Genomic DNA, 219,360 nt, shown 5'->3' with positions numbered 1-219,360 from the left:
ATATTTAAATAATTCCCAATTTGATAAGCAGACATTTTTAACTTGAGCTGTCAGTTAGCGTTAAAACGGCATTTTGTTTGCATGCCAATTGTGTGCCCCGCAGCCGGTTGCAAGCGCCCTCCCGCCCATGCAACTCGATATATGTGTATGTGCGATAAATGCCGAGAAGTGCTAAATTATTGCCGATTCTGTGTTTAATTTGTGCAATTTTGTTGGAATTTTCGCAAATAAATGCAAAAGTCAAAGGTTGTTATTGTGGTTGTTTATTCTTTATTTTTTGCCGTTACGGGTAAACTTAATTGACTGTTGCAGTGCCTACCCCCTGCTTACCTATCCCCTTCACAGTGGACTTTTCAAATTGTCAATTAAGTTTTATTTAATGACATTTGCCAGCGGCCAGCGGCACTTTTGAGGTTATGTACGCAGCGTAAAAGTATGCAACGGTAATTGTAATTGCGCCTGTCGGCCGCCATTTTGAAATGTATTTTTAGTGCCGGTTCTTCCCCTGGCGGTGGTGGTTAGCGGTTAGGCGTTGGGTTGGAGGAGACTGACAGCAATTTATGCAATTTCAACTAATTAAAAATTAGCTTAGCGGCTCCGAAATTGCGCAAGAAATATGCCGCCACCTGGCGGGAAACTGCAGAGGCTTCTTCGGCATTGGCTTTGGCAGAAAGAGTTGAGTTTCTGTTAAATTTTAATTAAACTTGCAGCTCTGGTAATTAAAATTTCCTAGCAACTAAGAGCCTTCTGCTTCTTGCCTCTTTGGCAAACGAAACAGATGCCCATGGGCAGGTCTCCCAACCCACTCATAGAAAGTGGCCCAGAAAAGCCCAATAAACAAATTCCCTGACATGTTTAACACTTTCCGCTGGGAGAGCACCACAATAACCGAGCAAAGCCGCTGAAGCTATCTGGCCTTTGTCAGGCATCTCAAACACAAAAGGGGAAAACTTTGTGTAAATTTCATTTTGTTTGGCGATTAGTGTCGCTTCTCAGGGCGGGTTCCGTTGTTGAAATTGTTATGCGACCATTAAGACATTTTATAATTCTTTATGGTGCAGCGGTGAAGTGAAATTAAACTAATGGAAATGGACCTACAAAAAGGCATAGCGGGTGGTTGTCGAAGGATCTGAAGTACCTAGATATATATTTAAAATTAGCCTGGATGTTCTTTTTTCCTGATTATTCGCATTCGGTATTATTTTCTTTATCACAAATGCATAATGCGATAATTCGCAACATCCTGAGCGGCATATCAATTTCTAGGGGGAAACGCGCCGAAAAATATACGAGTATTGTAAAGCACATTCACAACTCAATTATCGCACACACTCACGCGCATACACACAGGCACAGACACACAAAAGTGTACAACCGTACACTGTGGCACTGGCAACCCCTTTCCGATAAGGTCTAGATCGAGGGGGTTGCAGGGCTAGGGTGGCGTGATTTACGACACCCAGGCGGCGTCACCTGAGATTAAAAAAGTAAAAAGCTTGTCGAAAGTAAAAAATAAAAGGAAACTCACCCAGCGAAGGAAAGTAACTTGTGTTCGAGAAATATAAAGGCATTAAAATCACTGACAGGCAAAAGGATTGTGCCACACTCACAAACATAGCCCTACATACGCACACATCTACACACACGTACACACACTCGAAAACACATAATAACGGTTTGTACAAGTGCTCCAGCTACAGCTTGGGCTTAGTCTTGCCTTTTGTTGTTGCCACCAAAAAGGGCAACGTCGACATCATTGGCACCATATGTTGTGTAATTTGTGTCATTGCCATATGAAGTCACTCACACACATACAAACGCACATACAAACTCATTTTTACCTCTCTTGTGCATACTCGGGTGTATGTAGTGCGCTCTTTCTTTGTAGACCTTTCCCGCAGTTCTATTTTGAAATCGATATTTACTTAGTTTTGAATTTTAATGCCAATTACTGCATAAAATGTTGCATTGCACTTCATTTTAATTGAATTTCCACATATTCGCAATCACAAACACTCACACAATCACACACGCTCGAGTGTGTGCTTGCGCATCGTCACTTGTGCGACACGCCCATTTTGGTATTCATATAAATTACTCAACTGGCGATAATTGCGGCCCATCAATCTTGAGCACATCGCACAGGAAAATTGTCAACGCAAAAAGCCGTCTGACACGAGCTGCAGCCTGTTTCAAGGAAAGCGGCGGGGCACGGCTACAGGGAACTGGGGACCGTTCAACGTGAATAGGCTTCATTAAGGTCCTTGTTGATGGGTGGCTTACAGCTTACATACATATAATAATTATACTCACTTGACAATTGCAAATTGTCAATTGGTCAAACTTCATTATTATCCAAGGGGAACGCAAAACTTAAAATTGTGGTTCTATACGGAAATTAAATTTTTCTACTATATATGGGGCTGAATCTAACCCTTGGTCGAAAACCAAGTTTTCTTTGCTAATATATTTAGAATTGCGTACAAATTGTTCTTCTAAAAATCCTTTTTTCTGATTGAATATATATGGAAAATATACGTCAAATTCTGTCGGTGTTGTATTGCAAAGACTAAATATTCCTATAGGAAGAAGCTATATGGTATGGTGGTTAAGACAGACACGCATAATTATATCGACTGAGCCTGAAATCCTGATTACGAAGCGTGGAATCCACTTTCCGCTTGGCAGAACATGGCTTTAACCTTTTACCCTTTTTAAATAATACTGCAATATGAATAATAATAGTTTCGTTGTACAGATCTAATTGAAGTTGCAAAATGCTTATAGTTTTAGTTTTATTTAACAACAAACGAATGAAGCTGATTTAATTCGCTGATTTACAACTGATTCTCGTTAAGCTTGTGTTTGGTTGCAGTCGAATGGCACATCATTAGATGTTCGTTGCTCTCCTGACAGCCTCCATATCTTACAGTGCTAGCAGCTGTCTTGCAGTAAGCCATTACTCAATGCAGAAATCTTATCACGTACCCCAATGTCGTTCATCTCCGTCTCTCTTTCCTTTCCGCTAGCTCACCCACCTTCCAGCACGCACATCATTAACAAGGCAGCTCAGTTTCACTCGCAAATTACTCATTAGAATTAGTGCGACTGGCAGCAACAGCAGCAGCCACGACAAGCAACAACGACAGCAGCAACAGCAAGAAAAAGCAGCTTCTAGTGGGTGGCAATTCCTCCAAAATGCCATCGAGCTCGTCTAACAGTAAATACATGCGATACAATACTGTATAGAAACTACTCAGGCTGGTGGGATATCCAATCACAATCCCAATCCCAATTCAAATCCGAGAAGCAGCGACAACCGCAGCAACAGCAGCGGCGACTGGGGACTTTGTCGGCGTCGCAGACTGCGCCAAAAGTCAAATTTTGTAGATTGTAATAAATCAAATAGCAATTACACGAAATTAGGCATGTTTTCTCAATTTTGCACATATATTCTCATGCACACACACTGGGCACATGGAGCACTGCTGTGGCATTAATTGCAGCAGCTGGGCAACGGGAAAATGTTTGGCGCGGTCCCCGTTTCAAATTGGTTGAAAGGGTTCAAAATGGCAACTTGAACTTGTCTGGCGGCTGCGGTGGTTGCAATGAAGTAACAGTTCCTGATGGTGTTACCGATGGGAAAGATGATGGTGTGGGCGGCAGCATATGTGCCAGCTTTCTAATTATGTAAATTTGTTGTTGTAGTGGTTGCTATTCTGTTTCTTGTTGTTGCTTTTTAGTTGGTTACTATTGTTGCTAACTTTGGCCAGCAATTCACGCAGCACTCAGCTGCAGCAACAAAAACAGCAACTACAACAACGACAACAGCCAGCTGCCGCTGGCCTTGGCCAAGACGCCGACAACAGCGATGACAACAGGCGGTAGACAACATGCAGGAGTCCCAGCCGCAGTCACAGTCGCGAACCAGATCTTTCTCCTTGTTGTGCTCAGTAAAGTGCGTGTTTTGAGCATATTTATCTTATTTCTGTAGCGTTTTGGATTTTTATTACAAATCAATTGAAGCATCATTAGCATAATTTATACAAAGCGTTCGCTTAATGAACGATCGCATGGCTGGGACCGACTGGAAAGACCTGAGGGCAAATATCTTACCAGGCTACAACTCAACGTTTCCAACAATCTTATATTTTCGAAACAAAATCAAAATCTAATCAAATCGTGGTTTGCTTTAGTAACCCCAATTTATATGAACCTCGAAATTTTAATAGATAGTAATTATAATTCTCACAAATGGAATACAGAGCACTGTGACCTGTGCTCAGTATTGTCAATAGTCAAAACGAAGCATAATCACGATCATCAGTCAAGTTGCAAATCCGCCGCTCGAACGGCGCCCTGGCAATTGGAGTTGCCTTGTCTTGGATTGGATTGTCTTGGGACGTCTTGCATTGTCGTTGCATTGATGTTGGTCTGGGTTTTTGTATGTGGCTGTGCTGGAGACTGGCGGCTTGTCGCTTTCCTGCGCCCATATCTTGAACAGCGATCGGTCACGTAGCGCCTGCTGCATTTTGTGGCCAAATGTAGCGCCAATTGCTACGCATTTGCGAGCACCCAGGCGCCTATAACAAATGCCAATCGTGTCGTGGACGACGCCAGCGATATTTAATTGTTTCTGCGGCGGCAACTTATCGGGGAATTCCAATCGGAATTTTTAATTTTTGCTAGGCCTCAGCGCGGCCAACAGTCGCCAGAGTGGCTCCTTGTCTGATGAATGTCACTGCAGAATGCATAAGGCCCGCAGTTGCCGCTGCTGCTGTGGCTTTATGCAAATATGAGACAAAGGCCAAAGCTGCTTTGGGGCAGCATCTGAAAAGCATATGAAAAGTTGGCCAACTGTAATTACCGGCCCCAGCCACAGCCCCAGCACCGGCTGTGACAACTTTTTCACACCTGTTCAAACAAGTTAATTAACAGCTCGCAAAACTATATACAAAAAAAAAATATAAAAAAATAAACACAAAAAAATAATATTAAAACAAAAAGTGAAACAACGAATACCGAGAGTTGGCTCGAGCCTATGGGAAAGTTTCTAATTAAATGATTGTCATCTGCTGTGCTCGCCTGGCCAGTGGACAACACTGGGCACTGACCACCACTGAGCAGATGAGCGCAAGCAACAACAACCACAACAACAACTATATAGAGAAACAGAAACTTTTGTCATTATGCAGCCAGCGGTAAAAAAATAGCAAACAACATCTGAAATTATTAGCCAAGATGAGGCAGATGGCGATGGAGGCGAGTTGGCCAGCGTGTTGTTTTTTGCATGGGCAACAACATAATCCCGAACAGAGTTTGAGCTGAAATCTATGTGTATGTGTGTGTTCCACTAGCAATGAGGTCATCATCATCATCATCATTATTATTATCTGCAACACCAGCAGCAGCAGCATACATCATCTGTAATAAAGTGCCAAAACCAAAAAATGAACACTAAAATAATAAAAAAAAATCAAAATAAAATGTTTTATCCAAAGAAACTAGCTTTGGCTCTAGTTGGGGACAAAATAGGCGCTGCAAGGTGGCTTCGCTATTTAATAAATAATAACTAATGAAAAAATTGTAGACTTTGGCATGGCATTAGCCACAACAGCCGCGCTTAACATGCCATCTTAATTAAGAGCTAGCGAAATCTCTGCGATCAGCCAGTAATTAAGTTGCTTCGAGAAGCGCAGTATGCGTTGATTTGAGATCAGGTTGTAGGTTTAACATTTTACGATTGGTATATGTATTGACAACTATCTGCAAATACTACATACATACATCAAAGGCAATTTGAAAATGTTATCTTTAATGTTGTGGCCGGGCGCCACAGGTTTGAGCAATACAAATATTAACAATTTGTAATATTCAGGATTTTTTCATCTTTTACCCTGGCAGTTGGTGACGAAGGAGTTGGAGGCTGTCTAAGTGAGTTGCTCCCATAAGTGGAATAGGCTTCTAAATTTGTATATATATATATATATATCAATATATAAAATATAAGAAAATCGATTAATATATTGTAGATTTTAATACATAATTACCTAATCGCAGTGAAAAAATAAATTGTGACCGATCGATTCAATGGGAAAACTGAAATCACTGAAATCATTTCGGGTTTTTTGAATAAACGAAAACGTGGACTTCCAAAATATCATAGATAGATTTAAAAGGAACGGAAATCTCGAGGTATGAAACAAAGGATTGAATCAACACCTGCATTAATTGAACGAACCGAGCCTAAGAAACTTGCTGCCGCTGATACGAGGACAGCCAAAATACGTTTTCTTTAATAACCAATCTTGATGAAACTTTCTACAGTACAACTTAATGTACTAGATAATAGATAATAGTACTAGATAAAAGTCAATTGCATTTAAATTGTGGCTTATATTGGTGAGCAGCATAAATTAGTGTTTATACTTGACTTATAGCTATGAGGTAGTTGCGGGGAGGTGGTGATAGGTATAAAATAAAATATACTTGATATATATATGCTATTTTAGAAGCTACATGTCAAGTTTGGTGACTCTAGCTCATATTATTTACCTGCTCAAAAAACAGGATATCGATATCGATTTTAATCGATTACTTGGAAACGCGGCAAGTTATCGAATATCGGAAACAAACTCGATCTGCGCGGTCACTAGGAGGACCTACAGCTAAAAGTATCTAGCTCTTATAGGTTCTGAGATCTTTGCGGACGGACGGACAGACGGACAGACGGACGGACGGAGGAACAGACAGACGGACATGGCTAGATCGACTCGGCTATTGATGCTGTTCAAGAATATATATACTTTATGGGGTCCGAGATACTTCCTTCTGCCTGTTACATACATTTGCACAAATACATTATACCCTTTTTACCCATTTTAAATGTGTTGAGGGTATAATGATGTACGATTGCCTGTGTTCGAATGATCTATATCAGTGTCTTTAACAAGAATATACATAATTTCGTAATCCATCTCTTATTCCAATTATAAATTCCAGTTTTACTTTTTAAACTTAGTCCCTTCCACCTTTATTGCAAAAAATCGCAACAATTCGCAAAGCGTCGAGGTCTCTGCTTTCTTTTCGGTAATCTAAAATATTTGGCTTGTCAAAAGAAAAAGAAAAACAAAAAAAAAAGAGAAGAGGTAGTGAAAAACTTCTGGGACAGCTGAAAATCGATGCATTTCGAATGGAGTTCAGTTCATTAAGCGGCCGTTGAATTGCAGTAAGCAAAAGTGAAAATAGCCAATTGCCAATCGTTTGAATCTCTGGGTGAGGGCGGTGAGCGTGGTGCTATCACTGCTGTTAGTTCAATAAAATGGGCAGTCTAGGGGTAGCCGAAGCTAGCAGGAGGTCTGCAAAAGGAATCCCGAAAAACAACGAACGACAACGAAAGCAAATCAACCAAAAAAGGGTTAAAAAAGCAATAAATAAAACAAGCATCGACGGCGACAGCGAAGTTTTTTGCTGGACATGAGAGTGGTTTGGGGGGAGTAGGAAGGGCATGCTGCAGACCTGTGAAAGGCAAATCGCCAAGCGAATACCGTGGGGGATGCTGCTCAGCTGTCTTGTGTGCGTTTTGTCACCCGACCCCCCATCTACGAACCCGTTTCCATCTCCCTCTCCCCATCAGCCTCTGTTGATGTGTGTTCGCGTGGGTATGTATGTTTCTGTGGGGGTGTGCGGCATTTTCATTTTGTAAATTTGTTTTGCTTGTTCCGTTTGGCTTCATTTCCGTTTCCTTCGCCCTGCCGTCTGCCCCCAGCTCTCACTGGTTTTAATGGGAATGAGAATGGCAATGGTAAAAAACAAGTTTTTTATTTGCCAAGCGTTGATGTCCCGCTCCTAATCATATGGTGTCGATAAGAAAGTGCGTGTGAAAAGGGTTTTTGGCTGCATAAATTTGAATTATAATATTGCAATGCTCAGAAGAAGTTTGGGAGCTGACAGCACCAGGGAAGGCAGGACGACAGCTCCTTCGGACTGGTCAGGGCGCTTGCTGTGTGCAATTTGTGTGCGGAATATGTTCCGGCATATATTATGGAGATTTCTTTCTTTCCGGCTGGAGCGCTGCCTGCCAATGTATGATATAGTGGCGTTGGCTCCACACACATACAAATACTACTTGGGAGTATCCGTGTTCTCATATCATAGTGGGGATTTGCCTAAATCAAAAGTGCGTGCTTTTGAATTTATCAAGGTGCTGGTGCTGCCCGTTTCGCAGTTCGCTCCGCCCGCCCCTGGCTTGTTTGTTTGCCTACCTGCGGTTCGAGGGTTTCGGGCGGGTTTTGTTTTGTTTGGCAAACGCCGTGATTTATGGCCTCAAAGTTTTTGGCGTTTGTTATGGGACTCAGCGCGTGCCAAGACTTGGATTAGGGATCGTGCTGGGCCGTGGCATTATGGGGGATGGTGGTCATTTCAATTCATATATTTAGTTAGACAATTTGTTAGGCTTTAGATGCTTGGCCAGCTTAGCTTAGTCTCGAGCTAGTTGTCGAGCCGATTGCCATTTGGCGACTAAAAGTGCAAAACATGACACTTGGCGTTTATGCTAATCACCTGCGTGAAAGCCTGGGCAGCTGCAACTAGAAGGAGTCATCGCTATAGCCAACGCCATGTTCTACACCAATGTTGACAATGACAAATACGCACACGAGCCCCAGCCACAGCCACAGCCATAGTCACAGCCACTGCAGCCCCAACTTAGAGCTAATATATGCAAAGAAACCCAGTGGAGGACAGAGAGATTTACACTTTTTGGCTAGCAGGAAAATGCAGCTAATGAGTTGAATTGAACATCGCTTGAGAACTCATTAAAAACACTGCGCAGCCGGCTAGCATCCAGAGTCACAGATAATGATGAATTTCCATAAGTCGCCAAGACGCGCCACAGCCACAGCAGAACGCAACTCGCACATTAATCTTCGCCCGACACGGAGCTCCGTTGACTATGGCGGTTGTTGGCTGTCGGTGGTTGGTTGGCGGTTGTCGGTTGGCGGTGACTGCATCTCTGCCTTGTGGCCATTAGGTTGTTGCTGTTGCAGTGGCTGTTGTTGCTGTTGCCCGTTGTTGTGTTGACATGCGTATGTGTTGTTAATTGCGAAAAAAGGATTACGGACGGTGCGACGACGCGTCGATGGTTGCTCGTTGAAGATTACACGAGCAGCGTTTAGAAAGTTGAACTGTATGAATAGGTCTTGAGATTAGCATATTTTAGTTGCGAATATAAACATCCAGAGGAGATCGACATATAAAGACATTCAGCTTAATCACATATTGCTGCTAATAGGCAGACGTCAAGTAGATGTGGGATTAGAACAATTTGGATATGCTATCATCAAAATATCTATAAATTATAGTTGTTCTGATGTGTATAATAAAAAATGTTAGTAATGTATAATTAATTAAAAGCCTTCCAAGAACGGTGCTTTGGATAACTTTACCTTTAAAACTTAGAAAAAGGTGGTCACTGTTGGTATCAAAATACAAATTTAAATATCTAATTGAAAGAAGTCCACTATTATGCTAACCTTAGGCAAATAAAAAGCTTTCAATACATTTGCAAGTGTTTTTTCTGCCCCTTTTAGTATAACTTATTGCGTGCTTTAAAATTGCCTCATTCTAGACACTCATTTTGCACTCCAGACACACGCCCTCTGATAATTAGTAGACATGCCCATTTAGAGGTTGTCCATTTGCAAGCAGCTGGACCCAGCCGGAAGGACCACCATTTCGGGCACGACATAAATCGTGAGGCCAAACGTCGTTTGCAATTAGCAGCGCTCCGATGTCGAACTCTTAATCAAAAGTATTGAGACCCGAAAACTGTGGTCCTTTTATGGTCCACACTCGTGGAGAAACACTCATGCTAGACAGGCACACTCACAGACACATATAAACATGTAGTGTGAACAATACGAGAGGAACAACAACAACAATAGCAACAAACATGCGGATGTCCTCTGACACTTCCTGTTTTTCTTATTCACTGATTTTTATTCGCTGTTTGAGGATACGCAAATGACCCATTTGGGGGATGTTATTACTACAACAACGGGCCAACTCGCCGACTTGTACACCCCAATCCCATACTCTCGGTACCATACCCACCTCTCGTGTCTGACTCTTCGTCTCTCTCTCTCTCTTTCTTTCTTTGCTTGGCTCTGATGCTTGGCTTTGCCATTTTGGCATAAAGGCACAAGCCAAATGGGCTCATAAAAAGGATAAAGAAATTATTTTCACATTGAATACACGAGCAAGCTGCCATGATAAGAGAGAGGACCAGGACTAAATCCATTGATGTAATTTTTACAATGTTGCGTCTTGAGATTCTCTGGCGCCGCTTCAAGCTCTGCAATTTCATGGCCCCGAAACGAGCGCGCGGGGAGTTGTTTTGTGTGCTGTGTTTGCTATTGTTGTTGCTGTTGCTGCTGCTATTATGAAGGGAGCTTTTCTTATTATTTAATAGTTGCTTTCCCGCCCTCTGCTGTTAATTTTGTTGTTATTGTCCCATCGTTGTGGTCAAAGGTTGCGTATACGACACGTGGCGCGACTCAAATTCGCTCTCAAGCAATATGCGAAGAGAATAGACAAAAATAAAATCCAATGAAACCGACTGCGTCATACTCTGTTCATTTATATAAAAGCTGAAATACTGTGAAAAAGACCGTTCGGGGCAAATACCATTTTATTTTTTAGATTTGTTAAGAAGATTCTTGGCTCTGATGAATACTGTTTATTAAATAGTTCGAATAGTTCGGAGTCTTTAGATAAAGAAGAATTCATATCAACTGAAAGACAGCCAGCCAGACGGACGTTGTATCAAGCCAACTAACTCCCTTCCCTCTCTGAGCAAGAGTAAAAAAACAGGCTTGCAAAGTCAATGAGAAAAATTGCAGCGCGTGCCAATAATTAAGTTGCCATAACGCACCGCTGAGCCTGCGAGTGCTTGTGCGATTGCGATTGCTGCTCAACCCTTTTGGACAGGGGCATCAAATTGCAAGGCTGCAGTTGGTGCTTCTTTGTTAGCGGGACAGGGTCGAGGATAGAAGTGAGCATGGGTATGAGGTTGAGGGCGATGTTGAGAAGAACGACGACAACCTTTCAGGGTTTTGTGTGCAGCGTGCACAGCTTTAGTGTCCTGCTGCTCATTGTGAGCGACTATTGTTGTGGGTGATGTTGTTGCTGTTGCTGTTGTTGGCGCTTGCGTTATATTTGGTACGCCCTTTGTTGTTGCCTGCGCTTTGTTTGGCATTCTAAAAATTAAATGCACAAAGGGCGGATTTTATTTCATCAACAAAACGGGAAGCAGCAGCTTCTGTTGTTTGTTAAGCATCGCCCACGCAACAGGAACAACAATCCTTGCAACAACAACCACAACAGAAGGAGGCATTTTTTTGCGCTTGGCCTTTGTTGCAGTCGACGAGTCTGCGTTATTCCCTTTCTCCTGCATCTACTAAAACCACAATAAAAACAACAAACGCTCTAGAAACAGACGTTCCACTCAACGCAGATGAGGTCTCTGCTCCTGCTCCTGCCACTCCTACCGCTCCTGCTGTTGTACTATGTCCTCTGCCACTAGCCCTACCTTTGTGCTCTCTGCCTGCTGGTGCTGCTCCTGCATTTCATTCATTTGAGCGAATCTTGCACAAAGGTAGAGAAATGAAAACTGCTGCGCATTGCATTGTTTTCATTTATGGCTCAGGCTTGGGCTTGGGCCCGGGTCCGGCTTCGCGTGGTTTTCCAGTCGACTTTCTAAAATTTTTTTTTAGAACACGGTCAGCGTACCTTGCTCTTTTTAACTGAATTTGAATTTGTTTGAAAACATATGCTAAATGTGTTCGGATTATGATAAATTGTAGGTTATACTTAACATACATATGCATATACATTCATTGTCAGGGCATAATTCTTGAAACGCAATCAAATTTAGGAAGCACTGAAGTACACACCTTTTGAGTCATAAGAGATAACTAAAGGGTTAGTCAAATAAATATCCGAGTTATTAATAATTTAGCTCCAAGTTTTATTTGGATTGATATGTTTTACCATATTTAGCCCCTGTTCACAAAAGTGTTAATGGTATATTTAATATAGGTCCGAGCCAGCGTAATGTTGTCCTGGTCTGTCCTATTAAAGATAGACTCCGTTTTGATCTTCCGATATATGCACGCGTTAACCCGAATCAGATGGTGTGTAATTCGTGAAAGTGTCTATTTCCAACAGAATTCAAATTTGGAATGGAATGGTTCCGTAAAGTTTGAGCCTTATATATTTTCACCACGATCATTTCCGATCCTATTACATTTTGAACAGAGTTTTGGGCAGTCAGTTGCGTATGACTGCAAACTTTCATTAATATCAATTATTTTTATAATTCAATAGAAACGTCATGATAAGACGAGACAGTGTCACAGCTCTTTCCAACACTCGAATTCGTCACCTTGGAACCTATATCCATTTGGATCTATAAAATTGATATATTCTTCCGTTGTTCTCTGGGAAAGTGGATGATGATCAGTACTAAGCTATCACGATATGGACATATAAATAAATATAGATATTTTAATAATTTATAATCCTGATTGTAACCTTCACTTGCGAGAAGTGCCAAATACGGCACTTCACTCAGCTGAATCCCCGGTAGGATCAACTATAACTGTTTTCAGGGGCTCTTTGCTCTCAAATGGGACTTGCTCGCAGGCACTTAAGTAATTGTAACTACTTGCCCTGACTGATATTGCCTATTTCACAAATTATTATGAGGCCCATTCTGGGCCCCGTTGATGCCGTTTTGCCATTCCCATTTCCGAAAGCATTGTTGTTGTTGCTGTTGTTGTTCTTTACGCCTGTTGTTTAACGGCTTGATGGCAAAAAACGACGCCAACGATGGCTATGAGCCTCATCGCATTCAATTATTTCGGCATTGTGTTTTCCTCCATGTATCTGTATCTGTAGCTGTTTGTCTGTCTGTTTCTCTGCCCGTGGGCTAGGAGGGGTGGTTTGGGGCAAGGGTAGCTTGAATGGGTGTCGGAACTGCTGTGGTGCGTACGCTGGAGTTTAATCTTATCAGCCAGCTAAGATCGCCCGGGTCCAAAACTACTTCATTTGACTCGGGCGACACGACGCGTTGTAGAGGACAGGAGAGGAGAGGTGAATCGGGGCAAGGGGAGGCGTCGGTGAGTGCGAAAGCGTATTGCATAATTTCACAATTTTCCATTTGATGCTCGTTTTGTGCTGCCGCCGTCGAGATGTTTGTCTAATCAACTGTCATTTGTTTGACGTTTCCCTGAGGGCAGGCAACGTCGCTGGCACTGCCGCCGGGACGCACCAGGACGCAGTGCACATCGTCGCCATTGCCACTCTTGTTGATTACTGCGGGGTGTGCGTCGCTAGATGGCAACAAAAAAGTTAAAAGCCCAAACGCGTCCCCCAAACGCGTCCCAGCTTGTGTCCCGGTGACAATGACAACAAAACGTAAACGTAAAGCCAAATGTTGTTTTCAGTGAATTTGATGACTTTTATGTGCGTTTAGACAAGAGATCAGACGCTTAAGATGGCCATGGGGTTGCTCGATGTCGGTGGTTTCGGTTGTTTGCTTGCCCATTGTGTGGTGGGCATGTCAATTGGCTTAAGGCGCTTAAAATGATTTCTAATTGGGCAATGGCCCTCCAAGTTGTACTCGTAATCTGAATAGCTCTAACAGCAATCGACCACTTACTCATTCAAATAAAATTAGAGCTCAGAAATCCTTCTTAAACTTGAAACTTGAAAGACTACAAAGATTTCACAATCATAATGTCATAAAATACTCAAAATGGGTCCATTCCAACTGATTAGTTTATCTAAAAATATATAAAGCGTAGCCGAGTCCCACAGAATGAGTTCCTTGCTATAGAAATATGGCTTTTGCAGAATTATCTACTTTGGCCTTAGCTCTTAAAAAAATTCAATAAACTATTTTAACTTGTTTATTAGACATACTTCAATAAAACTTGCATTAGTTCTTACTTTAATTACTTTATTTAATTGTTTTTAAGTTTTTTGATAAACATCAGTTATTATTGAAAGAATTAAATATAAGTTATTTTGGGTTTTTTCCACCATATTTTTTTTTGTTTTCGAAGTTCAAAATAGTACTGTGGGAGTTAAAATATTCCATGGACAGGCGGGATAGGCTGGGAAATACCAGCTAGTGCTAATATAAGCAATGGACATTTTATCAAAATATATTACACTTTAAGTTAATCAGTCAGGTGAAGTAGTTGGCATGATAATTAGATACACAAATATATTGATCAACACATGCAAGTCTTTTCATATTTTCCCGATTGCCCAATACTAAAATGAATAATGAATAATGCTTAACTTTGTATGCGTGTGCACATATGCAGGTAATTCTTAAGCTTATACAACCGATCTCAGGTATGTATATAAAGGCATTAGTCTAAATACTATGCCTGCTTCAAATTATATTTATTTTAACAAAAACCCCTAAAATCATAGGATTGGAAATAAAATTTGAGTAATTAGAATAAAAATTAAAAATAATTATTAAAGATTATTTTTATATTAAAAATGATAATATTTACGGTTCCTGGTTTATACAGTCAAATATAATTGCATAAAAACATACGTACATTTTTATTTTAAACTTATAATTTAAATTGACCATTTAAATTGTACTTGTCTGTTTTATTGTAATTAGCATTCGGGCCAATAACATTTCCTCTATTGTTTGTTTGTTTGTATGCCAAAAAGGCATATCTTTTATGCGAGGTTCTTTTCGGGACTGTGTCACATAAATTCCAATTATGTCAAATGTAATATTTTAATAAACACTTTCGCAAAGACAGCGCTAAGAGTACGAGAGACAATAAATCTCTCTTCTCGACCGTTGGGCTGGTTGGGCAGTGTCAAAACGAGCAAGCGGCGCAATTAATTAACGCCTCATTAAAATGAAGCCGCAGTCGACTTGCTTGACTTTCTCGTCGTCCATGTGCACGAAAACATTTCTCGACAAATGTGAGAAAATGTCAGACACCAAATTTGTTTGCTAAACGTCGCTGGGCAGGTAGTGGCGATATGTGCAGAAGCATGGGTTGGGTCTGGGTCGGGCCCGGGGGAAAGGACTGGGGAAAGCGGCAACAAGATGCCTCGGTCACATAGCGGTTCAGCAACTTATCGACGGCTTAATCAGCCTGGTTCGCATAATGGCTTGATAAAGAGCTGGATGGCAGCCCAACTAGATGCCAACTCCCAGTTGGAACATTGAAAATCAGCTCAAATTGCCATTAAGATTTTCGGGCCAATGGCAAAGGTAGATAAGGCCGGTTGCACTGCCAGGATAATGCAAAAGTTTCACCCAAAATGAGGTTGTTATGCTTACCACGATTGGTGTGTGGCATGTACTGACAATACATATGTATGTTTAGCTATAAGTCTATGCCTATGTACATTCAGTGTGGTACTTTCAAAGGGTTGCGCTACCCACAACCCACAATCCGTCGCATTCCCTGGGGCAACATTTTGCGTTTTGGTTTATGCGTCAGAAGCAAAGATGCCGCCGTCATTGTCTTGAGCTGCCTTTTGCCTCTCCCACGGCTCACTCGGTTCGGTCGGGCGGCTCACTCTGAGCACCAGTTTCGTGGGGAGCGTATAAAAAATTGCATTTTTAATTATCAGCTACGCGCCCGCAGGTTAGAAAACTAATTCCGAAGCAACCCCAAGTTGGCAGGGCTGTCCACAGTCCTGTCTTTTATTTTAAATTATGCGGCCGGCCGGCCCAAAGACCAGGCCCTAATCGAAATGAAGTCCGCTTTCGAATGAGCTGGGCGGATAGGCCAGGTTGGCTGGGCTTGCTTACCTGACGCATTGATTTGACTTGTAGAACATCGCCAATTATTGAACTTTTACAGGGAAAATATTTGCATAAAAAGGTGCTCTAATTGAATACGCCTCGGTTGCGGCACACAATTGTGGAACATCGGACATGTCGCTTCGAAAGGATTTGCCCCACAGGATACGCTGGGAAAATTAAAAAAAAGAAAGCCAGACTGCCGCCCTCACATTGCCAGCATCCACCATAATAAGAAATTCAAATAAACCGCGCGCTGTCATCTTAAGCTATACCACGCCTTCTGCCAACGCACGCCCACGCCTCCACCTTTAGGTTCAGCTGGCGCTGCTTTTCCCCACTGTGGGTTTTGCTAAACTTGAGCTTAGCAGCTTTGCCGACATCAGGCCCGCCGCACGGCATGGCCCGCATTTGCCGCTCCTCTCGTTCTGGTCCTTGCCGTTCTTTTCGCCCATTCCCAGCATTGTTGCCTGCCCTCCGCGTCCTTGCGCACTTTCCAGTCGACAGGATTTCTCAAAGATAAGGGAATTGCTCTGTCAAGTAAAGTGATATATGGTCCGAAAGGACTTCAATTTATACAATTTCTCTTATTTTTTCCGCTACTTTTTGCGTTTTTCTATATGCTCTCCGTGCTGTTTGTTGCCTTTTTCAGTGCCTGTTGTTGTTATTGCTGGCTTTGGTGGTGTTGAAGCTGAGTTGGGTTGGGATGGGTTTCGCCACAGTAAGAGCCTGTGTGTGAGTGGGAGGGGGAGCGGGGGGTCTATTTCGGGGCTGCTGCTGCTGCTGCGTTCCTCTCGACAAAAATGCGAATATGCGAGTTTAGTTTATTTTTGTGCTTTTAGACAATTTTCATTTATTTGCTGGAGTTGCTCTTCGTGCGGCTCGGAAAAAGCAATACGTAAAATGAGAAAATAAGAAAATAAGAATTCATGACCTTCGGTATGTGCTATAATTTAATACACTACGACTAACATCGCAAGTTATATGCTTTATTTTTGTCGGCTGCTATAAGTTGTGGTCCTAGGAACCAGATCAAGAGTAGAAGCGGGACAGCATAAGGAACCCAGCTAGTAATGAAGTCTCCAGTAACGAGTATTGAGTGGAATAAATATAGTATTTGAGTTACGGGCATACATAGACATGACCTACTTTGATATAGAAAGGTATAGGAACTTTTAGTAGAATGTTTTCTCGTTACATTTTTTGAAAAAGAAAAAAATACGTTATTTTGCGATTACTTTGTGGAAACTATAAACTAATATGCTCAGCTTATTGTCAATAAGCGTCTACCTCAATATAAGTAGCCAGCATTTTAATGGAGCTTTATGGAATTACATGTGGAGATTAAAAGGGAATAGAAAAACAGGATTTTTTTCTGAAGCGAGGCTTTTAGATGGGAAGGGGCAACGCTGCTTCTATGACGCGAAACAGAAAATATGCATTTTAATTTTAATAAATAAGACAAAATGGCGTCTAGCAGATTTATGCGACTGAGGCGCCGCCAATGGAGTAGACGACAATAGCGTCAACAGGCAGAAAGATCAGGGCTGGGACGGTAGTCGAATGGATATGGAACCAATTTGCGAAAAGAAATAAGAATATAAAAGTGGGGGAAATACGTGGCGGATGGGTCGCTGGATTTGAAGCTGGCTGTGAGATGAGCTTCAAATCTAGCGCAAAACGAATAACTTTGTGAGTGAGTGAAGCTGCCGGGTTGAAAGGCTGTCGGCTTGGATGGGTCCATGACTTGCCAGCTTCATACGAATAAGCAGCTGAACCAGAACCAGAACCAAAGCTGTCATCTGCAGCGATTTGCGTTGTGGCCTGCAATTGACGAGCGCATTGTGCGGCGATGGTTTTTAGGACTCGCCAACAAAGCCACCGTCGCGCAACAGGGGCCTGCTCCTGCGACATAGGCATAGAGCCAGAGATCACCCAGTTTGGGGTGGAATGTCCAAGGTTCGATTCCTTTAAAGCAAAAATAAGGCAGTCAGCCATGAACACATACAAATAAACACACACACACTGGCAAACCTACAGACAGTGAATTTGCGTTAAATTATAATTAGAATTTCTTTTTTACAGGCAATCACGCGCATATGTGTGTTGTTGTTGTGTTGTATTTTAGTGAGTGTGTGTGTGTGTGTTTGTGTAAGTGTGGACGCCTGCCTTTTGTTGTTGCCGTTGCCGCGGTTGTAATGTGTCCTTGGGGCGTCATTTAATTGCTTTTACCAATTTGATTTTCAAGTGCCATTAAGCTCGGCACGCCCCGGCCGCCCGCATGTGCCAGAAAGTGAGAGCGAAACGATGAAAGTCGAGGCTGCTCCCGTATTGCTGCCAGTGGAAGTGAAAGTATCGCGCGTGCTTCAATTAATTGGAAAATGAATGAAGCCCGCGGCCTACCCAGCCTTGCCCCTTAGGCATCCCCAGGCCAATTCATTGTCTATTTTCGGTCAGCGGCTCAATGAAAATGCAACGCGTGACAGTTGCGCCAACTGCCGCCAGGCATCCCGAAAAGCACTATGCCCCACCACCTCACCCCCAACGTTCAGTCCCATAATTAATCGCGTATGTGCGCGTCACAAAATTATTAATTGCCACAACTGGCAACTGTCGCCATGTTTGTTGCCGCTGCCCCCTTCGGAAAGCAGGAGCGGGGAGTAGCTGGCTACAAAGCCAACCAACACGAACATGACGCTGTCGACGCTTCGCATTTTTAGCTGAAATCTGGTAGTCTGGTAGTCCGGCGGTCTGTCCCTGCCATGTCATAAGTCGCATGCAACATAGCGGCTAATTGTTAGCAGCTTCCCGCGATCCTCCGATGCTTATTAATAGAAAATTAAAGCAATTATCAGTGCAAAAAAAGAAAATATGGCAAGGAAATCGACTAAAGCTGCTGCTCTTGTATTTCATACCTCTTGACGCTGTTGCTGTTGTTGTTTTTGTTGTTGTTGTAGTTGTAGTTACTCTGCATGAATTATTTTGTGCCACATGGGCACAAATGACAAAAACACGAAACATGGTGGCAACTACATCAGCAACAAGAACAAGAACTGAAGCAGGAGAGAGATCTTAGCGCGCATCGTTGCATTTCGCATGAAATTAATTACTTTTGGCATTTTTCATTGAGCAAACATTTCTTCGGTTTTGTTTGCTTCGTTTCGTCGAGCTATTTTTTTGCGCTTGTTGTTTCATTCAGCGCCCTAAAATGAAAAATCGTTGTAGAAATTAATTACGCGCCAAACGCACACAACAGCCACAGCAAACAGAAAATGGCAAGCAAACACCAGAATTCAACAACCAGCAACTGAGGTTTGGAGCCATAGGAAAAGAAAAGACAGCACAAAAAACAAATCATCATTGGCGCACTTCAAACGCCCGCCAAAAAGTCAAAGCACTCGAGTCTTCAGTCATTCATTCATTCGCTTCATCTATCGACCAAGCAACCATCCATCCATCCATCCATTCGTTCGTGCAGTCCATGAAACTATCTATCCATCTGCTTGTTGGTCGGCGTTTTCAATGCCAAACGCGAACGCAGGCTAATTAAAGTGGTGTCCACCCACCAACGAATGCCCAACATATCCCAGTCACAGCTGGACAAGTTGGTCAACTCACTCGTTCCTCGTTCGACTCCGCGCACCAGTCCGACGGATGTCTCTCCGTCTGTCAGCGCCTAGCATCACTCTCCACTTGATGGCCGCAGCGGCGCTTTTGTTGCCGCTCAAAATTTGCGTTGGGCCCTCTTTCAATTTGCACATTTTATGAGATTTTTGTGGCTTTTTAGACATAGCATCTACCACAGCCTTACTTCCCTTCTTCGGTACAATAGTGCTTTCAGCGTTCACCTGGTTGAACATATTCTAGGAATAATCAAAATATTTTGAACAGTGTCCAGGCTATGTTGCGGATCTGTAGAAATTAACAATAATACTGAAATACAGACTTATCTATCTATCTAAAAAAAATTGTGTTAGAAATGTTTAAATTGACTGGCGAGCGAAAGAGAGCGAGGGAAAAGAAATAAAAATATATACATAACTGTTTGTCCTGACTAGCTGACCGATCGATTGGTGATCAACCCAAACCCTAACAGCTTGAAAAATGAAACTTTTACATTAGAAAAGGTTTTTTGCACCAATCGGCTTGAATCTTATTTTCAAAGATCTTATTGAAAGTTCGTTTTAAACGTGATTCACACTTTCTGCAAAATGCTTCAAACCACGACAGTAAAATGGGAGACATTGATTTCAGCTTTTTGTTTCTATTTCGATGGAGAACAACCTCAATTTCAAATATCTATATAAATATAACTTGTGACGTTGAGCTCATGTTAGTATGAATAGATTTAATTTTGCACATGCGAAAAATGCGTGAAAGGCGATATATATAATTTGAAACAAAAAACTTAGACTAAGAAAGGCCGGGAAACACCGGGTGGTTAAATAATAAAATTATAAATACTTGTTAGCATTCGTGCATACCCTGCCATAGACCTTTTTTAAAATATAATTATTACAATTGTTATTTATTTTTCAATGCATTTGTTTGGGAAAAAAATATATTCGATAAGAACGAGTATGTGATAAATTTTTTTCGTTAAACGACGCGATGTTCCGTTTCGAATATACAACGAATAAAGGATATAAGTAAAATGATATATAATCATTTAAAATTTTAAATGGGTTTTTCTTTTCAATACATTCTAAACTCAAATAGAAACCGTGAATAATGAAGGCCTAAGATACCCGAGCATAGGCTGATACCCTTTAGCACTTAACGAATGAGCGTCCGTCGCCTCACATATTTATTAAGACTTAAAAACTCACTTGCATTCTGCCCCACCCTTTCTTTTTTGCCTTTCTATCCAGTTGCCCGGGGCAGCTGTTAAAAAAGACCGCAAGCATAAAAAAACCTTGGTTATAATTATATTTTAGTTTTACGGCCTGCAAAAGTGACCGTCCCACCAAAAATGGTCAAGTGTCCGGCCTGAAGCTCCGGCCGTGTGCCATAAAACACAAACTGTTGCATAAATGACACCTAGACGGAATTGCGGCCCGCCGGCTGGCCACAGCCCAGTGCAGTCGGTGAGCAGATCCGAGTTGTTTCGAGAGTTTATTAAAAGCGCTTTCCGTTTGCTGACCGTGGCTGGCTGAGGGCTGGAGTAGGAGGAGGACGGCGAATAATTCAAACAAATTGACAGCCGCACATTACGCAATGGAAACTGCAGTGCTGCACTTTTGCAATGGTTGCCACCAAAATGTGTTGCGAATGCGAATCCAAAACCAGAACTGCTGCTGGTGGACACCAGGAGCTAGGGGAGAGTGCGCAGAGACAAATCTAATTGCCGAATGCAGTCGATGCCAGAGTGCAAAATCATGTCAACAGCAATTTTCCATTGTTAACTGTGCCGGCAACACCGGGAGCTAGCAGAAGAGAGAGGAGTGCTCTGAAAACGGGCTGAGAACGAGTGCTCGTTTCAGCTTGACTTGAACGAGGGCAGGGGGGTAAGTGCAGCAATGTAAGTGCGTATACTTGATTATGGTTTTATTAGCACAGGGTTGTCCTTGCTGTCGCTGTCGCTGCCTCTGGCATTTCTTTGGCTAATTTCGTAGAAAATCCTTGGCACTTAAATTTGAAAACTAAGTAAATCCAATGGCAGCCCACCCCCTTAGTGGTGCGGTGACTCTGCCAGCACCAGCACAGATTGCCACGTACAACTTAATGCGGTCTAAGTGCAATAATATTACTTCACTTCATCTATTTTGCGCAAAAATATAACAAAGATGTGACAGTCAAGAAGAAGAAGAAGCAGGAGAAGACGACGACGACGAAGACGACCGCATCCACAAGGAAGCTGATGCTGGAGCTGAGCACGCAATAATGATGAGCAGCAACAACAACAACTGGAAAATTGTCAATGTTGCGACGAAAACAAAGCAAAGCGAACCAGATCTGAGGAGAGCAGAGTAGAGCTGAGCAGATGTAACTGAATTAAGCATTAAGTGCGGATATATAAACAACCCTACCAAAAACTGTATGCGTGGGCCGGAGACAAGCCGGGCAAGCAGATGGAGGGGCTGCAAACAAAGTCCGTCTTAAAAACGGAAGGAAGCATAAAATAAAATGCAGCAGCAGCAACAACATCATCATCATCATGATCATCATCGTTGTAATCATCAGCAGTAACAACAAAGCACCATTCCTTCTTCCAGCCGAAACTCTTGTTCACTATATCCATCTCTCTCTCTCTCTCTCTCTCTCTCTTTATCGTGAATCTATCTCGCTCTGTAGGCGGCTAAAAATATGCAAAGATTTTAAAAATTTATTGCGACTTTTATAATTTTGCCAACACAAAACAAATTTGTTGACATGCGCAAAGTATTTGCCACAGAGCTCAGACATTTGCAATCGTTTTAAAATTTGTTGTGCTGCAACATATTCCACAGGCCCTCAACTCACTATACCGTGTGTAATTATATATGTGTAGAAATTGTGTGTATTTGTATTAGATATCTGCAATATCTAAACAAATGCAGATGCGTTCTTACAAAACTGTCGTTTGCGTCATGTTTTGGTTCTCAATTGAATTTACTTGGTTGTATTTTTGCTGGCTGCCAAACGGAATAGGGGCGACAGCGGGCGTGGCCACTGTCTCGTAACTTTTGTATGAATTCCTTGAACGATTTTATGTGTGCGTCGAAAATCCTGGCCAAAAGTCAACTGGCAAACAGCAAACATTTTTGATTGCAGTCAAATGCATTAAAATTGATTGCAAACCTTCGATAACCAAAAGGAAATATATATACATATATAATAAATATATATATATATATATATATAATATATATATAAGTCAGTCAATAAGTCAGTATATATATATATATATATATATATATATATACTGACTGACTGACTGACTTATTGACTGACTTACAGCCCAAAACCATAAGAGCTAGGAAGCTGAAATTTTCTTCATTTCGAATGTATCTAAATTGTGTACACAAATTTAATAAAAGCTCGTCTATCATTTATCACCAATTTGAATTCACACAATCGACTCGAGTCTACGGGCACTCTGAAGAGACCACTTGAGAATCTGAAGCACACCATAATCTGATCGTTTAATCTGCATTGGAAATCATTATACCCATTAAAGTCAAGCAGACAGGGCTTCCCAAATAACAGGAGAATGAGAGCCCGCAGCCACGGATGCCGCATAAGCAGACTCCCATCCACATACATAGATGTATATGTGTTGGTGTAGTCGGTTAGTCGCATGAATGGACTATAATTTATGCCCGGCGATTGTTTTGAGCACATTCGCACACTTCACAATCTGTTCGAGTTACATTTTTATTGACAAATTGCGTTGATTTTTGCTGGCGGTATCCAGGCATGAGGGTTGTGCCCCGCTGTCTGCTCCCTGCTCCCTGGTGTCTGCTCCCTGCTCCCTACTCCCTGATCCAGTCCGCTGGCTGCGTCAATGGCACTTCAAACTGCAAACGACCGGAACTAGCAATTGTCATTTTTGTGAGTGCCTCCCGCACGGCAACGCGCATCGACAGCTCGACAATCAAGCAAACAAATTCAATTATGTAAATTTAGACATCAACAGATACAGACACAGATACACCAACGCACATGCATGCGTGCGATTTGATGCCATCTAGATGCGAATATAGACGCTGTGCTTATATACAAATTATGTCAGGAATGCTGCCACTCATAACCGCTGCATATATGGGGCAAGTGCACACACCAAATGAAAGTGTAAAGCAAATCGAGGCAAAAGTCAAACCCAGCTGCCACATCACATTTATACACACATGTGCTATATTGCGGCTATTACAGCTGCCGTTAGCCCACGCAGCGACGTTGATAGCACTAAATTTTTCATTGTATCAATTGTCAAAACAAAGTTTTGGATTGTCGCTACATTGCCCAAGTCGACGTTTCCACACGGAGCTGCCTTCCTCCACAGTAGACGACGATGCGAACGCTGACGACGGCAACGGCTACGGCTACGGCCATGGTGTTACTTTCAATTGAACTTAATTAAATTTGTAAGTGAATCTAGTGCGGGCTGGTGGCAACGGCCACGATTGCCACTTGGCATTCGCGCACTTTCCCCACTTGCCCCAGTAAGCACTGCATTTCACGAGACGACACAAGAGCTAACATTGAGGAACTTCACTTGGAAACTGGGACTGGGACTGGGACAAACACGAATCGCATCGCATTGCTCTGCAAAGTCTTTGTCTGGAGCGACAATTTACATAATTTAAGTCATTTAAATTATCCGAAAACATTTCAATCTATGCTGTAACTTGCACCCACTGCCACTAGCAAACCCACTCCCAATATCTGTCCAATCCGACAACAATTTGGCTTTGACTCCGACTCCAACTCTGATTCCAACTCCGTCTCCGTTTCGCATTGCCATTGTGGTCGCTGAATAGTCGCAGTCTTCTATTGTTGTCGTCGTCGTCTGAATGATTTTGCGATTATGTAAAGTGCATTAATGAGCCTCGGACTGAACTCGAATCCATAGCTCGAGGCAATCCCAATGAGCGGATGGATAGCTTGACAGCTTTGCCATGAATAGGCTTCATATCACATTACAAAAGACAATAGACAAAGCTCCAAACAGAATTTTGGCACTGCTGACAGAAACTGAGCTAACCAAATTAGCCAAGCTGATTGGGTATAAATTTCATTCCGGCCACAAAGAAGTTCTATTGTGGGCAGAATAATGCAATTGCAGAAACAACGGAATAACTGAATGATATTGCATAAAAAGAAGAACGTGATTTGTATTTGTTTAGTCGATTCTGCACCTTTAATTTGCTGTATGATCGCAATGACACATGAACATATAATATAACAAAATCAACGCCTTAAGTTGGATACACATTGCAAGCAGGTCATGTCTAGATACGAGTATTATTTTACAAGCCTGCCAGTAAAATATACCAAGCAAATTATTTAAACTTCGGACTTAAACTTTTCAAGTGTAAATTTCATATATATCTAAAATCCCTTTAAAAACATCAGTTTTAAATCTTCTGGGATAAAATGTATTAAAGAAATATTAAGAAAAGTAAATTACTAAATAATATTAACTTTATTGTGCTTGCATTGCATTTACTTGTGCTTTAATCTGGGAATTATAGGGCCCAATAATGTGCTGATTCTACTTAAGTATCTGCTGATGCCCTTGCTGTAAAAACAAGACCTATGCACATACACTTGCCTAGACGTCACACGCCCTTCTCTCTTTGTGTGTTGGGCTATGACGATGTTGATGCCATAAAAGAGATAAACCCGTCGCATAAAATGGTGTCACATATGCGCAACATTAATCTGCTTTGAAATTATAAAAGTGGAGAGTACCCAGCGTCGCTAAAAAATTATGAATTTATATAACAACCACCACAAACAGACCAAGCCAAGGGCTGAAGCCTTCGTCTGCAACTTCGACTGTGACTGCGAGTGTGCCTGGCAACTTCGTTGAGGGCAACGCCGAACGGGCTCTCTCTCTCTCTCAAATCATATTCATATGCAAAGCAAGAGCAACAGTAACAACAACAACACAATGGCAAAAAGTAATGACGCCAACACCAAGCGTGACATTATAACAAGAGCAACAATAGCAACAACAAAAACAATAACAAAGGAACAGGAGGTAGCATCAGCAGGCGACAGGCAGCAACAATAACGGGGGAATTACGAGCATCAAAATGCGCAATGAAAATAAATTAAAGTTTCAGAAACAACAAGCTCGAAGGAGCCCAAAGTACAGCATATCACACAGCGGCAGATTACCTCTAAATGAGGGGGAAGGGGAGCGGGCAGAGGCAAACTGCAATTTCCACAAGTGTACAATATGAAGAGCTTAGTGTAGGTGGACAGCGAGAGAAAGAAAAACTTTGAAACTTTGGAAAATACGTAAGGAATTTGCATAAAATTGACAGCATAATAGCCACTTGGAACAGCTGTAAACAGCTCGTAAAAGTAATTACAGCTGTGGCGGACTGAGGGGCGAGTCTAACTAAGAGGCAGAGGTGTTGGTGTCACAAATGAGCGGGCCGCTGACTGTCTAATGTGTCGATTGTGTGTGTGCCGAGCCACTAATTATAGGGAACTTAAACGCAACTAATTTTCACACTTGGAAAATGATTAAAACTCCATTTGTGTGTGTATGTGTGTATATTTTGTATGTGCGACAGCGTTAAGCGCAGCGTGCAGCTTAAGCAACCAGCTCAGCACCTTGGCTAATTAATATTAATTGAATTTGTTGGTCAAGCGTGTGTGAGTGTGTGTGTGCCAGGGTGCGTGGCAATCCGCACAGCTGTTGTGCCATTGAATTGGGATTGGAATTGGAATTGGAATTAGCAGCGGCTGCCATATATAAGAAGGAGAAGAAGAAAAGTGCATGTACTTCACACCAACTGATGACCAACTAATGCCTTCTCCATGACCGTCTGCAGGTCACGAAACGGGAGCGGAAGCAGCGCCAATGAAGCATGTGCCCCGCTCGCCAGGAAAGTCCCAGGCAATTATAGTTCAATTATATTAACCGAGAAGGTGAGCGAGATATATTGGCAACGCATTGGTCGAGCTCTGGCTGGGGTCAGCTGTGATCGGGATCGGGGCATAGTCACACAATTGCCCAGCTGACATTTGGCAGTTGGCAAAGTGAGAGCGTGCACCCACATCAGTTGTCAGTTGCAAAGCGCTTTGAGTGCAAAGAGATCCCATATATATATCTCCCTTTAGACATATATAAATATATATAGACAGACGAGATTAGGTTTTCATAATCTTTTATTTCATAATTTATTACAATTGAAAATTATGTTCAATATTTCTTTCTCATATTTCTTTTGTTTTGTTTTTAGTTTGCTCTCTCTTCAAGTTGTTGTTCTATTTGCCTCTTCAATATGCTCATAATCTTAGGGGTTCTAATTTTTATTTCTTTACATAGAAGCTTCAATTAATTTATTAAGTAAATGATACTTTTGTTTTCAATATAATTAAGTATAATTTTTATAATTAATTGTTTTTATGCTTTCGTTTGCTTTCCATTTAATCCTAGGAATTTAGTTAAAGTTAGTTTTTACACGCACAAACATTTATTTAATTATAAATATATTAATTTGCATATTTACTGTTGCATTCTTTTATTTTTGCACATTTTTTCAAATATGGAGTTAGCTCTCTCTCCTGTTCTAACTCCTATCCAGCGCACACTTTCTCTCTCTCGCTCGTTCGCTCTCTCTCTCACTCTCTCCAGCTCTCTCTCAGTTTGTGTGCTCCTCTTTCTCTGTCTTTTTTTGCTCTTCTATATGTTCCAATGCTGTCACGTGGGTAAGTTGAAGTTGTATAAATTGTTTGTGCACTTTTTAGTCTATGCTCAGGATTGCATTTGGTTGGGCTTTTACCAACTAGCATTAAATACAATTTAATTATATTTTCTTTTTTTCTGGATTTCTGTTTATGATTAATCACGCATGCGTTTATAATTAATGCAATTTTTTGCGCTATTTACAAAATATTTTCAATGAGAGGTTATCCAAAATTTACAATATTTATTAAATATATGTATGTAAATATAATCATCGTAATAAATGTTGCTGTCGTCCTTAATAATCATGTTAAATATTTACGGCGTATACATTAAAGTTTCGAGAAAAATCACATTTTAATTTAAATTCTGATACGAAAAAAGTTGAAACATAAAAAGCATTAAAATTATTTCATATACAATATGTATTATTTATAATTGTTAGCATTTACTTCCTTTTTTTTTTGTTATATATATATTTTTTTTTTAACCTTCCGTCTTTATTCTATGTAACGCTTATCAACACTGACACATAACGGGCACTTTCAAAATGCAAAGCAAGCGGTCACCACATACAAAATAATTGAGTTTCTAACTTACTTTCATCTAGATTCATAGATTCATATTTGCAACATTGTTTAGCGGTTTCAATGTACAAGCTTTTGGTTGCGATTCGAAATGCTTTGGTTTCTGTTAACATGTTGGAACGAAAGAGAAATCCGTGTACTCAATATGTAGTCGGGTAATATAATGTGCGCTATTCAGATATCAATATTTTAAATTCTCATTTAAAAGTGGTTTTGACCCGAAATAACCCGAAAAGTAACATTTTTCAAGATTCCCAACTAATTTATCCGAACTGCACTGCATTTCTCTCTCTTCTTGGTATCTCTCTCAACATGTTAACATCTGGCATCTTATCTGGTGTTTGCGTTAGTGATCTATTTCAATCTAACTGACTTTTGGTTCCTTTCGCTTATACCATACATTACTATAATAATTATGCCTTGGGTTTTTAAAATTAATAATAATATATCTAGTAATTTATAGTTTATATGTGTATATATATAGACTCGTATACTTCATTCGCTTATTCCATGCTTTGGTTTTTATTTAAGGCGTTCTGTACAATTTGCGTTTCATCTTTTCTCAAGTCAATGGTTGTGTTGATTATTTAACTACCATTTAGTCTAATATATTAATATCAATGCATAAATCGTATAATTTTGTAGTTTTTAGAGAAAATTTGCATTGTGTTTAATCTCCATTTTTTAATACGGCTTGCGAAAAATCATTTGCCTTTAGCAATTTGTAAATAAGTTTTTGTAGTTTTTCGTTCGTGCAAAACAATAGCATTAATTTTTAATGGGGTATTCTTTTAGAAGTTCGTATACGTTTGAGTGATTGTTTCAATTGTAGCTATATATAGGTAGTGTCTGCTAAATAAATAAGAAGTTACCACGAGAAAGAAGCTCACAATCTTAAGTTTAATTACAAACATATAAATGATTTCTGCATCTTTCCTACACTTGCTTTTATCTTGAGCTTAAAAAGGGTACTCAGTTTTTTACACTTGACTAACATGGAAAGTAATCCGAAAAAAATACAACACCTAAATTTCAGTTTGTTTCTCTTTTCATTTACGTATATTCGTTACGTTAGTTTTTACAATTTTAAAAACGGTGTAAATTCAATTTAAACGCACTTGTGCTTGCTGAATTCAGTTCCATTGTATAAAGTTAAAGAATATATCGCAAATAATTCTGAATAAATTCTGTGCGTGGGTGTGTTGTGTGTGCGTATGTGTGGGTGAGTGTTTGTGCATGCTTGTAGGCAAAATAATTTCAACGACATGTTTCTCTTTGAGAATCGATGCTCCGTAGTAGATACCTCTCACAACTCTTGGAAATAATAACATATATATTATAAAAAGAACCCGCTGAAAAGCTGCAATTAACAAATCAAAACTAAAATCAAATAAAAACACCAGAAAATGTATTTTTGCAATTTTTTCATATATGCATTTTACTCTTATTTTCATCATTTAATCATCATTCATACAATGCGCTTGTTTTCACTTTTGTTTTGTTTTAAAATTAAATCATTAGTTAAGTAAATATAATAATAATGATAATAGTAACTAAATATAACGCATACAAATTAAAATACATAAATAAAAGTACAATTTAAAATTATTCATAATTTATTATTTATATCTGCATCTGTATGTGTATGTGTATGTAAATGTTTGTGTTTAAGTATGTGTTTTATACTCGTATGCTTATAATGGTTAAAGTGTGTGTACTTCATAATATATGTATATGTACGTGTATAATACTACAAATACACACATAAAGAACAAATTTTTAAACAAACTCCATTCAAAAAAGGACATGTATATATATATGTGTGTTTTTTTTTTTAAATTAAATTAAATTTCTTTTTTTTCTTTTCTTAAGTTTTGCAACGCGTAAAATTAGAAAACAATTCAATTTATTTAAATTATAGTGCTAAACCTAAGATATACATACATAAGCATATACATAAGTAAGTAGTAGGTTTTTTATGTTTGAATTATGTTTAATTAGTTATCGTTCTGTTTATATGTACATTTGTATGTATCCGTACAAACAAAGGTATAAACTATAAAAAAACATAAGCGTTTACTATAACTGACTTGTTAAAAGTACAACTAAAAAGAAACTAAACTCTAGCAAAGAATTTTATTTTTATGTTTTCCGTTTTTTTTAATATTTTTTCTGCTTTTTCTACTTTCTTGTTTTCAACTTGTTCATTAAATAATTGTACGCAGCTTGGGATCCGTTTCAATGTATGCTGCTAGTGAGCGGGGCATTTAGTTATCCATATTAAAACCTAGTTGATACACCAAATCGTATTTATTGCTTTAGCTTCAATTTTAAATTCTATTTCGTTTTGGATTGCGCCTAAATTCATTCTTTGAAATATTTGCATTAACATTTGCCTTTTGTAGCTTTTTGAAAGTAAAAATTTGCATAAAGGATATATAATTAGCAAGCTTGTGTGTGTGTCTGTGTATGTGTGTTTGAGTGTGTCTGTGAAAATGTTTGTGGGTTCTGATTCGTTTATTTAACTTAGACCTAAGCGTTTCATTTTGTTTATGCATAAATATCTTTCTCTTTTTTTGTTGCTTGTTGTATTTGTTATTTATGTTTAAAGTATACACAAGAAGTTCTCTTAAAATTGTTATTTGTTGTTGTAGTTGTTGTTGTTGTTGTTGTTGCTGTTGCTGCCGCTGTTGATGCTGGTGATTCTGTTGTTGTGCCTGCCTTTCGATTAGCTAATATCTCATGTTTTTGTTTGTTTTGTTTTTGTGTTTAAGATTTTACTACAGTATTACTTTGCTCTATTACTTGACTGATATTGCCACTCGGTATTGTAAGTTACACGGTTCAAAGGTCCTGGCCACTCTCGTTTCGTCGGCTCCTCTGCTCTGTTTTAGTATGTAGTAGTAAGTTTAAGCTATGATTTTGGCTTTGTCGCTATCAGCTTGCTGCTCAACATCCGCTTGCGGGTACGCACTTGCCTTTGCCATCGGCATCGCCTTCCACTTCCGCTTCCGCATGGGCATCAGTTTCAGTTTCAGTGAGAGCTTCGACTCCAGTTAAGGCTTCCGCATTTGGCCCGTGGTCGTTGTGTGCGCTGGATTACAAGTGCTGTCCGTAGTATTCAGCGGGCGGGTAGTGCGGGTAGCCTTGATGGAAGCCTGGATCGCCGGGCGGACGATGCATCATGTGCGCCTGGCTGTCCATCATGTAGCCCATGGCATCGTGACCATAACCGGAGGGACCTGGATGCGGTGTATAAACTGTTGAGAGTTGCATGGGCAGAACAAAAGAAAAAAATGCACATAATTAGAAATCGCGTTCGAAATTAGACAAAGCTCCTAATTGGGTTTTCTTTGCTCTGCGCCATTTCATAGTTATGGATATTTTTTAATTTTAGTGGGATTTTGGATATTTACCTGCTCGGTTCGATTGATCAATCATTGGCTGCACAATTCTTCGTCGCGCATTGATGAACCTGTGAAAGAATCAAAGAAATGGGTTCAGATTTTAGTTATAGTTTTTAATTAAGCGCAACACAGCAAATGCGTTTATGAATTATTTATAAACTATTTCAGTGACGGCTGTTTCTTAGACTGCAGGGATTTGCAGCTCTCTGCTTTATGTGCGCAACTTAACCATAAACTAAACCAAATCTTGGCCAGAGTCACACTTTTTGCTCGTCCAGTCGGGCACATCAATGGAAAAAGGGGCAATGGAGAACAGGAGACGGAGAGTGTAGAATGGAATGGCCGGCTTTACAAAGCCCAATGCCGACTTTGGTTATGATTGTCGTTTAATAAATGCAATAAGAAATAATAAGCAGGCCGTCGCTGCAGTTGCTGATCCGCTGCGTGAAGGATCAGCGACGAAAAAGCCAGAGAAATGAAATGATTAAAGCAAAAAGCCGCCATCGTCATAGCCCGTTGTTCGGAGTGACAGTCAGTGCTGTGGCTCGGACGATGTTACCCACATGGGTTGACAAACACGCACACCAAGGAGAGTAAGAAAAAAATCCTACAATAATAACAAGAACAATAATAACAAACGAGTCAGACATTAGCCAAAAACAACAATGAGCTAACTCATTGAATCTTATCCGAGGTTAATGCTCTGAGTGCTCCCTCTGAAACGAAATCCTTTCCTTATTTATGAACACATATAAGCTTTTCCTTTTTTGTATATATATATATAAATATTTTTGTATGTACATATACATACTATTTTTTTTTTCAATTTGCAGTTCATTTCTGCTGCTGGCTTTGCTCATTTTGAGGCGGAAATTGTTGCAACGCCCTGAAATCGTTTATCAAAACGACAAAATGGAATTGAGTTCCGTTGCGTTTTTGGAACCTTTCAAGAGATAGGCAGCGACGAAGAGAGAGAAAGGGAGATAGAGAGAGAGGGAGAGGGAAGTGTATGTGAGACGATGTAAGCTGCAAATCGATTTGGCCGCTGGCTGCTGACTTGATTGGCTGCCTGGTTGCAAACTGAATAAACAGTGAGCATGTGGCGTATGGCATCTAGTTCGGCTTTATGCTGTATATCCAAATCACCTACCAACAATATGCCCGCTCCCCTCCCTCTATCAACCACCTACACACTCTCGGAGTAAAAAAATAAGAAAAGAAAAGCGGCACATTTGCAGCGTTATTTATGTACTTACGCCATAATTATAACTTTTTTCCAGCTCTGCAGCTGTAAGTAAGCGTTAATATTTAAAACTTGGCTACAGCAAAACTTTTTCGATTACCGCCGTAAGCAGCAACAAAACTGAATCCTGTCCAGCCGTTCTTACATTTCTTTCTTATTATTGGGTGTTAATGGACTTTTATTCTCTTTCTCTCTCTCCGCCACTCTCTCTCCTTCTGCTGGTCATTTGAATTGCTGCTTACGCAGTTGCCTTTTTATTTTTTTCTCCTCAAATTGCGCAAAATAAATACATATTTATCTAGCTGCCGGTGGTGCTCCACCAAGCTGCCCGAAGCCCATGGCCATTCCCCATGGATTAGTGCTTTGGCGAAGGTGTCGTCTGCCGGCCCATAAATAACCAAAAGTGTCAACATTTTATTTTGCTATTTTCTGCTAAGGTTGTTGCCTTTTTTTCTGTTTTGGTTCTTCTCTCCCTTGCTCACACACTCTATCTCTATATTTTCTTTCTCTCCTCTGTCTCTCTCTCTCTCTCTCTGTCTGTCTTATCGCGGCTGTCTACGCAGCGTTGCGTGCTGAAGCGAAATGGGCAGGGGTCCTTGCCAGTCCTTAGCAGTCCTTGCCGCCACCGCTCGTATTTGTTAATTTGCAGTGTGCTTCAGTGAGCGCGAAATTCAATTTAATTGAGCTGAGTGCCTGCGTTAGAGCAGCACTCGACCAGTCCACCACTTCACCCAATAGCCCCGGCAAAGACATTCGGGCAACCCACTCCAGGCTCCAACTGCGGCTCACATTTTTCGCTAGATTTTATTATGGCCTGTCCCTGCTTAAAAGCATTCCATGCCAGAGACATGTTGCCCCAACTGCATAAAAGATTCAGCAACGCTTTTAACTGGCTCTCAAGCTTTTGTATCTAGGCCCTCCTTACCAAATACCCCTACTGTTGACTCTCTGTTTCCCATCCTGAATCTGGCTGCAGCTCGTGCACCTACGAGGCAGTTGCAGCTACAGCTACAGCTTAGAAGCTTGTCTTGTCTTTTGCATTGGCTGCCAGGTGTCAAGTTCTGCAGCATGTCGCATAATGTGCAAAATTTGATGAAGTCACCGTTAAGTTCTGCATCTTTGCCTGAGAGCTTGGAGCATTCGATAAGTTTTGTTTGCTTGTCGGTGTACCGCTGCCATCTATTCGTGCAACATGCCCCATAACTTTATGTGCCACAATTTTGCATGGGGCAGGTTGCGTCAGTGTCGGCCTGCTTAGCTTTTTGGCGTAGGCGCAAGTTGCCTTATAAATTTGCTCGGCCTGCTTTCTGTAAGATGATAGCTTTTGTGTGTGTGATCTGGTTCTGGCTCGAGTCTTGATTCTGGTTCACCAGCAAATGGCATAAAGTGTGCAAATAATGGTCTTGTATTATCCTAAGCTGTGAAGTGTGGCCCGGCCATCAGTTAGGCACAGTGAATCGCTCTCACAGCACGAAAGAAGATCTTGGTCAGCAATATCGGGTAGATACAAAGATATCATCTATACAACTTTCTAAATATTGGAAACATTTGTATTTAACGTTATCTAGGCTTTCAACATTTTAAATTTTAATGTTTGCTCGGGATTATTCAGAAGTTTTTCTCTGGTCACAACTAAGTTTTCCTTAAAATCATAGTTTATTTGATTTTCAATGTTGTCAACTTACCAATTGTTAACTTGCAGTATCGTTAGGCCAGTATCTTGCGCCAACTGTTTTTTTTGGTCCTCGGATGGGTAGGGATGCTATAAAGAAAAAGATATCACGATAAATTAATGTGCAGCAAGCACAATTCAATTAACGGTCGCTGGAACAGAATAGAAGAACATAGAAGATTTACAATCTATCAACATGGAGTACGTGAAGCATGGACAATCGATCAATCATTGCTATGGGTGCTATATAACTATATACCATCATATATATAGAGCGAAATTTAACCTGTCACCGGGTGGCGCTGGTGCACTTGAAATGCGCTCCCTCCGAAACTATGTCGTTTTTTTTTTTTTGGAATTTTTGGGTTCTCTTGGTTTGGATGGAATGTTTATCTGGATCTCTGACCAGTGAGTGCACCCCTTTCCAGTCGGCCGCATGGAGGCTCGCGCTTATCAGCGCTGCCACTCAAAATGTCCTCAATTTTGTCGGTCTGGGCCAACTACGGTTGGGTTTCGGTAGCGCCAAATAGGCAAACAAAGGCCCGGCCGCGTGTGCTTGGAGAGTGGGGCGGGAGGGGACTACCGCTGGCCGTTACTCCTCATAAATCTTGCTGCCGGCGCGCCGCCACAGTGGCGTCAGTGAGCAAACAGACCGCCCGACCAGCCCGCCCTGCCCCCACCATAGGCCACCCCGCACCCTGCACCGACCAATGCAAGTGGGTGTGCAGGAGCATTTGGTATGAAGCAGTCGCAGTGGCAATTCCCTCTCCATCGCTAATCTAATCGGCTGACGCTGCTGGCGCTTATTACAATTTTCTATTTGTTTTAGCTGTTGTCGTTGCTTGTGCGCTCCATAGATTTCTAATATTGACTCAACGCATTCCCACTGAAAAGAGATCGGGAAGCCAGCCTGAAGTTTCAGCTCTGCACACACCTGGACTTACTAATTTCTGTGGAGCTGGCGGAAATGGCTGTCAATGATTTGGCTTGCCATTGAAATTGAGATTGGCTTTGGCTTTGCCCTTTGCTTGGGATTCGGCTTGGGCTTCGCTTATTTCTTTGTTTCACTCGATCCCTTGGCGCATGCGTCGCGTTGGCTTTGTTTAACCCTCTTTGGATGCGACTTCATTTCCGGCAGCTGTAGGCGTTTCAGTTTTAGCACTCCTCAGCCAAAGGACACTGCCTCAATTTCAGTCGTCGCTTCATCCTTTCGTCTGTTGGTTTGTCTATTGTGATTTTGCGGTTGCCGGCAATTGAACTTTTGAGATATGGACTCGCAGTTCGCCGTTGTCTGCACATGCAATTTGCCATACACACAGGAAGCAATTGTTGTGCCACTGAAATGTACCGTTTTCTTATCCACACAGTGCCCCAAAATATATGGACTGTCACTTGTATACAAATGTACATATACAAATAAATATCTAGTTATATACCAATATATATTGTACATTGTATATGTTGTAGATTGGACATTCAGTATTCAATATGCAAGTGCTCAAGTGCCAGGAATTCGAATTCCATTCGAAATGTGCAACGCTGCACATCCTTGTCGCTTGTCTTGCTATCCTCTGTCTGTCGGCTTGGGCAGCATGTCCTACGTAATGTCTGTAATGCAATTTAGTTGCCTTGTTGTCCTTGCCGTGCACACCCATTTTGGCCTGTCCTCTGTTGCTTGGCCCTGCCCCCTCCGCTGCTGCGACTCCTTTAATGCATTTGCCTTATTGTTTGTGTTTAATAAATTTTGCGTGTTGTCTTCTTGTAGATATTGTGTATGCGTCTATATGTGTGTATGTGTGTGTGTGAGTGTGTGTACGTGTCCGGGCAGCAATATTTGTTTGCTGTCCTGCACAGGCCAAGTGGCACGCCCACCGCCGCCTCCAACCCGCTTCGAGTTCAACTCCTGACAATAGCCAATACGAAAACTAGTATATGAAATTTGTGTATTGACAAATAAACGTAGATGTCCATGTAAATACAATGGACATGCCAATAGCAATGTTCCCAGTCCCAGTCGTGACTGCTGTTGCTGCTGCACCTCGTTTTGGGGCATAGAATGCTCAAGAAGTCAAAAGGCATAAATTACATGCAGGTAAATTAAAATGGAATTTATAGCATACTTTGTGGCGTTCATCTATTTAGAGAAATGCTTTTACCCATCTGCATATGCATTCTATCTATTCTCTGGCTGAGGTTGACATTATTGTGGAGCCAGATAGTTGTAATTCAGAAGCCGGTCAAGGGAAAAGTGGTATTCCATACTGATCCTACACCATCTGAAACCTCTTTCAGACTACCTCCAGATGGTTGATCAAGTTCATTATTAGCCTGTCTGTAGCTTATCAAAAACGCATTAATGGCTGTCGCGCTATTTTCATTTCGACGCCTACTGCTGCAATTGATGGTGGTTCCATCGGCAGCTCCACAGGGGCGCTCCAATTACGCTAATGTAACCAATTATGCATTTCGCACACCAAAAACACATACATATACACGCACATACAGGCACAGCAACTATCGACAGACAGACAGCTTCAGAAGCTAACCAAGCAGGCGAGTGCAAACATGTCAAGTGAAACAAAGTCCATTTGGTTTATTAATTTACCATACGACAAAATAATTAATTACTGTCACGCCTTTAAGTTGCTTTTGCCATGTCGCCGCCGTGGCCCCTACCGCCTCCCTTTCGCCTGCTCTGGTTATGCCTTCGTTGGCTCTTTCCCTCGCCTCGGGGCCAACATTTTTGCCTTTGTCTAGTCGCTTAACTCGCTCCACTTTTTCCACATATTTTCGCTCGTGTTGTGTTTATTTAAACTTGGCAAATGAATTTGAAACAATCACCACAGACACACGTGTATTTATGTAGATATATATATACATTTAGATCCCCTCTTCAAGTGACGTCGACAAGTGCCATGCCACCTCAGGCATAGGCCTAGGTCCATATCTCACTCTCTCTCTTTCTCTCTCTCTCTCTCTCTCTCTCTCTCTCTCTCTCTCTCTCTGTCTCTCTCTCTCTCTCTGTCTCTCTCTCTCTCTCACTGTGTCTCTCGCCCCTTCTCACTGCTCTCCCTCCCTACATGATGTCAACATGACTGCAATGCCGTGACACATGGCACAACAAGCCCAAGACGTCGACTCCGGCTCCGGCTTTGGCTTGGTAATGCACACGTACAACCGGCCAGCGACACCGCAGCCATTAACAACGCCAAATGCGACGCCATTTGTGAAACAAGCTGCAACACCAACAGCAACAGCCACAACAGGAACAGTAACAGCAACAACAAAAACAAGCAACTGCAAATTGCTGCGGCGTCGGCGGCGGTGAAAATTGCATTGCGACCACGACGACGACGACGATGAAGTCGGCCTGTGGCAGCCATTATGAAGATTTTTTTCAGTTACACTACATATCTAAACAGAGCCAAATGAGTGTTTCCACTCTAGTGGAAAGCAAGATAGAGACAAGATGACACCGGAGCAAATAAAGTTAGAATAAGAGAGGTAGAGAAAGAGAGAGAGAGAGAGAGAGAGAAGAGAGAGAGAGAGAGAGAGAGAGAGAGAGAGAGAGAGAGAGAGAGAGAGAGAGAGAGGGAGGGAGAGATAATCGCAACTTTGTCCTCATCCTCAAAGTCGCCGGCACCCCGTTAAGGCAATAAAAATAATAATTTGCAACAATCGCGAGGCATACACAAAGTTATAAAGATGCCCTACGGCCAGTATATGCGCGCGAGTGTGTGAAAGGGTCAAGAAACTGACAAAGGTAGGAGAATTAATTATGTCTATAAGAGGAGGCGGGTGGAAGGCAAGAAAGGCTTAAACTGTGCAAGTGCCACACTTCTATTTTATTCGACTGCCCTCTGGCATCAAAAAGTGCATTGGCTCTTTTTTATGTTTGATCTCAACAACATTTCTCTAAGAAACTATTCGGTAGTTGTGTCAATCCGTTGTCGTTCGCTGCTGTAGCGCATCTTGAGTTCGTATTCGCCCATAACAATAAACGTGCCACACACCAAGCGCCGCCGCTGACGCCGCCACCGTGCAACATGTAACATGAGCGCTGACAACAATGCAACTGCTTGCAAAAGTCGCTCCCCTTGCCGTGCGCCGCGTTTACCGTTTTGGCCATTTTGCGCTTTTTTCGGGGGTTACTTTTCAGTGTGGCAACTGCAACGACGCGGAGTCGCAACAACAGCAAACTGAATCGAAAAGCCGAAGCCGACAAGCTTCAAGCGACGGCAGACGCCAGACGGCGACAGGCGGCCGGAAGAAAATTGCGAGCCGCACACATGGAAAGGGGCATGGGATCTGGCATATGTGACTGGGACCGGGAACGGGACTAGCGACTGGGCACATGTGGCAGCGAGTAGGCGGAGCACGCGAAATGAAACTTTTTGCTCGTTGGTATTGCCCGTTGCCTTAGCTGTTGTTGCCGTTGCCTGTCTGCAATGCGCGCCAAATGTAAACAAAATATTCGCGCGCCTGCCATAATTATGGCAACAACAGCAGCAACAGCAACATGAATGCAGCAATCAGCAACAACAACAAACCAGCCATGCATTGCATTGCCCTCGTTCCTCGTTCCTCGGCTGTTGTTTGGGTGCCTTTTGTTTTTGGTTGGCCAGCCAGTGCGCGCTTAACCCAGCCCCAGTCTCAGTCCCCATTTGCAGTCCCGGTTCCCCAGCCGACTGCAGTGCACTTCATTAGCACCAACGTCATCGGCGTCTTACTTGGGGTCTGGTTTTTAACGACTTTAGCAACGCCAGCGTCGCCATCGTTGCCATCGTTGCCATAGTCGACAACGCCATCCATGTCGCGCATGTTGGCAATGGCTGTGCCGGTCATGCATTTAGTTTGACGAGCTGGCATCGAGTTTCACTTGGCAGCCGATGTCTGGAAAACTGTTAATTATGCCAATGGAAATCGGGTGATAAATCAAATTGGCAAGCATTGCATTTGCATTATCTAAATGCGACTTTGAATACAAAATTAAAGTTCGAACAAAAACAATTTCCCTAATGTGCCCAAACTGTTAATAGCATTAAGCTAACAACAACAAAAGCAACGGCAACCGAAAGAAAAAAGAAAATCAGTCAAGGATATGCAGACGCCCGCCGCGGAGGCTGTGAAAATCGAGCCGTAGTCGGCAGTCGGTAGTCGATGACGCCTTAGCCGGGTAAACATGAGTGATGCGCTGATTTAAACGGCAATCCATCAATGTCAGAGGGTGGGCGCTTCTGAGCGGGGGGTAGGCTAATGCCGCTTCTAGTGGGGGTGGCGCATCAGCTTAGCTATTTTAAAACTGCGCCAGAAAAATTACTGGATGCTGGACTACAGCAGATAAACATTCCAGCGATCAACTTTAATTTCCGATTTGTTTGCTTATCGCCTGTGGCTGCCCTTCGGGGTCTGCCTTGGGTGTTGGTCACTGCAGACTCCTAGTCGTTAGCCAATACACACAGACACACAGACACACACTCACACATGCACTCACGCACACTTTTATAAAATTCCATTAAGATTTTTATCATTTTACATACGCAGCAACCGCAATCGAAGGGCGAATGTGGCTAATGGCCAAAATATAGCGCAGCAGTTTGAACTTCCTTAACAGCCGCTTGACCGTAGCGCATAAAATCTTATAGTTTTGTTATTTTTATTTTTTATTTACTTTTCGAGGACAACCCTTACGCTCGGTTGAAACTCTTGTACGTATCCTGCATCCTTCTGCTTAACATAAAGTGGCGCATAACAAATCTGTTTATTTGTATTAGACATCCGCCCCGCTGGACTTTCCGGTCTGAACTTTGATTTGGCTGACCAGGTTTCTGTTGAATAGTTTTTGGTTTTGGCAATTCGCTTTTAGTATCGCTTTTTGGGACAGTCCGAATGCCATTTATCTGAGCACTTTGATGGCTCAAATGGAAATCTAATTGGACGCGATGACCGAGCCATAAGCCATTCAATGGACTACATATCCACTTCGCATACCGCAGCCCAAATTGGGAACCTGGTTTAAATGGTTACTTAACTGTTCCGTTGCGGTTGTTTGATTTGCTTAGTCTGTTTCTTTTGCCTTTGATAAGCATGCGAATGAGTTTATAAATTTATTTTTACTGCGCAGTTGAGACGAATTAAGTTAAGGGAGCTGCCCATTCAACAAACGGCCAGATCACCAATTTATAGTTTGCACATCTTATTATCTTATCTGCGGACTTACGTTTGTCGTGCTCCATTTGGAGCCGCCTTCAATTAACGTTCACAACACCTCGTTTAGCCACGCCCATTGAAAAAGCGCCTATTGGGCATGGAACTGGGACAGTAATCTTATCAATGCAGCATGGAAAAAAGGTGGCCAAAATCAAATATGGGGCTTATCGCAGACTAATAACAAACGGGGGCTTGCCCATCCGGTAGAGTTTTAGCGAATCTAACTGGAGAATGCGATAGGTTGTGGGAATGAGGGGCTGTTTAATGTTGTTTTTTTTTTGTTGATTGGATTGGACTTACCGTTAAATGCTGAAACAGCCACGCTCTCAATATGTTTGTTGCTACTTTTGGGAAAATGCCACGTTTCTTTTGGTTCTTTTTGCCGCTCGCATCGTCGTCCTCCTCGCCGGTACCCTCGCCGCTGCCTATGCTAGCGTTGCTGGCATCACCTGTAAGAAAAAAGAGAAAGAAGCGAAGAGTCTAGTTTAGCTAGTCGACTTTTGGTCTACAACTTATGTCAATATTGCCACAGCACTAGGCGGCATCACCACAGCTCACAATTTTGTTTGCTCATTTTGGCCAGTTGTGTTGTTCTGTTCTGTTCATAATGTTTGTCAAGTGAGCATTAAATAACTTTACTTGCCTCTGGCTGAGAGCAGCTCTGGGATGGCAAGCCTGCTGCTTAAACATAATGATAATCATATGGATGACATTGTTTGTGGCTGCCGTTTAAGACAAGTCAGGTCAGTCCTAGTCTTTGCGTCTGTCCCTCTCTGCCTCTCGCTCTCTATCAAAATTCGTCTGTCTCGCTTGTTGTGGTTTATAAACAAAATTAATATATGTCATACGCAGTCTTTGGCTTTGCCTCTGTGCTTTGGTAATGTTCATGCATAATTTTTGGTTAATTTAAATTTTCTGGGGCTATTATCTTTTGTTTGCATGGGAACACCATCACCATCACCATCTCTGCATCTCCGCCACCGCCAACTCCCACTCTCAGCATTTCCGCTTGGCGTTTGTTTTCCTTTTTGCCTCGGCACCATCATAGTCATCGTCATCATCATAACCGGCAGCAACATCATATGATTTTGTATATTTTTGTTTAATATTAAGTATGTTATTTGTGTGTTTACTTTAAGTTTTAGTTACACTTAAGTAACTCAAATGCCTTCTTTGCCTCAAACAGGAAGCCCCAAATGGCTGCGCACATGCAAACAAAATAAACCAGGTCCACGTCCCCTAGCTGCGGCCTACGGTCCATGGACCGTACCATGAACTACTTAGCCCAGCCTAGCCCGGCTGGCCCAATATTGCATAATTTCACGCTCCGACCCTGCTCCGAACTGAATGTGCCAAAACAAATATTTCTCAACACCAAACATAGTGCGTCTATGAATGTCTAACTTGGAAGCTATGACAGCGAGTTCCTCTCCCTGGTTGCTTCATAAATTTTCCATGCTTTATCTTTCGCACAACACCTTTGCCTCTTTGTTGCTTTCCCTTCCCATTTGCTTCACCTGTTTTTCCCGCTGGCTTTTCATTAATTTTTCAGTTAACTCATTCATTAATTTTCAACAGCACTGAAAAATTTCACAGAAGCACATGCCTAAAACGCGAACACACACACACACACCAGACACACAGAATACACACACATTCATGGTGGCAGACTTCACGCCATTTTGCGTAAACCGGAAGTTCGTTTTGATTAATTTAGACGCCGATGGAGACGTCTGTTGAGTGGTCAACTGGACAGCCAGCTGTGTGGTTGATTTTCTAAACACGACCATAAAACAAAAGCCGATGTTAAACAACATAAAACAGAGGCAAGCAGAATACCGAATGCCCTTAGAATCTGCAAATCTGATGAAATGAAATAGGTTTACAAAATGCTCGAAAAACTTAGAAGCTTGCAATTGTTATAGAGAAGTGCTACATTTTTTACATTCCTATGATGTTTAATTATTCCTCAATACTAAACGAAACGATATTTAAATAGGAGTCCATGGGGAAATCTGAACGCTCTGATTCAGTTCCGTTTTCAGTTTTAACTGAGTCATCAAGATGGCATACCCTTACCCGGAGGAAACGCACAAGTGTATGTATTAAAAGTTGAAAAATTAATTTACCAGAAACAAACGAAAAAAAAATCCAAAACAAAAGATTCCCCCAAAAGGCGCACTTGTTGGTCATTTTGCTGGGCCTTGCTTTCCACTAAGCTTCATGGAGCGGTCTGCATAATTTAGCAATTATGGAAATGCGTGATTGTGGAAGTATTTCGCTCTGACCAGTGAGAGAGGCGACGTAAAGAGTCAGTAGAGCCGGAGTCCATTATGGATGCAGTTGCTCTGTTGGCTTCTTCTGGCCTGCTTATCGGTCAGGGCATGGCGGCGAGCTACACTTTAGGCAGGGCGCATTGAGCAACTATCTGCTGGCACTTAACAACTTCATTAAAAGTTGTTTATGATCCTCGAAATTGATTATTCCACTCATACGTAAAGCGTCCCCAGACGCGGATGCAGAGGCGGACGCAGGCAAAGGCGGCGGCATCATTCGCGGAGCACTCAAATCGCGCCGGGCGCGCGCTTAAGAAAACATGAAATTGATTAATGCATTTGGCTGCAACATTGAGGCACATTCAGATACAGAGGTGGGGAGCTGTTGCTGACGCTGAGGCTGAGGCTGAGACTGAGGCGGTACGATGGTGCCGTCGGTATCTGCTGCTGATATGTAAATTCCTTCAAGTGGATTGCACTTTGAGCCAAAGACTCTCGACTCTCCACTCTCGACTCTCGAATCGAAGTCATTTATTTGGCTGTGTGCTCCAATTTTACATTCATTTCGTGGCAGGGATCTGGCAAACCAAAACACACAATTAATCTTTGCGCAGAGCCGCGCAAATGTTGCTTTTTGTGTTTTTGTTCGTTTTGTTGTTGGTGTTGGCGTTGGTGCTAGTGTTGCGGCTGCTGCTTATTATTGTTATAATAACGATGTGCAAAAGCACTTGTGGCACTTGAGCGGCACACTCGTGTTACAGAGATTGGGGCAGCTCGGTGTTGGTCTGCATCTGGATTGAGTAGCCGGTCTTCCAAAGTGCTTTTTGTTGTAGTACTTACTATGCGGGACGATAAAGCGGCGCGTATTTTTTAATTGAATTGTTAAGCGCAGCGCAAAACTTAATTAATTTTCACTATAACTTTGGCGACTTTATGGAACCGTCTATCGCCCTCTCAGTTGCCCCTCTGCCATTCTTCCTCTATAAGTTTGTGTTGGGCAAATAAATTCGAAGCCGTAGCAATTTTCGTTGCTCGCTGCGGGTGGGTAATGAATGAGGGGTTCGGGGTCGGGGATCGGGAATCGGGCATCGGGGCTTGGGTAGCGTTGTAACAAGCATTTTTATTTATTATTGGCTTAAAGCGCTGGCGACGAGCGGCTGCAGGACGAAGTACAAAGGATGCAGGAGCCACTGCGTCTTTGGCCCAGACAAACTGACAGAAAGACGGACAAGGCAAAGCTCCTCTCGCCCTGTTTCTCCTGCCACACTCCGAAAAAAGAAAATGTTTAGCTACAGTTGCCATTGGTTGGCTGGTTAGTTGGTTTGCCCTGCTTGCCACATTTTTTTCTACAATTGCGCAAAATTCCAATTTGCAGTAAATTTTGCGATTTTTCCTTTATATGTACATACAAAACATTTTTAGTTTCCTGCTGGCTTTTCTTACCCACACACAGAGAGACAGAGGGGGAGAGAGAGAGAAAGAGAAAGAAAGAGAGAGAGAGAGAGAGACAGAGAGAGAGAGAAAAGGGAAGGGTGAGAATCGCACACACATACACATAGTTCAAGGCACGAGCCATTCAGAAGCGAGACAAGTAAACCACCCACGCTCAGTTGTCGCCCCTAACCCATCAACGGAGTCGGAGACGTTGGAGGAGCTAACCCGAGAAACCTGACCAAGTTTCATTTTGACTACTTAAAAATATTTGAAATGCGTTTATTGGAAGACTCTTGACCATTTGCTAAAAGATGCCACTCTCGTTGTCTATTGTCATTGTTCTTCATCACTTTTAAGTAACCCCTGCTCCTATTTTCCGCCCTTCATATATATGCTCAATAAAATTGTGATACAAACTTTCAATCTTTAAATCTTTAAATCAATAGTTATCAAGATGAATAGCACATATAAAACGCCTCGTACTTGATTAATTTAATAAAAGAAAATTCGTGTCTACCTTCCGGAATCATATAAGAGAGAGTCTGTCTATGTTCTTATATCGTACTTATAATCATTTTTATAAATGTTATAAATGAAAGCGCAAAATGTTAACTGGCAGTTTAATTTGACAGTTTTGAAAAGTTTTGGCTTAAATAAGAAAAAAACAAATAACAAATATGGCGTAATATGGAAGAGCCCAACAAGACTGATAGGAATAATAAATAGAAATAATATGCTATAATTGCATTTATAAATTTCAATAACAAAATGCACTTTTCCATACTGTTTGCGATAGCAAAGAAAACAAACAAATTGGTTTTTCAAATAGACAACAGAATAAAAAAAAAAATATATTAGAGAAACGAATTGTTTTTTCATTATTCGGGCCAGAAACGCGTAGCTAAATATACGAAACAACGAGCACTTGACTTGGAACTATGGAACTAGGCGGAGGCTATGGGCGGGTGCCCCAGAAGAAGCAGCTGAAGCGAACCGTGGCAAGTCGTAGCCAACAGGCAAGCAGTTTTCAATTAGTTTTTAAATAAACTTTTTCCTAGTTGCTTCACACAAAATGAAAATCAAACGCCCAACTTTCCATTTTCACGCTAGGTGCGGGTGTGTGTATTGTTAGAGTACGTGTGTGTGTGCTTGCGTGAGTGTGTGTGAGTGTGTTGGTGTATGAGTTTTCGTTTAAAACATTTTTTGCGCCTTCGACTTGGGGCATTTGTTTATACAAAATCATGCCAATCGCCTGTCAATCATTTTCCAATGGGCACAGCCCCTGAGTGCCGACCACCGCACACCGTACAGTGAGCACTGAACATGGCGGAAGTCTGCTTAAGCTCACAGAGCAACTTGCGCCGTTTCGGGCAGGGTCTCTCGAGTGCGAGTACGGATCCATGGCGTTGGGCTGGGCAGCTAATTGAGTTTCGCTTTTAATAATAATAAACACCAGCTACCAGCTACTCGTGGTAGCAACAGCAACAAGCAATTGAGAGACGTGGCACGTTGGGAGATGAGCTCGCAACTTGAGGCATTTACTTAATTGAATTCAAAACATGTCAAGAGAAATCAGCAACGCCCTGGGTGGCATCCTGGCAGCTGACTGACTGTTTTGTCACACGGCTACAAGAGCTGCAGCTAGCTCGACAAACGCAAACACTTGAGCCCCATGCCCTGCCCCATCTCGGCTCAAGTGTGGCCAAAGAAGCTGTGCTTCAGCTGAGCCGCAAGCTTGGCCACTTGAGTCGGAGAGCAGCGCGCAACTCACGCATGACAAAAGCTTCAAAAAGGGGCGTCTTCCTCTTCGTCATCATCATTGTTGTTGTTATTGTTGTTGCTGCTGCTGCCTTTGAAGTGGGTGGCTAAACAACGACAACAAACACTTGTGTCGGCTATCCAAGTGAGACCTCCAAGGTGTTGCCGCTGCTGTTGGCCCGATCTCTCACTCATTAGCCAACCCAAGCCACACTCGCCGTGATTGCGACTGTATAATGATTTATACGCCTGCGCTGCTTTAAGCCAAGCGCATTTATTGCTTATGAAAACTTTATTGAATATGCCGTGAGTGATAAACATCGGCAATTAATTTCCCAGCACTTCACTCGCTCGAGGATTTGTCGCACATCTCAGAGGCTCAAGAGTCAAGTGAGCCAAGCGCCACTGCCTGACAATTATGAAAAGCTATTACTTTTATACGATCGGCAAATTAATAAAGCTTAAAGTGTTTGCCATATGACTTAATTAAATGATGAAAAATGGCACGGCGCCTGAATAATTGATGGGGCAACGTTTTTGTTATTTGTTGTTGGTGTTGTTGTTTTATTTTGTGGCCACTTCGAATTGCATTGGCCAAACTGATGAGCCCCAACGATGAAGACTAAAACTGGTATAACGTACTCAAATGAATAATGCTAACTTTTTGTATAATATGATTAGCTGCGTAAGTCTGTAAGTTATATATAAATATAATCTGGGTATACAAGTGAACACCTTTAAAACCCAGTCATAATTATTGATAATATAATCCAAAGTGTTTCCCAGACTCCCCCATTTCCAGAAGACTTTGTAAGGATAGGTTTTCACTTCTCCTGCTTAACTTTATTATTTTTCATAAGCAATTTAGCATCGAGCACTTAAATGTTCCCAATTTCCCTAACGATTTTCATGTGCGAAAACGGCAAATTATGTGAGGCCTCAAAATGATGATGGATCACCAATCGCACAACGCCATAAAACGGCAACAAGTCAATAAGAACAACAGCCGCAGAGGTTTATCCAACTCTGGCATATGGCAGGCACACAAACACTCACAAGCACAGGCACACACACACACACACGCACACCTCAGAGTCAATAGCGATATTTGTAGCCATTTTTTGCGCTTCCCAGGCCCCAAGAGGAGGATGACACAAAAAAGAACGAAACGTTTTGAGGTATTAACACAAAAGCGGCTTTGGCTTTTAGCTTGACCAGTTTGCCAATGCCTGCATATGCTATGGGCATGGATGAATAAATGTGTGTATGTATATGTATTTTTTATGGCGGATTTGTGTGATCTGCTGCAATATTTTGAGCCGGCCTGTGGCGGCAGCGGCGTCAGTTGCATTGTTTTGCCGGCACAATATATAATAATAAAAATAATAATAATAATATTGCTGGCCAGAAAGCTTGTTGCCGATGTAGTTGCTGCTGCTGCTGCGGGATGCTGCAACATGTTCAGGCCTCATTATTTTTATACGGATTTTTGCGGTCCGTTGAGATTGGTCGGTCGCCTTGGACTTTTGGCTTCGGTTCTCAGGTTGCTGCTGTTGTTGCAGCTTGTAAACTTTTTTGCGCTTCAAAACTCTACACAAAAAACCAACTGCAACAAAGCACAAAAAGTCGCCCAAAGTGCTCAAAAGTTTATTAAAATTCCAAGCGGTAATGGCAGCAGCATTGAAAGTAAAAAAAAACAATACAGAAAGAAATAACCAAAGCCAAAACATGTTTTCACGCCTACCCACAAAAACAACAACAATAAAAAAGAAAACTAAAAAACAGTCAAAAGCTGTCAGAGCAACCGCCTTATATGCAGATTAGCCATATGTGGCTCAGCCATCTGTCTCCCTCGCTCAATCTGAGCCTATCTCCGTCTTTGTGTTAGTTTCTGTCTATCTCTCTCTCTCTCTCTCTCTCTCTCTCTCTGTCTCTTTCATTACATATGCATAAACAACATATTCAAATTCAATTATTGTCAATTTTATTTATTATTAATGCGCATAATTGTCAAATTCGCCAAATTTATGAACGCAGTTAAAGAATCATATATATATGCATACATATTTATTATGTGTATATAAATACACAATCAGACAAATGGACTCTTGACTGGCTATTTCACATGCACCATACATACACACATCGCGAATTTGCGATGCGGTCTCTCCTCCTGGGCGACGCTCACGGAGTTTATGCAAATCCATATACGACGTCTGGACAAGATTTTGTGCGGCTTGCGCTCAATCCGCACGAATTTATGAGAAATGTTGAAATGCATCTCACCTTGATTATGGGAGCCACCAAAGTGCGGCCTGTGTGCCTTTTAGCCCCTAGCCCGCCGCTGCAGTGCACCCATTGCCTCAGTCACATATGATGATGTGCGTCTCGCAAGTTTGAAGATTAATGGCAATGCGTTTAATTTGTTTTTGGGTGTTCTTTCGGTCTCCTCCACGGGCGACGGTCGACGAGCTCAAGGCTTAAACTAAAACTCAAACTGAAACTGAGACTGAGACCGAGACTGTGACTGTCACGGGCACTCGGGGTGAGTGGAGTGGGTATGCATATTTCTTATGCACATCCAGTCGTGTAGTGTAATTCACTCACATTGACACGATACCTTAGAGGGTGGATGAAAGACGGGAGACAGAAGACGTCTGCCTGTGGCTTACAAATATTGAACAAGGTCCAAGCCGGACGACAAGCTGAGTTCAAAGAGGCAAAATGTCTAGTGTTAAATGTTCAGTTGTGGCTATTTGAATCTTTTTTGTTTAACAAATTGTAACATTTTCTAAATACAGTATAATTTGCTTAGCTGCTTCGAGTACTTTGCACAGACATTAGAGGCAGCTATCCTAAAAAGGCAGTTAACGTAATTTATTTTTTTCCTAAAAGTGAAGCGATTTCATAGTAACCTCTATGTTTTTTAAGTTGCACTGAGTTCTATTTAACAGTACAAAGATTAATAAATTAATTTGATAGTTTTGATTAACTTTATGTATTTAAATTACATTTAATTCAATTTCAATAGTTTATTGTATACATAAGAAAAACAAATCAAAAATTAACACATCTTTTAATATGGCGCAGGTAACTTACATGATATTCATAGAAATTGGCAAAAAATTACTGCCGATAGGAGGCGCTTAAATGCAAAAGGCTGTTAAGTTTGATGCACTTAACGTAATTAATTTCATATAAAATTAGCTCTTATTGCAGCGAAAAGAAAATTTCAGGCAGCTATCTTACCGAAGAAGCTAAGTATTGAGGCAGCTAAGCAAATTATACTATATTTTAATAAAGCAAATAATAGATATCTGGTAGACGATTTCCTAATTATACTGGTATGAAGGCCAATTAAACTGCATATTCACTTCGGGTCTAGGACACGTTTTCCACCCCAAGGTTTGTTATTTTTGGCGATTTTTATAAACTTTTAAATTGTTATATTCAACATGTTAGTAAGCAATTCATAACCGTGTAATTGCGTTTAACACACCAAACATAAAAAATAAATGTATGCCGTTGATTTTTGACATCCAAATTGCAGCAGACAGAAAGCAAGGCGGACCCCACCGAGCAAGCTAGCAGAACAGAGCGGAGCAACAAGACATTGCAACTTATATTTTCTCATTCTTTTCTTATTTTAATACCACACTGAAAATGCTTTTTTAACAGCATGAAACTTATAACGCATCAGTCACGACACGGAGACAACAACGAGGTTTATCGCTGCCGTTGCCCCCACTCTACCATTCCCACTTTCTTGCTCTCTCTCTCTCTCTCTCTACTTGTGAAAATCTTTGAACAAAAAATTGCAAAACATTTCTGCCAAACGTTTTGCTTCTTTTTAGCTCTGCGCTGGGCGGCCATGTTGTGGGGAAGGAAAACTCGGACGGGAAAAACGACTGCAAAAGTTTTATATAACAACAAAATGGTTTATTAAGAAAGGAAATGGGGCGTTTGTCAGAAGGCGAAAAAAAACAACAGCACGAAGACACACAACCAATCCAAACCAAACAAAATAAAAAATAAATCTTTAAAAATATCAGCTTTTCGGCTTTATAATATGCAAATTACAGTTAATAACATGAACCAGCCGCTGCATAAATTACCAGAAAAACAAAATAAAACCTCTATGCAGATAAAAACTGAAAAAAACATATGAGAATATTAGACAAAAATCAATGACCTGCCTGGTTAAAAGACTCGAGCACTCGGCGACTGCTCAGCAACTGTCTAATAATAATGAAATATTTCCGAAAAAGTTGCCCCGAGCTCTCGGCCACAAAGGCTTTGTAAGACATGGTTGTCAATGTGGCGGTTGCTGTTGTTCTTGTCGTTGTTGTTGTTATTTATGTTGCTTGACGCGGCCATACTAATTTCAAATTTAAATCTTTCGCTGTGACCTTTCATGCCTACCATCCATATCGAGATGTATGTAGATGTACATACAAGCATGTGTATATATATTATAGTGTATTTTTCTTAATTTCGAAAGCGTATTAAATTACACACACACTGATACGCAGAGAGAAAGAGAGAGAGACGATGCACGCTTTTCAACGGTTAGCTGCCAACGAGCCCGCCCCCGCCCCTGCCGCAGAGTTGAAACAAGAATTTCAAGTATGTTTAACCCAAAACACAACACAACAAAACTAAGAACCGAATCGAACAGAGTAACCGAAACTCTGTCTTCGGTTCTGTTATTCTCGGTCTCAGTCTCAGTCTCGGGCTCTGTTGGCCCGGTCCCGGTCCCGGTCCCGGTCCCGGTCACAGTCTTGTTCTTGTTCTTGTTGGTCTCCCTGGCATGCCCAGGGCCGGGGCTTAAAGTATTTCACAGGAAATCTTCGGAAACGAAACCCAAGCAACGCAACAATATGTTCTACACATTTCTTATTTCTTTCATTTTTTCGGGCTGCTCGCTCCGTTTGAGCAGCTCCGCTGTGTGAGAAATCGAAATCCCAAAAACTAAATCCCTATAATGCCTTTAAGGGGGGCAGAGACTGGCAGGCAAAGACCCGAACACACACGCACACAGCACTCACTCACGCACGGCTACATTTCGATATGTGCGTGTGTGTGTGTGTATGTGTGTTTCGGTATTTTATTTTATTTTTATTTATATATATTTTTTTGTGTACCCCTCTGTTTCGCGTCCCCCCAGAGTCATAGTCAGAGGAAGAGTCAGAAGGGCCCGAGCGTGCGCATAGTCTATAATAATGATAAGATGGCTCTTAATCAGAAAATGTATATGGCCCCAGCATTTAGTTGTTGTTGCAGCCTTTGGTCTCTGGCTGCTGCTGCTGCTGTTGCTGATGCTGATGATGGGTTATGCCCGTTTATAATTATGGGTCCTGTCAAAGGCTAAATGAAGGGCGCATCAAAAGGCAGCCAGCAAGTCGCAAGCCATACAATTTTCAGTTTAGAGAGCGTTACGCTATGTTGCAGATTTTTGCTGTTCTTTTTTTTGTTCGTGTTGTTTTTTGATGTTTGTTGGCGGTCGGTGATCGCACTCTTGGCCATTTTGCAGCATTTCCAGCTGGGCGTGAGTCTGGACAGGGCCTTCTCATTGGTGGATGCTTGCCGTCGTATGTGGCACATAAGTAGTTACATATTTTATATAAAAATGTTTTAAAGAGAAAGCTTACCGCTTGCACTCGTTCCGAAATTGTCTGCAAAGAAAACAAGAGATAAAAGGAGAAAGGTTAGTCAAGAATTCATATATATAAATATATGTATACATATTTTATTAACTACACACAGGGATCTTAACGCCTACCTTTCACTCTAATTTAATTAACGCCACCAGCAACAAACTAATACAAACTTGGCCATAGCCCGGTCTCGACAAACACAGATGAGTTATCTTCCTCAACAAGTTCAATTCACTGGCATTCAAAAATTTCTCAGACCTCAAAGCTCGAACCACAATAAATCTTTTCGTATTTTTTGTGACCCAGGCTTGCATCACAGTTCGCTTGCGGGCTAACCAACAAAAATAAAACTAAAAAATCAAATGTTTTAAATTTTCGTGCAGACTTTGACCGCAGAATGTTTTTTGTGTTGCTGCTATAAAAATATGATATATATTCACACACTCTCGCACGCATTGTGCAGCGGAGCGGAGGGACCCTGGCAATCAATCAAAAAACTATGGAACCTCCGGTATCAGCCCGAAGTGTGAACCAAAAATATTTGAAGCAAATCAAATGCAGCAAATTGGAATACAGAAAAAACAACGAAAATAAAAATAAAACAAAGCTTGCCCCTTTAAGCTGCATTCATATGTAAACAAAATTTAATTTAATTTTCTGTTGTATTTTTTTTTATTTTATTTTTATTATTTAATACTTGATATTTGCAGCATTTTCACACGCAAATCAAAAGATGGTTTTTATAGTTTTGCTCTGCTTTTTCGCAAAGTTTATAATCATTTTAAGCCCAGGGCATTATGCAAATTTGATGCGATGTTACCTAAATCCGGAGTCAATCTTGTATCTCATCTGCCATTCTGTTACTTTTTTCTTCATTTTGCTTCGAGTTAAGCTCGCATAAAATATTCGTGTAGCTTTAGAATTAACCTTAACGAGACCATTGGCCATTTGCCATTCCTTGTATTCTTTATGTCCCAGAGGCCAAGGGCAGCCACCTAGGCACAGAGTCCAGGGGCTCCGAGCATGTGCACGGAAATGCCAAAAACAGACGTAAGATGCAACACACATGTATCTATGTATATAATAGCAAGATATGCGTGATATCCATCTAGGCAGCTGATTGAGTTCGAGAGCTCATTCTGGGCCAGGCTCTTTCTTCAGCTGGGGCTCAAACTCGTGGCCTTCATACTTTAGCAGTCATTTAGCCACTTTGTAATAACATGGCTAAGAGTATTTTGTGAACCGAAGGCTGGACTTTTGTTACAGCTCCGTTGCTTTCGCCTGGCATTCGCATCTCCGCATCTCTGTATTGCTGAATCTCCTCACATCCTCACACATCGTCGTCGTCTGCGTTCGTTGTCATTTAAGTCATCGAACACGCATTGCTACATTGTACATTGTACACATGTACAATGTTCAATGGTGTCGCGCTGGTGGTGCGGATCGGTGTCGATGTCAGTGTCCTGCAGCGGCCATTGCTGTCGAGCCAACAGTCCATTGCCAGTGTCCAGAGTCGCTGGCCTGGCCGGCAGTTCATAAATAATCGTCTTAAGTTGATGTGGTGCCCGTCGGCGGTCGCTGGGTGGTTCGTGGTTCTCACCAAGGCCTCCAGGCATTGCGACAGATTAAGCCCGACTTGAAATCAGTTCCAGCTCGCGGCTCACTCACACATTGCACTTTTTTGAGTCGGGGCAGCAAAAAAGTATCTTTCGGATTGTCGATGTTGCTGTTGTTGTTGTTGTTGCAGTCGCAGCCAAACGCATTAAAGAAAGCAACAGCAACGCAGAGCTCTCCGAAGCCGCTCAAATATTCCAAAAACGTTTCAATGAATGTCGCCGACGCAGTGCCTCAATTTTTGTCACTGTTCCCCACTCTTTCTCTCTCTCATGCTCTCTCTTTCTCACTCTCTCGCTGTACAACAACAAGTCGTGTCTGATCCCATTTTAATATTCTAGATACTTAAATAAAATACGTGTCTGGCTTGGCCAACAAACGTTTATTGTTTGTTAATTGATTTTGCTGGAAGTTGTCGCCGACTGTTAAAATGCAAAGTGCAACTTCGACAAACTTTGCCGAGCGCAAAAAAAAAACAACAGAAAGACAGAAAAACAGCAACAACAACAACAAATAGCATTTGGTATGCAAAATTTGTTTGGCCCGTCGACTTGGACAACTTGTGGGTCTGGGCTTAGGCTGCGGCCTCTTGCTGCCGCTGCTGGCTGCTGTCTGTTGGTTTCTGGTCTTCACTTTTCGTTCTCTGGTCTGGGCGCAATTAATTTGCAGACGGCGAAGCTGAAGCTCAGCCTTGAGGCTGCCAGCAGTTGACAATTGTCAAGGACTGCGTCAACTTGGCGGCGACACACAGTTTGACAGCTCTGGAAACGAGGCGGAGGTGGTGGCGGTTATTAAAGCGGTCGAGGAGGGGGACGGGGAGTAGTAGCGGGCTGGCGACTTGGGTCATTTAACGGTAATTACCAAAGCGCGACAGAAAAGTTTCTGCGAAAAACGTGTGGAGTGGAAAAGCGCTCGGCTCAAGTGCCGACAAAGCGGCCAAGTGAAGCATAAAAATGAAGCACCCAAAAAAAAAAAAACTAAGCAAAACAAAACCCGTAGAAAAACCAACGGACGAGCAGAGACCACACGATTTTCCAATGCCCGCCAAAGAGTAACAGAGTCAAGCGCGACTCCAAGTCTATTTATGTGGCTATTGAAGTGGGCCTCGTCGCTCGGCTCCACTTCAAGCCACACCACACCACAGCACACCACTTCACTCCACTCCACTCCACTCGACTCAAAGTGGTTTGGTTTTGGCGGCTTGGGCTTTGATTTTTGCTTGATTTCTTTCAAAATCAAGCCAACACACACACATGCACAGAGGGCAAGGAGATGGAGAACGAGGCGGAGTTCCAGTCGAAATAGAGATGCAGATGCACAGAACCCAGAACAGAGAAACCCTCCACTGCCTTGGCTGCTGCGGCTGCTGCTGCTGTAGCTGTTGCTCAGTGACTGTGACGCCATTTTCAGGTAACGGAGCGTATGCAAAAGAGCCAGAAACACAGCCAAAAACGTAGACAGGGCCCAGGCCAAGAACATGTCCAAAGGCGAACCGCCAAAAGGATAATCAGCAACAATTTAGTATTATTACACCACGTTCGAAGCCATCGAAGTCTAAGCCCAGCAAAGCTGCAGCGCACACAAAGTTGTCTGTCAGTTTTTTAAAGCTACAGCCACAGCTACAGCCATAGCCATAGCCATAGCCACGGGGCCAAAGTCGAGGCTGGGGCTGAGGCGCAGCTCAAGTATGCATTTCAAAGAAAATCATTATTATCGATGCGGCAATGGAGGCAGCGCGACGCGGACGTGGATGTGGATGTGGAGCTGAAGCTAAACCTGAAGAGACGACAGACTGAAGAAGACTAGAGACTGGAGACGACGGACAACTCGGCGGACGGCAGGTTTAGCCGCAAGTTCATTCCTTTTGGGTATTTTCACGTGGACGTAGATTGAGTTTCAATGGAAAAATGATTTGCAAATTGACTTTAACGAATTGCTCGAGTGAGCAACCTGCTGGCACTTGGAATTTTGATTACAGCATAGACAAAGAGACAGAGGGAAATACTGCGAATCGGGAAGGGGAGAAAGGAGCAGTGGATGTGTTGTATTAGAAGAAAGCTGCATGTAATTGGCACGCATTGCAGGCATGAGCTCCGCCCCATGGATTACCTCAGAAAGAGCCTGTCCAACTACACTATGCAACAAAATGCCGCACATATTTTAATGATTTATACACGATTACGAACATGATTAATTATAGTATTTCTATATTATTCAAATTCAAAATAAAACATGTTTTTAAATATATCTTCAACTAGACTATGCATTTATGGGATGCTGAGCCGAGACAAACTTTAGTAAATAGTATATATATTAGACTTTGATTTCATGTAGATCATTTAGAGACAGCCTATCATAAACCTCAAGAGCTAGCTAGTTTCTAGTATGCTACAAATAGTATAAGGCCAGTAATTCAGATAATGTGGAAACAAACAATGACAGCCCGTGCCAAAAACAGTTGTTGCATAGTGTAATGCGATGCGTTTAGATCCACGTTGGGCCATTTCGTGGCATTGGCTGATGCGAATGTCTGCTTCTGATCCTGATCCATTGGCTGCACGGCTGCCACATGACTATGAACGCCATTATCAGCTTCATGGCCATAGACGCTGCTGTGGCTGTTGCTGCTGCTGTTGCTGTAGCTGTGGCCATTGCCAGTTGGCCAGTTGGCTAGTTGGCGAGTGGCAGGCGGAGCAGTTGGCCAACTGGCTGAGCCTACTCGACTGCTTTTGTTTGGCATTTTTGTGGCCTGTGGCAAGTTCGTATATCATTATAGAAATTACCTACTGCGCCAGGCCGTGAGGCAGCGGCCATTGTTAGTAGTTTGCCATTAACGTTAACTCTTTGGCACAATCTGGCCAACAGATCTCTCTGGTGCCGGCGATAGCATAACAAAAAACAACAAAACAATCGCAAAAAAAAACCGTAAACAGGAAAAAACAATGCCACACCACTATCATGCGGCAGGTTTCTGTTTAACTACCTACCCAAAAAAAAAAAAAAAAATACAAAACGAGAAAGCAAAAAAAAAGGTGTAATTGATATTGTAAATCAATGAAATCTAATGGAAACATTGACGTCAGTTGGTCGCTGGGTCATAAGACTGATAAAGTGGCCAACAAGGGGTGAGCCGAGTTTGATAAAGAATAAGTGTGCTACTTACCAGGACTACCAAGGAAGACTGAAGAATACAGTCGCCGCGAGGCGTCTGCATTGCGAGCATCGGCAGGTGAGGACCATTCTCTTCGACACCATCGTCCTGAAAGAGTTAGAAAAGCCGCTTATTAGTTTTTCAAATCAAACGATAAAGAAAATTCATATCTGCTTTGAGTAATCATCATATATCATATCTAAAGTTCTTGAGTTCTTAAGCTATGTTGCTGGCCGCTCAAAGCCCCAAACTCAACTTAACCCGACGCGACGAGACTCGATTCGACACGACTGACTGTAGCACGCGATTTGTAACACTTGTCAACTTAAAGATTTGCACAATATTGACAGTATGTTAAATAAGTTAAGCCAGCATACACACACTCGCATGCACTCACACACACACTAATACTTGGCAAGCAGCTTTCGTCAGGCGACATTGACTGACAGTTGCGCCAGCAAGTGAAACGCTCTAAGCTCGCACCCACAACTATCTAAAGCTCACGACTACCAACACCCCTCCCCTAATTCCACCCACTCCAAGCCCCCGCACTCCGGCTTATGGGCACTTTAGGCGCATAAAACTTTAAATGAAATACGCAGTGCCTAAAAAGTGGACAAAAAGAAAATAAGAGGAATGAAAATGGCGCCAATAATAATTTGGTTTATTGGCTCTAAAGCACAATGAAGACACCGGGCCAAGTGGTGGGGCGTTGCCAGCGCAGGGGCTGGCTACCCTCGCCTTCTGGCAGCTGCCAGCGACTTCTATTATTTTTTGTATTTTGTGTTTTTGTTGTTGTTGTTGTATTTTTTCGCTGAACTCAGTGAGGGCGACGCACCTTTATTTAAATTCAAGCTTGGCCAGTGCAACTACAGCAACAAGGCGTCTGCCTCGTTTTCTTAATGGGCAATTTTCTTGGTAGTAATGGGCACGTTTTATGGACGCTTTTGTGGGGTGTTTATCGTGCACACAAGGGGACACCCCACTAGCTCCCTGGCGCTTTTAAAATGCAGTCGAGGGTTGACAATTTGGCTGGGCTTAGTTTAAAAAAATAATAAAAATATTAATGGCATATTAGATGACACAGCTGTCGCACCTGTTTAATCAAAAATGCGCTCAAATAATCAAATGAATAAATGAACAAACAAGAAATAAACACAAAACAAAACAAATTAATTGAGTCGAGCAACAGCAGAGACAAAAGCCCAAATTGTTCGCACATAAATCTTAGCACTAAAAATTTTATTGTCGTTTTTATAGTTAAAAAATAAAATATAAAAAAAAAACAGCGGCAGCAGCAGAAACTACTCAACGGCAGCCCGAGCCAAACAGTCTGCGCTGAAGCGCTCTCAGAGAGCGGCACACACACACAACTCGCAAACAAACACAACGCAGCTACACGCGATTTCCCCGTCGTCGTATCGTAAGCGTATCGTAAGTTGAGCGCACTGGTTGCTTATATCGTAAGAAGGCAGCGCCATTGCTTAGCTGCTGATATTGCAGCTATCGCGCTTGTGCAAGCGAGACGGCACTAGTCAAATACTGACAAGTGTACAGGCATGTGTGCGTGAGCAAAGCGAATTGAAGGCGAATTGAGTTGCGAGACGCAGCGACCAGTCAATATAAAGGTTTCTTTTTTGTTGTTGTTGTTGTTGTTGTAGCTGTTGCTGTTGGCGCTTTGTTTGTAGACGTCAAAGCCAAGTTAATGATTTTGTAGTTGTTGTTGCTGCTGCTGCTCATTATGCAATGTTAAATCAATAAATTGACAAAAAATGTGCGCGCCACAACTTCGACAAGCGCCAAAAAAAGCCCTCTAATTTTACTCCAATAGTTTTATAGTTTTCGTGACTATTGTTGTTGTAGTTGATGTCGTTTTGCTCACTTTGTAGACAAAACGAATTTATGACATTTTAAATAGCCGGCGCGTTATTGTCACAATTTGGGAAAACGAAAAACATTTATTGTTTCGCCTTCGGCAGCCCCATTTTCCGCCGCTATTTATAGTGCAACTATTTTGAGTGTCAACCCCCTCTCCCCCCACCATCTTGGCACTGCGGCACCCGCTCTTAAGTGCTGATAAATGGCGCTAGACTCTTTTGGGCTGCCATTGATTAGAGCCGATGAGAAAATGACAAACACCCAAATGCACTGCGTTCTTATCGCCAGGCACAAAGTTCAAATGCAGCTCAAGCAACAACAGCGAGTGACACACACACACACACACACACATGCTGGCACAACGAATTTTCCATTTGGACATTTAGAAATAGAAGCCACCCCAGGCAACAACAATAACAACAACAATTGAACCCCAAATACCATCGTCAGTTCTGTATCTGTATCTCTGCTGTCTCTCTGTATATATATATATATATATATATATATATGTGTTTGTGTGTTTAGATAAAATTGTGTTTCGAAAGTGACAGTTGAAATGATTTATCACTTGCCAGCGACTACTGCAAGGCGCAAGCGGCTACCTCCCCATCCCAGCCATCAGGCCCGTACCCTCCATCACCCCCTCTCTACACACACCATCCGCCACCCGCCGCACGCTGCTTTTTCTGTCTGTCGTCAAAGTTTTTAGCAGCGTTGCTTCGACACTCGCATTTTTGTGTAGAAAAATTGAAAATTGCTTTTTTTCGTTTGGAACAGAGTGTACCCCTATTGCTGGCCCTGCCCCCGCTCTCGATCGCGCGCCCGGCCACAGCACAGGCCCGACGTGCCACAACGTTGTTGCTATCACAATCAACTTCATCTTTCCAATTTTCTACTATTTGGCTTTGTTTCCCCAACGCCCCCGCACCCAACGACCCAACAAACCCAGACCCCCTTACCCTGCTGTTGCTTCGACTTTTTCATATGAAAATTTAATTCCAGCCCCAACTTGGCCCACCCAGTCGCACCCATTTCCATTTCATTCCTTATATTTCTCTCTCTGTGTGTGCGAGTGTGTCTGTGCTGCGAGCTAATTTAAAAATTTTTGTAATTTTTTCGCCTTGCTCTTTTGGAATTTTTGCAATGCGCGACAAAATGATTTATGTCGCTGCCTGCGCAAAATTAAAAATATTACAAAGCAACAACAACAGCCACCAAATGACAAAAATACAACAATGTTCACATTTAAATAACACACAAAACGAACACAAAAAATATGAAAAGAAAATAACGAAAACAACAAGTAAATTCATACGGATGTATATGTATATGTTTGTGTGTGTGTGTGTGTGTGTCCGCGTGTGTGTGTCTCTTTAAACTTTAAATGAAAATGTTGCACTGAAAATATTTGTTGGCTTTTCCAATTTTATGCCAAACAATTTCCACTGACGGCGGCGCGTTAAAAACAACAACCAAAAATACGAAATGAAAAAATAAAAGAAAACCGCAGCAATTTTTCATCATTTTGCACGTGTAAATTTTCCAATTGGTTGAGCGCGTGAAATGCGAGCAAAGTGGGCAAAGGAGGGCGGATTGAGAGGGTAGCACGGGTGGCTGCCAGTGGGCGTGGCTAGAAAGAATTTACTTTGCAATCGAACGAAGTCTTCTACAGGTGCCCAAATAAAAGATATACTCCAAATGCTAAATGATAATAAAGGCTCATAAAAGGTGATTGGCTAAAGGGGTGAGGGGGTGTAAGGTAGAGGGAATCTCGTAAGGGCACGGAGTCAGTTGCTATCTCTTGGTATCTGCTGCATTTGCCGGCGGCTGGCCGCAAGGGCCTCGGCCTTGCCCAGACAGGGAGCCATTAAATTGGATCTCGACTGCGGGCTGCAGATGTAAAAATGGGCGACGCGAGACAACAAACCCGAAAATCATATATCTTTAAAAAGGCTTTTAGCACGACTCTGGCATACCCTGTTTTCAGTTGCTATCGCTTGAAATCCCAAATAGTTAAAATTATTAATAATTGATAAATTAATAAACATGCCGTCGCATTCAGTAAACTTCTCTGAATATTCGGTGAGGGCAAATATTAAATATAATTCTTTCGATATATCACACAAATCTATTTACTAACTCATTTAATGTGAATGCAATATCTGAATATATTTTATTATATTGCACGTTTATTCTATTTTTTTTAAATATTCCCATGGAGATGTTCTAGAATGATCCCACATAAACTTTTTAAATTGCGCTTAAGTCCGCTAAAGCCCATTTCTCATTCTATCTCTGTTGCAGCTTATTTCTCTCTCTCACACTCCCTCGTTTCCACCCTCCCTCTCTCACTCTCGCTCTCTCACACACACTAGTTCTTCATTTTACTTCTTGTTGTTTACTGCAAAGTTTTGCTGCTTTTTGGGAATTTTTACATCCAGAAACGAATTTTATATGCAACTTTTTGTTGTTTCCAATATTTTAAGCACTAAAATACAAAAGCCAATTTTTTCGGTTGTCTTTTTTATTGTGTATACCCCGTATGTAAAATGCATCAACGGTAATTTTAAAGTTATGAGAGCTAAATAACGTTAAATGTGGATTTTAAAAAAAATCTTAATATATATGTACATTTATATATGTATATATAATCTCTTGCACCCAAAATTTCAAATTGGAAAGGTGTTAACAATCAACACAAAGTTTTTCCAGTATTTATCCTTTTTCTGTATTACAGCTTTGTTGACTAAAATTGGAGAGGTTTTGACAATTCTTCTTTTTCGGCATATTATTTATTTTTTAATCACTCAGAAATGTTCCTTTAATTTTTTGTTTATAGGGTATTTCTTAGCGAACATGCTCCCGTTGTATATTCCACCTATGTTTTCGGTTTGGTCGGAAGGTGGCGCTGCTGCAGCTGCTTTACGACTGTGCAAAAGCAACAACAACAGTTACTGTTGTCTGCGTGGTGCCATTTTGGTGCTGTTGGTGTTGTTGTCGATGTTGATGTTGTTGTTTTTGTTGCTGCTGCTGCCGTTTGGTGGCATTTTCCGTTGCAGTTTTTACAACATTTTCCACGCGACGTACGCTACATTTTTGTTAAATTCAAATGAAAAAAGCTTTTCGCGCATAGTTATCAAAATAATGGCAGACTTAAACGTGCACAGAGTGGGAAAGAGAAAGAGGAAACGAGAGGAAGAGGGAGAGAGAGAGAGAGAGAGAGAACGGGAGAGGGAGTGGCAGAGATAGTGAGCTGCGAAGTGGGAGCGAGACAGTTGCAGTTCAGTTGTTGAGTTCGTGTCTAATGCATTTAAAAATGCAAACATAAGCCCAAAAATGGATTAAAAAGCTTATTCCATAATATACAATATATACATTCTTTTATTTTAGTGTGTGTGCTATGGGCGTGTCAGCCTAACTGGCATATGGCAAAGCTTTTAAGCAATCTGATGTCGATTTTGATGCTGTTGCAAATTCAATAAAATTTCCAAAACGCAAAACAAAACAACAAAATACAGGAAAAAAGCTGAACATGACTTGTAACTTAAGCAAGGCAAAGTTTGTCACCAGCTCGACAAGGTTCTCCAGTGTTCCCGCTGCCTGACTTGCCAGCTCAGCCTCATTCTCATATACTACCGGCAATCCGCCCCCCGACCGCCAGTCTGCCTGCCCGCCTGCCTGCGTGGCGACATATCGCTTTACACTTGAAATGAATTTGAAAGTCAGACGCACAGCTCGTAACTCTTCTCTCTCACACAAGACACACACGGCGAAAAACAAGACAACACCAACAACAACAAGAACAACAGCCACATCAGCATCATCAGCACTTGGAGTCGACTGAGGAGCCAGTGCCCAGGCCAGCGTTCCAGGTCTTTCTTTATCTGAATGCAGGCCCGCGCGACTAATATAAACGTACAATGGACCAACTTAAGCTGAAATGACAGTTGCGACATGTTTGCGTAGGCGTGTGCGATCTCTGGCCCAGCAAGCACAGCAACAACAACAGCAACATCAACAACAACAACGTTGCGAGGCAAATGTTTTGGTATTAATTTTTCTTGTTGCCAGCCAGTTCGAAGCAGTCGCCGTTGCAAGCTGACAATAAACTTTATCGCATTCATGTGAATGCACTTTATGACACCTACACACAGGCAAGAGCAGCAACAACAACCACAACAACAACAACATCAGCAAAAACAAAACTAACGTCAGCAACAACAAAACTTGTTTCTTTCTTTCGCCTGTCTGGCCAAGAATTCTTCACATATTATATACAATTATTTGCTGTTGCCTTTGGCTTCAACTGATTTGGCTTAAATTAGCTGCATTTGATGAGCTATTGCTGCTGGGAACCCAAGCCCTCCCTTCCTCGCGCCCTTACACTTCTGCGGTCAGTAGCGACAGCCTCGTCGTCTGGCAGCCTCGTGACTTGTGCTGCTCACTCGTCCATTGCGTTGGTCACGTGACCCTAATAAATCACGGGATTAATGTTACGTAAAATGGAGTTGCGCACGGCGGCCAGTGCGAGTCCTTCAGCACACACAGGATACACAGCCAAGCCAAGCCAATCCGAACAGAACAGTCCAAGTTACAGTTCCAGTTACAGTTTTACTTTTGCTTGAATGAAGCAAACTGGAGAGTGTAGCGGAAACTGTGCTAGCCGGAAATTGAAAAACGTTTGCGGCATTCCTGATAAGCGACCAGACAAACAAATCGTGAAACTATATTAATGTAACACACATACATATACACACACACATTCAAATAATTTGCTTGTGTGGCATACAAAGCTCTGCAGCCCATAGCTCAGCTCAGCTCAGCTCAGCTTTTTATGGCTGCTGCTTAATTGTCTGACAATTTTTAATAACAGCGACACACACATACACGCACGTGCATGCAAGTGGGCATTTTACATCTCGCTTGCGCATTAAGACGCAGGCGCATTAACAGCCGCAACTCCAACACCACCAACAACAGTAATAACAACAACAACAACAATAAGAATAACGTGTAGCAAGCGCCAACATTACGACCATTAAAAATACCCAAAACGACAACGACAATTTCCTCATTATCGTAAAATTTATTCAAGCAAAATAAATTCATTGGTCGTTAACCTTGACACTGGTTTTTCCTTTTTTACAGTCGCACACATACACTCTGTCTGTTTGTCTGTGTGAGTGCACACATAAAATTCATGCTATGATGCGTGTTAAATAGTCGCAGTCATTGCGTCTACAACTTGGCAAATGTAAGTGCGTGTGCGTGTCTGTGTGCGTGAGTACCATGCTATATAGAGCTGAGTTTTTGACTAGACTTGAGTTCATAAAACTGGACTTTTAAAGCTGTCGCGCTGCAAAGCCGCCTTCTTTAAAAGTATTCCCTTGTTGGGGGTTGGCGCTTACACTGTCCAGCAAATTGCCATTACTTGCACTTGAGCATGACGTGGCAGAGCTTATACAAAGGCAGCAACTGAAGCAGCTGAGTAATTTTCGAGCCCCCAATATATGTATACATATATTGTGCACATAAAGCATTATATAACTGGCACACACACACACGCTCATACAAAAAAGAGTAATCTGCTTGTCGTCGCAAAGGGAACACACAAAATGACGCTAGTAAGTATGCTACAATAATCGATAAGTGCGGCCTGCATGTGTGTGTGTATTTGTGTAATGTTTGTTGCCTACTGCTTGACTGCATACACTCACACACACCCACACACAGACAGACTAAATTTGGTCGTGTGATTTGTCGTGGCAGCTCGCGGTCTTAAGTCGCAGCCGCGCAGCTCTTTTTGTTTTGAGGGGTTTTCCAGGCCTCTCACTACTGGGGTCTGGGGATATATGGGTGCTGTTTGCCTATAGTCTTAATGTGTATTGTTGCAAGTACCCTGTACTCGCAGCCTTTGTGTAGGGGGTGAGTGTGACATCTTAGCATATTGCTGTGACTGGTTTCTGTCTGTCAATTAAATTGATGATCTCGGTTTTTGGCGTTGATCAAAACTTGTTGATTTAGAAAGCGGAGCGCGGCAAGCAACCATTTTCGAATTTTGAAGCAGACACGAGATTATGTAATGAAATAAATTTCTTTCAAGCCAGTGGAAAAACTTTATTTATATAGTTTTCCGCTGGCCATTTAATAATTTAAACGAATTTAAATTTAAGACTATGGTAAATTTATTCGTTAAACATATTTGGACAGATATTGTTACATTTTTGAATGTGAAATGAAATAGTGCACAAAGTAAAAAAGAAGAGAAAACAACACACAAATAAATGCTAACCATATAAAATAAAGAAAAGCGTTTTTCATGCGCAGACCAAACAAACTATGCATGTGTGTGTGTGTGGGTTGAACTGTGTGTGGCAGCTGGCTGTGTGCGTATTGGCGAGAACTCCGACTACGACAGCTATAGCGACTCCTTCGCCTGCCTTCTCCAGCAGCGACTCGGACAACGCTGCTCGGCGCTTGCGGCTCTCCTCGTGTTGAGCTCAGCTCTAGCTCAAAGTTGAGTTGAGTTCAGTTGTCGTCATCATCGCCGTCCTCATCGTCGTTGTCGTGGCTGTCTTTTATATAAAACCGACAGCGAGTCGGTGGCTTTAGCCAAGGAAAATGCCACACAAACACACACACCCAGCATTTACACTGCAGCAGCTCCCACTTTTCTATGTCCCTCTGTTTTTCGTATTTTTTTACACTTTTTTTTTTCCAGTCAGCAGAAAAATTCTTATACACGGGCTGCGTGTTTGTGTTTTTTTTCCTCTTCCAGGCAACTTTTGGCGCTCGGCGCTCTCTTAGCGCCTGCTCCAGCAACGTCTGTGTGTTTGAGTATGTGTGTGTATGTGTGAGTGTGTGGAGCAGTCAGCTCACTTTTCTTTTGAATGATTCGATGATTTTAAGCGCCTGCGTTATATGAAAACCAATCGCATCAAAGCACCCCATTAAATTTCATCGTCAGGCATATATCCTTGCCGCAAATACACATACAGACACACACATATATATATACGTATACAGCGAGATAAATGAACAGACAGAGGACATGGCATAGAAATAACAACAGCTGCTGCTGCTGCTGCCACTGCTCCTCCTCTGGCTGCTGCTTGGGTGGCTCCATTCGTCCTGGCCACGTCTGCATCTGCAACATCGTCTGCGCCTTTCAATAGCAGACGAGCGCGGCCCAAGGCAATGTTGTTATGTGCCATGGAAATCCGTCAGTAGACGTTGCATCTGCTACACTCACACACACACACACACAGACACACCACATGTACACCCACCAGTCGCCTGCATTGTCATCATTATGTGCTGACGGCGTAAATGGCTCTATCAGCGCATTGTGCCTGCGCCAGGCGCCGCCTTTTGGGAGCCTTGTATATGACATGTGGATGTGGACGTGGATGTGCATGGACATGTGCAGCTGCGAGTCGAGTCGACTTTAAGGCCCTCATTGTTTGAGCTCTTCGAAAGTTTAAAGTGCTTTTAATGGCTTCATGCTAAGGCGCTGCCTTTTTAAACACACAAGTCATGCTCAAAGGGGGGCGGCGGACAGTATTTTATATAGAAACACACATAATTTCTATACATAGCTAGTCTATCACGAGCCCCGCCTCCCGCCTCCAGCGCCCGCTACCAATCTTCGACTTTGGTTCCAGCTACAGCTACAGCTTCGGCTTTTGGTTTTGCTCTATTTGCAGTTCTCATAGTCGTAGTCGAAGTCGTTCTTTTCTTTTTTCTCTTCTTTTTTTCTGGCTAACATTTAATGGGTTTTTCAGAAAATTGCATTTTCTTCTTTGGCACTCTTTAGTCTCTTTGTTTAGCTGCTACTTTTCCAGCAAAGAGTCGCAGTTGCTGCTGCTGCTGCTGCTGCTGCTCATGACCATGGCTGCCATATTAGATTTTGAATGCATCTCCGCTTTTTGCCGCAGCGTGGAAACTTTTGTTCGCCATGTTGGCTGCTATTTTCCGAGAAGTCTCTGTATTGGTGCTTCTATCTCTGTGAGTGTGTGTGAAAATATTCTCGACTGACTGACAGCTGTGCGAGGACGCGGGACGTAGAGTGTGCGCGCCTGTGTGTCTGTTGGTGTGTGTGTGTAGGTTTGCTCCTGCTTGCTTTTGGTTGGCTCTGCTCTCCCTAGCTGCATTAAAAGTTTGTTTCATTTTGCTTTAGTTTGTTGTTTTGTTTGATGAAAAAGTCCAAGTTGTTGCGCAAAGTTTTTATGCAAGTTTTGCTATTTTGGCAAATGGATATGCCCCAACACACGCCTCCAGCGAACACAGCCCCACCCCATCACTGCAGCGCAATCACATTGTTAGTGTTGTGGGTGCATGACTACGTAGTAGATTCGTTCCAGAGCTATATCAAAGTTGGACATGTTTGCGTGTGTATGTATATCTATACAGATATATACGGCACTATATATACTGGCACTGTCTATAAATTTGTAGCTTGAGTTGGAGCTCGCTATCAATGCTGAAGTTTAATCAAACTTTAAGCCAAAACGAGGCAGCTGCTGGCTAATAAAAAGCTGTCTAAACTTTACATGCAACTGCCACAAAAGTTGGCTTAAATGTGCTTAACTGCATACTTGGCCAGCGCTCACGCATACACTTAAGCACGCACACACAAATATGCCCACTATACACCTTAGAGTTATGCACTCGCATACACAGTAAAAGCATTGCATACCTCAGGGCGTTGCTGCCTCCTCTGACGTTTTGACATCCTGGCTTTTTTGCCCTACAGCTTTTGTTGGCACTCCGCGAATGTGAGTCTAAAAGGGCTAACTGCGCCCTTGACCACACCCAAAGAAAATAAATTTTTACTATCGGAATAAAAATCCACTCGAAACTACTATAAAATTCACAAAAAAAAACCGACGAATTATAAACAACAGCAATTCATTAGACGATTTTTGACTATTTTGCAGAGTGCCATTTAAATATTTGGTTACAGCCAGCGACCGGTTGCTAATCCACTTAAACCTGGCCGTTGCTTTTATAGCCAATCATAAAAGGCCGGAATGTGTGGCGTCTTGGAAATTGATTATCGATGATCTGACAAATAAAACGAATGCAGCATTTAGCAGCCGTAAATCTTCAAGGACAGACAGCAGCCACGAGTCAATCATCGCTGATGATTTAACGATACCCAAAGCATTTAATTGCCGTTCGACAGATGACAACAATTTCCCTCTCTCTCCCTCTCTCTCTCTCTCGTTCTGCTGCCTATTAACAGAGACATACGAATGGTAGAACTTGTATCGTTTGCTTTTAACGAGAAGCCAAAGGTCGTCCAAATGATTTTATGTGACAATTTTCAACGCTCTGTTCACTTTGAGGTGGGGATGGAGTTGGCGTTGAAGTTTCGAGTTAGGAGTTGAAGCAATAACAAGTTTCAATCTCGTTGAATGCTCAGTCGCAGCGGAAGATACCTGCAGTGTAGGAGGAGTAGGCGGACCATTTTCGTGGCCGTTTTTAAATTGAAAACGTGTCCAACAGCAGTCATCAATTTTTAAACACGAGTAATCACTTTGTAAACGTTACAGAGACCAGGCCCCCTCGTCCCAAGTAACTTGTCTACTCCTCTGGGGGTTGGCTTATCCAATGAACAAAACTAAGGCTGAGCCCTAGGACACACTCTGTCTGGCTGTACGTATTTGGTCTGACAAGTATGCCTCAAATTTCTCTATCGAGTGTGGCGTCACGGGCCGGGCAGGGTCGCTTGATTTTCAAATTTCGGCACGTAACTACGTAAAGTTGCACACATTTTTATACAATTTGTTGCATGCATAATTCAGCAGGACAATCGCCAGGATTCGGCCGCATCAACTGAATATCAAGCGCATATTGTGGTGGATTTATGTTTTCGAGCCGGGGTAGACGTGGCTCCCAAATACACTTGGTCTTTTGGCAGCTTAAGCTCCCGTGCATATGCTATGGAATTATGATGAGTAGAGCCCTGTGTGGGGAGTGGAGTGGATTGCCCGGGCGGTAAATTGTATTATTTATACGTTTCAAGTGCCATATATCAAGAGATGGATTCAATTTTGCCAAGTGGATAGGAACTAACTAAAGGCAACTCTTCAGCTTGATCTTATTATTAAGCCCTCTATTTAAACTAAAAGTTGTATTTGATATTAACAAATATAATCAATATGTTCAACGATAGCATACAGTTTTCTCGGAAAAAGATACCTCAAAATATGAGGTTAGGTTAGGCTAAATTTTAAGCTGTGTATTTTAAAAAATCTCTTTAACATCTCTTCTACTGTCAATTGCCAATTGCTTTACAAATGGATGACCCAAAGAGACCGAATACAAATAAAGAAACAGACAAACCGACAAAAACAAACTCGAGACAGTCAAATAACATTATGAGCATGTTAATCTATTGAAATAGGCGCCATCATTTGTCTATAAAATCGAGCGAAACTCATAGTATTCGCTATCTGAACTTTGAATACCCCGGGCCTGCCAAAATTTAATTGATGTTTGGGCATTTGCATTTTGTATTTCTACATTTTTGCAGTCGCACTAAACTCAATACTGAAACCGAAACCGAAACCAAATCCGACACTCGGAAAGCAACTCGTCGAACAAATAAGCAAATTTATTAAATTCTCATTTATCAACATCATAAATCAAAGTTTTTAGCCGGGCCGCTCTGTTTTCAGCTTTTAGTTTTCAGTTTCAGTTTTGAATTTGTCAGCTGCGCGTAGATCTACAACAACAACATCATCAACAATGGCAGCAACACAATAAAAAATATATATGCTTCAAATGATCTATCAACAGTTGCCGTTTGGCGTTGATGTTTCTGGTTTTTCTGAATATTTTGGTATTTTTTATTTTTTATGGCTCTCCGCTCGTCTCTTCGCTTTTATGACTAGTTAATTTTGCCTGTTTTTGATTTTGATTTGGCATTTTATTGTTGTTGCTGTCATTGCTGGCTGGCTTTTATTGGGCGCAATGAACTATAAAAACGCGCGAATGCCTCAAAATTGCACTGCACTTGACAACTTACTGATGGACGGACAGTCTAAATGAACAATGAATGAATGACGCACACAGGCACACAAATGCTCACATTCGTATGTGCATAACATGTATGTATTTACGTATGAGTAAAACTCGCCAATCTATCAAAAACTGTGTCTCACTTTTCCTTTCAGTTTGACCTTTGCCAGCTGTCAAAATGGCCGTTGCAAGTGTCAAACGCTGCCGTTATTGTTGTTGTAGTTGGAGTTGCTTCTGACAGGAATCGGTCGGCAGTCGGCAAGAGTGCGAAAAATGATGTGCTCGCAGCGGAGGCAGCGGGGCAGTAACAACAACAACATCAATGACAACAACGACAACAAAACGCGGCTTTGAACTACTAAATCATTTTTGACAGTTGGCGGCGCTGCGACAGCGACGCCGGGGAAAGCCCCAAGCAGCGCAGTCGACGTTAATGTGTGTGTGTGTGTGCATACTTTAACCATGACCTTGAACGCTATTACACACACACACATACACAGATACACATTGCCTTTGTTTATGCAATAAATTAAAAGCAATAATTTTTCATCTTGAGGCAGCCAACAGCAGCAACAGTTGAAAGTTCGCCCGCTGCGGCACAGCGCATTAATTTTGTGTAAAGTTTATACACCAATACCCACACACGAATACACTTGCAAAGAGGGGAAGAGAGAGGAGCAGCCGCAGCAGCAAAAGTGATAAAGCACCGCAGCGACATTGGCAGCAACGTCGACGCCTGGGCAGACATTGTTTTTAACTCGTTGCGACTGCGTCGCCGTGTCTCGTTGTCGTTCTCTGTCTCTCTTACTCACTCTCTCATTCAATACGCGCAAAAACAATAATTCAACTTGTGGCCGTGAGTATATGTGTGCGTGTGTATGACTGTGTGTGTGTCTGCTCCACATACGGGTAACTGCCAGGCACAGGTTCAATGCACGCTTTGCGCCTGCGCAGGGCAAACAAATTGCAAGCACACACACATACACACGCGCGCGCAAGCACACAAGCACAACCAAACAAATGCTTTTCTCCCTCTCTCTCTCTGTCACTCTCACACTCTCTTTGTCTTGCACTGTGCCATTAATTCTAGCGCTCGCCGGCTTGTTTGACAGTTCTGACAGACGATTATTTAAAGTTGTGCTTAAATGCGCTCTCTCTATCTCTCACCCTCGCTCTCACTTTATCTGCCTGCCGCTTTCGTTCTGTGTATCTGTGTTTGTGTCTGGCCCTGGCCGTGGCCATTGCATTTGTTCATTTTGTTGGTGTTAATATTGTTGTTGTTCTTATGGCTGTTCTTGTTGTTGTTACTGCTGTTGTTGACGTGGGCGCACATAAGTCACACACAAGCGTGTTCCAGTTCGGTCCTTGTGCCGCTCTACGTAGCTTATAATACAAATTACACTTTTTGGCATATTTCATTTTCATTTTTGGATTTTTTTGGGTTTTGTTTTTTGCTCCGTCTGGCAGGGCCTAAAAACTTGTGTCTGGCAATGATTACTGGGTTACTAGGTCCTGGTCCAGAGAAACCTAAATTAATAGCGTCTAACGCCAAAGGGGCGCGTGGTGTAAGGTGTGGGGTGTTTGGCGTAAGGGCGATGTCGTCTGGTCGTTGGCTTTGCGTTTAAGGCAGCTACTGACTGGCAGACCATTTTTACAATTATTGCTAATTTTAACGTCCTTATTGATTTTACACACCATTCCTCAAGTTAACGCTGCGTGGCGTCATAAAAAGAGATACCATACCCGAAGAAGAACACAACGGACAGCTGCATTGTGATATTTCTTTTTAGTTTTTGTGACGCTCGACGCTTAGCTGAGACAACAAGCTGGCTATAAATCAAATTTCCATCAAAAATCACGTGCCAGGCAAACGCTTAGTGGGTTAATTGTTGTTGCTGATGTGGCTGCTGCTTATTAATGAAAGCGAAAAGCGCTGCTTATATAATCACGGCAAGGGTCTGGATCGTATCCAGCTATCGGCTGGCAACAATCAAACTGTAAACTGCCACTGCGCACAGCGCGGACGCCGATTTTCACATCAAAATTGGCACAAGTTCATCATCATCATTATTGTGAGGAGCAGAAGCGTGGTAGGATAGCAGCAGTGCTGATAGTAACTACTGCTTGGGGTTTGTGGGGAGGCGTGACATGCACGTTGAAAGCTCAGAGACCGCCAGTGTGTTCAATTTATGAGCCGCAGACAGTCTGCCCTTTTTATAATCGATTGTAGTTTTTAATTAAAATTTAACTTTATAATGATTTTTTATCAGCTGCTCCTGCTCCTGCTGCTGCACCTTGTGCTGCAGCCGCCAGTTCTGTTTAAGTCTAAATTAAAAAGAAATTTCTCATTTTTAGCGAAACGGCCGACAGGAAGCGGCCTCGGCGCGCAAAGTGGGCGTGAGCCAGCAGGAACGTGATCGGCCAGCAGGAGCGAGCGTTTAAGCGAGCCGGCAAAGAAGGATTAGTGACAGACAGCCCGACGGACAGACAGCCATCAAAGTTTGATCGCTGGCTAACTTGGTAAGTTGATTAATGTGTGAACCAGCTTGGGCCACGTGTGCGGAAGCTGAGAAGCTGAGAGCGGCCCCATGCAAAATGTACTCGATACTAAATAATGCTATGTGTTAAATGACTTAATGTAAAATGTGACTTACCATCGTATGTTAGTTCTGAAGGATTGAGTGATGATAAGAACTTACCATCTGAAAATAGAAACAAGAACCATAATAAATTAATGCCACTTTCAATTTAATGCACATTGTGTATTAATTAGCATTAAAAAGGGAGCTATGGGAAAAGTCCACATGATGCGGCTACGCATTAAATATTCATACTTAAATAAATAATTTTCAAAATTCACCAGCCTCTATTGTTTTTCTATTTTTTTTTTACCTTTCACAGGGTCTACACACGCATATGAATATTTTTTGTTTTTATAACGCATTATTGTTATTAATTCGATTATTGTGCAGCATTTAATTTAATACGCTCCATGCCGCATTATGCACAATAATTATTTTAAATTCACTTTGACAAGCAATTTTATTGACCGCTGCCTCCCACCGCACCTGCTGGCCCCGCGCTTTTGCCATTTTGCAATGTTAATTTTAATTTAATATTTTAACAATGTCTCGTGTTTTAATTTTGCTTGCGGCTTAACGTGTTTGTTGTTGCCTTGTTGTTGTCGTTGTTATCATGCAACAAAAATGCAAATTAACGCACAGATTTACATTTTTTTTGTTATTGGTTTGTTTGTCTATTTGAAAATATTTATAGCTGTCATGGGTAGTTTTTCTTTTGCTTTTTTAGCTATTTGTTAGTTTGCAGAATGTTTGCTTTGCACGCATTTCATTTCAATAAATTATTTAATTTTTATTTAAGTCTTTTTGTGTTTTTTTATGCATTTTTGCATTTTATGGCATATAAAATGGCATTTTAAGCCAATCATATGGTGCTCGTAAACCATTTGCTGTGCCAAAACAATTTGCTGAATATTAACTAGAAAGGAATTCTATTTAAATTCTATTTAAATTTCTGTGTGTACGTTGAATAATGATATTCAAATTCAACTTTAATTGATGGATATGGAAATACCAGCCATATATGTATATACTATATATTAATTCCTGCGACAATTCAGAGGGTATTTAGGTGTAGTTTATTTAGCCCCGAGGTGTCCTTGTTTCGACTACTATGCTGCTTCTTGCTGTTTTTTGGCTTTAGTTGTAAATAAATCAATGATAATTAACCTTCTGCAGCGCGTAGAAATAATTTTACTGTCAATGTTGTCAGCACTGACAGTCGAACATCTTAAATCATTTTGTTCCTGTTGTTCAACGTGCTGTAAAAGAGACTCGGGACTCGGAGCTGACACTGACACCGGCGACTGGCAAAAAGCAAATCGAAATGAAATTAAAAAGCGCAACAGCGACAGACACTAAACACGGTTAAATGAACAACGCGCCCCGAAAATGCCAAATGCGCAAAATAAATGCCAATTCGCACTCGCATTCGGGCCAGAAGAAGACCGACTGGGACTGCACTGGACTGGGAACGGGAATGGTGCTGGGTACGGAGCTACAGGGTGTTGGATTGGAGGTCTTGCGACAAAACACCTTTTCAAAATGCGCACAGCAAACGGGCTGCGGACAGCGGACAACGGACTGCGGACAGAGAGCAGCAATGGGGCCTCGATTTCTGATGCGTAGACGTCAAAAACGCCGTGGTGGCAATTAAATGCCTTCGACGCGATGCGACGCTCGATGCCAACGCCTCAGCCTCTGCGTCAGAGTATGCCTCAGCCTCTTGGCTGCCTGTTGGCCAACTCAGTGGCGGCTACAAATAACGCCCAAATATGGCGCAATTTCATTCGCAACGCAGCGCATCGAATCGATTGCCGATGCCACCGAAGCCGATTCAATTCAATTCGTTGCTTTTCGATTTATTTATCACCTGTCGTTGGAAATTGAAATTGCATTTCGCTTGGCCAACGTAGCGACTTCTTTTCGAGCTGCGTCTCCGTTTTGACTTCTTGAGTCGTTTCGTGTTGTATTGTGCTCTGTTTTTTGTTTTTTTTTTCCTTGCCATTGAGGCCATCGGCCCTGGTAATCATTGTCAACAATTAATGAAAGCCATTGTGGGCGTGCCTTCCTTTTAATGAACAGCACAACACAGCACAGCACAGAGGCTGGCACATTCCTCTCCACTCTTTACGCTCCCTCACTAATTCTCTACCTTTCTCCATCTGTAACTGCCCATACAAGCCAGGGCTTTTCTATTAGAACGGCCAGTGCAGAAAAAAAATCTCATCAACATAATGTAAGACTGAGCTGCCCGGGGTGATAATGAGCTATAATGGCGTTGGCCAAGACCTGCGCAGACCTGAGCCGCGAATCTCGTGAACGCAGTTGCCTCTTAAGAGGCTCTTAATGCCGCTTAGCTTGATTTTAATTTTAAACCTTTACTTTTCTTCCTCTTCTTTGTATTTTTTTGCATATTTAAAATCCTGAATTCATTCGTTGATCGACTAATCAGCAGGCAGGAGGAAAGAAAGTCTAGAGCTGAGACTCAGACTCAAGTTGAATGGCTTATCAATGCACTTTGCCGTGCTACACGTAAACTTACTTTACACGCGTAAACTTTCGATAAGCGCCAAGTAGAGAGAAGAAGAGCGACAGAGATCAAGAGAGAGCAAAAACAATGGCAATGCCTGGGCCGATGCCGAAAGTCAGCCTGATAGCGCATAGAATTGATTTAAATCGTTGTACTTTGCATATTTTGTGCATTTTGTGAGAAGGATGTGCGCCGTATGCCGTGTATTGGCGTGATAGGCGGCCTACAAGTTGCAGCTGAAGTCACAGTCATTAGACCGGCAATTGACCAGGCCAAAAAAGACTAAAGCAACCAAGTTTCGTGCTAGCGCGCGCTTTTACGCTTTGCTGGACTCGAACAAGCACCAGGCGGGGACTGGGACTTAAACTTGGATATGGACTTGAGCTCGCTGTGGGTTTGGTTGCTTGGTTGGTTGGCTTTGCTGTGGCACGCGGAGTTTTGTTGCAGACAAAATTGTCGACAAATAGTTTACACGGGCATGAAATTGTGCTGGCCAGACATAGGGCCCAAGAATGTTGTTGATGTTGTTGCGGTTACAGGAATGCACATAGCTCAAAGTAGTTGCAAACTAAACATTTGGATTAAATGATTGAGTGCAGCATGCAACAACAGGCAAACGTATTGGAAATGCAATATAAAAATGTAGAAAGAAGAGCAAGTCAGCACCTGAGAAGCGCATAAAGCGGCGCACGAATGCTGTGTTAGATTGAGAAGCGCAGAGAAAGGCTGGCTGACTGGGTGGGCTTTTGATTTACCTTGGCATTATTTTGTGCCTTTAATCAGGAATGTTAATTAAATTGTGTGTGTGTGTGTGTGGTGTGTGTGTGTGATAGAAAAACACTGAGAGCTGAAAAAGCGTCCGGGTGCAGTCATTAATTCATATCAAAAGGGTAATTGAAAACCGCATAAATTAAGCAAAATGCACTTTTTTACTCGCTACTCCCGTTTGCAAATTCATGTGTTATCCCATTGGGAATGCGCGGCTTTGACATTTGGCTGCATTATAGTTTAATCTTATTAAAATATTTATATTTATTTAAAATATGCATGCAATTTGTTAATTTAACTGCCGCTGCGTTTGCTGTTTCGCATTTATTTATGCCACGAGCTTTTTTTAATTGTCATCTTTGTCGTTTTTTGCTTTTGTTTTTGTGGCAGCCACTGCGCTTAATTGCATTTCGCATATGAATTAATGAATTTTTTATCAGCGCATACACATGCACCGCCTCCATCGACTCAAATATGCAATGCATACCCCTGCACAAACATCATTTATTTCATTTTGTTTTATTTTATATTATTTTTTCATGCCAACTGATAATAGAATAAAACCAAAAACAAAAAATATATACAAAGTAATACAAATAAAAAAAAAGATGCGCCAACCGCAGCGTTTTTTGTTTTCATTGAATTTATTTCTTTTTTTGTACTGCCTATATTTAATTTCATTTGTGGTTGCCTCTGGGAAAGGGATAGCTATATGCATAATAGTGCAAAAAAGACCGCAATAGAGCTTAACGGAAACTGAACAGGCGAATCGCATAAAGAGTTATGTAATTGATGGCATATGCTAATTCAAGAGGCCAGCAACATTCTAAAACCTGTTCCAGAACATTGTGAAGCACATTGATAAATGTGAGTATTTCTCCGAATTCCCATTTTCTTATCAGGTCGCTTGATCTGCTTTCAAGAGCAAAAACGCACACAATTTATCTATTTCCAGAGGAATTTTCCTCGAAAAGGGTTAATTTTGTAGTGTATGTGACACAAATTTCCTAGTTTCATTAAAACGCAATTAATATGGCCTTTCAGCACATTTATGCTGTGGGCAACAGTATATCCAGTATCTTGGCTCTTTACAAAAATTAGGGTGCGTCATAATTAATAATACCCTGTGCTCGACAATTACGCACATGGGCCAGAGCATTTCATTAACTTTACATTAAATGTGTTTGTGCGAAGTTCGACACTAAAAAGGCAACGTAATGCAAGTGCACAGAGCCAAAACACTCAAGCACACGTGTAAGCAACAACGACAACCGAACAACAACAAAGGTAAGTGTAGTACACACACATGCATGCAAGTTCGAAGGTATGTGCCTATACATATAACTCAATCCATTAACGTTTTGATAAAGGATCTTTATGACGACACTCCAAGCGACGGCAGCAATCATCATCAGTATCAGCAACAACAGCAGAAATTGCTTTGGTACGTGTCAGTTGGTAAGAAAACACACACACACTGACACACACATCGAGTGAAAAGTAATTGCGTTTAAATGCGTTTACATTAAGCCAAAATGCAGGCCGAGCCAAGTCGGACAGTTTGGACAGTCGCTTGGCCTAATTGCAGTACGGGATATCCATGTCGGGGTGTGTGTGTGTGTGTGTGTGTGTGTGTGTGTGTGTGCGTGCGTGTATCTATCAAGGACAATTATTATTACACTTGTAATGTGACCATTAATGGCATTATTAATGCAAACGTTCACATTCACAGCACCAAAGAAAAATTCAGTGGGCTATAGACAATTTCCGGGACAGTGGCTGGCGTTAAGCCGTTGCATCGATGAATCTATATTGTTGTATATATATATCTCTATCTATTCATCTATCTGCTGACGGCGACTTTACGACATGCAAAGCCAAAGCTAAACACTTTATCTTCCCTCGGGGGGATGTTCAGTTGGTTTCGGTTTACGACTTTTTAATAGTTCTCACATCTTTTTTTTTATAGATTTTTCTACGCCCGGTTTCTTGTGGTCTTCCCATACAGCTCCCATACAACTCTCTACGCAACGCTTCGAGGAAATTATTTGTTGTTGCTGTTGTTGTTGTTCTTTTGGCCAGCACATAAAATTGATTTCCTTTTACCAGCCGAGATCCCGGGCGTTTGGGCGTTCGAGCGTTTACTCTTTCGCCTGTCATAAAATTTATGTTTATGTCGTAAAATTTAGTTCGATTTTTGTGGTTGTTTCTGCTGCATGCCTTTTGATTTCATTGCTTGTCATTGCAGCGCACTAAAACTAATCGCTCCCTCTCACTTGCACGCTCGCGCTGTCACACTCTCGCACTCAGTCTACGTCTCGACCACACCAGGTGTTGTAAAGGGTTTGTATTCCGCACAGACAACGCTGCGTATTCGCAACCTCACCAATACACGAAGAAAAAAACAAGAGTCCCCCGAAAAAAAGTTGTCGCTTGCTGATATAAACAAACGACAGACATTTGTTTTTATTACACACCTTTTTGGTGCTTTCTCTTGGCGGGGCAAGGCAAGAGGGTCGGGCGGTAGTAGATTCTAGTTATTTTAATGCACATTTTGTAGGCAATTCCAAATTAGGCAATGTTTGGCAATACTTGGCCCCGGATCTCGTCTTCCGGATCTGGCCCTTTTATATGGGCCAAGTACTCAATGTTTGTTGCTGCTGTGCACATCATCAAGGTGAGCTGGGCGGAGGCAGATAGGAGTTGGCGGGTTTGTCGGGTGGTTGGTTTTTCCAGACTGTGTGCCTGGCTGCCGTTCAGCCAGCTTGATGCTGTCGTACTTATAAAAAAGTAATTTTCTCATTTCTGGTTCTCTTCGAGGCTTTTTGTATATTAGAAGGAATGGCTTTATTTATTTCTTATATGTAAGTGGCGGCAAAAGTTTTTCCCTGCCATTTTCTGCTTTTGGTTATTTTCCTTTTCATTTTTTTTTTTGCTCGGGCGCCGTTAAATTGGCAAGTTTGTTGTGCTAAGTTTGGGTCTCGCTGCTGGAGCACATAAATTAGAGGCACAAATTAGAAATTATGTGCGCATTTAAATGTGAAGAGGAGCTCCAGCCTTAGTCGGTTAGACAGTTCAGTTCCATATGTTGGCTCGGGCCCTGTCCTCTACTAATGAAATGGCTGCGTGCCTGCGCCTGTGACTGTGCGTGGCCCTCGGCCTCGGCCTTTTACTCAAACTCAATGAATATTTGAAGAGGCAGCAAACAGCAGCCAGCAGCCAGCAACCAAAAAGAAAAAACCAAATAAAATGAAACTTTTGCCACGGCGCCATTTGGCGCTACAAAAGATATTTTTCCATTGAAAGCATTGCGGGCAAAAGTTGTTTAAATTTAGCAACCAACACATGTGTGTGCAGTGGGTGGGGATAGCAATATGGAGATGGGGGCCAGCAGACGGGGCAACAATATAACAACATAAAGAACCTGTGCCGCCATTCGCGTTCTTTTGGTTGTCGTCATTTTTCGGACATGGGACATGGGACAATTGGCGCTGATATTGTGGAGGCGCTACAACAGCAGCCAAATGACACAAAGACAGGTTCAACGATCTACTACGCGTTAAAGGGTGCGAGGAGGAGACAATTTATACCACTGCGAATGACATTGATCTCTCTCTTTGTGCTATGGTTAGCCTTAGTAAATATGTCCAAGTCTAAGGCACTTCTACCAATTATTTTAGATGACACCTTATGCAAGACAAAATGAAATATGAAACGCGTTTACCTAATTTAACAATTGTCGCACTCCCATTTCAGCAAAGAGCTGCATACATATATATTTTCTGCTCGTTAGTCCTTACTCGGCCGAGTTCGACAACTTCATTTCCTGTTCTGGTACTTCATTGCTCATTATTCTCTTCAGCGCTTCCTACCCCGAGCAACAACTACTATGCTACGTTTCACTAATGTCGTTTATCATTAGGCTAGTCTACTACTTACTTACCTCAGACTACCCGAAAATATGTACCACAATGTTCTCTACACGTTTTCTTCCTGTTGACGCAAGATAATTTAGCTAGCTTGTCTGTGCCGTCGTTTTGCTCCGCGCTCCCATTACAAAATGTCAAAATTTTCCAAACACGACACGCCCCTGAAACGAGCCGAGCAAAACGCCCACGACACGCTCCCGTTGCCGCTTAATAGAGAATTGGAATGCTCGTAGGTGGCATAACAACATGGTAATGTTAATGGTAGAGCTGGTCAGGTAGTTATGTAGGTGGATCGGTGGTTAGGCGGTTGGGCGGTGCGGCTGGTAGGTCTGGCAGGTGGCGACGCCCAGCAAAAGCGCATAATTTGTCATTGAATGTTTGGTTTTGGGCTGCCTCTCGCCCCCGTTGTTGGCCAGAACACAAGCTAATGTCTTAGGTGTTGCCTGTTTGCATAAAAAACAGTATTGCCACCCTCTTAACGGAACCGGAGCTGCTCTCGCGTTTCACCTAATGGGCTTATGGGTGTATTCGTGTATCCACTCGAGATGTTTTTGTTCGGCCTATACCATTTTTGCTTAATTTGCGGCTTACATTTAAAAAGCATTTAGTGGGCACAGTGGTACAGTGGCTGCCATAAAAACGTGTCCACTTGTTATCTCGGGTCGCAAAGTTCGCTACCATTTAATGCACACACATATAGCCATATAATTATAATTGCTGATAAATGTTTCATACTAATAAACACTTAAAGCGAACGAACCTCCCGTCCGACATGGAGCTAACGATGACGATGACGCTGTCGACGACGACGACGACGACGACGCCGTCGTCGGCGTGTGACGCTAATGACACTTGGCGTCGACATCGACGCTGGCAGCGGGCAAAAATGGAATGATTTGTGTGAGAGATTGCATGCCTTGCAGTGATTTGTGATTTGTGTGTTGAGAAATGCAATTTTAAACGGGGGGGCATCAGCAGCCAGCAACTGGCGACTTGATAAGCCTCTGTCATCAGCAGGCTGCACTTTTTGATAGCTCTATTAAAGGCTGTCGTTGCTGTTGTTATTGTTGTTCATGTTGGGGCTCTTCATATATACAAAATGGCGATATGTTATTGAAGTTGCAAATTTGTAGCGGGTAAAATAAATGTGAAAATAATGAATAATAAAAGTCAAGAAGAACATGATTTTTTATGACTGACGCGAATGTTGAATGAGTGCAGCGAGTGCGAAAAATACAAAAACAAAATGCAAGTGCAAAAGGCCTTGCCTGTCAATTCGCACACACACATACACACACACTCACAATAATTTGTGTATTGGAAAGTTGTTATCAGCATACGGTTACTGTCTAAAAATCGCCTGGCCAACTAATACACTTCAGCTGTGACTAATTTATAAGGCGGCCAGTGTAGCACTGATCATAACTATATTACGGCGATAAATTTCCAGCTAGACTCATTCAAGTCAAAGTCATGGGACCAGTCCATGTAAAACGAGTCGTAGCTGATGTTTTTCTCCTTCTTTCGGCTGGTGGAAACACAAAAGATATCAAAAACGAATACACAATTTTGTATATGAAAATTTAATGCCTCAAAACGTAGCTAAAGGAAGTTTGCATTTTGTCTGCACGCGGCCGCAACCCTGCCAGGCAGCAACAAAGCGCCCAGGCTGTTGTTGGTGTTGCTTGTTTGTCAACTATGCTGCGACCTCTGCCAGTGACAGGGTCCAAGTCGAAAGCGGAGTTTGCCGCCCTGCTGTCGCTGGTGTTGATGATTTTGTTGATGTGCTCGTTGAGTTTGATGTGGCAGGCGCGCAAACCCCGAAGCCCGCACTTTGTTCAGCGCACCCTAAGCCCCCACCATAACAAAAAACCGGGCCCAATCCCAGGTCTGGGAAATTCGATGCGCATTCTATTCATTGGCGTGTCGGTCCTAGAAATATGATAATGTGCCAGCAGCGAGAGGAGCAGCAACCAAATATGCAACAGTCAGTTCGTAAATTTTCATTGTAAAATAAGAAGTGAGTGTGCGAGTGTCTCTCTGTGTGTGTGTGTGTGTACGCAATGTTAGGGGATGAAGATGTATTGCCTTTTGTGCAATTTGACGTAATGTTACATAAGCTCTCTGGCTAGTCGTATTCGGGTGGGGTGGGATGCTCATTATGAAAGGCGCAGGCAACATCGAATTTCTGTTTCAATTTTTATGATTGTGAACTTGGCCGGGTACGTAGTACTACGTACGGCAGCTGGTGCCCCTTTTGGGATTGGTTTTTATTATTTTTGGTCGGTCTCGAATTGGGATCGGAACTGGGTTCGGGGTGCGCAGATACGTAACAACAGATATGGGTAATTTTTGGCAGCCGTGCGAGCGCTTCTATTCAAAAGTTGTTTAATGCGTAAAATTTTAATTTTTTTATCGTCGTCTGCGTTGTTATTGTTGTTATGCCACGTTGGTGGCGGAAATCGTGTCAGCGTTTGACAAAAGAGTTAAAAAGTTGTGGGAAAGGCAGATGCTTGCATCAGAGAGATTGACTGATGCTGAGGTGTGAATGGATATTTGAGTTTGGGGAGTGACAAAGGGATTCCAGAACGCAGCCTGAAGGGAGATTATGAATATATCTAAAAGAGCATATTTAACTCTTGAGCAATTGATATGAAAAACAAAATATCTTGAGTTGCCTTGCCTTGCTGTCTTACGCTTATGTGCCTCCTCGCTAAAAGCTTCGAATAACTTCGAATGCCTAGTTAACTATCGAATCTTCCGCCAGTGCTAAATCACAGCACGAACCTTTAAATTACCAGATAGTTCCTTATAGAACCCCGTTCCCGAATATGTATGCCCTGCTGTCAAACCAAGCAAATGTAATTCTATTAAAAGCAAACCAGCGAAAATACAAGAAAAGATGCCTTCACGCTACAAAGCAAACTAAAACAGACATAGTAAAAGAGACAGAGAAAGAGAAAAACTCTCAGGCTCTTTGGCCATGTGAATGAGAAACTGTCGGCCAGGCAAATGAAAATTGTCTAATTGTGCGTGGTAAGATAACAAACAGCCAACGGCAAGAGGGCCAGAGCTTCCTGTTATTGTTATTGCTATTGTTCCTACTCAGCCCGATGTTGTTGTTGTCGTTGTTGTTGCAGTCGTAACACATTTCGTCAATGTAAATAAGCAAAAATTGGGCGACAGCAGCAACAAAGATAATCGCCTTAGTAGCAAAAGCAAAAGTGCACTCCAGGTCATGGATGTGAATGTAGCATTAAAGCCGCAATGACAACAACAAGCTGCCACACACATGCGCACACAAACACACATACGCACACACAGATACACGGGATATTCATCAGCTAGCCACCCCTCGTCCTAACTTTAAAACTGTAACAATTGGCGATTGTGTGGGTCTTGCGGCTTGACAAACGCTAAGCACGGAGCGCCGAGCGCTGAGCACGGAGCGGAAAGGATAACACGCACTTCTGAGGCTGCCCCACGCCATGAAAGTTAATTTACGTCACGCAGAATTTTCAATCAATGTCAGACGGGGGTTAGCTGCCACCGAAGGGTTGAGGTCTGAGTGCTGACTGCTGAGAGCTGAGGGTTGGACGCCCGCTGTTCTTGTTTATTTTCATTTTCGCAGCTAAGGCAATCAAATTGATCTCGTTTTGATTTGCATTTAAACGACACTTGACGATTGATATAGCCGACTTTTAAATGTAAATAAACACAAACGGACTTTAACATATTTTCATAGCTGACATTGCTGACATTTATCGCCTGGTTTGGCTCTTTAATTGCGCATTAACTGTTGAGCCAAAAATGGAAAATGAAAAGAAAAATACAGACGTTGAAACCCGTCATCATCGTCATCAGCATTTTGGGCAGGTCACAACCCAGAGCTATACAAATATTTTTTAATTGAATGCAACGCTGGTACGCGCGACGTTGATGAGGGTGCCCTATAATTATAGACCCAAAGACTAACTCTCCAAACTGAATCGAGACTGACACGAAACTGTCTGCAGGCCCGACTCGCCTCAACTCCACTCGACTCGCCGACTGACTTGTGGCTTTCCACCAACTAATTGCTGGGATTATTTATTTATGGAAATCTATCTAGGCAGAAGTCGCCGCGTTTACGCCCCTCACAATTTCGATTATGATGAGGCCAGTAATTAAGCCGAGCAAGATGGATCTAAGCAGGCCCAAGCCTTGGCAGCTAAACTATAAGCGTCAATTCAATACAGTCCAAAATATGTGAGCCTCGAGCAATAGAGTGACACTCTCAAAGCTCATCAAAAAGCGATTAAACGCAATACTTTGTCCATGAAAGCATTTAGTATAAAAGGTACATTCTTAAGGACAATTATTGTTCGCTCTTATTTTCCATAAATTTGATCTCTATTAGGGCCTACTTTATTTAGTTGATCTTTTCCTCTATTTTCTTTTCCTAGAGGGAATCATTTATGTCCTCAGTAAGAACTTGTCACAAATATTTATTTAATTGCACATATGTATTTGATCATTTAGTAAAATAATCTTTGTTCAATCTCATAGATTTAGCATTAAAAAAATGTATTTGCTTTAAGTCGGTACCGTCATATTCTCTCTCTCTCACTCTCCCTTTGGGCAATTGCCTGACCTAATAAATTGGTACGATTTAAACATTTCGAGTGCTGCTTACCATATACACACACACACAACACAAACTTGAGAGGCGAGGCAGTCAGAGGACACATCCTTGTGCCGCTTTTACTTGCGCTACGTTTTCTTTATGCTTTCTGCGAAAAATTCCTGTCAAAATTGATAAAAATCACATTTTCCATTTGAATAACGTTTTACGAATTCGTGCATAAAATTACGGCAACCCTCAGCGGCCGTTGCTACCCCAACCAGAGCTCTTGTCCGTGTCCCCGTCTGTGTCCATGTCCCCGCTTCTGCTCCTGCTTCTTGCTTTGTGTGTGCTCAATGGAATTTGTGCTGCAGCAGCAGTGAATTTCTTTGGTAACCACATTCCTGGACTTCTGCCTCCTCCTTGTCTGTCTGCATGTCTACTTAAAATGTAGAAAATATCTATTTGCTACGCCCGAAATACGCGCCGCAAATTTGCCCAGCTAAGGGAAATGATGTGAATTCACCGAGCGTCGCGAAATTTTCTTATCGCCATGGCGAAAATGAAACGAACATTAAAATTTGTTCGCTGCCCGCAAAAAGTTATTCAAGTGTAGATAATTTTCATTCGCTCAGATCCACGTACACACACACACACAAACACACTCACACAAACGGAAAGTGCAGCTTCAACTACTTCTACTGTGTTTAAAAATTAAATTTGTCTACAAAGTAACTCGACGTGTAGATAAATCAATCAAAATGGCGCGTCGTCCCAGCCAAAAAAAAACTACAACACTCGTAAAAAGCGCCACAAAAATCGACTAGAATATTTTTGTTGTGTTGCAAATAGTGTATTGCTGTTGTTGTCGGCTCACTTTAAAGTTTTTGGGTTGATTTTTGTTGTTTTCATTCAGTCAGTCAGTCCGTCGGTCTGTCCAGCGGATTGGCTTAGGCGTGTGTGTAAAGCAATACCTATAGCAGCAGCAACCCACCAACCCTACCAGCTGGCTGCCTCCTCCTTCCGGCAGTAAAAATCATGGCAAGGCTTGAGAGCGCGTCATTTGGTCTATGGCCGAAAAGTTGCGCCTTCTTCAAAAACTGAAACTGCATTATCACCATGGGCCACTCGAGGCTCCAAGCGGCGGACGACGAGTGGCCCGAGAGTGTCTCTTTCGAGTGGTGTTTGCGCCGAGCGCTTTTGTTTTCTTGCCGGCAACAGAAAAACACATAAAAATATTTTGCCTATCACCATAAATAATTCAACGTGGAGCCCAAGTGACGATGCCGAGCATCGAGCAGCGACCACTGCTCAGAGCATAAAAATCTTCAAAAAGAAGCGCCAAGTGCGAAGTTATTATTTTTGTTGTTGCTCTTCTTGTGGTTGTTGTTGCTGCTGCACGCACTCAAAATATTGAAAACTCTTTCGGCTGCCACAACTTTTAAAGTTGGCGTTGTGGAGTGAAGAGTGTGTGCAATCGCCAACTCTGCAACATGCAAAAGACAGGCAGTCTACGAGTCAAGGCTTAGGGTTGTCCCTAAGTATCTCTGAGTCGCACTTGCCCCATGTGTGTGCGAGTGTGTGTGTGCGTGTGTGTGCTTAAGCTCTGAGCCGTGTTACTGTTTGTTGAAGTAGTTGTCTGCTCATAACTTTGCCTAGCTACAAACTGCCGCAACAGCACTTCAAACTGAAGCAAACAACATAATCAAAGAGCTGTCAAATCACCAAAGGTGTAAAGAGCATACACTCCTCGGATAACGCTCAACAGAACCAAATAGTGAATTATTCATTTGGCTTTCTTTCTTCAGATTATAACAGTTTTTTTCATATAGATATATTATTGCATGTGGAACACTTACCAGGGTCTGATGTATCTAAGACAGGTGGCTGCTGTGATAATGGACCGGGTGTACTACCAGCGCCCGGCGAGCGCGCATCATCGTTCATTGCGCCCCCATAGGACAACGATGAGCTGGGCGGCCGCTGCAAAGACATAAAAAATAGATAGTTAACGCATTAATACTGTAACTTTACAGAGCGATATAGATGTGAGGGGCACGCACTAATAGATATATGAGTGAGTGCATACATATTTATATTTATACATATACCAAATTGACGAGCAAGCGTTGGGTGTTTGTTAGAATTAGTTACAAATTGCTTATAAATGTCGCTTTAAATTGACACGCCAACCATAAAATGAGCCACATAAAACTGGACATACAATCAATATAAACTCGGGGACGACCAAGACATCACCAAGTCTGTTGTTGTTGCTGTCGATGTCGATGTTGCTGTCCATGTCGATGACTCTGTCCGGGCTGTCTCAGTGTGCGCGTCTGAGTCTTAGTCTGCACGACTGTCAAGTTGTCAAAACTGCCATGGCCCGGCCATATTATGGCCAAACAAATGCTCGAACAACGATCGTGGCCTAGGCCTAGACAGCAACAATAGCAACAACATCGTGTGCAAATATATATATATAGCATATATATATATGTTATATATATAAGTTATCAAATTAATATGCAGCAGAGCCAGCTCTGCTTTGGCTTTGCCTGCGACTCCGGGTGTCTTCTAACTAGGAGCAGAACCACAACAGCCTCGTCATCTTTAGCGGTGCGACGTCGACGACGATGGCGGCATATTAAGCGCTTTGCTCGGCCTGCAGATACCAAAAATGTCAATGTCCAGGCTCGCTAGGGCATTCATAGCCATAGCCATATTTTTAGCCAGCCGTCCTCACATCCCCACTTCCTCCCCGCAACCTACGAACCCTGCTCGAAATCGATCGGTAACAGCAATTTAAATTCTGCTAATAACGACAAAATTTGTTGTCGCTCGCAGAAGCCAACAAAAATAATACGCCGCGGCATTAATTTCATGCACGAGGTATATACAAATATATGTACACGTATATAAATATATAATTTATTTGCCTTTGTTGTTTTTGCTGCTTCTGCTACCTTGCCTCCCTCCCTCCCGCGCAAAGGCGAATTGTTCACAATTTTTAACCATTAAATTATTATTTTCCCAAGCTCGTAAAAATTCTTGACTTTCGAATACAATAAATTTCGAGTGTGCGTACAACAATTTTTGATTCATTTGGCATGCAGAGCGCATCGCATGTGTTTTCGCTAAATATTTGTTAAATCGCATATTAATAGCGCCCCGCTATAGACAATCCAAATGACCAAGTGGGTGTATGTATGAGTGAGTGTGTGAATGGGTGTGTATTTCTATATTAAATTGACTACCTCAGCAAGTTGCCCAGCCAGCAGGCAATTGAGCAAAAGTTGTAATCATATTGCAGTTTTTATTATTGCTGGAAGAGAATAAGCAGTTGAAAATGATCGCGGAACTGGAAAAAGATCTCCTATTTTAGATGGATAAATAGATTACAGGTGGATACCAACAAAATGTTTACTAGGAAATTCTTTTTGACAACAATACCAAAGCACTTCGAAAATCTTAATTTTACATGAGAAAAACTTAAGAACTTAGAGTAAAAGTTTAAAAAAAACATCAAAAAAAAATGTTCATGTGTGAGAGAATAATTTTGGCTAGTTGCCAATGTTGCTGAGCCGTCTTTCAATTCGTTATTCGAAAATTGCTACTTTGGCAATCAAAGTATTAATAATTAGGTACGTTGTCTGCATTTTAAAGCTCCAATATGAACAAAGTCTTTCTCTCTCATTTGGCATACAATTAGTTTGTCTCTCCGTCCTTGTCCCGTGTCTGTATGAGCTACGAGGTGTCTCTTGATAGTCGCATAAACAATATCCAGCCTAAACGGACATGACTGGCGGCTCGATAAACTCGGAGCCTCTCGCCCAAAGCGGAATCGGAGAAATTGTAATTCTTACTTATTTTTATATGTGCGTCAGTTTCTTGGGCACTTTATGGGCTATAAAAAACGGGACAACCGCAGCCTAATTTGTGGCTCATTAAAGCGAGCAAAAAAAACTATTTAATAAGCTGCATTAAAAGCTGAAAACCAAAAAAAAAACAAAGGGTTGCATTTTCCCAACGAAAACGAAACGAAAGTTTCCTAATATGAGTGGCATGTTGGGTGAAATTCGATAGGCCTGTCGGCAGTGGACGTTTTCAGAGTTCGAGTCGGTCAGCTTTTCGAATCTTTCACACTTGCCGCACACTTTGACTTGAAGGTTCTGTGCGCTACGGGGCGGTCTCCAAGCTATTGAAATTGTATCGAGTTACCTGAACACGGCGAGTGTTGCAGATAGCCGGCGCAAGACGCTGCGGCATTCGGCATGCGGCATGCGTCGTGCTAAGTGCCAGTCGCGCTCCTTGAAAGGATGGCGCAGGACAGAAGTGGATGCGACACTGGATCAGGGCTTATCGATGCGTGCATTAATTACATTTTCAATTAGCAAGCGGCCAGGAAATTAAGCTATCGAATTGCCATTGGCACGACTCGTATCGCTTATTGTTGTTGTTGCTTTTGGTGCTGCTGTTGCTTATCACATTGCATGTCCTGCGACAATTATAATCAAATATTGGTTTTTATTTAAATGATGAGGGCCAAGCTGCCGCTTTCACTATTAATGAAATTGAACTAAGGCAATGGCTTGCCACACTTGCCTTCTGCCGGCTCATGCCGCTCGACAACATGCCATCACGTAATGTTGCCCCAAACTTTTTCACTTTGCGTCCCTTTGGGTGCATTAAAATGATCAAGAAACAATTTTCGTTTACCTTTTTGGCTCTGAGGGGTTTGGGGACTTTATTTTACCATCTACTTGGGGGCTTGGGGACCTGACAACCCCTTGCCGCCCGCTGCCCATCACCAGCCACCCGCCGCGCACTGCCTGCCAGCCAAATTATTTATTAATCAGCTAAACGCAGCGTCAATAAGCAAAATGGCGTTGCCAGCTCTTTAAATTTTTGATGATGCCAGAACTCGACTACATCGAGACATGACAATCGTGTTGTTTAAAAATTTAAACGTGCCGCACATTAAACAACCGCAAAATTGTGCTTCCAGGCGAGCCATAAAATGTAATCGCCCCGAAATGAACAACAAACAACTAAACAACAACAACAATAGCCACTTGGTCAATTGGTGTTGCCAAACTTTTGTTGTTTTGTTTGATTGCCCGGACACTTCATTATGTTGCGTATGGCCCTCTCTCTCTAGTCGCTGGTCTGACTCTGGTCAGCTTTCCAAGTGACTTGGCTAAGTCGGCTCAGCTGCCGCATAATTGCTCCTTGCCCGACCGAACGCCGCGTGCCGTTTCCACCCAGAAAAAAAATTAAAGGAACGAAAGGAAATGCAGGAGTCAAAACATGCAATTTTCACTAGAGATTCGGCTATATAATTTACTAGCTGGTAATCACAGCGCTGCCTCGTCGCCGTTAATCACTACAATCAACAGTTAGTAGAGCTGCCCAACCCTTCGCCCTCAGCCCGATCCAGCCCGGACGGCCCGGTCCAACCCACCACACTGCAAACAAAACAATCAAATTATGGCGAACGGGAGCAGGCGCTTGATTCTCTTAGCAAAACTTTTCCAGCGCGTGGGAAGTGTTTTTCACTCCGATTTCGAGCAGCATTTTTGCGGGGGCGTGACGATGGCGCGTGTGCCATCTCGAAAATTGTTGTTCCTGTTGCTGTTATTATGATTGTTACTCATTTGCTGGTGCGACACGAAGCCAGGAGCCAGGACTTGAGACTCTCTAATTGCCCTGCAGTATTTGCCTCGTGCATTTGACATTTTGGCAATGGGGATGGGTATGGGTATAGACATAGGAATAGGAAAAGTATTAGGATTGGGCTGGCATTTGCAATTGATGTATATGCTGCCGGAGGCCAACAAGGATAAGCCTGGGCTTGTTTTTACAATTAAAAACTGCAGCTTAGCATTTGGACCAGACCCAATAATTATTGTTGAGCTGCGCTCTTCAGTTGCCCCTTTGCCTCTGGGCTATGAAGTACTATTTGCTTAGCTCGAAAGTGGACGTGAAACATATTTTTCTGTTTGTGTACAAACACTCAGACTGGGACTGACTGAGAACCACAAGAAGGCAACACACAAACATATACATATACTCGCATCCATATCCTTAGAACAAATAATTAAATCCTTTTTACATGGCCGCACAGGCCGAAAGTTTTCGCTTGGTTTATGCTTCTGATGCGGTTCAGGGAGAGCACAGAACCCCAAATACCAATCCGTATAAACCCCGACGGCTGTTTGTTTTGATGGATTTGTTGTTTGGCATTGCCAGGGCACAAAAGCTTTTGTTTGTCTGTTTATGTCGTGTTGGTTGTTGTTCCTGCTGTGGCTTTAGCGGCCTGAAGCAGTGCTTAGTCAGACCCAGACCCAGACCTAGGCCGAACGCCAGCCCCTGCCCCAGTCGCATGCTCATTCCTTGCCGTCGCATCCCCATTGACAGGCAGCACAGCGTTGGCTGCGTTTCAGCTGCTTCTGCTTAATTAACGGTATATGCCCGGACCACCCCCACTCACTATACACCCACCGACTTGCCAGCCAGTGTGCCACTTCAGCAGCTCCTGCTGTTGTTGTTGCCACCTTCTGTGTATTTAATTGCGCGCATGGCATTTAATTGTTTTTCAAATTTGTTCAAGTTGTAAAATGTTCGCTGAATGAAATGAAATGCGTTCTCATGTGTATGTTGTTGTGTGTGTGTGGTGTGTGTGTCTTGTGTGTGTGCTTGCGAGTGTCTTCATGTGTGCGCTGTGCCATTTTGTTTAAGGGTTGAATTTTTAATTAAAGTGGCTGGCATCGTAGGAGCACTGCTCCTTGCAAGACCAATCAGACTGGTAGGGGGAGGTCTGCTGAAGCAATTCACAATATGGCTGCCTTTTGGGGTTGCCCTAGACGCTCACAGCCAGAACACGCAAATTGCTTGGCTCCAAGTAGATTTGCCATATAAACTACGTATAAATATATATACCCAAATACATATATATGCCAGCCAGTTCCAGTATGTGCAGGCTATAATTTCAATCAAATTGCAAGTTAATTACACACAATTATACAACAGAGACACACACACACATTCAACTAAGTTAGACAGAGACAGCAATATACTTGAGTGGCAGCTTGTTTTGGCAAAATTATTTTCTTCGAGTCAAATTCAGATTAAAGTCGCAAAGATCAACTTTAGACCTGGCGAACTTTGAAGCGGACTTGATTTAAGAAAATGAATGGGAAATACCAATTAAAATATAAACTATATGACTACAACTTTTAGATAGATAAGGTATTTATACAATTGGAAACATTTTTAAAATTTAAAAATAAAAAATGGTTTTAGTTGTACAAACTTGCTTCGAAACTGTAAAACAATGCTATGCACACATTTGCACTCAGATTGTTGTGTTCAATTATATAATTAACATGTTGAACGAAAATTGAAAAGAACTTATTAATAATTAAAAGTAATTTCTTGTGACATTTTATGTTTTTCAAATTATATTAATGAAAAAAGTTAATAATCATGTCTCTCTCAACATGCCTGATTACCAGCTGGTTCGTTGGGCAACTTTCACCTTGTAATAAGAGCTCAAAAAGCAGTAAAGTTGACCAAAAATAAAGCATGTTCTACCAACTATCTATTTACAATTGCATAATAATGGAACTGGAAATAATGGGTGGGGGAAATTCTGGCTGTTATCTGATATAAAAGCTATTGGGCCATTTCAGGGCAGATAGGTGGACTGACCACCAGTTAACGATTCGGTGGAGCCACTCAAGTGGCAACATGTTAATTTCGTGTAGAAGCACTTGACATAATTGTGCGACTACTGTATGTATCCATGTTTTAGATATAACGGAGATCAGATGGGCGTCGTTATTCATACGCAACGTTGTCCGACGTGAAACGTGCTCATTTCCTGTCCCACTCGAAAAGTGTGCTTGTCCCGCTCTTGGACACAGGAAATCTTGTGCTGCTATCGCGACGAAAAAGCACGCCCAAGTACAAGTCTGTGATTAAATATTTATAAGCTGATAACAAATTGAAGCAGGTACCGTAGGTGCCGTCGTCGTACTGCGTTTTCGGAAATCTTGTGCAAACAAAGAAATTAGTATTTTGATAATAAAAATTCAGAAGCTACCTGAAATATAAAACAAAATATAAGAAAAGAATGAACAAAAAATATTAAATAGATAAGCAGAGCTCGCCTGAGAGCGGACTGTGGAGCGACAGTGGCGCGCAATTGTGACTCTATCAACTTATCATTTGTTTGACTTTGTTATTATGTTACACAAACAGTGGAAAAGTAGCCAGAGACTGGGACAGTGGCAGGGGAAGAAGAAGCAAGCGGCAAGCAGCTGCAGTTCGAAAGTGCCTAAACCGAAGCCAGAGCGTAGCATTTGGAATTGGAATTGAAATTGGGATGTGGATGTGGATGTGGCAGTGGCTGTGGCTGTAGACGGAAATGGAGCACGGCTCGAACCGGCGCTGGGGCTGCACGCGATTTGCATTGGGCAATGTTCACACAGAGTGTCAGGGGGGCTTATCTGCGCCGCAAATCTCAGCTATCAATTTGAACTTTTCGCAAAGCCCAGCCAAAAGAGATTAACATGTGAGCGAGAGACAGGGCCAGAGACGGGTCGGAATAGAATGGACTTTGCACTTTTTAATTTGCAACTGACTGCAGTTGTTTGTTGCGGCTGCAATGCAAATAAGATAATTATTCAAATGGCATGTTTCACACAATTCCAACACACATTCTTCCAAGTCCAGACCCAGACCAGTCCAAATGAAGAAAGCTGCCAATGGTATGGTGGGGTGAGGTGGGTTGCAGAGACGTATCACGAAAGGCATTGGAATCATTTTCTTGCCGGCAAAGATATCAAGATAGCCACATGCAAATGCTGCAATGATCGCGCGAAATAGATTTGCATAAGCTGACAGAACGAGTGAGAGCGAGTTAGAGAGAGAAGAGTTAGAAAGATGCCCAGTCTCAGAGCTGTTCGTTGCATGTGAGAACATTAATCGTGTAATTAATTTGATGCATGTGTATGCAAAGTAATTTCATGTAAAATGTCACACCCGCCCCGGGACCTGGCCCGGCCCAGGGACCGAGATCCCAATGCCCGGTGCTCGGCACTTGCGACCAAACCAAGACCCAGACCCCGAGGAGTTTCTCAATTCTAGTAACATGGCGTGCCAAAGACAAAAATCAAACTACATACAAACAGGAGACAAGCGAACGGGCTGGCCAGCCAACTAACCGACAGTGAGACAGTGTCAAATAGATTCCAATGGTAGATAGAGACGACAGCGCCTGGCATGGAGATTAGCCACATCGTGGTCAGGGATCAGTCCGACATGCCCGCCGCCTGTTACCCGTTGCCTGTTGCCTGACTCGAGCGCTCATTTGCAAATTACGTGGACGGTTCGTTGTCAGCGCCCGCGATTGCGACAACTGCTTAAGCAGACATTTTCATTTCGTTTAGCCAGTGAGATTTTATAGATTTGCATTCCTCGAACAAGTATTTTGGCCGTATGACATGTGCAATGTCAGCGCTGACGTGCCAAAGCCTCAATCTTTCCATGCGATAAGGAGCCAAGGTGTCGGACACTCTGGCTATCGCCTGGCGCACATCTTGTTAGCCAGATAAGCTGACATTTGAAATTAGCCGGCCAGCGGATACATGGCCATAGACAAGGAATTACAAGGATTTGTCGATGCAGCCCTAGACCCCGTTCAGGAAATGTCAAGTCATATAATGTGATATTCATATACTACTCGTATTATTGATATATTTCACTGATAAATGACTCTGGCGGCAGCAACTCAGAAGTAGATCAAAAAGATTTGCAGCCACGCACTTTTTTATTGTTATGGCAGCTTCAGCTCCAGCTCTAACTCCAACTGCCTATGTGGGTATATAAATGACGAAAATACACTTCAGTCAAACAACGCCCCGAATCCAACTTGAATCGCCAAACATTCTGCTGCGTCACGCTTGCTGCGAAGTTCAGCACGCCGCGCATTGTCTTAAAAGGCCTCTAAAAAGGGGCGGCTTGGCTCTAAAAGCCCTGGCCCGCACCAGAAACTGAAAGCTGAAATCCGAAACTGTCGCATCATTGCCCAGCCCGGGCGCAGTAGACTAGAAGACGACGACGCCGCCATCGCCATCACCATTGCCAACATCATCGTCATCGCCATGACTGGCAAAAAGAATAGGAAAAAAGCCAAAAATAAAAAATAAATAAACTCAAATCGCGCTGCTGCTCTCAGTACTCGGAGAGTGTTTCCATTTTAAAGGCAACTCTCTCAGTCGCGAACTCGTAAATCAGTCGAAAAATCACGCTGGCCAGTGCAAAATCAATTAGACCTGGTCGTGAGGCACTGGATTTCGGTCCAGAGAGAGCCATAAAATTTAGAAAATTTGATTATTGCCACACGACGATGCGCAGAGATTCACTCGTCCATTCGGGACGTCCCACTGGGCCCTAGGGCCTGGGCTCTGGCCGTGGCCATTTGCATATTATCGTGCGGCCGTTGCAAGATGCTTTACAAAAATTTCATTACCCAAACCAAAGGGCAGCCGTGGCGCAACGGTAGCGACGTTTAAATGAGTTTATTACGTCTTTTGGCGTTTCACAGCTTACAGTTTACAGCATTTAGCCAAAATACTTTAAAAGAAAGGGACTGGGGCTTGTGCCTGGAAAAGGGTGTGCATCGTACTCGTAATGAAATTTCCATAACATTTGCATAAAAAGGCATCGAGACTTAACTTGACTCGGCTCGAGCCTGTCAACCGGTGAGTGGTGCAGAGATGCCCCAAATTAGATAATGTCTAAATTGGATTTCAAACACGCATTTTGCGGGTTTCCAACGGCTAAAGCCAGTGCCAAAGATCTGAATGTGAATGTGCATGCGAATCGGTAGCGCCCATTGAAGAACCATCGAGACAACATCAAAATAACATTAGAAGCGATTTTCGTTATTTTTTTGTCTTTTGTTTTTTTTTATGTTGTCTGTGGCGTCCAATGCGCAATTGAAGGGTTGCAAATAAAGGCGGCTTCGTCGCCGTGATTTGTATGCAAATGCCGCCTAGGTACGGTGGAGAGGGCCAAAATGGTAGAGGGCGCAGGAATGGGCTGAAAGGGAAATGTATGAAATTTGATTTTTAGACCTTGATGCGCGCTAAATCCAGGAGGAAGTTGTTTATTTGACCAGGCGTTAAAAGCAACGACATAAGCCAATTACGTAACATAATCAAATTACGCTGTTTGCAGTGGACATTTTTAAATCATCATGAAGAATATAAATATTAAACTATGTCTATTTACTATGACCCATACCTTAAAATATTAAATACTTTTTTTTTAAATTACTTTAAAATTAATGTTTAACTTAATGTGTTCTAATTGTTAATTGTTTTTTGTATCTTGGTGTTAGTGCCCTGAAGACGGTTATAAAGACATTAAATAAATTTGTTTCACTGTTTGTTTTTAAAAACCCGGACAAATATTTTAAATATGGAAAGATCGCCAAAACTATCAATATTTAAAAATGTTGAAAAAGAGAGGAAATGTCCTTCAGCGTTAAAACTTACGTTTGTATATTGTTAAATATTTTAAATAAAACTGGAAGTCTAATATAAAAGATCAGGTTCTCGTTGATCCATAAACACGACAAACAAATACAAAGTTACATTTTAGCCAACAATTAAGGGCCACTATTTTTAACTGAACTCGCTGTCAATAAAAAACATACTGAATTATAATTTTCAACATTGCAAGCAAGAGTTTGGCATGTATTCGACAATTGCTACGTAACGCTAGTAACGGCGTAAGTTATGATATCAATTTCTATTCCACAAATGTCAACAAATCGAAAACAATTAACTTGATCTATTCTAAGTAAAGTCATCACGTTTTGGGATCTGCAATACATAATTTAAGTAAGATTAGGTAATTATATTTTACGTTACGTCGTTACGTAACACCGCTGATGTGCAAATTCGAAAACAGAAATTCTCAACGTGACGCCACTAAATTGTCGGAGCTCTTTGGCAGCCAATCGGCAAGTTCATAAATTCTGCTCCTTGCTATGGCCATTACGCAATTTACATGCGTTGTGGCATTTCAACGATATGTGGCGCGACATGTGTGGTGCCTAACCCCATTTACACGTGTTGTCGCTAGGACAAGTTCATAAACTAAAGTTTAAGTTTTTGGACTCGGTAGGTTTGACTTGGAGGTTTGAGCTTTGATTGTGAGTTTGAGGCGTGTGCGCTGTTTTTGTATTTTTTGTGTTTTTTTTTTGTTTTTGTTGACGCTGATTGCGTGGCATTTTTCGCATATTTCTGCTGCACATTTCGTGCAAAACTTAATTATATTAACTGAGTTATTTGCGGCATTTGGCGCGCTGTGACTTGGCCTGGCCACAACAGCGGCACTTGGGCAGGTGTTGTTGCTGCTGCTGCTGCTGCTGTTGTTGTTGTTGTTGGTTTTGTTGTTGTCGCCTTTGTTGAACGACAGAAATTATGACAACTCAACTTGACGAACTGGTGTGGGGCACAGTCGAGTTGGCTGTTCCCTACAAGTCAGCCAGCAGTTCGCAGTTGTTCGCACCTAAATGGCCTGACAGACAGCCGGCCGGCCGTCGGGACGGACAGGCGCAGACAGACGGAGACTGACGGACGGCCACAATCAACAACATAATTAAAGGCACAAATGCGCATGTCTGGCTCTTGGCCAGGCTCTGTTCCCGGCTTGATTGAGCGGACCGAGCTGAAGCTTTGGTATGCAACGAGCTGCAATTAAAAATCAATAAAATGCGTGATTTTTGTAATTTTTGCAATGCAATTTGTAATTGCAATAATTAAAATGTTGCCCACAGTTGTTCACTTTTTTTCGGATCGCTTTTAGGAATACTGCCATTATTTATTTATGTCTTTCAATGTTAATATTGAGAGCTGCATAATCAAATTCTCACCTCAAAAACCAACTGAGTCACGTCGAAAATTGAATACATTCACACACAAGTCACCAGCACATGCACACAAACAGGAACTGAATCAGGAAGAGAAACAACCCTGGTCCAAAATTTCTGGCAATCAATCACAGCGTCGCAAAACCCACCCCTGGACTTCTGTACTCTGCCTGGGTGCAGGGGCGCAACAAATCGGATTAACTCGCAGACTGTACCACCCGAAGTCGAGATTCACGCAGGCGCACGGAGGCGCTACCTTGGTCCAGGGGGGGTTAGCGCTAACAATTAACTTTTTGTTCAGGGTTTTTTCTTTTTTCTTTTACAATCTGTCAGAGGGCGTGGCCGCAGATAGGCAAAAAGGCAAATCCGAAACGAGCAGTCAGAGCACCGCCCGTTGGGTCTCTGATCGTTTTCTTCGCGATCTCCACACGTTTACCAACACTGCGTGATCACGCGTTGTTGCGCAATGAATGCAACTGTCAGTGGCTTGTCAAAACAGCCATCGATTATCAGGCTGATAAGAAGAGGCCAGCCGAGGATCAGCTGCGCCTGCCTTAGCTTACAATGCGACTATGTTAGATCATTAAGGACAGCAGTCGGTTGCCTAGTGCATGTTAAAATTTCATTCAGTCTTGAAGTTCTCCCAATCGCCTATCTATTTGCCCTCCATTACGCAACTAGCCAGAGGCCTAGAGACAAAGATAGTGGTGAAGATAGAGAAAGAGATAAAGATAGAGATTGGGAATGAAAGATAGAGAGATCGAGAGATCTGTATGCTTTGCCACAGTCAATTGAAATTCTACGCATTCCGACAAACAACAAACAAGCACACATTCAAGCACACACACACACACGCACACGTAGGCATATAGACAAATGCATATATAGAATTCTCAATTGCTTTCGCATCATTACGTCTGCGAACAATTTATTTTTATAAAAGCGAAGCGAATAGGCTGCCGCCGCCGCCAGCGTCGATGGCGCATTTTCATTTTCCCGCTTTTCACGCAGGCAGCAACACAACACAACACAAAAAAGAAAGAAAAACAAGAACAACGATCACGTTCAAAAGTGCAGGAAAATTGAAGAAAAATACTGAGGCATGAAAGCAGCGTAAAGAAATCAAATAAATTTTATTGTATAAAGCGCAGCAAATGCAGCAACAACTACAAACTGCAGCAAAAACAATCAACGAGCCTGCCACGCTGTAAATAGTTTACAGTTGTGTTGTTGCTGCCGCTTCTGCTGTTGCTGTTGTTGCTGCTGTGGCATTGCCTCTGCGGTTGCTCACACTTTTCCTTGCCACCGTCGCTGCAATCGATCGCAAATTTTTTTCTTGATTGTAAACAATTTGGCTGGCGGCTGGCGGCCACATCATCATCATCATCATCAGTAACTGATGATGATCATCATCAGCAACGGCAGCTAGCTAAATGGGTGTTGAGTGCAAAGTGTTTGTGTTGCCAGTACCCCTCCATGCCGCCTTACCCCCGGCCCCACCGCCCCTTGACCCAATACAACCCAAACCAACCCAGAAATGTGCATGCAACATGGCGTTGCGAGAGATATCTCGAATTTTTGGGATGTTGAGCTCTCGATCTGTCGAATTGCGGTGTTAAATGCTCAATAATTTTCGACCGGCACATATGTATACATATAATTTTAACTATATATATATATTTTCTTTTTCGTGATTTTTGACCGACCGTTTACCAAATTGCATTGTCTCTAAAGAGTCGAAATCGAAATGACTTTACGGCACAGCAGGAGATGTTGAATATTGTTGATGCAGAATGCATCGTTTGCTTCTGCCCTGTTGCTTCTCTCTGGATTTTTCAGATTTAATTTTATGTCCGTTGTATGTTTCGTATGGCCTTGTGTAACTGAAAGCAGCTAAGGAACCGAAGTTTTGGGCCCACTAAAAATAAATATAAATAAAAGTAATCTAAAAAAAAATAAGAAAAAAAATCGAAATACAAGTAAAGCTTTGAGTGAATGAGTGAAAGAGACTCTGAGAAATCATACAAAGACCCAGGGCCAAAAACTTTTTGATTTTCATAATTTTTGCTCTGACCACAAAAAGGCTACAACAGCAAAAACAACAACAGCAACAGCAACAACAACACCGACCACCACGAAACGCTTCATGTTAACGACTTTGGGTCTGGTCGCTGCTGCTACAGCTACAGCTTCGGCTACAGCCCCAGCCTCTGGTTTGGTCCGCTCTGGTCCGGTCATCGTCATCGACGTCGTCATCCCTACATTGTCTGCCGGCATCGTTTCCTTAACGTAAAAGTTTCATTTTCGTTACCTTTGCGCAGTGATACTGAAAAGCGAATAACATCGGAATGAAATGAGACTTTGTCTGATCGGGGCCCTGGGTTCCAGGTGCTTGTCGCCCGTCGGTCCCGAACCCCGGAATCCCAAAGAGCGAATGCACCAAATGAGTTTTTGTGCCCGGTCTCTGATGATTTTTGAATTGATTTGTGTTGTTAAATATTAAATTCTTATAAGTCATTTGCACTCGGCCTGAGTCCGGTCTCTGGCTCTGGTCTGAGACTGGGTTGGGACCTCAGCCTGGGCCTGGCTGTGGTGCCGTGTGGTGTGCATGTGGTGTTGTATGGTGTGGCTTCGTGTGGCTTGTGTGCCTCCAAATGACAGACAAGACAGCAACAGCGACTGCGACTGCGATTGCGACTTCAATACGGCCCCGCCCTGCTGACCGCCCGCCTGCCCACATATATCATTTACACTCTGACTGGGGCGCGGACTCTCAGCCCGCGCACAGCGGTCGGTCGTCCAAAAATGGCAACGGACCCACTGCGTCCACCGTCCGTTCAGCTTGTTGTTGCCCCTTTGTTGTATTTATGAATACGAATGCCTGAATGGGGCGGTGTGGTGGGGATTTTGGGGGAGGCGGCTGCCGCTGTGTGGCGCGCAAATAACAAAATTATATTTTCAAGGTGTTCTTTTGCACATTTTTTTTAATTTTAATTAACGTCGTTGCTGTTGTTGTTGTTATTGCTTCTGCTTAAAGTTGCAATTCGCATTCGCAGCACAGCTGAATGATAAAAAAAAAATCATAATAAATGTTTAACAAAAGTTAATAAGCTTTTCGCTTTGCTTGATTTCATATGTATGAAGCTGTATTTTATTGTCGTTTTATGGCGTTTTATTAATTTCTTTAATGGCTGCACTGCAACAGCAACCAGTTAACCAGTTACCCAGTTAGTCAAAGGGTGCACGGGGGAGGGAGTGGCTACCAAGAAGCGAGTTTAAAATAAAACAGAATGAATGTGTGTGGCAATGATAAGGCATTTTAGCTCGTGTCGACTGATTACGGCAAAGAGCACTAAACAGTTCTTAAGCCTGAGCCACAGCTATAAAGTTTATGACTTGACTGGCTTGACCTCATGCTAACTAACATACAATGTGCGCAAGAATATAAATGCTCTCATAGAAAGTAATACAGCATAGAAATGTGAAAAACAGCTGGAAAATAATGTAATGAATTTTAAATAATGATAATAGAAAATAGGAATTGGACTTTCTATTGAAATATTATATTATTTATTTGAATAGTCAAGCTTAGCGCTAGTTAGCTTGAAGCATAGATTATTCGAAATATACTCATAAAAATAGTTATATTATTCATTAGTTAAATCTTGATCAGCATTAACAAAAACTACTGCAAGACCCAAATATGCACATTTATGCTTCTAAGTATATGCGCCCAAATCTTAACCGATCATGCGTTTTATTCAGTTCACTATTATAAAAAAGGATTGCAAGCAGCTTGAAGTTGGCTGCGCTGGAAATAAATAGTACAAACTTTATTCATGTGACTAGATAAATAAAAAACGATATATCTGACACATAGGAAATAGTGAAATAAAATATTTTGTTGATGCTTACAAATCCTCATCTATTTTACTCTTTTGGACCTTAGCCGAGGTTTATCCGAGGTCAGCTTTACTGGCCGATATCGGTAACAATAGCAGAACTTGTAAGCCTTTTCCTTTGTCAAAATTCTTCATGTTGTGTACACCATTTTTTGAGCTCTTCTTATGCTCGTTCTCTTTGCAACACGTCATACTTTCACGCCAACAAGAAATATACATTCAATAAACACTCATGCAGTGCCCAAATGGACTTTAAACAAGTGCCATGAAGTAAAGAAATTTATATGAAAGCTTAAAGTAAGTCTCCATCTGCTGCTGTTGCCATTTCCTACCATACCCACGGCCCCCGCCACCATTCGACGCCTGCAGTTGCATTCATTACAAGCAAGGCAAAGGTTAACATGCAACGAACGGCAACAGCAACAACTGCTAAAAGCTAAAATTTCACAACACGCTCGACAACAACACCAACAGCTACAGCTACAGCAACAGCAAGAGCAACATGCAGCAAAGAGGCACAGCATCAACGGCAAAAAGTGCGACGTCGTCTCGGACGACGTCTCTCAACTTTTGCGTTTGAGCATTTAAGTGCCAATTAATAACAATTTTTATGAACCGAAGAAATAGTTGACAACACGGCATGGCATGGCAGCCAGTCAAAGACGCGTTGTCGAGTGATGCGCTGCTGCTGCGTCCATGTTGCTGCTGCTGTTGCATGCAACAAGCAACATGCAACAACAGATGAGAGCCAGACTACGACTGAGTCTTGCAGCAGGCATGACAAACTAATTTGAAAACCCATAAAATTGTTCAGTTTATGAACAATTATTATATAAGTTTTATTAACCAGTCAAACGAAGCCAGCAGCTCTTTAATTAATTTGTGATTTTTCTGCATCAGCAACAGTATCAACAGCATCAACATCAACAGCACCATCAGCATTAGTCGCAATTTATGCCGGCTTATTGACAGGCCTCGGTATCTGAGTTGCCAATAAGTATGCAAAGTAGCACACTGAAAAAGAAAGAGACAGATAGAGAGAGAGGGAGAGGGACTGAGGAAGGTGGGGTCGTCGCTTGGCAACTGACTTTGAAACATTTGGCGACATTAATATGATTTAATGCGTTAATTAGCACCACGCAGCAGCAGCAGCAACAGCAGCTGAAAGACTTGGCCAGGGTGCGAATGCAGAAACGGCAATAACAAACACAACAACAACATGGGTTTCAAACAACAACAACAGCAACTTGAGAGCATCTGACGCGTCGCGCTTAAAACCCCAAAAAGTATGCTACGCGTATTCCCAAAATCCCCGAAGCGGATTAGTGAAGCATTGGTATGCAAGGGCGGACTGGGGTGCGGTATGCCTGGTGCCAACTGGTTGGGTCTATGGGTTGGGTTTGGGTGTTGGGTTGGGTGTCTGCGGGTAACTTCGCTGCTCGCCCTCTGTGCATTGCGTAATTGACGTCAATTTTGTTTTCGCACCGCGCATACCAAAGAACCCCAAGCCAAGCTAAGGCTGAACTGAGCTGAGCTCGGAAATCCAATACGACATAGAAAAATAATTTGCTAAAAATAGAAAATTGTGTCGCCCAACGGAAGCGGCATCCACTATGGAATACTTCAAATTGTAATGGCTGGCAGTCAGGAGGCAGAGCGCAATAAACAGGAGCTACGACAATGCGAGAACCAAAGCCAAGTTGAAGGTAATGGAGGGTGGCCCGCGTCGGGCGTCATATTTCATTTATTAGCAAGCAGCGGCGGCAGTTCGACAAGCATTCTTATTTATGCCCATCATAATGCAGGGCATATGCAGGGCATATGAAGGCGCCCAAATGGGAATTGCCTGAGCCCGAAGCCAGAGCTGAAAGTAAAGTGCCTCAAAGTAAAGTAGCTTAGAGATTTATGCGGCATTTGGCGGGCGTTTGCCTAATAGAATTTCTTCATCTCTTCTACTTTCTGACTGCTGCGAGCAACGGGGGAGTTGCCAGAATGTGTCAATATGGGCAGGTCTAATGGCGACACTCAAAACGTGGCAAGCGGCTTAACTTCCTAATGAAGGACAAGAGAATCTTTAGAATAATTATAAAATAAATAAATAAAACCTAAGCACTTTAGATCACCAAAACTGGGATATACTCAAAAATTAGTGAACATAATTTGAAAACTATTATTTACAAAATTTTTCAATGCCCACAGCAAGCTCTTAATTCGATTTATCAGTTTCTTTTGGTTTAATTTTAATATATATAATCTATTGATAGTAGAATAGAATACGAGATCTTAGGTGAGCAATAATATTGTTTGATTTTTTACAATAAAAGGACAAGCTAGTCTTATAAATAGTGTCCCTTCTATATTTGTATGAAAACATTTTTGGCTTAGACGCGGCACGTGCGCTATTAAATATGCAATAAATTATTTTTGCTAGTTTTTTCTTCGGAATTTGCTAAGCTGCCTGCAAATTATAGAAAATCCCAGCGAGGGACACACAATGGGAATGAGAGAGAATAGTCAATGTAAGCAATAAGCAGGAACACCATTATCTAATGCTCGGCGCGCCATTGAGGCATAAAGCCCCAAATGGGCAGCCCATGCCCCCTCCCCATCGGCCACACATCCTCTTCCCCTAAAACCCAATCTTCAATCCGAGGCCCATAAGCGGCAAATAGTGCGCAGGAAATAAAGCACAAAAAGGCAATAAAAATTGCCAGGCAGGCAGGCAGGCAGGCAGGCAGGCTGGCGAGCTGACTACGAGGTCGAGACTTGAGGAGAGCTCGAGCAGGAGTGAGCAAACTTTTGGCTGACTATTTTGTAGATGTTGGCCGCACTGCTTCCGGGCCAATAGAAATGCCAGCACAACAAGCAAAGCAACCCCGCATACTCGCATTTGGACATTGAATTGGGTTGGCTTGGATTGGATTGGGTTGGGGGATGCGATCTCTTTGGCAGCCCTAATGGCCAGCAGACAGACACTGAGACGTCGCCAGCAGCGGATTTAAGTGCAAGTGATTTATGTGCTCTATGAAGGGGGGGGGGGATTGTGTGACTAAGTGTATGTGCATGTGTTTGTATGTGTGCGTGTGTGTGGAAGAATATTAGCTGATGTAGACATAAATGCGAGCGGGCAAAGTATGCGCCAAATTGCAAATGGCAACGGACAACGGGCAACGGGCTTTGGCCACAAGCAAAATCAATCAAAAGTCGAATGTCAATTGCCGAGCCAATGTCGAATGCCAAATGACTCTCGCATTAAATATTGAAAATGTAGAAGAGACGAGAAATTCAATTACCATCGGTCGGTCAGTGGAGGGCCAGGCCAGGGCCCTTGGATATTTAACCCTTCTGAGGAAACGCTTTTAGCTGCGCCTCTACAGGATAGTTAAGTTCCCGTTTAGGCGGATTAAATTACAATTTACAAGTGGCCAATACAAGCTAAGCGGGCTTAAGTGCTGCCCCGAAGCCGTTGCCGATGAGTACGCCCCTCCCTTGTGGTCGCGAGCTCGCCCGACCCCAGCCCGCACCTTTAAATCCACTTGCGTGCCCGTGCATCGATGGTAATTGAAAGGCACTTCAAATGGTCAAAGACGGGGAGAGGCGCGGGGTCGCTTCGCTGGCTAATCGAGTTTGAAACAAGCGTAAATTGTCCTTTTGATATTTGAGTTGACTTCAATTGCTTTTGCGGTGCAAAGTGCAGCTCCACCTCTGGTAATTAACGGTAATTGTGCAGGCACAGGCCCAGTCACAAGCACGGCCAACGCCCCAAAGTACGGCTTCCCTCTGGGCCACAAAGTAGAGCACAGTGAGGGGCTTAGGCTTGTGGGGCAGAGGAGCCCATCGGCTAATGTGCGCTAAGCGCTCGCCTGCATTTGCCTAATGACACAAGCGTAAACGACGCAGCGGTCTTTGTATAATTTGTAAGCTTTTAAACCGATTTGCAGCTTAGTTGAGGGCAGCGTAAAAATATTTCGCAAAACAAAACCAAAAACTGCGTGTTTCAGTGGAAAAATTTTTTTCGAGCCAAGACAAAAACTGCGACTGAAACCGGCTCAGGCGGTGCTCTTAGCTATTTTGGGTGTCTTGTTATTTTTGCCACATTTTTATGGCATAAATTTCCATTGAATTTGCGATGGCGATTTTGAAAAGGAAAAAAAAAACAAACGTTTATATATATTAAGCATACTCTATAAAAAAGCGAATAAAAAAAAACGAAGCGCATTGATACTTTTGTGGCTTAGCCAAAAGGTTGACACAATCAGGTAGATATGAGTTTATAAATATGTATGTAGAAATGGGCACTCGATATAACAACAAAAACTTAGCCGGCTATCCAGCTCGGAAATCGCGGTCTTTTGAAGCGTCGGCTGCCGTTTGAAGCAACACTTGACTTGGGCCATAGACAGACCAGAAAAAAAAACAAAAATAAAAACATAACAAAAACATAACAAAAACATTTGTGTATAAACGAAACAGCGACAAAAAAAATCATTAGGATTCATTATTTGCCATTTTTTGCTTTATTTTGTATTTCGTTACTGATTGAATTTTATGGATTGAATTCCAGGAAAACGAAAGCAAATGCATGCGGGTCTTGATAATTAAGTATGTATGAAAAGCATCTATGAAAAAACAGCAAGAAAAGCTCTACACATTTATGCCTCTTCAAGTACTTGACTATGAGAATGAATTAAAGTCAGCAAGCCTTTTGGGCTTTCTTTTTTTTCGTCCGATTCAATCATGATTATTCACTTGATTCTTAAGTCTATATTGTCTTTTTTTTTATTTATTGTCAACTCGAAAAAGGCTTTGAAAAACATTTCTAGGTAGTTGCATTTTGGTCAGCGTGGGACCCGTCTAATCCGTATGTCCTTACACTCTGATCAATGAATGGAACCGTCATCTTCGTCACTTCGGCATGTCTTTTCACGCCAATGGCTCAAGGTATCGCATTCAACGCTTTTGGACTTCGTACAATTCCCTTGGTGATCGAAAATCGTCAGTGCGACAAAAATTGCTGAAAGTTTTGTATTGAACGCGACTTGAAACCCAACAGCAAAAGCAAAGTAAGCTGAGGCAAAAAATAAATAAAAAACAAGATGAGCCAAAGCTAAAAACTTGTCGAGCACATTGGCAACTGCATTGAAACATTAGCAGTGATGACATTTTTGCGGTCGCTCAGCTCCCTATGCTCTGTCCCTGGTTGTCCCTCCCGTCTGTCAGTGTCTGCGCCTGCGATACGTCTACTGCCGCTTTCTTTTGGGCCGTTGGCTTTTAAGCCTTAGCTTTTTGACTTGTTGGGTTTTGGGGTTTTTGCTGGTTGGAGGAAATTCCTGAAGACGCGACACTTCATACATAATAAAAGAGGATCGCTGATCGCCGATCGACGCGTCGATCGCCTCTCGTCAAAAGTTGCCTTGTCGCACACTCGATCCGCTGCACATTGGGACAAGGCTTAAGCATTGACCAAACGCTGGACTTGGAAATGAGTTCGGGGTTGGGGTTTGGGCTTGGGTTTTGAGTTTTGAATTTTGGGCAACGACTTTGTTGAGCCACCACGACGACATTTGTAGGGCTTTGTTGGTTTATTAATTGTAGCCTTAGCCTTGGACTTGCACTTGGATGTTGACGTTAGGACGTGGATATATGGCTGGGTTTTTGTTCACAAATGAATGCACAAATTTCAGACAGCCGCCTGCGGTTGGAGCCACAGACAGTATGACGCTTGATCGAAACAACACAAAGCCGCAAAAAAAGGAGACCCAAGCGGCTAACTCGTATTCGTATTACTCAGGTGAGAGCGCGGCTAATGAGCCTGGCGAGCATCCTTTTTTGTTTGGCTCGAAACTGGAACCCAACCATCCAACGAACCGGACCAGACAAACAGACACCCAAAACCAGTTCGGCTTTTTGACTTAATGCCTATAAAATGATAGGTCTCTCAGCCCAACTGGAAAATTGTGTGGGGCGTTTCTGTGGAAATTAATACAAATGCAGCAAGCACAAAGCATTTTTTTTATCTTGCCTCTCTAAGTGGAAAATGCTCAACAAATAAGTATACAAAAGAAAAGAAACAAAACCAGACGAAAAGAAACGATGTCTAACAGCCAACACGCCCCAGGCAATCACGCAAAATGCCAAATTACATGTAGCTACCATTAACAGAACGAAATCATCTAACACGCAGAGCCTCCAGTTTGGCCGGGGCTACAGCACAACAGAAAAAAGTAATTTAAGGTATTTTTGACATGCCGTACACGAGCCCAGACCCGAGCACGGACCTGGTCCCAGGCCCGCCCAGCTGCCAGCCCAATATTTCAGCATATTTGGGCACGGCAATTCGATCGGGCGCAGGCCATGTCCGACGCTCAAGTTTCAGGCACACGCACAAAGCCCGTCTCAGGCAACCGACACAGATCAGGCGACAATGCAGGGCAAGCACCCGCCGCAGGGGCAGTTCGCAGATCTTTAACTGTAGTAGCAGCGCTTTGCCGCCTGCACTGCAGTTGACACTTGAGCTGTGGCGGGGGCGTCGACGTTAGCCTAAGCGGCTTACACGTGCCAGAGGCCATGCCAGTGTACGGAATGGGCTCCATAAGGACACCAATGCTTATAAATAAATTGCAGCCACGTACGAGCGGGCCTCTCGATTTACAGGCGCTGATAGCAGAAGAGTTTCCTGCGAGAGAGAAAGAGAGAGAGAGAGTCCTGCGTTGAAAGTCACCAATTTCGCGATGTTTTTTACACACTTTAAGCACTTATAATTTACACTTAAATTTACGACAAGTATGCACATGTAGCCCACAGCACAGGGCACACTCTCTTGAGCAGTTTACAAAACAAAAGTTGGGTCGTAATATAACACAAGATTTGCTTTAGAATAAACATGCGTATATAGAGAGCTGTTGGATGCATGCACATGTTTGATTTAACTAGCTGAAATAAACAAAATCAACCGAACTCAAAGGTGATTGAAAAGTTAGCGAGGTCCACTGATTTCCATAAAGCTTGCTCCAGTAGATCATCTGCGAGTTGGTCATCATCTTTGTAGGCTTCAGTTAATGCGAGCTAATCGCGTTGTCTTAATAACTAACCTCATTTCGAAAGTGAAAAAAACGTTCTGTGTACTTTTCAAATATACTTTTTTTCATATATTTATTGGCTAACTCTTTAAACGTTACTCTGTAGTTGTTGTTTCTTAATTCTTTTTCATTTTTGTTTGTTGATTTTGTTTTCTTTTAATTATATTATTAGTATACATATAAATAATTAAAAATATTACATTAAAATGTATTCGTATATCGTATAGAAGTTGCTGCTTGTTGGTTTTTTATATGTTGTTTGTTTTTAGTTTTAAGTTTTTGATTGCGTTTTCTTCTCTGCTAGATCATTACCATAAGTTTTCATATCATGTTTCTCATTTTACAATTTTGCTAAAAACTAAATAAAGTTTGTTTCGTAAAACAATAATAATAAAAATGTATGCATGAAGACAAATAACTAAATTTTATGCATGTGTGTATATATTTTAAAAATAAAAGCAAAATCTCAATTATTTTTAAAATATATATTTACGTATTTATTTGTTTGCATTATTTTCATTATTTTATTTACTTGAGTTATATTTTTATAAAATATCACCTAAAGCAATTACGTATTTCAGTTTCAGTTTGTATTTTGTTTTTTTTTTCGGTTTTCGTCTTGTTTTTACATGACAACAATAAAAAATTTTCGCTTTGTTTGCAAAACATTCAATACTCAAAACTAATTATAAGAAAATTATCAAACAAAGTGTTCAACAAAATGCAAAAGCTCGCAAAAATCATAGGAAACAATTCGTTGCAGCCAATTTTGCAACAGTTTATATATATATATATATTTGTAGTATATAGAGTTTTTTATTTAATTATTTATTTTATTTTTTTTAGTTTTCTTTTTTTTTTTTTCTTTTTTTAACTAAAAAGCAACTAAGATCGCTTGGCCACAGATTTATGCTAAAATTATTTGTATTATAATTACAGCATTAATTTATTTCGTATGGTTGATGTTGTTTTGAAATTTTTTTCTTTCCATTTTCATGAGATAAAGTACAACAACTATTTTTAGTTTATTTTTTATTATAATGTTTTTTTTTTTGTTTTACAAATATAACTATTTGCAAGATTTTTATGTGTTTCGTTTATTCTTAAGTTGAAAAAATAGTACAAAAGCTTTGACATATTCTCAGTTTTATTAGTTTGTTGGTTTCTTTCACTAATAAACCAGTTGGTTTATAGTCTACTTGTAAAGTGTAAGTATACAAATGACTGCCCATATAGCTGGACTGCAACCGAGTACAGTTCCATTAAGTACAATGTTTGGTAGTTTATGGTTATTAATATAATTTTTTTCGTTTTTTAGTATGCGTAAACTTAAAAGGTAGGAGAATATAGCGATAGAGAAAGTGCCTAGAGCTGGGAAGAGTTCTTCGGAAATTAGTTAAGGGAGTTTAGGTTTAGTTTTAGTTTAGCTTAGCATACCTAATAATACGTAGCCTTCCGTTACGGATACTAAGAACTATATAACGTACATTTAGTTAGACCGCTATAGTATACATAGAGTTGAAAGGTAGGGAGTGAGTGAGCAACCGCAAGTAGTTGCAGTTGCAGCTGAAGTTGATTTGGGTTTGGGTTTGGGTTTGGGTTAGGCCTAGTCTAGTTGTAAGTATGATTGGGATAGTACAATGGGATTATCTTATTCCATCTCTTAACTGCTGTTTTTTGAGCACCAAAAGCTGCGCTGCTCTACATACGTAGATACGTACTGACATATTTATAATTGTTGATAGTTTTTAATTACATGTATTTTTAATAATAGTATCGCGTTTAGCATTTTACGTATTTACTTGTATAGTTAAAAATTTTGCTTAATAAATGCTTAAAGTTTTTTTGTTTTTGCTGATCTTGAATTATAACCTAAACAGTATCCCGTTCATTACGTATATAAAGTTTTCGCACGGTTTCTAGCTCATTTAAAATGTCATCGTATATGCGCGTTTCAACTCTCAATTAATTCAATTAACTTAAATCTGTTTTTTCTTTCTGTCCTTCTTTTTCTTTAAACAATAATAGAAAAACATATGTTTTACTTTATGTTTTGTTCGTATACTTTGCATTTGAACTCAGGTTGATTTTTCTTTTATTTATCTTTTTATTTACGTATTTGAGTTGCACTTGGTTCTCCATTCTCTTCAAGAACGCATTGAAATAAGATTTATAAAAGAAAATAAAAAAAAAGTGAAAGTCTAACAAAAAAAGATTATAAATTTGATTATATTTGTTCTTTTTTTTTGGCAAGTTCTTTCAGTGTTGTAAAACACGTTGAAAAAGGACGTATTGAAAAATCGTATACACGTTGCTGAAGTAACTAATATAGAAAAGCCAAACAAAAAGAGAATACACTTTTCTTTAAGCGTTAATTTTTTTTTTTTTTTTTTTTGTGTTTTTAACTTTTAAGCAGCCTAGGCTTTCGTAGAACTACATGCTAAAGTTATATTTTATTATAGTTTATTTTTAAAAAACTTTGCTTGTAGATAAGTTTATGCTTTTTGATACGACCGGGTAACGTAAGGTTTTCTTTATAGGGTTTCTGCTGCGAGACCCACCCAAACACACACACGCATACATACGCGAGAACTCTCACACGCACACAGCGAATTAAAAGTCCGCTTCGTGCTTGATGCGATAACTGGCATAGGTTTCTTCCAGCGGCGCAAAGTCTTGGGTGTGGGGCTGTGTTTAAGTTCCAAAAAGAAAATTGGCACCAGAGTTGTAATATATAGAAATGGTCTTTAGATATAATAGATCAAGAGATAATATTGTGTGCTTCTGTTACTGTAACTATGTCTGTGTTTGGTTTGTGAAGGGGCTTGGTGGCAATATTTACAAGTTTACAAACTCAAAACGATAACGTCTATCGTCTATCGGAAGTTATCGACGCAGTTGCAGCTGCCGACTGACTGTACCCGGGCAAAACGAAGCCCCTGCAGAGTCAGGGCCATGCGTATTATACTATCTTTCATATCATATTAATATATAATATATAATATATAATATATATGTATATAGTTTCTATATAGAGTTATGTGCATATGTAAATTGTTAAAATTGGTTAGTTTTGGGTTAGTAAACTTTCTTGTAATATAATATTTTGTTTTTTGTTTTGTTTTTTTTTTTTGTTGTATTTTAAATTATTGTGTTATTAAGTAGTGAAAATAATAAAAAGTTGTTAAATGTTTTTAATAATAATTAATAATATATTGGCGAGCTATATGGGCCTCTTGCAAAAACGAAGTACTGGAACTTTTACTTATTTTTTCTCTTTTGCATAGTTTTCTTTAGTTGTTGGTACTTTTTACAAATTAAGCAAATTTTTTGCGCTAATTATTGTTGCTCAGTTGCTGTATATTCATTTTTAAGTAATTTACAAGTTGAATGTATTCTATTTTTGTCTCCACAAAGAGAGCACAAAAATAAATAACATGACTTATGTTTTGCATTACTTTGTTTTTTGTTTTTAACTTAAATTTATGGCTCTCATTTTACTGTACAAAAACAGACAAATTCTAACGGCCAAAGCATCAGCAGCAGCAGCAGCACTGGACAGCAGCAGCAGCAGATGCATTTGCAGTACCCAACAGCAGCGCACAGTAGCAACAACAGCAGCAGCAGCATTAGCTGTCAAAGTTTGGTTGGTCAGACCCTGGAATTTGGGCGCCTCAATCGCCTCGCGGCCGCTTGGAAGCTCGTTTGTAGTTGTTGTTGTTGTCAACGTATTGGTGTTGTTGTTGTTCTTGTCGTTGTCGTCGTCGTCATCGTCGTTTGGCCGCTGGCGTTGTGTCCTTGCAGTGGTCGTTGTTTATACGTGGACATTGCTGTTGTTGCTATTGCTATTGCTATTGCTATTGCTATTGTTGTTTTTGTTGTTGTTGTTGCTGTTGTTGTTGATGAAGTTGTTGATATTGTTGCTTTTTGCTTTTTGCTGCTGCAATTGCGCTCGTTAGAAATTTGCGTATTTCTTTCTCATCTATTATTTGCTCTCTTGTACTGTATTTTTTAATTCTCTTGACTAATTTACAATGTGTGTGTGTTCTTGTTCTTGTTCATAATTACGTACAACTTCTTCTGCGTTTTTTGATTGGATTTTATTCATCAATATTATTATTATTGTTATTGTGATCTTCAAATAATCATTGAGATTATTATTTTGCATCATGTTTTGTTGTACTTTTGCAAAATTAATTAATTTTACTTAATTTCTTATGCAGTTTCGCAACATTCTTATATTTGGTTATTATTATTGATTCATTTAATCCCAGGGCATTGTGAGCACCCGCTTCGTTTTTGCAAGAAGGTCGTTATCGTACTACGAACATGGGTGCACCACCGCATTGTAGCTCGCCAATATAGGACCATGTGCTCCCGCGAAGGGGGTACTCACAACGTCTGGTGTACTAGCTCCATCGGTGTGCGATGTTGAATCGGCATTACTTCTTCCTTCACCATTTGCTGAACCTAATTCTGGTGGTTTGGTGGTGTCCCGTTCGTCAATCACTAAATCTATTGGCATTTTACCCTTTAAACATGAGATATATCGATGACAGAAATTATCGCATAGTTCATGCACCTGCAAAGAGAAACCCGCAAATTGCCATAATTGGGGCGGCGAGATAAAAGAGAAAGAGAGAGAATTTTGTGTGAGAAGAGCGACGTTATGACAATTATACAATTATACGTATGAGCAAACATACAAATATATATATAGCTTAAGTATTTATATTATACTAAACTAAAAACAAAATTATAGTCATTTTAAAATAATTCTTCTTACTCTTATTTATAAATACAATAGAGGTAAAAAAAAACTTATAGAACTATCGATAGCATGTATATAATATATCAATATATTATTGTCGATTCGGTAAGTTCACATATACTATCGATAGTGTCCATAGCTTACGTAAATAAATAGTTTGCTAAATAATCTAATCAGGCATTGCAATACGTTTTCGCCTAAGTCATCCCACATTCGGGACTTCATTAGGTATCCTGTTAGTTTATAAAACATTCAACTTGACAGACAGAGACAGCTGCAAACACTTAGCGCCATTGCATTCTTTATGCTAACAGCAACACAACAACACCACTGACAATAACAACAACAACGACAGCAACAACAAAAAAGAAAAAACCTGCTTTGCTCCCGCTGCAAATGGCATGCAAATTGCTTTTCATGCGTTATCCAAGGCCTGGCTCTGGACCCGGACCACGCAAATGGTTGATGATGGCACTCAAAAATGGCGTAGACAACGTCAGCAACAGCAACGGCCACAGCAATGGCAACAGCAACAGCAACCGCTAAGCTTAGAAGGTGTACGCGCTTGCAGGCGATAAAAATGCGAGGCCGGCCACATAAATATGCATAGAGAGCTGACTGGCCAAAAGCGTTGGTCGGAAAGGAAGTGCTGGCCAGCCAAGTTTAGCCGCAGGGCACACTTTTAAGCAAGCAACAGCAACAACAACAACGAGCAGCACGTGCAGCATACAGACGATCGCTGGCGTCAGCAGCAACAGCAGCAGCAAACGGGCCAACAAAATGCGTTTTTAAAGCCCTGCTGTTGTTGTGTTGGCTGGATCCAAAAACTCAGTCCAGTGTGTGCGTGAGTGTGTGAATGATTAAACAAATGCGATAAGGCCAAAGTGAGTGTGAGTCAGGCGGAGCGCATATGCAAATATGCAAAAGGCTGCGCACCAAAGAGGAATGCAGCCGCCGACGCGGCTAAAAAGAAATTAATTGCGCTGGCTCGAGCAGGCAGAGCAGCAGCAACAACAGCAACAACAACAACAAACAGCCCAATAGCAACAGTAACTGCAACAACCAACAGGGTGCTCCATTTTAACGGGCAGGCATTTAATTTACGAAAAAGTGCGCGTTGCTTATGCAAATTGCTTGTTGCTGTGTTCTTGCAACGGCTGCTGCTCTCGTTGCTTTTTTTGGCATACGAAAGCTGCAACAGTTGCTGGCGGGCGGGCTTGCTTGCTGGCTATTAACTTGTTGCCCATTGCCAAAACTTGTCAAACTCGTTTTCAGGCTGCTGTTGTTGCTGCTGATGCTGCCGATGGGGACGCTGCTGCTGCCTGTGTTCAATGTTATTGTCACCAAAAATATGACGTTGATAAAAACTGGCAATATCAACTGGTTTATGACAGGACTCAAATTAGTCGTTGCGGCTCGCTGATAACAGCAGCAGCAACAGCAACATGTTGTCGTATATGTATAGCTGTCAAAGTTGCCACAACAATGCACATAAAGCCCGCAATTAGCACACCAGCAACATGTTGCCAGCGCGCAGTTGCAGTCGCCTGCGTTTAACAACAACAGCAGCACCGCACAACGAAACACAGCAACAAGGCATAAATACTTACTAAATTGATATGTTTATGCGGCTTTATGCTCAGTTGCCTGTCTCGATCCGGGCCGGGACGTGGCCCTTTGTGGCATGTTGCTGCTGCGATGCTTGGACGATGATAATTTTTGATTAATTTGTCAGCGTTGTGTGTGACATTTAAACAGCTCATTGCGATATTTATGACTGCTGGCTGGTGCTATGACTGGCTGTTGCTGCTGCGCATTGGGTGGGCACAGCAGCAACTCACAACTGGGACCCACAGCAGCAGCAGCAAAATTGGTGCCAGCACAGGGGGCGTTGCTTGTTGTAAGCTTTGTAAATGTTGCAGTCATTTGTACATCCTGTTAAGCAAAACTTTTCACAGTCCCATCCTCGCCACATTTTACAGCTTCCTCTACCAGCGATATGATCGCAATGTGTCCGGGCACATAGTTTTGTTGACCCCCCGCCCTAGCCTCCTGTCTTATAACTATTGCACTTTGCCTGCATTCGTTTCTCTCTAATCTAATGTAAATTGCTCCAATCTGCGCAGTGGTAATTTTCGATTTCCGTTCATAGATAGCGTTAAATGTTCTATACAGAGATGACGACTAGACCAGCTCCGACTGAGATTCACACGAAACCGAACAACTGACACAGCCTCCAGTCTCGGTTCCAGCCCCAGCCCCAGTCTCAGTCTCTGTCCCAGTCGAGCAACAAGTTTTTTCTTTTATTTTTTTTTGCATTTTGTTTAACAAGCGTGCGGCAAAAAATATACAACACTGCTGACATTTAAATGAAATGTAATTAAAAAACCCACAACAACAACAAGAATAACAACAATAACAGCACCGGCAGCCGACAAACAGTACAAACTGAATCTAAACTGTAGGCAAAAATAAATATTTTAATTCAGGGAAAAAAATAGATAGAAATGTTATTCGGCTTTGAAATGTAAATGTGGCGAACTGCGAATGCGCTGCGAGCATGGGCAAACAGAAACGTTTACGGATACGCAACAAAATATAATTTCAAAAAGCAATGCAGAATATAATGTTAACTAATGTTAACAGAAACGCTGCAAAAAAAAAACAAACCGAAAGAGCTGAGAGATTCAGAAGGAAAAGGAATTGAGAATGTTGGATAATAGTAACGTTTACGGATGCGATTCAGGGCGAAATTTTAATATAATTGCTAGCGTGTTGAAACACTTTAGTAAAGTATTTAAATTTGAATATGTACTAGTACTAGTATGTATTAAAATAAGCCATTTTTATGTAATTTCTTGCTTTGCATTGGAACAAATCGTGTTCGATTGGAAATACTTTAAGTGTTGGTAAGTTAGTGTAAATGCCAAGCAAATGAAACCCACACATATTTCATTCCTCCCTATTCAAATCTCGAGTCCAGCTTGCAGTATTTCGCTTAGCCGAAAAATAAAATTCAGCTGTTGGTTGTCGTTTTGTGTTGTAGCACCAAACTGGCCGAGCCATCAAAACAAGGCCCCCAATTCGGTGTTGTGCTGCGCATACGTAGTGGTATTGGATGTAGTTGTAGTAGTTGAAGTGCCCCAATGCCGGTGCCGGTACCGGTACGACCGCCAAGCTGTGACTGCTTACCCCCTGCCGGGGTGTGTGCAACTGACCCGACGTGTGTTGTGTGTCTGTCCATTTGTCCGTCAGTCGGTCGGTCTGTCGGTCTGCTGTGGCACTGTCCCACTGTCCGTTTGTCAATTGCAATGCGCCGTCGTCGTTGAGTGTTTTTTTTTTGTGTTCAGCTTTTTTTTTGCATGTGACTCTGTGACGAGAATTGTCCGTGCTGGATGGGAACTGAGGACTGGGCAAATGGGGCTGGCAAACCAGTTTTGACAGACACAAGTCTTGAAGCGTCTTTTTAACTGATTCTGTGTGTTGTTTTTAGCAGCAGCAACAAATATGCACAGATACAGATACAATATATACATTATATGTATATATATAAATATATATAGACGCTTTTTGCCAGTCAGCCCGCACATTTTATTTAAGTATTATATATTTATTTTTTCTTTTTGTATTTTTTTTTACTTTATACACCAAAATCGCCCGCTGCATTTTGTTGGCTGCATATAAATGAATTGTATTTTTGTTGCTGTTGCTGTTGTTGTTGTACAAGTTGCTACAGTTCTTTGCGCCGATTGTTGGTTGTTGCCGTTGCCGATTGTTGGTTTGTCGTGGTTCGTGTTTGTCGCAAGCTGTGTGAGTGACAAATGACAAAAAAAAAACCTGTCGTGGGCTGTGTGCTCTGTGCTGTGTGATGATGATAAAGATCTCGTTCGCTTCACTACTCCTCTGTTTGTAATACAGGGTGCCACTTGTAACAAATTGCAGCTGGCTGACTGACTAAATGACTGAATGAGAATGATCAGCCAACTGACTGACTGACTGACTGACTGACTGACTGACTGACTGACTTGATTGACTGACTTGACTTACTGCACTACTTTCAATAGAAAGCGCTTTATGCAGTTGGTAATTAAGATTGGCCAACGCTAATTGCACATTGATTGACTTTTGTTGTTGGTATTTGTCATTGTCGGCATTTTGTCATTAGCCCAATACCAGGGAGTCCCAGTTCCAGTCGCAGTCCGAAGACAACTGTAAATGACTTCTGGGGGCCTACACAGCATGTCTGGAGACCCGAGAGCTGCCCAAATGGCTCAGCTTCGTATTCTTATAACGTTTGCCATGCGTTCTGATTGTTGGTTTTATAATGTTTTGCATAATTTCTTACTTAAGACTTAATTGAAAAACACAAAAAAACAAACAAAAAAAAACAGATGACTGGCTTAGCTCAAAGCCCGGCTCCGCTTCGTTTTGGGCTTCAGTTTTAACTTCGGCTTCGGTTTCAGTTTCGGTTTTGGTTCCCGGCCCAACGGTCGACCCTCCACGCTTCGCTGCGCATTTGCCTAATTAATTTTCTTGGCACAACAGCAGCAGCAACAGCAGTGGACAGTGAACAAGGGGCGGGGGCAGGGCCCAGGCATTAATTACGACCACGTTGAGGAACAACTTCCATTAAGACAGCCGCCGCACACACACGCACCCAAGCTAGTCAAGCTCTTGCATATTATTTGAAATTAAAACAAATTAGGCAACCTGTAATTTTTCCATTTAGATTATAAAGTGTCCAATAATAAAGTAGGTGTTGCTAGTTGCTGCATTCCCAAAATTATTTATGCGCGTCTAGGGCTGTTCAGACAGACAAAGAGAGAATGAGAGGGATGGAGGCATCCACACCTCATGAATTAACAACAAAGCAGCCGAAAATAAATGCGTTCCATTGTGCGATGCTCAATGCAAATATCGTGGGCTTTTGAGCACCATCCGCCCCACCGAGCTGCTGTTGTTGTGGTTAGTATCTTGGGCAAACACCTGCGCTGAGCTGTTTGCAACCCCGCCAGGTCAGCAAATATTTGTCCCCCGCTCGCTCCTATCTCGTTTTGTTAATGCTATGTCACATCCTGTCGGTCTGCATATTTCTGTATTTATCTCTATCTAAAGCTATGCAAGCGGCTTTCATGCTACAATTTTGATTGGCAATTAATGCTGTTTTGGCCACGGCGAGCTGCACGGCCAGCTTCACAGTTGTTGCAGTCGTTGTCAATGCTGTTGCTGCTGCTGTTGTGCTTTAATTTAGACATTTGCAAGAGAGATATGACCGCCTGCTGTGTATGCCTGTGCCTGCCTGTGTTTGTGTGTGTATGTGTTTCTGTCACCAATTGGAGCCTGCCTACAAGCTCAATAAAATGTCAACACAAATGTTGGCAATTGAAATACCCGATAGTTGCTAACTTTGTTTCTGAAATACCCTCTAAACAAAACACACTTGGAAATGGGTATACCTAAGCTGAGCATATATATATAGATACCTTTTACATGTCTACGTTACATTCATTCAATATACTCAACTCATCCTTCCGTCTATCTGTCTATAAGCCTATAAGCATGTCGATCTCAGTGACTACATGAGACTTAGATTACCATGCGCAGTTATCATTGCCACATTAAGTTTATGACCTATCTTTTACTGTAGGGTATCTACCAGTAATGTATATAGCACTTGGACTTAATTTTTTTGCAATTGATTTATGGGTTTTATGGGTGGTCGTTGGTTAGCTAGCTAGTGATAAATGTTTGCAGCTTGGCTAGCAGTTAATTGCATGACTGCTGAGTTTGCAGCTCTGAGTTGATGATCTACAGCCAGAAGAGTGGCCAAGGAGTGAGCAATAAAAGTGGCACAGATAACTGCCTATGTAGCATGCGTAAAAATCAGTAAACAACTTGTATAAGCTTTACAGTCAATCTGACCACATAGAAATCCGCGCAGCTATAAAGTATGATTTTTATATTTATATATTGCTTAAAAATAAATACTTCATCTATGTTCGAAAACGTATTGCAATATTCCTTTAAGACAAACTAATTCCAAAAAATAAAATTAAATGGTTAATTTAGATTTATATAGTATGTATTTATATTAATGGTTACTTACTTTTTCTAACTCTAAAAGGTGAAACCGAAGCACTTGTATTGCTTGCACCATCTGCAAAGAAAGAGGGGCGAGAAAGAGAGAGAGAAAGAACAAACATGAGTTATGCATATCACAAATGATAATAAAATTCGTAGCTATAAAAATTGCCTCCAAACAAATCGTTTGACGCCCCAGAACCACACACACCATAGTACACTCACACACACACACACACACACACACATGAATCGCAAGAGCGCCAACTGTTAGGGTGACCAGATGCTAATTAAAACGTCAGTTTGACATTTGACATTTTTACGAGGCTGCTAACTGGTGTGGCCGCTGCTGTTGCAGCCACTGTTACTGCTGCTGCTGCCGCTTTTGTTGTTGCAGCAGCTGGTGCCGGCAAAAAACTTTAAAGAATTTCATTTAATGCCAAGCCGCGGCCAACTGAACCGCATAGTAAAATAATAACATAGAGAAAACATGCTATAAACATTTTTATAGCACATCCACATAAGAGTGTTTGTGTGTGCATGCGTGTGTGCGTAAATATCTAAAGCACAAAACCGCCAAGACTTTTTTTTTAAGTAAGTGTTACTAAATGCACTTTTAAATGTTCAAACATGAACTTTGTGGTGCTGGGAGGAGAAGCGGTGGTTACTCAGTCCACCACCAGCAGCAGCAGCACCGCAGAGTGGTGGCATGCCAAAATGATTTATGGCCAAACTAAGCAGGCACACGGCCACGGCCAGAGCCATAGCCATAGCCGATCAGTGTAGACCAAGATACTCAAACCCAGGTCCGGGTGCCAGCTGCTTGTGCCTGTGTGTATTGCCTGTTGCTGCATGTTGGGCCCGGGCTGGCATTCAGTGAGTTTGTACTACAACTAATAAACTAATCTGCAAGTGCATAAAATTAGGGCCACCGCCAGAGATTTCTCTGCTGCGGCTGCTGATGCTGTTGCTGCTGCTGTTGCTGGCGACTAATACGCCATAAAAGCAGCGACATTAAACGCCGGCAACAGCAGCAGCAGCATCATCTCTGTTGCTCTACGTGAGTGAGTGACACATTTACGACTAAGCAGAGGCCGCTGTCGAGTGGTACGAACGCAGTCGCAATTAAAATTAGTTTTGCCCCTTAATCTCTTTATATGCAACAGCAACAACAGGAGCAGCAACTGTTGACGCGATTTGCGCAGCCCAATTGCATGGCTCGTTTTGCACTTTTTGCACGCAGCATTTCCGTCTTGATTTACATGGGCTCCAAAATTGCCTGGAAATTCGCTGGACTCAAACTGAGAGGCTGTAACGACATTCTGACTCATGTGTTGCTATGCGCCAGGAAATGCAGATGCATGTTGTACATAGTGATAAAATATATTTCAGTTGGATAAGCTAGCACATGCATAGTTTTTTTTAAGCATAAGATATGATCTGATTGATCATTAATAGAAATTGGCATAATTCACAGACTTGTGCACTTGTTGCCCTACAACGACAGCTGATCAACATGATCATCATTGTAGCTAGCAACAACAACATCACGCCATGATCGCCGTCAAGGTTGCCTTGATGGCATTTGCCTTTGCGTTGGGGCTCTGACTCTGACTGCCCAGATCTGAATGCACTTAACTAACCCACGAGCACGACGACGACTTTATTGTTGTTGCTGTGCTGTTGCTGTTGTTGCCGTCGTCTTTTGCACACCCAAAGGCTGCCCATTTAGAGAGTGCAAAAATGTCATATGCATCATTAAATCGTTCTGCTTCATATTGTAGTCGACGTCAAGCATCGGTCGTTGGTCGTTGCTTGTCTCCCCTTTGCCGTGCCCGAGCCTCAGCCCATTTGGATTCCCATCCCCATCCTGAAGCGAGGGCTACAGTAGCAGCCGCAGCTGCATCAGCAGCAACATGCAGAAATCAAAATGCGTGTCAGAGAAAAGTATGGCAACGCTGTCCAATAAAATGACTAAACAACTTAGTCCGCCGCCAGTGAATGACAGCGCTGACGCTATGGATGTCGATGCGGACTTGGACTTTGACGTTGCTTGATGCAAGTGAACAAACAAATGCTCATAAATTGCTTTGGCTGCTGCTAAATTTGCTGTGATTTATTCTAAATAAAAGAAAATTATGCAATTGTTGTCATTGTTTTGGGTCAAGGTGATCGCACGGACACACACACACACACACACAGACACACACACTTGGCTAGGCCGTGATCTTTTGGCTTGTTGCTGCAACATAGTTGCCGGGCTTTTGTTTGCTTACCAGTGAATCGACTTCGGGATCTGCGGTATAGTAGGGTTTCTGTGATCTTATCTGAAATGAGAGACAAAGAGGGAGAAAGAGAAGGAATAAGTATAAAAAAAAACACTTTGTATACTAGTTTCAAATCGTTGCAAATATGCATAAGCAGTAGCAGCTGTTGCTGCTGGTCTGGTGCTGGTCTGCTGCTGTAACCGCTGATGTTTCTGCTGCTGTGCGGAATCTTGACGAACGCAGGCAGGTGGTAACTGCAGCTCCGAGCCACTCCGTGACTAGGTCGCCAATGTTTACTGTTGTCCGTTGTCCGTTGCCTGTGTCGCCGCAGTTTTATGATGCCAGCTCACAGTCCAAGCGATAAGCGCTCAGCAAGCAAATATAAACCAGGCGGCAGCAACAGCAACAGCAACAACAAATAGATGGTTACCAAAACCCAGCATGGGAAACGCAACATTTGCGTAAAATTTGCTGTTGCTGTTGTTGCTCATCAGAGCAGAGGTGACTCGATGACTCGCTGTGACCATAAAAGCGATTCTCGTTTTTTTATTTTTATTGCAAAAGGCAACAGAAATAAACCACACACTTAGATAAAAATCACAAAAGCAATATGTGGCTAGATAAAAAAAATGGCCACACAGACCGCGACCGACCAAAATGCGACAGAAGGTCAAATAAATGCTGCGAATTATTTGTTGATTTTATTATTGTTGCTGTTGTTGCTGTTGCTATTAGTGAAGATTGCTGTTCGGTTCATAGCGATTTGTTGGCTCTCACGGAACAACATGGCCTGCCCCATGTGAGATCTGTGAGACCAGTTCGGGTCGTTCTTCAATAGATATATAGATAAACAGCAAGCACATAAAAAAGAGCTACACCCGCTGCGAAATTTTATACCGACGCAGATCTTAAGTCGACCTTGTACTTGCGTTCATTTTTGTCTGCTTTTGGCTTGTCAATAGACCACCCAGTTAAAAAAAAACTATGAAAGGCTGCACTGCATGCGGTCCTACAGAGACAGAGATCAGATAATAGATTGGAAGTCAGATGTATAGATAAAAAAAACTGCAATGATCTGTAAAAGATAACTGTTATCTGCTTAAACTGCGAACTCTAGAAAAAGTTCACGTTAAAGAGGCACAAACTCATTTACTAGATTTAAACTGAGGCTCAAACTATCTATCTTATCGAAGTAGACCGAAATGTTAACCTACTTCAATTTGATATCCATGAAATACATAAAAAGCAATTCCAAGCTATCCTTAAGCTCTAATGATCCACATATGCGGCATCTTTCAGCTGGCAAATCTCTCTCCAAGACACGCCATACTGGACCATACTTGAGTATCGTAACGGCAATTTGGATCAACTGAGGCATAGACGACTAATAATTATGTTGCGCACTCGCACATCGAGCGGCAGATCGGATCGGTAAGGAGTTCAAGTCCAAGTCGGACTCATTGGCCAGACATCTGCAGATATGTGGGTACCAGGCAACAATGAAGCATGAGAAAAACGCCCCATTGTGAAGCAAACAGAACAACAATTACAACTACAACAACACCACAAAAACAGAAACAACAATAACTGATACAAGCCACAGCCATTGAAGAGAGTATGAAAACGTAGCAAAAGTTGCGTGTGGAGAGTTGTGCCAAAGTTGTTGCCAGTTGGCTTTAATGTTGCATTTTCAAATGCTGGTTGGTCGCTGGCGTTGCACACACACATACACGAGCACAAAAGCACTCATACACACATACATATATATTAAGGTACGTGTAGAAGTTGTCAAACTGGTTTGCATGATAACTCTCCGTTTGGATGGCTGACTTGCGACCAGGTCGCGCTTTTGCTTTAGCTGATATGAAAAGCACGAGGGTCGACGGTTTCTTTATTTAGGGGAGACATCGGGGAACTGAGGAACTGGGGAACTGGCATATTGCACACACGCACTTCTCCTGCTCCGAGTTAGTCTCAGCTAAATCAAAATGGCTGCCAGCAGCTCTCCTCCGAGAGGTTCTCAGCTGCTCTCAGTGGTAACTACAAGCCCAAGCCGAAGCCTAAACCCAATGATAAGCGCTGGCCCAATGAGCAAATGAAATGCTGTTGTCTGCGATGCGGTTTTAAAAATATATAAATCATTGGCAACAAGCGAATACACAGCATGAGACAAGTCTATAAATAAGCCGAGACAGCGAGTCAGCAGCGGGCGTGAAAATAACATCAACATGAAATGAAAATCAAAATGAAAATTGAAATGAAAAGCAAAAGGAAAATTCTATACACTGCGCCCAGTCGAGAACATTTTGTCACCACCGCCGCGTGGGCGTCTGCAGCTGACAATTTCATATTTATAGCCAACGCAAAGAAGCGTATTTTCAATTTCCAAGTAGTGTCCAATGCGGAAACCCCAAAAAGCCATACACACACCCGAAGACCCCAACACCCAAACATACCAACACATTCTCACACACGCACTTTAAAAATAAAATAGAAAATTGCGTGTCATGTCGCCCATGGGCTGTCCGAGTTCTTGACTTCTTCCCAACACACATTCTAATCAGTTTCACATGGGCAGCTCATAAATTTCGCAAGCAACGGCGACAAAATAAAATCACTACTGTTTAGATACTGCTCTTCAAGCGTTTTTATGATGCCCCCATAAATGCAATTATACAACCGACAGCTACAGCTACAGCTACAGCCACAGGCACACCACAATGTACCTGAATGGAGGGGTCTGGGTTTCGGTTCGGGTTCCGGTGGGGTTTTTGTTTTGTTTTTGGTTTTAGATTGTCTCGCAGGGTACCGCCCCGAAAGATACACAAACACTGTAGCAAGATCGGACCCGCGCGTAGGTGCCATAAATTGTATGGCATTTTCAAATCAAATTCATTTCATCAACCTGGCCACGTGCTATTACCCAAAGGCAGCAAGAATCACGTTATAAAAGCCAAAGTAAATAATATACATGCGTATTTACAAACACCAATATATACTTGGAATTATGATTCAATCAGAACTGCTTTTAATTTCTCACATGATAAATTTATAGAAATTTGAGCCACTAAAAACCGAAATAAAAATCGAAACGCAATCCACAAAAGAGCTCAAGTCTATAAAACGCCTCAAATGTTGTCCATGTTTGTATGTGTGTTGGCGGAGCAGCATTTGTTTTTGCTACGTTTTTATTATGCCAATAGTTAGGCGCTGCTCGTCCGGGTCCGCCCGCGTTTATAGCCCTGGCATTGCGCTGGCCATAAACCTGCGCGCAGTGGCGGAGAAAGAGGACGTCAGCGCAGAGGCGGGCGCAGTGTGCAAGTGTATAGCGAAGTCTTGAGCACTTGAGTAATGGCCATAAAGCGCGCCCAGCAAATGGCCATAAAGCAATTTATGCACCCGGCCATGTCGACTTTTGGAATCAGCGTGCACAGTAGCCAAAGAGCCGGACAGCGAGCGATCAGAAGCGCAAAGCTCCAAACCCCAAGCACTTGAGAAACTGCAGTGATAACAGCCGCAGACGCATCGTCATCGACTCTGCAAAAGCAACAAATGCTCGTGAGCTGGAACTAGTTCATATGAACTGACAGAATTGTGGCACAACGCACGTTTCTCTTATTAGCTTATCTAAGCTAATGGTTTCTGTTTGTATGTGCGTGTTTGTTTGTTTTATGTGTGTGTGTATTTGTATGTGTGTGGAGATCTGCAGTTCGGCTATGTGGCGCCTAAATTGCTGCACGTAGCTACATTAATTTTCTTATTACTTTTGTATTTGGCTGCGTGCTACGGCGCCGGACTCGGCCCTAGTTCCCTGCCCCCAGCGGCCGCATGCGGGCTGCTATCATAAACAAACGCAAGACAAACGAATTAGCCGAGCAACAACAATAACAACTATAAAAACAAACAACCGCAACAGCAACTACACAACTTTTTGCCGAATTACCGTGCATAGCTTTGCGTTAAGAGACGCTGTCGAAACGTTATCGAGGGTTATATTTATTTATTTATATATATATATATATATATATATATAATCTATTATTTCGACCACTGGAAGAGATATATATATATATATATATATATATATATATATATATATATATCTCTTCCAGTGGTCGAAATAATAGATTTTTATCCTAAATAATAATCTTTCTATAGCATCTTAAATCTTCATTACTTAGTTGTAGGTTAAGTGTTTCTGTATACATATATGTACATAAACATAATTTATTTAGGATTAAACTCTTATGCATAGTCATATTAATTTTAAATAGAAGCTAGGCTGCGATCCTATAATATTATCCTATAGTCAAAGTATCGAAGCCTCTGTGGATCGTCAAATACCTATAGTTTTATTTAGGTAATGCAGCTTACACAACACTTCGGAATTTTGGTGATTTATTAAGTGCTTTTTGAAGCAGTCTTCAATTAAGTTGGGCACTGTTTTAAAAATAAGCTTCTGCATGTGTCAATCACACCGATGTAAGTGACTTTAAAGAGCCGTCAAAGCTAGGTACATCTGTTGCCCTGCGTCGTGTGCCATTATTCGAAAAAACATCTGTTTCCAAAATCATTCACTTGAAAAATGCAGTTACCTCAGCCATGTAACTAAAGACCCCAGAAAAACTATCAAATTTCTCACACCTACACACAGAGTGAACAACAATCGGCAACAGTTACAACAAATAGCCGCAGTTAAGTACCTAAAAGCTTGCACAACGGCAAAGCACCGTCCCACCTTCCCCTTCGAACAGGCAAGCACCTCTGGCTCCAGTTCGAGTTGCAGTTCCCATCCCAACACACTCGCCCACAGCACACAAAGCTGAACAATAATTTTGTTGTAATGCAATACCAAAAATTGTATTTGCTTAGCTGATGACGTTACGTTGTGGCATTGCTGATGATGTTGATAATCATGCGAATGATAATGACGATTATAATGATAATGTCATTGTAGTGCTTGTTTAATATCGCTGATTACCCTTAACCGACATTAACAGCAAGAAACCAAACCAAATCAACAAAAACCCAAAACAAAACAAATCATAAACATAAGCATAAACCCTACCCATACCCATACCCATACCCATACCCATACCCAAATCCAAACCCGAACGTGAAATGTGTAACGCGCCCGATCTGGCAGAGCCATCGTTTTTATCTTTATAATGTGCCCACAATATCGGTAGTAAAAACTACAACAAAATGCGACAATTGAGGTGACTATGCGAGTGCGAGTGGCAGAGTAAAAGCTACGCGTGGTTCCATAATGGGATAGTTCCACATGCGGCGCGCCTCGACTGATTTACTTTTTTTATGATACCTTCATGTTTATAAACGCACTTGCATCTGTATCTGTAGCTGTATCTGTATCTCTCTATTGCTGTATCTGTTTTTGTTTCTGTAAGTGTGTCTATGTGCCGAAGACACTTGGCCACCTTTTACGACCCAAAACATACGACGCACTGAGGTAGCTGCCGCTGTCGCTGCCGCTGCCGATGCCGCTGCCGGCACTGATACTTTTAACAATCTGGCGTAGAAGCTCGTAAACATTAGCAACATTCTGAATGTCAATATTTGCATTGGAATGTTACAGCCAAAAGCAGCAGTAACAACAACAACAACAGCGGCATGTTATAGAGATTTGTGTGTTGCTTTCGTTGACTACTTGTGGCGCATATCAATGGTACCTGTGCCTAATGGATCACTCTCGTCATGCCAAAGGCGTCTTGCCCCGGGCCTGGACAAACATCCGGCGTTCGGGTGCTGATAAGAGCACAAAAATGCAAAGTAAAGATACTACAGATGCGTGTGTCAATAATCCGAGATTGATCGCCTAAAACATACCCTGTGTGCCTTAAATTATGAAATATTAAATATGTAAATTTTTTTTAACATTTATAGGACTCGATTCTTAATTTGTTACAAATATTTGTAAATGAATCTCAGAAGGGTAATTAGTGATTATCGGTTGGCAAAAACGAACTGAGTATTCTTAATTTTTATCTATATACTTTGTATACTTGGAAATATTTAAATACTAAAGGAATATATGTTTGCAATAGTAGGAACGGCCCTTTATACCTCATATATCATCATTTACATGCAGGGTATATGTGCCATCGATTGTCAACACTCATTGGCCAATTTGTCAAGGCACCATCTCGACGCTTCTTTGATTTTAATTGAAAGCGTTTAGCGCACGTCTAGTCCGCGAGTGCGGGACATAAATCATGGGGGCTCATAAGTAACGGCACATAAATAAAGGCGCAACGAAAGACTCGTATCGGAATGAAATACTTGAGATGCTTAGAGACCTAAATGATAATAGGCACATGAGTAATAAAATGCTGCACGGCTTCTGCCTTTCGAAATAAATAGTTTTGTGTAACTAAATTGGACTTGGCTGGCATTTGACTAAGTTTTCACCTATTCAAATGTTCTATATAGCTCTATTCTTGGGTATATCTGTGGCTAAATGTGCATAAATAACGAGAATCTCTATCTATCCTTCTATTATTCTCCGTTTGCTGTCTACATTCCAAAACCAGCCAGAGGGCCAATCTAATGGGTTACGGCCTGTATTTGATGAACGTATTAGGGACTAAGTAATGCGGCACTCACACAGCGATAATGTATCTACGAAATGCAGCATGCACCATTTCATATCGTATATAGAGCTGTTAAAAAGGGTCAAACTACTGTACAAATATTGAAAGTCATCAGCTATGCAGACGATTCGTCTAACGACCCCGACCAAATGCGCGCACAATCTAAACACACACACACACACGCACCACTTATAGGGATATATTTAAGAAGCAGCAAACTAAATAATAACATTTAAAAGGCGCCAAGTGGTTTCATAAACAAATATTTGAATAGAAAAAATTCGGAATTCGTTGCCCGCTTCTGACGAGCCAACTGGCAACGGGCAACTGGCGGCGCTGAAAGCACAACGCAAATTGAGAAAAATTCAAGTGTAATCAAAAATGCGGTTGCAGCTGTAAGCTGAAGTGAAGCAAAGTAAATATACGCTGCTCGGGTAGGTGGGTAGGTGGTTCTCTGGCAGCCTGTGCCAAATCAATTCACGCTGTGCAAATGGCAGGCTGCGTCGCAGCTTCGGGTTCGGCGGTGCCTCATCCTGGCAACAGTTGCGGCTGCGCAATCCGTATCTCAAACGGGACAATGTGGCTGCTCTTTTGGCAGTTTAATTCTTTTTTTCTGGGCTAACAAGTTGGGCCTGATTGTATGTAGCTGCGCCTTTGTTCGCCAAGAAATTCAAAACCAAAAACCCACTGGCTCTAAGGGTTGCACGAGCAAATAAAAGAACAATGCTTTAATAATATAACTGCGCATAGCTAAAAGACAGAGAGGAAGAGAGAGTGAGAAGGCAGAGCAGCAGAGATTAAAAAGGTACCAATACCAGATTCCAAATAAAAAGGCATAGGTTTCTGTATTTTTTATCATTAAAAGAACAAAAACAACGGCCTCGCCAAAGCAGAGCCAACTCCGACGGCGACTCCGGTTCCGACTGAGGCAGTAGGGAATATTGCACAAAGGAGATTAAGTTCCTTTCAGCAAACGAGACGGACAGAGAGACACACGCAAATGCGTAGAAATGCAGGCACAATTCCAGCAGTGCCATAGCCCAGCAAGATCCAAGTGAGCATTCCAATCCTGCCTGCCTCTTGCCTCCTGCCTGCCTGCTGCCTGCCTGCTGCCTGCCTGCTGGCTGCCGGCCTGCTGCTCTCTGACAATACACAACTGCGCAAGCGTAACCTTTCATACCTGATTATGGGATCACTATGGAAAAATGTATGTGTGCGAGCGTATGTGTGTGAGTATCTTTCTTTTTGTTTCGTTTCGTTTAAAATCAGAAAATGCAATTTACGAAAACAAAACAGAATGTTGGGAAAAGTAAGTCCGGGAACGGGGCACATTAAATTGCTTTTGTAGAAACGTTGCCCAGCCATAGGCCAAGACATTGATTGGTATTAACGCTTAACCTGTTCGGGTTTCTCTGTAATTCTTTAGCGAGGGGCTAGCTACCTGCCTATTGCTAATCCAGAGACACATCCAGAGGCGTTGCTTCCCAACTTCTTTGGGCTAGTTAGTGAGTTATTGTGGCTCTAGTAGAAAGTTGCCCAGCTCGGGCAGTGTCAATGTTGTGACAGATGTAGCTATAGTCTTTACCATAAGTATAGTGTCAAGGACAGTCGCAAGGCTGGCCACATTGTGGCGCTGAGCAGAGACTAAAACAACACGATACACAACAGACAACAGCTTCATGTTGTTCATATGGAAAACAGCAACAGCAAACGAGACGCGGGCCTGCCGCAGAAATTCAAAATATCATCAGCATCAGCAGGCAGCATCATCATCATTTTACCCGCACTTCATTAATCATCATGCCAAAACAGACAGCCGCCACCATAGTGCGGTAGTATGTGTGTGTGAATGTATATGTGTGTGTAGAAGAGACAACTACTTAGAAGCAGACGCAGGCACTGCTGCACGCATGGTTGCAATCTGCAACTACAATCCGAACAACAAATAGAGAGGATCAGCAACAACAACGAGACAATGGAGCCGCGTTGTCAACGCCAAAAAATCAACTCGTCGCATGTACAAACTATTAGCCAAAACGCCAAAAGTTGTCAGTCCGTCTGGTGGGAAGGCAAAAGCTACTTGCAACGCCTGGCCTTTGTGACGACTGATTTTCATTAAAAATTACTTAAAATGAAATCATAAAAATTATTTGGGCAATCAGCATGGGGGCTGACTTTAGGGGTTCTTTGTCTTTGGCACTGATAGACAGAGAGCGAGAGTGAGACGGAAGGAGGCAAACCATTGGAGACAAAGGCTGCAGCACATTAAGCAATTTTTGTATGGGGAGAAATCAGCAGCAGCAACAACAACAGTAACAACAACAACACTCATGCAGACAGACATACGACGCGTCGCTTGGGGAGCAACAACATCTTCAGCTTTTGTTGCTTATTTATAAAGTACACATGTATATATATATATATATATATAGTTGCAGATATATTTGTATCGGTTTTCTTCAGCTGCTTTTAAAGAGAAATTATAAAGCGTTTCCTTAGCTGCATCATTAGCAGCGCCAACACCAAAAGTCGCCTAAGTATATGCCAAACGATACGAAGAGTGCGACGTTTCAGATTGTGAGATCTCGATCTGGTTCTCGTTCTCGTTCTCATTCTCGTTCCCGATCTGTGGCGTTGGCGTTGGCGCATTTTACGCAGTTGCTTAGTCAAAATGAAGTGACTCTATGTATATACGTACATGCATATACTAACATGGGATGTATCTAGATGCAAACTATCTATATAAAATGCATCGACAGTGGGGCAGCTAAAAAAGTATCGCCACATATTTTTAGCGCCCATGTTGGCAGTCGAGTCGAGTCGAGTCGACTGGGCCCTGACTCTCTCTGCGCTGCTCAGCTCTGCTCGTTTGTTAAAATTCGATGGGCGAATGACATTTTTGAGTTATTTTTGTCAGCCTAAGACGGCAACAGACAACAACGACCCCAAAGCAGCATCAATTTAGTAGCGAGCTAAAAAAGAAATGAATTCAAATCGAATCACATGAAATGCAAGCGACAACTTAGTTGTTGATGGTGTCTTTATCTGTATCTGTGCATCTCTATCTATGTATCTCTATCTCTGTGTGCGAGTGTGCGTCTACTGACGTAGTGCCTGCTGCTTGTTGTGGATCATTCACAAAGCAAAGTGCGAAGTAATGTTCTGCTATGAGGGTGTCAACTAAAAGTCTGCATTCGAAGTCACGCGTTATGCCAACGCAAGTGAGAGATACCAATTATTATAGTTTCAGATCTTCAGATTGTCGAAGATTTTATATATGAAATAAAGAGAACATATAGGTTGTTATTCTATTTCATATCATTAGTACTTAAGTCTAGGAGAACACTCATTCCAATCTGAAATTTGTTAACTTCATTGACATTTCATTGTCAATTTGACAAAAGTTCATCAAAATCTCGCCAGGAATATCAAAAACAACAAATCATTGTGGCTAACAACAACAACAACAAAAACAACACCTTGCCAGGAAAGGACCAAAAACGTATCTTGATAAATGTGGATGCTGCCGTTGTTGCTGTTGATTTTATTACCCATGGCAGGCCTGTCAAAATTACAAATGGACCATAAATAAAAACATCATTTTTTGCGCACAAAATCCAACTGGCCAGCAACAACAACAAAAGTGGGTGTCTCTTGCTGTTATTGTTATTTTTATTATTATTTTTCTCATATCCTTTTTTTTTCCTTATTTGGAGCGCCAAAACTGTCACCGACATGAAAATCTCTAGATGGAGCCATAAGTCTCGCTCGTATCTCGCCCGCCCTCGGAGTGAACGTCTGTTTGTTAATGTGATCTCGTTCATAAAAATAGCAGCGCGCAGATAACTTGAGGCCAGGATGTAGCTGCAGGGGTAGCTGCCACAAACAGACATAAACGACTTGCAACATTATAATTTGTATGTTAAAACATCGTAAATTACTTAAATGTCACTCCGTCGAAGTATAAGCTCAGCTTTTGGGCAGCCGTCGGGGGAAGTGTCAATTGTGGCAACGCATATTTGTGACATATGGCAAGCCGAAGCGAACTGTAGTTAAGTGCAGTCCCTCAAGAGAGAGCCAAGGGGGACGGCCAGAGTATAAAAGAGAGAGAGACTGCTACGTAATTCGATCATTTAACGGTTTGCTTCGTTAGACTCGTGTGCCGCGATTTGGTGAACAGGCTCTCGACTCTCGGCTCTGCTGCATGTGCCGCATGTGGCACATGTGGCAGCGAGCGCAACGAGCACAGCTCCAATTACTCCCAAAAGAACACGGAAACAAGAGTGGAGATGATATCATCATCATCTCTTCTGTTCGCTTACCTGTTTACTGAACATTGCAATATCCTCGTTAAACGATTCCGATGAACAAACATCGCCACCTTGCACGCCAGGCTCCCTCGGCGTACATGTGGCCAATTCGCATTTCTCGAATATTAGCGCCAAGAGCGGGAATAGCGGATGTCTGCAATAGAAAGAGACAGGACGACAAATTAATAAACTGAAATTTAAATCTTAAAAGACAGAATTAGAATAATCCCAGGCAAAAAATCATGATTTGTGCTGATTTAAGAATTGCTTTAAGTTAATAGCTATATGAAAACAAAACAAGAGTTTAGCATATTTTTTGTCAGTGTTTGCCTGTTTTTTAACTATTTCCTGCCTTGAACCTGCCATGCAAATGAGTAGCAGCTGTTTCGTTTCAGTAAAAAGAGAGAGGGATAGAGAGAGAAAAAACCGTCCACATCTACATATAATCCCTCCGTTTGAGACCTGGCCCTACATTTTGACGGATTAGTTCAGCAACTATGCATGATTTGACCATTTTTTGTTGTTCTCTTTTTTAATTTCGTTTTCTTTTTATTGTTGTTAACTGCTCTTCACGCTCCAAACACAAATTGCACCTGAACAAAATTAGGCAAAGAGCGAGTGAACCCTCTGAAACTACGGGGCCGTACCTTGGCCAGCCCAGGCACTTCATTTAGCCATTAGATGGCACAACTGACCATTGACCAACGGTGAGGGTGTAGCCGTGCGCTTAGCAACTATTAATAAACGGACCGTGGCCCGAAACCCCTGAACTCTGCTCGACAACTGCTAATGCGAAGGCCCTTGCGCTTTTTACAGTCCAGTGCGCAGCAGAGTTTCCATTCCCATTCCCCTTCCTACTCCATTTTCAATTCCATTTCCATTCCCATTCCCGCTGGCCAGGATCGACCCAAGCAGCAAAAAAGTGTGCACTCATTTGCCATGACTTGGCATTTGTGACAGGCAGCTGAAGTTGTTCTTGTTGTTGCACTCCACTCGAGAAGGTGTTAAGAGAGTTCTGCGCATGTTCATTTTATTGTAGCGGCTGCTTTTTCATTTCGTTTATTTCTTATTGTTATTATTTTTTTTGCGTCTGGCTGCTGCTTTCAAGGTGTCAATTGTACAAATAAGAAGCGCATTTTCGAGTTTTATTTACAGCAGTGCCAGTGGCAGTGGCAGTTGCAGGTGGCAGAGCCAAGGCCCGAGCCAAAAAGTGTGCTAATGAAGTCATGCCCCATGTTTGCTCACCCACTTGAAGCGCAAACCCAGACGCAGACGAGGACGCGGACGAGGACATCGTCCTAAGCGATGACGAGAACGCTCATCAAACAACCGGCAACCAACAGCTGATTGATGCCAACTCAAACTCAGCTCATTCATAAATTTGCCGGACAAAACAAACAAAAGCCAAATATTTGCTTATTAAAATGCGCAAGAAAAAATGAAGGCTAAAGTCAAACATAATTCAAGCAGCTGTTCCTGGGTATCGCCAGTTGCAGCACATGAAAATTGGCAGTTGTGAAGCTCCTGTGTGCAGGACACGCAACTGCAGAGACGAGAATGACACGAGCAGCGTGTCTTCTGCTTTTGATGAAGTTAGAAAAAAGAAAAAAAGCCGAAACCGCATTTTGGCAACTTAACACCAAGTGGCAGCAGCACCAGCAGCAGGAGGAACAGCAACAACAACAACAACCTGCAGCCCATTTGGAAGGGACTCCCTAATGCCTAAGCACGTTCATGTGCCGTGTCCGACACTAAGCACGCGCCACACCCCCCGATCAGCCGCAACAACCGCAGCCGCAGTCGGAGCGCACAAATTAAAAAAGAAATTTTGTTGCTAAAGGAAACCCATAATTTTGTATTTTGCGCAAAACACAGAAGGTCACGCCCAATTCTACGAGTATACAAAAAAAAAAAAAGAGAAAAACCAAATAAGAGAAAAACATGGCCCTCACTAAGGTTTTTGTTATTATTTTTTTTTTTGTTTCCTTTGCTGAAGGATCGTGGACTTTAAGTCGCGTGTGTGTTAAATTTATGTTACTCCCTCGCCTCGAAATATCTTCTTTTTCGATGACGAGAGGTGCGAACAGGCGGCAACAGGTGGCGGTTCTGCCCAGGGATCGATCGCAACAAATTGGTATTCAATATGTGAGTTTGCTGATCAAAGGGCGAAAATTGATGGCGACCCAAGGTAGGAGGAAGTTGGAAGTTTAGTAAATTAAATAAATGAATTGGACCAAATTCAATTTGCCACTCATCAGACGACAAATCATGCTTATCATGCAGATCGCTGTAGTATAAAAATCGATCCCAAGTGAAGATCACTACATACTACAGTTTCTAGATGGCAACATTAAATAAGATTTGAATTTTCCATGTCAGTCTCACGAAAGATCATTTTTAATGAAGATCGAAATATTAATAAGCCACTTTATCAGCCAGGCGATCGTGTACCTATGTGGAATCTAAAGTTCGATCGATTATATAGTCTTTTCTCGAACTATTAATCGATCGCCCCAATCTAGTACTACGCGTGATCGTGTAAGTTTACCCATAAAATCACTTTGGGCTCGAATTGCTAATCGCTTTGAGTTTCTCGATCGACTTTAATCCAACTTATGAATGAGCGACCATTTTTATGATCTACGCTTATCAGAAAACTGGTTCATTGACAGCTCTCTGTGCTGGGCTGTTCCAATTGATTTGACATGTAGTATTTAACGATTCGGCATCAATTTGAAAAAGTTTAGTAGCAACATTTGGCGTTTACTTACTCATAAATCGCATCCTTATCACGTTTGTGTACCTCTGGTATTGCGCCCATTAGGTGATTAGCAACCGGTGATACATGACTAGGTGTACCATGCGCTCCGGCCCCCGAATGGTAGCCGTGCATCCCAACTGTGGCCGCTGCCGCGGCGTGCGTCATGTGCGGTGAGTGGTGCGAGGGGAGGCCTTGCAGTCCGGGCGGCCGATGGCCGACATGTGGATCATACATCGCCGCGGCCGCGGCGCCAGAGTCCATGCCGTAGCCATGCAGGCCATCGTCATACTGTAAACAAACCAGAGAGTGAGAGAGAGAGAAAGAGAGAGAATATGAGAATTTATACTTATTAGAGATATAATTATATTTATACGATATGTTTCTATGCGTCAGTAAATGCCAGCTACGAATTGTACCTGCATAAATATACGTATATCAATATATCTTTTCTGTAAATATGTCTATCTACATTTAAATTATTTCCAAGCACGTCAACAAAAATTGAAGCCCCCAAAATAAAAGAGGGAAAAAAAACGGTTCGCATTGTGTTTGACCTTGTGATTACTTTAGCTGCGGCATTATATAGATATCTATATGTACATATATACAGATATAAGTATATTTAGCTGATTGCTGTTGTTCTTCTTATTGTTGTTGTCGCTTCTTTTCTTTCAACGTTTTTTGCATATTAATTAAGCGCCAAAATGAGCAGCAACAGCAAAACAGTTAACAGAGAACAGCAAAAAAAAGTAATTTTTAATGTTATCAGTTAATCTGTGTGCGATTGTGTGTGTGAGTGAGCTGGTGCGAGTGTATCTCGCTAGCTCCGTCTCGCTCTCAATTGCAAACTGGTTTCACGTATGCAACAACGGCAACAACTACAAGCAACAACACAAAAATATTTTTTAAAGTTCAACGCGGCTGCTCTCTACCTTCTGTGATTACTGCCTTTTGTGATTGTGATTGCGATTGTTGTTGTTGTTGTTATTCTTGTTGTTGTTGTTGTTTTTGTGTAAGATTTTTATCATTTTTATACTCAAGTGGCGTCGTCGCCGCTTCACACTGCATAATTTTTGGAGCTGAGCATCTGAGGAGCTGGAAAGCTGGAGAGCTGGAAAGCTGAGGCGCAGCAAGTTGACAAGATTTTTGTGCAGCGACAAGAAATGATGGCACTTTTTGCTGCCGAAGTTTTCCCTCGCATTTGTTGTGCCTGTGGTGTGCTTTGTGCCTGTGTGTGTGTGTTGTTATCGGCTTGGAAAAATCTTTGACACTAAATGAGCAATTGACTGAGTGACGCTTGGCGGCTTGGGATTGGCATTGGGCTTGTGATGGGGAGTGTAGTAAGTGGCTGTGATACGAGTAGCTCTTGACTTGGCCAGGATTTGCACCTGACAGTGTGTGTGTGTCTTTATGTGTACGTGTGTGTGTTTGCTTTGAAATGGGTCTATCAATGGCTGACTGTTGCCCCCCACCCTGCATTGCGAGTGCTATTCTCAGGCAGTAGCAGCTGCTGTTGGCAGGTTTTGTGTGGCTGCCACCTGCAAAAAGTACCAAGACCTTTTGTCATTTTAGTCTGCTGGCAATCCTTTAGATACACACAACAGATTAGTTACTGTGCAGCTTTCGGGGCACAAGCACACAAATCGAGTTTTGTTCCGTTTTGCTTTTGTCGCTTTTTATTATATTTGTTGTTTGTTGGTCTTTTTGTCACTCATTCTTGGTGTTGGCGTCTCTGTATGCAGTGCATGCAAGATACAAACTTATAGATACAGCCAGACCGGATCAGTGCCAGACCAGAGAATAAACCAAGCCCGGGCCGGCCGGGGCCAGACCAGGCAGTCGAGCAGTTAAACTATAAAGTTGTTATGCTAATTTTAGTGTTGGTGGCACAGCCAGCGAATGAGCGAATATACAAAGCAGCTCGCGGAGGCAACGTTGTTGCTTTTAGAAATGAGGAAATTGTGGAGCACCAAACAGCTAAACGCCAAACAGCCGAACGGCCAAACAGCTAAGAAAACAAAACAAAGCACAGGCAAAATCACCAACAAAGAGATCTCTGAAAATTACCACAATTTGTACTTGTACATAAGTAATGTGGGAATTGAGCAGCGTTCCCCTGTACTCATTCCCAGTGCCCAAATGAACGGACTTTTGTTACTTTTGTAACTGAACGCGCCAAAAATCGAACAGGCAAACACACTTAAGACCTGGCACTGAAGACTTAAGGCTTTCCCATTTGATTGATGATCATCTGCGGGCTCGAGCCCGAGCCCGAGCCAATGACCTTGTTGAGGCAACGCGGCGCGTCGATTGCTGCAAGCACTGCTCTCAAATACACGCCGCTCCACTACACTCCTTCTCATTCCCTCCTCCTCTCTGGTGAATCAATAACAACAACACAGCCAACAATCAGTGGACGCGAACGGGGACTCGGAATATAACAGCAAACATGACTCTGTTGGTGTTGTCGTCTGATTTTGACAAGTTCAGCGCCGAAATCCTTCAAAAATGTATGTATTTCTGGCCCTCACACACACAATGACAGTGCTGCCCAGGGCTGGGAATGCGGGGGCGACGCTAGCTGTCAGTGACAGGCACAGCAGTTACATAGCCAACAGGACAACAGGACGCATAGCAAGCGAGGACTCAGCGTTCTTGTTGTCTCTATATGTGTGTGTTTGCGTCTGTGTGCGTATTTTTTTCGTGATTGAGAGATATTAAGTCATCGAGCCAAAAATAACAACAACTACAACTTACTCGACTCAATTGTTGGCTTTAAATGCTACAAAATTTTGAGCCGCACTTTAAGCTTGCATTAGGCAGTTTGTTGTGCTCGATGCTATATATAGTTGTGCGCACACATACAAACACACACACACACACACACACACACACACACACACACACACACACACACACACACACACACACACACACACATACACACACACATACACTCAAATGTCAACCTATGGTCGCCAAACCGACCAAAACATTTGCACAAACATTTTTGTCTTTTGAACTTGAAACTGAAAACTGTAGCTAAATACAGTTGCCACAGATGCAGATACAGAAAAAGAAAAAGAGCGAGTGAGAGTGAGAGCGAGACAGAATACGCAGATACAAATAGAGGGGGAGGACGTGAGGTGTACAGTTTAGGCGGCAATCGTTGTGTTTTTGTTGTTTTTAGGGAGTTTATCTAACGGCGCCTAAAACTGACCAGTGCCAGACTGCAAGAATTATAGGTGCGACTGCCTGTGTGCGTGCGTGTGTGTGTGTGGTGACAATGGCCGCCATTTTAGCAAGCCCTTAAACCCTCGACACGTGTCTGTGTCTGTGTGCGTGGGCGTGTGTGTGTGGGTGTTATGTGTGTGCTACATATGCATAAATGTGCTGAACAACTACGAAACGATTGGAGTTGTGCATAAATGTGTTGCCCAGTGTTATTGATTTCTTATTCGGGCAACACTTTTGCTTTTCATTCTTTCACATTCTTAATTGTGCGACGTTGGCCGCCTAATCAAAATTAATTGTTTATCATGTTGTATTTGAGTTTGCTTCGTTTTCTTTTTTAATTCAATTTTTTTGTTTCTTATTTTGCTTGCTTAATTAGCAGACGAGCAGAGCGACCCTGAGATATGCTATTGCCATTGCCTTTAGAACTGGAACTGGAATTGGATGTGAATGTGGAATTGTGGATTTGGTATTGTAGGTGTGTCACAAAGTCGGCCAGAGTTTGGAGTAAGCCGTAGTCCCGAACCCGTAACCCATAGCTGGAGCATTTCATTAAGCTGGGCACACGCCCAGTTTTATTATTTTTTTATTTTCTACTTTTTTGTTTCTTTGCCTTGGGGTCGTTGCTGATGTTTTGTATAGTTTATTTGGTGTTAGACAATTAATTTTTGTTGCGTGCTGCAGCGTTGTTTTAATTTACAGTTGCAGCCACAGTCGATTGGAACACGCTCGCTTTTATTGGTATTATTATTATTACTAATAATAATATTCGGTGCCCTGTGTGGTCTGTCAAACAAAAGGGCTTAGGAAGCAAAATGTAAAACGTATGCTACTAAGAAAAATAATTCATTTTCATTTTTGGCACTCGCTTACTTATTTCTGGAGTTTAAATTGATGTTCAAAAACAAATGCTCAAAGAACAAGTGTATATATATGGCATATATATATTTCAGACGATCGTTAGCTAAATTGAAAGTCGTAGTCGCTACACAAGGCGACAGCAACCAGAAATTCTTGGCATTTTAACATTAATACAAAAAAAAAACAACAAATGACGTCAGTCGGTCATTTATTTAAATAAAAGCAGCTAACAAAATATTTTTTTAAAAAAAACAATATAGACTAGAACAAAGACTAGCACAATTTTCCACGGGCCAAACATACAACTAATCAAAGTCAAAGATAATTAAAATTCGAAGAATTACAGTCGAAGTATCCAAGTACTATATGCATATATTGTTAGCATCAGGTTCAATTCCCTTTCAATTCTATACTTTCTCATGGGCTCCGTAATATTTTTGATAGTTATAAATATATATATATTTAAAAGTCCCATCTAAAAATTAGATTAGTCATTTTGCTTTTACCTAATTTATGTATAAATACGCATGAGAATAAACTAAATACAAATGCACAGACATGTGTATTTGAATATTTCGAATATCGTTAAACATTTGCCGCCTTGTGGCTTTTAGACACTTTATTTCAAGGCACTTTATTTAGTATCTGGAGGTATGTATCTTTTTTAGCTGCGTATCTATATATTGTATTAATTTCTAAATATATATTTAAAAAACAACTTTTAATATTATCTCACATTTTCTATAAATTTTCAACAGCACGCGGCGTCTATTTAATTAAATTGGCTTGGCCCGACAACAACAACAACAACACTAACAAATAGGAAGAAGAAGCTAGCGGAGCTGTGGCAAACTGTGGAGTAGCTGCGTCTGCTTCTGCGTCTGAGTCTGGCATGGCAAAAGTTACTCAAAAATACTAAAATAAATTGCGTGCTGATGGCTCATTTAATTTAATGAGCGGCGTGCAACTTGTCTAAATGATTTTCCACGTCTTTTCGTTGTTTTGCCCCCATGGAAGACCCCAAACATTTTCAGCTTGTATCAGTTAGTTTACAGTACATACATACATACAAACATATATGTATAGATATATTATATCTTTCCCTCATTGTTGTATCCAAGCTCTGCGCTAGAGCGTAAGTCAAAAAGATGTAATGGAATTCACTTAACTTGCCGAAAATTAGTGCTCGCTTAGCGCTAATGCTGGGGGAAATTACATTGTGCGAAATATTTTTAAACAAAATTTTAAAGACGATTTGAGCGCAAATGTAAAAAGAAATGAAACTAATGAAAACACTTCCAACAGCCAAACGGCCTCTTGGCAACAATAGCAACAACTACAAAAACAACGCACCAGGCACCAAACGAGGCACGCAATTTGATCATTAAACATGAAGCTCTTTAGCACACGAAAAACCCAAACACTACCCCTGGAGTCATCGAGTGGAGCTGCAGAGCAGTTCATGTGGTTGGCATCCAATACCTAACCCCCTGAAGACTGTTGTAGGTTCCGTTCCGTTCCTTTCCATTGTAGCTACAATGAGGCCTGCAGCGCTCAATTTTTATGCAGTTTCTGGTATGGCAGTAATAAACATATACATATGCACGCGTAAATTGTATAATTTGTTTATAAATTTTACTTTTAGCTTGTGCAAAGTCCTGAGGAACAAGTTTCCTACGAGCTGGAGATGGGAATAGACCCTATTGAAGTTCCACTTTGCTGTTAAAGACTTTTAAATCTGGCATGACTTATGGGCGACTGTGCTTCTTGATCTTCCACTCACAATTCTTTCTTTGACAGACTATATGAATCATTCCGAGTTAAAAGTTACCAGAACTGAGCTGGCAAATGTCAGATTATCCCCAACTATCCGTTGGTCAGATAACTGTATATACTTGTGCTAGTTATTGCATTAAAAATAGTTTGCTTTTCTTTCATAAATACAATTTCTTAAGGCCCACAGTTTCTTTCTTGTTCGCATAAATTTCTGCTTTTGTTTTTTGAAATATTTCGATAAATGTAATTGATTTAAATGTGGCAACAACTTGAAAATCCCAAATATAATATAAATCATATACACTTTGCATCTGAAAGCTAACTTTTTACTCTGTATTTTATTCTTACTTCTAACATCAAATAATTAAGACATCGCCGAATGTCTTACGGGACCTGCTTAACTTTAATATATTCTTACATTCGATTTTTAATAGATATTTTATAGTTTGATAAAATATAAAAAATGTTTTATTATGGTCTCTAGGCACATAAAGTAGGCGAACTTTTCGAACCTACGGGCGAACGATCTGACTTAGATATAAAAATAAGTCGGCCAACTCTTAAGACTGTAATTTGAAGGGAAACTCGTGCTGCTTGGCACCTAAACCAGACGCCATCGGCGCGATTTGCAACTGAATATAAAATGTGGACTGCTGAAACCCACAAAAGCAAAACAATTTAAGGCCAAATCGAAAAACGGCCGCACATTTAGAGCCCCAGAGCCAAACAAATGGCGAACTGCAACTGCGAGAGGCGAATGTCGAACGGGCTCTCGGACTCGGCCGAATGCCATTTTGTGCTGTGCACTTTTATTTGATTTTTATTATTTTCATTTTCATTTTTATTTTATTTTTATTTATTTTCCGATTTAATTTTCGCTCTCGCGCGCTGAAAACGCGACCAGCACACACTAGACGAATTATATTTTATGCCACAAATTACGCTGCGGTTAACCTTTAAATTAAAATAACACCAAAACAATTTTTGTGTTGAATGTTGCAGCGGGACAGCGGTGCTGAGGAGGGTGTGTATGTGTATGTGTGTGTCTGAGGCAGCTGCACAAATTGCAATTGCCGCTGTTCGCTTTTTGTGATCTTTTTTTTCGTTTTTCATTAACTGCGAGGCATAAAATAATCAAATTATATATAAAAATTGCCTGCTGCCATTTGTTCTTGGTTTTTGTTGTAACGCACAAAAGTGAAAATTATAGTAAAAATAAAGCGAAATGGAATTGTAATTGTAAATAATAAAACCACAGCGTGCTGCCCTCAATGAATGCCTCTTCGCCTGCCTCTGTCCTCTCCAACCTCGCCTCACCTCGCTCGCCAATGTGCAATAAAATTATATGCATCACATCAAGCACACACACACGCAGAGACCACACAGCCAATGAACCTGGGCCGTATGGGCATTTGATGGAATCGGATTCTGAGACTCACCGAAAGAGAGCGAGAATTTCGCGTATTAAACCACAAGAGTAAATTTATGTGCCTGCAGCAACAACAACAACAACAGCTTCAATCCGAACCGATCCCATCCAGACCGAACCGAACGTAACAGTGAAATATTAAAATCACCACAAAAGTCCCGCGGGCAGTTTGTACTGTATTTTTTTTTTATATTCCGTGTCTTTAACTGGCCTTTCCCCAGAGTGCCAGGCCTTACCCATGTAGGACAGTGTCATAACTCTCTGGCATGGCCGGCATATACATAAATACACCTAATGTTAATTACAAACTACGCGCGCACACACACACACACGAATTTACTTATACTTTGATTTGCTCTCGTTTTCTTGTATTTTCTAACGATTTAACGATCCATAGAAATATCAAGTTCGCTTCGCACATATATGTTAATTAGTTCATAAAGTTAAAGTTGGTAAATAGAACACACAAAAAAAACGAAAGAAAAGAGCGCTAAGTAAGTTGGTCAGTCAGCTGATTAGTATTTTTGAAATAGCCAGAAGGGGTTTTCGAAAAATTATAATAATTAAAATTATAATAAAAATTATATAGAGATATATATGAACCATAAAATAAGTTATTTGAAGTAGATCAAGTAAAACAGTAAGCATATATTCAATAAATTGATATTTTAGTTGTAAAACTAAATAAAGTACAAGTTCAAGTTCTAAACTGAGACTAGCTTTAATAATTGGGAATCTGTCGAGTTACCTTTGAACTTCATTTTCGTTAACATTATGTAAACTGGATTTAGTTGAAATATACCCCATACTAGCCGAAGCTAATATTTGAAAATAATAAACAATTGCAGACCTATTATAATTTGTGAATATAAATACATGTGCACACACATTTACATACATATGTATAAAGATTATCAGCTTGATAAAATTCTAGCAATTATAATATTTTTATAGTCTGATATCCCTATAAAACTCTTGTCACGCCACAAGCACTAAATATATGTATATATATGTATATATATGTATATGTATATACATGTCTGTATGAAAGGAACAAAGACGAATGCTGACGGCTTCGAAAGAATACATAATAATTCAACACATAATCGGAGATGGGATCTACATGAGTTCTTTCTGACTGTAATTAACAGAAATTGTCCGAAATTATAGAATTAGCTGTAGAATTTGACAATTGGCAAAAAATCACAATTTCAAAAAATTAACAATTGCCAAATCAAACGACTCTATCCAGCAGCACGAAGAATCCAAGAAACAGCCCCAAGACTACTTCAAGAATTGTCACCAAGAAACTTATCACAAGCACTTTCTATAGTATTATATAATTTCAGGCATAGATTAAATTATTTCACACTAATTCCCCGATCTCAAGAATATCAACAACTCGAATGGAAACCCGAAATGGATGCCTTATGCGAAACGCCGTCGCCTGAAATTGCCGTCGCCAAACGGGAACTTGTGAACATGGAATTTCTGACGCTGAGGCATAAACTTTTGGGATTGGGTTTTTATATTTTGGGTTTTCTATTGATAATTGGTTGGATTGATTTACTTACCCTAGGCTGAGCCATTAATGCTCTGGGAGCGACGTCTAACCCGATTTGTGCCACTTTTAGTGGTGTACAGAGGACAGTTGGCGGCGCAACACAGAATGAGGGGCCCGCGTCCCTTGCGTCCTCGTCCTCCCTGGCGACGTGATGAACTCTATGGAGTAAGATCTGTCAGATCTTGGGGCCTCCTGGTATGCTTGATGCGCTTGGGTTAGTTGTACTTTTTTTTCTCGTGACACTCACAAAAATATTATTAGAATTTGTGTATTTTGAATATTTTCAATTTCTTTCTTTCTCTCTTCTTCTCTTCTCTTTTCTTGATACGTAGTTCTTGCTCTGCTTCTTTCTATGCTTTTGCACTACTGCTTCTTCTTCTTTATTATTTTTTCGGTTTTACACAGGCACATTTGTTAAAATCTTTGCTTTAGATTTGTTTCATTCTTTGCTAAGATTTATGTATTTAATATGTTGTTGTTTTTGTTGCTGGTATACTTTGTTGTTGTAATGACGCGCGCGTTTTTTTATTAGCGGGAGATCTTTTTGTTTTGTATTTTGTATACATACATACATATATAAATGTTTATATAATATTTACATATAATTTCTTGTAGTTATATATTTTTTTTGTTTTTGTTTTGCGGTTTATAAAAATCGTATACAATTTGTTTTCATTGGGGTTGCCGTTGCAGTTGTTGTTGTTGTTCCTTTGTTGTTATATTTTTTATATTTATTGTTGTTCTAAGTATACTGCTGAGCTGGTGTTGTTGTTGTTGTTGCTGCTGCTTGTGTGGGCTAGGCAACATAGTTTGCAGTTGCTGTTGCCTTTTAGCTCTGCTTGTGGGTTGTTGTTGTTGTCATAAATCCATTGCTCGGGCCTTTGCAGCTGCTGCTTCTTCTTCTTCAACTTCTAACTGTTCCTCTTCGACTGTGTTGTTTTGTTGTATATTTGTTTGCTTGTATGTCGTATACTTCTTGCTTCGTATAATATGCGCACTATTTATCACAGCTGCTTCTACATACTATAATATACTACGAAAAACCAAAAGCTTGTTGTCAATTTTCGTACAAATCAGCAGCCAATCAACATCAACTAACTGTTTACAATTTATAGTTGCATTAACTGCACTTTGTTTTCTTTTTTGCTTCTAACGAAACGTGCAATCGGAAAATGTTGCAAATGTTGTTTTAGCGACGGTAACGCGACGGCGAAGGCGACGGTGACGGCGGCGGCAACACGACGAAAGTGCGTTATCGTTGCTGCGTAACGCGTAACGTAACGTAACGACCGATCGTAACGTCGCGCAACGAGACGCGCGCGCTTTTCGGGTATTTGTGATTTGATATATTTTTTTCTGGCTTGACGGGGAGATCGCGACGAGTAAATTTTTGGCGGCGTCCAAAATTTGTTCCGCTAGCTGTCCGCAGTTGTGGTTATTACTAATGTTGTTGTTGTTGTGCAGTGTGGCAATAACAATAATAATGCTATGTAATAGCAATAATAATAGTAATAATAATAATTTTTCTCAACGGTTGCGACGTTGGCGACGGCTTCGGCGTTTTGGCTTCGCTTCTCGCTTCGCACACAACACAGACAGCACAAGCACAAGCACGTCGTACGCGGTTCGAAGGCAAATACACACTGTCAATCATGCTCATGCACGCTTGCACGCCGCTGTCTGGTCGATCGTACACTCACACATACGTACGCACACAGTCGCAAAGACGGCGGCGACGCAACAATTGTGCCATTAAAAAAGGTTGTACAAAGCGGTGGCTCATAAATTTGCCAGCAGTGCGAGTGCGATGGCTATACAAACACATCTGACTCCGGCGAATTGTGGTGCGTGCGTGTGTGTGTGTTTGCGCCTGCTGGTCGCTTTGTTGGTGTAATTACGGCGAATTGCGCGGCGAAAGCGCAGGCGCGCTCTTGTGAGCGCACTACAAAATGGGGCCCAAAGGCAGAGCGCAAAGGATGATGACTGATTTGTTAGTACGCCTTTTCTGTCATACACACACTTGTCACAATCTGGCCTGGGCTGAGCTACTCTACTGCGCTCAGTTTTGCTATGTATTTTTTGTTTTTGTTTTTGTTTTTCCCATTTGTTTTTCGACTCTTTTTGCGCAACGACGACGTCGTCGTTGTCGTCGTCGTCGTCGTTGGCGTTCGCTCAACGTTCGTTCATTCGTTTGAAATTTATTTGGCTTTGGCCAAAAGGAGACGGCTTATAGGTTTTGGCCGCTGCTACCGTCGCATCGCCTCTCTCTGCTGCTGCCAGCGTCGTCGTCGTCGTCGTTGTTGCCGTCGCTGTGCGTGCGTTGAAAATCAGCAAAAACCAATCCCATTTGTTATTTTCGCTTGAGTGAGTGGCAGTTTGCATCAGTTTGCCATTCAGTCTTCTTTGGCCGCCCCACCTGTGCGCGCAGGCATTGGGCATTGGGTGGTTTTTGGGCTGGGGTTGAGCGTGTTCTCTGCGCTCTGTGCTATGTTTCTCGTGTTTGTGTCAGTGAGTGCTTTCAGGTGTTTTCTAGCCGTTGCCACTCCAGACGTTGTCGTTTGGCATTGCCTTTGCCTTATGCTTGCTTGCGCTTGTCCGTCACTTCGCATCGCGCTCAACTTTCGCTCAATTTTTTTTTTCGCTCTTAGCCAACTTACACACACAGAATCATACAAAGAGAAGCACCTACAAACACACACGCATGCATACATAGACAGTTGAATAGGCAACGCCTTCAAAAGCTGCAGCGACGTCGTCGTCGTCGATGTCGCCGTCGCCAGGCGTCATGGCGATCCAGCCACTTAGCCAATGATCCTGCCAGCAGCAACAGCAACAACAAAAGCAACAATAAAAACAACCAACAGCTGTTCGCACCGTGAACTTTGTGTGCAATAATAAATCGCGCGCCGATAAATTCAACTGCCCAAAATGCATATCCTGCCGCTGCCGTTTGTTATTGTTGTTGTTGCTGCTGCTGCTGGCGACTTCGTCGCCGTGTCGTCGTCCTCGTGGCAGTTTAAAAAGCAGTTAACACATATTCCGAGGCAATTTTTCAACAACGCATTTTTGGTCTGTGTGTCCTTTTGTTTTTTTTGTTGTTCCTGTTTTCCGATTTTATTTTTTATAATTTTTTGGTTTTTGGCTAACCGGCGTGCGGCGCCCGGTCGCCATTTTCATTTTTGGGGAGCCAACGGCAACATGGGCGGCTGCTGCGTCGACGCCGGCGCTCGTTTTAATGCTGCCGCCGTTTTTGCGCGTTTTTAGGCAAAAATGAAAAATTGCTTTGTTTTTTGTTTTGCTGCCTGGCTGACTGTATGGTTGCCTGGCTCGCTCCCTGGCAAGGATGTTGCCACTGTTACACCGATGACAAAGATAATAATAATGATGATGATGATTCTGCACTTAATCTGGTTTCCATTTCAAAACAGCTGATCATATTTTGTTCTTATTACGCGTCTTTTCCCTATTGTTGTTGTTGTTAGGAGGTGAGGAGATTGTTCGGCCTCTGGGAGAGTCACTTGTCCTCGTCTCCATTCTCCCGCATCTTTCGTCTTACTGTCGCCCACTTGACAAATTTATGAGACGTTGATTGATTTGCGGTTTAAGATTTTTCCCCCAACTTTTTTCAATTTTCATGCAAAATTGTTGCTGTTGCCGTGTTGTTGTTGTTATTGCAGTGCCAATGTGCTTAAATTTAAGACCTGCTAATGCAAATTTGTGTGCCAAATGTGAGCGAAAACAAAGCGAATACAATTCGTATTCATTTGAAAATTCAATTAAAAGTAATAAATTGCTAATTTATTTGAGTGTGTTGAGTGCTCGGGGTAAATAGAAAAGGTGGGTATTGCCAAAATGGGTTTGAAGATAGAAACGACTAAAGTGGCATCCGTGTGATTTATAACAAAGTTCAAGGATTAAAAGGCAAGGATGCAACGATATACGAGTCAAACTATACAACAAGGTGGAAATCTTTTAAGATAATTTACTAATTTGAAATATATGGAGCTTCAGATTTGACTAGGGTTGAGATTTTGATCAACTAGCTGAAGAAAATTATATTTTGTCAGCGCTCAGTTAAATAATTCCTCTAACAAACAAATATTTTTTTTCTATTGTATTCTAAAATTTATGACTATACGAAATTTAATTATTATTAATTTATTATCATGCATGTATGTTTACTTTTCAACTATAGTTATTTATTTAAATTGATCCTCTAGTTAAATTATCGCCAAGTGAATTAAAGTTGTTCTTATTGTAAAACGCGCTCTATTGAATCTCTTACATAATGTGAATTAAATGTGACCCGTAAATAGTCAGAAATCTAATTGAAACGGTAAATGGGACCACATTTGATTGGGTCTGCAAGGTGCATGTTATATAAAAAAACATTTTAAAATCTGGCTTTAACACGCTAAAGTTCACCAATTAAGAGTTAAATTTTTATATAAAAGTTAGCCAATCAAACAAGGTTTGAGCTGCACTCGAGGAAAACCAAATATCTGCACTTGTTAGTAATTTTGTTTATTGCATTCTTTAAGAGCACGCAAAATGGAAGAAAATTGTAATGGGAATTTAATTTAATTTAATATAACAACTTGGCAAAATTGAGGAGACCATGAAATTTAAATAAGCAGACCCCAAGCAAAGAGCGAAGGGCGCACCGAGGTCTCCACCCACCGAGGAAAAAAGATAGAGGAGAAAAAGAGAAACGGCAGCTTGATAATAAGACGAAAAGCTCAAGGCAGCAAAATTTCATTTGGAAACTTCCAATCCCAGACGAGCGCTGAGCGCTGAGCATTGCTGCGGCATTGATAGGCGAGACGGACGAAGAAAACTGTGTGCGAGCGAAAAATAAGGCGATGAGAAAGCTCATGCTCACACACACACACACAGACAGCGCATAATACATATACACAAACACACACACACATACAGAGGAGCAGACTGAGGCGCAGCCAATATGATTTAAAGCGGTGGCAGCGGGCCCCAAATGAGCGCCAACCGTTGCTCGCTCACACTCGCGCACACACACGACAGCTGGTGCTGTTGTTGTTGGCGCTGCTGCTGTGCATGACAATTCATCTCTTTCTTATAAACGCAATTTATCAAATGAAAACGACGAGCGAGCGACAGCAAAGATGAAGACGACGACACGATATCAAGTTGATGTGAATGTGCCTGTTTGTACGTTGTTGCATGTGTGTGTAACTGAAGCTGCGTGTGTGAGGCGAGGCTCACTCAAACTCAACTTGAACTGAGCGCCGTATGCCGAGTGCAACACGAAAGTCGCTCGCGAAGCGAAATAAAAAAAATTAAAAATGGCACATGAAGAAAAATAGGAGTTGCCGTCGGCGCTCGAGAAATCAACAACAACAACAGCAGCAACAGCGACAGCGACGATTTTCTTTTTGGCAGACCCCAACTGGTTGATACTGAAAAACCGCCATAATCTTGACAGACAAGTGCACACTCGCTCTCTCATACACACACACTCACCGAACGCGCCGCTCTTCGCCGCATTGTTTTCGCTTATATTTCGCGCTCAAACGGCCATTTCGCTGCACTTTTAATGGTTTGTTTTTGTTTTCGTTGCGCGCACAAGAAAGAGAGCAGTAAACGAGCTCAGGACCGACGATACGACGATACGAATTCGCCGCATTGTACGAGCGGGCTAGCATGATATATGCGCATTCGCTTTTTATGGCAAACCGAACAGCTGTTTATGAGGCGCGTACAGTTTAAGAGTCACTGGATTTATACTCCCGGCTAATTTGTATTATTTTTTGCACATTTAGTAGACAAAACGTTTCGTTTTAACATTTACCTGCTTACATAAATTCATATTTACCTGTCCGCTTGCATACCTTACCTTCGCTTAGGTCCAGCTAAAGACTACAAACGAAATTTTGTGACTTTCAACGCTTGACGCGGCCTGCCATAAACGACTTAGGAGGACTAGTCTCTGCCCTTTACCTGGTCCAGGACTCGCACCCACTGCGCTTTCCGGCCAAGTCATTCAACCCGCCATGCAAAAAAAATTGCAAGGACTCCATTAATTCCCTGCGGTGCCGGCATTGAACCAGCCTTATTTTTCAGCCAACAACAGAGTCTATGTTGGACCAAAAAATAGATCGATATACACAAATAAATATGCCGGTCATTGGCGGCGCCCCCTACCCTGCCCAGTACAACGCAGCCAGCGGCCCACGGGATGACAACTTGTCGTCTCGTCACTGGGTCGTCTGCTTGTGACAGGCGGCGCCGCTGCCCCCGGCGGCATTAAACTGTTGCCCGAATTTCAGGACACGGCGATGTTTTAAAGCCACTGCGCCGAAAGTTTGCGAAGCGTTGGCAATTTGTAAAACGGAAAGGCGAAAGGAAATTGCCCTGTGGCAGCTTTAAGAACGCTTAAAGGGAATCAAAACGGCACTTACCTGGCATTTGCAGGGCTAAAAAATAAAGAAGCCGCTCTCCGGGAGCGACCATTCATCATACGTTACCTGCAAGGCAAAAGAAAATAATTGAAAATTCATTTAATTTCGTATAGACAGGAAAGTCACAGTTTCAGTCACCCAGCGGCATGCAAATGAGCCGAAGGACTGCGACGGCACCGGAGGATTAAGATGCATCTCAGCCAGCCTGGCCACATGTGTCGTGCACGCCCCAATCTCCGACCCTCCCTCTCTCTCTCTTTCTATGCTGAGCGATCTTGTGCATTTGTTTCGGGCAGACACGAGAAAATGTTTTTCGTTTTTGATTGATTGCCCAGAAAAACCACTTGAAACTGTCACAGGCGAGAGGGGTGAGAGGGCCCAGGCCCGGGCTAGGCCTGGGATATGGGATATGAGATATGGGACATTGGACAGCGAATGAAGTGAAAATCACTTCGACACACACACACACACACACACACGTTTTCCAATGAAAAACTACTTATGGATGCTGTCTGTCTATAAGTAAATACACAACACGACTTAATAAAAAGATGAAAAGAGGAGGCTGGGCGATCGGGAAATGCTCAACTTTTAGTTGCCGCATTATTTGATGCCTTTTCAAGCTCTGAAGAAGACAAGACAAGTGTTTCGCGGAGATATTTCCAAAAGGGATCTTCATGTTCAAGTGTCTGTATCAAGGGAATTCTTTATCTTATAATAAAGTAGAACTAGAGTTTTAACTATGTGTACATATTATTAAAATTTATAAATAAATTAATTCAATTCAAGTGAATTATAAACTATTTAGGTTTTATTTATTTTCTTTTCTGAGTAGGAATTATTATGTGGTCCAATTCAGATTCAGTATTCACCTGCCATATTTCAGTGGAACCTTTACTAAATACTGTAAGACTATTTATATAAAAAACGAATGACTGACTGATTGGCGAAACACACAATTACCTCTTGTGATTGAAGTGCACGCTAAGAATTCCGCTCGCAAACGTGGAAAATTTGTGGAATACGAAACAACAAAAACAATAGATTGACTAGCTAATTGATTTATATAACAAATATATAGGCCTTAAAGAAGACAGAGTGAGTTATTATTAAATAAAGTGACAAATGATGATAGATATGGAAAAATATGGAGGTGAAAGAATCTTAATCTCAATTTGTATAAGAAAATTTTAAATGCCAAATAAGAAAATAATTTTTAAATGAGGCTACGCAGATAAATTTGATTCCTTTGGTATTGTGGAAATATTCGTAAGTTGTTAGATTCTAAAACTTACAAATCTCATTAATTTATTTTACAGCATTCAAAAATGCAGTCCCTTCATTTAGATCCTAATTAAAAGTCAACATTGGTCTGATTCGATAAGAGATAAAAGAGATTAAAAACAGTTCCTCTAAGGATAAAAAGCCATTTCAAACTTTTTTTTAAATATTTACATATTAGACTAACTTTCGCAAATATAATGTACAAAACTTAAATTTAGGGGAAAGTTTTTAAAATGAAAAATTTGGCATTGGGAAAAGCTTGCGATTGTCCTTGTGGCTGGGCGAGCTCTACTCCCAAAAAGAGAAGAAGCTGCCCGCTCCCGTATGACTCCAGCTTGTCGGCAAACTATTGGCACGTTTTATAAAAAACGCACACACACGGAGGCACAGAAAACACACACGCACAACAGACCAAGCGACCATAGGAACAGGCAGTGAAAGCGCGATGGAGAGAGGAAGCGGAGTGTAAGAGAAAGACAGCGAATAATAATCTACGAAAAATAAATTTATGTGCATTTCCGTTTTTGTTTTTTCCTTCCGTTTAAGTAAATAACAAATATTATTATCGCTTGGCCACAGCGCAAGGAGCCAAAGGACATGACAGGACGGCATGGTTGGAACCCAGTCCACAAAAAGGCAAGCCAAGTTCTCGTTGAAGATAGTTCGTCAGTTCAGCGACAACACAAAGTAAATAAAATGTGCACAACTAGCAGCAGCAGCAGCAGCAGCAGCAACAACAACAACGACAACAGAAACAACAACAATCACAAAAGCCAGGCAAACAACAAAAACAACAAAATTAAATAATGCCACAAACGATTTCTTATGAAATGTTCAAAAATATACAACACCCCGACAACATCGACAGCGACACACACATTCACACACACACATTCCATCCGGCATGTGTTGGGGTAGGGGGCTGTGCGAGTGGGGGCTGTGTATTGGGAGTCAGAACGGAAGCCGCCGCCGTCGAGCTCTACAAACAGCAATAACAACAACACGACTCTGGCCTGTACATACACAAACCAGCAAATAACAACAATAGCAACAACAACAACAACAACAGCAACTCAATGAAATTATTAATGGTCGAAAACTGCAGTTCAGCCCGGCGACGGAGAAGGCGACGGCAACTTGGTGACCAAATGGTCAGCACACGACGCCTCGGCCCAGGAGCTGAACGCGACCAAGTACACGCACACTCACACACACAGAGTCCGGGGCAGCCAGGCAAATAAATAAATAAATAAACAACAAACTCTAATTAAACGTTGTTTCGAGTGTGTCGGCATTTCGATAACGAAGAGAAAGAAAGAACGTGGCCCAGGCCGGCGTCCTGTGGCTGCTTCTGCGGCTGCTTCAGCTTCTGGTCCAACGCGCTTTATCGGGCTTCTCCAAGTCATTCAGGAGGCAGCCCAGTGGAGCCAGCACCCGCAGCAGCAGCAGCAGCAGTAGCCCTGGCGCTGGCCTTTTGCTTGTTAAAACTTGCCAAAAATTCAATCTGTTTACCCATAAGCCAAACAATGAAAACAACAGCAAATGCAATAAAAATAAGCTTATAATCAAAGTGCAACAATTTGCGCTCAAGGTCGTGCGCAATGTGGCAAAACGAATACATAAAGCAGCCTTCAAATAAAAACTACAAAAAAGGATCACCATATTATCAAAATATGCAATTGTTTCGCTAAATCGAATCGAAATCGAAAAATATCGATAATATCGAAAAATAAAGATCCGGGCTCGAATCTGAGGCTGGTGATGAATGCAGTTAAGCCTCTGCTGGAGCATATAGTTCAAACGCATGCTTAAAAGTTGACTACTGAGTAGGTCATTTTAATAATATATATCATATATCATTTTTAAGTGATCCAATCAGTCAGGCAACTAGGACCGAATGCTAATCAATTTAAATTAATTTTAAATTTAGCAACACATCGTTAACAATAAAAAGCTATTTTAAGCTGTGGGGTAATAGTTAAAAGAATGAACGCTGTGAACAAATATTGATAACTAAGTTTATAAGTTTGTAAGTTTTTCAGATCAGCTTCTTCAGCAGCCGCATTCAGCTGCTGCGGCATCCCAATCCCCTTCACTGTAAATATCCCTTCATTGTATGTACCCTTCATCGTAAATACTATTCAAGCTGCAAGACATTCGACTCTATGCCTTATTTCACACCCTTTTGCTTGGTATAGATCAGATCGATTCCAGCGCCTAATAAAACAAATTGAATCTTAAAAAAAAATAAGTATATCCATTTCTCACTTCACCCAGGTTTAATCAAACAATTCCGCGAGTTCTGAATCCTAGCTAAACTAATCTGTCACATGCGCAATTTTCTAACATTTTAATAAACATAAAACTTAAAGTTAATTAAACGCATTTTTAGGTATCAAAAATATATTTTGTCCTAAATTCAATTTATTTTGGAAATGCCAAGCGAAGCCTGTTTTTGTCTGTGGAATACCTAAAGCATTAAAGTAACAAATGTTGAATTTAATTGAAATCTCTTAACCTGGGCTTAGAATAGATCGCCAAATAATAATCGACGTAGATAGTAAATATTATCTTAACTACATGTATTTAAAGTCCTAGACGCAATCAATTTTTATCATTATGAGAAAGTTTAAAAGGAAGTGGAACGTGTGGAACGAAGTGCTTATTTTGTATTATGATTTCTAATCATGCATTATACTTACTAAATAAAAATAATTTAATTTATATTTTATTAATATAATTACGTTTTTGGTTTACCATCTTTTCTTTAGCTAGAGCTTTTGCATGTTAATGTGCTTACTTATAATGTGACTATTAAGAAGATAATTATTGAACGGTTTATTGATGTTTTATGACTTAAAATATCGCAAATCAATGTGAATTGCAAATTGAGGCTATTCGATAAGTTTTTAGAGCAAAAACAACTCTGTTTATAATGAAAGAATCGCTTGCTAAAAAGTAATTCAGTTCTGGAACTGATGTCACATTCAAATGCGGATTGCCAGCTCGACCCGAATGACCTTTAGCGTGACAGCTCGCATTCAGAGCTCCCTAAAAGCTTTGCACATCAAAGCGCGGAAATGCTGCCAAACCGGCTAACTGACTCTGACTAACCGACTAGCCAGTTGCTCAGTTAATCCCCCGAAAATGTAACATTTTTTTTCTTTTTGAATTCTTTCTGTTTGATTTTTTGCCATGAGCATTTGCATAACAAAAGCGGCTCCAAATCGAAATTTATAAATTGATTTTATTTGGCAAATGCAAAAATGTTGCAGGCTAAAAATACAAATGAAAAAAAAAAAATAAAAAAAAAATCAGGGCCGAGAGCGCGCAGCCAGGCTGTTGAGAAAGGGGTGAGGGGAAATGCTCAGGTACTTTGAGACGTTTGAGTTCTGGTCTTGGTGGACGAGTTGTTTGTGTTGTTTGAGCTGCGAATTATTACATTTTTAATGCTGGCATTTACGTCAAATTAAATTTAATTGTCATTTCCAGCGAGCGAAAACAACAATTCGCAACAACAATAAAGGCCAATAAGTATAAGGAGGGCAAAAAGAGAAATGCGACTGACGCAGATTTTTGGCCGAAGGACCAAAAACGGTACGGAATATACGATTTTCAGATACATTTATATTCCCTCTGACGTCATTTTCAGGTTGTTAAACGCCTAATGATCAAAACTCATAAATTTAATTGTTGGGAGAGCTACGAGCTTTAATCGTAAGCGCAGCCATAAACTTCGGACTGGCATTTCCCCTGCGCCGCATTGCACTCTCGCTCTCCACTTGCCATAAAATGAGAGGGGCGCGAGAGCGCAGCGCGGCGCAGCTCATTTCCCCTGCCAATTACAACATCACACAGCGAGCTTACAGAGCAACGTCGTAAATGTGGCTGCTATTGTCGTCTCGCTCTGTCTGCTGAGGCTTGACGTACTGACGGGGGCTGTCACTTGGGTCCCGCCACCATTATGGAAAGTGAAATGGATATATCGCTAATGCGCCTGCACATAACAAGGTCGGCAATAAATCAAATGGGCGAGCGGGCAAAGGGGAGGCGTTGCACAAAAAAAAAAAAACACGGAACATTGGCTGGACGACTGCGGCGTCTACGTTTGACAAAAATCAAATCAAAATGCCATAAAATACCCCAATGCTGGGCAGCTCCATGGCCAAGGGAACACGCAGCAGCAAGCCGGGCCCATGCTTATGGCCAAACAACAAATGAATTATATGCAATTAATTGAGCGCAAATTTGCAAAATACTTTCGTGTGTCTGCGCCTGTAGCCGACTGTGTTGTGTGTGTGTGTGTGGGCGATTATAGCTCTATATGATGATGGATATGCCTAAAAACGGATACTCTGCTGTAGATTGCGTATGCGCCCCCTATGCGCTGCATTTCGGCACGGTTTATGTTTTCGTTCCAAAAACATTGAGCAATCGACTAAAACAAATTTAAGCGGCATTGCTCGACTCTCTCCTAATCAAATATACATTACTAACAAAAGTACCTGCAGTTGATTTAGTGACCCAAGAAATTACAAAATCTGTGAATAACTTATGCGAGGCAACATAATTTGTTTTCAGATGGAATCAGATGGAAAATAGTTGAGTCATTTTATTATTCAACGATAAACAATTCATATGTCATTGAAAAATCGGCGTCAGCTGAGAATTTTAAATCGCGTTCAAAGTGACTATAATTGAATTTATTGTGGTATTCCTAAATTTTATGATTGTCCCTTGCCAAGCGACTCTGATCTCCAAAGAGAAGACTATATTCTCGGTCTGGCAATTTCAGCATAATAATACATAATACATAACCCTTTCTTCTTTACAACGATACTTTGTTTGCAGCGTAAAAGTGCTTAAAGCAGTTGCAAAAGGGGTTTTTCTAATTATTTCGTTGGTATTGGCCATTAAGATGTGACGTGGAAAATGCGAGTGGAAATTTGTACAGGTGATCTTAGTGCTAACAGTTTTTATAACTCAGTCATGTACCAGTAATATATACATAGAGGGACATTGCAAAATTAAACAAACTCCTTTTAACTTTTTTAATAGAGTATTAATACACAACAAGTAGAAGCATATTTTGACTGAAACAATTATATTGATCCAGGAAAAATTTAATTCACATTTAGATCAATAGGAAAACAGTCACTAATTTTTTACTTAAAATGATCTAAAGTGAGTCTAAATCAATATAAATAAAACAGTTTGTCGCGAATGATTAAAGGAATGACCAACTAAATAATTGCTGTTAGATCGGTTACATGACATTGTTTACCACCGAATCAGCTTAACTACTTATTATTTTCTAAGATTATTGGTAAATTCAATTGGCAGGGGTTTCACACATTTCGCCAAATCCAATAATACTGAGAATACTGAGAACTAAGGCAAAATGAACAAAAGTTTGATTAGCCCCAATTGACTTTTACCACATTAACATTATAAAAATAATTTAAAAATTGACTTTAAATTTGTCAAATCCAGACTGATATGTAAAAATGAGAGTTCAAAGTTAAGGGCGAACATGCCAGAAAATAATAAAGTAATCTTAATAATAATTTTGTAGAGATAAAAACTTGGTACGGACAAGACCGAGTAATACAAAACGCAAACCAAGTGTATTTCTTTATCGCACACATCCAACTAAGGAAAATATATTTTGTATACTGCCTTACTATGCGATTCTCATGAGTTCAAGTAAGACATATACGCAGTTGTGTTAGCAATCTAGTAATCTGTATCCATGCCTTAGCTCTCACTCTAATTTACTTTCTTTCTTTCTGTCTCCTTCATATATGCATATTTACTATATATTAATAATATAAATACATAAAAATTATGAATAAATACGACCATATGTTATGGCAATTCAGACGTGGACATGGATTATCTTCTAGCTTCTTTATGTTTTCAGTCGCTTTATTAACTGATTATAAACTTCCCCTAAAGTTGATGTTTTCGTTACTTCATAAAGTAGTCTATAAATTTCGTGAAGCGATTCCACATTTTCATCGGCTATGTTTGCCCAACTTTCTCGTCGTGTGTGCTCTGCGCCGCCCTAACCTAAGCGCGTTGAGAGGAATATTTTACGATTTTTATATAGCCCATTGTGCATTACATTTACATTAACCGATCATATTTTCACTAGAGCATTTTACGAGCAACAAATTGCGCTACAAATTACACGATAAATAGTAAATTATGACAATCCACGTCGTTGTCTACGGCGACCACAAAACTTCGACCCCCGACCCTAAGTGGCAGCTCCAGTTCCATTCCGAGTCGACCCTTTCACCGGCCGTGCCACACGAAGCAGGCTCGTAAAAATTCCCGATGCGTCTATTTGATGGCCCAGTAAGTGTTATCATTATGACAACGCTGAGTTCCATTCCGGGCGGTTTACAAGCTGTCAAAGTTGCTTGTGTAAATTAAATTGTTGCTCCTTTTATTGATATTTCATTGCCGCTGGCTGTGATTTGGCCTCGCCCCCACCCACATTTTCCAAAAGAAAAAGCCAACAACTTGGGCAATGGAGAAGGAGAAAATTTGGAACGCACTCAGAAAAGTCGTAAAGTTGCGCACGTCGAAACAAAAGAAAGTTTTTACGAGCGTTTCTTTATAGAGTTCTCGGCGAACTGCGGAGAACTAGGCGAGAAAAGGCACATAAATTATGTTAGCCTTGCTGTGCACATACCTAAAAGTACATTTGTAGCTAGGTAGACAGGTAGGTTGCTGGATAGGTGTTTTCACGTTTTTCGGCTTCAAGGACCTTGCCTAATAACAGGTTTTCGTAATGGGTTGAGGCCCTTAGCATCGAGAGGCTCGTAAATTTCGTGCTAATTGAGCATTTCACGCCTCGGATGCACTTGCCGCGGCTTTGGCCAGGAATGCAACGTGGCTCATAAACGAACTTGTCAAAACTGACAAGTACTACGTCATAAACTCATCCAACTTATCGACCATTTTCATAAACTAACCAATCGACGGCCCAGTCGATCCTTTGCGGCCCGTCGATCCTCCGGCAAGAGGCCGGCGATCATTCAGTCGGGTTCAGTATGCGCTGCGGCTTTGAATTAAGCCCGCTGAGCCACACTGTTGGACATGTCATATCGTTACCAAATTGATATGTATGGCCCACGAAAAACTCCCACAAGGTAAACTAAAATAAACATTCCTCGAAATAGTAAATGCTTTTTTTGACACAGCCTAATGCCACTTAATGCCGATGTTTGCGTTCCCGTTTCCCATTGTCGTTACACTTGCCGTTTGGCGTTTATCATTCGAACCCCACAAGTCGGCGTCATGCGTGTACCCATAAAAATAGCAACAAGACACTAGCAACAACAATAATAGCAACAATAGCGGCAACAGAGGAGTCCAAGTCCAGGTCTACGCTAGAATGGGTCGCGCCGCTCCACAATATCCACTCAATCATTCGCGTTCACTTCACAAACGTTTTAACTGATCGCTCAATCACTGATATTTTGTTCAGGTGCTGCCACATAGACGAGGCAGATATCGGCCCAGCTAGCGACCGTCCTACCGGCACAGCTGGCACCCCTCATCCACATCCTCAACCCACATGGCATGGCAATGAGCTCTCTTCGCACCCAGACCATCGCATAGACAGAGGGAGCTTTGGGGCTGCCCGAATCGTAGGCATTGTGCTTAATACTTAGTTGATAACTATCTGCGCATTTTCGAAGGCACCCACGTGATTGTCTGTCAGGCTGATAAGCAGCCTAAAGATAGCCAAAGGTCAACAGTCCAGTTGCTCACGGCTGAGCGAAGCATATATTCTTTCTAAATATAAGATATATTTACCTAATATTAACCCACTTTTTTTTAAATACCACTGGAATCTATGACCAGTAGATAACCAAAACATATTTATGCTAGTCTCTGAGTGCTTTTAATTATAGATAGTAGATCGTTTCTGTAAAACACCAATCATAATTTATATATTTAATACTTTCAAATTTAATGGTTGCAATCATCCATACATCCTCTTTACATGGGCTGGCAATTTTCTAAAGTATATTCAAATTAAAGAGATTTAAGAAAAACAAACGACGGAGTCATGTGAAATAATTATATAGATATGAAAGCTATAACTAACGGAAAAGTTATTTAATATATAATATTATAATTTTATATATATTTTTGAATATTTATACTTTTATACTTTTATACTTTTTTTTACTTTTTTTATACTTTTTCTTTTTTATTATAATTAATGAAATTAAACCCCTATTTTTGTTTGGTTTATAAATGCGAAACAACTTATAAGTGAATATAACTCCGTTTACAGGGTATCTGTTAAACAAGCTCTATAGATTAGAGTTTTTTAACCTACATAATTGAGAGAGGGCGGAGTATTGAACAGTCGCACCCATAGATAATTCCATAATGCAATTGATGCGTCAAAAAGTTGGATTCAAGCCAAATGAATCATCATTCAATATTTGTGACAGACGCGATATAAGGCTCCAGATTGTCAAACCATTCAAAATCAATTAGAGCCCGCTATCATGATATATAAAAAATCAGAACTAATTTTGTCCACAAATGTTATTTTCGGAAGTAGCTCAACCCATCGAACCAAAATCTTTACAAACGTCAAGTGCTAGTCAAATAATGAGCGACTGATTCACCTTCTGGTATCGGGTTGCCAGCGAAACATATTTAATCAACGAACAATTTGCTATCGCAGAGTTCAGATAAAACTACTGTTAAGATCGACGATATAAGTCCATCAAGAGCCGAGCAGCCAGCTCAAAGCCAAAGGCAAAGTGTGTAAACTTTTACGATCGCGCGATCGTCGCTGCTATGAACATTAAACTCCTACGAGGATCGCGAAGCTTTTAATTTAATGCTAAAATACTGATATGTGGCCAGGCAGAGCGCGAGAGAGGGAGAGAGAGAGAGAGGGGGAGGGTTTGGGACATCTCGGGCGGCATTTAAATTGCACATAAAAGTTGGCTTTTATGATTGGCTTCTATTAGCAAAATAAACTATCACGTGTTAAATTGCCCGATTCTGGCAACAACAATAACAGAATCGAAAAAATAAAAACATAAACGAGACAGCGCATAACTTTTTAATGTATTTTTTTTTTGCATTTTAATGTGTAAGCATTTAAAAATGACACAGCCGCAGCGAAATTAAGTTCAATGTGAAGCAGAAGCTGCCATTGAATGGGAAATATATTTATTTGGATTTATCGATATACTTGATTGCCACGGCGGATTCGTGTGAAACATCAAACCCAGCTAACTGACTGTCTGACTGACTAACTAGCTCGTTGACTGACTGACTGATCGAGTCTGTGGCTGCCTGTACCTAGGGTAGTGCGAACTACGTTTTTCCAGTCCCATTTCAGAGTATGCGCAAGGTGTCGACTTACATGTGCAGGGAACAGCCTTGCAAGGATCTGCTTGACTGGTTCTTAGGTCCTGCGGAAAGCGAAAGTGATGCACAGTTGGAGTTTTGGGTAATGAAATTAAGAACGCATCGTTTGCTGCGCTTCGCTGATTGTTTTGTTTCAATTTCAGGTTGCGACCCAGACAATCCAGCAGATACTGTATCTGAGCCCTGCATGCTGCACAGTTCTCCTCTAAGTGCCGACCCGTTGTTGTTGTTTTTGGGCCGGGCGATTTCCTCGAAGCGCGTCTAGCGTCTAACACAATTCAGCTGCAGTTTTCAAAGGAAAAGGGAAAAAGGCATTGCCTTCGGCGTACCTGAAAATCCGCTTAGTGGTTGTGTTGTTACTGTCCTCATTTTTGACGACAAGAAGTCAACCTCTCGATTTACGACCATTTTGTTTGAGTTATTCCTGGCCTGTGGCTGTATTCCGACCTGTGTTGACTGAAGCGCATCGTGCTCGCCAGGACGATCGAGGACGATACCACATGCCAGACAGTTGTGTACATTATTGTACAGTTTTTACTTTCAGCTGTCGTTTCACTTCCAGGCCCGAGGCCCCTTGGGAGCAAGAACTCTGGGAGAACAGCGAGTGTCTCAATTTGAAACTGCTTTTTGATTTCAAAATGCAAAATAATCCAATGGTATAATTATTATTATGTTGGGCTAGTTTTAATGCCCATTTTTACGAGTCTGTCGCAGTGTAGTCATATAAATATTTTATGCCGACGGTCAGCTCGAGGACTTGCTTATTTCACAGCCTCATTTGTTTGAGTATTTTTATGCGCATTTCCCAATCAAAGTGATGTTCAAATGACCAAACAGAAATGTTCACGATTCAATTAAATGATCGTAAAAAGTCCATTGAATGGTTGAAAAGTTTGAAAAACGCTTGCTTGTTTAGTCAATAGAGCCTAAAGCTATTCCCGTATACTCGTAAAATTTTTCAAATTGTTGTTAGAACATAAAAATCACCTAAAATTGGTCATAAAATCAACGGCGCAAAATGGAACTTGGCCTGTGCCCCCTCAAAACATATTCAGATACAATGGAAATGCAGATGGAGAGAGCTCCATAATGCCCGAACGTTACGGGTCACGTGCGTGGGCGATTGAATGTAAATATAAATTCACATGTTCACCGTAGAGAATTTTGTGGGTAGAACATTGAACTGGTCCAAGCCGGACGGGGCTTTCTTAAATTGACAATATTTAACAAGTAAATCAGAAATATAATTCTGATAAAATAAGAAAGGAGAGTTATCTTTGTATTGCCAACGATAAGATTACAGATATAATGTTTGGTATTATTTTTAGCCTAGTCACACAATGGTTTTTATAATTATTAACTCAATTTTGAGCAGGTTTATCAACACATCATTAATTGAGTTTGGTGAAGATAACTTTGACGATACAATTTTCGATTATGATTAATCTTTATATATAAAAGAGTGTGTCCTGAACGGTGACCAACATATGGCCTAAGCTGTAAGAGCTACAAAGCTAAAGCTTCCTTCTGGATCGCTAGTGAGTACTAAGTCGGGGTTTTAGAAAACTCGAGCTTTGATTTTTTAGCGTTGGACTGATAAGTGAGAGGTTATCGGTTCAAATACATCGGCAAATGTCCATTTTTATATTTGTTTACTTTGTTTGTTATTATTCACAAAGAAAAAGCAATAATACCTAATAGGAAAACAGCATAGATATGAAAAACTAATCTTGAATGCGTGGAATCATTTTGGCTCCTAGATCAGCTTGTATTTTTCGTAAGTTGATGGGAATTACACAAAAAATTTCCATACCACTTGCATTTTCACTATTATTAATTTGACCCGTGAAACGCATGGTATTTCCTTATATTTATGTGATATAAAAAACAGCAAAGATGGAACTGTTGTTTGTGTTTTATTGGTGCTAAGTAAAATGGAAAATGAAGGAACAAGAAGGAGGTTGAGTGCTTAAGCGAAAGAATCAAGAATTCTCAATACAATAATCGTATCTGCAAAATTTTCATGACACTTCGCCTTCTTTCATATGGCCTAGTGAGAAGCAAGTCGACACAATCCCACAAACTGCAGATGCAACAGTTGCAGTAGTCCGTTTCCGCTTACAGCCACAGGTAAATCAACATCAAAATCAACATCAAAATCAAAGTCAAAATCAAAATCAAATTCATTGTATGGCTCTTGGGCCATGACCAGGGAGGCAGACGAGCGCAGTTATAAAGTTGGGGACTGCAATTGCAACGGGTTCTAAATGTGGCCAACGCGAAAAACCGTTAAGCATCAATTTTGACGCGCCATAAAACTGCAATGAAGTGATAAGTGCCGCTGCAGCAGCGGCGGCTGAGAGCTACAGGAATGTGCAGTTGATAGATATTGGCAGGCAACCATAACCCAAAGCCAACTGAACAAACTGGAAACCAAAGCCTGTCTGGCGGTCGGACATCCGTATCTATGAGATAACAATGCAAATGCAATGACTCTGCATATGCATATGTCCGAATGTCTGCATGTAGGTGTGTGTGGGCCTGTGTGTCCGTGTGTCCGTGTGTTGAGCTATGCGACAATCAAACAAAACAAGACTTTTATGAACACCGCGGGAAGTTGACAGCTTGCGTCATTGCCATGATATGCAATGCCGAGACTCCCCACCACACCCGAAGCTCAACTCCAAACCCAAGCCTGTCTGCCTACCCCCTCACAACTAGAACAACAACAACACCCTCATTGCAGTTACTGTTGTCGTTGTTGCTGCAGTTGCTGGCCCTGGTTTGCCAATTTTATTGCATCGCGTGCCCAATTATGTGTATGGATATGGATATGGCTATTGGTATCGGCCCATCATCATCGTCGTCGTCGTCCCGTTGCCGTCGTCATCATCAACACGATTCATTTTTAGAGCCCAACAGCAACAGCCAGCAACAGGCAATACCAACATTTCACGACAACGGCAACATGAAAATGGAAATAAATTTTTGTGATGCTTTTCACGTGCATAAAATTTGATTTGATTATGACAAATGTTCACCTGTTGGCAGTGCATTTTGTAACTGCACTCGTTGTTTAATTGGCGAACAAAGGGGAATGTTTCCCTTGACACAAATAGTTAACATCGAATTAAAATTCGTGTTAAGAGAATATGAGTTGTTATGAATTAAACCTTTTAAGGTGCACTTTATGCATACCTTATGTAATATTGTTAATCACGTGGCTAATTGAGAATTGATTTACCATTTGATTTCGCAAATTTGGATTCGTTTCCGCCAAACTGTGCTGAGGAGGAAACTCTTTTCTGCACAAAGATAAATTATGTTTGCATGAAAGACTTTTCAGACAAGTTTGAGTATCTATAATTGAACGGACATAACATTCTTGTATTAAAGTGAATACACCCTGAAACAATCTCTCAACTTGTAAGCTAATAATAACAGAATTTGTATTTAATTTTTGCAAATCAAGTTAGTGGGAATCCGATAGAAATATTGTTGTAATAATATCTTAATTTAAAATAAAAATGCACACAACAGGGTAGAGTATTGCATTAAGACTCTAATGAGTTTTCGTATTTTCACCAGATCGGGTGAATTGCCAAATCGGTGAAACTTGAATACAATAAGTTTAAATGTGGGGAACGCATTGAAAACTAATTTTTAGGTTCTTTCTTTTTTTTTTATTTTTTTTTTTTTATTTAATAAGTGGTTTGTAAGGACTCTTTTGCCTTATGCACCATTTGATGTCTTTTGTTAATTTCGCCATGTTTTTACAATTTAAAAACTTGTTTCGTTATTCTATTTTCTGTATCTAATATCTATCTTGTCTCTATTATTGCCGCGTAGCCCTGCGGATGGGTGGGCGTTGTTGGTGGAGTTGGGTGGGTAGTATGTGGGCAAATGTTCTCCTCCTTAACCTCCTGATGGGATGGGCACCTTGAAGGTTGCTGGCGAGCCTATTGGCGTGCGTGGCTAGCCGGTTGTTATAGAGGGCGCAATGGGTCCTTATTTGCTCTTCAACCCAGGGGATCCTCAGGTCTCTGTGTAGAACGCTGTTGCGCACGTAAAATGGGGCTCCTGCCATCCTGCGCAGAGTTTTGCTTTGGAGAGATTGAACTCTTTTTCTGTTGGATGGAGCAGCCAAGCCCCAGATCTGTATGGCATATCGCCAGATGGGTGCCACAGTTTGTAAATACACAAGCCGTTTACTTCCAAGGGAAATTTTGCTGCGGGGGTTGAGGAGCCAATTTAACTTGGTCAGCTTATTTCGACAGCGTTGCACAGCTCCTTTAATGTGGCTGGCGATGGTTATTTCTACATAGAATATTAAGTGCACTCATTATTCAACCATTTTTTACTCCATAACAAGGAAACACTTCGAAAAACTACTACTTGTATAGTTTGGGTCTTGCTTCAGTCACCACAAATCAAATCTACGCGGATATATAAAATATCATAATAATGCAGTCATAACAAACTAAATTTGATGCAAACTAAGTGTCCGTATTATAGTTTCTTTGATTAACTCGTCCACTAACTAATATGCACATAGCTATCGTAAATCAGCTTTAATTAAATAGCACCCCATATTTGGCCGTTATATAATCAAAATAAAAATGTAAATAAATTCTTCTAAGAAATCAAATGATTGCCTTTAACAAGACTTTAAGACTTTTCGTATAGAAGTCAGTGTTTTCCAGCTCTAAAGTGGTAATAAAGTTTGTCCATTTATCAATTATTTTAAATTCTGAAAAACTGATACAAAAAAAACTTCGAGCGTTCTTAATTGGCATATTTGATTAAAAACACGTTTCGCTCACTTCGGCTGCCATCAGCCTGTGTACTATGTGTACGTAGTGCTTACAATTGTATACGAAATGTAAGTCGGTGTAACCGCCACTCAAAGTATTCATTAAAAGTATTTTAAAGGTTTTTCAGACAAGTCTTAATTGGCGTAATTGAAAGGACACAGCTTTTAACACTTAGCAAGGCATTAGACTTATTCTTCGAGAGCTTCTATCGGCCATAAAATCATTTTCATATCTTTTGGTAATCTTATCGTAAATCGGTTTTCTAGCACCGCAAAACCAGCCCCTGCCAACTAATTGACTTATAGGCAAAACCAGGAATGTATTAACAACAAGTAAGAGTTACCTAGACGGGACTGCCCGACTAGCAGATGCCCTGAGGCCAGCTTTGGCAGCTGGGCATCCATGGCAAACAAAATGTCCCCTTTAATGCATGTTTGCACAAAGCAGCCTGAGTAATTTCCGTGCTTATAGTTCAACCTGTTTGTGTGCTTTTCATAAATAAATTGCTTTAACAATTTTGAAGGGAATGGGGCATCAAACAAGATGAATATTCTGAATTTGGAACCTAAATAAGAAGTTTGGTGTCTTTCGCTTTTATAAGCTCCAATATATAGTAAACACAGCATATATTGGTTTTTAAGGATCCGTACACTAGTAACTTTATCAAAATCTCCAGATGTTTTAGTCTCTGAGAGCGATGCGATGCATAGGCAGACAGACGGACGCGGCTGGAACAACTCAGCTCGTCGTTCTGACAAAGTAAAATCATACTTTAATGGAGATGCTTACTTCTACCTGTCACATACAATTGCACAAAAACAATATACCCATTTTTAACAGGCATAGCAACCAAAACACAACAACGACTTACTTGCAGAGTAATCAATTCCTTCTATTAACTGACACAAAAACACTCAGCTCACCCATCGAGACCAATACTGTGGTCGAGAGACGGACCCGCACCCAGATCCTAGACAACACAACCCATCACACTTTTGAATATACATAAATTATCTTTATTGGTGGAATGTCCAGGCGGCGAACTGCAGGGCCAGTGGGATTGGTGGAACTGCCAGCCAGACAGCAAGCCGGCTGACCAGGCCAGTCACTCAATCAGCATTTGCTTGACGGAATTATTAACACTGCAGAGGGCAACCTCTGCCCAAAATGATGCTTGTTAATTGCAGGCGCAGAAGGAGCACGCGGATCGTAAATCAATTGAAAATCCATCAAAATGCGCTCATTGTATTGAGATTGCAACTAAGCTCGAGCTGAGCTGGTTGGACACACAACATTATTTCAATATTTCGCGATGCTAAAACAAGAGACACAGCACCTAAAAGCTGAAGCTGCAACAACAACAGCTGCTACTACAACTACAGCAAGAGAGGCGTTGCCAGCTCCATGGCTATAACAATTGACAACTTAATCCTGCGACATGTCAGTAGCGGCTCAAAAGAGATTTACGCCGTTTGCACGCTCGCTCCACCGACCGACCGACCAACCGCCCGCCCGCCGAGAGGACCCGATTTGGCCGGCATTTGTGTGTCTGTTGTTGAGTCAGCAAAAAGTTGTACCGATTTTTCAACAAGTTGGCTGGTTCTTGGTGTGGCTTATTTTTGGCCCCGTTAACGGTTTGATTGACAAACTACAAAGGTGTAATTATTTTTAATAAAATTTTTGTTGCCGACGAACCGTCGACGACCATCGTCGCATGTCGCTCAATGCCGTGGACACAATTTGTGCTGGAGTTGTTGTAAGGTTTCAATCAATTTGCAAGACAACCACCATTCAACCACCCCCCGCTCTCCATGTAGCACACCCATCCAACACTCCTGCCGCAATTATGTCAACGTGCGAGCGCATAAATTACAAGAGCGTGCGCTTACAGCCGACACAGATCGGCAACAAGATCGCTCGGCCCCAAATGAACGTCAACTGCGGTGTCGCTATCCACCGAAATGCAAATGCCGCCCCTGCTCAGCTTCCCGGTTTCCTTCCCTGGGTCCTTACACTCGCACTGTGGCCATAAATCTTGCCCTGGTGGCGCGTTACTCATGCGCAATGTCCTCGTCGCCGCGGGCCTGCTCGTGGAGAAGTCTGCGCAACCAGGCGAGCCGCCAGCGGCGCACAACCATCTTTTATAATCGCATTGCGACTAATTATCGTATCTGAGAATTATTATGGACGCGATTTGCAAATTGTATGCTCGCGATGCTCGACTAGTTAGGTGATTAGATTTGGGCCAAGGCGGAATACGGCCAACGACTGTATCTATTCAACTAAGCTCACATTTTTTGTACCCTATAATAAAATAAATTAAATAAGTTATATGTTATGTAATATACAGACTGAAGAGTTACGATTTAACACTAGTTGCATTTGAGTTTAAGATTTCAGTTTTATTTTAATTATATATTTTCGAAATTTTAGCTTACTTTTGCTTAAATATAGCTAGCTGAAAATTTGAGAATAATACTTTGAAATGATTCAAGAATTATTTATGATTCAAATATAAAATGTATCTATAAACTAAAGTCGTTAGTAATAAAAGTTGTTACTAGAAAATTACTGTACTAAAACGTATTTATTTGGAGGGTAGTTTAGATAGATAGATCAATGGTCTATGGTAATGTTTTAGTATAATTAAAAAATTATCAATGATTCAGATATAAAATTTTATAAACAAGTTAACTAAATTTTTACAAAATAGTAAGGATTGGTTTTTGTTATTAATTTCCTTAAATTAGTGCTAACCGATGTGATATATCATAACGTAACATAACATCATGATTTCCACTATATGCTTTATACTGACCAATCGCTAAGTGGTATAGTCGGGATCATAATGGTGCTAAAGGCTTGAACCCCTGACACTTTTCGACATTTAAACAACAGTTCAGGTTAGGTATTTATTAACAATTTTAATACCAAGTAGGCAAAAGTCATAAAAAAAGTACAATTGCACTTTAAATAATGTTCTCCTAACTTTTAAAATGCTTTCAAAATGTAATTTCGATTGATTATTGATCTATTATAGGAAGTCTTATACATAATTTATAATTATATTATTATTTTATTCATAATTAAATTAAACAACTGAAAAGTTAAATGCAAATAAGTACGTATTTACAGATAACAGAATAGTTTTTGTCTATGTTATAAAATGCCTTTGAATGATGCGTTTAATGCATAAATGTTTAGTAATATTTTTAAAATTGCTCGATCATAGGAGACTCGACATTCAAGTCCGCCATTCAAGCAATTGGCCAGTCATTTATGGCCTACAGTAAAATCGCAAATGATCATGTTTAGTGCGATTTTTTTCGCATCTACTATTTGATTAACCAGACTCAGTTGATCTGCGCGCCCCTGGTGCCTCCCTTGGCTGGTGGCTGAAGCAGCTGAGCTCTCTGGTGATTTGGTTTGTTGTCTTAAGGCATTTTATTTGGCGCCATAAATCTATCAACGCCGGGGCAACGCGTGCGCATGCGCTTACACTGAGTGAAACCGCTGGACCAGACCATGGCAGGCCGAGCCAGGAACAGAGCCTGGTATCTGGCGGATAGCATGTACATGCTGATAGGCCAGACGGTCGGACGGCCGAGGAAGATTTACGGCTGGCAAACGCAAATGTTGAAGCCCGGCTGAGAGCATTTTAAGTTTATGATACGAAAATCAGATTGCTTTATTGTATGCGAAATGGATCGATGATCACTATAGCTACATGGCGAGGGTAGTCGTCTCGCTGGGCGTGCAATTGGATTGGATTCGTATTGGATCTCCACACAAATTCATTTATATTTATGATTTGTGAATTGGGTTTTATGGTGATGTTATTTGTGGTCGGTCATACAATCTGACCAAACTATTACATTTTTACGGGCTGGCTAAAAGTGTGAATTTGCCACTTCATTTGAGAGCTTGTAAAGACATAAATTATGCCAGAACATACGCCAGAGAGTGTGTATATAAATGTTTGTGTGTGTATGTAGGGGGGCGCCCTGGTAGCCACGGTTACTTAGCGCTTTTTTATGGTCATGTGAATTGGGCGTTTGCGAGCTCGAAAGTGTTGAGCATTAAAGTTCAACTGTGCAACTGTGAAACAACAACATTAACAAAAGCAACAACAACGTTAGCCACAAGAGTCAACGTCAAAACAAAACCAACAGACGGCATTAATGATGGCTACAACGGCGACTACGACTACGATGGCCGGTAACCGGGTACCAAGAGAGAAGAGTGGCCAAAAAATATATTAATGACTTATCAAGGATAATTTGACAATGCGCAATAAATCAAACAGGGCGTGTGGCTTTCTGCTATCCCCTTCTATCTCTCCTTCTGTCCCCCTCTCTATCGGTGACGTGAACGGTGACGGTGACGCTGACTGGTGCCTGGTGACTGGTGACCGGTGACAATGAGCATTGCCAGCACACAGAATCAAGCAAGAAAACAAAACATAGGTATGAATGCTCCATGCAACGACAACAACAATAATAACAACGGCAAAATGCGATGCGAAATGCAATGCTGATGCTTAATTTCTGGATAAGGAGACGGGCGCACGCGTGGTGGCCAGCAAATTGGATGCCCAGCTGTGTAGCTGCGGACTGTGCCATAACTTAACACTTTCGTTGGAGTGTCTTGCTGGTATTGCACTCAAATGCAAAAAGAAAACGCCCCACATGTGCAACAGGGTTGCTCAAGATGATATAATTTTTCATTTTCAGTTTCAAGATGAAAGTCAGTCGAAATGGTCTTTAAGGAAAATTTATATTATTTGCTTGTGAAAATGTTAAAATTTAAAGTAAATTTTTGGAAAACAGCGCCCTTTTTCAATATTTCAGTTTGTTTTTTCTTTGGTCTCTAACAGGTTACAATTTCCTATAACTTTTATCAAATTTAATAGTATGAAGTTTCATTCATTGTATTAAACTTATCCTTTAATGTTCTCTGTGTCATTTAATATGTATTATTATATTAAAATTATATTATATTATATGTATGTTAATATTATTAATTATATTTAAACATATTAATAATTATATTTATCACAATATTTATCACACTAAATAAAAGTTTTAATGCCTGAGATGATTTATATAATGTTTTCTTTTTATCATCTTATATAATACATTTATTAAGAGCTTTTATAGAATTTGAACAATAAAGAGATCTTTGGATGGTATTTAAGTACGAACATATGTAGATACATCATATTAAAGAGATTGTCAGAAGCAGCGAAATGTATGATATTATTTATCTTGAAACACCCTACCATATAACCGAATTTGCACACACACACGTACGTACAGTCATTTGCATACGCACAGTGAACACAGTGACACTTGTGAGGGACACACAACTTTTTATACTATACACTCGTAAGTATCTTTGCAGTTTGGTTATTTGTTGTTGTTTTGTGTGTTTTTTTATATTTTTTTTCTGGCTGATGCATAAAATATGATTGCGTTTCATTTGTATATACAAGATTGAATTTCTCTTAGGCGCAAGCGAGTTTATGAGCTTGTCAATTTTCTTTTTATTTATTTATATGCATATCATACCTGGACGTGGCACGGGCAGAAGTTCGGGCTCAGGCACGAAGAGGAATACGGGGAAGGGAATGGGCACGGCTGTTGCTTGATTTCATAATAATAAGTATACAATATTGAAAATGGTCTGTGGGCTGATCCCACTCGTGGCCGCCATCGCTCAGCTCATGGCTGGCACTGGGTTCTTGGTAGGGGCTATTGTTGCTGCCAACATCAAAGTGAACCGAAGCGTGGAGCTGCAATTGAAGCTGGAATTGGCGTCGTGGTGTTGTGTTGTGTTGTGTTGTGTTGTATGGAGCCTCACCTCACCTTAAGCTTGTAACATTTTATTGTAATTAAGAACATGTAAGTTGTAAAGAGGAATCGTCGCTGTTTGTGTCGCATCGCATCGAATCGGGGCCCCACCTTATATGGTTGTCTCCTGTCTCGTGTCTCCTTCGTATTTGCAAATTTGTGGCGGCTGAAGTCAAGAGGGCGAGACAAAGTCAATTGCATTCTTAACCCTTTATGCTGATCAAGCAGCAAACAAACAAACAACAACAACAACGACAATAACAACCAGAACCACAACAAAAACCGCGACAACAAATAACAGTACAACTCTAATTAAAAATTAACACACTTGGACCGAGGATAGGCAGGCGAAAGAGCATTCGTTTAATCAGGCTAAAATCAAGTCTATTATGGCCAGGCTTACTCCGCAGATTGGCTGCATGAGGAACGTATAAACAGCATCTCATTTGAAGTCATCATTAAAAACGACGAGCGATGCGCCAACATGCAGATACTCAGCCAGACGACAGTGGTACCAGCCCGTTCAACTTTCCCACCGCTGACCACCGCCGATCCTCGACAAGGCGACTGCAAACACGGCGCACACTTGAGGCCATGTAATCAACGTTTGCTTACTTCATTTAGCGTGCGGCAGAAGAAAAGCGAAACATGCATACAATCAGCGTTGGGCAGACAAATGAACGTGGGGCAGCCGTTGGAGTAGCAGCAGGAGCAGGGCAAGTAGATGCCGATGCCAATGTGATGCCTATACCGATGGCCGGTCGTAGCTGGAGACCGTTGCTAAAGCAGCCAGCCTGCGCTTGTTGGCAATGATGTATTTTTGATTTCGTATCTTATATTACCAACAACAAGCTACAGCTACAACACCAACACTACCACCAACAACAGCAGCAACAACAACAACAACAGCAATAACGTTCAAAGTGAATGCCAAGTGTGACTCTGGGCAGTTGTTGCTGTTTTACCCGGCTGCAGTCATCGTCACAACGGAGATCTCGCAGCCCAGCCAAAAGCCAGCAAAAGTTGATTTCGGAATTTTTATTTTTGATTGTGATGATTGTGCATTGAAATTTGATACATTTTGGCCTGAACGGCCTGGGATGCCAGTTAACTTGCTGTTGTTGTATGCAAAAATGTTGGCTAGTCGACAAGGCATCGCCTGCAACTACTACTAACAACAACAAAGAGACGGGCAGACGGAGCAGCAAGCAACATTAATAAGATTGGCATCTGCTGCTTGCAGTTCAAATGTAATTTCTCATAAACAAAAGTGGGCTGACTGGGTGTGGTATGGTGGTACCTGTACTTGTCTGTCCAATCTGTTCCAGCTGTTCACCAATTGCTTGTGACCATCAAGATCAAGTTCAGCTTTAAATGCTGGTGGGTGGGTGTAGCTGCTGCAAGTGGCAAATGGATCTGGAAGCTGATTTGTGCTCGATCGGTTCTTAGTTCGAGGAGAGAGTTCGGGGAGAAAGTTAACAGAAGTTTTTCAGCTTTTCAAATTGAATTATAATTATAAAGATAACTCTGAAATAGCGACTAGATACAAGTTAAATTTGGAATATGTTCAGGCGCCGATTGACTTTGAAACTACCTATTATTCAAATATGAATTTTAAATTAAAGAGGCATATTACTCGAAGCAAGCGGGTATTCTCCGTACCAAGTTTTATGTTTAAAATTTTAAGCCCTACCGTACTCACTGAGATCTGAGCTCCACGTCAAAGTTATATTTTATAGATAAAAACAATAAGTTTAAAGTCCATCGAATAAGAAGTGAACTATTGGCATTAACGGTTTTCGCACATGTTAATCTTGTGGTGAGAATCTTGAAGCTGAAAAATAAACTTTCGTTCATATAACCTTTGACCCGCATTTAAAGAGCGTCTTAGAGCGATGAATTTTGCGATTAACGTATCAAACAAAATTTTACACAGATCTTTGAAAAAGAGTTTGAAACCTATTCAATGATAAATTTTGTTGTACATTTTCCGACAAATTTCCACAGTTACGGGTGGAATTTCCAAAATCGCTGAAACACGTGTTCATTACGTTCTTATATAGGGATTTGTTAATAAGCTTAAAGTCGATCTGACAAAACTTCCTCCAAAAAATCGGTTGCTCGCATTTTTCACCTTGGACGATTTGATTCCGCGAGCAGCGTGAAAGACGTCTTAAATAAATTTTCATAAAGATCTTTGTATATGGTTTTGAAGTGGAAGCTTCGCCCACCAATACCTAGCTCTTAATGGGATTTTGGTTTAATTGTGTTAAATACTTTAAAGCCTTGACTCTGGAAGCACAATTCCAAAGCTCCCTTCTGGATCCCCCTCGGATATAAATAAGTAGAATATGGATATAGACGGTTTGAGCGGAGGACAAGACGGAGTCCTTATCGTATAGTCCTTACTTTTGGAAATATAGAATATATGGAGTACAAGATAATAAACATTTAAACATCACTATGTATATATATTATTAAATGAAACAGCTTTTTATGTTAATTACATAAACAAAACAACAATTTCGACAATACATATTATTTCCTTTGCCAACGTATTCAATAGTCAGAAATGTTGGATTACTTTAGCAGAATTATATGTATATTTGCTTTTTGAAAATACATAAATATGTGCAGTTGAGAAAATGCGTCATTCCAGTAATATCATATGGTATATGGTATGGTATATATGGATATATATTCTTGATAGATCTTTCCATCTTATTGCTTGAACCACATGTGTATCACACGACATGTAATATGTTGCGCTCCACTTGAAGATGCCTTCCCTTGGCCCGTTATATGTAAGTAGCAGCAAAGATTGGGGGCAGCCATAAGTATTCTACATACTTAGATTAAGTATGTATATGTGCGCACATGCTTATATAGTGATGCGTATCCAAAAAGAAATTCAAGATCTTCAGCTTGAAAATCTACCAAATGCCACCGCCCATCATCAATGCTCCAAACACAATGCCTAGCAGATCCCTAAGAGTCAATCAGAGTCAGAGTCTGAAATGGAGTCGAAGTCAGAGTCGGAGTATGGCCCTACCCTCAGCTGCTTATGCTAATTGTGCTCCCCTCTTAACGGCAAACGAAATTCCAAAAATTAAAATCTGTTTTTCCTGCATGCCAGACGATATGGTTGTGGCTGTGGATATGGATACGCATGGACAATATTTTCAACACAGTATGAACTAAGAGAATAAATCAAATTGATTAAATTCGAACACCACAGAAATGATATGGAGCTCGGGGCATCACATTGTAGAAAAAGAAGTAGAACATCGCGGGACAATAGCATACCCAAAGAGCTGAACTCTCATTTAAATAATAAACCACTAAAAACCTTGGGGAAGCAGCAGAAACAACACAGGCAATTTAAATAGAAACCCGTTGGCAGCATTCGAACAAAGTAGACGAAAAAGTAAACCATTAAAAATTACTACTAATGTGCACCTTACACAAAGGCCTCCACAACTATGGCTGAGGCTGTGGGTTTGACTGGGGATCGGATTGGATCACAATGTTTGAATGGGGACAAAAGCGCCTCAGAACAAAGTCACGAGTTTCGACTGAGCTAATGTCTAATAAGTGAGCCGAACTCAACCGGGCCCGGACATCTGTGCGACCCACTGCGGCGACAGAGCATTAAAATAAACGAGACCCAATTCATCTTCGGACCTTTTTTGTTGAGCCGCCAGCGTCTGCGTCTGCGTCGGCGTCACCATCGTCGTCGTCTTTATCTCCATCGTCGTCGTCATCGGCAGTGGCAGCTCCGCAAGGTCCGAGCACATAAATTGCAAAAAGAGCCAGGGCGAAACTAAAACCACTTTACTTAATGAGCATCAAATATCTGCTTGCCACAATTCTCGATACAAATCTATTATTTAGGACCTGCTTTGTAGCTGGTGCACTAACATTTCAATTAATAAACCACCCGCACCACCCACCTCGCACTCCCCCATCTCGGCCCTACAGCAACACCAATGTCAGTGCGAGAGCACGCAGCACTCCCACGACCATCCCACAAAGAGTCGGAACAATGGCCAAGTATAATCACTTTGTTTGCACCTTTGGGAATAGCCAGTGACAGACGCCGTCGCATGAGTGGAGCTCTGAGCTGCTTGCTTCTGAGCGCACTAGTTGAAGGCGGGCACAGGACGCTACGCACTGCCACGAAAGTGGCCAACAGAAAGACCAATGAAGAGTGGGGCATGTAACCGCAACAAGAGCCCAGCGCGAGGTTGCATTTATGAAAATGAGCTGCAGCTCTGCGCCATGCAATTTGTTAACCAGACAATTGACCAAATGTTGCCCAGAGCTGGATGCCCCTTGATTGCTGAAAAGAACTACATACATCAGATGGTCGCCCACCCCCCCCAGGCAGGCGTAATAGCCAACTAAGCGAAGTAAATCAAACACCGGCTCCACGTTAATCTTCAGTGGACCTCGAACTGATTATAAAAATATTAATTATATGGTGGTCGCCATTTATTATAGTCGACTCTATAGTTACAACTGTGACATTTACGTTAGTTTGACATTGTCAAAGATCAAAATTTTAAAGAGAGTTCAGTAATTCATTTCGGGATAGAACTTATCCACTGAAAAACAATGATGGTACACTCTTACCCGTGCAGGATCAGCATACATTTGACATTTTACTATCAAAAAGGTTTTATAATATTCTGAATTATATATATTATTATATTTTTTTAAATACTATATTTTATTTGTTATAAGGCGCTCATATTAAAAGCAATTTCGATTATATAAGTTTTTCAATCGAAGGCGCATTTAATGGCAACAAATGGGATCCCAATTGGGATCCTGATGTGTAATCATTTTTAAAACAATTCTTCTTCTTCTGATACAATCCTGACCTTAAAAGGCTTTAAGCTACTTGTGATATAAATCAAATATATTAAAATGATAAACCAGTTAATCCGTGCCATATGTGTATTTTGCTCAAATATGAGCCAGCAGAAGGATTAAATAAAAAGATTTTAATCAAACGAACAAACTAATCTTAAAGCAAATAGCCCAAATATCAGAGTGATAATAAATTAATCTTCCACATACGTTAATAAATGGAAACAAATTGTAAATAGCATTAAATAGTGAGAGGCAACCTTTAGTTGAGTAAATACGAAAGAATTCTATTGATCTTTCGTACAACATGTAGCTGGTGTTTAAATATTACAAGTGAGAACGTTGTTTTGGATGCAACCGACTGTGTTATAATTTGTTCACAGCGGTAATGAGCCTTGTTGGTTATGGGAATAGTAACACTAAAATTGTATCTTAAAGGTGACAGTGACAGCCGGGAGGGGACAAGCCGATCTGTACGAGCTTGAAGCATATATTGAGTAGCTCTATAATTGTGGGACTTGATACATATGTTTGTTGTTTGCTCACCTACGAGTGGGCGTAGTCCAATTAATTCCAACACTTCATCTGACATGAACATACAAAATATATGTATATATATATATAGCTATACGTGAGGCCTTGAACGCGCTTGCTTGCTCATTTAATAGATAAGGCGATGTGCATTATTAAAAATATAAAACTATACAAAACAAATTAATTCCACCGCATCAACCTAATTACTTACAACCGCTTCCTATCTTACCACCACATTTGGATCGCAAATGCATTGCATGATGTTAGGAATTACAGCAAAAAACTAAGCTCAACAAAATGGGAAACAAACAAAGAAAGATTCTAAGAAGGATCAGCAATGAGTAGTAGGGATATCAAGAAAAGATTCAGGGTATAAAAACGTTACAATATTTACAAAAAAAAGTCCTTTGAGTAAGTAGAAATATTTTCGCAAAAAAAGCATATACGTTAGCTTTCGCTTAGGTAAATTACAATTACTGGACATTAGAAAGTGATCCTTATGCAGTGCCAAACAGGAAAGAGATTAGGTGATGCAACCAATCTAAGTCCCTAAATGCAGCTTAAAGTCAACCAACTATGCAGGCTAAATACCTTAGGCCCATTTGGAGCTTAGAGAGTGGCGGCTACACATGAGCTTTCGACCGCCAAAGCGGGCAGAGACAATGCAATTGACAATTGGGCAATGGCGGACAACGCGACGATGGCGTCGCTAACAACAACAACAGCAGCAACTGAAACTGAAACAGCAAAAAGAACAATATCAACGTAAGCAACTGCAGCAGCAGTGTGGAGAGCGGTAATAAAAGGGAAATTAACAATCAGCGAGCGCTTTACGGTTGACATTTCACATGACAGGTTAGTAATGCGATTTAGCAGGATAAAGGACAGCCGCAGGCTGGCGGGCAAGCCAACAAGCTAAGGCAGCTGTGATGCCTGGTCCCATGGTCTCGTGGTCTCTCCGCTGCGGCAGTGCACTTCCAGTACGAGTAGTGCAGCAAAATCGCAAACATTTGCCTTTGCTCGGTCGGCGCTGTAGTCGTTGTCGTTGCTGCCGTCGCCGTCGCCGCCGCTGCCGCCGGTGTCATTGTCGTTGTCGGTGTCGATGTCCGTGGCAACCGCACCAAATGGTTTTGTGAAGAGAAAGTTAATTAAAATAATGAGTTTTCGTGCAAATGTTTCGAGCTGTGCGCCATTCGTTGTGTTGATGAATGTCTGGCCTGTCAAATGAGGCAGACGTCCGCCTCGGCTGAAGCCCCAATCCGAGCTTACAGCCTGTTGTCTTATGCATGCACATTTAAATATGGTCATAATATATAAATGGACATTTAATTAAATGCAAAATTCGCTCGCCTGCATTTAAATCGACATTTAAAATCTTTGCCATTTGCTGTTCTTCAAATTTGCATATTTGCAATTTGTCTGTTTGCGCTTAGTGTTTTGGGCCTTCACAGCTGAGGGGGCTCTGCGGCAAGTGGGCATTTGTAATAAGCAAATTGATTTCAAATTGTCAGCATTGCGTGGCCAGCAAATTAGATTTTGTGTGGTCCACTTATCAATAATAGATAAGTGGGTGATTAGATTTTAGATTAAATAATAGTGCTTGGCACGTCTATTAGAGCTACATTTGAATCAATTTTAACTTAAACAGGAAATATTACTTTAATTGTTAGTTACCTAAAAAAATTTATTTACAAGATAAATATTTTTATTGAAAGAACGGACATCTCCTAAAGTAACTCCATATTGAAAATAAATTTGATTATATCAACATAATGAAAATTCCAGGATACAGGTTCGTTCGAAATGTACGTTTTCAAAAAGGCGCAAAGCATCCAAAACTATTTAAGTGGCACTGCATTCCACCGAAAATCCATCCAAGCCAAACAGTTAGGGCCGGTTCTACTCTAGTTCTAGGCGACTCCACGGAATGACGTTGAACGCGTATCAATGAAACCAATAAGAGTGCTTAGCATACTAAGCCTCCTTGATCTCACATTCCGCTTTCTAATTTCACAGGTCCCTAGGTCCTTTTGACCCTACTCTGTCTGCAGAGCTTTAGTATTCGAACTGATCCACTCACCAATTGCAAATAAATACAGAAAAGTTTTTGAGTATCTGTCATCTAATTGGTTAGGGGAACATGATTAGTCGTTGAAAAATGTAACTCTCAGACTATAAAGAATTAAAAGAGCTTTAGCCGAAATTAAAAGGGCTTTAACAAAATTTAACCAAGAACGGGCCTATGCCTGCCCCGATATCTGAATACTTATTAGCTCGAAGATGCCTATTTGGGCTTTTTCAATAATTTGCACAAAAGCAATTTACCCTTTTTACCCATTTTCAATTGGTAAATCATATAATATGGCTATAAGATAATAATAATATTTTTCATATAAATTTAAAGTACACACTATAGAAACTTACCAATCAATTACCAAGTCATGACCCTTGCTCATCGTGCATTATTAAATCAGTGTAGTTTTGCTAGGAACCATTTGTTAGGCTTAATTAGCCATCCGATTGCCAAGTAGACAGATTTTAAATTCAGTTAAATGTTTATGATTTGTACCACTGTGCTGACATTTGCAGCTGTCAAAATTTGCAACAGAGAGCACCGTTTGTTGCCAAAACATAAACATGTCAACTTTGAGAGCAGTTAACAGAGAGCGGATACACACCAGCGGGAGCAAGAGAGGCCGAGAGCGAGTCTTACACACTTAATTTTACTCCGAGAGAGATAGGGAGAGAGAGAGCAAGCGACCGAGCGAGAGCCTTTCGAACTAAAACATTACGGTACTACGTCCACGGGTAAAGGGTGTCGAATACGGATGTGGGTGAGGGTGAGGGTCAGGGTGAGGGGCGATGGGAATGACTGGCGGACTATGCGACTTTTTCTTGCTCGCGCGCGCCTTTTACACTTCCAAGTCCAACACTTTCAACGGGCGAATCTTAGCTCCATGCCAACATGGAAGCCACAGGGCCAGTAGCCTAAAAGCAGCCGCCTCCACACTCCCGGGAATAGTTTCTAATATTGCTTCACCAAGCTGGGACGTGGGCTCAGCCCCTGGACACGACCACGAGGATAACGCTAGCAACGTGGCGGCGACAATGGCAATAATAACAACAACGAGCCCAACGCGTCGCCCAAACATAGCGGGCGTCCCAGCCCTGGTGACGACAACACGACGACGACGGCGGCGACGGCGGCGACGGCGACGGAGTCGAGGCTGGCGACAGGCACCAAAATTTTCTAAATCCGCGACAGGTTCGATTTTGTGAAGAGAAACTCGTGGCGTTTTTCCAATTTTTGCACTGAAGCACAAGTATTGTTACATTTTCTGGCCCATAAACGCGTTTTCCTATTTGCACATTCGGTTTGGTTGATTAGAAAAATTTAGAAATATAGCTGCGTGTGAGTTTTTTTTATGCGGTGCCACAACAAAAAGTTGGCTGACTGTTCACTCGCGTCGCGTCGCGTTTGTCAAAGAGCAGAGCAGCGAGCGACAAAAGCCAAAATCTCGCATCTCACAGCGAACCAACACCAAACCGGGGCCACACACAGCAAAACAGGAGGCAGCCAGCCACACAAGGACCAAACGTTGCCGCCATCGAACGTACCAAAAGCAGCAGCAGTAACAGCAGCAACAACAACACACGAGCACAGCAAGGCAATTGCAAAAACAGAAAGCAAAAAAAAAAAAACAGAAAAATTGAAGTGAGCATCAAAGCGCACGGGGCAGAATAGTTTTCAACCCGACCAGCAGCCCCACAAGCATCGTTTGAGTGTCATGTACAATGCGATGCGGTGGCGCCCGGCGCAGCAGCACTCCCAGCAACCCACCGTAACCCCTCTGCGGTGGGCAACTCTTCAATTGCTGCTGTGTCTAAAAACCGAAAACAATAAAAAGCTCCAACTGAAAGTTTTCGTCTATAGTGACATATGAATACACTACAAATTAAAAATTCAAATGATAAAAGATGGGACACAAATTAATGAAATTATCTAAATTTAAAAAATATGAATGTATAGATTATACATATTTATATATTTATTTTCATATATTTATATACCAAATTAAATCGTTAACAAAATTTATGATTTTGGTTTAATTACTCATTTAATGTTAGATAGTCAATATGGATGAGGAGAACACCTAAAAATTCGATTTTATCTTTCGATAAATAGTAATACAAAACTTGTTAGGATAACGCAGGTAAGGCTAAGCTGCCGCTAGGGGCAAAGCCTATATAGCATGTTAACTTTGCCAGGCCATATGCCCCATCGAGTTGGAATCCAAAGCCAAGCGAAAAAATGCCAAAGCACGCGTTGACACTTTACGCTCAACACTCGCACACATTCACTTAAAAACACACACACACACACATAGATACAATGGGATGCCAAGATACAGCTTTGCTCTCTTGAATTCACACACTGTGGAGAGTACGCTCGGGGCCATCGGCAACGTGTGTCCTGCAGCCCGGAGCAGCAGTAGAAGCAGCAGTATAAGCAGCAGCAGCAGCTGGAGCTGGAGCTAGAGCTACAACCAGCATGCTGTCATTGTAAACAAAGGATATGGCGGCACTCTCAGGGATGCTAATTCTTAAGCTCTCTATAGATGCTGAGCGGCTCTCACTGCGCAGTGCTTCAAGCTGAAGCTGAAAAGATGATGCCGGAGCTTTCACGGACGTGCGCCAGGGAAAGCTGTCGCCATCGACGTCAGAGCCTATCGATTTTTGTGCGGCCAATGCGCATGCAAACGTGCTGCATTTTGACAGCTGTCAACGCGCCAGCGATGGCACTTTTGGGGCCCAAAGACCGGCAGCACTGCCAACTGACAGGCGACAGGTAGGGCAGGTAAACAAATTGAAATGCAAAATGCAGGCGGCCGAGTAAGCGACACGCGTTCATTTATCAAGTGTCCATCGGGCTCATCAACAGATAAGCTGGCGCTGGGCCGGCGCCGGAACATGGATCGCGCCATGGCAATTAAACAACGTCACAAAATATTTAGCTGGCAAATAAATGTCACAGCAGACAGGGACAATGTCGCCCAGGATGAGCTAAATTACGTGGAAATTAATGAGCAGCCAACTCAATACGTACATCAGCTCAGAGCTGTGAATAAAATTTTGATAATTTAATTAGAGTTGATGGTTGAGCCAGATGGTTGACCAATTGCTTGTGAGGCCCCATCTAGGCCCGCTCCTGCACCTCCTACTCCAGCTTAACACGCACGCAGCCAAGAGGCCTTGGCAGGCGTTACAAACGGAATTTTCATAATTAAGCAATTACCCATTTTTGTATTTTTCGTATTTTCCTATTTTCGTATTCTCGCATTTGGTCCTAGTTGTTGTGTGTCGTGTGGGCGTTGCGGTCACTTAGCTGACCAGCTCTCCATTTATTTTCATTTCTCCCGCGCCGCACAAATGTCATAACTGTTTTCTGGGTCGGCCCCAGCGAGATCGGCTCACTACGAAACGCGACGCATTTCCTAACGAAGATGAATTAGTTTTTTATTCAAATTTAATTTATGCCAAGCTAAAATATAAACAGCACCACGCTTAGAGCTCAACCCACACGCAGCACCCAGCCCAGCCCAGACAAGCAGAGACCAGCCCAGCCCATAGTCTCGGCCATGTAAGCGGCTAATAGATATTTCCACGTTTGAGACCATTAAAATCGCCAAAAAACAATTGAAACACGTGATTTTAGTGGCGCCCCCTCTTAATATGCGTGTCTGCCACTCATAAGACAAGCTGCCCTTAGGGCAGAGTGCCAGGCTGATGTCAACTAAATATCATCACCTGACCGGGCCCACAAGCTGATGGCATTGCTCTGATAGCTGGCATTGGCGACATGGCGTTCAGGTTATTTGTTAGGTGCAAAAAAATTATGTCTGCCGTCTGGTGAGCAGCGCGAATACATCATAACAAACTACACATTCATATCTGTAGTCTGATTACGATCTACAAGCATGTTGGGTGTGGGTGCTCCAAGCGAATTCTTGATAGGTATATTTATATTAAATATATGGCGTGACATACGCAATGTTGGCTATCAAGTGACCATTGGGCCACATTTGGGGGGACATTTATGAAGTTTTATGCACACTTTTAACTTGCTTTCATAAATTGAAGTGGCAACTAAAGGCTGAAGATTGTTTAACGGACATAATAAACAGTGTTTAGCTTCTTGAAGAACACCATGTGGAGGAATTGAGTTCCGTATGCAAAGATAATTCTATGTTAATTTTAAAGAATAAAAGTGGAAATATTTCTATTAATTCCAATTATATTTTTTATTTTAATATAATTTCTTTTATTTTAATTTTACTGTAGTTACATTATGCGTTGGTGGAGCATATTCAACTCGCAAGTGTGGACAAATCGCCAAACTTTTTTTCTTATCATCCGGTCAACCTCAACCTAAATTTCAAAGATTTTTCACACTTTTCAAAAATTGCATCCCTCCTCGGTAGAAATGGGGGCCAAAGATTGGGGAGGCGTAGTTTCCAAAAATCCTTATGAAAACTCATTTGAAACGTGTTTCACACTTTGCACAAAATCCAAGCCTTCTAGGAGGAAAAAGTCGGTCAAAGATTACTTAGGCGAAGTTTTTAGTTTCAAAGGTCAAAGGTTTATTTTTCCGTTATACCAACAGACTGAAATGGCCCGGCAAAGTTGATTCCAACTTTTGGAACTTTATTCGATGGACTTCAGCCTCTTTTTCAAATATCTATCTGAAAGAAAACTTGGAGTTCCAGATATTGTGGGTAGATTGAATTGTCAATGTGCGGAAAAGAGGTGGAAAATTGTTGTTGATGATCTACAGCAAGGCCGAGAAATCCCAGTAAGATTTTTATAGAGATCACTATCAGTTTTTCCCATCTTAGATGCTAGATTAGTTTGGCATTCTAAAATGCAGTCAACCTTTCTCAAGTATCTCAGCTTTACCGTCTCAGATACTCATACAGTCCGATTTTTGATTCTGAAAAAATCTATATGATTGATCTAAAGCATGTAAAGCTTAAGCGACATTTTTCTTGAGTAAAATAAACCCAAAAAAAATTATCGAATGAAGAACAAAAATATTATATTAATAAAACTTATATTATTTGCATAATTTTTTTTATTACTATTCTTCATAGTGTGCTTGTTGGAAGATATTTCCAACTAGAATATTTTTTTCCTGTTTTGGTGAAACGTTTTAAATTCAGAGGTGTGTAAAAACAAACATTTAAAATATTTTTAGCGCTTTATACAAATAAGCCTACAGTTAAATTTAAGTTAACTGCTATTCGGTACACTGCTAAATTACGAATATAAATTCCCATGCAAACAACTTACGGCCAATTCCCACGCAAAATCCTAACTAATCTAGCATTAAGTACTTGCCACCCAATAACAATCTATTTGATGCTCTTGCACCTGAGTCTACTGGACTCTGATCGGGGGTCGTCATCCAATAATTACTGGATAAACAATCACTGCATTCATGTGGCGCTGTTGGCGCTGCTGTCGTCATTGACATAATGCGACACTGCGAATGCGGCAACGTCATGGGCACGTATAGAGCAGTTGGAGATAGCTGCCAGGCAGACAGATATCAAAGGGTACCATGCTCCCCCTTACACCCACACGCCAGTTTGTCCAAAAACGCTCGCATTGTATAAATAGCGGCGGTGGACGTCGTGTGCTGTGCTGTGCTGCCAAGATAACAAAATTACTGCGTACTAAACATATTGTTCAGATATTGTGATAAAAATTTATAGTGGTAAGCAATGGTGAGGAGCCGCTGGAAGCGCATACAGTTTCAAAATAGTACAGCAACTGAGATTTACGAGCCCGAAGCCGGAGCTGGTGCTGGCCGCAAATCTGTCACCGAGCTGAGCCGCACGGCAAACACGAAAATATTTGAGTTGCTTCAGTTTCAGTTTTTCAGAGCACATATTTGCCTAGTGCCAGCACAGTAGCGATAAAATGTTAACTCGACGATTAGCGACGTTGCCAGGCAATTGTTTATGGAAGTCCGAGCACTCGAATTCGAACCAAAAGGAAAAAAAGCCAGCAACTGGCTACTAGCAACTGAAAAACGTCCGCTGTGGCGATGCAGTGGGCAAACAATTGCAGTCTCTTTTGGATTTCTGTCTGATAAGATTTCCCAAGCTGAAGACGCGCTCTGATAGCCTTTGGCAGCGACCGAAATTCATAAATTACAAATCATTACGGCAACGGCGACGTGAACGATGCCATGGAGGACAAACAGTGGGTTCGGGTTCCACAGCCGGCGGCATCATCAACTGGTGCCTCGGCGTTGCATCTTTGGTGCTTCGCTGGGGTCTCGCCTTTGCCTCATAATGCAAGCCAATTTTTGACATGTACATGAATTAGATTTTAAAAACTCGTCCGCTTGCAATTGCAGGACTGGCTGAGAGGAGCTGGCGGCAACCTGCCGGTAAATGAGTTTGCTTGTAAAGCTCGCGATAAAACGCAGCAGATAAGCAGGCTCTGAGATAGAAAGAAGAGGGGGGGAAGAGAGTGCCCAAAGGGGAAGCCATAAAAAGGGTAGTATAACGATTAATTTTTTTCACGTTGACATTTTAGCTTAATTGCACTTCAATAATCCCGAAAAAAGCTAAAGCAAAAAGGCAAAAATGCGTAAAAGGGCATGAAAAGCGGGAGCCGCGGCAACGACTACGACGACGAAGACTACGAGGCACATACAATTTTAATCCCACGGATATTTGCTGCATAAGCACTACAGCTCAACTCACACACATACAAAAGAGAGAGACAGTCAGAGAGAGGGAGAGAGAAAAAGGCAAAAACAGAAACGCCGAGCTACGTTGTCAGCAGAATCAGCGGCCAACGCACCGCATGGAGCAGCAAGTGGGCCAACCCACGAGTGTCCGACAAGCAACCGACTGGACCGGCGACAGACTGACCGACCGACCAGCCAACCAACCGACTGACCGACCCCAGAAACGTCCAAAAGCGGGCAAAAGCGGCCTGCTACCAAAGTTGACAAGAAGTAAAATGTCCGACGGACTAATTGGCTTAAACGCTGGCAAAATTTATTTAAGCACATTAGTGGGATTTGCCATCCGCCGTACGCTTTGTGCCCTCATATACTTCAGCAGCTGGCCCTTCTCCCTCCTCAGGGCTTTTCTGTCTTCCCCTACGCCTTTTTGGCATCTGATCTACTTGGCTTTAGGTAATGTGGAATACATTGAAACTCTTTGCTGCGCCATCGACTTAGGGAGCTGCGTGGAACGTACTTCATATAAGACTGTTATGTAGGTTAAAAGCAATGTCACTTAAGCCATGATCTGACAACAGAGTAAGGAAGCTAATAAGCCTACATATGGCAGTGTAATGGCATATCCACAAATTCAACAATATAAGTATTATAAGTGAATATAATTATTATTTTAAATGTTCCAATATTATTAGTATTATTTCTATTACCTCCAAGGATCTCAGCCATCAATATTATTTCAAATGGTTTATCCATGGTTTTTAGCCTGACTATCCTTCATGTTATATTATTCATAATAAATATTATAATAATAATATTAACTATATGTGATATATATTTTAATATCGATTGAAAATTCGAAGTCTAAAGTTATAACAAAAAGTAAGAAAAATGTAGACCTAAAACTTAACTCAGAACTTATATCGGAAACCTTGATGCAAGTAATCTATCCCTGCAAAAATTATTCATAGATTCAGCAATTTAATACGGGTTTCAATATTGAATACTAATCACATGTATTATTAGGTAGACGATTGATGCTGCTTTATTTAATAAATGAGTATTCAACGTATAAATGACATTTTGCCTGTGTATCCATTTTAATTTAGCACTGGTCCAGCCAATTGTTAAGGACTTGGCTCATATATCACTTATTAAGTGCGGTCCGACAAACTAAATTGTCACATCCACTTATATGCAAGTTCTAATTTTTATTTAGCTACCTTTTATTTAATTAGCTTAATTCAACTAAGAAACACGATTTACACACTAATTAAGCAAATAAATAATTGAGTGGGTCGATAGCAGTGCAAAGTGAAAATGTATCCAGCAGATACACAGCTGGCAGAATATAGTAAATATTTAATAGAGCTAAAGCGCAAGCGTTTAAGTTATTTAACTTTTAAATTCCAAATACTGATACTGACTATATTTAAAATGGTTCCTCTTCGCTCCGCTCTGTCAATGCCCCCTATTTAAGTAAGCCTGCCAAATAGTCACCCCAGCAGACAATGGCGCATTGTAGATTTTGATCTATTGCCCAGGCTAAATTCAGTAAAGCCCCCCCACACATATAAATCCAATTTTAGACAACGGCAAAGACGACGACAGCGACAAAAACGAAAATGAAATCGAAATCGAAATCGTCGCATCGATATAAAAGAAATTAAAAACAGCAACAAATTTCTCACGCTGCCTGCCCGACTTCTATTTTTTTTCTATGCTTATGTACAATGTACATACATAGTTCGTATCTCGACCCCGAAGTGACTTTCACCGCGCCTTGCGTCAGGGTGTGTACGTGTGTGTGTGTGTGTGTGTGTGTGTGTGTGTGGGTGTGTGTGTGTGTGTTGGCGAGAGTGTGTGTATACATTTCACACCCTCAAAAATAGAAATTATCTTGGTGTATTTACGCAAGTTTTTAATGCTATTAGTTCCATCTTAAAATCCCAGCCCCGTCTAGGTCTCTGCCTATGTCTCTGTCTCCGTCTCTGTCCCCTTCTCCGGCTCCTTGGCTATTGCCTGACATTTGAAGTGAACCAAATTGTCTGTTTCTCTCGCTCGTTGTGTGTCCTTTGCCTTTGCCTTTTATTTCCATTCCATTTTCTATACATTTCCATTTCTATATTGTTGCAGCCCCGCGCTGTACGCGCCGCGTTGCACTCAACGGAGATGCCCTGGACGCAATTTTGTTAGTAATAAATCACCTAAAGTCGACATTAAATCTTTCTTTTTTCTTTTATTTTCTGTTTTTCTGCCATTCTCCTGCATTTGCTTTCATTTTGCTGCTCTTTCTTCGCACTGGCTTTCCACACAAGCCAACAGCAAGCACATGTGTTTGGATTACTGAGGACGGTCGGGTCGGGTACGTCCTTGCAGGGACACCCGTCGGGGACGATTCATAGATATTATGTAAATCTGTAAAAATAAACACAATTTCACTCCCTAGGGTGAATACAAAATTCGAATAGTCGCGGTCGGGGACTGTCAGAAAATTATCAATTTCAATAGGCCACATTCAGTTAGCCAAGTGATGCAGAAAATGTTGAATTTCCGCAGGCTGCTATAGCAGTGGCTACAACAAACAAATGGCAAACGGCAACACATTAACACTTTACAAACAATGGCCAAAGTGGCATCCATCAAATGCAGCAGCCAGGAAGCTGAAGCAGAAGCCGGCCCACATGATCCATGGAGCCGCACTGAGACGAGCCGGGTGAAGTCAGTGGCAGTGGCAGAGCCAGTCGCTTCTGGCTGTCACGGATCTGTCAGAGAAGCGAGACTGTGAACAATCGCAGGAAGTTAAAACAACAACAACTACGACAAGAACACCAGGCTGACTCGTCGGCACATGGCTTGGCCCCGTTCCCGGCCAATGTGCATTTGAATTAAAGTGCCAGCTATAAAAACAACAAACAATTTCGCGCTTGAAGGACCAAATAAAAGAGGCAGCAAACAGAACATGCGTTAAACTAATAATTGTCAGAAAAGTCAATTTCGATTTGCAGCAAATGCAGCAGCTGAGCTGAGAGTGGCAATGGCAAGGGGTAAGGATATAAATATGCAGGATAATCGAATCTAAGTAAACCGGAATTTTCCTGCTGAGCCGTCTGATAATCATGATGATGATGATGACGACGAGTTACGCGGCTCAATGTCATCCTAAGCAACCAAGTCCACCACCAGCAATGGCAGCAGCAGCAGGCAGGATTCGTCTGCATTGTCAACTGTTTTGTTGTTAGTAATTCGCATCCGTATCGATGTCCTTTTGGCCAGGCCGCCCCTTGCCAGCGATCTCAATCAAATGTCGTATAATGTATTTGTTGTGCGTTTGACATTCATTCGCTCGACTGCTTGTCTGTCAACAATTAGCACGCTATTCATCACGGTGTTGACTTTTTGGGTGACGGCGAGCAGGGTCAGCCTCATTCTTCGCATACGCACTCATAGCCGCATTCACATCCGTATTCGCATCCGCAGCCGTGCTATGTACGATCGCAGCAAACTGTTCAGAAAACAAGGTTTTCTTTGCTCAAATCCCATGTAATGTCACATATCCATACAAAAGGATTAAAAACAAATGGAGAGCAAGTAATATATCTATGCTCTCGTTATTAAAGCTTATGCAAATCTAAACAATTTTATTAACAGTATATCCCAATAACCCAATCAATCTCTCGTCACGCTTTGCCTCAAAATAACATACCATGAGCCATGCATCAGACTTATAAATAGTTGGCTTTTAAGCCAGGTCGTCATTTAAAAGGCAAATGTAAAACTTTCTTGATTCGATTTACAGCAAATTATGTAGATTGGAAACGTGAACTTGATTCGACTGTGGATTCGTTCGTTATGGATGATAATGAAAACTTAAGTAGATAATCAAGGTCGATGAACAGTTCAAAATGCGGCGTTGATTTTTGACAACACTTTTTTGCTCCAAATGTTTTCCACTTATGCGACACTTTTAATTAAAATATCTATTTTTTTCGAACTAACATTTTAAACTTCGTTGTGTTGTGTATATAATGGGGGGGAACCTAAGTCCAATGGAAACAAAAATTAAACAATTAGTAAATGCTTTCTGTGGCACTCTGAAAATTAAATACCCTTGTCAAGTGGTTCAATAACAATTTATCTTATATATTAAATGTTGAATAATTTTGTTCTGTAAAGTATCCTTTAAGACCAGGCGGCTAGCATAATACGCCCTTTTGATTGATTAAACCCGTTTTACATTTGTTCTTGATATTCTCTTAATCATTTTATAAAAATTAAATGTAGCATAACGAGACTTTAAATGTCCAGGGATGCCATCAGCGAATCGTGACATTTTTCGTATTAGAACTAAAGTACCCTCTGCTGAAAACTTAAAACTAATCGCCAATGTGACTTTGATATAAAATTATGCGTCAGCGCACTAAAATAGCTCAACAAAGATTTTGGTATTTGTTATTTTGTTTCTCAAAGGCTGCGGCTGGCCGCGTATTTTAATTTTGTTGAGATTAATTTAACAAAATACGAAATATTCAAAAAAAACAAAGTTAAGCATTTCAACTTAGTTTCGGAACTTTGCAGCTTCATTTAAATTTTTGATTAGGCTTCCAAAAAAAAAAAAAACAAAAAGAGCGCCAAGCTCGTTTGCCGATCCGCTGGCTGCGACGACTGCCTAATGAGCAAATGGCGTTCACTGATCGCTTTAAATTAATCTTTTTTTAATTTCTCGGCATTACCGATTATATGCTGTCGAAGCTAAAGTTCAGCACAGTTCAGCTCGCCAGTAATGTAATTAATATGCAAATTATAAGCCGAAACTTGCGAGACACATTCACATTTTGTAGGTCCCCAAGATAAAAACAAACACACGCTAAACTAGAGACACAGAGACTAGAGGCAAAACAGAAGATGAACCTGGTCCATAGATGCCAGGTTCGCACATGTGACTACACCAAAATATGCCAAATAATATTCGGAAAACAACACTAACGTCGGAGCCAGAGCCAGAGCCATATCCAGATTAAGAGCCAGTAACTCTCAGGTAACTTCCCACAAATGCACATTTGATTTGGCCGATGTTTATTTATGAGCACTTGGCTTTGAATTTAGCTGGCGCAGCGCAGCGCATCGCATAAATTTCTCACTGCGGCTGCCCATCTATTGCGTTGATGGTGTTGATATCGTTGGCCACATTACCACGCACGGCTCGTAACTCATTGGCGGCCAATGGATGCGCCACGGACGCCATCGAAGCCGTAAATACTCGTATGCCTGATGGCTGCACTTTTTGGCATCTCGGCTGCCGGCAAGTCAACATTTTTGCTAATGAAAATAAAGTTGCCGGCACGGCCCATTCTGCATCGAGGGTGTGAATTTATGCCACGGAGCCGGTGAGGCTACATGGTAACTAGCATCGAATTTATATATGAATTGTTATGTTGCTTAAGGTACAGGCGCCAACAGGTTCAAAATATAGAAAAAAATCTAGATGATAAGATAATATAATTATAAATATTCATTATATATACCCATCGTGTCTACGATTAAATACCCTTGCATATATAAATTTACGATCCGTTTGTGTCCGAGATTTATTTATTCACAACAAAAGAACCATTTTTGCTGTTGAGTTAGATCGAGTACCTTAAAATTGAGCTACTTATTTAATATTGTATTTAATTCAATATATGTAAGAAACCGGTTTTTGGCATATATCTATATATCTACTAGCGGGTATTTCCTGGCAAGTTTGTGCTACATATGTTATATATAACTTAACAATTCTCGCCCCTCGAAACCTACCTATATTTTACTCGAACTCCAGTTTTAAAGTTAATCTTTAACATTGATATTTATAATGGATAACGGGAATGGGTTTGAATCGATATAGTTTGAATCAATTGCTTCTGCCTGTCAGTTATATAGTGACAGACTTGAAGTAGAAAAATAAAAGTTCGTTCATTAAACCGCTGACCCGCAATTCCATATAAGAGCGGTGAATTTCGCGAGAAGCATATCAAATTAATTTTCACAAAGATCTCTGAAAATGAGTTTGAAGCAATAAAGAAATAAGTTGCAAAGTTTCCACAGTTGCTGGAGGAATTTTCAAAATCGCTGAAACACGAACATAAGTTTGAGGCCGATGGGACTAAACTAAATACTTCGTCCTTAAAACCATTCACCCGCATTTATCATCTAAGAGATCTTTGAAAATTATTTTTAGGCCGATTGGATGGTAAACAAAAAACTTTCATGCAACCGTTTTCCGCCAATTTACCACAGGTGCGGATGGAATTTTCAAAATCGCTTAAAGGCGTAATGAATTAGTACTTACATATGTAGAGCTTTGAATCCAAGCTTAAGGGCGATCGGAATAAACTTAAAGCTTGCCACATAAAGCTTTGACTCGCTTTAATCCATCGGGGTGGACTGCACTTTGCAAAAAGTGTGGAACCTTTGATTCGAGTCTATCATCTAAGAAGAAGAATTGGAAAAAATATGTAACTCGTCTAAAATGATTTTTCATAAAGAACTTTGGAAATGAATGATGGTAATGAAACTAGTTTCCTGCAACCGTTTTTCGCACTTTTTTCAATTTCCCAAACGCCGTTTTAGCGTGAAAATTCAGTTTCCCAGCTCTTACGGTTTGGTTGTATCTATAGAGATGTATATACAGTTATGTCTACTTTTGCAGCTAAGCAATATTCGGAAATTCACAGATCTAAGGAGCTGAAATATTTGCTTAATTCGATATGTGTTATGTCTATAGAGTTAGTTATTACTCTATCCTCTCTGGCCTAATCTCCTCTTTTTAATATTAAATTAAACTTATACATATTCATGGATAGTTAGAACAGGATGAATCTCCTGGGTAAATTATGTGCTTAAATTGAAATGTTGACATGAAAAAGGATTTTGTTAAAAGAGTTATACGCCCAAATAATTTAATTCTAATTGTTTTATTTAATTAATTTGGTCCAGTCAAGGGTATTTAGTCTGATTTCGGATTATAATCATTCTCAGCTTTTTGGGGCAATCTAACATTTATTTATGGCTTTCGAGTCCCGCCCATGTGTTTCTCTACAAACAATATTATGTTTGGGTCAGTAGATTGCAATTTATAATCCCGAGCAGTTTGTTGATTTTTCTTTAAACCAAAGGCTGTCAGTTTTGTATGCGCATACTTTTCATGAAAATTGTTTTTCAAATAAATTTTCCACCCACATGAAACACACAGCGCCATACATCTTACTAACAGAAAGAAGTCTTCGGATTCTCTGCCCCGAGAAACTATCAAAAGATGGCAAACAATTTCAATAGATTTCCTTTCCTCTTGGATTGGATGCCATTCGGCGTTCTGTTTGTTTATTTAGACATAATGCGCGAATAGTTTCACTCGCTGACTAGTTGGGGCCTCGTTCTGGACGAATTGACGGACTGTTATAGCGTTGCCGAAGCCATACGAAGGCTTTGATCTTTCCCCAGAGTGTGAAATTTGTATGCGGAGTATGTTCGTCTGTATCTGTATCTGTAAATGTGCGCGTGTGATTAATCAATGTTTATCAAGAGTGGGCTGAGGGGTGGGTCGCGACCTGCGAGCCGAAAATGGAAACAAAATATAATTAAATATTTATAAAAATGTACAGTAACAACAATGCGTACACTTGTCCGCGTCACCTGTCACAATGTGACATTTCCCACATCAACGGAGCGAGCCGAACCGAACCGCTCGGCCGAGTAGAAGCGTCCTACAACAATTTAACATTAATTCGCAGTCAAATAATGTTGCATTTTTTATGCGCAAATGTCGTCGTTGTCAAGAGCCAGCAGGAAAGTCGCAGGATGTGGATCTGGATGTGCTCTGATGGAAAAGGGATGCAAACAACCAGTCAGGAGGTCAACCTCCGCCTCCGACCCAGCCTGTGCCCCGCCGCAGCCACGGACTGACTGACTCACTCGGAGTTGGGGTTGGGCTGACATACAAAATGGCACTCTAACGGATGTATTAACGCCCCGCGTATTCAATGTATTTTTAAATAAGTAAGCAAACGAGAAACTCGTCGCTTGCACTCAACTTTCTTGTTGCTGGTGGTTGGCAATGTTTCTGCTGTTGTGGTGCTGGTCCACTCGCTGCCTGGTGTGTGCGTTGCTCATCCAACCAGGCAGCCACCATGCGAGCGGCGTTGGCGTCTCTCGCTTGCAAAATGTCAAATGTCAGAATTTGACATGCGTGTGACATATCAGTGGCAGCTTTTACATTAATCAAACTCCCTTATTCTTCAACAGCCTGTAGAGACCCCGAACTACCAACACCAAACGGCGATGATGACTACGACGACGACGACGACGACGAGTACATTGCTAAACAATTGACACATTGAATTAGGGACACGACGCCTTATGTTGCTCTCATATGTTCTATACAGAAGCCGTGTCATTCATTTAATTGTGGATGGGTCGCAAATAGTTCTCATTGCTGACTGCCATGCATTTCACTGTTTTAATCTAATCATGTGAAACTTTATTTTAAGACTGCGGTTTTATCCCATTACGCTGTTTCCATGTGTTTCCAAATTGAAGACCATGAAAATTTAGGGCACTGGACCGTAATTCTCTGACAGACTGGAAGAATGATCTTGGCCCATTGCATCTTAATCCTAAAATAAGGATTTATTAAATGAAGAGAAGAGAGTAAGTAAATTGAGCCCATATACCTTTTGTAAGGTTATTGATGTCCACGCAATCCAGAAATAATATTTAAACATATTATAACTTAATGTTCATAATATTATTAATAGTTAAGACGATGTTAAACGTAAAATAGTCACATTAATTTTAAACAATATAATAAACACCAGTTAAACATAGTTTAAAAAAACTCTTCCGTTAAATAAAAATTACCAGGAATATGTTATTTATGGAGGTCATTAAAGATATCCGTGAAGGCTTAAGACAAGTAATATCTATATTGAATATAAAAAAGTTGTGCAAGTGACAGGATGAAAAATACCCCATCATTAGCACAACCCAGGTCCATCTACCCATATCTGTATGTCCGTTTGTCTTCTACAAATAGAAACTTACAGAAAGTATAGCAGACTCAACTCAAGTTGACTTCAATTCATCGACAGCTTCTTCGATCTGCCAAGATTTATAAATAAATATTGCCTGGGGTTTTTTTTAGTGTATATCTTCTATATAAATAATAATAAATTACCATATTTGCCGTGATCTTGTCATATCATACAAATCTCGATTTAACTTACTGCATCCCTTCTTCCGCAAGGGGCGCTCAATAGTTTACAATAAAGAACAAAGAGAAGGCTCCAAATTAAATACCTTTAAAAAATACCAAGCACAATTCTAAAATTATTTTAAATGAAGGAAATTAATCGAGGAGTCAAATTCAAGAAAAGAACGGAATAGGTATATATAATAACTATTTAGAGACCTCCCCCATCCAAACACACATCCCGAAACATAAAAAATAATTTTAAAAAGTAGGGTCTCTCCTTTTCAGAACTCTAAGTTGACTTGACATGCGAAATGGCTATTTAATATTTAGGTTTAATTTTAACTTATTTCCATTGTAAGATAAGTAAACATTCATATGAACAATATGTGGAGACAAAGCGGGTATGCAGAAAAATAATCCAGCACAGACAATCCCTATTAAAATGTTGTTTATTTTGAGTGCATTAATTGCCCATCGTTTTATTTTCATCAAGGCGAATGCTAGCTGGGAATTTTAATATTCTTCTTTTAAATTACTGTCAATGTGCGACGCATCATCAGAGCAGCCGTCCGTCCAACCATCTGATCATCAACTGGGGATCGTCAGCACCATCATATATTTGCACGATCCAACGAAGTCTTTTAAGACGAATTTATGTTCTATATATATAAATATATAGAGCCCTGGGGCGCCCGCATGCGCTGTCAGCGTTATTGGTCCAATAGAACTACTTAATCCTGCAGCCGTAGAAAGCCATGAGAATGAGAGTGAAAACGTTCGTGCCATTTGCCTAAATGAAAATGTCAAATCATTTGTCAAACGTTTAATTAGCTGCGCGATGCTGTACGTGAGCGTAAGCCCAAGCCCCTCGACTTTCACGAAACCATGGGGAGCAGAACCTCCAAAGGGCTTCGTGGGCGCCACTAATAGGTAAGGGTCAGGCAACTCACGCAACTCAGGCGGTCTTCTGAAGGTCTGTTTTGAATGCCAAATGCACGATCCATCTTGAACTCGTCAATCGTCCGTCCGGCTGAGATGATGGCTTTGCGTAACGAAATAGCGCGTACAGTGGAATGCGTGTCGAAATCACATCAGAAATTTCATAATCAAATCGCGCGCATGCGTGAAAAGCCGCAGGAGGCGTTTGCTACACACATCGCCAGTTAATTGTGAGACTTTGCCATAAAGTTAAACAAAAGGCGCAGCGCCATGACAAAATCAACAAAGCCACATATGTATATACAGTCAAGCATATTATTTCTATTTTGTGAGGCTACTTGGCTTTTTAGCCATGCCTGAACCAATAGACATAAATCATGGGCCAGTTTGGTGTTCACTGTGCGCCAGTTGCGGCAACGTTCAAATAATGCTCTGAAACATGTAGAACATGACGTGAGACAACGGCCAAATCATATATGTTCATTTCTGGCACATTCGCATCCACATCCACATTCACATCAGCATCTCCATCTTAATCAGAGAGTCGTCGTCAGGCCGCGTACTTCAGCCTCGCAGCTGAGTTACGATGAAATTGAAAACACTTTTAATGTGCCTTGATTTATTATCATCTCTTTTGGCTGTGAACTGTGGCTGCGGTTTTGGTTAACTGTTGCTCACAAGTGTTGTGAATCGACAGTAAATAATTGTGAAGGATTTTTCAAATGAAAATCGTCAAATTTTCAGGAAACATGCAACACGCAAAACGTTCTGCCTGTCATCGTGAAACGTTCAATGTGCGATCATCTCATACGAATTGTAAATTTTGACATATTCATTTTGACTAGAGGACCAAAACGACAGCATTGAAAGGTGTTACATGTCATACCCGGTCCCGTGCGAGCTGTCATGACATGCATTTATGCAAGAGTTACAGATGATGATGATCATCATCATCGATGGATCGGTATCGAGATCGACCTGCGTCATTGGTCTTTTGGGGCTAATTTGCTATGCCCAGGCGGCTGCTATCAAAATATTGTTAAACATTTGTCTGACTTGTCTCCCGGCGCTGTTTGGCTTAAGCAAATATCAAAATAAATAATTTAAGAGCGGAAATATTTAGTTTATTGCAAGTGATCCTGCCCTCGATGGTGCCAGCGCTAGCGATCAGGTGCAGCGGCATCAGGAATGGCGAATCGGACAGCTGGCAGTGGCTGCAGTTGGAAATTATAAAACAATTCACCTGAAATGCGCTTTGGCGGGTGCATTTAATTATAATAATTTTAGAATTCTTCTCTGCGCTCTTTTGCATTTAATTATCATGAAAATTGCTGGCCACTGGACAAACTTTGTCCATCTCATGGTCATCTGAACGGACCCGATCCCGGCCCCAGAGATCTTAAACGAGGCTACACCTTTTATAATGTCGCTGTTTGTTACCAAGACTCTCCACGGGGCGCATTTCGCGTTCAACTGCACCTAAGACTCAGACCGAGACCAAGGCTGAGACTGTTAAGTTCGGGGTCCGCCCGTTTGGCTGGTAAGCCAAATTGCTTGGCTTATAATTTCATGCATTTTACATGTATTTCTTGAGATTGAATTTGTATTAAGTAAGAGCACTGGGCAACAAATTTTAGACGGCACACACAATTACAAAAACGGACTATAATGGCCCGCTTCATGAGCTTCACCCACTTTGGTTTTATATTCAGACTTAAGAAAAAGTATTTCCAAACGAGGGTTTTGAGTATGTGTAGTCTGAAAACCAAATCAGTTGATTAATTATTGAAGTCTTCTTTAATACTAAACTGAAGAAAATTATTTTTGTTTTAAACCGCTTGGGTGTATTCAATGCTTGCGATAATTAAAAAAATGAAGAATAATGAATTTTATTCATTTAAAAACTCAATACAATAATATCGATTGGGATATCGGTTTGAACCAACTTAAAAAACATGCTTTGGTTTTAACCGCGGTTTCTTATATGATTGTAATTAACGAATTTATATTTTCAAATGCAAAATGCGGCTTAATTTACGTTTTGACTGTAAAGCTTGGGGATTAAGTAATTTATGCTGTGAAGATTGGACTCTTTCTGTTGAACCAACACGTTTTTGAAGAAAAATATGGTTTTGTTCTGTTTTCAGTTTGACAACCCGAAAATCAATCGGGCATCTTCTTCGGTTTAAAGTTCGACTTAAAGTCAACAACAAATTGAGAAAAATTCCTACATTTTAACGTTGGTGAAGAATTTTCCAAGGCCTAGATCAAAACTTATAAAAAATTTCAGGGTTAAATATAAGACAGCTTCTGAGATTGATTGTTTCAAAGTGAGCGTAAGCACTCCGTTTTTAAGCTGCGCCTGTTAAACTAAAATCTCAGTGTAAGCTACTCTTTTGACCTTGCAAAGTATGCAATAGCATTAACTTATTATAAATTAATAGATTCTGCCTGATCAGGGAGAAAAAATTTAATTTAACTACGTTTAGTCTAAAATGGATTCAGTGTGTAGTGCAGTGTATAATGGCTGACATTTGATCATATCAGCGCCAACACAGCAAATTCTTGGGAAAACTGATTTGTAACTTGGCATACAAAACATATGCGCAATCATATCGCATACTGCATCCACAGCTAAAGCAGTAACAGAAGCAGCACCGAATGCAATCGGCAACATCCTCCACCCCCGCTCCCACCAACCCGGTTGCCACGCCTCTAAGCAATGGGCCGTCGCAATAAACTTAATACGATAACTTTTCAATTTAACAAACGCCAAGAACGCACGCTGAGCGGCGCAGTGGTAACTAAAACCAAGTGGCTATGTTAGCAATGTTTGCCATGTTAGCTGTGGGCCAGTAGCCGGCCACGGCAGATGAGCTACTGGCGGTCAGACGCTGACCAGGCAACCGAATGCCGAATGCCGAATACCGCATATCGCATACTGAATGCCAAATGCCCGCCCGGCTGATAAATCACAAATGCATTGGAGCGCGTATCAATGCGAGGCGAAGTTGAGTTAAACCGAGAGGCGAGTACCCTGGTTAGGCCTCCCAGTATTCGAGGCTACTGTTTTTGTGCGCTTAGCTTTGGCTAGTAATTATTTTAGCGCTCTCGCGAAATTTGAAATTCATTTCATAACTCAATGTAATGGCCCCGGCGACCGCAAATGCGCAACTCTAGTGACTGATGGGCCAATAAACTAAACGATTTTATGTAGTTGACTCTCGACGCGCGACAGGCCAAAGTAATGAAAAATAATTAGAAATGTGTTTAAATGCCGTTCAGTGAAAGATCTCGACTGGCCGCTTAGCAAAACCAGCAGTCAGTCCCCCATGTCCGGAGTCTTAAAGTTTTCAAAACGGCATTAGCTGCTAATTGCCTGTTAGATGCTATGCCTAATGGCAAACTTGTATGGCAAATAGGTTCGCATATAAATGCCCCTGTCGCATATAAATGTGAATGCAAATCAAAAGCTAACAGAGCAATCACATGCCTGAATCAACTATATTTAAAAAAAATGCGCCAATGCTAGGGTAGTCAACAAGGAACTTAATTTATTCTCAAATGAAAATCCGACGAAAAGTAATATCAGATTTGATCTAAAAAAATAAGTTAATATACTTAATGGTGAAGTGTGCATTTAGAGAGGATATATTTTAAAAATGCCCTATACATCGAATTTTGCCACAGCAGAGTCTTGCCCTAAATTCCATTCCGTTACCTACATAGTATAGACAATATCCAAAATATTTATGGCTAAGCGCAACAAATCGACAACAAAACAGAATTCGCCGACACACAGCAATTAGATTTGATGCCAAAAATTATTTGATCGAAGCGGTATAAAAGAGATCTCACAATAATGGAATTTGGTATTTGTATATATTGTACAAAGTACATCTAACAAAATCAATTACAATTCGATTTCTCCTCTGATAACAACAAGCAAGAGGCCAAAGTCGGTAATTGAATATGCACTGAAAAGCGAGAAGTACGAGTCTGAGTACTTGTACTCCCATCTACTTTTGTGTGTGCCATGTGCCCAGATTGTCGATACAGAATCTGCATATTCATGCTGTAGACAAGATCACAATGCCTCTAAAAGCACCGCCACTGACACGCTGTCTGTCGCCATGGCCGTCGCCATTGCCGCTCGTACTGCTGGAACAGGCCAGAGTGTTGCCCAGCATTAGAGCTTCGGCTGACAAAAGTTACATCAAACCAACTAATTGAGTGGCGAGCACAATGCGCCCTAGAGCTCGCAGTTCTCTGGGATCAATGCCGCCAGGCCGCCTTTTATGTGCGCATATGACGCTTTTATGGACAGCCGGCACACACTCAGAGCTCTATGGCCAAAGTATCTTTTGGATCAAATCAATCTTATCAGGCACTAGGCACAAACGAAACATAACAACAGCTACAACATGCAAACGTTTTCGATTTCGGGTGTGCGTGTGTGTTTGTGTTAGTGTGTTTGGTTCTAAACAATTCAACCGCATATACATTGCTGGCTGTCACCTAAGCTATTAACCTGATTTTCTAGATTTTCAATCAAGTCAAAAACGAAAAAACGCACACAAAAAGGAGAATGAATGCTCAGAAAGAACCGCAGCGACGTGGAGCTTCGTGCCGCCATATCTACATACCAGAACACAACTACAAAGGCACATAATCCGGTATTGTATCTTACGGATCGTCGTTCGTTTGCCTGACTGGCCGGCTGGATATGCTTAGACCGAACACACAGACATACAGGCTGGCGGACAGACATCAAATGCGCACAGGCTGGCATGATTATAAAGTCAAATTTTGTTTCGTTTAAATACGATCTTTACGCTGAAGGCGTGTGTCCCTTTTTCCCAAAAACCTTTAACCGACGTGAAAAAGAAAGAGCAGTCTCCAATCCATTGCCGCGCCAAGTGCCAGATAGAGAAAAAGGAAAAAACAAAAAAAATTGAAAAATCCCGAAAACAAAAAGGCATTTTTTGATTGAAATCAATTTAAATTGTTTTCTAGAAAAGCCGATGGGACAGACGAATTCGACAAAAGGCTAAACGGCTATACGGCAACGGGACAGGTCGCATGATATCTCAGAAAGAGTATCCATCAGATACAATTGCGTGTCCGAATGTGTGGGTCTACAGCAGGCACAGCTACAGATACAGATACAGATCAACCCGTTGGCATTAAACAAATATAGTCGTGCATGTGCCCAAGCTGATGGCAGCTATTTAGATGGATTAACATAAATCCAAGTGCCTGAAAATCAATGTGAGAACATAAGTTGACATTCAATTTGAGTGGCGTAGGAGTTGTCCCTATGTAAAGGGCTTACCTCTAATGCGAAGCGTTTGGTTCCTGTATATCTTGACTTTTATGGTATGTTGATCCTATAAATCTGAAGCTTTCATATTTTAATAACAAGAACCCACTGAAAGAGGGGAACGAGAGGATAATACTCTTGTGCAAATCTAAGGAGCAGGCAAAAGGCGGCAACTCCGATGTATACATCCGTATAAATATTATTGCTCAGCAGATGAGTCGATCTACGACTCTAGGACTAGGAAGGACTTCAAATCTTAATCGCTGATCCCCCTACAGCCCGCGCAGTAAGAAATTCTTTCAAATCATCGATTACTTGTCCCGTTCTCATAAAATAAATATTAATCGATATCGTAATCCTGTTTTTGAGCATATCACGCAGCTTAAGGAGTAAGGACACTAAATTTAGTATGTTGACTTTGTATAGTAAAACATAGACCCAGAATATTAATGTTTTTGGTTACCTCCTTCCGTTCCCCTCAAAATTTAACAAAAAAAACATAATTGTGGAAGTATTTTTGCTCATTTTCTTCGGTAATTATACACATATTAATGCATTATCATGGAAGATTCATGTTTCAATTTGATTTAATATTATTTACGTAATAAATGTTTACATAACATAAGTATATTTTCAATAAATGCAATAATTCTATATCTATATCTAATTTATATATCTTCTTCCGGAAGTGGAAAAAACTAGGATGTTTTACTATTGAATCAATTAATCTTAAATAGTAAATGATAGTAACTCACACTTACTCACCATTCACTCACTTTTATTAGTTGACAAATTTTTAAGGGTTTCAGCATCAAATTAAATTAAATTTCTTTTAATGCTTTAATCTCCCATAAAAGATGACCAGCACAAAGTGTTATAACAATAGGTATGAGTTTTGACCATATCAGATGCGTTCATGGCTGGCTCTTGATGGCCATAACTCAAACGATTTGTATCTCTTTTGAGAAGTGCTGCCATTAGAATGCCAATCTGAAAGCTTTCAGTGGAAGTAGTCCATAAAAGGCGCATAAATGTCATCATGACTCAAATGGGATGGGAAGGCCACATAGAAGCAAATAACACACCCTTGGTAGGGCATCAACTTTTCGGCTGCGTATGGCGGAAATTCAACTTAAATAGCAATTAAAACTATAACTATTAAGTGGTGGGGCTCCCGAGGTATCTCAACGAACGGAAACAAGGCGTAATGGGGCTTGTAAGACAAGAGAAGCAAAACAAATGACAGAAAACACTGGCTAAATGAACTTTAACCTGCAGCCGTTCTACAGGTGCAGGGATCGGGATTGGGATCGGAGCGAGTCGACCCAAGCCATAAGCTGACAACATTTTGGACAAGTGTCAAGGCGTGTGATTTATGCGCGCGCTTACCAAGAACTCGAGCAGCTCCGACGCATGCGCAGCGACCTGCAGGTCAGCGGGCAGCGGGCACCGGGTAATGGACGTTGGACAGTGGACATCCGACATGGTAAAAATGTTAATCGCTTTAATCTCTCAAGTGCGCCGAAAACATGCGACGATATCCGAGTCCAAGACACGGCAACGTTTCCGTCACATTCCCAGCTCTGACATTGCGCAATTCTTGTTCTGCTTTTTTGCTGGACATGTGTGCATCAATTGTGGACAGCGACGACCTCGGGGACAGTAGCAACAGGGGCCGGGAAGAACAAACAGGGAACAGCAGGTTATCGTCCAGTGGCATTTTGAACATGCCGACGCTTCAACGGCTAAAATTTAGGCCATTTAAAAGATATCGATATGTATTTAAAACTATGCACGAGGCACACGAACAGCTGTTTATTTCTTGAACATAAGTATGTTCATACGTAAGCATGTATGTATAAGTATTTATCATATTACGCTCTCAACATGCAGTTAACGCTTGCGTTTGGGGGGGAACCCATAACTTATCTCTGTGGCTATGCTTAAAATATTAATGATCTAAGAATCGATTGAGTTGGGGCATTGGGAATCAGAGTGATCGCAGCAACACTTAAAATCAAAGCACAGACAGAGTAGGGAATTATTTATTAAAATTCTGAGCACCTAAAAAAAACAAGTGACGCGGCCCTGTTGAAAACTCAACCCAAGTCGCAAGAGTTATGGATGGGCTGGCATGCTCCTCGTCCACCCAAGCAGCAATAGATTGGGCCGCGTTGCGTGTGTGATTTCACTAACTGATTTAGATGCAAATCAAATCAAGAGCGAGGCCCGGAAAAATGCCTGAAAAATTGGTTGGCGATGGCCACCGAACGAACTATGAATGTTGCATTCAATCGCTTATGAATTTCAAATTTAAATTTAAGACCTTACACATTGAGTATTTTAATGTGGCAACAAACGAAATTCAAATTGGCCGACGAATCGACGATCCGACCAGCCGTCCAGATTGAACGAAGTGCTGTGTTACGATCCAAAGTCTAACACAGAAATGGAGTTCGGGTCGGATTCGAATCGTAGCTGACCTCAACGTCGACCCCTTTTATGTGGCATTTGCCGAGACAACCCGAGCCGGAGTCAGACACCCAGATACGCATCTGAATTGTGTATGAGACTATCAACGGACACATTTATTTCATGTTTATGTTGATATTTTCAAATTTGATAAAAAATGAAAAAGGCGAACAAAAAATTTTCGTTTTATATTTATGTTAATGCGGCGGGGCGCAATTCCCACTTTCCGCATTCTGCTTCCCGCTCCGAGCTCATCATCCTCGGTCATCAGTGAACCAATTACCATCAGCGGAGCAGTTAATAGGCGCTGTTGGACAAGGCAGCACAGCTTTAAATGGCATTTATGCATTTTATTGACATATTCGAGTCGCATTTTATCTTCGGTATGGCAGGCGTGGCGCTTTGGAGCTCCGGCAACAGCTCCGCTTAAATTATGATGACAGTTGCATGATAGTCTGATAAAAATAGCTTGCAGCTCTGGTGATAAGTGGGTACAGATACGTCTGGCATTTCAGAATCTCACATAGAAAGTTGGTGAACAAATGAGCTAAGCTTTATGGCTTGATTTAAAGATTCTGCAACTATTAAAATAATAAAAGAGTTTGGCTTTTCACACCGATCTTAATTGGTTAAGTGATCTATGGGTATTGTTTGATGATAAGTTTAACAAAATTTATGATGTTGTCCTAAAATTGCACAATTTTGAGAATTCTCCTTTCCATTTAGTTTTTGTTCATACCTAATTACAAAATAAAAGTAACATGACCTTAGAATAAGGTATTAAATATCATAATGATTTATTTAACGCACTAGCACGCTTTCAATAAAATATAAAAATCAACCAAGAAAGTAAATTTTTGAAAGATCTTTTGTTTGTTTTAAATTTTGTTTTTGGTCAGCGGTCTATTTTAGCCTAGAAAACTTTGTTAAATAACTTTGCTTTGTAAATTCATTTTAATGAATAATGTCTATATTTGTTTCCTTGAAATTTCAATTTCGGATTTTTTTGTTAATCAATTAAATAATTTTTTTTATAACTTATACTATCAAAAACATATCTTTGATTCACTTTTCAACGAAGAAATTAATCGGAACATTATTTCATACAAAATCTTAGGTTTTAAGCGATCATTCTATATACGATATGATATATATATGATGTTGGAGCAGTTTAAATTCTAATATAAATAAATTAAATAATTATAATAATAATAAATGAAGCAGCGACAATTTCACCAAGCCTCTCCTGTAATCATTTTTAAGCTTTCGAGCTCTGGCAGTGCTCAGTGCTCAGAAAAGCAGAAAAGTGTCTTTTTTTTTTTTTTTGCTATTAGACACTGGATTCTTTCCGTGAAAAGCCTCACGGAATTTACATATGATATATGATATATATAGCGGTAGCTCTAAAACCGAGACACTAGTTTGCATAGAAATAGACGGACGGACAGACGAGCTTGGCTGTATCAACCCATCAAGACTACTTCGAAGATCCGCTTCATGAAGATCTCTCTCCCATGAGCCACAAACACCTAGGGGCAAGGCAGGAGAAGCAGGGTAGACAAAAAGAGTCCACCAGAGGTGAGGCACCAAATAAAAGGAACTTATTTAAATCGAAAAACGCAAATGCATAAATATTATTAAGGTTTCCTTTTTTTTGCTCATAATTAAAAAAAAAATAAAAAATAAACTAAAATTGAAAGAGCGGTGAGGTGGCACGCGGAATAAAATACAAAAAAAGAAATCGTCGAGCACTATTCAAATTAAAAATCGAACGTAAATGCGACGCACAGCAGGGCGCGAGATTTTAAGAGTGAGAGGGCTGCAGTATTAAGGCTGGACTCTTGATTCCAATTCCTGGCGACCAGACGACCAATAACCGATTGTTGTTGCAGTGAAGTCTGAGGCTGAGTCCGTGGCCATATGATAATTTAAGGCTGCATAACGTCATGCTGTTGCTCCATTGCCATTTATACAAAACGCGCCAGAGTCTTGGCCAAGTATCGAGGGTATTGCGTGTTGGCCTTATGAGTGACTGCTGCCTGCTGTGGGCCGCCAACTGTGCCGTGCATCTTGCTTTGATGTGGAGGAACCATGGTGGGGCCGGCAACTCGCCAGCGATCGCCCGAGCAGGCCCAGCGCTTTGATGCGATAAAAAATTAAGGCGATAATGGAATTGAAGCAAATGAGCTGGGCAACATTTGTAAGACTCGCTGTGCACTGGGTAAACTATGCAGCTGTGCGACAAGCAAAAATTGGACAAGCTACACGCAATTTATGTCAATGTGCGCTCCTAGCGCCGGCCCACACGGAAAATTTGCAATAATTAATAAAATGCATAAGCTGCAAGCACAAACACAGCCAAATGTAAAAAAGACAAAAAATTCTTGAAGAAAACTCTCGGCATGTCGCTGCATGTTCAATTTCCAAGCCACCTACGTTGCGGTGACAAACGCCCGGCCATAAAAATTAAAGAAAAATCAAATCGTATATTATGCGACAGCGAGCCCGAGCCTGAGCCCGAGCCCGTGTCTGAGCCACAGCTCCAACTCTGGCTCCCAACTTCATACAAAGGCGGAATAATGTTGCCCCGGCTAACAACTTCATTTCGTGCGACACTCATAAGGCATAAATTTGCTAGACTTAAGCCTAATTTATGCAGCGTTTCGGGCCGCTGCCGGCCAAAGGGTCGCCAATGGACGGTGGTCAAAGCGAAAAGGCACAGCAACAAGTACGAGTATTTTGTCGCCTCAACGCCGACGCCGATGCCGACGTCGACGGCGACGCTGATGGCGATGCCAATGCCGACTGCATCTGCATTCACAATTAAACAATTTCCACTAAATCTCGTTACTTCCTTGGCAATTTGTTACGCGCGCCAGCAAAGTTATGTGACGCTGTGCCATAAATTCATGCGCCAACCGAGCCCAAACTCTGGTCAGCCGGTCAGGCTCGTCAGCCGGTCAGGCCAACAGCAGCAGTCAGTAGTCCACTAGAAGTTGTTTTTGATGTTGCTGCCGCTGCTATTGTTGTTGTTGTTGTTGTGCAATCTTTGCATGGAGCACTTAAATCGACGAATTTATGTAGCCAGACTGCGCCTGCGCAGCCACCGAGCTGCTGCGTCTCAGTCAAGAACGAATCTCGGGCTGCACCAAGAGCGGGCTCTAAGTCGACAGAAGGTGTGCACAGCAAGCGCATATAAACTGCGATTAGGCCACAGTCGGCACAGAGGCCGCAGTTGTGACTGGAGCTGGGAACTGAGGCTGGGGCTGCGGCTGCCAAGAACGCTCTCCCGGCCACTGACTCTGACACTGACACTGACCCAATGCCCAAGGCAGAGACAGAGGCTGCGTGTATGCTAGATATCAATCGAACGCAATAGATCAAGTGTTAAATGCATCTCGATCTAAGGTATATACAACACTAATTAAATCGGCATTTCGTTACTGCTCATAAGTCAACTTAATATTTAGAAATCGAATTTAATACAGAAGAATTTCTTAAAATACATTTACCATTACAACAAATGTGGGCTAAGAAACTGAGTAACATCATTTCTTGCAACTTAAATGAAACTCACAACTACTTTTATTTTTACCATATTATAAATATATAATTCGATTTGCAAAGAGCGCATATACTTTTAGGAATCATCTATGCGTTTTATTATATTAAAAAGTAGATTCAAGCAAAAAAATGTCTTGTCTCAACAGTTCTAGCTTATCTTATCTATCTTACTAGCATTTTGCGTTGCGACTTTGTCCGCATACGTTCAGTTTAAGCGGGTAAAATGTCCACCTCGTATCTATAAAGTCACAAGTTTTTACCAACCCACCCCTCCCGCGCATCTCTATACATTTTTCAACCACGATACGTCTATATCATCATACCGCAGACTTCTCGCTTGTTAGTCCGACGCTCGGATACCTAAGCCACACATACTCATGATGTCAATTTTGCAAAGCACAATTATAACGTAGCACTTTAATATTTATGTTTTTCATGCTAAGTTTGATTGCCGCTTTCCCCCTCTTGTCGGGTATTGAATTTTCCAGTGATCACTTCTTAGTGGTCACTTTCGACCAGTATGGAAGCTACAGTAGAAATTTCAGCTTGTAGATCTCACCGTTCAGTCAGTCAGTCAGTCAGGACATGGTATAATTAGGGCTTAAATTTGATAAAAATTAAATAAAATATTAATAATAATTAATAATATAAATTATAATGTAGTTATATTATTATTATAAGGTAATCATATTTGACAAAATTTATATATTAATATATTATTATTTTTATTATCATCATATTACAAAATACTAGCGGGTATAACCCGGCCTTGCCCGTGGCACGTATGTTATAAAATCAATGTTTTCAAATCGGACAAAACTTAAAATTCACCAAAAAAATCTTTGAAATGCATTTTTCACCGAAGGAGTTTAGATTTTGCGAAAAATGTGAAACACGTCTCAAATGATTTTTCTTATAGATCTTTGGAAATAAATTTGAACATAAAACGTCATCCACCAAATCTTCGACCCCCATTTGCACCAAGGAGGGATGGATTTTTCAAAAAATGTGAAACACCCCTCAAATGAATTTGAGCATAGATCTTTTAAAATGAGTTTGGGGCCGATCGGATGGTAAACAAAAAACTTTCATACAACCATTTTCCGCCAATATACCACTGTTGCGGGTGAAATTTCCCAAATCGCTGAAATACGTATTTAATAAGTTCTTACGTAGAGCTTTGAAAATAAGTTTGAAGCATTTCGGACACAACTTAAAACTTCGCCCAAAAAATCTTTAAATCGCATTCCCCACGAAGAAGTTTGAATTCTGCGAAAAGTGTGAATCACATCTCAAATGATTTTTCTTATAGATCACCAAATCTTTGACCTTCATTTCCACCAAGGAGGAACGGATTTTTCGAAAAGTGTGAAACACCCTCAAATGAATTTGTTTTGTTTGGATGGTAAACAAAAAAGTTACAAACAAACGTTTTTCTCGATTTTTCCACACTTTCGGGTGGAATTTCCCGAAACCCCGTCTTAACGTGCACCTACATCACATAAGGTAACTATAGTGCAAATTTCAGCTCTTACGGTTTGGGCTGTGCGTTGATCACCAGTCAGTCAGTCAGAAGATATAAAGATTAATATTTTGTACAATTATTATATAAAAATATCGTAGTTGTTTCATAATTATATAAATATTAAAATTTTTGTATTAATATTAAACCACAATATTCAAAAATTTAATAGACAATAAGTTTTATTTTAATATAATTAGTAATAGGCAAGCAATATTTTTCTCTAATTGAACTTTCAGTTCAAACAAATCATTTGTACACTCTCGCGAAAATTTCGCAACCATTTGAGATTTGAAGCAAAGTTTTCCGCTGCACCCATATGGCAAACTGAAATGTTCAATTCGGCAAGAGCGCAATGTGCGACAGTGCATAAAAATATTTGAAAAATGCACCGACTCCGACACCGACTCGGACAATACACGCAACAGAAGGTAACCTAACATATATAAGTAAGAAACATATAGGAGCTCTGATGTCAAATCAAAGCGTCTTTGACGTCTGCTATTGCAGAAGCAGTAGCAAAAACCATGCAATAGGCAACTCTTGGGTGGCGGAGGGGTCAAAGGGAAGCTATTCGATTGGTGCAAAATCTTGCGAAAAATAATTTTAATTTATCACTTCCGGTGGCCATTGTGTCGTCGTTCATTGCGCCGTGCTGCAGCTTGACCCAGCCTAGCCCAGCCCAGCCCAGCTCAGCCCAGTGCCAAGCGGAGTCGGTTCGAGCGATAGCAATCTTTTGCATTTCCCATATGCATGCATGCATGCTACCATTACCATTACCATTACCATTATACACTATTACCATTAGCTGCGGCACTGCCGCCACCATTGCCGCAAACTGGGCGCAGTTTTTGTTTTGGGCTATTCCAAGCTTTGTTTGCGTCCATATGCAAATGCAATTTTCGCATTTTGCAGCCACCAAACTAACGGTGTGCGCGCTCTTTTGAGTTATGCGAGTGGGGGAGCATCGGACGCGGGACTAAGGTCTGGGGTTCGGGTCTGGGCCAATGAGCCTTCGCCACGCAACAATGGGCAGCCGGTCTTGCCGCTTACTCGTTGCTGACCCTATTTTTTGGGGGGTAGTTGAGCCCTGTAAATGGCGTAACATTTTTTGCATGTTTTGAATACTCCGTCGGGGACCAAGACCGAAACCGTTCCCGGGCCGGGCTCGAGACCGAGCCCTGTCGTCATGTTGCCAGCCAAGACATGAGACATTTGCTGCATTCTACACAACATTGCATTGCATTGCATTGCTGTTGGCCCAGCTAGCAAGTTAATTTAGACGGCTGCCCCACACAGCAAAAACAGCTGCCAGCTATGTTATTATTGCTTTTGTTGTGTTTGTTGTTGTTATTGTTGCTGCTGCTGGCCAGTGGTGCAATTAATCATCAGGGCTGGTAAGCATTCGTGTAAGCGCACTTATCGCCAAAACACATCGCAAGTAGTTAATTTTCAAATAGCTTCGGTAACAGGCTGCGTTTTTCGGTTTCGTAGAGTTTTGCTGGCCACTCGGGCTGTCTTGTTAAAGCTGTTGATGGACAGCGCGCGTTTTATGGAGATTATGCATTTAAGTATTTCATTAGACAGTTTTTGCACGCCCACGGCAAAGTGCGTAGCCAAATGTAATATGCAACAATAACAAAAATAGCTGCAATAACACTTACAACAAGCTAATTAGCAGCCCACACGCAACAGCGCCTCCAAACGGCGGGTAGATGTACTACGCAGCAAAACTAGACAGGCCAACATCGGCTTCAACCAGCCTGCAGGCGAGCAACAACAACAACTACTCTCCCCCACCGCTGCATTCATTTCAATTTCACCTTAGTGGTTGCTCTCTCTCTCTCTCTCTCGCTCGCTCAACAACATGTGCGCTCGCTCGCTTCAAATATGGCGACGCTTTTGATTGGCTGGCTGTGAGCGTGGGGCGTGTCTGCTCTTTTGCACGCCGCGCATGGGAATTGGCGCAACGGCGGCGAATAAGCTTTGAATGCAAAATTAAAGCAACAAGTGCGCCAAATGAATCGGAGCGTATTCAATCGAACTCAAATCGCCTTGAATGGCATCGAATCACTCTGAATTACCAGCTGTGCTCAATCAAATTAACCCCAGCCACCGGGCATCAGGCAGCAGCCGCCAGACCCAAGCAGGTCGCGCACAGTAAAGGCTAAAGTAACTAAACTAAAATAACCAACAAAACGCAATGCGATATTGCAATTTAGCTGTCAGTTATCTGCTCTCTGGGCAAATTAACTAGCGTGTTCTTGTTTCTGTTGCAATTTAGTGCCCCCAAGACTGAACTGAGCCGATGATTTTGCGGTTTTCTCATTGCCCAACTCGCGCCCAATGCCCCTTACCCTTTCCACATAAAAATTAACACACACGTGTACGTGTGTGTTGTTCGTTTGAGTGTGTGTAAACAACAATTATCTGATAAATGCCCCGGCGCTGAAAAATTGATAAATTGCGCATATAAACGTTACGCTATGATTATGCCAAGTTATGTGGAAGTGGACGCGGACGTGGTATTGGAATTGGAATTTGCCCCACACTTTAACTCGCACTGCTTGCAATTCTTTATATCAAGTTTTATACGATTTTACCAGAAAATTATGAGTACGCTTCGAGTATACCTAAATATCTTAACTGTCAATCGATGTGACAGCCTCTCGGGCGATAAGCATCTGCATTTTTTAATCAATAAGACAGTAGAGACTATACAGTCTATAATCTGATCTGAGCAATTTTCTAAAAGCTATGGTAATAAGGTAAAAATTATGCCCTTAAATATTTGTACAAAAGTGGACTTTTGGATATGTGTATTATATTAATTTTATATTATTTTAATGTAATATCGTGTTTAGAAGAAAAAAAGGAAATTCAATTTTTTATATACATTAGTCTAGTCGTTATATACTTTGCAGTTTTTTAATATAAGCCATTATAGTGTACGTTGCGTGACACACGTTACGTGATTTTAAATACTATTATGTATACAAATTACCGCAAACGTTTAAGTCGTTTGCTCTTAATTTGGTAATGAAATATAGATGTCAGGAAATGTGAACAATAAATACATGTCAATTAAAAATAACATTTTTAATTTCTCTTAAATTTTTGTGAACCTTTTCGGACCTTCTGTGATGATAAAAGTAGTCATTATAGGGTATCAAATTCAGATTCTTGTCTTCCTCGTCTACTCTAAACAATGAAGCAAGCAAATAGTCTCAGTCTATATTGTTAGTTTGCGCTCGTTTTCATAGTTCGCGACCCATTTCGTAGGTTACATGAATGCTCCCCTCGGTCGGTTGGTTGGGAGGCGGGATGCATATTAAATAAGTTCATTTTACATTAATTCCTTACATCGGTAATTGAGTTAATTTTTAAAAATAAAAAATTTAAATAAATCTTGAAAATAGTATAACTTTTCCTGTGTATTCTTGTTTTTAAATGAATATAACTTCTCACATACATATTTATGTAAGTTATATATCTTTATATATAAAACTGTTTGTCCTGACTGATCAACGCACAGCCCAAACCGTAAGAGCTATAGCTCTTAGGAAGCTGAAATTTTCACTGTAGTTGCCTTTTGTGATGTAGGTGCACGTTAAGACGAGATATCCGAAAACTCCACCCGCAAGTGTGGAAAAATCGGAAAATACGTTTATATTAAACTTTTTTATTAAACATCCAATCGGCCTCAAACTCATTTTCTAAGATATTTGTGCAATCTTTGTTTCTTTGTTCTTTGTTTCGCACTTTTTTGAAAATCCATCCCACCTTGGTGGAAATGGGGGTCAAAGATTTAGTCGCGCTCAAATTCATCTCCAAGGATCTATATGAAAAATCATTTGAGACATGTTTCTCACGTTTTGCAGAATCTAAATTTTCGGTAGAAATGCGACTCAAAGATTATGTGGGTGAAGTTTTAAGTGGTGTCCGATTTGCTTCAAACATATTTTCAAAGCTCTACATAAGAACCTAATATTTACATGTTTCAGCGATTTGGGAAATTCCACCCGGTAAATTGACGGAAAACGGCTGTATGAAAGTTGTTTGTTTACCGTCCGATCAGTTTCAAAATCATTTTCAAAGCTTTTTGAGAACATTTACTTTATACGTGCCACGGGCAAGGCAGGGATATACCCGCTAGTATATGTATATAAGTATAGTTTTAAAATATTAAATGTTTAAATATATGTTAAAAGTGATTTATGTTTTAAAATGTTTGAATAATTTAAAATATTGCAACTTAGACGATTTTCCTTTCCGTTGCGAAGAGAATTACAATTTATGGTAAGGCTGCAATTGAAGTTATTCGATAGGTTGAATCCCCAAACAGTTTTATACATTAATACAAATTATTACCGTCCATTATTTTGTACTTTCTTGTATTTCACCATCATACTCATAAAAGCTATTCAGAGTTATTCATTTTTTGCAACACAAAGATATTCTTAGTATTTAAAAAATTAAAATCTTAATAATCCAAAGCAAAAATATTTCAATTTTTCTTTGGTTTGCAAACGAGTCTTTTAACTTTGAAGCTCTGTGGAAACTATTGGAACAAGTTGTTATACGAATATTATATGTTTGTGATGCAAGATCAAAATTATATTGTTAATCTGCTAAAAGTCTTAAAGGCATATGAGCTTTGCCAGCTGTGATATATGTCGATGTTTAAATTTTATTGTTTATATGTCACCCAAAGGTTAACATATATATAACATACTATATTGCGGTCTAAAGTAGATAAAGTTTCGATTAATTGCTTCTAATTGATTGCGCTCGCCTTTCACGATGCCAATAAAGTCGAATGCATATAGACTAAACAAACAAAAATCCTTCAATTTACAACTGATCGGTTAGAAGACATATCAATTCAAGGTGTGAGTCCAACGAACAATCCATCAATACACAGCAAATCTATCATAGTTGTCTCACGCCCTGGACTCAGAAAGTCTGAGCTATGAGCCACAAGCCACGAGCTGTGAACTGTGAGCAGTGAACGGACTGTTAGCTAATTTGTAGCCAAAATCTGTTTATGTTTGCAACGAGAGACGCCCATCGGATATCCACAACTGGATCGATCAAAACCCATCTGCCATAGTTTAGAAGAGAAACAAGAGGACCACGACGATGACGATGGCAACAATGCAGGCAGTACTGCGACTGATTTGTTTATTTATATAAAATCAGTCAAGCTCTTTTAGAAGCACACTCACACACACACATACTCAGATATATGTACCAACACTCAGAGTGGCTGGCTGTGGTATATTTATACATTTCTTGTTGTGGCGTTGGTCTCGTGGCTTTGTTTGGGTTTTGTGCTTTTCACTTTATTGATTTAAAAAAATGAAAAATTTATGTTTAAACAAAAATGCGCCATGCGGCCAAAAGCCATTGCCAGGCTAAGAACGCTGGAAGAGGACATGGCAGTGGGGCTGGAGGTGGAGATGGAGGCTGGACGTTGGAGGTTGGGGGTGCCTATTAGGAAACCAGACCTTTGACTGGCGCTGTGGCCATTGGCGCCACCACTTAAAAACAACATGAGCAAGAAGCAAGAAGCTTGGCGGACTTTCCGAATGTAAATAAACAAACAAAGACGCACGCAGGCCAAACAAATTGGAGCAACAATTTCTAGCATTGGCCCTTGATGGGGCATTCTCGCAGTCGCATCGATAGCCCTATGCAAAAGCCGCGCCGGCAAAGCTGTTTGATATACCGCGGAAATAAGTTCACATAATCAAAAATGCATTGCCAAATGCCGGCAATGCAACAATACAAATAAATTGCAATCGTTCGTCAACAAAACAAACAAAGGAGTCGCCGCGGCATCAGTTTCTTTTGCTGCAGTTGCAGCCGCAGTTGCAGTTGCAGTTGCAGATGCAGCGGCTGCCGCAATTGTTGCACCTTATTTGGTCAACTGGACGAGCACCAGGACGAGCAGGAGGAGTCAGATCCGGATGCTGCCTGACCACAGTGGTCAACGGAATGTTGACGTAGCTCCCACCGTCCGGTAAATATAACAAACAAAAAATTATTTAATAAAAGTCGCTCTTCGTTGTGCTTCTCATTAATTAAAATAAGACTTACAAGTTTTATTGCTTTGATTATAGTACTATTATATTGACAATCTCTGCTCGTGCTGTCCCTCCCACCTTCTTTTTGTATTGTGAGTCTTTCTTTCTCTTTCTCTTTGATTTTTAATTATTTTCTTGCCCTTATCTTAACCAATTCTGTGAACTTTTTTTGTTTGTTTGTTTACTGATATGACAGTCTAGACCCTCTCTCAATAATATATGACAACATAAAAATAGTGCGTATGTATGATAATTTTTGGGTATGTATATAAGAATATAGGTTAAAGCAATTCAGATCTGTTTGTGGGTTATTTTATAGTATTTTATATGGAAAGAGATTAAATTCATATAATTGACATTGTGAGGAAAATGTCCTGCACATACAAATATATTCCAAATATTTTCAAATTTATTCTTGTTGTGATTTTTGAATTGATTCTCTTTCTATTTTTATTTGGTTTTTGAATCACTGTGCCCTGTAGGCTTGGCCTTTTCTACGAATTTCAACCGCTGATCAGCTCGGCTCAGCAGCTTAGCTCATAAAAGGAGCACTCAACAATCAAGCATGACGAAATGGCAATGGCAAGCGGCTTTTGGCCACAAAGTACTAGTCAAACTGCATCTCTGCCTGAGAGACCTGGCCAGATATGCAAATGTAGCGCAAAGAGTAATATAATGCGCCAAAGGAACCAATGGACGATGTCCGTTGTCCCATGTCCGATGTCTGTTTTCGTCGCAGTTGTCGCTACGGATTTGTCTTTGTGCTCAGGCCGCAAAGTCAATTGTGAGGAGAATGCCGCCTGCTGTTGGCTGGGATTAGGCAGCTCCTGCTGCGCATCTAAAATTTGACTACTGCTTTCACTTTAGCCCGCTTCTCGCCTTTCTCTAAATATTTTGATAGTCGCTGCCGCAGCTCGCTCGCTCGCTGTTTATGTGTGACATATAACACAAGTGCCTGCTGCACCGACGCTGTGTGGTCCCGTATATACTGATCCCGACAGCATATGCAAGTGAAAGCATTGCGGGCACTTGAGGGAACAATTAACCTACCGCAGTTTGTATAAACTAAAAATACACACAAATTAATACTAATAAAATGGAGGCTGCTCTGCATTTCCTCGGGGGCAAACTGTTAGCCGATTTACGACTTCCTCAGCATCCTGCGCTGATTTTTCCCGAGCCTTTCCAATAGAAAGATAGACATCTTGAGTAGGGTCCGAAGGCTTTCAGTCAAATGATTTGCTTTTAATTGATGTGAAGCCATAGCTTCGCCTTCAACAAATTAGTCGCTTCCCGAAGGCCAAAGTCGCCAAATAATTTAGCAACAATCCGAAAAAATAACCTTAGCAAAAGCAAAAAAGCGCTGCCGGGCAGCCTGGTCCTGGGACTGCGGCTAACAAAGGCCAGTTGCGCAGATCAGATTAAGTGCTTATAACATGGACATGACTCCATTGACTAACAGGTAGCAGCATCCAAGCTGCCAGCCAGCCAGCCAGCCATCCAGCCAACCAGCCAGCCAACCAGACACACACAGTAACCACGGCAGCCCCTGGGAGCGACAAAAAGCGTTGCCCAAATAGCCGCCGACACATCGATGATGATGCCGATGATGTTGGTACTCGTATTGACTGCCCACTGTACACTTTTGTCGGCAGCAATTGTTGGGCGCTTCAATAAAAAGTGCGTTTTGGTACAAGTGAATGCTTTGGGACAAGTAGAACTAAAATTAATGTTAGAACTTGTTGCGAATTATATAAGAGCAAATAAATGGATCTTATAAGACATAGCTTTATCTAAACCATAAAACAGTTTAAAGTCTAAGACTACAATTAATGTTTGTTCAAGCTACGTGTATAATTAATATGTTAAGCCTGTAGAAATGCATATCCAAACAATTTAAAACAAAGTTATATCTCATATAAGAGATAATGAAGTTTATTTTCTATTCAAAATATTAAGAACTTGTAGGTATTTTCTGGCCTTGCCAGTGGAACATTTTGTCTGTGGAAAAATGAAATCTACCCATCTTGATCTCCATTTCTATTTAAAAATATGTTTTAATTGCAAAAAAGCAGAAGAATAAGCCTTTGACCCGCATTTGCCACCCAAGAACATATCAAATAATTTCTCACAAAGATCTTTGAAAATATTTTGAAGCCGATCGGAATTTAAACAAAAAACTTTCGTACAACCGTTTTCCACCAATTTACCACTGTTGAAATTTCCCAAATTGCTGAAACACCTATTTATTAAATTCTTATGTAGACCTTGAAAATAATTTTAAAGCAAGTCGACAAAACTTAAAACTTAGCCCAAATCTCTTTGAATCGCATTTCTACCAACGAAGCTTGGATTCTGCGAAAAGTGTGAAACACGTCTCAAATGATTTTTAATATAGATCCTTGAAAATGAATTTGAGCGCGAAACTTCACCACCAAATCTTTGACTATCATTGACACCAAGGAGGAATGCATTTTTTGAAAAGTGTGAAACAAATGAATTTGGACAAAGATATTTGAAAATGAGTTACATAAAAACGTTTTTCGCGACTTTAATAAACGTGCAAATTCATCACATGAGGTAATTACAGTGAAAATTTCATCTTCCTAGCTCTTTCGGTTTGGGCTGTGCATTGATCACCAATCAGTCAGTCATTAAGTCAGTCAGTCAGGACAAACAGTTTTATATATAGAGATTAAACATGCTTATAATCAAAGTTGTTGTAAAGTCTTGAATGAACACAAAAGACACAAAAGAAACTTCCATAAAGACAAAAAATTGTGAAGCACATATTTTCAACAGGATTTTGAAAAACGATATAATATATAATTATCTCCGGAAACTATATTTGGGAAAATAAAAAAAATAGCAATCTACTTCATCATACATGGAGTAATGAATAAGTTGGTCATGGATAAAGTAATAAAAAGAGTTTTACAATAGAGTTTTTTCTAAAAGAAACTAAATTTTATTAGATATTTCTTTATTTGCATATCCTAGTCGGATTATAATATTGATTACAATATTTTACGAAAATTGAGCGATTATCTTATATAAAATGGAAAAAGGTGTAGCTGATTCCAAAAGTCTGGTTAGCACAATCTAGGCAAGGTAAGCTAACTAAGCTGCATCTCTTCATCTTCGTTGAAAGAAAAACTTAAGCTGCCCTCAATTGGCGGCATTGAACGAGACCAAAACAGAACCGAGCTACTTCCAAGTTCAGCTTCAGCTCGAAGCTTTGTCTCCACGTGATGCCTGCCCACTCTGGCACATTTTGGCCATTGTTCTCTTTTCGATGGAGGCCAAGCAATACTGGAAGCTCTCGCTTCTGAAATGTAGCAAATGTTGCTGTTGTTGTTATTGTTGTTGTTGCTGTACAAAAATGTCAATATTCTGATTCCGCGAAAGGCCGAATGCATCGCAGACCAACTGATGTCCATGTCGATGTCGATGTGGATGTGGATCGTTATTTTGTCTGCGGCCAAAAGTCGCAACTCGCGACGTCCACAGTCCATCTCCAGGAGAGAACCTCAGCTCTCTGCCGGATCCTGCGTAATTCAGTTGCAGCACATTGCAGATGGCAGCAGTTGCAGGCTGAAGAAAATGGCGTGCTTCAGTTGAGCCAGACTCAATCTCGCCTGGGCACAAAAGCCAGCGTTCCGCCCGGCGGCGGCAGATCAAAAAGCTCGGAATCGCTCACGGTTCAATAGGCTTTGTGTCGGGAGTGTAAGAGTAAGAGTAAGTTGGCAAGCGGCTATAATGCGCTTGGATATGCAAAATTGCATTGAAATTTGAATTCAATTCAAAAGTCCGTTGGCCATTCCGACGGAGACGTCAGGGGCAAAGGCAGGCAACTCTGTTGGATTGGTCGAGTTGATTGCGCGGCGGTTGCCAATTTGAAAGAAATCAAAAACTCAGCCGCCAAGCCATCCTACATGCGGTTTTTGCGCGACGCTGTTGTTGCCTTTTTGCAAATTACGCAACTGGCAAAGATCAGCTCTTGTTTTTAGCCACATTGTTACAAGGCGTAAGGAGTTTACTGCTGCCGCCAGTTGCCGGTAGCAACTTTGACTCTGGATTTGCATGCCAACACCGGCGTGCATAGCGCACCGGCAGTGGCAAAAAATGAGCCTCTTAATAGCCGCCGACAGTTACAAAGTGCCTGGCAATTGTGGCAAATGTCGAGCCGGGCTCTCAGCTACCAGCTTCAGTCCAGCAGCAACATTCAAAGCACATGGGCGTGTTGCTCGGGGGCGTCTGTGGCTCTCGAATTTGGCTTTCAATTCGCAATCGAGCTGGCTACACCTCTGGGCGTTGCAGCAGCAACTGCACCACACGCCGGGATCTGCGCACCAACTTTTGGTGAAATCATAATTGCAGCAAGAAGCCAACGGGTCGTCGAGATGCAGTTGCTGAAAGGAATGGGAATGCCTCTGCCAGCCTATCCGCAATATTTTATTCATTCCAAGGCCTAACCAAACCTATAGAGCTGTGGCTCTCGATAATTGTGATTATGCTAATTGACAAATGATAATGTCTTTAGGGCGTTTTCGCAAATAGAAATTTTGTGACCAGTTATTCTAAATGAATTAATAGGCCCAATGGAAATAGATTTTACACATGTTGAAAATCCGAACATTTATAGGATTGATGAGATAGGATACCTACTTAATATAGAATTCGAGGCTCTACGGGTGCAGGCTTAGGTGGAATCCAATCGGCTATAATCTTATCGCCAAGGCTATACATTATAAAGGAATGAATGAATGTGTTTCACCGAGTTTGGAAAATACACCCAAACGCAGACAAATGGGTCCAAAACTATTGGTTGCAGCTATTTCGTGTGTTACCAACTTTGAAAACAGAGCAATTTAAATTTGTCTAGACCGGGAAACGGGGGAAAAAAATTTTAAAATAAAAACTTGGATCAGGCAAGGCCTGGTAATACGCGCTAATTATGTGCTCTTACACCAAACACACCACATGATTACTTAATATTTTAATAACTTCCCCACCCGGAAATTAAAAAAGCATGTCCCTATTATGCAATTCCTATGAATCCAGGTAAGACTTGAAATTAGCATGGTTTGTGGGCAAGTTTATAAACCCAC

The 219,360-nt window shown here is 41.2% G+C and overlaps 1 protein-coding gene and 1 long non-coding RNA gene across 6 annotated transcripts; one reads left to right on the top strand and one right to left on the bottom strand.

The window, feature by feature from the left end:
• Positions 1 to 27,687: 27,687 nt before the first annotated feature.
• On the bottom strand, positions 27,688 to 144,779 carry hth (homothorax). 5 transcript variants are annotated; one of them, XM_064699688.1, is made up of 14 exons: positions 143,142 to 144,778; positions 134,278 to 134,555; positions 131,519 to 131,660; positions 120,595 to 120,645; positions 118,344 to 118,394; positions 111,863 to 112,048; positions 85,396 to 85,519; positions 71,779 to 71,826; positions 56,231 to 56,326; positions 51,448 to 51,471; positions 40,629 to 40,777; positions 34,132 to 34,208; positions 31,213 to 31,271; positions 27,688 to 31,038 (listed from the first exon to the last, which is right to left on the bottom strand). In XM_064699688.1, exons 1-14 carry the CDS (start codon positions 143,154 to 143,156, stop codon positions 30,896 to 30,898), a joined length of 1,443 nt encoding a protein of 480 aa, XP_064555758.1. In that variant the 5' UTR covers positions 143,157 to 144,778; the 3' UTR covers positions 27,688 to 30,895. The 5 variants fall into 5 exon arrangements, with proteins under 5 accessions (XP_064555758.1, XP_064555750.1, XP_064555766.1 ...); XM_064699680.1 differs by having other exon boundaries at positions 27,688 to 31,056; positions 143,142 to 144,777; XM_064699696.1 differs by lacking the exon at positions 71,779 to 71,826 and having other exon boundaries at positions 27,688 to 31,056; positions 143,142 to 144,776.
• Positions 130,523 to 131,157, top strand: LOC135440511 (uncharacterized). Its single transcript, XR_010438310.1, has 2 exons — positions 130,523 to 130,839; positions 130,913 to 131,157. It is a non-coding gene; the product is annotated as an uncharacterized LOC135440511 (long non-coding RNA).
• Positions 144,780 to 219,360: the final 74,581 nt, after the last annotated feature.

This window comes from Drosophila montana, unplaced genomic scaffold, assembly GCF_035044405.1.
Source record: "Drosophila montana isolate Dmon_TW-CO22-7 unplaced genomic scaffold, ASM3504440v1 contig_1083_1, whole genome shotgun sequence".
NCBI lineage: Eukaryota > Metazoa > Arthropoda > Insecta > Diptera > Drosophilidae > Drosophila > Drosophila montana.
Note: the sequence above shows the minus strand (reverse complement) of the source record. Positions and strands in the feature narration are given on the sequence as shown.

Excerpts from the sequence above, each read along its gene's own strand:
- hth (XM_064699680.1), bottom strand. Across the intron at positions 131,661-134,277 it reads GATAAGGATGCGATTTATGA|ACATCCGCTATTCCCGCTCT; the intron begins GTAAGTAAACGC and ends TTTCTATTGCAG. Across the intron at positions 34,209-40,628 it reads GGCTGTTTCAGCATTTAACG|CATCCCTACCCATCCGAGGA; the intron begins GTAAGTCCAATC and ends TTTTCTTTATAG.